General features: G+C 38.4%; 2 protein-coding genes and 1 long non-coding RNA gene across 11 annotated transcripts; 1 reads left to right on the top strand and 2 right to left on the bottom strand.

The window, feature by feature from the left end:
- Positions 1-13,822: 13,822 nt before the first annotated feature.
- Positions 13,823-81,043, bottom strand: PIP4K2A (phosphatidylinositol-5-phosphate 4-kinase type 2 alpha). Of its 3 annotated transcripts, XM_039331303.1 has the most exons (11): positions 80,302-80,370; positions 78,301-78,362; positions 55,144-55,241; positions 48,045-48,141; positions 34,546-34,698; positions 31,084-31,230; positions 27,838-27,876; positions 24,433-24,546; positions 21,303-21,543; positions 17,922-18,025; positions 13,823-16,739 (listed from the first exon to the last, which is right to left on the bottom strand). In XM_039331303.1, exons 3-11 carry the CDS (start codon positions 55,206-55,208, stop codon positions 16,659-16,661), a joined length of 1,041 nt encoding a protein of 346 aa, XP_039187237.1. In that variant the 5' UTR covers positions 55,209-55,241; positions 78,301-78,362; positions 80,302-80,370; the 3' UTR covers positions 13,823-16,658. The 3 variants fall into 3 exon arrangements, with proteins under 3 accessions (XP_039187237.1, XP_039187234.1, XP_039187236.1); XM_039331300.1 differs by lacking the exon at positions 78,301-78,362 and having other exon boundaries at positions 80,302-81,043; XM_039331302.1 differs by lacking the exons at positions 27,838-27,876; positions 78,301-78,362 and having other exon boundaries at positions 80,302-81,043.
- Positions 81,044-136,734: 55,691 nt separating this feature from the next.
- Positions 136,735-236,239, top strand: ARMC3 (armadillo repeat containing 3). 6 transcript variants are annotated; one of them, XM_039331442.1, is made up of 20 exons: positions 136,735-136,898; positions 166,588-166,636; positions 171,707-171,824; positions 173,516-173,641; positions 175,720-175,809; positions 176,981-177,156; positions 178,715-178,909; positions 183,573-183,756; positions 188,413-188,565; positions 188,675-188,780; positions 211,788-212,037; positions 214,795-214,931; positions 216,508-216,676; positions 217,784-217,884; positions 219,709-219,813; positions 222,024-222,101; positions 228,660-228,857; positions 231,843-232,005; positions 233,264-233,497; positions 234,828-236,239. In XM_039331442.1, exons 2-19 carry the CDS (start codon positions 166,589-166,591, stop codon positions 233,471-233,473), a joined length of 2,607 nt encoding a protein of 868 aa, XP_039187376.1. In that variant the 5' UTR covers positions 136,735-136,898; position 166,588; the 3' UTR covers positions 233,474-233,497; positions 234,828-236,239. The 6 variants fall into 6 exon arrangements, 5 of the variants coding, with proteins under 5 accessions (XP_039187376.1, XP_039187379.1, XP_039187377.1 ...); XM_039331445.1 differs by adding an exon at positions 167,659-167,748 and having other exon boundaries at positions 233,264-236,239; XM_039331443.1 differs by having other exon boundaries at positions 175,720-175,788; positions 233,264-236,239.
- LOC120302662 lies at positions 204,382-257,779 on the bottom strand. Of its 2 annotated transcripts, XR_005555186.1 has the most exons (5): positions 256,854-257,779; positions 255,527-255,615; positions 250,031-250,132; positions 218,370-218,473; positions 204,382-204,436 (listed from the first exon to the last, which is right to left on the bottom strand). It is a non-coding gene; the product is annotated as an uncharacterized LOC120302662 (long non-coding RNA). The 2 variants fall into 2 exon arrangements; XR_005555185.1 differs by lacking the exon at positions 204,382-204,436 and having other exon boundaries at positions 217,903-218,473.
- Positions 257,780-288,358: the final 30,579 nt, after the last annotated feature.

The raw sequence follows: 288,358 nt of genomic DNA, 5'->3' as shown, positions 1-288,358 counted from the left end.
CAGCAGTCCCCAACCTTTCCAGCTAGGCGGCCTGACCTGGGAGGGGGAAGTTTGAGTGGCGGGGGCATGCACATGTGCATGTGCACAGCTTGTGCTCCAAACTATGTTATATACCCTCCACTCACGTGAGTAGTGCTTTGCTGGGGACTCCTGTATTAGAAGACTGCATCACCCCTTAGCATCCTTTATGTAAGCTAAAGAAACTCACTCTCATTAAAAAAAATAATTCAAAGTAAAGAAACTCACTCTCGTTAAAAAAAAATAATTAAAGACTCTTCACTATCTTGGTATCTTCTTTGAACTTGCTCCAGTATTACATGCCTTTTCAACTGAGGCAACCAGAATGGAATAGAGCCAGGGCAGAATAGAGAAGAATCAAAGTTATGCAAATCGTTATTCAGGAATATATATCTTGCATCTGAATTCATAAGGTATAGAGAGAGTAAACTACATTACAAAAACTTACTTAGGCAACACTGTGTTTTTTGAAGCTTGGAAGAATGACTCTATATCATAATCTTCTCTACTGAAAACTCACTTTAGAGATCAAGGCATTTCCTTAGAGATCAAGGACATTTGCTACAACTAATGTGAGACAAATATGTTTTCTTTTATTTTTAATGGATATAATTGCATTGATTTTCATTGTGGTTAGAAAATTTGGTGTATCTATCAGTATAGCCTCCTGTGTTCTTGATACCAGAGATTCTCTGTGACTGATCACAGGATCAAGCTACAAGTAACGCAAATACTTTTCTAAAGTATGCTTTAAATTAATGTCTTTATGTTGACAAGAAAACAATAATAGGGCTTTGCTCCAGAACATGCTGTGATTCAGGTTATGGTCTCATGCCAATATTCTGTCAAAAATTACTTCCTACTTTTCTCCCAGGAGTGATTTGATCTCTTCTGCATAGAGGTGGGTGTACATATTTGATAAGAACCTGGCCTGTGATCATAATTCTGATCAGAAGCATGTTCCATATACTGACTTTACAGCTTTTTCTTCAAAATAAAAATCAACATGTCATTCTTGTTGTAAATCTCTCTTGCAATTTTTTCCCTCCCAGAGTAAGTCTTAATTAAAATCATTTTTTTCTCTATCTGGAATATTTTCAGAGCGGAAGGGAGGGGGGAATCTGTGGCCCCTGGGTTATGTCCAGCCATATTTTTGGGTTGACAAGAGCACATCACCCAAATTCACATTCTGAGTTGCACTTCTCCCAAATTCCTCCCAACAAACCCACATTTTCAGTTCTTATTTCTTCAATGATGTTGTCGCTGTGAAGCCACAAAGCCATCTCAGACCTGGACAACTTTATTTACTAATAGAAATATTTATTATGCAACAGCCATCTTAGAACAGTGGATTTTGTGATCTAGACAATAATATTTTCTATTTATAATCCTTCTGTGCTTTCTCACTATTTCTTTCTAAACTATCACAAAATATGGTAAGAAACCATATTCCCTTAAGAGGCAAAGAGAAATTACCTATTGGTGACTAATAATGCTGAGTCCTTCATTAGAAGCATTCCTGTTATTTTCATCTACTAAAAAGGTTTATTGGATTTGAATAGTTTGGCAGAAAGTAGGGCAGAAGTAAAGAAATAAAATATGTCTGGAGAATAGAAATATAAAATCCAGCTGTTAAAATAAAAATGGTTTCCATTCTGGGTAAGGTACTATTTTATGCCTTAGATTAGTCTAGTAAAGTTTATCTTGCTATAGTGATTGACTCCCTGTATATCCATTTTGAAGGTTGAGACATGGCTGTGATGCAAAATAGGTAACGTATCATATATCAGACATGGCCAGATTCCCCTCCCTTTTTTCAGGGTCAAAAAAGGAGGGAGTATAGAGGAAATCTCTTTTGGGATTTGCATGACAAAACTATAGTTTTTCAGCAATAATAAGAGCCTTCAAAAACAAAAAAAATAATAATATGAGGAATGCAGGTATACCTCAGTCTGCACTCCTATTCTAAAACTCTCAGAAGTAATGGGAAAAGTCGTTTAACTCATTAACTTGTAGTCTCAGCATTGATACACAGGCCTGAAAAGCAGAGATTCACATTGCCGATGGAGGCAGGAGTCTGCACTCATTCAAAACAACGCTTTGTGCTGTTGAACATTTCTGCTGTTTGATGCACATTGCACATTGGATTTCTAAATGGGGCAACATACTCCACTAAGTCTCTTCCAACATGGTTGAGAAGCCACAGTATGCCATGCTGTTCTGCAGGCAAATGAGAACCTATGGTGGGCTTTGAGCAACACACAAGACATTTGGCATTAATTATTAGCTTGAAGCATGAACAAAATCCAAAGAGCAGAAAGATGTTTACATGTTCAGAAACATTTTGACTATCTAACACTAGGTAAGGTTGCCTGAGCCACAGAAGCTAGTGACCACCTCTACCCAAAGTCAGTCACATAGAGAGCATCTCACCATTCAGAGAATGATACTCCCCTTGTACAATAATTAGACTATTCCCATATTTCATTTTTTTCTTTAAAATGAACCATTGGAATATTTATTTCAAAGGAAGCAGCAAATTGTTGGAATACTATCACCAAACTGCCTGGATTTTAATTATTTAATTGATTTGGAAGTTGTGTTTCATGTGTGTAAAGACATCCACACCCAGAATGCTCTGCTAAATTGTTATACATTTATAACTTCAGATGAAGCTTAATAAAAACTATCAGCTTGGTCATCATTGCCTCTTATTCTTTTTTGATCTGCTAAATTGTTATAACATTTCAGTTCATTTTGAGCAAGAGGAACTTAATAAACACGTAAATACCTAATTTTAGGGTGAAACAAACAGATTTTGGAGGGGAAAAAAAGGCAAGGCACTAATATCCTCCAATCTCTTCCCCACCTCCATTTTCTCCAAATTACCGTATTAACCTCTTGTTCCCCGAAGCGTTTAAGATGTTTCTCATACTGTAGGAGGGAAAGGCCAACAAGGATCTAATAAAGAACTTTGTCAAGCATGCTTCCTATGCTGTTTGTCCCTTTTCTGTACAGTACTAAAGGAATTTTAAAATGAACATACATGCAATCTCCATTTGTACAACTATGATCTATTTTCCCAAACCCAACAGTGTTCTGACATTAAAAAATTATTAAACAGATTCAGATTAAGGAATGCTCCATTCAGAACACCTAGAAGAAAAAGTAGCTTTAAAAAACCCCAATCTTTTGGTTAGCTGTTTTGACTTTTTTTTTTTTTAAGACATTGTTAAGGTTTGAGTCAGTAAGTCCAAGGCACATATTTTCAGGAATGTATCTTTAAATGTTTTATTTTGCTCTTGATACAAACAAGAATGTAGAATTTCTGACAGCCACCTGATTTATCTTTAACTATGGCAGAGAATTGCCTTTGCATTTTCAAGAGCTATTCCACTGAAGTGAAGTTGGAACCATTTGCACATCAGTACTTTAAAATGCTTTCTTGCCAGGAGAAAAGATGATCTTTATGTTAACACAGTGGTTCTCAACCTGTCGGTCGGGACCCCATTTGGGGTCGAATGACCATTTCATGGGGGTCACCAAACAACGCAGTCCGCCATTTTTTCCCCCTTTTCCTTAGCTGTGCTACTCCCTTTTATTCTATTGGATTTTGAAAGCCAATAGAATAGACTCTCTTGAATAGAGTCTAATTCTATTGGCTTTCAAAAGCCAATAGGAATTGTCCAGGCTGTCTCTGCCCTGCTGAGCCCACCAAAAGTCCCATTCTGCAAACAGTGCTGCACCAGTTGAGTAGTCCTCGACTTACGATGGTTGAATAGTCCTTGACTTACGACCGGTTGGGGGTCACGGCATTAAAAAGATTGAGAACCACTGTGTTAACAGTTGGTTTTTTCAACCCAACTTTTGTTTATCTCCAGAACAGATTTTAAAGCAACATTGCACACATTATAAAGTATTCCACACCCAGCATCACTTTATGTATACAGACTGGCCCTTCTTCACTGGTTCAATATTTGCATGATAATTTACCAGAAAGAATATTTTCCTATTTTCCACTCAAGACCTACTGCTGAATTCAACTGAATCCTTTTATCTGTCTGATTACTTTTTAAAGAAGCCACTCCTTTGCTGTAAAACTGCCATTCTGCAAGTAAGCAAAATGATTTTGTGTGCCCTGTATCATCCTTGTCCAAATATATTCAAGTCAATAAAGGATCAAAGTCTTGCCTTGTCCCAAACAGAAGATCCAAATAGCTAGAATGACTAAAAAAGAAAAAGGATTTATCACTTGACCCTTAGCAGCAGAGGCCATATTTCAGGTAAAAAAAAAATACAGTAGGATTTCTCATATTACATACAATAATATAGCAAAGCTAAAAGGGATGTTTATGATGAGTAGAATAAAAGTTTTCCTGGCAAAGTAATATCATTTATTGATTATAAAGTTCAAATAGCAATATAAGAAGTTTTCTTATAGCAAGCTATTGATGTGGATAGCCACTGCCCAGGATGCAAACAGAGACGTTAATTCCCATCATTGTTTAATTTGAGAGGGCAGACATTGAATCTGGGACCTTCTATGCATTTTTATTCTTTCTATTTTTCTGTTTTTTTCCTGCTTTTATGCCCTCCAGTTCCTGCATAGATAATAGGTAGAAAGTCAAGCAGCTTTAAAATCAAATCACTGGACAAATATAATAGTTTTGACTCATTTGTTCAAAACTGGGTTTTCTTAATCTAGTTTTAAGACTTATGTGGAGAACAGATCATAGTTTAGGTCATATTTATGTAGAAATATTGTCAATTTAAAAGGATTCACAAACTTTTAAGTACACTAGAGATGGAAGGCTTCTTCATCTGTAATGGCTTTTTCCTTCAATGGTCACCATAAGATAATTTCTACCATCATTGGGATTAACTAAACCATTGTAATATAGGAAGATACGGCTTCTTGATAAGTCATGGCTGACTGAAGATATTTCTGCCAATAGTGGAGATTGATGAATGTATTGATGAAATTGATGAAAATAAAGGAGCAGCAAGTAGACTGGTTCTTCAGAGCTTCTCTAGAAAAAGATGGGAGATTGCGCATGACAGCTCCTCATGAGGGAGCTTAAAATAATGGTCCCTTGTGGGACTGAGTAACAGAGGATGACATCTTTTTCTCAAATGTGGTAGAGACTTTAAAAAAGACACTAAACCAGCTCCATTTTCTAAACATTTTTGAGAATAATCTATTTAACTATTTCATGAATAATCAAGACCTTCAAATGCTGAGTTTAATTTAACACACAGTGAGTTTTATATTCTTTCTTTGATATTTCTTTGAATTTTAAATAGACATTTAAGAGTTTAAAATAATATACAACTGACAAAAAGCAAATAACAATAAAAAGATTTTGATTTAAGAAAGTTATAACTGGCATAGGAGACCAGATGAATTTGGTGTATCTGCACTTTTGTTGTAAGATTTGAAAAACAAGTATATAATTAAATAATACCCCCATGAAATTAAATTAAATCCATACTGGTAGTCCTCAACTTATGACCATTTGTTCAATGACCATTCAGAATTATGGCAGTGCTGAACAAAGAACTTATAACCAGGCCTTGAAGAAGCACCCCTTGTGTTGCTGTGCTGCAGCACCTCTTGTGGTCACAATTTGGGTGTTTTGCAGCCTATCTGCACATACAATTTATGGTAGCTTGATTGGAGAGCTTTTCTTTCTCTTACATGTTTTTAAGTTTCTTACTTTTATCTTTTAGATAAGTGTTTATTTGTTTTTAGTATATTTATTAAATGTCAATAAAGATGTTATAAAAAAAGTTAACACATGAAGATGGTAAAACCACCGTTTTTTCAGATAGATAAAAAATGGTCACTTCAAGGCAGCATGCTCATTTTATCTCATACAACAAATTGCATCAATTTCTCATCTTGTTCAGTACTTTCCACATATTCTTTGTCGATTCTGGGTACTCTCCAACTGTGTGGACTTCAGCTCCCAGAATTCTTAGCAATGACTTTACTGGCTCTGAAATTTTAAGAATTTAAGGTTGTACAGCAGCAGGTCTATGACAATTTGTCTTGGCCAACTTGCCATGACCAACTTGCTGTAGCCAACTCACTGCAGGACAACTTGCCATAGGCAACTCTTCAGGACAACTTGCTGCAGGACAAGAGTTACACTAATATCAAAGAAATAGTGAAACAGAATCATTAAAAAAAGGATGTAAAAGGAGAGATAGAATGAACTGTGAATGACAATAATTAAAATATTTATTTTAAATAATTAAATTGTCCTGCAATAAGTTGTCCCATGCTGAGTTGACCCTAGCAAATTGTTCTGCAGCCAGATGGCTTTGGTGAGCTGGCCATGGTGAATTGGCTGTGGCAAGTTGTCCCATTCCGTACAACAGCACGGTGCCTAAGCTGGATGGGGCTCTTCTATGTGGAATATCAGTTCAAGAAATCAAGGACGATCCTTCTTAACCCATTTGTAAACAACAGGGGATGAACTAGAACACTTACAGACCAAGGACAGATTGTACTATCTGGTTACAGATCAAACCCAAATTCTTTTACTTGCAAAGAATAGTTAACATTCGCATTCAGTCCGTCATGGTTTGTTTAACTGTGTTTTGTTAAATAAACTATAATGGTTTTATATATCAAGCCAGAAGCCTAACTAAGCGTATAATAACTTAGTATACTAGACAATCCGTGATTCCTTTGGTCATAGTTTCAGAGATATTTCCTTAGCAGATTCCTCAATGCATTAACAGTGATAGAACTTCTTAAAGTACTACTTTTACTGGAAAAACTGGAATACATTCAGAGATGCCTTGAAAATAGCCCAGGTTGAACTGTACAGCAAACGGCAGCACAGGAAATGTTTTACAACATTTTTATTTTATTTTAGGATATTTATGTCACAAAATCTTTTATAAAATTTGCCAATTTCAATTCCACAATAATCATGGGTCCCATATTTTGGACACATTCTGTAAGTTAGCCCATCTGACTACTTTGATTCAAAAACTGTTGTCCAATGATACCCCGTTTTGCCCAGTTAAATGTTACAAGGGGAACTTTAGTAGTATGTATGTTTGTGCACATTACTGAGCCACAGCACTTCTGTAATCATTCTGTTACTATAGTGTATATGTTCACATAAAGCTACTTTTATTATCAATTTGATCAGCTAAAGTTGGTGACTGCTGAATTGACTGCTTCAAAATCTTTGGCAAAAATATGGTCAGATGAGGCTTCAAGTTTGAACTATCAAGAGCCGTCATGTTCTTCCAATGAGCACTAGGCCTTTGTTTAAAGTAGCCTTGATCTACTCATTGGAGCAATTTGATTTTGCATTATGATAAATTCTATTTAAAGGGGAGAATTTTTCTCCCATATCCTGTGATTTAGAGAAAGTACTGCCTCCTAGAATGAAGGAGACTTGTTTTTTAGCAATTCATAAGCTGGAAAGTACAGCAATCTGTGGGTAATTTGTTGTAACTCTGACAGGATCTGTTTTATATTGTATCAGCCTGCTGGCGCATCTCACTTGTGTGGCAGAAACAAATGTGTTACCAAACCAACTCTGCATTTTATCAACTTCAGTACATGTATTTCCTAAAAAGACATTTTAAACATTTTATTCCTCTAGGATTTAAAGACTTGGCATTATACTATTTTAAATCTGCTTTAAATGGCCATTTTACTTTACTTTATGTATGAATGTTTGCTTTTAGTCTAGTTTATTTTGTTATTGGTTGATTTAAGCACGAACACCTTGAAAACCGTTTTCAGAGAAATGCATAGAAAGAAATGACAGTGTTTGGATTTGAATGCTATAGAAATTCAATAACTAAATACATGCTGAAACTTTCTTGGTATCTATTAAGAAACCAAACTATCTTTTAGACTTCTCTTTGCCTTGGACTACTCTGCCAAAATCTCTTGCTAAATGAAAGAATCCAAAAAAGAGCAATCCATGGAGTTTTCCAGTTAGCAGTTTTTTCTAGAGAAAAAAATAGGGAATTGTAGCACAAAAACTGCTGAATCTTCCGGCACTACCAGTCAGCATGGCCAAAACCTGAATGTTATACAGTTAATAAGACCCGTTGGGCCTCATTCTTCATAGTTATTCCATTGCAGGTAGCTAACACTGGTGTTCAGAGTTTAATTGCTACTAACCCTCAAAATTCCATCCAATCCTTAGATTCCTATTTAGAACTATCTTACCCATTTTGAAAGCAATCTAAGCTACTGCTAATTACCAGATTTATCCAGTACAGTCTGCATTGTAGGAAATAGTATTTTCTTTTAAACTACTACTTATGGTTTCTTGACTTTTTAAAGAAATTTTCAGATAATACATTTTTCTTAACCAAATGGGGAAATTGGTGTTTTAACATCAATTCAAAGAAAATCATGACTGTTTTTTTACCATGTTGCTTAAAAATTAATTTATAGGCTTGTGGTAATTATAATGAATTTCTGACTTTTAAGTGGCAAATTCATTCTCTTCATAATATGTGGGATAATCTGAAAAACTAGAGAGATAGAAATGTGTGGCTGATACCTTGATCATAGTCATCATGACAAAGTCTCAGTGCTCTGAACTGCAGGTCTTTAGCTACTACAGAGAAATACGCACAGAAGGGAGGGTTGAATATTTGGAACATAATACACCAGTATTTTTTTTAACAAACCGTATAGCAAAATTATTGCCATGTGTTTCCTGGAGTTACTCATGTCATCTGGCTGCAAATCATTCTATCAGTTCTGGTTCTGATGACATCCATAGGGAATATAGGAAAGGCACAACAGTTCCTCCTATGGAGTCAGCAGTAATTTTTTTCTCTATTAGGAAAATGCAAAGACTACAAATATGGGGACAACTTGTTGATTAGTCATTGCAGGGAAAACAAAAACCCACGTCTGGAATTATTCTGTCCCATCCCCATTTTTCTTAATCTGTTGTTCTTGATTTGTGAAATAAGCTTTAAACAGAGAAAATATGAGAGACAAGTAAAATTGGATAAAAATTGGACTAAACCAAGCATCCAAACAGGACTAACATTTTATACAATTGTATAGCATTTCATAAATAATTATTCTTTAAAGAAAAAAAATGGAATGAGTTACAGGTGGGTTTTATATATAGACTCACTGTTAAGAGCCTTGTTCAGAATTCCATCCTCTGCTTTGGGGCAGTCTTTGGTTTCCGTGTATTTAGAATGGAGACTGCTCTAGACACCTTATCAATACTCCTCTCTGCTGTGTTATCTTTCAACTTGGGGGATTTTAATGAATATTTTCCTAGTTTTTTTTAAAAAAAACCTTTTTCAATCTAGCTTTATTTATTATGCTTTATAAGCTCATAAGGACCAACCAATCATTTTAATAGAATTGCATTATGCAACTAAAGCTTTATAGGCACATTTTCAGAATGATACATAATTCCATTTCCATCAACAACTATCCTCCTTCTTCTTAGTAGGTTACTTTCAATTTCCATTCTCCAACAAAGTGGAAGGTCTTAAAGATCTTTCAATTTGTCATCATGAACTTTGAATGGTCCTCACTTTGAAGTTGGCATGAATACTATGGTATACCATAAAATACATTTCAGTTTAGGGGAGATATTCCATCAATTGTACATCAATGAGAATTTGAGTTATTATGGATTTGCCACAGAAATATCTGAAGAATACAAATACAAGAGACAGGGTTTCCTAGCAAATCAAAAGTGCTTTATTTTATAAAGCCTTACTCATATCTAGAGTATATTTTTTTAGAGATAGATAATACAATATGAAACTTCCACACCTCTCCAAACAGTTTAACAGATAATGAATGGCGAAAACAATTACAAACAGAAAAGGGTGCTAAACTTATTTGATTAAAACACATATGATAATTGGTCATAATGAAATTGTTACTCTTAAATGTAACATAGTCTCCAGAAATATTCTTGTAGTCTCATTAAACTTAGAAGCCACTGTGTATTGTAAGAAATATAACATTCATATGATATTGAGATCAGGAGTTTTCCATATGATATTGAGATCAGGAGAGAAGGAATAAAAACTGAAGCCAGTTATCAACTTAATACAGAAAAATACAGAGTTGTATACATACATTACAGTACTATTAACATACAGTACTATTAACATCACCAAGAGGGTCACATAGTGGTACAATTTAGAATCACACTGGATTCTAGAAGGAGACTAAATGGGCATCCAGAAACAGGCATACTGAGATCATAAGAAAAATCTAGGTGTGCCTAATGTACAGAGTAGTGTTCCTAGCATATTCTGTTATCCAAGTATATCTCACTCTTGCATTCTAATAATTGAGAGACATTGAATAAATGTTAAAAATAATAATAAACCTGGCTCACATATTTTCACTGCTGCTAAAAGAAGGTATCCTAGGATCTATCATTCGATTAGATCTACTGTAGAGCATATCACTCAAGTTTTAAATTTTAGATTCCTTTTCAGAATTATTAAACTTAAAAAAATATGGAATCAAGTCAGAATGATATATTCCCTATAAATGACCTACCTGGCAAAATAAAAAATTGTCAATTATGTAATTAATAATATACATATCAACATAGGGATTCTCACTGTGGTTGAACATTAATTAACAAAATGTTTTAAAAGAACTGAGTTAAGAGTCTAAAGAGATTATGAACTCGAAATCCAGGAACCTTACTTGAATCTAAATATTAAAGAGTGGTGAGATTTGCAATGAGCTGTTTGATAGTAGTGGTATATTAAAAACTGCTAGCTTAGGTTTCTATATAATGTATGTTTACTACATCCAAAATTATTCTCTTTAATTGAACAAACTGTGAACAAGAACTCATCTTTGTGAAAAGTCACCATGTGACAATTTGTAAATAATAGCATGTGAAACCAACCTAATTCACAATAAACAGGCCTATAAGACAAATGGAAATAAATAGCAGACAATATTACCAATGGAACTGGTTGCTCTATCATGGATAGACACGGTTCTCAATAAATCAGAATGTAGAAGCTTGAATTTAAACATATTTTTCCATATTGTATTCAGAATAAGAAAAGTGACTGCAATTTATTGACCCATTAGACATCTCTAACATAATTGAAGGTTGCACTTAAATTTAGATGATTATTGCCAGTGTCAGTTCCAAGATTAGAGCTTAAATTGCAGTGGCCAGCATGGGATGGGGTAATTTATTGATTCAATCCACCCAAATATTAAGCCATAAAATATACTTTACAAAAAGCAAAGGTGGGTTCATAAAATCAAACAATCACATTATGTCTTAGCACAATGTATAAACCAAGTTTTTGCAATCAGACAAAGGAATATTAAAGCTATCTACTAGAAGTCTGCTTAGATCCAAAGAAATTATTCTAACCATGTTGTAGCACAAACATACTACCTGTGTGCAGCTCTTTAATACAGCCATGCATTTTCCTGGGATCAAATGGCAGATACAGAATGGTGCTATCTTCATTCTTCCAAGTACTTTTGCTAAGGATTTTCAAATTATGGAGAACATATTGTCCATTCTATCTACAGCTAATTATTGTTTAAAGAACATCAAGACTTATTCAAAAAGAAATAAACACTGGGAATTGCAGCAAAAATAATTGAAAATTACCGTATATGCTAGCGTATAAGACGACTTCTGGAAGTGCTAAACTCGGCGCCAAAGACGGGGGTCGTCTTATACACCGGAAATACTGGTAGTTTCCGGCGTATAAGATGTTCTAGGAATGCGGCTCGGCGACAAAGACAGGGGTCGTCTTATACGCCGGGTCGCCTAATACGCCGGCATATACAGTAAATAGGGACTTGCAGTTATGACAGATGAAGTTTAAGACAAAGAAGCTGGAACAGAAGAATACAGGTGAGAGTAGAAAAACTGTCACTAGTAATAGGCACTTAGCACACTGAGTTATTTTGAGTGTCTAGTTAATAGTATCTCCAAAGCAGTGCTATTGCAATTTGCAACCATGAGGTATTCAAGAGGACCTAATCTGAAACATTTTCAGACTAGGTCCCCTGACAGTTCATTTGATGTTTTGAGGATGAAGACTTGATTAAACAAGAAACTGGGTTGAAAATTAAATGAAATAGTACTCAATTAGCACAACAAAGGATTAATAATTTTGGAATTCACCTGATAGACGATCTATAGCAGTGGTGGCGAACCTATGGCACACATGCCAGAGGTGGCTCTTGGAGACCTCTCTGTGGGCACATGTGCCATTGCCCCAGCCTTGCCTCCTCCTGTGACCCCCCTCACCAGCAGCCCCCCTGGAGGAGAGTCGCCCCCGAGTGTGGCCCATACAGAGCAGCGCAGCCAAGGACATGGCAGCCAGGCAGCGTAGACAAGACTCTGCCCTCATATCCCATTGCGCACAGTTGATGCTGCGGGGTGCAGGCAGAAGGCATGGCCGCAATGGTGCTGCTGGCCTACTTGGGAGATCTGCGGCGGGCCCTGGAAGTGGTGAGTAGCCATGCGGGCAGGCAGGGTGGGGGTGGAGCATGGGGTGGAGAGGGGACAGGGCCACTTTTGGAGCACTCGGTCTCTAAAAGGTTCGCCCTCACTGACTTATAGTATTAAACCATTAATTGGTTCGATCATGCCTGAACATCTGCCAGAAATCATTAGGAAAATAGAGCTCAATCAAGGGCAATAGGATTCCTGGAATAGGTTAACCAAACTGAGCAGTACAAAAGGAAAAAAAGCTATATTTCTTTGTGATAACAATAGCACAGAAGATAAGAATTCCATTATAGATAGCAGTTTGAGTAAAACACACAACTGAAACTTGGAAGAAATTAGAAAAAGAAGGGTTAAATGCCCTGGGTATAAAATGACAAAGCAATATATTATATCAATATACCCAAATGTTAAAAAAAAGAGAGAAAGAGATTGTGGCAAAAGCTAAACTATATGCTCCCAAGAAACAATGTGACCGGTGGCTATCAGCTTGTAGGAACTATTCAAAACGCCAGACATTCAAAGAGGAGTAATAACCATATTTATAGGTTATATGTTTTTTTAAAAGTTTTGTTGCTTATGAAGGGCATTGTTTATCTTATTGATAAAAGTAGATATCCAACTACAGAGCTGTGGATAAGTATCATAATTAACTATTCAGGTAGAAATTGGCCTGGAGAAATGCTGAGTGTATAATAAATGAAACAGAATGAAGATTCTTTTTTCTAGGGGAATGATGTTTCACAGAACCTATCCTGCTTATTTAAAAATATATCAGAAAAATAATCAATGGGGAAAAAATGAAGAATGAGAGACATACCATGTTTGTTATGGAGAGAAATAAGAAACAAAATGATGGTAACATTTGAAATTGAGAATTCCCATATTCTCCAAGAGCTGCATCACATTTAAAGCGGCATGTGAGGAGCTGGACTCCTAATATGTGTGGAGTTAGGATCCAGTTGGGCATTTAGAATTTTTAAAGGATGAAATGGGTACCGTGCAGATCGAAACCTTGAAACTGCAAATTTGGACAAAAAATGCAATAAAATAAAATGATCCAATACTTTTGGCTCCACGTTTTGCAAATTGACCTTAAGGAAATGTGCAGATTTTATTTTCATATATTAATTTAAGAGGGAATACAAAAAGGAACTAGTAGTGGGGACATTTGTCATTCTAGAGAATTACATCTATCAATTTTAATCTATACCGAAGCACAAGGTACAGTAGATAAGCCCATAATATCAAGGAGTCTTATCTGATGAGCCTAGAATTGTATAGAATAACATATGTGAGGAAATACAATCTGTAATGCAATAAAAATTAGTTAATTTATTAATATTCCTGAACAGTCACCCATAGTAGTAGCATTTATGGTGATTGTCCACTCAATTACATTACATATCCAATTAACCAGTAGAAATTCAGGTAAGAAAAGAGGTACCACTTCATTTAGTGACCATATATCAACTGGGACATAGCTGGTCTATAAAACAGCAACAATATCTTCTCTGTGGAAATTTAGAGTCCATTTATAAAGAATAAAAATTTCAAAGGCATGAATGCTATAAAAACAAATTGGAGCCCAAGCAATATGTTCAAAGGAATTTCTAATTATTTAGGAATAATATATGTATACACTCTATCCCTTGTTTTGAATCAATTATTAATCATTGTTCATTTTATTCTAACTCAAAACTTTTGCCATATTACCTAAAACTAAAAGATACAATTTTGAGCATCATGTGCATGAATGGATTATTAAAACCTAAAGCAGTACTTATATTCTGAAACACCAAATGAAACTAAAATTACTAAGAAAATGCATACACTATTCAGTTGTGCCACAGCTGACATATATTAAAAATATTGAAATCAGCAGCAGCATTGGGCAACAAAAATCAACCAGTTGTTGACATATACCAAAGGAAAAAAACAATATAGCTGATGTGAAACAAATGTAAACTATGCCTCTTTCCTCATGCAACCACTGATGGTTTATATGGCTTTTTGGGAAATATCCCAAGCAGCGAGATGAGACAGCAACATTTTTGTTGCTATTTTAAAGAAAAAAAATTGCTTTATGCCCAATATAACATGAATCTTGGAACAGCTGAATGTTGTCTACATTGGCAGATCCCAGTGATCTTCAGAGGATCAGCCAGGAATCTCTTCCACTGTCTTTACAGATTCTAGCAAGATAATCCAACACTTTTAACATGTATATTATGTGCATTAATACTAGGTTCCCTCCCAGTTTTAATTAGCTCCTTATTTAATAAATTCCCATTGGATGGTCTTGAAGGCATATGTAATTTGCTTTTGCAGGGACACACAAACATGCATCTTGCTTTGAAATGTCCTCAACTCTTTTCTGGGCCAAATACGAGGTATTAGGAGGAAGAATAGGATTAGTTATTTTTTTAAAAAAATGTCAATTTTTGAAGTATTATTATGCGGGGGGGGGGGGGAGAAAACCTGCTGAGAAATATTTTAAAAAGGTAATAAGACTTTTTTAAAAAATAACTCACACTTATTAACAGAGATGATATTGCTCTTGACTACATAAGATTGCAAGACCATTTGTTATTTTATTAGAATTTTCTAGTTAACTTTACATGTATTCAATTTGTAGCTGAACTGTCATTATATTAATGGAGAAGGCAATCCAGCGCTCCAGGAATAAAATTATAAATTGCAGGGTGTGATTTCTTTTTAAAAACTGCCTATAAATGTCTACTTAAACAAAGAATTTTAAAAGGCACATTGTTTTGCATACAGAATATAATTTTAAGCATCTCTAATTCTGTCCTTTTCAAAACCTCCAAAAATAAAAACCAGCAGATTGTAGGGAACAGCAGAGTTTTAGGTAATTTTTTAAACAATATAATTTAGAGAAACATAAAGCTAAATTAATATAATTAAAATATCATTTAAAATACTTCAAAACAATCTGTCACTGATGTAAAAAAGATTCTATCACAAGGGTGAATAAAATATCTCCTCTGATACATTACTGCATGTTACAATTCAAGAAATTACTTTATCTGTACTGCAAAATAACTTTACATGTAAACTTCAGATTCTCAAACAGACTCAAGAGCATCCCTGTTTTCCTTTTAATGTAAACAATAAAATATAGGGCTTAGGAAAGAATATTTTAATAAAATATTTTAAAAACAGCACATTTAATGTCTTCTTTTGATCTTTTACAGATGAGCAAACCTTTCTACATCTTTGTTCATATGGGGAAAATGCCATTATTGCCCCTAACAATTCATTTTTCTAAAAAGCATATTTGATTTTCTTTATAGTATACTGTTTCTATATGATAAATATACAATGGAAAATCTTCATGTTACAAGACAGTTAAACAGTCTGTAATTCTCCCACCCTGATCCTCAAAATGAGTTTTCCCTTGGCAAATACACAGAATGATTATGGCATCAGAATTTAATAAAACAAGAGCCAAACTTCTGCATTGCTGGAAGACTCTTTCCTGTTGCAGTGGGCTTACTTAGTAATATAGTTTTTAAAAAATTGCCAAGAGGAAAAGCTTCCAGCAAATGGGTATTATTCTTAAGGAGTGCAAACATGCAGGGTTGTTAAGTGTAACATTCACAATAAGATCAGAGTCATAATTATCACCAATATTATCTTGCATCTTTCAGTTCAAATTTTAAACTGATCCACAGTTTACAGCTTTGATTCCAATATTGTAGGTTTCAACATGCACATAGATTTTTCTTCCCTTCCCACAATATCTTTTTTCCATTCATTCCATTTCAGCTAATATCCACAGAGAGGTGTTGTTGCAATGCACATTGAGTAGGAGCTGATCTATTTTAATTATTATTAGTTTATATCCATTTTTGCACACTCATATACACATACAATCTCTCTCACACACATACATATCAGAAATAGCTAGAACTATGCTGGGCATAATCAGGCAGCTGTGAAAGCAAATGTATTTCACCCCAGTCAGTCATCTTTGCCAGCAGATGTAAATGGGTGGGGTGGGGGTGGGGGCTGCCTTCTGCAAGAGAGAACTTGAGTTTCTTTTAAAAGAAGCTTTCTTAAAGACCCCATACACACTTGTAGCAATTTGCTGTTTCTTCAGACCTCACACTGTCCAAAAGAGCATTTAGGTTACGTTAAGATGTTGGCAATAAAGTCCAAGAATCGTTTTGAATACTGTTCAGGATTAACTGTTGAAATCTCTGCACCAGCCTGTAAAACCAGAAGATATGATGAGACACAAATTAAATTTAAGGTGGCAGAAAGTTTAGGGCATTTTACACCTGTATTTTCCAATCTGGTGGTGTTAAATTATGCTCAGCTATTCTAATTCACAACCTAGCACAGGAAAAGATTGTCCAAGTAGGCTCCAAGATCTATCCAATTTTATTTTTCAGAGTCTTTATTTTTTTTTTTAAAAAAAAAAAAATAGCATGCACTTCAAACATACTCTTTATTTCAAAGAATGCTTTGAATTCCATTAACCTTAAGACATTCATTGAAAATAAAAACAATAAGGAATAGCAGCCATAGGAAGGCTGCTCATCCAGGGGAGAGGGAGGGGAGGAGGGGAGGGGGGTTAAGGAAAAGGAGAGGAGAGGAGATGAAAGGAGAAGACTGAGGTAGCACCTTCTCAGATATTCTTATCAGATAAAATACCAGAGAAACTGAAGGAAGCAAACATTCATTCAAGGCCCATCTATTCCAATATTTTGTCTTATTCTAACCTAATTGCTCTTTGATGTGAATTAAGTGTTGACTGTCATATAATAAGGCATACCCACAGAATTTTAAAAGTTCAGTTTGGTATTGGGATACAAAAAATATATTCTGGTACCCTGAAGAGGATGAGATGAAAATAGTATCATAAACTTTGTGGAGACTTAAATTACTCATTTACCTTTTAATAAAACTCAAACCTCCACTCTCCATATGGATCCTAGGCTACCCTTTGAGACAAGTTTGAGAGAAGTCCTCAACATGTTTGCAAAAGTTGGGGTGATTCTTGAAACAATGAAAATTCCATTCTCTATTCTGCAAGGAAGATTCTACTTTACAAATCTTCAGACTATTTCCAGAAATTATTTATGATTTATAATAGTCTAGTTATAGAAGCCTTGTTAATTAAAGAGAAAATCCCTTCAGAAGCGAATGTAATTTGAGAATGGTTCATTGTCACTCAATAACAAATTTCTAAAAAGTTAACCGACCCATACTTTTATGACTACTTTGTGAGACAAAGTGGTAACATCTCTCACATCTGATCTCTCCTCATTTTAGACAGGCCCTCAGACACAGAGAGCCAGGAGTACGTAAGCATCTTTATATGAAAGCCCTTTAATGTTTCAACCCCTGAAAATCCTTGACAGAACAGTGCAATGGAGGCCTACTCACCCCGTGTTTCACAGTTTTTGCAGCATGGGCAGCTTTCTTTTTGGCGTCATAATGAGTAAGAATGTCAATAATAGCCATGAAGTATACCTCTTTTCTAGCTGCATCTGTGAGGAAGGGAGTGGGGAGGGATGAGGAAATAAAATTAAACCATACCTAAGGAGATTGTTAAATAAACAAATAAAAATTGGGATAACTGAAGCAGACATATTGAATTTCAACCCACATAATCAGTCTGAACAAAAGTACCTCAAGTCTGACAACAGGGAATATTGTGCCGATATATTTTTGGGTTGGGGGATGAGTTCAAATATGATACATTTTATTAAATCTCCTAAAATCAGCTGGATTTTAGCCATTTAAAATGGCTGTAAAAGGCAGGTAGGATTTGACACTTTTTATTCTATTTATTTGATTTATATAGCTACACACATATGCGACTCTAGATGGCTTATAAGATTAAAACTTAACTTTAAATTGCAAGAAAATCTGTGTACGTTCCACCAATAAATGTATATTTGCACTGGTTTGATAGAAGACAGTTAAGATATGAATTCCTAAAAGTTTAAAATCAAATAAAATACTCCTGGCTGCAAAGTATACCAAAGTATATCAAGATAAGGGAGGAAGGAAACGAGAAAGAAAAATGTGAGAAACATTGGGGGGGGGGGTTAGGTATTTTTAGTCTGAAGAAAAGATTGAAGGATATAGGACAGCTGTCTTCATCTATCTGAAGTGCTGTCATGTAAAAGATGGAAGAATTGTTTAGAGCTTTTCCAAAAGACAGGAAAAGAAACAGTGGATTTTATTGTTAGCTGGACATCTGGAGAAATTTCCTAATGTGAAGAGATGTTCAACATGGAACAGGCTATTCAGGATGTAGGGAATATCCCTTGGCTGGAGATGCTTAAACAGAAGCTGAAGGGCCACCTTTTACAGATGCTGCAATAGCGGATTCATACATTGGGTGGATGTTATTCTAGATGACTTCAATAATCCTCTCTGCCTCCAATTTTGTAGATCTAGTATGCATTTTGAATATATAACTGAATGAATTATTAATATCATATATACTACATCTTATAGAGCTGACATAAAGAGCAATATGTATTTATGTTGTGATTTGAGTCAGTGTTCTTCTCCAAGAAAAAAATCCACTGATTTTGGAAATGACTTGCCCTTGCTTGCTTTCTAGGGCTGACAAAGAGTGGTTGGCATTGGGTTATCCTGGCTTTGTGCCTAAGGTAGGACTAAAAGTCAGTCTCCTGGTTTCTAATCTGGTGCTTTATCTATTACTCCAACTGGCTCCTAAAGAGCTATAAGTTAATGCATATATAATGGTTTCAATATTTTAAATGCTAAACACTATGGAGCCAAAATAAAAAAACCCTCATTTTTCTCCAAAAACAGTTCTTTTGTTAGTCAACTTCCTTTAAAAACATGGTTTGAAATCCTTTATTTTGTTAAATGTTATCACATTTATGAGGGCTTCAGTCTGACCCTCTGCTAAAGAAAAAGACTGAGACTGAAAGAAGTTGGAGTAAGAAGCACACAATTAAATGTTTAAACAGTATCAGACACTATAGAATGTGAAAATTGGGTATAGATATGATGTATCATACTTCTGAGTCAATTTGTAGAACCCTTTTAAATTCTACAATTAATCTGCAATCGTAATTGGAAGAAAGCTTCATCAAAATTAAATAGATTGCTTCTGAATACATATGATTTTCACAAATACATTGACAACGGAGCAAAGATTTAACAAAAAACAGAAAGATGCTATTGATTTTGCTTTAATATACAACTCCAAATGATAATGTTTACATCTATTTTCTGGTGCTTTCAGCACTTAGGTTAAATCTACTTCCAATTTTGAAATTCTATATGAACACCGATCAGGAGAGCAACACAAACCCATTTCCATTATCATAGTTTAGAGCAATTTTTTTCTATTTTTGTTTTCTAAAGAAAAGAAAATAGAAAAAAATGTTGTAAATAATAATAGAAATAGGTTTGTGTTGATCTGGAATATGGAACTGAGCTTCATTTCTGCTGAAAAGACTGAAAATTTTGGGAAATATGCCAAAGCAATGATTTGCTTTTTTTTACTACTATCCATCCACATTAATAGGTGTGGTTTATTGGACAATATCAAAAATAGTATTGTTCAGTAAATAATTTTTTAAGTAAAATAAAAGTACTTCTTCTGGGATATTAACTAAGCATTTCTTGACCTTTTCACTTCCTACAGAAAATAATTTTATTTGCCTTCAGATATGAAGGTTTATGATGGAATAACTAAATCACATTATTATAATCATGAATTATATATTTTATGTCCTTGTATTTTATTTTATTTTTTTATTGTGTTTTATATTTTTATTTTATTCTTTTATTATGGCTTGTTTGGTCAGCCAGATGTTCAGACTGGATTTAGCATTTTTGTCCATCTAGAGTCCTACTCTTGGACAGGTAGATGTGGATATTTGATGGTATTAAAGGTTATTGTCACAGAAGGTAAGCTGTTCTGTGTAAAGCTGCCTTTTGTAATTGACTGATGGTGAATTTGTCAATGCTGATGGTGTTCAAGTGGTGCTCTAGATCAGTGGTCCCCAACTTTTTTGGCACAGGAACCAGTTTCGTGGAAGACAATTTTTCCACAAACCAGTGGGGATGATTTTCATTTCACTCACTTGTCCACCGCTCACCTCCAGCTGTCTGGCCCGGTTCCTAACAGGTCATGGACTGCTACCAGTCTATAGTCCTGGGGTTGGGGACACATGCTCTTTTCAAATTGCATATAAGCTTCTTATTACTTTTGATACTATCTTTGCTTTCTTTTGCCCTAGTGATTCTACCTCTATTTGTAGATCTTTGCATTTTGTGATTTCCTTCAGTTTTCTCTTCTGCTTCATCCAGGTATTGCCCCATTCACTATCCAGACTTTTTTGTCTTTCTTACTAACAATTGTTAAGTCTGTATATTATGTGACAGGTGTCTGTTTGTTTGAATTCTAAAGTCCCAGAGCATTTTAACTGCTTTATTTTTCTGTTTATAAAGTTATTATTATTTTTTATATATTTTATTGTACTCTAATGTATTATTAATTCTGTACCCACTTGGAGAGGTACTATGATAGGTATATGTACTTGAAATATATAAATACGAAGTCAAATTGCTGTACTCCATACTTGAGACTACCCATACTTTTGTATACTGTTAACACATCATAGATTACTTAGTTTCAACCAAGTTGTGTTAATTACTAGGATGAATGAGAAACTTCATAAAGCATATTTTTGATCCATTTTTTAAAACTCAGATTTTGCACAGGAATCCTAGTGGCCTTCATGTCTAAGTATTTATAGCAAAGCCACTTACTTTCATGGCATTTTATACCATAAACATCAATGGTTGGATCAAATTCTCCTGGGGCTAAAGGCTGCAAACTGTTCAGTGTATTTCCTGGGCTATCTGGAGGTGTTCCAACTGGATGAGTCCCATCACTTTCTCCTTCCTCGTCATCATTCTCTTCACATTCTATTTCCTCTTGCTCAGCTCGTTCAACATCATGAATTCCAACCAGCAAGCTGTAATCCATGAGTTTTAATTGAGCAAGGAACTACGCAGTAATAACAAGAAAAAAAAGGAATCCATTATCAATCAGAAAATGATACCTTTACTACACCAAATGTTGGTTTCTACTAGCAGAGATTTGTTCAAGTGAAAATCAAAAAAGTGGGGTTTAATGAAAGATGCAAAAAACATTTCAAGAATGTAACAGGTAAAGTTAAAGCAGCTGGATATGATGTTCGCCCAAACCTGCAGGATTTCTGTTTCCACAATCCATATTTGGCAATGCTGAAGTCTCCTTTGCAGGTAGTCCTCAAGATATGTCCATAATGGATCTCCCCATTACAGTCCTATGTCACAATGATCGTTAGGTGAAATATCTCATCTAATGACTCCCCCATCCCTGTTTTCCCCAATGAAAAATTAAATGAATGCCTGGTCTCATTAAATAAAGAACTGGGTGCCTCAAGGGTGGGAGAGGTCATTGGAAGCCTAGCACAGGCAGACGCCCACATGCCCTGTACTCTACTACCCATCCCTTGGATCTCCACAGGTTTTTTCCCACTCATACTTGGTCAGGTGAGCTTTAGGCCTGATTCCCACTTACCTTTTGAACAGCTCTAAGGCTTTCCAGAACACTGGAATGGTTTGCTTCTTTGTGTGACCACGTGGTAGAGTTCTGGAAATGGGCACCATTTTGTCCTAGCTACAAAATGGCAGCCATGTTTGGGTCATTGCCACGCAGCCTGGGGACAAACTACTTCATTGTTGTTGCCTTAATGAGATTTACAGTGCTGCAGAAGCTTCTGCAGCACTGTACAGATCTTGTTAAGGCAGCAAAATGAAGCAGTTTGTCTGGGGACTACCATTTTGTCCCGCCCTTCGGATCACCTCTGTGCAGCCCAGGGACATGTGGCCTGCTTTTTTCCCCCAACATGAGGTCCAGAGAGCTCCAAAAGGTAAGTGTGATGGGTGATGGACATGTGAGAAACAGGCCCAAGCACTATGGAGTTATGGTTGGGTGGGATGGGGGACAGAGGCAGGGAGCACTGCAGTATCCCTGTGGTCAGTTTTAATAGTGAATGAACACAGGAGCGCTGCAACTTTTGTAACTTTGAAAGAGAGATATATGTAATTTAAGAGTCTGTTGTAACTGAACATCCGTTAAATGACCTGTCGAGAACTGCCTATATACCAAGGCCCCATGTTTCAGTTCATGTTGGTAGCAGATGCAAGTGAACAATTAAATTGGAAATGTGACAAAGACAATTATTTACTAAAGCCCTGATCTGATTTGATTCCTTCCCTTCCATATCAGCTACCTGTTAAAGTACCAGCCAGAGAAAGTCACATGAAAAATATCAGGCTTACTTGGGCCCTGAAAGTCAATCCTGAAAGAAAGACTGGAACAGTATTATATTTACCTCCTCCCCAGCTTTCTAGGAGGAATGTTGATTTACAAGCTATCTATACATTAAGGAAATGAAAGCATATTGATTAGTTAGAGAACAACAGAATGCAAACAGAAAACTAGATGAATAATCAGACAGCTCCAGAAAATGTATCTCCGCCCATAAAAAGAATGCCTCCTTCCATAAAAAGAAGCAACACTATGATTTTGATATTTATTGCTCAGACTGCAGTCCCCAGTTTTCATCACAAATTGGCAAGGCATTATAGGAACTGAAGTCTAACATATCAGGACCATACCAGACTGAGGAAAATTTCTAAAAAATAAAATATATAGTCAGTGTGAAAAATCAAATGCATTTAAACTGAAATCAATTGATGGGACAGCAATTGCGGGAGCAAAATTACTGATCTATTTAATTCTCAACAAAACAATTTTTAAAAAACATTATGAATATAGAATAAATTATGTGATGCATTTATAAACTTTATCAATGTTGAGAATCTAAACTATCTTACAGTAACTGCTTACATACAAATATAATATATCTATAGGGATTTAAAGAAATAGCAATAGCAGACTTATATACCGCTTCCCAGTGCTTTACAATCCTCTCTAAATGGTATACATACTCAGCCTATTGCCCCCAACATCTGGCTCCTCATTTTACCGACCTCAGAAGGATGGAAGGCTGAATCAACCCTGAGCCAGTGAGGATCAAACTCCTGGAGTGAGCAGTGAGTTTGCCTGCAGTACTGTATTCTAACCACTGAGCCACCATGGCTCTTGTATACTTGACTGTTGCACTAATCACCAAAAGACTAATTATAAGGCTGACGATTTTGCGGGAGCAAAATTACTGATCTATTTAATTCTCAGCAAAACAAGTTTATACACTAGATTTAAACAATGGAAAAGGCAATTTGATCCATATTTCACAGGAATATCATCAAATCTTCATAGTTCAAATTAACAACTCAATGTAAATACCAGGAATATTCAGATATTTAAGAACAGAAGAGGCAGAATTATTATTTCATAGTGATAATGTCTTAGAATGTTACACCTTTTCATAAGGGAAGTATCATTTTATATTTCAGGGAACAAATCGGCATTTAAATCAAAATGATGAATCTCAGTTTGATATCCGAAGCTTTTGTTTTTTTACCAGCTTGTTTTAAACCAACATAATAAATCCTAGACAGTGCAGACAGCAAAGGTCCTTCTGTCAGTTACGGACATGAGAGATGGTATCAATTCTGTCTTCCCTGGCTCATTGCATAATTTTTAATATTCATGAAAGCAGGCTGCCTTTTTCTAGTTTTCATTGAGCTACAATGTTGTGGCTGCTTTTAATGCACCAGAGAGAGATGCGATGTGTAGAGCAGGTCCAAAGCAATTTTCAAGAAATGCACATATTTGGAACAGGAACATATTGAAATATTTCAGTTATCAGCCATATCAGTTAGGTGGTAGAAGTGTATAAGTGTTTCTGGCAAGGATAGCGCCTTTGTCTAGAATTCTTACCTCAACATCCTTTTTAAGCTTTTCAAGGAACATCTTTTTGTTGGCTTCATTAATGTAAATTTTTTGACCATCATTAATGAAGTCATTGTCTTTAAATGTTGGCAGTTCTTTGGCCTAAGACAGACAAATAAACAAAAGTCATTTCAAAACAATGAAGGCAATAGAATAACGAAATGTCAATTGTCTGAGCAGAGCATAACTCATCAAGCACAGCCATCAAAATACAAAATAACAGCCACCAGGGGGCATTACAGAGCTACAGCACCAGAATATAGTGAACCATTTCTAACAAATGGATAAATACAATACATTAGCATTTTATTTTCTCTTTTCATTAAGACAGCCCTTGTTTGTTTTCATATGCTTATATTACTAAGCCACAAGACATTCTGATTTATAAAATCAATGTTTGATACATTTCATTATTCATTAATTAAAAAATAGTTGATAGTGTAACAACAAAATCTGTTTTACATGGAAGGAACTAAATACATCACTGCAAATAACATCCTGCAAATAACAAACCAAGCAATCCTGTACAGAGGCTCTGCTAAAATCTGTGCTATCAGAAGTTCAGAAAGAGATCTGAGGCTTAAGTTCTCCCCAATTTACCATGATAAGAAGATGCAACAACACCGTTCGTGAAAGATTCAAAGTGATGAGTTGTTAAACTGATTTTATGCCTTGCTTAAGGATCATAAAATATTATAAAACCTAAGGAGGATAATATTACTTTATAATTATTCATAAAATAATTATATTATTTTCTTGTACATAATTTTGTGAAAGAAACCCCAAACTGTCCCTTAGGCAAAGAAAACAAAGAAATAAGAGTGATGTAATTATGAATCAAAACATTAAGGGAATAATGTGAACATTTTTTGATAAGTGACCATAAAAATATTTGTTTTTCAATTACTTCTTATGACAACTTATCAAAAGATAGCTACAATGCTAAATCCAACCTGACCAAAGCATTGATTATGAAGAATCTGAGACTAGCAAAAGGCTATTGTCATTAAAACTTTAATCTGAATTTTTACTCTAAAAAAAACCTTGGACTTGATGGCCTAACTGCTTTTTCTAATTCTACAATTGCATTAAAGTATTTTAACATAAACTGGTATATATTTCATGCAATACAAGAAGCAAAGGTGTAGGGGAAGAAGCTGTGGAAATATATCCTCTAAGTAAGAGCTAATATTTGGTACAACAGAAAAGGTAAAAGACCTACAACATAGCAGTATGTTAGAGCACAAATTCCTCACTAGCAAGACATTCAATAATCAGCCATAAATAACTATACACTATAATTACAGTCATCTATGATACACTATAGAACTCCTAGGAGAGACAGGGAACCACAAAATGCTCCAATTACTCACATGTAATCTATATATATCACTGTAGAAATTAAGCAAAATAAAAGATTTGGCTGTCAGAATCTGATGACTTTGGAAGCCTATCACTCTTCCCTAAGCCAAAAATAGGTATGTATATAAATATAATTTTGATAAAGTCAATTTTATTACTATCAAAACTGTCACAATGTAAAGAAAACCCTCATGATGTTCAAAAGTAACTCAGATGGTAATGATTTCCTACAACCATTTGCACGATAGTCTGGATAGCCTCATGATAGGAAATTGACTTTGGTTTCTATTTTAACAAGCAGGTGATCACTTTTGGATTCAGTTTAACTGGTTCTTCCACAATACTCAGCTCAGCCTTCTCCAATGTTGTATAGTATTAGAACTACAATCCAGGTTATGTTAGATGAGAACTCAAAAAAATTGTGATCCAAATACATCTGGAGGCATTCAGATTGGAGACGATTACTCTAGGACAGTATAAATGAAGAATTCATAAGTCAATTAGCTTTAGAATCTTGACAAACATTACTGTAAAAATGGGACTTCTCCACATTAAATTGCAATGTGTTTATTTTAATTTACAGTTTCTGAATTCTAATACTTCTGCCAAAACAACTGAGGCATTTCAGATCTATAAATAGTTTTAAATAAATTTTCCCATTCTCAACATTATCAAGACTGTTTTAATTGATAATAGTTAGCATAATTTATTTATACTTCGTCTTCAGCAGGTTTCTAAGGCAGCTTAGAAAAAAATTAAATTTATAGTCTAATGAAATATGTAAGATTTGGTTAAAGTAAAGTTATTCTGGATGCAATCTGCCCCAAAAAGAAGTGAATACACGAAAGATGTTTGGCAAAAAAAAAAGGGGGGGCTAAAGTGAGAATTAAGAAATTAGATGATGGGATTTACCAGGGGGAAAATTTAAAAATTCAAATATCTGTTTGAATATGGTTAAAGAAATAGAAAGATTTTAGATGTAAATGAAGATTAGTTTAAGAGGGAGGAACCCCTCAAGTAACACAGTATTTTTTCTTTCTTTTTTCCTTTGTGTTTTTTTTGACATGAGAAATATAAAAATGTTGGGATGGTTTATATCAGCGGTTCTCAACCTATGGGTCGCAACCCCATTTGGGGTCGATCGACCATTTTTCGGGGGTCGCCAAAGGCGGTGATCCGCCATTTTCTTCCCTCCGGGGGCGCCACTGCGCATGCGTGCTGCGCATGGGGCAGCAGCGCGCCTCCGGGGCCACCGCCGCGCATGCACGCCATGCATGGGGTGCCGCCACGCATGCGCATAACGTTTGTGTGACGGGGGTCGCCGTCACACAAACGTTGAGAACCGCTGGTTTATATAAAAGAAATGTTTTCTGTTTTTTTTTTCTTTTTTGAAGATATTATAAATGTAAAAGTGTTGGGATGGCTTGTATGAGAAAAAAGACTGAAATACTTAAGTATAACTAATTCTGAGAAAATCTTAACCAGTAAGAATGCTTTGAATACTGTGGGGAAAACAAATTTAAATAAGAATTCTGTAAACAGGATCTATGATGAGGAAATTAGAAAAGAAGCTTTATGTTGATGTGGTTATTATTTACAGAAACGTAAGAAAAATGTCTATATTTAATTATCATTTATTCAAATAATAAGAACTGCCATTAATTTAAGGTTGGCAAAAGAGAGTATTATTGGAAGAGAAAATCAAGCAAAGCCATTATACGGACTATAGAATTATAGAAATTAATTGTTATTGATTGTTTTTTAAATACTAACCCAGACAACACTCCGTTTACCAAATACTTAGGTGATTATGTTAAAAATAAATAAAACATTTTTTTTTTAAAAAAAAGAAGTGAAGCCTCACATGGGTTTGGTTTTAATTTGAGATCAGTGTGTCTTATGCTGGTTAAGTAGATGTAGAATTGCACCTAAGAAGGTTGCGAAGAATAATACTCCACAACTAACATAAATTTGCCCTTTCTTACAACTTGAAGGCAGATGACTAAGTATATAAATATAATGTTGCCACACCTTTTCTTTGTCACTAGCTTCTCTTGCTACTGTTGAGCCCTGGAAGAAAAACACAGCACATTTTGTCACTAGAACAATACTGAACACTTATAGAAATGTTTTCCCCATCAGTCTACCAGAACACATTATAATTCCTCAAACTGACTATACTGTATTATGAACAAATATAAAATTCAAACAGACTGCATTAACATATATAATAACAAAATAAAATTCTCTTTATGGAGATTTGGATTTTCTTGGACCTATTACTATTTTCTTCTATTTATTCTAAGCATCTGGAGTCCATTAGCTACTAGCATGTCAGCCATAACCATTCCTCAACAGAGGAGGAAGTGTTTCCTAGTTAACAATGCTCTGGTAAACGTCACACATAATTATTATAAACTATTATATGCATTAACCTGCTTCTGTAGATCCCTCTTAAATTTCAGTCTGTTCAAACATGAGAATTTTAGTGATTTTCCTTATACCTCTGGAGGGAATTTAAAGTATTGGTATTAATAAAGCAGTTGTCACCTTGTTTTATAATGTGTGCACAGCCGTGTGCATTGTGTAAGCATGTATTTACCCACCAACTATCTCACTGGATAACTCTGAACTGTAACTGAATTTCAAAATGCTATATAGTGTGTATTAATATATATATATATATATTATTATAAAATGAAACCAAAATGTTAGAGATTAATTAACTAGTCAAATATGTGTCAAACACTTTAAAATATTGATATGTTTAGAGGATAGTGAAATTTAATATTTTATGCTAATTAAAAATAAAGAATTATAACAGTGAAAATTAAAATGATAACACATTTACCAAAAGTTATAGTATTATATTTTATTCTTATAGCAGCTACCAAAAGCAAATGTAGAGTGGCAAAAACTTCTGGGGGCCAACTAGGTCTCATTTAATATTGTCACAAGTAACATCAAATAAAGTTCAGAAGATAAACTGCCATTTTCCCGCTAGCATTTTTGGAGTACAGGTAGTCCTTAGTTAATGACAGCAATTAGGTTGAGAACTTCCACTACTAAGTAATGCAGTCATAAAGCATGATGTCAAGCCCTTCCAAAGAACCCTGAGGCATATTGGAGAATGGCATACTCTGTCTTTGGAAGAGGGCCTAGTGCGCTCAGCCATTGTCTTGCCTTGGGCAGATTGGGTGTGCCTTGTCAGCAGTGTGAGGAAGATGATGAAAGAAGATGGGTGTGGCAGAGGCTTTGTACTATAGCTGGCCATGGCTTAGTCCCATGGGGATCGAGAGAGAACACTCCTCAGTGATGGTGGCAGTCCTGGCAGTGCCAGGGCTAAAGTGGAAGCCCAAGGTGTCAGCTGTCAGCTCATGCTGCTAAAGGCCCAGGTTTCTACTTCAGTCCCACTACTGCCAGAGCAGCCAAAAGGGTGGAGATGGGAGGGAGATTGGCAGATGGTGCTCCACTAGTCCTAAGTGCCAACTAACTACCAAGCACCTGAATTTTGATTATGTGATTGCAGAGTCTCTGCAATGGATGTAACTTTGGAGATGGGCCTAAGTATCATTTGTTCAGTGCAGCCATAACTTCAAAGAGTTTCTGAATGAACGGTCATTCATCGAGGGCTGACTGTGGTCAAATAATCAAGAGCATGAGGGTTTGCATAAAAGATGCAGGTATGGGAAGAAGAGAGTGTGGGGACTGAGGTGGCACACGTTGGAAAAAGCGAGCAAGGGTGTGAAAGTAGTTGGCCTGGCATAAGTGGAAAAGGGCTGGAGAAGTTGTGTGGGTGGGGGACACTTAACCCTTCCCTCCTGGCTTCCCCACTGACATTCTGGGGAAGTAATAGGGAGAGTTATAAAGAGTGATCATATGATCGCAGGGATTACAATTGGTTGTAAGTGTAAGAGCAAACCATTTGTCAAGCACCTAGACAGCAATCATGTGACCATGGAGGTGCTAGGACAGCAGGAACTCTTGAGGAATGATCATAATCAACATTTGTTTAGTGCCATTGTAACTTTGAATGGTTGCTGTATAAATGGTTATAGGATAAGGACTACTCATGTATCCTAGGAAGTTTATAGCAAACTTTCACTAGTAAATTCTAGGATGCATATAATGAAATGGCTTTGATTTCCACCTGAATAACATTTATAGGTCCAGGAGATAAGATATTTATGTTTCTTAAAATTATTATTCATTCATGGTTGATGGAAGGATAGAAATTCTACTGAAGTGGAATCCAAGAATGTGAAATAAACATGATATCGACTTTTTGAACACCCAGGTAAATTGTTAATTATTATATTTTTTAAAAGAATGTAGATCAATAAAACATAGATAATTTACATTCTAGAGACTGAGCTATCACATTCTACAGTTATATCAGTTTCTTTTAGAAAATTTTAAAAAGTTATATGGGAAAACAGAATATTTTCTTTTGCTAATACAGGATGCATCAACTGTTTAAAATAAAGTACTGTGAAGGCTACTTGACAGAAGTAAATCAATCTCATGTATAAGATTTTTTTCTGAGCCACTTCACTTTCTAACCCTTATCCACAGGATATGGTAAACTAATTTGAACAAATCAGACTTCAAACAACAACTGCATAATCACCTCTTTATCCACTCAGAAGAATAAGATCAATGAGGCTTACTTCCAGGTAAGTGGATATAAGACTGCCATTTAAAATATATTTGATAGAGGTAACAAAAATAGAAATGGCTTAGTATGGCTTTTTAGTCATTTGCTAAAATAGTTTTAAATATTAAATACTGCTTTAATCTATTGTAGTACTTCTATTAATTACCCAAAAATATCTGTGTGCAAAACACAGCTGCCTACAAAGTGCATTAAGAATGAAATAGCCTCTTCAGCTCGTTTTTTTAACCTCTCAAATGGCTTTGACTGAAAGCATTAGCACTTAGCTACTTCAGCTAGCATTTCTCTGTCTAGTCACTTACTTTACAACACACATTATGTTATTTTCATAAAAGGTTTTGTTGGATAAGCCGCAAATGTTATTTTAATAAACACAGCTCAAAAAAGATCATTTGTTGAAATATTTTAATGCACTGTATTACTAGCTTTAAAGTATCTGATAGAATTTTCTTTCCTTCCTTCCTTCCTTCCTTCCTTCCTTCCTTCCTTCCTTCCTTCCTTCCTTCCTTCCTTCCTTCCTTCCTTCCTTCCTTCCTTTCCTTCCCTATTAGCAGAACTATTAACAGAATTATTGTAATTCCCATAGGAAAAAAAGTACTCACCTTTAAATCATATTTTCTATAAACGGATAAACGATGGCTGAATACATTTCTTGTAACAATCATGTACACTTCGATTCCATCAACAGTAAGCCGGTACATGCCCAAAAATTGTGGAAGTAGAGTGTTGCCATGGCATTCCACTATAAACTACAATGATATTTTTTTTAAAAAAGAAATATTAGATGTTATTATATATTTTAGAATTTTTCTTATATAGATATCAAACCAGAAAAGTAAATCACTATGAAAAATTGCATTATCAAGAAATAGTTAGAATAAGAGTTTTTGAAGTGTCTACATTCTTTAATTACGGATGGCATTTGCACAATGAAGATTGTACAGAATGAAACGTTCAATAAGACTGTGACAAGTGAACATGCAAAATCTTCAATTTTATTTGAAGGTGTTTGATTTCCATAAACATTTGAAATCCATATAACCTACCAATCCCCTTCTCTACTAGTTCTCACTTCAAATCTGTACCTCATGATTAAACAGCTCATTTGCAGCAGGTAGAAACTATTTACTTTCACTTCTAAGGTTTCACCACCTCACAAAAAAGGTGGTCCTCCTTGGAGCCTGCCACCTGCAGATACAGATGGGAGCTATCAAAATAGATATAATTCCCTGTTCAACTAGGAAAGACAGCATTTATTGTATTAATTTGATATATTTATATCTCCTCTTCCAAAAGCTCAAGGCAAACTATACTTCTTTTTTCAGTTTTTTACACAACCACATCCTTGTAAGGAAAGTTGAGCTAAGACTGAGTTTCCCCAAATCTTCTCAGGTTCTAGTTCAACACCTTAACTACTGTATAACATTGGCTCTCAATGTACACAATGGATGAAAAACTACTTGGTTGTGTTTTCACCCTAAAAGAAGATAGATGATGCCCTAAAGATTTAATCTAAATATGTTTAAGATATCTTTTTTTTCTTATAATGGAAGGAAAGAATATCAAAACCAAAAGATACTAGCTGCAAAGCATCCTCCGTTGTGTTCATCAACAGCACAGTACCATACCTCATAGCATTGCTGGAGAAGGGGAACATCCTGATGCTACAAGGATTATCCTGTTATTATGGATACTCAATAGGGACCTCAACTTTTCATATACATTTATATAAAATAAAAATGCATACTTTTAGCTGTGCAGCAAATGTAGTGCTATAGAAACATACATAGTATATTTGAATAGTTGATATTGTTTTTCTGCTATTCAGGATTAGTTTCCCAAAAATTTATAAAGCTAATATTTTATTTTTCAGGAGAACATATTTTTAAAATAAAATTACTAAAGTGCAGAAGAAAAACACCTAGTTTTAAAAGTTTTATAAGTTCTGCATTAAGTATAAAATGTGGACATTATATGAATTGATTTTTTTTAACAATTCATTGTAAATGCAATGTAGGCAATCACAATTTTAAATCACTGACTTCAATTCAGGAAAATCACAAAATATGAATGCAACCCTAAGGAGGAATAAGCTTCAGAAGGTATACTGTAGAAAAAATTAAAGTATTCAAACATAATGTTTGATGTAATATTTTAAGTAAGGTTTGTCAGGTGCAAGGACCAAAACAGTTTATTTATTGTTGATCACCTATTTACAAGAATCTGACCTGGCTGATTGCATTCCCTTTGGAAGTGGCAGATAAAGGCATCAATAGTCCGGCCTCTTTCATTTCTTCCCACAGAGTAACTCCATGTCGGAATGACTTTTTACTGCCCTCTCCCCTTTAGCCTGTGATTCCACCACATCTTAGAGCTCACATAAAACTACATTGCTGCTTATAAATTGTGGCTTTTATTTCATAAGCATGACAATGACGCCAAATAAACTTGGCCTAATGACATTTTCTGTGGTTTGTAAATGCATTATAAACATATCTATCTATTAGTAATAAAATACATATGCACATTTCAATTCAGTAGATTAATTTATTCTCCTGATTATCTCATAAGACTAAGACTAGTAGGCAAGGCCATTTAAACACCAATTCTTCCTTCTTGTATTGCATGTAGTAGCAATGATTAAGTAGAGAATAATTTTTTCTATTATACCCAAATGAAGCTTCCATTTTATATTTTTATTCAGCAGTAAGAATCTAAGACAACTGAACTTTAGAACTAAATTAATATAACAACTTTTAAATCAGACATTTTAAAGATTAGAATATATTTCACATTTTTAATATCCAGCCTTTTTTCTAACCAAGGCTACAGTTTGAACTTATTGAAATATTAAATTCTCAACTGTGAAACCACTGTGTACTATTTCATCAATACTTTGAACAGGGAACATAAAATGAGATTTATTAAAATATGAACTGAGAATCAACTGGAATTGGGGCTAATTAAACTAAAGTTAAGTTGCAAGCATAGTTAGAATACTGCTTACTTTAATTCATCTTATCAAATATATCAATTATAATACAATTCTGGGGGCCATTTCTTATTTGTAATATGTTTTTTGTGGGAAAAAACTTATTAGTTTATTATGGAAGCTTGACTTATTTATTTATTCTGTATTGATACACATCTCTCAGTTGTGTCATCTTCTGATTAATTTTGATTTCTTTAGATATGATTGCAATTATTTTACTTAGAAAACATGTAATCTATTCCATTATTCAGAAAATAGCATACATTACTATCACTAGTGGAGGATTCTGTGGTCTAAAGAAAAATAAACTTGATGTTGCTGCTGAAAATGGTGATTTTTGCTAAATTGATTACTTTAGTCAAAGTATCCCTATTATGTTGACTGTGAAAGAGTAAAAAAACACAAGACATTCTAGTAAGATTAGCTGAGTTAATATTATTAGCTGTGGTAACACCAGTACGTGCTATTGCTGCTAGACAAAAAGGCTCTTTTCTTTCACTGTACAGTTTAATTAGATCATTTTCTAATTTGTGAAAACCTTTTTTGCAAAAAGGTAAACTATCAACTATGAAGATGTTTAAAGGTGCTATTATTCATAGGTTGAATCATTTTGGTCCCATCATAGGATAAATTAAAATAAACATGCAATTTTATTATCTAGACCGGGGGTCCCCTTACCTATAGGCTGTGGCCCACTACAGGGTCGTGATCTATTCAAAACCAGGCCACAGGAAAAATTGGAAAGCGCATGTGCATGAAGCTCCACTAGCATGAGCGGAGGGCACTTGCATGAGTGGAGCTTTATGAGTGAGCACAAGCACACTCCACTCAAACACCCTCCATTCATGTGAGTGGAGCTTTGCGCGTTCACACAAGCACCCTCCGTTCACATGCAATTGGAAAGTGCACATTTGAGTGAGTCACTCACACAAAGGAAGCTGTACCTGTATGTGTGCACTTGTTACTCACAAGCCCCTGAGATATAATGCCCATTTCCTAAGGCATTATACAAAAAATTAATCAATGAAGTGTAATTACAACCATCTCATTCTCAAAGCAAATAATGAATTACCTGGTGGTATTTCTTCAGTATATTGTGCATTTCTGCTACATCTTCACTTGTTATAGTTTTGATGACATATCTTTTGTCGTAAGAGCTGTGGAATCGGGCACCACTCCGAGCTGCAGAATCATTAGCAAGTGGACAACTTCTTGTCAAAGAATTCTGCCATATTAATTAAAGATAGTGTCAGAAGTAGAAATTAATGTAATTAACTGATAAAATGTCTAACTGGACTTGCTATACTCAAACATACTTGAATTATATCAGAAACATCTTGCAAAAGGATCATAGTTGAAAATCAATTAATACTGTTGTGACATTTGTAAATAGAGTTATGATGCTTCTAAAGAAAACAGAGTAATAAACAGTACAAAAAACAGAAGAAAAACCTTTCATTAACTGTAACTTGAGGGTGTTCTGGCTGCTGAGAAAGTAAGCTCTCAGTAGAACAGAGCTTAGAAAGGGAAGGAAAGTTTCCAAAGCATATTTAGAACTCTGTCTCATGTTTTGATACTTCTGCAGTTTCATTTTGATATTTTGAAGAAGGAATACCTTGGAGGCAATCTACTTTGACCATGTAATAAAGGACTGCACACTGAAACAAATAGTTCAAGAGAGAATATATTGGTGAATATACATAATGTACTCAATATATACCATTCATTTTAGTCAAATTTAGTTTAAATTGACTGAGCTTTGTCTTGATCTTCATGCTTAAAAGTTAGGGAAGAAAAGCAGTTTGCATTTGCAATTGGAATTAAAATCAACCTTTATTTTCTAAATTCTCTTTCAAATTCGCATCACATATACAATTTAATACAAAGAATTAATACTATGTGAGAAAAAAATAGGAATACACTGAAACATGCTAGCCTGCCATCCAGCCCACAAACTGCTAATAATAGTTACAAGTCTTTTCCTCCTCATACATAATACAAACTGAAATTTAACATTTATTCTTCTATAAACAGAAAAATTGATAGATGAGCAAATGCATAGGCTTTCTGTAAGACAAAATATAAATATAATATAGTTCTAGACACTTACATTGCTTGATTAAAGTGCCCCTGAAATGTGCTTATCTCAGTTCTCATCTTAGTGTATTCTGAAAATTAGTATTAAATTGGCAGCAAACTGCATTAAAATATACATACATACATACATCTCCAAGATACAATGCCATTTTGAAGGAACAAGCATGCAAAAAAGCTTCCTTGCATCACAACGTGGAGCCAAGAATGTCAGTTCAGGTTTTTGAGCAGAATATAAAATGAGGGTCATTTCATTAAAACTGCTATCTTCATTAAAGATATGTTAGCTTACATTTGGGTAAATTCAGAATGGCATAGCTGGGTAAAGCTACAGAAAAATGTATCATAGAAAATGAATTATAAAAAAAATTCTTTAGAAACACATGTATAATATATTTTCCACATTAGCAGAATCTTAAATAGAAGGCCCATTTAGTAAAAACTCAGTAGCAGAATAAAAATTTAGGTAATCTTTTTAAGGTAGAGGCATATTTGGGATTTTAAGAACATGTCACAAAAATTCTCACAAAATTCCAATGAGTTTGTTCTTCACTCTTTAAAACTTATAAAGTATTCTATTCTATTCTATAGTAATACTATTTTTTATTCCAGGGATCTGGGCATACTTTCAAACAATTCCGGACCCTGGCCACTCACTAATTTTATTTTCTAAAAATGTCCATGGGCTTATGTAAGGTCCAAAGGTTTATTTATGTTGTAAATAACCATGATGCAATTTGCTTTGCAGCTTGTCCACTTCTTCCATTTCTTTTTTAAAAATAAAAAAAATCTAACAACGAATGATGTCTGATAGGAAGGTAAATCCTGTGGTTGCCAAGACGGTATTTGTATCAGATCTGATGGGAATTATATTGATCTAAAACCCAAAACATCTTGGCTTCTCACATCTATTGCCATATCAACCTTTTTGAACATTAAGATAATATGCCAGATTCCAATTTATTTTCAACAGCAAAGGCAAAATAACTTGACTTTGGATTTTTTGCTAATCCTGTTATATTCTTTCTTGGAGTTCTAAAGGCATTAAGCAATGTCCTGCACAACCTCTGGGCTCTAAGTTCTATGATCTAATGTTTTTGTATTTAATTTTTGAGATTTAATGCAGCTTTTAAAAATATTTTACTAGTTTTTATATAAATTGATCTGGACTTTTTAAATCTGGAATCATTCTACATTTCATGTATCTACAACATTTTTATATACAATAACTTCCCAAAGCTCAGTGTAGCTATTGTTGATCTATTCTGGAACTGAAGAAGATGAGCAGATGTATGGCATCACTATTTTAAATAAAACGGAGATGGGGTGCTGATCCAATTCCAGGATCCAGCTCAGAAGGCCAGAATATCATAGAAAGGAATTTTGGGAGGCTTTTTCCCTCCTTGAAGCAGCAGTTTTTCTATCTATAGCTGCTTTCTTGTTTCCTCTGGCTATTGTACAGAAGAGCAGTTTTCTTTTACTCCTTTCCTCATTTCGTATGAAAAACAGAACTGAATTAGAACTGTGAATTAAATTAGGAAAATTCAGCTGCAGCCAAAATTGCATTCTTGATAACATTTCAATTTTTAGGTCTTTCAAAAAACAACAACAGGAAACCACTTTTTTGTCTAAAAGTCCATATTTCTGCCACAAAAATAATAGAAGTACTAAACAACATCAGCAAAAGAATATGTTATTAAATCATGTTCATCAAAGTGTGATCATATCAACATTAACCATTAACTCTAATCCAACAGCCTACAACCTTTCCAGCTTGGTGGCAAGCTTGGCGCATAGTTTCATTTTTGTGCACAGTGCACACATACACCCTCTTGTGCAAATGGAGCTTTGTGCGCAACTGGAGGGTGCTTGCACTCATGCCCAAAGCTCCACTTGCACGAGCGGAAGGTACTTGAGTGGAGTGAGCTTGGGCTCATGCATGTAGCTGCACTTGCACGAGTGGAGGGTGCTCCCATGTGAAGTTCCAATTGTGCAAATGGAGCCTTGTGTGCAAGTGCAAGCATCCTCCGCTTGTGCAAGTGGAGCTTCATGCACCTGCTCTTGCCTGTTTCTCCCGTGGCCTGGTTTCAAATAGGTCGCGACCCAGTAGTGGGCCCCAGCCTGGAGGTTGGGGACCCTGCTCTAATTAAAGAGTATCTGCGACATAGATAAATCACTTTGGGTAAAATAATATTTAATATGTTAGCTGATTATCCTGAACTGAAATAAGCAGTATTTTATCTTGAGAATTCTAACCAGTTTTTAATCAGGAGTTTATTATTTTTGCTAATATATTTGAATAGTTGAGTTTTGTAGTCTATCTTTAAAGTAGTAAGATATTTTGTCTCCAATTAATCTATTCAAAAATTTATTGTCTGATGCTGATATCTTTTTACATTAATATGCCCTATTTTATTTAGCATAGAATCACTGTTCAACCATAGTCTTTCAGATCTGCTTTCTCCCACCTGCATATTATTGGCTGGGGTTGCTGGGAATTGCTGTCAGACCCATATGACAATCTCCACATTGGAAAAATACTATTTTAGTTAACACATAAATAGATACACATGATTTGAAGTCCATCTATCAATAAACAGTTGCTACATCAGCTGTCAAAAGGAGTCACTCAGAGTTTCTCTTCACCTTGTGAGATAACATTCTATTAAATAGGGAAAAACATTCTGCATTAAGCAATTTCAAACTGAAAGACAAAAATGTGTGCAAAATTCATTTTTATTTTTATATATAATTGTTTCTGCTGCAGAGTACTTCTGTATAGATTTTGACATTTAGAGTCAACAAATGTCATCTTTAGTAACTTCTAAGACTTATTAAATATATTATGAACCTCGAGACTTAGATATCTGAATGACATACTTGATTTAAATGTCTCATTGTGGCAAAAATCTGAAGGCCACTCACTTTGCCTGACTCCTCAAGAGTTTTCTTGCAAGTCTGAAAATCCAGAATAGACATAATAGATGTTCACTGCTAGTTAAACTTCAGTTTTTGCAGATAAATAAAAAGTGCCTTTATTTTTTTGATAAAATCCTCAAGTATTTGGTACGTGAGTGCCACTGGTTACTTGACTGGAATATAGTTCAAGATGACTGGGATTTTAGGCGTGTAAAAATAAAAGATGCAATTAAAAGGAAATGCATGAATAGACTTTGAGACATTCTGTCATGGTACCCAAGACTGATAAATTATTTTGGCACTTCAGAAATCTCCACAGGCAATATTCCCTCGGTATAAAAATATAAATTAAAAAATTAACTAATGATTTGCTACTCTTCTGAGACATTCCAAACCAGCTGGCTAAGGAGCTGTCTCATATAGTCAAAGGCATATGGATTTTTCACTAGAACAGGACAAATCAGAATTTGGCATCAGGTTTGCTAAGCCTTGCAGTACATGGGATGAGGCTTATTACAATTAACATTTCTGTAAGTTCTGTAGGAAAATCAGCCAGTGCCTTCCACTACTACATAGAATATATTTGCTAAGAAATAGGATTACGGTAACAAGAAGGAAAGTATTTTGCCCCATTTCAGGAAGTTTATCAGAAGCCAAAGTAAAAATCTGTTACTACAGTAAATTCTGGGATACTTATTCTTGAATAGAAAGAGTTTAAGAATTATTGTTTGCAAAATTTCTCAAGTTAGGAAGCCATCACACAATTGCACATTGGTTTGGTTATATTGTAAAAGTAAACAGAGTTGTTCCAAAGGAACTGTTTCTTAATCTTAATGATAAAAAGTTTATTCTGATAAAAAAAATCATTAGGAAGGAAGTTTAATTTACTGATATATTTTAAATGATGTTGTACAGCGAACTTGGAAATGAACCTGGGTCCTATGCTCCAAACAGTTCCTACTTGTCTTTTAATGAGTTTGGCTCCAGGCTACTTTATAGCATTTATAGATTTCCATTACATTTCTTTCCTTTCTGTGAGATGATATAGTTTTTATTTCTGCACTGGAATAAGACTTTTTGAAATATTATATACAAACATAATAGAGTTCCTTCAATATTAATATAATGGTGTGATAGTTAAACTGGTGGAGATCCAGGGTCAAGTCTAGTTTCAACCATGGACTCCTTGGGTGACCTTGGAACCTAAACTCACAGGATTTTTGTGGAAAAACCTGGAGAATGCTGGCCTATCCTCTTGAACTAATTGTGGATAACTAAAATAGAAACCTAATACATAAAGAAGTAAGGATGGGATATTCAATTAATGATTCTAACACTGGTTCTTTCATGTCTCACAGAAGGGGTAGAGGGGTAGAGAAGGGGTAGAGAACATGTCAGCCACTGTTTCATACTTCAATTTTCTTCATGTTAAGTAAATACTTGGCCGTGCGCATGTGAGCACACACATACCCCGCATTCCAAGTTTGGGGGGGACTTTTATCCACAGAGGAAGGAGAGGTTCTTCTCCCCAAGTCCAGGCATGATTGGCAGCTTGCCAACTCAGATGTGAATAAAAGTCTCCAGGCTTGGAATGGTGTCTCTGTGTGTGCATGCGTGCAGCATGCCAAAGTTTTTGATTGAATTGATTGGTGGCAAATTGTGTGAGGGAAGGCTGCCCCAACAGTATCCTTCTCGAAAGGACTCCCTTTTGAGAAGGGCCAGCTTCCCTCGTGCAGGACCAGGGAGTGCTGCTCCCCTGCCTCCTCTTCTTGTTGTCCAGAGATCTGTCAAGGCAGAAGTTTGACTCTGCACTTCTGCCTCCTGCTTTGTTGGGAGGGGGCACCAGGCAGAGAAACACCAATGCTCGGATGTCTGGGACTGGGAGAAGAGCATCTCCTTTGGCATGCTGCATGCACACACACACACACGCCAAGTTTGGAAACTTTTATCCACATTTGAGCTGGCAAGCTGCCAATCATGCCTGGCAGAGGGATGATTGGCAGAAGGACCTTTTCTTCCTCTGTGGATAAAAGCTCCCAAACTTGGAAAGCGGTGTGTGTGAGTGTGCATGCCTGCACGCATTTGGCTGCTGGCAGTTTGGGGGGGGGGGGACAGGAGCTTGTGGGGCACCAACTCATTCCCAAGTCAAGTTAGCCTGTGCAACTTGTTTCATGCTGACCCAGCTGTCCCGAGTCAGTGGGGACGGGCCAGTTGCACCTGCTTAACCATACCTATCCAGTCACACCCACCTGGCCTCTGTAAGTTGTCATAGACTGATGTCTGCTTGCCCCTGAGGTTATTGCTGCTGCACAACTCCATGCGTTGGAGAGGCTCCTGTTGCCAGTCCTTTGCTAGCGCTGCTGCCACTGACAAGACATCCGAAGAAGCAAGGAGGTAACTACTCAATCACCTCCTCCTAGTAGTCTGCTTGCAGGCCAGATCTAAACACATCATGATCCAGATCTAGCCCACGGGCCTTGAGTTTGACATGCCTGCCCTAGACACTGAATATTGTTGAGAGATCATAAGAAGATCAGGAGTAGCACACTCCCCACACCTATGTGCCTCCTCAGTTCATCCACTAATATGAACAATACAGATTCCATCTCATGCCAACATCTGAACCCTGACTTAAAAATGTCTGAATAACTTGCTTCCTCAACAGTCCTTTATAGCTATCAATTACTTTCTATCACCTTCTTCCAAAGAAAAGGCTGGACATTGAATGGTAGTTGTCTAACCTATCTGGATTCTAAGAGAAGCCTTTTCAGGAAGAATGTGTGTGATACCCTGTCTTTCAAGGCAATTGGTACTACAACATACCTTCTTCTAACAAAAAGTTGACAATCTCTCTCTAATCCAGCTAAAAAACAAACTGCTGAAGAATTCAGTTCAAATTGGGATACAATTCAGTGCTATACATACTACAAAACATCTTATCCATTTCCTCAATATTTACAGATGAAAAATATCCCACTTAACAGGGCAAGTTCTGTCACTGTTTTCTCCAGATTCTCCCTAAATGGATCAAAATTTGATTGAATTTAAACATTATTACCGGTGAAATATTGTCCAGAATTCTCATAGCACTCTACTGCCACTTACAATAGCCTGGAAGAGAGGTGGGTCAGCCTCAACAAGGGTACTGGGATGATGCAAGAAGGTCAAAGAAGTACTATTCGCCACTCTGATCACCATATTATGAGCACAAATATGAATTTATTTTCAGCTATTTATAGGACATAACCAATGGAGTGAAATATTATCTAAACTTATGTGAATTATTATCTAAACTTTCAAGGTATCAACATTCCTGAACTCAACTGCTTATTTTCTTCGGCTTGTGTGACCAGTGCTTGTGATTGACAAAAGACGCAGCTTCTTGAAGTGGCAACAAATACAATGAGCTTGCTCAAGACTTAACCAGAACAGCTTCATATCAGAATTATTGCAGTTTACTAAAGTTCTTTAAAAAACAGCTTCTATGGGATTACCTATCAGTTCTTAGATAAAATGTATTTAAATTTAATTTCATCAAGCACTTTATATAGTTATTTTTTAATTAGCCCATTGCTACAATTATCAAGATCAAACAGCTAATTTAGCTGTTAATACTTACCTTCAAATTATAATCTCCAACAATGCACATCTTTAATAAGATTAAACAAAATGATCCATACCTTTATAAATAATCATTCAATAACAGTAATCAAGATATTATTTGCTGACAGATTGCATGGAAGACCCAAAAACCAATGTATTCCAAGTCCTACTACTTCTATGGGAACGCAAGGACAAATGAAAGCAGAAAGAACAGCTGGAGCAATTGGCCCAAACAAGAAGAAAAGGATTTTAGTAATTAGAGGGGAAGAAAGTGAAAACGACTTCTAAGGTTAAAGTAACCTTTAACCAAGACAGCATTTGACACTTTGGAATGTCAGAAATAAGAGGCAAAATAATACAAAGTGGTCAAGGCTGAGATTTTCCATTTGTTGAAGAGGAATCTGTATTTTTTAAATAATGTGAGTTTACTTTAATTTTTAGGGGGGGGGGGGAAATCCCAGCTCAAAAACTGGAAAACCCCACCATTCCTTTTTGACAAAAGGGAATTCCAGACACTGCAAATAAACTGTCGGTGGAAGACATGTAAGCAACTCATGGACTAAGCAAACACTGACTCAAATAGAAACCATTGCAGATTAGGAGAAAAAGAATACTAAGAAATAGATAGGCCAAGTGTCAGCATAAAAGACACTGACAAGCAGATAAAATTACAAGAAAAATAGCTTACCAAATTTGAATGTGAGACAATAACTCCAAATAGCAATATAGTAAATTAGCTAAAACTCAAGAATTTTTTAAATGAGTAACATCATATATTCCTCATTAATTTGCATAATTCCTGCTTATTCTGGCTTTTCAGACAGGTAGGATAAAGGTCCTCCTACGTAATGTGCTATGTTAATACATTATCAGTAAAAAGAATGGATAAACAAAAGCAATGGCAACTTTTTTTCTTTGAAATCTATCTGCACCATAGGTGTTTAGGGATTAGCATTAACCTCCAAGAGAGCAGGAAGGATTTAAAGGTCAATTTAATTAGCTTCTTCTAATCTCCAATCTTTTCTACTTCTTACTGGTATATTAATCATTAAATTATAATTCTTAATTTTTCAGAAAATGAAAATATTTTTATGCAAGCATATAACCTATTCAATCAGTATGCTGGTTTATATGCTAACAGTTGATATTAAAAAGGCTTTCAACAAAACTGTTTTTTTAAAAAACAGAAGTCAAAGGTAGAAAAGTCAGAATGAATAAAATTTTAAGCTGAAATTATTAAGCCAAACAATACCTGAATTGGGGGGGGGGGAATTTGAAATGGAACTGCTATGGTATAGGCAGTGGAGAATATATATATATAAATGTTTCTGCTGGATGTTTAGTTGTACAATGCTCCGTGCCAGTCAATTGCCTTACTGGAACTTCATTACACATCTCCAAACCCAAAATATGAATCTGATATTTTAAGGCACAAGTGCATATTTTGTCATGTAAAAGATTATCGAAGGTCTTTGAGGGTTGTAACACAAAAAGCAAATTGGATCTCCTGGAGTCATAAATCGATCAATCCTCTAGAAAGATAAAATGAAGGCACTGAAGCCGAATATGTGAAATCATTTTTTTTTTCAAATCTAGTTTTCTCAGTTCCAACCTGAGGTACTACCACAACTCTAGGAGATTCCAGATAGCACCGCTGTTGACCACCCAAGTTAGGGATTCTGAGATATATCACTATAACCGTGCAATAATAAAAGTAAAGCAGAGCAGAGTAAAATATTTCTGGACAGGATAAAAGCACCATGTGCAATAATAAAAGCCATCCTCAATTTAAAAACCCTCAATATTCTTTATAAATAAAAACATTAAATTAGGATATGATGGGGGGGGAAAAGCCATGAAGTGGGGAGACAGAAACTAACTAACCCTCTACAGGTAATCCTTAATTTATGATCATAACTGACACCAAAATTTCCATTGCTAAGTAATTGTTAAGTGAGTTTTGCTCCATTTTACAACCTTTTTGCCACCATTGTTAAGTAAATAACTGCAGTTGTTAAGTGAATCAGGTAGTTGTTAAGCAAATCTGGTTGCCCCTACTGACTTGTTGGAAGGTTACAAATGGTGATCACATGACCCTGGGACAATGCAACAGTCATAAACACATAGCAGTCACCAAGTGCTCAAATTTTGATCACATGACCGTGGGGATGCTGCAATAGTCATAAGAATGAAAATCAGTTGTAAGTCACTTTTTCCAGTGCCATTGTAATTTTGAATGGTCACTAAATGAATGGTTTTAAGTTGAGGACTACCTGTATAATACAAACCTTTTCAATTTGCTTCTTTCCCATCACTGCCATCATCCCTAAGGAACGGCCGTTGAACAATCAAAGTGGCACTGTAATCCTGCATAACTGCAGAGAACCTGATTCGGGGGTAAGTGAGTAGGAAAGGGATACTATAATAAAACTGGAATCAGTCCTGGTTTTTTGGGAAGATTTAAAAATGCTAAAAGACATCAGTCAGTTGTCTGCTTTCACAAAGATATAGTAAGATGGAGAGAAGCAGTTTAGCCCACTTGACTTGCAAAATATGCAGAGAATGTGACCTTTTTAACCCCCTCCTTCCATGAACAAATTTGTTACTCAGGACTTGAAAGAGAATTGCACTCTTGACTATGAGAGATTAAAAAAATGTAGTAAAAAATCCAGAAGGTAGAATTGTCAATACTATAAAAAAAGATTGAAGAATGACTCTAAATACTGAGACCAGAAATGCAGATTGTTGGGCAAAGCAACTTGTTTTCAAATGATACATTATTTGTAAGCATACGGATTATATCCAAGAAGCCTTTTGCTTGAGAAAGGTCACAGTCTTCTACTAATTACTGTCCTAGTTTTATGACAGGGCTCTGACAGCTATTGATTAGGTGCCTCAGTAGTCTGAAAATACATTAATCAGCTCAAATCAAAATCACAGTAGCCTTTTCAGTTCATGTAAACATTTGAATAATTAACAGCCTGCTTCAGAAAATATACCGGTGGGAAACTCAAGAATGCTACTTCAAGTATTTGTGATTTCCAAATGAACAGAATAAAACTAGTCATGATCTACTTAGAATAGATGTCCTAATATAGAAATTAAATGTGACAATTTACAGAATTTAAACTATTAAAAAGGAAGTGTGAGTTAAAATATCAGTAACAGAACTATTCTGCATTTTGTCACTACAAAATTTCAAGTATTTCAACAAAATAAATTTCCTTTAGAGGGCAATAGCCACTGATTATCCTTGAACTGCAGTTTAGGAACCCATCATGTCTAGAACAACTTATCAAGAATTATATATTGAGATTCCAAAGACATCTGGGGAGAGCAGTTGTTTTAATTACATTGACATGGTTTATTAAGCAACCTGGGAAATCTGCCATTTTGCTCATGTTTGCTCCGCACTGTTCTATGCTAAAAGTATAGCTGACAATTAAATTAGGTTTGGTAATTCCCAAGCCATAGTTTCTCAAGTATTTAAAATCAGAGTTATCATTAAAAAAATGAGTATAGAGAAAACCTGAGTGGCAAACCCAAGCTAAGCTACTCTAAGGCAAAACCTTCTGGCATCTCTGGTTGAAAAGGACAGGAGCAGCTGGTGATCAGAAAGCCTAATACTGGGTCAAATTGAACAACAGTCAGACTTGACATAAAGAAAACATAAATTCAGTTCATATGACTCCACTATGTTTGTATAGAAAAGAATTACTTAAGATAGCATTTTGTTGGAGATTTAATACAGATAATTATTGATTACTACTTACTCATTGAGTGACAAAGTCCACCCCTATTTGGTCCATGTTTTTGCTTTTAACTTTTGTTGTTAATTTTTAAAGTTTTTGTATTTATGCTTTTATACTATTATAAGCTACCTAGAGTCACTCTGAACAACGAGACAATAGTATATAAAGAAGCTAGCAAACAAACAATACTTCTTTAAAACACATGCTTTTGTAATGTCCTATACTTACCGTATTAAGTTTTGGGAGAAAGCAGACTATATATAGTCCTCAACTTTTGACCACAATTTAGAATGGAATTTTGGTGGTTGGATAATTTGGTTCTTAAAACAAATCATCAACTACCATTTTACCCCAGTCGTTAAACAAATCATATGGTTGTTAAATGAAGGTGGCCCCCCCACTGATTGTGCTTGTTGGAAGCTGGATGGGAGGTTGCAAATTGCAGTTATGTAACTGGATGGCACTGCAACTGGTTGTAAGTCAATTGTCAAGCCCCAAATCAAAACCATGTGACAAGAGGGGTGGTGTGATGGACATAATTCTGAAGATGGTTTTTAAGTCACTTTTCTCAGTGCCATTGTAACTGAACCACTGTTATATTAATGATTATAAGTGGAGGATTGCCTGTATATAAATGTGACTATGTGACAAAAGATACAATTTTCAGACGATAATATTCTCTCTAATTCCATGGTACGTGGAATTGAACAATTGGACAATGTAAATGGATCCTCCAAGTCCTTATTATGGCTAAAAGACTGATACTGCAGCACTGGAAAGATAAATGCATGCCCTCATTCATTCAATGGATCGAAGATCTCATTACACTGGTCACCTAAGAGCAGATTGCCTGTAGTCACAGACTTTGTATGGATAAGCATAATCAATTATCTGACTCATTTATACAAAACAGGATTGAAAAAGCACAATAGTTATGTAAATGTATTAGAAATATATACCTTTTTGCAAAATATTTGCATTTGATATATAGAATTGAAACTGTTTACTGTTATAACAATATTTCATACTTGGCTTCCTTTTTTGTTTTTTTCTGATGCATTTTTGTCATTTTTTAGAAGTATTTGCTATGCATTTTTCTTTGATGATGTATGCCTATCATAAATAATTTGCTTTCTGCCTTTTTTTCTTTTTCTGTTATTATTTTAAAAACAATACAAATAAATATTTAAATTTTTTTAAAGACTTAATATAAAAGCAACATTGTAAATTCAGTTCACATGAATTACCCTTTCTCTCAGATTTCTCTTTGCCTACAACAAAAGACACTGTGTATATTAAATGAAATCTCACTATTCTACCACCTTCAGAAAGTTTTTCCAAGCATGAGATTTGAGGTAAAGAACCAATGTTTGTTGCATAGATTACATGTACAAAGAGTGCAACCTTTTTTTAAATGACCCAGCCTGAAGTATGTGCAAACAGACACTCAATGAAACGTCAAAGATATTTAAGAAACAAGTTTAAGCCAAACTTGGACTGCCAAAGATAGTGCAAAACTAGGTGACTTATTATCTTTAGATATCATCTTTGAAAATATACTATGACCACATCTTTTTTATACAGTCACAACTCCCAATTTATTTGTAAAGACAATTACAAACACAACATGACAAAATCGTAGTAGTTATCAATTCATTATTAGCTAATAATAAAACTAGAGGAAGTTGCAATCCCACTGGTAATTAAGAATTGCAAAGGAAAAGGAGAAAGAGAGTCTTCTCTGCAGCTAAAATGCAGAAAAAAGAAAGAAAGAAAGATAGAAAGAAAGAGTAAATTGTTACATTTTATACCAAAAGTTCACTTGTAATGTGTTTCAGAATATTCTAAAATTTACTTTGAAATTCTATGTTTTAATCATACCACTTTCACAACTGAGAGAGACACAATGCCTGCAACTTATAGATATTTGAGTCCAACACATTGCACAGCAGGAGCTGGCTTCTTACCTATGACTTGTTATATGCACTACTCAGTGTTTAGAACTACAAAGGCTTAGTGAAATACAGAAAGGAAACAAACACACCCATTAAATAATCTTATATGTCTCACAATTATCAGTTGAGTTTACATCTGGAAATTTACAGACATTTACCTTTCATTCCACCTACGTTTCTCCTAGCAAAAGTACCTAATCAGACATCTCCTAAATATCAAGATTTATTTAACATGATAACCAGCTTACCTGAAAGTCCTGATCATCAATTCCAAACCTCTCTCGCAAATTACGGAAAACCATTGGACAATATTCTTTGAATTTGAAATGGCTTGGCATGTTTTCTCTGAAAAAGAGATTTGATACACAGTGTGAGGAACTGTATATAGAGGTAGTCCTTAACTTGCAACTATTTGTTTATTGACCATTTGAAGTTATGATGGTACTGAAAGAATGATTTACAATCAATCCTCGTACATATGACTGTTGCAGCATTCCTGGGGTAATATCATCAAAATTCGGAACCTGGCACAATTGGACAAGTGGGACACAAGGTTACCATTTCCAACCTTGCCAGCTGGCTTCCAACAAACTCCATGAGGGGAAACCCATTAGCTTAATGATTGTAGTAAAAAAGGTAGCAAAATTAGACAGGACTCATTTGAGGACTCATTATTTAATGATGGAAGTCCTATTCATCTGTGTGCACCCCTTTAACAGAGTCAGTTTTTATTTTTCATATCTCAGCCTCCAAAATGTGGCTTGGTTCGTTTGCTGCAAACTAATTTAAGGTTAACAATATTTCATACCATTTTTTTAGAAGATCACATGATACAATTCAATAATCAACTAATCCTCCCTACCTTCCCAAAAGAGTATTTTGCCAAGTGATCCCCTTCCACAGAGCTCTTAAGAATATACAACTCCACTTAACAGTCATCAGTCTGTCTCCTAAACCTGCCTAATTAAATTCTGAATCCTTAGATTCTCTCATGTACAAAAAGAACCCAACCCCCATGCCACAGTCTACCACTGGGCTGCAGCCCGTTCGGAACCAGGCCACATAAGAGGCAATTAAGCACATGTTGACAAGCAGCTCTACTCACATAAGTGGCAGGCTCTTGCATCACACACACAGCTCCATTTGTGCGAGTGATGGGTGCTTGTGCTATCATGAGCAGTGCCACTCACACAAATGGAGCTGTGTGCACTTGTGTGCACATGCCTACTACTTACACAGAACCATCCCCCCCCCACATGCTGGGCTCCCAAACCGGAAAGGTGGGGATTGCTGCTCTAAGGTATTCTCCTTATAGAAGATCTTAAATTGATGGAATAATGCATGATCATTTCGCCCCATCCTTGAGTTTAAATCCTCACTAATTATTGATGCCATTTATATAAACAAGTGAGGATAAAATTTTCTATGCGCATTCAAGTGACATTGATCTGAGTGTGTGTTTTAAAAGAAAGAATGTAAATGTTAAAAAACAAACAAAATTTTAACTTGATTAGATGAAAGCAAAGGGACCAGTACCTATGTTTTCAAGTGAGACACTTAAGTTGCAATGCAGACTAAATTCACCATACCACCCTTGGATCTCCCTCCTGCATTACTTGGGGTGGCCAAACTAGAATTGATCCAATAGCCATCCAGCTTCACCTCTGATGTAGCCCAAGATTATTGAAGAAAAAGGATACAACATTGTGATAGATAATCAAAAAAGGGTTGGTTTTTTGATAGTGCAAACCAGCAATATTCCAGGTTAATAAGGAAATCGCATCACCATTCATGAACAGTCAAATGGGTTGATTTCTATTTTGGCAGGCCAATGACCTGAAATTGTTGTGTTGAACTGAAGAATTAGTGGGAAACAACCAGGCTTTTCTTAAGCATTGGCTTGTCTCATGCAAATTCTGTAACTATTCCAGGGAATCTTGCTTTGAGAAAATGAAATTAGAAATGTCCAATAGATTTTAAGTTGTAGTGTCTTGTTCAACAATACTGATTGGAGGATTGGTAGTTTTTGCTGTATGCTGCTCTTAAACAACTGAATCAGCAAGAGGTCTGCCTTTAGCCCCCTGCTTATTACTTATAGATTCAATTGCATGTCTTGGTGTGTTTGAGAACTTCTCCTTAGCTAAAATAGAACCCTGGGTCAGCCCAAGATCCCCTACTGGCTCACAAAGATCTGGGGAGCTATGGATTGGGGGATAATATCTAGCCATTCCATTCTCCATTGAAGGGAAATAATGGCTGAGGTTGGAGAAACAAGGCCTATCAGTGACTCAGCTGTGACCATAGTATTCCATAGAGGTTTCCTCATATTTTCTGATTTGTGTAGCATATTATCTTGTTTGGCCCTTGGTAAGAAGCCAAAAGCATCGATAAGGCCATCTTCAGTTATATCTGGAGAGTATTCATTTAGTAAATCTGATTCTCATGGTTTTGCTTTCTCAAATCTGGGAGTGGTGCAGTGGCTGCCCCAGAAGCATCCGGAAACTGACTTAATAAGTTTGTTTGATATAGGCAACATAGAATTGAACAGAGATTGATTTTTTTTTTCACAAAAGACTCCATGCACAAAATCTGAATGTGCTTTCATCTTAAATGACATCAATGGGATGATAGGTTGAAAGATAGAAGAATCCACTTTGAAAGATAGAAGAATCCACTAATGGTTTAAGACACTTGGGAGCTATTCAACAGCACACAGGTCTATCTGGCTGTTTTGGCTATTAAGAAATTGGCCTAGAGAAATTACTATTGCTCTCCTAGAATCCTGGGTCTGATATTTTAGCTATTCAAAAAAAAAATACTGAGAATGATTTGTCATGTCTGCCATAAACAGCGGGAACTAGAAATATTCTTCTGTTGTAGCTGGGGAACTTCAGTATGTGTGAAGCCCATCCTCTTTATTTTGTCAGGCTTTACAGTGATGTTAGAGTAAATGCTTGGGTACTATGACATTTTGTTGGATTATTTTACTGTTTAATTGCTTGCTCTTTAACAGCACACATTCCTCAGGTAGGAAGGTTAGATGGACCAATTGTATCAGCCTTGATGAGCATGAAAAATCCAGTTTCGTGCTTTTGAATATAAGCCTCAACGTTGTATTTCAGCATCTTCTGTCCATGTTTTATTGCTGAGAAATGTTCAGATATTAAGATCACAGTTTGAGTTGGGAATAGATATTGTTTTGCCATAAATTCTACTGAGTTTTTTCAGGGAGCCTGATTTTGGTTTTTATTTTTAAGCCTGTTTTGTTTCCCTTGAGGCTAGTAGATGGGGTAGTTATTTGGAATGGGTGACACACAATGAGAATCCACGAGGGAGTCCTGATTCCCATTTAGTTCTTCCCTAACAGATAAGGAGTGCTCTGACAACTATTGTTTTTCTACCTCTGTTTGAAGATCCCATTCTAAGGCATCAGATTTGTTTGAAATAAAAGGAGCATTTGTTTACTTAAAAGATCCTTTTCTTGCAAAGTGTTCTTCTATCTTTGGTTGTTTGGCTGATTTCTATAAAGGGAGAGAGGCTGGACTGATGATATATCATTTCTTTTCCCCATATCATTCAAATACACAATAGGTCCTTTATCTGTTCCTTTGCCTTCACATTCCTCTCATCCAAAACAGTGTAACTTGTCTTGAATTAAAGAGAACATATTCCAACATATTCCAACATATTAACAACAAGAAAAAAATCAAGGAAACTGTAGGCCCACTAAAGAGAGAAGATGGCAAGGAAATTACAGGCAACAAGGAGAAAGCAGAGCTGCTTAACTCATACTTTGCATCAGTCTTCACATAAAAAGAAACTATAGCCCAACGTACCAAAAAAAAAAAAAAAAAAAACCCACTGCAAAAGACATAATAGAAACAAAAATTAAAATAAGCAAGAAAATGGTAAGAGAACTCCTATCCGACCTTGACGAGTATAAATCACTGGGATTCGACAGATTACATCCCAAAATTCTGAAAGACTGGCATATGTTATCTCAGAACCATTGCATCACATCTTTCATAAATCCTGGAGCACCAGGGAAGTATCTGAGGATTGGAAAAGGGCTGATGTGGTCCCCATCTTCAAGAAAGGAAAAACAACAGAGCCAGGAAACTACAAGCCAATCAATTTAACATCAATACCTGGGAAGTTCCTAGAAAAGATAATCAAAAAACAGATCTGCGAACAACTAGAAGCAAACAAAGTCGTAACCAGTAGCCAGCATGGGTTTGTTAAAAACAGATCATGCCAAACCAATCTTATCTCATTCTTCGATAAAGTAACTAAACTAGTAGACCAGCGAAATGCTGTGGACATAATATACATAGTTTTCAATAAGGCATTTGATCTTACTGACTACTGCATTTGATCTGCCATGACTACTGCAGCCACACCCATCCAGTGGCCACGCCCACCCAGTTTGCAAAGCCCATGTAGCTGCAGCCGCCAAGTGGGCCACACCCACCCAACACCCGGCGATACATAAGTGGGTTTTGGGTTGCAGTTTGGGCACTTGGTCTCTAAAAGATTTGCCATCACTGCTATAGACCAATCAGTTTAACATCAATACCTGGGAAGATCCTAGAAATGGGATCTGTGAACAACTAGAAGCAAACAAAGTCATAACCAGTAACCAGCATGGGTTTGTTAAAAACAGATCATGACAAACCAATCTTATTTCATTCTTTGATAAAGTGACTAAACTAGTAGACCAGCGAAATGCTGTGGACATAGTATACTTAGATTTCAGTAAGGCATTTGATAAAGTAGACCACCCATCTATTCCTTGGTAAACTAGAAAAAGGTGGAATAGACAACATCACCACCAGGTGGATCTGTAGCTGGCTGACAAATTGTACTCAACGAGTAGTCCTCAATGGCACTACATCCACATGGAAAGAAGTTAGCAGTGGGGTACCACAAGGTTCCGTTTTAGGCCCAGGATTCTTCAATATCTTCATCAATGACTTAGATGAGGGAACTGAAGGGGAATTCATCAAATTTGCAGATGTCAGGAATAGCCAACATCCCAGAAGACAAACTAAGGATGCAAAAAGATCTTGACAAACTCGAATAATGGGCCCTATCTAACAAAATGAGTTTCAAGGTGGAGAAAAGCAAAGTCTTACACTTAGAAAAAATCAAAGGCACAAATACAGATCTTGGGCAAGACCTGGCTTAAAAACAGTAAATGTGAAAGGGACCTTGGAGTCCTAGTGGACGATCACTTGACTATAAGCAACCAGTGTACTGCAGCAATCACAAAAGCTAATACAATCCTGGATTATATAAACAGAGGCATAGAATCAAGATCATACAAAGTACTAGTACCGCTTTACAAAACCCTAGTAAAACCACACCTAGAATACTGCAGCCAATTTTGTTCACCATATCACAAAAAAGATGTTGAGGGTTTGGAAAAAATTCAGAGAAGAGCAACTAAGATGATCAAAGGCCTGGAGGCAAAAACATATGAAGAATGGCTGCGGGACTTCTGTTTGGCTAGTCTAAAGAAAAGAAGAAATAGGGGAGACATGATAGCAGTGTTCCAGTATCTGAGGGGCTGCCACAAGGCAGAGGGGGTCAGGTTGTTCACCAGAGCATCAGAGGGAAGGATGAGAAACAATAGTTGGAAACTGATCAAGGAGAGAAGCAACCTGGAATTAAGGAGAAACTTTCTGACAGTGAGGACAATCAACCAGTGGTACAGCTTACCCCCAGAAATCGTGGGATTACTGGAAATTTTTAAGAAGAGACTAGACAATCACCTGTCTGAGATGGTATAGATTCTCCTGCTTGAGCAAGGGGCTGGACTAGAAGACCTCCAAGGTCCCTTCCAGCTCTATTCTACTCTACTCTATTCTATTCTATTCCATTAAAAATTGCTAAAAACTAATAATACAGTTAAACAGGAAGGGGCTACAAGAAAACATGTTACTGACCTAATAACTCTGCCTTCTCCTCCCCCAGTCCCAATTGTGGTTATAAGATGAAACTATTTATTGTGATTAAGATACATATTATATCCATATTATTTCATATCTTTCAGATAAAGAATATACCCAAACACAGTTGTAATTATTCTCACTTAGAAGCCTGCAAAATTGTTGTTTCCCAAAGACCTTTGCACTACAATTCCAAATGCCACATTTTTTCCAATTTGAGGCAAATGTTTAGCCAGGCAAAGATGGACTTAAAGCTATTCTCAGAGATCTGTACAAGGGAGTCACGGGTGATATGGAGACATTACTGGAAGAATTGGACTAAAAACGTCATACAGGTGGAGACCTCTTCTTAACAAGAGTCAGTATAGTTAGATAAAACGAATTCTAGATGTTCAGTGGCATAAATTAGCACAAAATTTCAAAACTTTAAGGGCACAAAAAATTGGATTACAGAATACCCAGAATAATTTACAATCAAGTTATTAAAGCAAATGTTTCTGTTTTTAGAATGCTTCAAAATGTCTGCTTCAAAGAGATCCACTGCTCATACTATATAATGTTCCAAAACACTTCTTTGGAATTATGCATTTCTGCTCTGCTTGTCAAACAATTCTCCACAAATGGCAAAATCTGTATCTAGCTTCAGAAAAATATTTTCTTCCACTCTATGGATATGTCTCGGATATAACCTGCAGGATTCAGCTCTAATCAGTTTTTAAGCCTTTATTACTGCAAACTAGTTCAACATTAATATACATGACATTGAATTGCTTTTAACAGAATATTCCACTTATGCAGTTCCGATTCGAATGATTGTGTGCATATGGAATAAAACATGTCTGTGTTTCTATTTCCTAAATACTTCCAGAAATAGACTGTATTTGACTTAGCAAATCCTCAACAGGTATAACAATCAAATCTTTACATTAGCCATAACTTTCCAAACTACAGAATTCTCAAACATCTAACAGCAGTTTACCTCTACCTCTTAGAATAATTTAAAATGTATTAATAGGATCCTTTTAAAATCATATTGAGAAGCACTATTAGTTGATGCATACTAATGGAGACTCTCTTAGACTAGAGCTGAAATTCTGTGGAAATTTAGCTTGGAAGCAACCTTTTGGAGAAGGGATCACATTCTAGGACATCAGGCCTACAAAGGAGAACAGGCACACTGCTTCCTTCACTCCACTGGAGTTCCTCCTCTTCCACCTTTCAATTTCTTTTGGGATCCAAATTAAAAAAAAAACATAATGAAAAACCAAATCCACAATAGAACTGCTGATACTCTTAGCATATTTTTTAAAACCCAACTCAGAAAATCAAAATTAAGTAAAAATGTATTAATTTCAATTGAAAAATATAAAACAAAACAGAAGTTGGCCTAACTTACTTATTAAAAAGATGGTTGTCCACTTTTATCTTTGAATATGCTTTGAAGTCATCTGGCATTAGCATAACAGGGATTTGAACATGGCTCAGTTCATTGATCTACAAAGAAGACAAAAAGGAAATTGAAAGAAATTTGAAATATGAGAAGAAATTAATTTCTTCCTGCCTCAGTTGGAAAACATGAAGACCTCCAGATGTTGACTTTCTAACCATCATGAATACTAGTCATACTTGACAGAAAACACAATGCATGATATCCTTCAGCTTAAAACAAGCCAATTACAAAGAATATGTGAAAATTATTTCATAGTTGATGTGCTAGAGCTATGAACTGTAAAAATAGATTTATCTCAGTTTAGAAATCAGATTTTCCAAAAATTACTGCAGAAATTTAAGCACAAGGAAAGTATGGGGTATTAGTATTATATTGATTAGCACATTTTTTCATATCTGAATTAAATTTGAATTTGCTGTGTTTGCCTATGGCTGTTTAATATACCACTAATTTTTCTTGCTAATAAATAAAATTCCCTCCACATACACAATGCTTTTTTCAGCAATTATTAAATTACAGATAGCATTACTTACTACAGGGAGACAGCATAGAATTTAAAACAATGGAGACAGGCACAGCAGGGTAATCTCTTGACTTGTCTTTGTTCTCAGGCAATGTTCAAAAGCAATGCCTCTTTAATTTAAGAATATCAAACAGAAATAGAAAAAGAATCAATTGTTTCCAGATTTTGGTGCCTGGCTTCAAGGAATCAGCCACTATCGGGCCTTTCTGTGCCAAAAGGAAAAAATGGTTTAGTGTCATCTGCTACTCACAGAACAAATAGCATGAAAACAACAGTTAACTTGTATAATAACTGTGACACAAATCAAAACGAATGGTTTCATCAAAAAGAAGACCGTCATATTTTTGCAAGGAAAAGGATTTACAATATAATAAAACAAAATCCATGCTCTTCCTAGTGGAAAATTATTTTATAAAAGCATACAGAAAAACCATTGTTCAAGTTAAAAAACACAACATCTAGAGCTCACAACATGCAGACTTAGTCCCTGTGATCTTGAAATTAAACCATCAAGTAGCATTTGAAAGGCTTTTGCTAAAACCTTAGATAGCTGCCAATGACTCACACCACATAAAGCAATCTAAAACCTAATCTATAATATCTTGGATGTGTCTGAATGATAGTACAATAACAAGCCTTGTGATACTTTAAAAACTCTTTAAAGATTCCTTTATTTGATCTCAAAATTATTCAATGATATTTTTTTAGAAGGGGCGTTGTCTTATCTGAACGCCTTTTCTCAGCATGATGATGGATAATCCACAGATGGATTTCCTGTTGTCCATTCTACCCAACAGACTAAGTCTGAGAGTTTGCCACGCCTCCCGCTGGTCTATGCTGACCGAGTTCCGACGAAAGGGGAAGCAGCAGACGAAGTCCGACGCGTTGGTTCCACTACCCCTTACACAGGACCTGACGGCCACTAAAGGGGCGGGAGCGGATTATCCATCATCATGCTGAGAAAAGGCATTCAGGTAAGACAACGCCCCTTCTCCAGCATGAGGATGGTGTCAGAATCCAATTATATTTCATCTCTAGTTATCAATTATAAAAAAAACCCCATTTCTGCCTTCTATGGATTCTGTCATAGGATAAAGGGAAGGGGGTGAACAAAGGGGCTTTATGGCCCTCACTTCCTTCGGTACACTTCAAAGGAACTGGATGTGTGTATCACCAAAAGGACTAACTATAACAATGGGGCTATTACCTTTCATGTAGTTTTCTCTGAAGAAAGGAACTGGATGTGTGTATCACCAAAAGGACTAACCATAACAATGGGGCTATTACCTTTCATGTAGTTTTCTCTGAAGAAAGGAACTGGATGTGTGTATCACCAAAAGGACTAACCATAACAATGGGGCTATTACCTTTCATGTAGTTTTCTCTGAAGTCTCCATCCAGCCGGCAGTAAGGAAAAGGGGGTGGGAGTGTAATGCCTGAGACTGTCGCTGGAAGTAGGGGGTGATTGGGTGGGGCTACTGGGGAACCCCTTAAAACCTTGAATGGGAGAGCTTGGACCCCAAGTCCTGTCTAGAACGCCTGCAACCATTTTCTCTTAATAAAGGATGCCTGTTGGAAGAATTATTCCAAGAGTTCTGTCTTCTTAAGATGCAAAGTGGAGTGGGTCCTTACATTAGACAGGACTTGCAAAATTAATCCACCTGGAAGGGAGACCTTTGCCGGGGGATTTTGTAAAAATTTACCATGTCAGACAATGGAGCAAGAAAGGGGGAAAACTCCCTGGAAAGAGAGCCGCTGCCCCAACTGGAACCTTGCTGGATGTTGGGATCTGAGAGGTCAGATTCCTCAGGAGAAGAAGTGGTGGAGACACGGGACCACAAGCCTCGCTGGTCAATGGGCGTTGGAAAGAAAAGTGAGTGGGGAAAGGAATCAAGAAAGGTGACCCTGAGACGGGGGGCCAAGCAACCAGAATGGAAGCAGGAGACGGAGAAATCCCTGCACGCAAGTGAAGAGGGAGAAAGCTGGGCACGTACTCAGACTGGGTCCTATTGACCTGATGAAGAGAACTCTCAGCTCCCTAGGAGAGGAGAATCCTGAGCCCTACGGCCCCCTCAGCTCCTGGAGCCGCAAAGGGAGAGAGACACCGAGGGGGAAGTGGAACCTGCAACCCTGGGGACATCTGCTTATCCAGTAATCCCCACCCCCTACCTAACCACAGATGGCGATCTGGACCGAAGACACTACCACCAACAATGAAGGCACCGATCCATTCCAAGACGTCCGCCGTTGGAGGTGAAATTCAAAGGGGAGCCAACACGCTTGGGGTTTTTCCTAACCCAAGTCCTCAGCTACATGGAGGAATACGGGCGGCACATCCCCAGTGACAAAGCCCGCATCCGGATCGTGCAATCTGCCCTGGACGGACCGGCTGCAGATTGGGTGGTGAACTTGCACGACTCCAATGCCCCAGAACTCAGCGACTTCAACCGTTTCATGTCCTCTCTGTGAAGAAGATTTGAAGATCCCCTGGCTGATCGCAAAGCCCGCGAAAGGATAAAAACGGTGAGGCAAGGCAAACGCCCAGTGGCTGAATATACACAAGAATTCCGGGCCATTGCCAGCAAACTGAACTGGCCAGAAGACATCCTCCTTAGCCATTTCAAAGACGGACTAAATTATCACCTATATGATGCTTGCCTGCCCCGAGGGGACCCACACCAGCTTGAGGAATGGTACATCTTGGCAGAGGAAGCAGAGATCGACATATTGAAGAGACACTGCCGAGGAAAACAATGGAGCCGTTCTCCGCCTGAGTTGACACACGAACCAGTAGAAACCATTGGCTACAGCCAAGAAGCAAATGGGGTGTTTCAAGTGTGGAAGAGAAGGGCATCGAGCTGTAGAATGCTGCTCCAAAGCCCCCCAGCACAACCCAGACAGATCCCCAATCAGCAAATCCGGAAAGTCTTCAGCTAAGCCAAAAGAAACTGCCATAAGAATGATGGAAATTGCGGAACCCCCCACCTCTGCTCATCAGGGGGAAAGAACTCCAGCCTACAACGCAGGGCCGGTGGACGCCTCAGATGACAGCTCGGAGGGCGAACCCCTGGTAAGTGGATGCATCACACCCATCCTCAAGACAGTGACTATATTAATTCCCCCCATGCCAGAATTAACCCCAAACAAACCAATGATCCCATCACTGAAAGAATGGATGGAACAATTACAAGACACCTGGCCAATAGTTAGAAAAGCACTAGATGAAGCTAGGCAGGCATACAAAGCACAAGCTGATAAAAAAAGGGTTGAGCCTACACCATTCATTATAGGAGAAATGGTGTACTTATCTACAAAATACCTAAAGTCCCTACAGCCCTGTAAAAAACATGGACCAAAATATATAGGGCCTTTTCCATTTAAAAGAATCATAAACACAGTAACAGTAGAATTAGAATTACCCAAAAATCTCAGGCAAATACACCCAATTTTTCATTGCAGCTTGCTGAAAAGAGAGTGTCAGTCACCTCTACGGCCAAAAATCCCCACCACCACCTCCAATCATGATGGAGGGCGAACAACACTTCGAAATAAAGGAAATTCTTGACTCTAGGAGATATCATGGAGCGACTCAGTACCTAGTTGCCTGGAAATACCTCCCTCCCTCACAAAACGATTGGGTCCATAAACGTCATGTCAGAGTCCCGAAGCTATTAAAGTTAAGTTTCACGCAGAATATCCTAACAAGCCTGACTAACTTTTATACCTGTTTTGTTTTCTTTCAGGTGGATCTTTCGTATTTTTGAGGGGGGCAGGATATCAGAATCCAATTATATTTCATCTCTAGTTATCAATTATAAAAAACCCCATTTCTGCCTTCTATCGATTCTGTCATACGATGAAGGGAAGGGGGTGAACAAAGGGGCTTTATGGCCCTCACTTTCTTCGGTACACTTCAAAGGAACTGGATGTGTGTATCACCAAAAGGACTAACCATAACAATGGGGCTATTACCTTTCATGTAGTTTTCTCTGAAGAAAGGAACTGGATGTGCGTATCACCAAAAGTCTCCATCCAGCCGGCAGTAAGGAAAAGGGGGTGGGAGTGTAGTGCCTGAGACTGTCACTGGAAGTAGGGGGTGATTGGGTGGGGCTATTGGGGAACCCCTTAAAACCTTGAATGGGAGAGCTTGGACCCCAAGTCCTGTCTAGAACGCCTGCAACCATTTTCTCTTAATAAAGGATGCCTGTTGGAAGAATTATTCCAAGAGTTCTGTCTTCTTAAGATGCAAAGTGGGGTGGGTCCTTACAGATGGATAATCCACAGATGGGACATATCAAAGCCTGCTCTGTCCCTATGGGGGGGAAATAGTCAGGGCATGTGTCCCTCCGGACAACACCACTCGTTGTAACACCCTCCAGCCAAAGGAAGTGTCTGTGGAGGCAAATTTATCAATTTTGTAATGTCTTATAAATGGAGAGGACGACGACCAAGTCGCTGTCCGACAAATCTCGTCAATGGGCGCTTGAGTCGCCCAAGCCGCTGAAGTTGCTGCACTGCATGTGGAATGAGCAGTGATATTGTTAGGGATGGATAAGGACTGGGATTGATAAACTGTGGCTATACAGGCCTTGATCCACCTGCCAATGGTGGACGACGAGACCTTCTGCCCCATGGAAGAGGGCTGGAAAGAAATGAAAAGCGCTTCTGATTTGTGGAAGACACAGGTCCGCTTGATGTACCGTCTTAATGCCCTGCGCACATCCACGATGTGCCACTGGCACTCCAGGTCGTGAGCTGGCCGAGGGCAAAAGCTCGGTAGTATAAGTTCTTGTGATATATGGAATAAGGTGTTTACCTTAGGAATGAACGATGGGTCCAATCTAAGGATCACACACAATCCTTACGAAAGACGCATAGATCCTCCCTGACAGAGAGTGCTGCCAGTTCAGAAATGCGCCTGGCTGATGTCACTGCTACAAGAAAGGCCACCATCATGGACAAGAGTCTCAAATCACAAGACTTAAGGGGCTCGAAAAGTGTCACGGTAAGAGCTTGCAATACACAAGAAAGATCCCACGAGGGGTATCTATGGACTGTGGGTGGTTTTGAGTTGACCGGTCCCTTGATGAAGGAGTGGATCATTGGGTCATGGGCCAGAGAAGAAGAATCGTCACATGACAGCACCTTAGCCAAGGCTGCTACTTGCCTTTTGATGTTATTTGGTGATAGGCCCTTGTCGAGTCCGTCCAGCAAATATCCTAAAATTCTAGGGATAGTGATGGATGAAATATCAATTTGGTTCCTGGTACACCAGGTGAAAAAGTTCTTCTAAATGGAGATGGGTGTCTCGAAGCCTGGATCATGTTGATCACCCCAATTGGGTAGGACTCCTGAGTTAGACGTTGCCGCTCAAATGCCAGGCGGTTAGCTGGAGCCATTGAGGGTCTGGATGTTGAAGTGTGCCCTGACTGAGTGCAATGCAATCCGAAGGGATCTTCCACAGAGTCGACATGGAAAGACTCATGAGGTTGGCAAACCACAGACACCTCGGCCAGTGTGGAGCAATTAGTATGATCTCCGCTCTCTCCTGTAGCAGTTTGCATATGACCGCTGGCATTAGAGGGAGCGGAGGAAATGGGTAAAGAAGATCCCTGGGCCATGGGCTGCGTAGGGCATCCACTCTCTCTGCCCCCGGAGATGAAAAACGGGAAAAGAACCTCAGGAATTGTGAATTCGCCGGAGATGCGAACAGATCCAGTGTCGGGTGGCCGAACCTTTTTGCTATCTCTGTGAATAGTTCTGGATGCAGGCGCCACTCAGAGTGGTCCACCGTTGCTCTGCTCAAGGCATCTGCCTGCTTGTTTGTCTCTCCCGAGATGTGTTCCGCCCTGAGGGAGGAGAGGTTGGTCTCTGCTCAGGAGCAAAGCAGTCGGGCCTCGGTCATGAGTGACTTGGACCGTGTGGCCCCCTGCCAGTTCATGTGGGTTTTGGCTGCTATGTTGTCTGTGAGGACTAGAACGTGCTGTCCCCTTGCCCTGTGGCTGAAATGCAGTAATGCTAGGTGTATGGCTCTGAGCTCCAACCAGTTTATGTTGTGCTTCAGATCCCGTCGGGACCACTGTTCCCTGAGCCTACTGGGATTGGAGATGAGTCCCCTATCCAAGGAGGCTGGCATCGGTGGTAAGAGTGAATCGAATCGGTTCCTTGAAATTGGAACCTCTGGCTACCATCTGGGAAGTCCACCAGCGGAACGACTTCAATATTTGAGATGGGACCTTTACTTTTCTGTTGGAAGAACTGAGTTTCCACCTTTGAAAGGGAAGAAGGAACCACTGCAGGGCCCTGGAGTGGAATCTGGCCCATGGCACTATGGAGATGCATGAGATCATCTTCCTTAAGAGTTGGGAGAGGGTGACTAGAGGAACCACACGGTCCTGTTGGACCTGATGTATCAGGGCCTGGATACTGATCTGGCGGTCCAGTGACAAGTAGACCATGCACTGTTATGTATTTATGACTGCCCCCAAATGAAGGAGACGAGTGGATGGAATTAACTGGCTCTTTAGGAAGTTTACGGAAAAACCATGGTTCTGAAGAACCTCAATGGTGAGTGCTACGTCCGACCTTGCTGTCTGAACTGACCTGGACTTTATAAGAATGTCGTCCAGGTAGCACTGGATCCGTATTGGAACCAATTTCAGGTGGGCAGCCAGAACCATCAGGATCTTCATAACCACCCTTGGAGTGGATGACAGGCCAAATGGCAGAGCTCTGTATTGATAATGACAGTACTTGTAACAGAATCTGAGAAATCTGCGATGTTCGAGAAGTATTGGGACATGTAGGTACGCATCCGTGAGGTCGATGGATGTCAGGAAGTCGCCCTTTCTGATGCTGGACAGAATAGATTGTAGAGTCTGCATCTTGAATTTTTTGTAAATTAGATAGGTATTTAGTCTTTTTAGATTGAGAATGGCTCTCCATCCTCCCGAGGCCTTCGGCACTACAAAGAGGATGGAGTAGAAGCCTTTCCCTATCTGTTTGGCCGGGACTGGTTCCACGGACTTTATCTCCAAGAGGTGATTTATGGCCTTGTTCATGAGGTTTCTCTTGGTTGGGTTCAGGGGGGTTGGGCATGGCCTGAACCGATCTGGTGGTCTGGATAGGAATTCCAGCGATAGGCCGTTCTCTATGGTGGATAGAACCCAAACATCTGTGGTGGTGGCTTCCCAGTTGTGAATAAAGAGGGAAAGCCTGACACCAATGGGGGTGTCCATCCCTGGAGTCACTTATTCCTCCTAAAGGGACAGCCCCTGGCACCTCGAAAGGGCCATTTGTACTGAAATTGCTACCTGGGATTTGGGTTCAAATCGCTCCAATTGGCGATCGGCTCTGGGAGGGAAGGATCAGGGTTGTTGGGACCACTCTGTCCCCAAAGTGCTGTGGAATGACTGTTTACGATAATACGGGCTAGTTTTCTTGTCCGCCTGCCTGGTCTGGTGGACTAACACCTTCTTCTTGTCCCGGTTCTCCACCAAGTAGGGATCAAGAGCTTCCCCAAACAAATGACTGCCAGTGTAAGGTGCTGTGGCCAGACGCCACTTGGACTTTAAGTCCGCTCGCCACTGTTTCAGCCAAGCAGCTGACGAATTGATACATTAGCGGCAATTGCCCTGGCTGAAAATCTGGCTGCGTGAAGTGTGGCATCAGCCGTGTATTCTGCCGTCGCGAGCAACTTACCCAAAGTTTGGTGAGCCCATACCTGTTCCTGGGGAATCTTGGCCTGAAGCTCCCGAAGCCAAATGATGGAGGTCCTGGAAAAGAAAGACGCTGAAGTGGAAGCCCTCACTGCCCAGCCGGATGCTTGATGAGACCTGTGCAAAGAAAATTCTGATTTTCTTTCCTCTGGTCTCAATGCTTCCACCATATCACCTGATATGGTGGAGGGGGAAAAGATAGGAGTTAAGGATGTGTCTATTGCCGGGACCTCTAGCAAATCTGTCAGTGACAGAGCAACATTGAAAAGTTTTTTATCAGTGACCCCTGGAGCAGGGGGAGCACTGAGGCTAGCCCATTGTTTCTTTATGGTATTAAGGAAGAAGGGAGGACACGAAATGTGTTTTTGGGTCACGGTCAGTTCAGAGAATAGAGGGTCTGGAGCTTGACTGGTCGAGGGGGTGGGTTGTGGTTCTTGGTCAGGTGCAATCTTGGCAGCTGTGGTGGCTTTAGATAGAAGGGATCTGAATAACATGGGATCAAACAATCCCACAAAGAGAGAGGGTTCCTGGTGCATTTCCTCATCCTCTGACAAAGGTGGGTCCCGTGTTTCCTCAGCATCCGAATATGACTCTCTGTCTTGAGATGAATGATCAGAGGCAATGGAGTAGGCATATTCCGGGGCTTGGAGTGGAAATGAGTGGAGGATGAAGGCTTGGGTCTCTGCAGTGAAGCAATGCTCTGTGCTAATACCTGAGTGAGCATTGACTGAAGCTGTTCTGGCCATACTGCTTGAGGGACATCGGGATGGAGACCAGCAGCAGTGGGTGTGAATGTAGCTGAAGGCCCTGGTTGAGTACTGGGCGAAGGGGCTACCCAATTGCTGTTTGGATCTGGAACCATAGTAATGCTGGGTCTCTACCTGGTCTCTACATCCGGGGACAATGGTCTGTAGTCTTGAATTGACATTGCTAGTTGAGGACCCAAGAGGGAGCCCTCTGATGTAGCTGTGGAAGGAAGGGGACTCTCCCTTGGAGTCTCCTTTTGGGCCTTCGAAAATTGTCTCTCTAGGGCAGTGTTTCTCAACCTTGACAATTTTAAGCCATGTGGACTTCAACTCCCAGAATTCCACAGCCAGCTTTGCTGGCTGTGGAATTCTGGGAGTTGAAGTCCATATGCCTTAAAATTGTCAAGGTTGAGAAACACTGCTCTAAGGCCAGGTATCTCCTTGTGGCCTCCTTTTCGGCCGTTTTGGATGGAGCCTTGCTAGATAATACTTTGGCCTTAGCTTTCAGCTTCCCTGCAGCCTCCAGTTTGGAGGATTTGCGCCTCTTTTTACTTGGAGGGCTGGTAGTAGACAAGGCAATCTGGGGTTGTCTGTCTTCTGCCATTTCGTTGGAGTTCCTTCAGGACTGAGTACAAGACTGAGTACAGAACTGAGAATGGACCTCAATGGGAATAAGAGCTGAGGCCTGGACTGTTAACTGTTGAAAACTGGTAAAACCAGTGTAAGCTCCTGATAATTCTACTGTGAATCACAGTGTATTATGAGAGGCAAAATGTCCGATGGAACAGGAATATATTGGGCTGGTTCACCCTGATGCAATTAAAGGCCTGAGATGCAAGGCAAGGATTGCAATTGAAGGAAGGGTTTGAACTTCCAGAGGCAATGTTAAATCAATGTGGCCGGGTATTTTTGGGCCTGAGTGCTCTGGAAGGTAAAACTGAGGCTGAAGAGAAATGGCGCCAAAAAAACGCTATTCAAAATGGCAGCCGTCAACATCTCAGGCGATAACAAGGCTTCTTTAAGGCACTCTAAATAGCCAATTTGCAGTTTGGTAAGCCCCCTATCAAAAGTCAGGTATTTATTCTGAATCTCTCTCTGCCTCTCTGCTGTAAAAGCAAGCCAGAAGAAAAAATATTTTGGATGGTTTCTATTCAATGAAAAACGGCCGTTTGTGGCTCCCAAAATAGCGGCCGCTGTCCGTATGGCAGGCCGGGGACTCCAAAAATCTTCAGGCCAAAGCCCAGCTGATGATCAGGTAATTTAGGGGCTCCACGGAGGTCCGCCGATCAGCTGAGTCGATTGGCAGAGGTGTGGCTCGGCTGCGCTGTCCTAAGGTAGCTCAGAAAGGCAGGGGGAGAGAAGAAAGAGGAAGATCTAAAATTGTAAGGGGAAGGAAAGAAACAGACTGGAGAAAACTAAAGCTTCTCAAGGAAAAGGAAGGATAATTTATAGATGATATAACCTGTTGCCACTGAGAGGGAACCAACGTGTCCTGCTGGGTATCAGACTAAGTCAGTCAGCATAGGCCAGCGGGAGGCGTGGCAAACTCTCACACTTAGTGTATTGGGTAGAAAGGACAACAGGAAACCCATCTGTGGATTATCCATCATGCTGGAGAATTATAATAGTTTTTGGGTAAAGAGACAATCTGCTATGACATGTGGGCTTATCTTCTAGAATTCAGATGTCATAACAGATTTCCACATTACACATATTAACTTCTGCATTAGAGAGATAGAATGTCTCTTTTTTACATTTTAAACATAAATTAAGATTCATATTTAAAAATAAATTAAGATTCATGACCTAGGGTCAATATTTCATAAAAATATACTGTGACACATTATGCAAAAGCCATTCCCTTTTTTAAATGTGTATGCCACTGTGATGCATGTACAAAAGGGAGTATATTTGTTTCATGATGCACATTTAATTCTCTGCCTGCTTCTAAGATGTCCATGCACCTTTGTCTAGGCTTAGATCGTTTTGGAACACTAGATTTAAAAGTTAATTAACATATTTTGATCAAATCAAAGTTAATTAACATATTTTGACATGAACTCATCACAGCAGCTTTGCTTACAACCATATGTTTGCTGTGAATTATGAGATTTGGAATCTCCACATATCTAAGAGATAAAGAGTGATGCAAGGCAATTCTACTGCACATATTACATATTTTTGTTGACTTCTATGACCTCCCTCTGTAGCCAAACAGATCACCTTTAACTCTGGTAATCTTTCTGCTCAAAGATGAATGCTTTCCGGATTCCCCTCCATGTTATTTAAGGTTTTTGTCTAAAATTCAAGATTCTATTTTTTGAATTTCAAAGCTCTAAAACAGTGGTTCTCAACCTTTCTAATGCCATGACCCCATAATACAGTTCCCCGTGTTCTGGTGACCCCAGGGGTGTGGCCAACTGGGTGTGGCCACCAATAAGAGGGAGTAGGACACCTAAGGAAAAGGGAAAAAAATGGCGGACAGCGTGGTTTGGCGACCCCCGTGAAATGGTCGTTCGACCCCAAATGGGGTCCCGACCCACAGGTTGAGAACCACTGCTCTAAAACCTCACATACAATCAATCCATACCTGAATTCCCTATTTGGAAAGACTTTATTTTGTTTAAAAGTGGTGATATTGTCCTAGTTAACATGGAAATACCAAGCCTGAAAATTCTCCACTAAAATCTTGCCAATAGGAGCGTCACCTGTCATTCAGGTAGCTTCCCAGATCCTCAAAGGCCATACCCTTTCATTTTTTTCTTTTTTATAACTTCATTTGATAAAACTTTGAAAATCCACTTCACAAAGCATAGAGTGAGAATTGATATTCTGGATAACTGTATTTGTATCAACATGAACCTGAAAATTAAAATTAAAATTAAAGTCTTCTTCAACTTTCTTTCTGCTTGGTGATCCCAATGCTTGGAGACATTTTGCTTGGAAACCCCATTTCTAAGTTAGCATTTGAGAAAGTTACTGAAAAAGCAACTGAGAACTGTCAGCTAGGGGGCAAGATAAGTGTATGTGTAGCACTTTACACAATATTCACAAAGATAGAGAAACTCTTTCAATATCAGTCATTGAACAATTTTACAAAAATATCTATTTTGTTTAGATATCAACTTTTATATTTTGGACATTTAAAGTTTTTCTTTTTCTTTTTTTGATTATTTTTATTATGTAATTCATAAAGTTAAAAGTTATAGAAAAGATAGTTCAACTAAGGCATCTTAAACATTTGGTAACTAATGCTAAAAAATGAGTACATCTTAGAACAGCTGTTCTCAACCTGTGGGTCGCGACCCCATTTGGGGTCGAACGACCATTTCACAGGGGTCGCCAAACAAGGCTGTCCGCCATTTTCCCATTTTTTCCCCTTTTCTTTAGCTGTGTTACTCCCTCAATAGAATCTATTGGCTTTCGAAAGCCAATAGAATAGACTCTCTTGAATAGAGTCTAATTCTATTGGCTTTCAAAAGCCAGTAGGAATTGTCCAGGCTGTCTCTGCCCTGCTGAGACCGCCAAAAGCTCCAGTCTGTAAACGGTGCTGCAAGGAAAGCTTCCCTCCCTCCTGAGCAATTACTAAAAGTAAGTAAAAGAGGGCCAGGGGTGGGAGGCCGGCGAGTGCAGGGAGGATTTCTGCCACGTGTGGGGCCCGGCGGGTGCCTTACTTGCCTGGGCTGGGGCAGCTGGTGCCCAGCCGGTGGTCACCCTGCGCCGTCGCTGCCACTTGCCGTGGCCACCCAGGAGTCCCTGGGCCTGCCTGCCGCCGCCCTGAATGGGCGGCAGCCAAGGTAAGGCTAGCGGGACAGCGGAAGGCGCAGGGAGGGTTTCTGGCGCACCTGGGGCCTGGCAGGTGCCTTACCTGCCTGGGCTGGGCCAGCTGGTGGCCCAGCCGGTGGTCACCCTGCGCCGTCGCTGCCGCCCAGGAGCGCCAGGGCCTGCCTGCCACTGCCCCAAATGGGTGGTGCCAAGGTAAGGCTAGCAGGACAGCAGCGGGCACAGGGAAGTTTTCTGGCATGTGTGGGGCCCGGCGGGTGCCTTACCTGCCTGGGCTGGGCCAGCTGGTGGCCCAGCCAGGGGTCACCCTGTGCCGTCACTGCCCCTTGCCAGCTAGGCCTCGGCCGGCACAGGGGACACCACGCATGCGCGGTGCTCCCGGGCAGGGAAAGTCCTCGACTTACGACTGGTTGGGTAGTCCTCGACTTACGACCGGTTGGGGGGGGGTCACGGCATTAAAAAGGTTGAGAACCACTGTCTTAGAATAAAGTACCTTCTGTGGTACAGTCCTTTTCCCCCTCTTGGAAAGGAGATACAAATGACTTTAAAACTTTAGTATTTCAAGAATGAAAGCACAAATGAGAGATGTATTAATAGAAAACCTCTATATTAAAATAGTTCCATTTTTTAAATCCAAAATTAAATAGTTTTTAAAAAATGAGATGTAGTAACATTTGAAAGATTGTTAATTATATGATGGCAATATTTAAGCTACCTGTCATTGGTAGATGCTATATGTCTTAAATGTGTAATTAATCCTTATTATGTTGTAGGAATTTCCCCTGAATATTTTGACAAATTATATTGGTTGCACTGTGCCTTCTTGTTATTTTTATATATGGCAAGAAAAATGGAAAAGATCTCAGACTTCAAATAGATCTTTTCATACATTTATACAAAAATTAATGTTTATGTAATTTCAATTACCAAATGAAACAACTACTGTAAATGCCGGCGTATAAGACGACTTCCGCGAGCGCTGAAATCGGCGCCAAAAACGGGGGTCGTCTTATACGCCGAGTCGTCTTATACGCCGGAAATACTGGTAGTTTCCGGCGTATAAGACGACGTTCTAGGAATGCGGCCCGGCTATAAAGACGGGGGTCGTCTTATACGCCGGGTCACCTAATACGCCGGCATATACGGTAATATAGGAACCAACAAATCATTTTAAAAAGAAGCAAGATTATTCCAATCTTAACAGAATAACAGAGGTAGAAGGGATCTTGGAAATCTTCTAGACCAAATCTTAGTCTAAACATTGCGAATGGGAAAAAAGAAAGAATGCAAAATGATTCTTAAGAAAGATGATAACTACAAAATGTTATGTCTGGATAACTGATAAACTACACCACAGAGTTTCTTCATCTACAGCACTTAATCTGTGCAGTCATTTGAACTAGTCCACTGACTATTTCTGTATTTTGTAACACATACTCTTCTAGATTTTAAAAGTTGGGGCCTAGTGTAAATATTGAAACTATCATTAGTCTGATCAATATATTTTATATGCTTCCTAATGCTCAGCTTCTTTCTGATATATATATATATATTAAAAAAAAAAACTTTTTTCTGAGTTGGAAAAGAAGTTGTTTTTCTATTTCAGCCCAGCTTTTAAGAAGTAGTTAAACCTCCTTTAGAAAGGCAAATTTCTTTAATTATCATGAAACTAAAATGTAGAATTAAATAAACAGAGCAATTTTACATTTCATTTCCTTACTTTATGAGCTACTGTACAAGGTTTATACATTAATCAGACATAACATTTTCAACTCATTCCAATAAAGAACTCAGACATCTGAAAATTTCTTTATTTTAACTAAATATTTTTATCTTGCAAATGTATCAATTTCAGTAGAATTTAAACAGTCTAAGATAGTTTCCCAACTGTTATCTGTTGAAACTACAATGTCTAATCTTGAAAAGCAACCATTTTATAGCCTATTGCATTTCCCCCCTCCCCAATGATACTATCAATACAGGTAGCCCTTGACCTGCAATAGTTCTTTTACTGACTGTTTAAAATTTAAATGGCGCTGAACAAAATGACTTATGATCATTTTTCAAACTTATAACCATTGCAGCATCTCCAGAGCCACCTGATGAAAATTCAGATGCTTGGCAACTGATTCATAGTTATGATGGTTGCAGTATCCCAGAGTCATGTGATCACCTTTTGCAAGTTTCTGACAAGCAAAGTCAATGGAGAAGCCATATTCACTTAATAACTGTACTACTAACTGCAGTGATTCATTTAACAATTATGGCTAGAAAGGTCATTAACTCACTTAACAAATGTCTCACTTAGCAACAAAAATGTTGAATTCAATTGTGGTCATAAGTCGAGGACTACCTGTAGAAACTGGTAGCAAGTAAACAAATAAGCTTCAAATTTCACCTTCAAGCAAGGAGAACACCACTTGCATTGTTGGCAGGTAATCACAGGACAGGAAGCAAAACTATGTGGCTATGTTGCATTAAGATAGTCTCCATGGGCTGTAGTATTGTTGAGGGAGAGGAAAGGCAAAATGGAAGTGATGATAGTAAGGAAATCCCATGACTCCATGCTTTTAAAAATGGATAGTCTAAAAGCCTTGAACTGGAAATGCCACTGCCTGTAAAGAACTATGTGGGAAATTGTATAATGGGAGATTTTTTTCCATATCTATTGGTGATAAATCAGTTTCAGAGCAGATTAAGGTCATTATAAAAGATCACCAAATGATGTCTCTTATCCTTAAAAAAAATAAGTTTATAACAAACTGTGTTTATTATTCTACCCTTGAAAATTTCCCATGAGAAAATCATTTTCAGAAACTTCTCTGTATCTGCTATTTCATACTCCTCATTTCATTAAATATCAGCCCAAATTAAGATATGAAGGTCTTGGCACCAAAAGTGTTTAAACCAAAATATTTAACATTTCAGGAACATCTAGTAAACATTTCTTGCTTTGATGTTTATTATTACCCCAGAGAGCAGATTAAGTGTTCCACTGAGAGATGTCATAGTAGCATGCAAGCATGAAGACACAAATGCTGTTTATCTAATTGTTGGAAACTCTTTAGGGTGCCTAACTAAAATTGGCAAATGCCTGTATTTCGCTTCAATGCTTATTCTTTCCATCAAGTTTTGAGGTGGACTGGAATTCTGTTGCCCCTACAAACAGCTTGTGCCTAAACAATTTAACTGCCACTAAAAGCTCAAGAATGGACAATGGATGACAAATAAAGACCCCATTTACTGTTTTATAGATCCTCAAGTTATCCCAAAGTGCAAATTGAATGTTCAGTATCATTCCTATTGGAAATGGAACTGAGGAAGCAGCTATCAATCCATTCATTTTAAAAAAGAAAATAAAACAAAAACTACATCAAAATAGATTTCAATTAAAAACCAACTTCAGTATCCTTCCAGAAACACAAAAGTACGAAGTATATGAACATAACTTTAAAACATAAGGAAGCTAGAGGAAATTCCTGAATTAACATTTGCTTGATTTAGATACAAAATCATAATGGACAATCATAATGGAGAAAGTACAATGTATTTATGCAAAAGTAACAACATTTGACATGATGTGTTTAAGTGTCAGGTTACTCTGTTCCACTGACAAGACAAGCTTTTACCAAACAGCTGTTAGCTAACTAGTCTGAGTTAATGGAACATATCCAAATACTATTGAGTCTTTGAAAAATTTCTTTAAAGCTATAATGTTTGAAAGCTGAAATTCTATATTTAAATAAATTTACCTTCAAAGTAATAACCCAGCTTTTTCCTATTGATTTTCGTATTGGAAAATCAGGCAGATGGGCAGATGGGATGAATCCAAGACCAAGAAACCAATTTTGGGACCTAATTCGCAAAGCACACATAGTTAAAATATTATATGCTTAATTTAGCCTATTGCATGAACCTAATAATTATGGCTTGCAAACTTCTATTTAAAGCTTAGCATTCTATATGAATGCAGGAAACTATGGCTTATTTAAAACCATGATTAACCAAACCATTAACCTAGTTTCATATTTAGGTTTAATATGTTATGTGAAGCCAGTCTAAACAGCAAATTCCCAGGAACTGCACATTTCTATTAAAATTATCTACATAATTTGTAAGGTACAAAATCCAACACAATGTTATATAGTAGTGTAGTGTGATTCTTAAAAGAAAGCTAATTTGGTGTAATGGTTAAGGCACCAGGTTAGAAACCAGGAGACTATAAACTTAGCCTTAGCACAAAGATGCTGGATCTGTCCTTCTCCCCAATCCTTAGGAAGTAGCAAGGCTAAACCATTTCTGAAATTTTCCCAAGAAAATTGAAGGGACTTGTCCAGGCAGTTGCCAGGAATCCACACTGATTTGAAGGCACCAAAAATAAACTCAACAACAAACCACCACCCAATTTAAAATGGAATAAAAAGCACCCATTAAAAAAATGCATCTCTCTCCTCTACATGTTAGTCATTAAGAGAAAGTGAAAAAAATTGTGGCAATTCCCAGCCACCATGAACAATAATGAAGAACAATGGGAACAGCAGTTCACCAACAGGATGTCTATTTCATTATTACGGTCTTGACAAACCAACATCTCCCTAAAATGATACAGATTAGACTGAAGCATCTACCTACCTACCTACCTACCTACCTACCTACCTATTTTATTAATCTCATTTCATCTATAGCCAGAAACTATATTTGTTAAAAAGAGATGAATGTATACATAACCAACAGAATAAATTTAAAACATGTGGAATCAAATAAGATATACTGTATGATAAATCCAGACAACATAACTCTTTGGCAAGCTAGTACTGACTCTTTAAATCCCAGTTAGCTCATTCTAATTCATTCGTTCTTGAATAGGTTTATCGTTTCTGTCAATGGTAGTAAATGATAAAACTCTCTTTAAGACCACGCAACATCATCATAGGACTCTGAAACAAATGACAACAAATGCTGGCAACTGTGCATTAAATAATGAGTTGTACATAATCAAGCATCTCCAAAAACAAGTACCTCAAAATACAGACACAAATATGGAACAAAGATTAGCAAAAGTAGAACATAAATGTTTTTTTCAAGCATCTGTATTGCTTATATCATATCAAAAGATGTAGTCTGCAGGCCATTTATGGTCCAGGACCATCCTCAAGGCAATTCTGGAATAGGTGGAGCCAAAACTTACGTTTTTGCTATTCTTGAAGGGAATTGAGTAGATTTATGGTACCTATTTTAAGTCTTAACTGATCAGAAATTGACCCAAGACTTCTGGCCCTCTACCTCTGAACTATGATTCTTGATATACCACATCCAGCATATCCAATGCAGCCCACAAGCTGCACAATCCTGCAGCTGCAGTTGCCTCTCCCTCAGGCTTGGGTCATTTCAGCTTATTCCCCTCCCCTGCTACACTTCTCTAGGATGGTTGTGTACCACTTGCCACATGCCAAAGTACCACAGGTAGTACGCGTACCACCAGTTGAAAAGCCTTGCTATGCAACACAGAGGAAGGTGTACGATTTTGCTGCCAATCATACTAGAGATCCTTTTCTTTTGTGGGTCAATTCATAGTTCAAAAATCAATACATTTATGCTTCAGGAATAAGGTTTAGTGTTCTAACATTACAGAATGTTTGACAGTTCTTGATGTATCTTACTAAGATAAATGGGTCTAGTTTGTACAAAAGAATCAAGATTTAGAAACATTCAATTCAGATATGAGTCATGGCTGACTGAAGATGTCTCAAAGAGCAAGCAGAGACAACAACCACCATGAATAATGATGAGTGAATAGACTGGTGAGTAGACTGGTCCTTCAAAAGTTTCTGGCAGTAGTCTCCCATGGGTTTGAGCATAGGAGCCAAGAGAGACAACTTTGTTCTCAGTTACAGTTGAGTCTTCATAAGCCGAGGTGGCGCAGCAGTTAGAGTGCAGTACTGCAGGCCACTTTAGCTGACTGTGTTCAGCAGGTCAGCGGTTCAATTCTCACCGGCTCAAGGTTGACTCAGCCTTCCATCCTTCCGAGGTAGGAAAAAAGAGGACCCAGATTGCTGGGGGCAATTAAATATATATATACATTGCTTACTAGTGTACACCGCTTAGAGAGTGCTTGCACTTAAAGCGGTATATAAGTCTCATAAATAAATAAATAAATAAATAAATAAATAAATAAGACACTAAGCCTACCGAACTCACTTTCTATTACATTTAGAAATGTTCAATTGAGCCATTTTATGGCTATTCGAGACTTTCAAAACAGTGAGTTTAATTTTACATCTGGTGAGTTTTACTTTCTTCTTTGGATTTAAGACATTTTAAACAGACACTTAAGAATTTAAAATAATATATAATTGACAAAAGGCACACACACAAACAAAATGTTGTTGTAAGAAAGTTTTAAATAAGATTTGTAAGATTTGAAAAATATATATATTTAAATAATATATTCATGGAAAATGATTGAAATGGAAGTAAACTCACATTAGAAACTGTCGCTTGATGAAAATTGAAAAGGACACTAGTGGGAACTAAAGGATCAAGAAGAAATGGCATGCTAAAACTTTTGGCTATAAATGGCTCGATGACTATAACGTTTTGTTAACTTGAAGAGTTTTTGAAAGATAGACTTAAATATTGATAATTAATATCTCAAAAAGGATACAAATTCCATTGAATGTTTAGAAGATTAAAAAAACTAAGAATTTCTTTTATCTGACATAGACATTACAGTGTTTAGGCATGAAAGACCATAAAATTGAAATTACCAAAATAGACAATAGACAACTTAAGAAAAGGATGTTTTATTTGTAACATTAAATGAGAGTGAAAGTATATACGTCAAGCACAAGCAACCAGAGCTGTGTGTAAACAATTGAAGTAAAAAATTTATTGACTTGTTATAAGAATTTTCCTAGATTGCTTGCCTTTCCCAGGGAATGATGAAATAATGGCTTCATGAATCTTGGGGGAAGTTAAGCTTGCCTTTTGTGGCTTTGCAAGGACTCTTTCAGCCCAGTTGGTAGTTTCCCAACAGTATATTAGCTTATTCTCATTGTGACGAAGCTAAAAACCACTTCTTTATTATCTTTGTTACCTTATTCTTTTTTCTTCATCTTCTGAACTTTTCTTTTTATAAACTAGTTTAGTTTATTTTTATTATGTTTATTAATGCCAAAGAAACCAAGAAGAATATGAGTAGTTACTTTAGAGTAGCTTTTTTAATTCATATCTGCTTACAAGCAAAAATCTTCCCAGACTAAAGGACTTACCTGTATAAACTATTTGATATACATGCAAACTGCTTGTGGGGAGGAATGCCTTTGCCCTTTTCCTGCATATCAAAGGTTCCAAGCTATGTTGTTTCTTTGCTCCTTGGGAATGAACCTCTCCTGCTTGTGACTCTGGTTTATATTCTACATAACTAAAAATTTCAATAAAATTATTTATAAAAAGGATTTAGAACATTGAGATGACCTATTGAGATGCTTATATATGATGTCATGTAACTGCACTAATTATGGAAAATATTTAGTATAAACTATTAATCCAAGCTATACTATCAACTACAAAATCAGACTGCTTAACCTGAATTCTTATTTTATTAATAATTGACTCCAGAACCATAAAAATATGTTTGAATTTCGTGGCAGAATATTGAGTACTCTTTTGGGCTTCCTTTAAAGATCTAGTCCTAATATATTCAGAAGAATCTTTACCACTTATTTTGATTTTTTTTAAATGAATCCACATTTAAATTTTTAAAATTTAGCTTGAGGAAACATTTTTACTTACTGGTATTAGGGCTACTGGATCTAACATGCAAAAGTCCAGATGGCCACTAGATGGCAGTTAAGAACTGTTTGTCACATGATGCTTCACTGAATTTTTTTTTTCCAGCCCAAATGTGATAGTAATTTTCTTGACAAGTAGAGCAATCTAATAAAGTATGTACACACAAAAGCTAATCTGTATTTTAAAAACTCAGAGACATTCAGATAGCCATTGAATGAGTCAGTATTAATTACTTTAGGATACTGTGTGTTTACTTATGTTAGCTCAGCAGCTGTTGTAGATTTTGTAACTGTAATTTTATACTGGACTGTATTATGTTACTTTATCTCAAATTGCCATGAGTAGATATTGAAGATGCAGGAAATCAGCAGAAAATGTACTGTTATTTTTTAAGTAAATAATTTACTTGCTTTTTTTAGCCAACACCCACGGTCAATATTCAGTTTTCAATCACTGACATAATAACATTTTTTCCTGTATTCAATACTTTAGGAGAATTCAGACACCAAATCCAAATTGCATAGAATGATATACCTATAATTGACATTTAAATACTTAATGCATTATGTGTCCTACTTGACGTGAATCCTCACAGATAAAACATGGGGGAGCAGATATATATACACCTAATTATCCATAAGCTAATTTATGAACACCAAACAATTGTTGGCTTGATTTTGTAGAAGTCACGTTTAGAGTTGTCAGCAAATTCGCTTCTTGCCAACAAATATCTAAGAGCTCCAACAAAAATCTCTCATCAAAGACACATGAATATATTTTATAATTCCACACTAAAAGGATAAGTCCTCTAAAAGATAAGTAGAAAGTAACTACAAGTGGTCAGTTCTCATACTGTAATGGAGGGGGAATCCCAAATACTTCACATTTGCTTTTTCATTTGTTTATTTGAGTGAGATGCAAATGATTTGACAGAGATGAAATATTTAGGATAACACAAAATAACTGGTGATTAAGACGGGCATTCCAGCATGAGAAGGTATGAAGTGATAAATAGGGTTGAAAAATCTATAATATGTTTGTGCTGCCAGAACTATTGGTGGCACAGCAAAAAATAGAATTCAGTATTGTACAAAGCAGCAATGTAAAAAAAAGGGTAATACACTGAACAAAAAAGACAAAACACTATCATAACATTTGCACAACTCTGTAATCAAATATGCAAAATGTTTAGGCTTTGGCTCCTATCAATTCCAGTGGGCTAGAGGAGCTGTTGTCTGAAAATGTAGAATTGTTGAGAAAATAATTATTTGCCAAATGAATACACTACTTTGAACAGCTGAATTAAAATGAAATTTTAACTCTCACACCTTTTTTTCTCATTAAAGGTAATTATTGATAATGAAATCAGAAAAATGTATCTTTCAAGGTTTACCTTTATAGTTACGTTTTTACAACTCAACAAATAATAAATATGTTTTAAAGCTGTTTTCTGAATTATGAGTTGAGTTTCTTTTTACAGTTAAATTCAAAACTGAAGATGCTGTATAAAATATGTTTTTCCCAGATGTACCATGTTTCTCAGCACTATATTAACTTGTTGGAAATCTCATTTTAAAATTTTAATTCACCCATATCCTACAGCATGATAATCTACTGTAACAACTTCTAACTTATAGAACATTATTAATGTTAGTACATTATAAGCAACTTATGACATTACTATTACAGACATCTATTTATACAATCAATTATCAGAAACCAGCCCCAGATCTGCTCTCTTCTCTTGAAGATATAACAAATATAGAATAAACAGAAAGATTTTTCATGCACATTTCCTCCTTTTTTCATACAAAAGTAAAATCTTGTTAGAGCTTTTAGCAAAGTACAATACAAATTAATATTCATATAACTTTGGGGGGGGGAAATAAAGCTCTGCTTATACAATGAAATGCTAATTGTTATCCTACTCTTTATTTCTATAAATTCTCTATCTGTATTTCAAAAAGAAAGTAAGAAAATGTCTACTTTAGAATCGGAGGCTGAATTAGCTAACTTCCTCAAACCTCCATATTCATGTATGGTATGAGTAACTATATGCACATACACATTCATCTCTGCACAAGGCAGATCATCCATTGTATTTTAAGTATAGCATTGTCAGATTAGTCACAAAACCAATAGTTGGTTATCAAAGTAGCAGTTGACCCTTCAGCAATGTTTCTTAACATTGGCCTTTGTATGAGGTATGGACTTAAGTCCCAAAATTCTCCAACCAGCCACATTGGATGGGGACTTCTGGGAGTTGAGGTCCACATCTCTTGAAAGGGCCAGGGTTGAGAAACAATGGCATAGAGCAGGGGTAGGCAACCTTGGCTCTTTTATGACTCATGAACTTCAACTTCCAGAATTCCTGAGCCAGCATGGCTGGGTCAGGAATTCTGGGAGTTGAAGTCCACGAGTCATAAAAGAGCCCAGGTTGCCTACCCCTGGCCTAGAGTCTACGAAGTCATAACTATATATGAAAGTTGCCATTTTGCTACAGTTAAGAACAGGACTTTTGTATGAAAGTTAATCATACCAGAGTGTTTTCTACATAAGCATTCAATGAATTTATTTACAGCACGGCATGGGACCAGCTTTCTAGGAAAAAGAAGACGGAATTAACCAGATTTTAGAATCATCACACAAATCTCAAATATAGCTTCTGCTGGAAGATGTGGCAGCTAATATATGTGGCCATATGCAATAAAGCAAATTCTCATTATGTTAGAATCAGACAATATTACTAAGGGGGGGAAAAGCACATGACCAAGCTCTATTACAGGGGTCCCCAGTCCTGGTCTGTGGACCAGCACCAGGCCACGGCATGTCAGCAACCAGTCCACACAAACAAGCAAAGCCCCATCTGTGGGATGCAGGCATGCACCCTCCGATCTGTGGAAAAACCGGTCCCTGGTGCCCAAAAGGTTGGGGACCTCTGCTCTATTAGCTATTGCTCTAAGCAGCTTTTTCTTTCTTTAATGAGATGTTAATTCTTATGCTGAATTAAAGAGGAAGCAAATTTCAAAAGTTTACAAGAACTAGCCCGCCATAATCTTTAGAATCAATCTTCGCTGCTACTCTGAACAAAACTCCGCACATTTGGTCTACATGCACACACACACAGATACACACACACACAGCTGCAGTGTTACTTCCTCTAACCAGGTGGATATAATTCTCATACAATTAGACATTTTCTCCATTTTCTATACTATCAGCATTTTCTCATTCTTAACGTTTTAGATCACAAGAGTTTCATCATTATCAAAATCATGTTATTTTCAATTGTATTTCTCTTCTGTCAAACTATATTATACATTTCTTTTCTTCCTGGTCTGACTAGCATAATACTGCATAGTTAAATGAACTGTTATTCCCAGCTCAAGAAACAGGACACTGCAGTAGCCCAAGGGAGCACACTGCCAACAGCTTCTCTACCATGGCTACCTTACTATAGTTTATCCCAGCCATTGCTTACTCCTCTGCTTTCTGTTACATGATCTACTGAATGTACTGGGGATTAGAATGAAGAAAGTTTCCTGTTTCCCATTTCCTCTCCACTGTTTTATTGATTGCTTTTTAACAATACTATGGAAAATACAAACGTGGAGGGTACCAAAACCGTTAGCCAAATAGATACTCAATTATGTTGCTGCCTATCACCAGTCATAAAATATACATACAGTGACCTGTGCTCTGGGTGTGCACCACAGTATTCTCTGGGTGAATATGACATCAGAAAATTGCATAAAAAATAGTTATTTTTCCAACCAGGCTAATGTTTATCTAGCATCATGAAGAGTCACCTTTGGGTGCTTATAGGCAAACATTAAAGAAAATATTCTAGTAGCTGGTATTTAGCTTCTTGCTTGAAGCAGAATTACTTATCTTAACAAAATACTGAGAGTGTTATACCCACTGAAGTCTTTGCAAAGATGCAGCAACACATAAGAACAGAAAAACAAAGGGAAACTGTGCATCCACAGCTGTTGACATCCCAAAGGAAACATGGCACTGCATTAGTGGATCCAAGAGGTTATCTATCTTTCCTGCAGAAGAGCATCTCTTTCCGTGGAATGAAATTTTGTATCCTCTTTCAACCATCTACACTAATCCAGTTACGGAGCATCACTACTTCTGAATTCCTGTAGCTTAGTCTAATTTACCGAGGTGTGAAAGAGCAAGATGGCTCTGCAAGATTGGGGGGAGGGAGTTGCAGTCAGAGGGCAGCAGCAGTTGATTAGAAGATGAGAGGTACATCAAACCCCCCCCCCCCCACATCCTTATGCCAGAAGGGAAATTGAGGCAGACGACAACACATCTGCAAAATCGAAGGTAATCCTTCTCCCGACCTGACACTCCACAGGCGCGGTACTATAGCTCCTATCGTGCTCAGCCGCCAGCTAGTCGGGGCTGATGGACTGGCTGCAGCCCGGTGCGCCAGGAGGGGGCTGGGCTGGAGGAGAAACTACAACCAAGCGAGTCTTTCCCGCCCCCCCGCCCCCCGAGTCGTCTGCGCGACAGCGGCGTCTCTTACCGAATGGTTCACTCCCCACATGAGGACGCTGAGCAGCGGATCGCTGGCCCGGAAGAGCTTGACTTTCTGGGCCACGAAGTGTTTTTTCTTGGTCTTGGTCTTACTCGCCATAACGGACACGATATTACCCGGGGCCGCCATGGGAGCCGCCGAGGAGCAACTCAGGAGGAAGAGGAGAAAAAGGACAGCGAGGGTCAGTCCCCCGAGCCGCCACGGGCAGGGCAGGGAAAGGAAGAGACGGCGGGAAAAGAAGGGCCAGTAAAACCAGGCAGCCCTGCTGGCTGGCTGGCTGGTTTTGGGTAGCACGTCGGGCGCTAGCGCGGCTGCGGCAGAATCGAAGCGACGGGCTAGTCCCTGGCAAGGCTTCTGCTACTGCTGCAGCTGCTGCCCACGCAGGGCGATACCAAGAGCATCCTAGCCCGGACGCTCGCCCCGCTCGCTGGAAGGGCCTGCGTTCTCTCCGCCCCTCGCAGGTCCCGCCTTCGAGCCTCTGGCGGGCGGGGGGGGGGAAACGCCGTCGTTCCTCCCCCTCCCTCTCCTGGCCTTCTCTGTATCTGAGCGCCCCGCCTCCTTCCCCCAAGAAGGCGCTTCGCTCTCACAGCGGAGTTGTAAGGCTAGAGCCAGCCGACACGCGCGTCTCCTCCATGGGAGCATGCGCAGCAGTTTAGGGCGTGCGCGGCAGGAAAAATGAAGTCCTCGCTGCGTTCTCTTTGCCCGACGTTGAGTCTTGCTTTCCCTCCCGTTTTTCGGATAAGGAATGCAGGATAGCAGATCGGCGACAGCTTCCATCATCACAGTCCAACAGTGAAGAGATTTGTCATTTTTTTCTCTCTATCCAGATAGTGAAATAATGGATTAAGGCTGCAATCCTAAAACCAAGTCTTGGGAAGAAATATGCTTCAGATAATAAACTATAATAATTTGAAATTAGGGTGCACTGTGAAGCCAACAATTATAGTCCATGCAGTAATCTATAATTTATAACAGGGTTTCTCAACCCTGGCAACTTGAAAGTGTGGAGACTTTCCAATTCCCAGAATTTTCCATCCAGCAGCTACCCCCAGTAATCATGATTTACAGCTTTGCAGTGCATTGCAAAAACTCAAAGTCAATTTGAATTACTGGTAGTTCAATATACCATAATCCAGACTTTAGGACAATCTCCAAGCCTGAATAAATTCATACAGTGCATCATAACTGTCCCCCTCAAAATCTCACTGCATTCCTCATTGAGATGGGGTGAACTACATGGGATGTAATAACATCCTGAGTAGACAAATTGCAGACCTTAAAATTTGTGGAACGATTTAATTACCTTGGTAGAATAATGGATAGAAATGGGGGAATAAGAAGCAAATGTGAAATGCCGAATAGATAAAGAAACATCTGTCTCCCAACAAATGTGGTCATCCACTATAAACACAACAACTAAGATCAGATTATTTAATGCCATTGTCATACCGCCGTCTATGCCAGTGAGACCTGGAAATCTACAAGGAGAATTCATAAGAGCAATGTCTTCCAACGTCGTCTTAGAAAGATTTTTCATATCTCGTATCGGGCCCAAATCACAAACAAGGACATTCTACAAAGAAGCAATTCCTAAAGAGTTTCTTGAGATAGTGACAGAATGTAGAATATGCTTTGCTGAACGTGTGTTCCATATAAGTGAGCAATGTCCAGCAAAGACTGCAATCAATTGGATACCATAAGATGGTCAGAGAAAAAGAGGAAGGTCAGAGAAAATCTGGTGCCAAACATTTCAGAAAGATCTGAAAAACATCAACCTTAAATGGAAGGATGTGGAGACTGTAGCTGTAGTCTGAAAATTGTGGAGAACGCTTGTAGTCCAATAGGCTTAACACAGAACCTGATCATGATCATCATAACTGGTAAATGAATAAATGTGGATAGAATTGCACCATTGTTAGTTGATTCAACAAATGTTACTAAAACTCAGTTAAGCACTTCTTAAAAACTATTGTAATGTATATATCCTAAAATTGATACCATTAGGTAGGGACGGTATTCTCTTAAATTTCACCATTCCAGCTTAATAAATTAAAATAGAGAAATGAAATTATGCTGGTATTACACTTCACACAAACATTAAACACTGCTAGCATAATACCTTATATGTACCAATATAAGGAGAAATAAGATTATGAATACAATGGCAAGTCAGTTCAAATCTTATAGAATTGTGATGTTAATTGGGAAACGAAAATAAAGAGGGGGAAAGGAAAAAAACCTGATTTCTTCCTACCACTATTTATGTTCCACCTCATCCTGAACAGTTTTAATCATAATCAATGGTTTATCAAAGGTTGCTATGCAACTTGGTAGAGTTACCATTTTTATTAGAAATAATTAGGATTAGATATTTCGCTCCAAGATGCTTTGAGAGAGGTAACGGCTGAAGAGGCAGCAGGTGGGGCGGTCAAGAACATGCGGCCCATCAGGAACAGTCCAGAAGCAGTTTCTGTGCACCATGAGGGAGCCCAAGAAGGATTGGAGGAAGATCCTGAAGAAGAGGTGGATCAGCTTTGCCAGTCCACGGAAAGGAAACAGAAGGAAAGCAAAGAAAAAGCTCCAGCTGCGTCCAAATGCTTCAGGTATGGAGGTTGCCATAAGAGAGTCGACTGCAGGTTCCGTTCCGCCATCTGCAGAGCGTGTGGAACACAAGCCCCATAGCATCCGTCTGTCTGGGTCGTCAGAAGACACAATCTCAAAAAGAATTGCGTCTGAAAGGTACCAGGGTCCCCAGCCAAAATAGGGTGGGTTTCTGCGCATTGCACAGAAGCATTTGCAGAACAGGTACACACAAACCACTTAAAAAGAAGCTGTCACTCAAGGTGAGGTTGCAAGGGGTTCCTTTGGCCATGGAGCTGGACACTGGGTCTGCTCTTTCAATCATTTCCATTCATACATTTAGGAAGATTTGCAACAGCAGTGGGTTCCAGGCCAAACTTAGGCCATCCAACATAATCTTAACAGATTTTCAAAATTCCAAGGTGTGTGTAAAGGGGGAGGCCACCCTTATAGTGCAGCACAAGGATTTTGAAGGTCCATTGGATGTGTTGGTTGTTGGGGGTGAATGGACGAATCTTATAGGACTCGATTGGTTTGAGGCCTTGGGAATCCAGGTTACTGGGCTGCAAAATTTGCAAACGTTGGGCCTAGCAGAAGTTTGTGAGGAGTTTGCAGATGTGTTTAGTCCACAGCTTGGGTCCTACATGGGGCTTCCAGTTTCTTTGAGACTTGACCCCACCATCACACCCATTAGGGTTAAAGCTAAGAGAGTACCTTTTGTACTAAAAGGTAAAATTGATGCTGAGTTGGATAAATTGATCCAGCAAGGTATTTTAGAACCTGTAGATTCAAGTCCATGGGAAGCCCCCATAGTCACGCCTCTCAAGGCTAATGGGGACATACGCATATGTGCAGACTACAAGTGCACACTAAACAAGGCACTGCAACAGCACGCGTACCCCGTACCTGTAGTCAGCCATATATTGGCCTCCCTCAAAAGGGGGCGAGTTTTTGCAAAGCTCGATCTGGCACAGGCATATCAACAGTTACCTGTTGATGAAGCAGCTGCTGAAGCACAGACTATTGTAACTCATAGGGGTGCATTCAAGGTCAAGAGATTTGGAGTAAATATAGCCCCTGGAATATTCCAAAGTGTCATGGAGAATACACTTAGGGGTATCCCTGGAGTTTGCCCCTATTTTGATGATGTCCTTATTGCTGGAGAATCCACTCAGAATTTAGCAGAGAGATTGAGGGCTGTTTTGCTTCATTTCCGAAGAGCAGGCCTAAAATTTAAAAAAGACAAGTGTAAGATAGGAGTCACTTCTACAGATTTCTTGGGATTCAGAATAGATACCCAAGGTATTCACCCTGCTGCATCTAAATTGAAGGCTATACTGCAGGCTCCTAGCCCCAAATCTAAAAGTGAACTGCAGGCTTTTCTAGGTCTCTTGAATTTCTACAATACTTTCCTACCTCACAAAGCTGCTGTGGCAGAACCACTGCATAGGCTTTTAGACAAGCAGGTAGTTTGGCAGTGGTCCAAAGTCCACGAAAAGAGCTTCAGTGAAGTCAAGGCCTTGCTTACGTCCAGTGATGTGCTTGCACATTTCAATAAAAAATTGCCTGTCTGCATCGCTTGTGATGCATCTCCTTATGGGGTGGGAGCTGTACTTAGCCATTTGAGGGCTGATGGAACTCAGGTTCCTGTAGCGTATTACTCCAGGACTCTATCTTCTGCTGAGTGTAATTACGCTCAAATAGATAGGGAAGCATTGGCCATAGTAGCAGGAATTAAGAAATTCCATGGTTTTTTTATACGGCCGACATTTCACAGTCTACACAGACCATAAGCCCCTGTTGGGGTTGTTTACAACTAACAAACAAACCCCTCATGTTATTTCTCCTAGAATGCTGAGGTGGTCTATTTTTTTTGTCAGCATATGATTATTCTTTGATTCACAAACCTGGTAAGGAAATGGGCCACACTGATGGCCTAAGCAGACTACCTCTGAAACTGGTAGAAACAGATCCTGCTCCTGCCATCAATATTCTCTCCATTCAGGAGTTGCCTGAATCTCCCCTAAATGTCAGGAATGTGGCTGCAGAAACAGACACAGACCTCACTCTTACACGTGTGCTTTCATGGGTTTTGTCTGGATGGCCTGAGAGAAGTCCAGGTACTGAGTTCCAAAGCTTCTGGCTCAAGAAGCATGAGTTATCCACCTTTAAGGGTTGCCTGTTGTGGGGCAGCAGAGTAGTTATTCCTACCTCACTGAGACCAAGAATCTTGTTCTCTCTCCATGAGGATCATCCTGGCATTGTCAGGATGAAAGCGCTTGCGCGAAGCCATCTATGGTGGCCTGGGTTAGACAAGGATATAGAGGCCCAGGTACACGGATGTCACTTGTGCCAGTGCTCACAGCCAGAAATGCCTCAGGCCCCTGTGCATAGGTGGGAGGAAACACATTCACTTTGGTCCAGAGTGCATATAGATTACGCTGGGCCCTTTCAGGGGCAATTCTTCTTGGTCCTTGTTGATAGCCATTCAAAGTGGCTGGAAGTTGTTCTTGTTTCCTCCACTACTACTGCCAGGACCATCCAGGTGTTGAGAGGAATTTTTGCAGCACACAGCCTTCCAGATGTTCTGGTTTCAGATAACGGTCCTCAATTCACTTCTTTTGAGTTCCAGGCTTTCCTGCAGGCCAACATGATCCGTCATGCGACTTCGGCCCCTTTCCACCCTTCCACCAACGGTATGGCTGAACGAATGGTGTGCACTACCAAGGATACCCTCAAGAAACTGACTTACGGTGACTGGAATCACAGGTGGGCAGATTTGCTTCTTGCACACCGCACCACACCACTCAAAGAAACTAGCCAAATGCTGCAATTGCTCCCAGAAGGAAATCAGTAAAAAAAGGGGGTAGTCAGAGAGGCAAATCCTGATTCTGGTACCTTCAGCACTGAATGGGGGGAATTAGGGTATTGGGGCACCGCAGAGACCCCAGACAACCTGTCTACTGGGCTTGGGAGTGAGGGACTGTGTTCCTAAGATGGGTCTATTGTGGACCTGGAGAATATCACAAACCCACAAAATACTGGGTGGGACTCAGAGGGTCCAGACAGCCTACACTCAGGCAGATCAACCAGGTACGGGGAGGGACAAAGTCCTGGTCTGCCAAGCCCGGTGGGCGAGCAAGCAGATCAGGCACCAGAACCCAGGTCACGGGGACCACCAGGGCAACAAAGAGGGGGTAACCCGACTCCAGTAACTGCACAGGAAAACCAAGGATGTTCCCAAGGTCCGAGGAGGTCGCAGCGGGTTAAACACCCTCCTAAATACCTTAAAGAATATGTGAAGTTGCTGTCAAGCTAAGGGAAACTAAGGCAGATGTACCTACTGCATGGTGGGGTTGGAATTGTGTGTGTTAGGCACGTATTTCCAAAACATTAGCACAGTACCATACAGAAGTGTGATAATGTAATAACATCCACAGTCCTTGCATTTCAATGCTGAGTAAAATACCATGTCCCTTCAGGGAGGTCGCTTATATCTATATCTGTATAGATTGGTTAAGTTTTATCCGGGGGAAAGGGTGTTGTGTCCTGAGCCTGCAAAAGCAGGCTCGGGACATTGCTATGGTCCCGGGCTATTGCAAGCTGCCTGGGACAAGACTAAGTGGCGCCAGCCTGTGCGCATGCGCAAGGCGCGAAAGTGCGCCATTTTCTATTGTAACCTTTTTGCCCAGGGATCTATTTAATGTGAGAGAGGCCTGCGAGCCTCTGAGTTGTGTTGGAGTGAGCAGCAGAAGAATAAACAGTTGTTGGCTACAGAATGCGTGCTCTTCTTCCACCATTAACTCGAGAACTTAACAAAAACAATGACAGCTTTAAATGGTCTTAGCATTAAAGAAACCACAAGTCATTGTATGACCAATTAGGTTGGGGATATGGTAGTAATACACATATTCAGAGCAATTTAATCTAATTGCAAATACCCTCTGAGCCTGTTTAGTGCTATTCTGTTACCTACAGTGATTAATAATTTGGGTATCCATTGATCAGGCCAGGAAAGAAAAATAAAGAATGTAATAGAAATAAGGGCAGTCAATCAAAACTGTGTTCAGGCATGGTGGTAGTCATAAACCATGGTTTGCAAGTCACATTAATAAAGTTTATGTCTGACACTGAATTAAAATCAATGAAACAACATTTGTACTACCATATATGTGGATTGGAGTGGTTAGACGCTGAGATTGTCAGTCGGAAAGTTGCCAGCCTGGATTCGAGACCCAAGTGTTGCACATTGGGTGAGCTCCTGTTACTTGCCCATCTCCTACCCACTTAGCAGTTCAAAAGCATGCAAATGAAAGTAGATAAATAAGTACCACTGCAGTGGGAAGGTAACAGTGTTTTGTGCATGTCAGCATATAATCAAGCTGGCCATATGACTACAGAAGGGTCTTTGGATAATGTTGGCTTTCTCAGCTAAGAAATGGAGATGAGTAACTCCCCCAAGTGTTGGACACAAATGTTACCCTCCCACTGCAGTGGTACATATATTTGGTATGGTGTATGTATTTACCACTGCAGTGGGAAGGTAATAGTGTTCTGTGCATGTCAATATATAGTCATGCTGTACATGTATACACACACATACACAGACGCCATGTATTGGTTCTGCAGAGCAACATACTGCTCAAATAATAAATGTAGCTTTTACTTAACAGCATTAACAATTGTCACTGCAGGCTATTGGTGTTTCCTATTTTAGCACAGTACTGCATTACTAAATCATTTTTATTGAATTACTCTGCTTAATCCAGAACAGTACTATTTCGGCTGTTCCAAATGTTTCCTGATATTGTTATGTCTTGCTCTTTACTAGCACCCTATTCAAGTCTGATCCAAGTTAAGAACTACTAAGAACCTGCAAGTCATGCATACACCAATATATTGTTATGACATTGTTCCTTAGGTAATTCTGTAAAGGATCTTCTTCCATTTTGCACTTCAGAGTGTCTTAGTGTTATTATGCTATAACTTCATCAATCTTGGCAATTTCTAAATGAATACCTGTTTTAATTATGGATGTACAGATAGTCCCCAACTTACAATCACAATTGGAGCTGGAATTTCCATTGCTAAGCAAAGCAGTTATTAAGTGAATCATGTGGTCATTAAGCAAACTTGGGTTCCTCCATTGACTTTTCTTATTTGGAGCCAGCTGGGAAGGTCATAAATGCCAATCATGTGACCCAGTGATGCTGCAACCATCATAATTACATACCGTTGGTTAGTGTATAATTTTGATCACATATGTGCGAAGGATATATTGTAAGTCATACTATTTTCAGTGTGTTTGTAACTTTGAATGGTTGCTAGGTATAAGGACTACTGCATACACATTAAATTGAATTGCAGATTTTAAAAGGCATACTTATATTTGGTTTGTCTTAGTTGCTAATAAGTATTTACTGGTCTGTCTATTATATTGTGGATTTTATTGGATGGATGTATTTATCTAGCCTGGACTTATGTCTTATAAAATTAAAATAAAAAGTCCTTTCAATACAGTACTTTCTACACTAATAAAGTCCAGGCTTTAGTTACTAATGTTCCTTCTTAATGAGTTCCTCAAAAGCTAAACTTAACAGTTTCTTTATTTTATTTCCCCACTCCCAAAAAGTTGGTTGGACATTGGTATGAATCATCTTTGAAAAATAAGGCACCATTTCTGTAAGATAAAATGACCACTGTATTCCTAGGGCCACTCTGATGCTTGTAAAGTGTAGAATATATTGTACCAGTATGGAAGTGGCTTGGGATTATTTGTATTCACATATGTGCTAAATCATAGTTATCTTAGACTATGTAGAATATACGGCTAATGGGGTAATAGCTAATGCAAACCATGGTTCACCATGCTGGTTGAGACAACATATTATTTGCCACTATAAGTTATTTGTAAAAATAATAAGGGCAGGATACAAATAAGTACACAAACAAGCAAATCTAAGAACTGAGCCAAAATAAAGTATGCATGTCTGAATTTTCTGTCAGTTATAAAATTTGCCCTTTACAGATTACCCTAGATTAAGGACAGCCCACTCTGTACAGTTAACATTGGACTGAAATAACTCCTGAAGTTAAATTCAAAGATATTATTAGCCTTTATAACTTTGTAATGCTTTCTGGAACTAAAAAGGACCAAACATATATATCTATATATCTGTATGTGTGCTAAATGCTGCTGCTGCTATTATTTGCTTCTGCATATTTCTTTTGCGGTTTCCTCCATTCCATGCCTTCCTAGATTTGCAGATGAAGTTGCTGCCAACTTCCTCTGCATGCCAATAACAGGTCAGCTATCAGCATTTGCAAACTGCAGAGGAAGTACTGTACATTTTTGCTGTGGAAGAAACTGTGAGTCAATGCAATTAGCAGAACTTTGATGTTATTTGTCCTGTACAGTTACCTGCTGCCTTTGACAAAAGGACAATAAATACACAACTCCACATGTGCTTTTTGAGCAGTTAAGTCCAGCTGAATTTGGTGAGATGTACACTGAGGAAAATATATATATTTACTAAGAATAATGTATACTTTCAACTCACTGGGCTAGTTAAGATCTAACTAAGATCTAATTACTTGTTATGGAAACCAGCTTCAATAAACATACCCAATTCCATCCAAAGAAGTAAAGAAGCTTGCTTGTTTTTTTAAAAAAACTTTTTTATTAAATTTAAAAGAAAACAATAAAATACAAACATATGCTAATATAAAGGGGAAAAAAGAAAAGGGATAAGGGGAAAAGTTAAAAGTGACACCCCCCCCCCAAATACATAAAACAAATATATAAAATAGGTGACCTCTTTCTGGTATAGAAACAATAATAAAATACAACGATCTCTAAATTTAAATAATAGAATAACAGAGTTGGAAGAGTTCTTGGAGGTCTTCTAATTTAACTGCTTACTCACACAGGAAACCATATAACAAATTTAGACAAATAGTTGTCCACAGGACTTTTTTTTTCTCATAGAATGCCCAGAACGGAGTTCTGGCACCTTTTTTGAATGGAACCTTGTAGGGTAGGCAAGGCCGGTTGTATGACGTGTGTGAGTTCTGGCACTTTTTTTTTTTTTTAGAAAAAAAGCTGGTTGTCCAATCTCTTCTTTAAAACCTCCATTACTGAAGCACTCACAACCTCTGGAGGCAAATTGTTTCACTGATTAATTATGTTGGGAAATTTCTCCTTAGTTCTAGATAGCTTCTCTGCTTTATTGGTTTCCATATGTTGCTTCTTGTCCTGGCGCTTTGGAGAATAGATTGACTCCCTTTTCTTTGAAGCAGTTCCTTAGATATTGGAACACTGCTATCATGTCACCCCTCGTCCTTCTTTTCATTAAACTAGACATACCCAATTCCAGCAACTGTTCTTCGTGTGTTTTATCCTCCAGTCCCCTAATCACCTTTGTTGTTCTTCTCTGCACTCTTTCTAGAATTTCAACATTACTCTCTTTTACTTATACCAGTAGTCCTTGATTTACGACCTATCTCTAAGCAACTGTTTGAAATTACAATGGACTCCCCAAAAGCTACTTACAACCTGGCCCAGAGGTTACAGTCACTGCAATACCATTGCAGTTGTTCACTCTTATGATCACAGGGATGCTGGAGCCCCTCAGGTTATCTCCCCCAATTCCCCCTTACCAGGTCCATGCAGACCTTGGTGCTGTTTCCCACCTCATCAGGCCCCATACTCTCCTCATCCTGTGTCACCTGTTGCATACTTTTCAAAGATCTATGGAGCTAAGGAGCCTAGATTAGGGAAGCAGAACAAGCTGGTCCATTGCTCGGTCACAGGGCATAACCCCAGCTTTAACCACTAGACCAAATTCACAAGTGTGTGTGTGTGTGTGTGTGTGTGTGTGTTATTTGTATATAATCCTTTAATAAATATTTGGACTGTATGTGCTTAGAAACCCCTAGAGTCAGACAAGTCATGCTTATATTCACACCAACTCTAACCCTGAAACTGGAGTCTCTGGTGAAAGACTAGCATAAAGAACAATTAATAGATCCTGCATGCTTCTTTTTATTGGTTTATTGGTTTTATTTTGTAATGTATTGAGGTGAATTACTTGTAAATGTTGAAAAAATGGCCATAAGACTGTCAGTTAAGAGCCAGATTTTCTGTCTCCATGCTAACTACTTGTGTTAAAAGCGGGAACAATACTTGAATCCTATTGGCTGCCACCTAGTGGCTGAATATATATAAAGGGGTGGAGTGGCCCTACGGTGGCCCGATCTGAGCACCAGATGCCTTCTCCAGGCCGCTGCCACCTGGGGCTGGGGGATGTTTCTGCGGCCCTCCAGCAGCCCAATCTGGGCGCTGGACCCCTTTTCCAGGCCACTGCTGCCTGGATCTGAGGTCGGGGAATGCTTCTGCGGCTCTCCGGTAGCCCAATCTGGGCACCGGATGCCTTCTCCAGGCTGCCATCTCCTGGATCTAAGGACGCTTCCATGGCCCTCTGGCAGCCTGTTTCTGGGCGGCAGCGGCCTGAAGAAGGCATCCGGCACCCAATCAGGCCATCCCCTGGCTTCGGTCCTGTTCTCTATTGCAGAGAACAGAGGCCTAAAGTACCATGACATCACACGAGATCAGTAGCGTAAGATGTTGCCCCACTGATCTCACGTGATATTGTGTTACTTTAGACTTCCATTCTCTGCGAATGCACTGAAGGCCTGGAGCAGCCAAGAATGTGAAGGATCTTGATCTTCGCAAGGTGAATTTTGAAGGCCTGGTTCCTAGGGAGACTTGGGGCAGGGGTGGGGAGGTAGGGAATAACCAGGATGGCTTTTTTGGCAGGTGCAGCATACTGCTGGCTCATATTTAAGTGACTGTCCACTAGGACTTCAAGATCCCTCTTGCGGTTACTACTATTGAACCAAATACCACCTATACCGTACCTATGGATTTGGTTTTTCTTACTGAAATGTAGAACCTTACTTTTTTCACCATTGAATTTCATTTTGTTAGATAGGGCTCAGTGTTCAAGACTGTCAAGATCCTTCTGTATCTTAAGCCTATCTCTGGTGTGTTGGCTGTTTCTACTAGGTTGGTTTCATCTGAAGATTTGATGAGTTTCCCCTCTATTCCTTCATCTAAATCATTGATGAAGATATTGAAAAGTACTGTGCTTAAGACAGAGCCTTGGGGTACCTCACTGCATATTTCCCTGCACGTAGGTGCAGTTCCATTAAGTTGCAGTTCCACTCATTGAATGTGGTTGGTCAGCCAGTTACCAGTAGGAATCCACCTGGTAGTGATGCTATCAAATCCACATTTTTCTATCTTATCAGGTAGTAGGTTATGGCCTACTTTATCAAAGCCTTATTGAAGTCCAAGTAAATTATATTCACAGCATTTCTCTGGTCCACTAATTTTGTCACTTTGTCAAAGAATGCAATAAGATTTGTCTGGCATTATCTGATTTTGACAAACCCATGTTGGCTTTTGGTTATGATTTTGTTTGCCTCTAGGTGTTTGCAGATTTGTTGCTTGAATTTCACATGTATTGATATCAGACTGATAGGTTTGTAGTTCCCTGGTTTCATTTCTTTTCCTTTTCTGAAGATGGGAATCACATCAGCCCTTTTCTGGTAGTTTCGTGGTGCTCCAAGACCTTTGAAAAATATGGTGAGATCACATCAACCAGTTCCTTCAGAACCTTGGGATGTATTCTATCTGGTCCTGGTGATTTGAACTCATTTAGGGTGAACAGGTGCTCTCTTAGCATTTTCTTGCCTATTTTAACGTGTTCCTAATACTGTTTTGATAGGTTGGACTGTTTTTTCCTTTTGTGTAAAGGCAGATGCAAAAACCAAGTTAAGCAGTTCTGCTTTCTCTCTGTTGCTTGTCACTTTCTAGCCATTTTCTCCCCTTAATAGGCCTATTATTGCCTTTACTTTCTCTTGTTTTTTACATGTTAAAAGAAGCCTTTTTTTTGGGTGATATTTGACTTTTGTTGCAAGCCTTAATTTTAGTTCATTTTGAGCCTTGGCTTTCTTGACTTCGTCTTTGTAGGCCCAGGCTATTTGTTGATATTCTGCCTTAGCTATGTGCCCCTCTTTCCACTTTTTATACATGTCCTTTTTGTCTTTCAGTTTATCAGAGAGATCTTTATGCAGCAATGCTGCTTTCTTTGAGATCTCTTATTTTTCTTCTTCATTGGAATTGTGGTGGGATTCATTGGAATTACGGAATTATGGACTTTTATAATCTCACTTTTCAAAATTTCCCAAGCATCTTGGGTTGTTTCCCCTTGTGCATTTTCATCCATGGAATCTTTCCCAAGCTCTCTCTAAGTTTATTGAAATCAATTCTCTTAAAGTCCAAGGCTCTAGTTTGATTTTGTTCTATTGCTTGTGTTTGCGTAATGTTGAATTCCAATATTGCATGATCACTTCTCCCCAAGGTTCCTATAACTTCAACACCTTCTATCATTTCATCTCTGTTAATGAGAATTAAGTCCAGTATTGCTGACCCCTAGCTCCTTTTCTACTTTTTGGGAGAAATGAATCATATCAATACCTTTAAAATACTAGTAATCAACATTAAAAATAATATTCATATACTCTTAGTTTAACTTTAACATGTAACAACCTGTTAACTATAAACAAATCATAGCATTTAACAGTTCACAATATTTTTCAAATCAAATCAAATATAATCCGAAAGCCCAAAGTCACAACTTCATTTTTCTCCTTTTCTTATAGGAACAATTATCTCCAAGCTACAAGGAATGTAGTGAACTCATCTCTAATCAAAGGAGCCAACTTGCCATCTCAACTAGCTGCATTAGTTTAAAAATCTGTTCTTTTATTGTGGATAGATGCTCCTCTTTCCATCTTTGTGCATATAATAGCCTTCTATACAAAGAAGTTTGGAAGTTTTGTTTCGATTCAGAAATCACTATCCCATAATAGCTTCCTATTCATGGTGTATTATATAAGCTACAATTGGTTGAGCTCACCTAAAATGTAACATCATAATTACTTATTTACAAACTGTAATAGTTGAGTTTATAGAACACACAAAGCCAAGCCCAGATAAATATGGTTTTGGCTTAGTATGTTCTTTGAATCATCCTGCTGAAATGGATAATATGAGTAAAAAATAAAAAGGCTAATCAATAAGTTATGTTATATAAAACAGAATGACTGTGCTTACAAGACATAGTAAGCCAAAGCAAAATAAACCCTATTATCACCTAATGCAACATTTGGACCCAATCTCAGAAAAACATATTTTGTGTAATACATAAACCTAACCAATTGTGTCTCATGCTACAAATTATGGCTTAGAATAGAGGTAGTCATCAACTTAACAAAAGTTTGTTTAGTGGCATTCAAAGTTATGACATCACTGAATAAAGTAATTTATGACCTTTTTTCATACTTAACGACAGTTGCAGCAATTCCACGGTCATGGAATTTGGATGCTTGGCAACTGGCATGTACTTTTGGTGGTTGCAATGTCCTGGGATCATATGATCACCTTTTGTGACCTTCTGACAAGCAAGGTAAGTGGGGAAGACGGATTCACTTAACAACCATCTTACCAACTTAACAACTGCAGTAATTCACTTAACAGACTATGATAAGAATGGTAAAAAATGGGGTAAAACACAGTTAACAACAGTCTTACTTAGCAACAGACATTTTGCAATCTATTGTGATCATACATTAAGGACTATTTGTATTGTGTGAACTTACTTTTAATCTCCATTAATTTTTGTTTGATTCCTTGAAATGCTGAAAATTGTTATGTGACCTGTTTCTCTACCATAGCACCCCTGGCTGGGATAATTAGCATTTCTATATTATATCCACGTTTGTGGTGTATTAAAAAATATAGCTAAAGTTACAGTTATTATTTGCAAGGATTATGTCCAATTTTCAAATTGCAGGCACTTCCTAAGTATTATGGGTGGCATTTATTTGATAGGAAAAGGTTGATTAACTGGGAGATTTAACACCATGGACATAATTTTATTTATTTATTATTTACCTTCAAGTTAGTGTTGTCTTTTGATGTATGCCTGGAGAGATCACTAAGATCTCTTAGCAAAATTTTCTAAAATAGCTTGCTACTGTCTGTTTCCTAAGGCTGAGAGAGGGGGACTGGCCCAAGGACACTTAGTTGGCTTCATGCCTAAGGCAGAATTTACAGTTTCACAGTTTCTGTCCTGATACTTTAACCCAGTGGTTCTCAACCTTTTTAATGCCGCGACCCCCAACTGGTCGTAAGTCGACTACTCAACTGGTGCAGCACTGTTTGCAGAATGGGACTTTTGGCGGGCTCAGCAGGGCAGAGACAGCCTGGACAATTCCTATTGGCTTTTGAAAGCCAATAGAATTAGACTCTATTCAAGAGAGTCTATTCTATTGGCTTTCAAAGCCAATAGAATAAAAGGGAGTAGCACAGCTAAGGAAAAGGGGAAAAAAATGGCGGACTGCGTTGTTTGGCAACCCCCGTGAAATGGTCGTTTGACCCCAAATGGGGTCCCGACCCACAGGTTGAGAACCACTGCTTTAACCACTGCACCGAACTGGCTGTCATACATACTGTAACTTTAAGTCCTAGGGAAAAAAATCTGCACTTTTTTAACCACTGTTCCTCAATTCATTGAGAAAGAAATTGCTTTCATTTTTTTCCCGAAAAGAGAAAGACTATTTCAACAGAATTCTCAGAAGCTGCCTGTAGGTGTCTTGCATTTACCGGTACTTAAATTGTGAAGTAGCCCAAGCTTTAGTGAAAAGTGTCTTTTCTTTCTTTATACAATCATTTCTCTTATGGCCTGCAATGGTTCTGGGTTCCCTGCTTCAGTGTCATTCCATCAATGAGGCTTTCCCGAGCACTGAAGAACAGTCAGATTGTGGGTGTCAAGCCCATTGGTCATAGTGATTTCTCAACAACAGTAATGTTTCTCCCAGTCTATAAATGAAAAAAGGTTTAGGTCATTTCTTGCTGAACTGGAATTTCTCTTTGATTTCAGCAGTAGCCATATTGTATATAAAGTCTGTGAACAATTGCATCATTGGCCCTAAATAAAAAGTCAGGGAACAATAGTGAGAATGGTCAGAGAGGTGCCTTATGGATGTTTCAGTCTGATTCAGAAAAGATTCCTCTTGCACTGCCATTCTGCTATTCATTCACTAAGGAACTAGACAAGTAACAAGGGGAGCATTAAAAATAAAACTCCTTAGCATATAAGGTTGCTGTAATGGTATAACAGCATAACCGTGAAAGATGGGCCAGGTTCCCCATTTTGACGTGATAACACTCCATTACACATTTCACTGTAGATTGATGGCCATAGGAGAAGAAAGTGAAGGGGAAGCAAATTCTAAATAAAAGCACTCTTCCCCAAGAACTCTAGCTAGAAATCCACGCCATTTGTGGTTTCTCCTTTATTGGAGATCATTCAAGCAAAATCTGGAAAGCTATTTTTCAGTTATTTTTTCCTTAAAGAATAGGTCTGGACTTGATAGCCTAAACTTCCTCTTCCAACTAAATGACACTTGGAAAGGGAGATTGGCATGCTGCAAAGTATCTTCTTCTAGCATCATCATCATCATATATAGAAATGCCTTGGAATTTACATAGGCTATAGAGTAAACTTAGAAAATGAAAGCTGGTGGGTAATGGCAACAGTTTAGAGGTTGTTTGGAAATTGTGTTCATTGCTCAAACAAAGATCAGGTAAAGTATGGTATGGAAGACTCTATGAGCTTAAAGTGGATGGTGAAGAGCAGTCTGATTTCTAGTAAATTGATATGACTGCATGTACTCTGCATGGCAGCCATTTTTATGAATTGTCAAGGCCATTGTGGTTTTATGGGAACTTTTTGACATACATGGGAGCTTTTACGACATACATGGATTGCATACATTCAGTACACCAAACCACAAACAGCTAATTGCATTTAACCACTACAAGAGAACATCTATAGCTCAGGATTGAACTGTGGGGTCTTTAGTGCTCTGTGACCTTGGCTGTTTTCTTGCAGATGTTCCATTACCCAACTAAATCACATCATCAGTGCTAGAAGGGGTTTGCTTTCTGTTTATAATACTGGTGGCTTGCCATGTCGGTATTGCTGGACATGTTCTTGGTGTTTACTTGATTAGGGTGTTATTAACTGTTAGTTTATTTGTCTGAGTAGGTAGCTCCTTGATTATTTACTGCTTGATTATTGGTCTAGTATTAATGTTGGTGTTAATTTCTGTTTAACTGGGATTAATTGCTGGCAAGAAGGTGTTTGGTCTTCAAACTATGGCTAGTCTGTTCATATATTGTGTAAGAAAACAACCAAGCTCAGATCACACTAAGGACTCCACAAGTACATTTAAGCCGAGCATATTGTGTAAGTTCAATTATGTGGTTAGTCGGCAGCTCCATGTGTAATATGTGAATTCAGAAGAGTAGACTGCAAGAATCCTGTGTATACTGTGAACTTTTCAGATGTAATAGCCTGCCTGGATTGCTTTTGTGTACAAAGGATGGAGAAGAGGAAGTACTCAGAATATTTTGACCAGCCAAAGATGGCAAGATAAGAACTGGAAGGTGGCACTAGAAAGCAGTGAGAGAAAGACACAGAACTGGAAGACATAAAAGAAGAAAAAACACTCCATGGGAAAATAGTAAGGCAAGGGTGTTTTGTTCACCTCTCTACACCTATTGTATGTCAAAGAAACTGCCAACAGAATTACACATTCTGTGAAGACAAAGCAGCACCATCAGCCAAAACATATGAATCATTTCAAAAAAATATCTATAATAGCATGAACTCCAGCAAATCCTTAATACATCCATTCAGGTCTTCACATGGTTACGTGCTGAGTAACTTCTTTAAGCAAAAAGAAAAACCAGAACTTTTGAAAAAGTGCTGTAGTTTACTGCTTTGGTTATTTGACTATAAAACTTTCTGTGTAGACTGAGGTTTGTCTAGGAAAAATGCACTTTCTTGTTGCATGTCATCTTTTTATTTTTACCCAAAAGTAATGGGAATGTTATTTTTGTTCCTTGAGGGAGATGGGCAATTCAGAAATGTAAAATGTGAAATATAAATAAATAAAAAATAAAAATAAAGTGTTGTATTTACTTCAAATATAATAGCAAGATTTTGAAGAGGAAGATTATCTGGACAATTATTAGATGACAGCAAAGACATATAGCAGTGATGGCAAACTTATGGCACGTGCGCCATCACCCCAGCCCTGCCTCTCCCACAGTTCCCTTCTCACCAGCAACCCCCCCAGAGGACAGTCTCCACCGGGTGTGGCCCACGCAGAGCAGCACAGCCAAGGACATGGCAGCTGGGCAGCAGAGAAAAGACTCCTCCCTCGCACCCCGTCATGTGTAGATGATGCTGCAGGGTGCGGGCGGAGGGCGTGGCCACCATGGTGCTGCAGGGCCACCTGGGTGATCTGCGGCATGCCGTGGAGGCAGTAGGTGGCCCTGCGGGCAGGCAGAGTGTGGGGCAGGGTAGGCGGGGTGGGGGCAGGGCGGAGCGGGCGGAGCAGGGGACGGGCGGTTTTTGGGCACTCAGTGCCTAAAAGGTTCGCCATCACTGACATATAGCAACATCTAATTTATTGTTGCCATCTAGTGAACAGTAGGATATTTCCAGTCCAAATCTGATAGATTTACTACTGAAACAATCCCATAATTTTCATCCTCATCTGAGATCATCATCTGATTTTTTTTTATTATTATCAGGCAGAGGATTCTGGTTCAATGATACTGGGAACACTGGTTCATTATGATTTCTTCTGATTACTTCTTTTCATTTATATGCATTTGACAATAGGTCCCATATTTAAAAGTCATGACTCCAGCCCAGTAATAGATACAAACAGGTGAAGGGTGCTTTGACTCAGTGAATAGGAAAACAGCACTGACAATATATTGATCAAATGGCACAACAAAATAACTAGAATTCCCAGAGATAGTTGGATAGATATGTACATGTTTTAAATAAATAAATCATGTTTATGATTTTAGAAGAAATAGCTATTTAGCTATTACAAAGATTTTGTTTCTTCCACAAACAGTAAAAATTTAATTATCTGGATTTAGCAGATTTTTTTTGAAGCATAGATTAAAATACATAAAAATGCAAACAAGATAAATTGAAACCTAGATTTAATAGACATTCAGATTTAATGGACACCCTGCCCTCCAGTCTCTTATACACACACACACACACACACACACACACACACACACAGGTAAAAAAAGGATATATGCAGTGTTATCTTCATATCTGCTGCTCACCTGACAAGCTTCAGGCTGTTGTCCAACAAGATCAGGGGTAGGCAACCTCTTCTCTTTTATGACTCATGGACTTCAACTCCCAGAATTCCTGAGTCAGCCTAGCTGGGCTAGCTAGCTCTCTCCTGCCCTTCCTGCTTCCTGCAGAGACGCAGCAAAGGGAGGAGCTCCGCCCAGTAAGCTTTTCAGCTCCTCGGAGAACACTGTGAGTGCACTCTCTTTTTTTTATACACACACACACACACACACACACACACACACAGAGAGAGAGAGAGAGAGAGAGAGAGAGAGAGAGAGAGAGAGAGAGAGAAGCAGGGAAGCGCAATTCCTCTCTCTGTCTCTGTCTCTCTCTGCAAAGGCAGAGGAGGCTGGGAGCCGCAGGGGAAGGCTCAAAGAGACGCATGCGGCTCCGGAGCCGCAGGTTGCCGACCTGTGGTCTAGTGGTTAAGAGACTAAGCTAGAAACTAGTAAACTATGCATTTTAGTCCCACCTTAAGCAGGAAGCCAGCTAGGTGGCCTTGGGCTACTTACTTTCTCTCAACCAAATCCAATTTACAGGGTTGTTGTTGTGGGAAAAATAGGAGGAAGGATTATGTATGTTCACACCTTGAGTTATTTATAAAAATAATAAAGTTGGAATAAAATAAATCTGTAACTCTGGCTGTTTTTGTCAAAATAATGACAGAATATTACACCACTCTGTTCTATGATGATGTCCATATGATATCACAATGCCCATGAAAAGAGATGGGGCTTTTGTTACAATGGTGTGATGTTGCTTTCTTCAAACATAATGATTTGGTGCCCTCTTTACCCCACCATCTTCTGGATGCTGCTGTCCTTATATTTATAGAGATCTCCAGAAAGAGTGTGTGAGAAAAGTAATAATGGAGAGGATCTTAAAAAAGGACAGAAACCAGCTCCCAGAAATCAGCCCCAGCCCTAGGCAGAGGCCAGCTTTTAGAAATGCAAATTCAATAATCCATTCAAGAAGCTAGAAATTAGGAAGACAAAGACACCTAAAATCTACATTCCCCCACCCAAATTCTAAGGACAGGAGACATCTGTCTGGCTCTCCTCTTCAATAAACTACAACCTTCTTTTTAAAGAAGTCTCCATTTTGATTATTCCCAGCTTGGACTGGACCTGGAAGATTTTTCCTTCAACAAGGGTCAAGTGAAATAAGTTTACCAAGAACCAAAACCCTAACAGCTGCAACATTTAACGTTAAATGCATATTTAGAGAGTAAGTAACATTAATAATTTTTATTGGGGAAGAATAATCTTTACATACTATGAGATAATTTGTAATCTATTTATCTCAGCCTTCCAGGCTAATTAAACAACAACTTAAAATAATAAAACAAAGCCTCATAAGTCACTACTGGATTTTGAGTGATGCACAGATACATAGGATAGGGTACTTGTTAAGTCCTTGAAACAAAGGTGAAGGAATAGGACACATCTCTGTGGAACAACACTCTTTATTGTACTTCAGCCAAACTCCAACAATGAGCAGAGGCACACAGGCCTCTTTTATATGCCCAGATCCCGGACAACGTGTTACATAATAAGGTCCTTTTCGCGCCTTGCGCATGTGCGCAAAGCCAGCGCCACTCAGTCTGGTCCCAGGGAGCTTTGCAAAGCCCGGGACCCTTGCAACGTCCTGAGCAGGCTCAGGACACAACACCCCTCCCCCTAGCTTGGAACACCCTGATAACCAAGCATGGAAGGGATTCCTTACTGTTGCCACCACTCACACTTCCTATCCTTGCTTCCTTATTACAAGACACTTAATCATAACCAAAACAAAATACATTATTACAGTATTAAGGGTAGTACCCCTTGTAACTGGACAGCAATTTTACAAAGTCCGAAAGATATTTGGGGGGGGGGCTTGGTCCTTTGCAACCTCCTCGGACTGGGAGAGTTTCCTGGGTCCAGTCCATGACCCTCTATGTTTGGTGAGCCAAGACATGTATGGCCACTTACTTCAGGAGACCCTGGGGTTGTTGCCTGACCTACCTGCTCGCCTGCCAGGCTCAATAGGTCAGGGCTTTCCTGGCCCCCGTACCTGGTTGATCTGCCCTCTGTTGATTGGCTGAACCCTCTACATTCAACCCAACATCTCTTGGAGGGGTGGTAGTCCCGGGATCCACAATGGACCCTTCTTGGGAGCACTGTCCCTGGTTCGTGGGGGGATAATCAAGAGTGGCTACAGGCCCCCTGTATCCTGTGGACCCCGATGTGGTACCTGAGGTTCTAGAATCAGGAGCAGCCTCTCTGCTTGCCCCCCTTACAAAAGACCTCCTTCTGGGAACAATTGCAGAATTGAACCTGTTCCCTTGCTGTGTTGCCAATTCTTGCGCATTATATGAGTTATGTGGATAACCCCGGTCAGTCTCCCTGTCTGGAGTGTTACTGGCTCTATATGGAATATGTGGATGCCCCCGGGGTGACTCCTGGCTGGAGTGCATCTGGGTGTGTGGAATAATTCTCTGCCCCATGAATTCCTGTTTGGAGCACTTGTGGAATCTAGGAATCGGGGATCAATGTTCTCCTCAGCTGCCCGTAAAGGCTGCTGACATTGATCCTCAAAATGCACTATATGACCTTCCTCCCCCCCCCAGTGCAGAACCAGGAGTACAAGGGTGCAAATCCAGCCTCACACACAACTGATCTATGTGCCACCGAAGAACGTGGCTGTCTTCCAAGGACGCTTCATAGGACATAGGACCCGAGACCTTGCAGACAACCGCTGGTACCCACGGTTGACCAGGCCCGTGGTTCCAAGTCCAGACTGGAGCACCCACTTGCAGGCTCCTCGGTGCCCGAGGATGCAACCCCAAAGACACCCCCCAGTCTGGGTGCAGTCTGTCCAGCTTAGTAATGAGCTGGTGACCCCAGCGAAGTTCAGCTGGGCTCTTTCCGGTGGCTGTGCAAGGTGTGGTGCAATGTGCAAGAAGAAAGTCTGCTAACCTATGATGCCAGTCACCATAAGTCAGTCTCTTGAGGGCATCCTTGGTGGTGTGCACCATACGCTCAGCCATCCCGTTAGTGGAAGGGTGGAAGGGAGCGAAGTTGCATGGCAGATCAAGTTGGCCTGAAGAAAAGCCTGGAACTCTGAAGAAGTGAATTGAGGACCGTTATCTGAAACTAGAACATCTGGACTGCCATGAGTGGCAAAAATACTTCTCAACACCTGGATAGTCTTGGCAGTAGTAGTGGAGGTCACAGGAACAACCTCTAGCCACCTGGAATGGTTATCAACAACCACCAGGAAGAATTGCCCCGAAAGGGCCCAGCGTAATCTATATGTACCCTAGACCAAGGAGTTTGCGTTTCTTCCCACCTATGAACTGGGGCCTGAGACATTTAGGCAGTGACTGTTGGCACACGTGGCACCCGTGCACTTGGGCCTCTATGGCCTTATCCAGACCAGGCCATCATAAATGGCTACGCGCAAGCGCCTTCATCCTGACTATCCCAGGATGTCCCTCATGCAGAGAGATTAAGATACTAGACCTCAATGAGGCTGGGATCACTACTCTACTGCCCCATAACAAGCATCCCTTGAAAGTAGACAATTCATGCCTTTTTTTCCAGAACCCCTGGAATTCTGTGTCAGGGCACGTGTCAGGCCAACCTGCCAATACCCATGTCAACACGCTTGAAGAGTGTGATCAGTGGCAGTTTCAGCAGCCACATCCCTAGCATTGAGGGGAGACTCAGGCAACTCTTGAATAGACAGAATATTTACAGCGGGAGCACAATCAGGCTCCAAAAGTGGCAGAGGCAACCTACTCAGGCCATCAGCACGGCCCATTTCCTTTCCTGGTTTGTGAATCAGCATGTAGTCATATGCTGACAAAAAAATGGACCATCTCAACATACAGGGAAAAAGAATATGAGAGGTCTGTTTGGTCATAGTAAACAACCCCAGCAGTGGCTTATGGTCAGTGTAGATCGTGAAATGGCGGCCATATATGAAATCATGAAATTTCCTAATACCAGCCACAATGGCCAGCGCTTCCCTATCAATCTGAGCATAATTACGCTCAGCAGAAGACAGTGTTCTGGAATAGTAAGCCACAGGGACCTGTGTCCCATTAGCCATCAGATGGCTAAGAACTGCCCCTACATCATATGGAGAAGCATCACAAGCAATGCAAATAGGCAGCTACTCATTGAAGTGAGCTAGTACAGCATTGGAAATAAGCAAGGCTTTAACCTCATTGAAATGTTTTTTCGTGGACCTTAGTCCACTGCCAACAGACCTGTTTGTCCAAGAGCCTATGCAAGGGTTCAGCTATTGCAGCTTTATGTGGCAGAAATCATTCAGCCAATGATTGAGATGATTCCCCAGCAATGAGGACGTCATCAGAATATGGACAAACTCCAGAAATACCCCTCAATGTGTTCTCCATGACACTTTGAAATATGCCAGGGGCCACGTTCACCCCAAACTGCAACCTCTTTACTTTAAAGGCTCCTCTATGGGTCACAATTGTCTGCGCTTCAGCAGCAGCCTCTTCAACAGGCAACTGTTGATAGGCCTGTGCCAGGTCAAGTTTCGCAAAAATGCGCCCCCCTTTTAGGGAAGCCAGAATGTGACTCACTACTGGTACTGGATAAGTGTGTTGCTGTAATGCCTTGTTTAGTGTGTATTTGTAATCTGCACAAATACGAATGTCTCCATTAGCCTTAAGAGGTGTTAATATTGGGGTCTCCCAAGGACTAGAATCAACAGGTTCTAAGATGCCCTGCTGGAGCAGTTTGTCTAATTCAGTATCAATCTTGCCTTTGAGGGCAAATGGTACCCTCCTAGGTTTGACCCTAATGGGTGCTATGGAAGGATCTAAACACAGTGAAACTGGAGGCCCCTTATAGGATCCAAGCTCAGAACTAAACATATCTGCAAATTCTTTGCAGACTTCTGCAAGGCTTAATGTTTGCAAATGGTGCAGCCCCGTGACCTGTATTCCCAGAGCCTCAAACCAATCGAGTCCAATGAGACTCATGTGTTCACCCCCAACAACCAACACATCTAATGGACCCTCAAAACTCTTGTACTGAACCTTAAGGGTGGCCTCCTCCTTAACACACACCTTAGAATTCTGAAAGTCTGTGAGTATCACATTGGATGGCCTGAGCTTAACTCGAAGGCCACAGCTACTACAAATCTTCCTGAATGTGTTGAGGGAAATTATGGAAAGAGCGGACCCAGTGTCCAGTTCCATAGATAAAGGGACTCCCTGTAACCTTACTTTAAGGGACAGTTTCTTTTTTAGGGGTTTATGTGTGCCTGTCCTTAAGATACTTCTACGGGTTGCGCAGAAACCCACCCTATTTTGGCTGGGGACCCTGGTACCTTTCAGATGCAATTCTTCTCTAGGTTGTGTCTTCTGACGATCTAAACAGACGGATGCGATCTGAGCTTGCCTACTGCATGCTCTGCAAATGGCGGAACGGAACCGGCAATCAACTCGTTTATGGCGTCCTCCGCAACCGAAGCATTGAAGAGCTGTTGAAGACTTTTCTGCTCGCTCCTTCTGTCTTCTTCCGACTGCCTGGTAAAGCTTGTCCACCTCATCTTCAGGAACTTCTTCCGAATCTTCTCGCACATTCTCCTGGTGGATGGCGACAGTCTCCGGAGAGTTTCTTGTGGGCTGCATATTCTTTACTGCCCCTCCTGCTGCTTCCTCTGCTGTAACCTCTCGCAGAGCATCTTGGAACGAGACATCTTCCTTAGCAAAAATCTTTTGCTGCAAGTCTCTATTCCTCAGTCTGCACACAAAACGGTCACGCAGCCTTTCTTCTAAGTCTTTAAACTCACACGGTCTGGCTGCTCTTCTCAAGGCTGCAGTAAAGTCCTTTGCAGATTCTCCTGCCTTCTGATCCCTCTGTTCGAATGTGTGTCTCCATGCAATGACGAACAACTTGGGCTGGAAGTGCTCTTTTAGAAGCTTTTTAAAATCTGTATATGTTACACCTTCCAGAGAGGCAGGGGCCAGTAGGTTTTCAGCAATCTCAAAAGTCTCTTGACCACATACACACACAACAAGGTGGCAGCCTTAAGCCTCTCTTCAAGAATTTGGTTGACTCTGAAGTAGTTCTCCACCCTCGCAACGTATGACTCCCATCTTTCCGGGTGTGAGACGTCAAATTCAGACAAGCAGCCAATCTTCACCATAGTGGCTGGAGTGTCACCACTCGCTTCTTCAGGGAAAGGGTCTTTCAGCCAAACTCATCCTCCAGCGATGCTGTACTGGCAGGATGGCTGCTGCTGTTAACCCCGTTTTCCCTCTGCAGAACTTCTTTTGGGTGAGTCTTATAGCTTCCTGTTGTTTACCAGTTGAAGCATCCCACCTTTGTCACCAGTGTTAAGTCCTTGAAATGAAGGTGAAGGAATAGGACACATCTCTGTGGAACAACACTCTTTATTGTACTTCAGCCAAACTCCAACAATGAGCAGAGGCACGCAGGCCTCCTTTTATATACCCAGATACCGGACAACATGTTACATAATAAGGCCCTTTTTGCGCCTTGCGCATGCGCGCAAAGCCACGCCACTCAGTCTGGTCCCGGGCAGCTTTTGCAAAGCCTGGGACCCTTGCAACGTCCCAAGCCTGCATTTGCAGGCTCAGGATACAACAGTACTATAAGGTGAGTCAGTATTATAATGCTCATTGGGCAGGTAAGGCAACCTGGAGTCTTAAAGCTATGACATTTATTGCTCCATAAACTTATGGGGACTTTATATTGCTGGGTATATGGAGATTTTTGTAAGTAGGATGTGCTGGATGGAGGAGTATATAATAAATAGGAGTTAGAAACACAGTTGAAAAATGGAGCTTAGTCTTTGCCTTCCAAAGAAGCTTCACTATCACTTCATGACAGGTATCATAATGCTTTTTTATTTGCTTCATCTCCAACAATTCCAGATAGAAGCATGGAATCAGCAGCTGGAAAGAAACCTGGATAGCGTAAACCAAGGTCTCTAACCTCCGGGTCACGGCATGCCAGAAACTGGGCTGTGCAAAGAAGCAAAGCCCATCTGTGGGATGTAGGCAGCACACACAACCACACCTCCTCCAATCCATGGAAAAACTGCTGTCTATGGGACCAGTCCCTGGTGCCCGAAAGGTTGGGGGCCACTGGCATAAATTCAAGCTATCTTTTCAGGCAATCTCTGTATGGCAGCCCCCAGTATGGGGCAGAAATATCCATCAGATTATCAGGAAAATTCTTAAGTACCCTCTTGAATTTATCCAGATGCATCAGATCTCTCGGGCAAATCATCACAATGTGTCCATTGTCATGAAGAGATCCAGGGCACCCACAACCTCCAATCTGGCTAGCAACAGATCTCACTACAGCAAAAGGACATTTGTCAATATTCTTCAAATTCAGATCAAATCTGATCCAAGGTCCAGCACATGTTTGTCTTTTGAAGCTATAAGCATTTGTAAACAAGTTCTTAGATACCTTGAGGGCAATGAAATTATGAGATAACCCAGGCTCCTCTCCCAGAGCATGGAGACGGAAGTCTTCTGAGAACAAAAGCCATAGGGACTCCAGCACTAGCCCTGAGATAACTTTCACTCATGCGGAGCCATTGCCAAGCAGCAGGACAGTTGTTACATAATAGCAATCTTAACTTGACATCACAAATATATACTCAAAACCAATGACAGACTATTTGCTTCCTGTGTGATTATGGTGTTGTAGCAACTGCACAGCCTGAAACTCAAGAGAATGATCCATGTCTTTGCCAGCCAGAACTTATAGTACAGAACATTTCTCATCCATCATGTGGGATAATTCTGTCTTACTGTGCATTGCCTAGTTTTTAACCAGGAATAGTCTGAGTCCAAGACACCAGATTCAGCTCCCAGTAGCTAGATTTGGAGCCATCGGGTTAGAAGAAGGAGCTTGTTTATGAATGGTTGGGTTTCCTTCTTTTATAAGAGTCTATCTAGAATCCCCTCTCTGTCTCTATGTGAGCCACCTATATCTGTGTCCCTGATATTTTCCCCAATCCCAAAGATCCTATTTTGCCTCTGACATTTATCCATTTAAAATGTTGACTTAGTGTTTGCATGAAAGTTTACAAATTTTGGTTTGTAAACTATGATTAAACATGTTGTGCAAACTCAGTAGTTATGGTTATTCAGTAAAACAAGTTTAAATAGTCTATTCTATGTGTTCATGAACCAATAGCTCAGATGAGAACTGGATTTTATTCCATGAAAGTGTTGGTGTTCAAGATCTTTTAAAACTCACTGGATGGTAAAACAGATGTTCACATCTTAGTGATCTTGAATCTTATTCAACTGCATCTTAATTAACTTGAGAAGATCACAAGTAGTCCCCAGTGTACAGAGTGGGTTATAGAAAATAGCACCTATTGTTTATTTCAATATGGAAAATCAAATGCTGATTCTCATGTGAGGAAAGCAACACCTACTATTTATCAGTTAGTTGACTAGGGAGAAGAATCTAAACGCAGCAGGACTTAGAACAAACATGCACAAGAACAGACTCCAATACCTATGTATTTGTTTTCACTCACACCTGTACTTTATTGCTAGCCTGAACATTTCAAAAGTGAAATGTGTTTTAAGTGTTAGGTACTCTGTTACCATTAAAAACTGGAATTTAAGTCCATGACCAACCATGGATTCTTATCAGTTAAGGCTACATGCTACCTTTCAGATCAATTTACCTCATTGGATTGTCAGGAAAATATAGTTGGAGAGATTCTATTACATTGCATTGAAGAGGAAAGAAGGAGTAGACATCTATCAAAAGAAATTCATTTAAAAGTTTTAATTATATTAATGAAAATGCATAAACTGGATTTTTAAAGAAATCATGAGAAATAATATTCATTACAATGAATACATTAGAAAGTGGAAATAGCAAATTATATTAGAAAAATAGAATATGAGAGGTTCTTCTGCTTTCGAAAAAAAACATTCTAAGCAAATTAATTGAAAAGATTATCTTGGCCACATTGAATTTTCCTGAGGATAAACATTATGTAGGTTAGATTTGCTTCTCGCTCAATAACTGTTTCTTAAAGACAGAAAAACAAGCTTTGAAAAGGGAAAATCTGATTCACCATTTCCATGTGATTGTTGTCACTCTCAGAGAATTCTGAACAGTTAATAATGCAGAAATGATGAATTGGGAGATTAAAACCTTCTTTTAATTTAGAAAACATCCAGCAGTTCATTTCTAGTGAGCAATTCAAGATAGACATACCTCTAGCAAAGCAATTCTATTCATATTTCCTCAGGAGAAAGAGTCACATGCATAAAAAAGATTGTCTAATATTTTAAAATAATATTTGATGATTATTCTATATATACAGATTTTCCTCATAAACAACTTGAAACAGATTGCCAGAATATATAAATATATTCTAAAGTATTACTTATAGCAGTCCGAGGTAGAAAAGTCTTAACTTGGTCATATAATCAAGGCAGTATAGATACAGATACAGACAGTATCCCATTACCCATTTACTGTTCCCCAGAAGCCCATCAGCAGCACCATCAATTTAGCCCTAAATGTTGGCTTTTTTTTTCATTTGGGGAGTTTAAGGAACTTGGAATCCCCCCACCCCGCTTTGGGTGAGAATTCTCATTCTGCAAGGCTAAAGCACTCACCTTGCTTCTTATCTCTCAAACAAAAGCCTGCCTGTGACATTACTGTGAAGTCATAATGTCACTGGCCATAGCTTCTGCTTTCTTCAGGCAAAGTGCAACACCTAAAAAAAAGGTTCCTCGCCACTGCAAAATTTGCTTATTTTTATACTGCAGCCTTAAAATCTAGAAGTGAATTTTTCAGTTTCTGTAAAGAATGACAACATTAGCAGAGGAAAAAACACCACTACAACAGCAGATACTTTGAAGGTCAACCATGGCAGCTTTCGCAGTTTTCAACCTGAACGTTTCAGTCCCAAATTTCTCTTAAAGCTATGGGCAAACTGCTGTCTTCTGTGCTTCCTTAAACGTGTGTGTTGTCCTCAGTAATGGTTGAGAAATAAGTCCTATTGCCAATATACAAGTAAGATACAATTGTCACTCCATTTGGCTTAGTCTTGTAAGAGGAGAATCTCTTTGTCTCAGGCAAGATCACTCTGGTCTTGTTAAATAAGCCAAACCTTAGACTCTGTTCCCCACTTGTTCTTAATCATGGCATAATTGAGGGATCTTTGGTGCTCTCTGAGGTTGGCCGTTTTCCTGCATGCTTCATTACTGTGCAATTATAATGTTACTTAGCTTGGGTAATGAAATGTCTGTAGGAAAATGACCAAGCTCAGAGAGCACTATTTCAATCCTGAGCCACAACTTTCTCCTTTATCCATAGCATAATTATCCCTTGGCAGCATCATTTTCCTCCTGTCCTCATAACATTGTCTTAACTTGCCCTCAGTCTGTGAATGAGACAGATATAAGCTGTAACAATAAAAAAAGGAATATTTTCTCTGATATATTGACACAGTCCAAGGACAACTTTAATGAATGTACATATGTCATTTGTTACCTTAGGAATGGTAGCCAACAATGGATGTAATCAGGGAATATGCTTTGGCAGTGTTGGAAACATGGGCACGCATCCATTCCTTGTCCTCTGCAGATGCTGTCTCTCTCAGCATTTATTTTATTTTATTTATTTTATCAATAAGTGGTTCTAGGCAATATTAAATATAAAATTAAAAATAAGTCCAATCATAAATGCAAAAATTAAAATGGTTGAATGCTGCCTAGAGCTTTTGTGAGTGGGTAGTCATTCTTTTTCCATTCAATCATAATCAATTCGCAGAGACTGCCAGTTCCTGCAGTTTAATTGGCAAGGTTCTTCAGAAGTGCTTTGCTGTCACCTCCTTCCTAGGGTTGAGAGAAAGGGACTGGCTGAGGAAGGTGTTTCAACTGATAGTCTAATGAAACCAGGAGACGGGTCCTTTCATGTTCAGAGGGCCAAAATCAGATCTTTAGAGTCTTACAAAAGGCAAGCAGTTATGGTAGAAAGACTGTACCAACTATATTACTTAGCTAGTGGGAACTGGACTATGAACAACCTGCCTCTAAAAGTTGTGGATATTCCAACACTGGAAGTTTTTAAGAAAAGACTGGACAACCATTTGTCTGAAATGGTATAGGGTTTCCTGCCTGAACAGGGGGTTGGACTAGAAGACCTCCAAGGTGTCTTCCAACTCTATTATTGCTATTGCTATTCTATTGTTATTGCTATTATCGTCATAATCATCATCGTCATCATCATCCTGCCAGACCAGACAGATAGAAACATCTAGGGGGAGATGGTCCTTCAGGGTCCTCAGGTATTGTTCTGCCCATTAATACTGTTGTTTTGGATTCCTTCCCTCCCCATCTCTCCAAGTTTTCAACAAGGTATAGGAGAGGAGAACATAGCTTTATTACTTTGATTTTGGCATATCTGAACTTATTTGTCATGAAATAAGAGAGATATTTGCCTGCATTTAATTAATTTCCCTGGATCTTTGGGACTTGACTATTTGCAAATCATGGCAGGGTTGGCCTCCATCTTCTCTCAACTGTATCTACTCTAGTATCATACAATTGGGAAGAGAACAAGCCAGAAGCCAGACAGAATACTGAATTCAGGCTCTCCCCATTCCAGATGTCATGCTCTGATTCATGGATGTTTTCTTGGCTGATATTGTCTAGCCACCCAGAATCACATGTTTGAGTTAAGCACACATTCTGAGAAGAGAGGCAACAAAGCTCAAGGAAAGAACATATTAACCCTATAATAAGGAAAATCTAGTTTATGAACAGAAAAGTAAGTTATAATAATTAAATTCTCTCAGATGAGGAAAAGTACTGTATGTACTTAATATAGAGTGTGAATTAATCCAATGACTGGAAAATGGGGCTGGAGTTTTACTCCCAGGTGAATCACTGTGCAGGTTTTTGAATTACACTTGAGATGTTGACAATAGTCTCGCTGCTGACAACAGATGCAGGTTTAATACTGTTTTTCTGAAGTTGTTATTCAGTTTCATTTCAGAGATGGTCCTTTATGTATTTTATCTGAATAGACAACAACCCCTTTATAGCCAGTTACTGTGTATTTCAGGTAGTCCTTAATTTACAACCATATATTTAGCAACTCTTCAATGTTACAACTGCACTGAAAAAAGTGACTTACAAGTTGTCCTTGCACTTATAACAGTTACAGATCCTCATGGTCATATGACAAAATTCAGGCACTTGGCAACTGGCATGTATTCACGAAGGCACCATCTCGGAGTCATGTGATTGCCATTTGTAAGTTCCCATAAAGACAATGAGGGAAGCCAGGTTTACTTAACAACCACATGATCCCCTTAAAAACTGTGGCAAAAAAGATCATAAAATCAGTGAGAGTGCATTTAACAATTGCCTTGCTTAGCAAAGGATATTCTGGGGCAAGATGTGATTGTAAATCGAGGAATATTTACAAATTGTCTGAACAGATTCAAATAAGTGTGGCACAGGCAGCTTCAGAATAACATTTTCGGAATTACTGTATGACATATTTATGTGAGCAAGTATTAAAAGCAGTTCTGATGTGGAATATACCAAGAAAATTAAATAGTAGGTAGGTAGGTTAAATGAATAGATTATTTGTTATGGTCAATTATCAATCCATAGACAAAACTAATATTGTTTTATATGACAACATTTGATTTTTTTTTGCTGCTGGGATTGCAGGGTTAATCCTTTAGAAATCTGAAACAGTTTGTTTTAGAGTTGCTTCTCCTGTCAAGCATCATACTGTGCCTGCAAAACATTTATGTATTTTAGTTGTTTGAAAGGAGAGTCATACTATTAATAAGTGGCAAGTTTTGCTGTGGACGACATTGCAGGAGCATTGTAGGTTGTCTTGCTTCAGATCTACAGCTTTGAATAGAACAGAACAGAACAGAACAGAACAGAATAGAGCTGGAAGGGGTCTTGGAGATCTTCTAGTCCAGCCCCCCGCTCAAGCAGGAGAACTTATACCATCTCAGACAAGTGACTGTCTTTTGTTGAGATTTTGCATAAAGTTGGGAATATAGAAATGTGGAAGGCTTTTGCTTTCTGTGCCTCTTTAAACAATAATTTTTGATCACACATGCTACTTTATATGAAATAGAGCTACTTACCATAAGCACTACTTCAAATAAATTAGCAACTGAAATAAGTGCCAAAATAACATTCAGGCAGAAAGAATAAAAATAAGGGCTCAGTAATATTTTGTTTGCCTTTTCCTATCTGAGAAAAACAGTATTAAATCTGTAGTAAACAAACAAATTTAACAACCAACATTGCAAGCCTATTTCACACATTGTGCTGGGTTATTAACAGCAGTATTAACCTTGTGAACTGTAAAGTTTCCTCCTTCCATTATGTATTCAAGATGGCAGTGATTAATATGTATATGTTACTTATATGTAAGGGTGTAGCCTATACATATGTTGTATATAGTATGTTTTAAATGTGTGTTATGTATGTGCAGTGCTTTTCTTATATAAAAAAAAAAGGTGCCGGAACTCATACATATCATACAACCTGCCTTGCCTACCCTACAAGGTTCCATCCCAAAAAGGTGCCGGAAATCCATTCTGGGCGTTCTATGAGAAAAAAAGCCCTGTGTATGTGTACACAATTTGAGATCAAGCAACTAAATTTCATTTTTAATGTGTGCCGTTTTGTCCACAGGAAAAAATGACAATAAAGGTTATCTATCTATCTATCTATCTATCTATCTATCTATCTATCTATCTGGCTAGCTAGTTTAAGTATTATAGTGTGTAACTATATTTTTCATGAGTGGACTATGGGACCCTGGCCAGTTGTGTTTATTCAACAAAAAATTAAGTGTGCCATAAATTATTGTGATACATTGAACCTAGTCTGTATAGAGCTATATAGAAGATCCCTTATAAAAAGTTACATATTTAAAAATCCATAGAGAGTAATACAAATTAATAAAACAAAATCAGGTGGGCAGAAACAGCTCCCATAGCCTTTATTGGAATTTTAGGATTAAAGTTTATTGCATTTTAGAAATCAACTTATAAATAACATTACACATTTAACATACTTTAGCGCAAATCAAAATCATGTTAATTACCTTGCAGTACTAACTACGAAATTACTAAAACACTGTAAAGTATCATTATATTATTAAGATGGGAACTGAACCATACTAGACAATATTTCTCCAATATTTCTCCAATATCATTGTAAAAACTCTTTCAAATCAAACTTGACTTCTGCTGACCACTTGCCTATACCCATGAAGAGCAAGACAGCAATTGTTTTCTATTGTCTTCTTCTGGATTTTGACCTTCCAATTTTAGCAGGTAACCCTGGGAATTTCATATGACCCTCATCTAAATTCTAATTAGATATGCCTCTAATGAAGTTTTTTTTTTCCAAAACCAGCCATCAGCAATTAGGTGTTGAAATTCAAAGAGAAACTGACCATTTTTTCATAAAGACAAACCTTTCACAGAAAAAGTAGGAGAAAATGAACAATTTAGGCATCCTAAAGTTGACCATCTACAGGTATTTCATCTGAAAGCAGTTATTCAAGGAATTCTTATACAATAACTTTACCTTTAAAAAAAAAAAGTACTTTATTATTAACAAAAAAAAAATGAATTTCTGTTCCTTGGGATAATAGTTTATAGCCCAAAGTGTCTGAGAATAAATTCAAGAGTTGGACAGTGATAAGTTTAGGATTAAAATTAAGACATATAGGGTTTCCTCTATATTAACTTGCATTTCAACTAAAATGTTAACTCTACTTTTTAAAAATTCTTATTTTTAAATTTATTTTAAAATATTTCTTATGACTGTAGCACTTGTCTTCATATTCAAATTCTCCAACTCTGAATGATTAAAGATATTGGGGAAAATGTTATACTATACTTTGATTCCAAGAATGTTGAAATTCTGTTCAGAATGACTTTTAATTATGCAGCTGAAAGTCCAGTGCAAGGTATTACCAAAGAAAGGATTTCAAAACTAGGCATAGACTTATGGAAACATCTCCCCTATTATCATAGCCATACAAATTCAGTTAAGACTAGATGACAGCTGTGATCAGTTTTTATCATAACTAAGTATTATGTCTAGATGTCAACTGTTGGCAACTGAAAACTAACAGCAATGGTTGCAAACAAAGTCCAGATTTTTAAATGGAGAAAATGAAATGTACATGGTATGTTCATTCAGAATCTTATTTGTTTTCTGTGGCACTGATTTTTCTTCAGTTAAAGCAGAATTAAATAGAATTAAATACAATCAAGTATGTATTTTTAATTCCTATCTGCATAACCATTTTTCCAAATGTAGGTGTGAAATCTGCACAGGATACCTTATTTATTGTGTATGATGTAGGTGTCATATGCCATGCAAGGAGTTAATACAAATAAGTTTTTATATCTCAGCATTATGTTCATTTACTCAAATGGAAATGATGAGTCATGCATAGAAATATGAATGTGTACATGGTCATTTTTAAAAGGAAGATATTGAGACATTGAACAAATAATCAGAAGCTAATTTTTTTAAAAAAGAAAACCTGTCATCTCACTGAGTTAAGAGGTGATTCTCCTTCGAAGAGTTAGGCATTATGCCTGGAGAAAGTAAGATATTTTTCCAGAATCTTTTTTTCCCTTCATCAGTCTTACTGGAACATCAAGGAAGAAACCTTTGGATTGATACAAGTTCATATCATAGTGCAAATTCTATAAAACAACTGCATTTGCATATACATTTAAAATTGGAAATTATATTTCTCCTGAGATAAATCCAAAATGTACTTACATGGGAATTATGTTTCCCCATTTATTAAAATAACTTCTGGCTTCGGTTCTCTCTTTTAGCTTAGATAAGCTAATCTGTCCATTTGTTAGAATGATTTATTTTGTTTCCATTTTCTTAAATACATTGGTACAAGACAAACATGATTTTAATTACTCCTGTACAAACCTTCTGGCACTTATAATTTTATTTATCTTACTTTTGCATATAACTGGGCTAGTCCTACAAATATGGCCAATTTATACATGGGAGAAAAAATATTTAATTATCTCAGCAAAACTAACAGAAGATAAATGCTATGGAAATATTTTATATGCATATTGGTCTCAGAACTGCCACTATAGAGAACTGTTGTAAAGGTGTTGAAAAGAGAAATCTAATTCTAAAAAAGAAAAAAGTAAATATGAGAAATAGTGTTGTCTGTCTCAAAGTCTGTTTGCAATTAAGGTGCTTTGTTTGTACATTCTCATAAGCAAATACTAGAAGACGTTGTTAAGTTTCCATTTGGTTCTCAACTATCCAGAAGTGTGTTCAGGGCTTGGTCAAAAAAGTAAATATAAGGTTGCCATGATGCAATAGAAGTTCTGATGATTGTTTACATATAGTGTATAGCGCATATAAACAATAGACAAGGGTTGACATGATAGCAATCATGGGGCTGCCACAAAGAAGAGGGAGTCAAGCTATTTTTCAAAGCCCCTGAGGGCAGGACAAGAAGCAACGGATAGAAACTAACCAAAGAGAGGAGCAACCTAGAACTAAGGAGAAATTTCCTGACAGTTAAAACAATTAATCAGTGGAACAACCTGCCTCCGGAAGCTGTGAATGCTCCAACACTGGAAGTTTTTAAGAAGACAACCATTTGTCTGAAATGGTATAGGGCAGTTGTGGTGAACCTATGGCATGCATGCCAGAGGCGGCATGCAAAGCCCTCTCTGTGGGCACGCACCATCGCCCCAGCACACGTGGTCTCTAAAAGTTCACCATCACTGGCCTGCCAGCCTGGAGCCACTATTGGGGAGCCTGCCATCCCACCTGCCAGAGACTCCCTGGATCTCCCCCAACCCTGCCCAGCTCCCACAAGTGTCTCTCCCCATAAATAGCATCAAGGTGCCCACCCAATCTGTCATACTACAGCCACACCCATCCAGTGACCACGCCCAGTCTACCAAGCCCACTGTAGCTGCGCCCGCCGAGTGGGCCACACCCACCCGGCACCCGGCGATATATAAGTGGGTTTTGGGTTGCTGTTTGGGCACTCGGTCTCTAAAAGGTTTGCCATCACAGGTATAGGGTTTCCTGCCTGAGCAGGGGGTTGGACTAGATGACCTCCAGGGTCCCTTCTAATTTTATTATTATTATTAGATAATCTTGATTTTCCCCCCAAAACTGCAGACATCCCTATAACTGTAGGAAATCTAATTCCTTGCTCTAGTGTTTGACTTTTTTCCACCATGCTCCATGTAATAAAAAAATGCTTGTTTTTGAGAGAAATAATATTGATTTCTGAATAAATACGGTACATATTCTATAGGATTGCACCATCAGTGAGAATATAAAAATTTAGCTCTATATTTTTTGGTTATCTTTTCTGTACTCTATGAATTTCTAAATTCTCAATATAATAAAAGCAATCAACTTTATCTGATTTGATAAAGTTAGACTAATTTTTAATCCATAAGGATAGCTGTTAAAACCATCTCTGTGGAAAAAAAAATCCCTGTATCTATGTCCATAACATTTGTAGCTTTTTCAAGTCGACATATATAGTTAATCGACATTGAGCCGAGGTGGCGCAGCAGTTAGAGTGCAGTACTGCAGGCCACTTTAGCTGACTGTGTTCAGCAGGTCAGTGGTTCAAATCTCACCGGCTCAAGGTTGACTCAGCCTTCCATCCTTCTGAGGTAGGTAAAATGAGGACCCAGATTGTTGGGGGCAATGTAAATATATATATACATTGCTTACTGGTGTACACCGCTTAGAGAGTGCTTGCACTTAAAGCGGTATATAAGTCTCATAAATAAATAAATAAATAAATTATTTTTCATTCTGTTTTCACTTCTCTGGAAAAATCCTGATATTTCTGCTTGATAGGTTGTTCATTTCCCTTTAGCTTATGGTTTGGTTTACTTATTTTTTTTTTCTTCTGCTCAATTGTGTCTGATTTTTGGACACTGCCTGGATAGGATCCTGTAGTGTTCTTGGAAAGATGTTTCAGAAGTGGTTTGCCACTGCCTTTTTTCTAAGCTGAGAGAAGTGATTGACACAAAGTCACATGAATGGGACCTAAGATGATACTGAATTCCCCATTTCCCAATTTCTAGCCTTATGGTTTAACCATTACACCACACTGGCCTTCTCTGAGTTAATTATCTTCATATACTTTATTGATATGAGGAATATAATCTCAGTGGGTGTTTTTTGTGGCAGACTGTTAGGATCATACTAGTGTGTGGTGCCACTGTAGTAGTGCTACAGTGTGTGCGAGAGAGACAAAGTTCAATCCTTGGCAATTAGCTTTCAAAGAAACAAATGACAAGGGATATGACTAACTTTGTTCAATCTTTAGGTATCTGCTGTCCGTTAGAAGAGGCACTGATGGACTACACAGAAAACAATGTGACTCAAGGGTGCTTATGTAAAGACTGGAAAAGACTATATTGCTGGGAAATATAGAAAGAAAAAGAGGAATCTCCAGGGAACTGAAGATAGCTCCATTAAAAGCAGAGCCAACAACCATGGTGGAATGAAGAACTGGTGAGTATATTAGCTCTTTATAATTATCTTCTGGGCAAGGAGAACACTTGAGATCACTTGCCAAGTGCTGCAGACAGATGCTCCTTGCAAGGAGACAGCAACCCAGTGGCCTCCAGCAGTATAGGGCTCAGGAAGATGATGGAATGGCTATCTTGCTCAAATCAAATTGGTACGGTACCTTTACAGGCAAAGGCTTCACATACTTCCTTTTTTATTCACTTTCAGAAAATGCTTGTTTGTTTTTTAACTATTATCAACAACATAATAAGTTAAAACTTTTTAACTCTTTGCAGCTACAAGTCTAAAAATACTGGGTGAGTTTCCTTCAATTCTTTGCAAAAAAGTTTTAAATGCAAGTTTTAGAACTTAAAAATATTTTGTTTTTAATAAACAAAATAGCAAAAAAGAGGTAAGAACTTTGATTTTAAAAAATTACAGATGGGTTAAGAGTTCAAATGGATTTGAAATAAAACTTTGGAATTACAGTAATTATAAGAATCCTTCATGAGCCATGGTGACTCAGTGGTTAAAATACAGTATTGCAGGCTGACTCTGCTGTTTGATAGGAGTTTGATCCTGACCAGCTCAAGATTTACTCAGCCTTCCATCCTTCTGAAGTCAATAAAATGAGGATCCATATTGTTGGGAGCAATATGCTGACTCTATAGATAGCTTAGAAAGTGCTGTAAAGCACTATGGAGTAGTATACAAATCTAAATGCTGTTGCTATGTCAGACAATGTTTTGTTTTTAATTTTTTTAAAAAATATGAATAGGTTGAGACTTTGAAGAGGGAACTAGAAGGAATTAAACATTACAATTAATGCAGAATACTTAAAAGAATTTTATTATTAATGCAGAATGAAGCAAAATATTTTAACATTAGACATATTGAAGGATTTTTTTTGAATAGTGGACCCAGAAAATAATTTTAAGAATCCTTTATAGATAGACTGTGTTTAAAAGGTGTCATGAAAGAAGAATACCGATCTGAAAGTGAACTTTAAAATTTCAGTTTATAAAAATGATATGGAAAAGATTTTACACTGGTCATACAAAAAAAACCTTGGATAATGTCTTAATGATTAAAATTGATACACAAATCATAAACTAAATGAATGACATGGATAATTTACCTATATTGGATTTACAATAGGCTTCTTAAATTATTTAAGAATTTTATGACAAGAGATAAAGAAAAAATTGAAAGAAATCAGGTTCTAAGGCATTATTTTGAAGGAACTATAGATTAAGATTGTTAAAAGCAAAAGAAAATAATATAAAGTTGGTTTACTTGATCAGAGCTAAAATAGATGTTAACCCTTAATGGCAGCAGGAAGAGGTGGTGGTGGCGGGTGTGTGTGATGAGGATGGTTTTTTGCACACAAATGGAGCTTTGCATGCTTGCCCACTACTTGCGTGGCCCAGTTCCCAATGGGTTGATGGGCCACAGACTGGGTGCCGGGGATCCCTGCCTTAATGGACTTCTGTTGGTCAGTACTAAAATTATAGAAGTTTATGGATTTGTTTATAGATAAAAGATGGATTATGGAAAAAAGAGATTGTATTTTAAGGAAAAGAAATGTTACTAAAATTGTTTATCTTTATAAAGAAGGGGAAGGTCCTTTTTATGTATATTTGTTTTTTCTTCATTATTTTTTCTTTTTTATATTTTTATATTTTTCTTGTTCTGTTTTTAGTTTATATTCATTTTTATTTTTGTAGTTGTAATTTATAATAAAATTACTATTAAGAAAAAAGAAAGTAAGAGAAAAAGAGGATAACCAGCAGCAAAGTAAATGGACTTGGTGCACTGTTGGAATATCTAAAGAAGTATTTCCAATCTTGACAATTTTGAGATATGGACTTCAATTTCCAGAATTCCCCAGCCAGCAAACATTGATCTAAAGGACCATACTGGAGCAGAGTGTTCTGAAGAAAATCTATCTTTGTGGTTGCTAAGAGTCAACATTGATTTGATGGCAGATAATTGATCAATCAGTCAATCAATCAATCAAAACCTGTTTTCTGTGTTCCAAAGATCAGGATTATTTTAAAATCATTTTGCAGGTTTCTTCAGGATATAGTAAAATAATAATGTGACAATTGCAATGGAATAATCATTGCACTATTTTGACTTTCTTGACTATACCTGATGGACACCCCTGATTATTGCTCTACCAAGTGGTATTGAAGAACATGCTTAAGTCTGCAATTGTTTGAAAACTTAAAGATTGGATATTTTAGGTCTACATTCAATTTTCCTATTCTTGCAAAAAAAAAAAAAAAGGTTGAGTCTACAGATGGTTAGAAAGAGCTACAATTTTCAATGGAATGGAACTGTGCCTTACTGCCCAGTGTAGAAGACTGGATTATAAAACCAGACAGAGCTTGCAGAAATGGGAAAGCTGATCATTTTGGTGAGGGGAAAAATATTTTTTAAATGATTTAAAATATTTTTATATAATTTTTTTCTTGAAGAAATTAATTTATATATTTGTAGACTTGGGGAAATCTTCAAATGCTACAAAAAGGATCAAAGAGGAAGGGGAAAGAATAACATAGAAATTACTCTATAGAAAGGAGGAAGGAAGTCATAATTGTGTTTTCTATCTTTTTTCATTTCATTTTTTTTTCTCATTTTATTTTTTCCCCTTTAATTTTGTATTATACTGGGAAATTACAATGAACACTTTTTTTAAAAAAAGAACTGTGTCTTACAGTCTTTTATTGGATGTCTCCTTGTATGAAGAATGAGAAGGCTCTGTGGAGATGTTTTCCTGATTTCTAAGCAAGAATGTGTACGAGAAAGATTTGATAATTTCAACAGTAAATAATATCCAGTGGATTGTCAGAAATGACTTTTACTTTTGTTTTTAGCAGTAGTATTGCATCAGAGAAAAGCCTAAAACTGACTAAAAAAATTACCAACATTCATAAAACTGATATATTCAGTATGAATACTGCTAAGATTTTAGTATTCTTACCCAAGATTTCACTATTCTCAGATGAAATTACATGACATCTCAAAGATAAGTTCCTTAGTATCTTAAGAATTTTTTTTTTCTTCTTCTTGTGCCATATCCATTATCGGAGGTTGGCGATCATGTTGACGATCCTGTTTTTATCAGCAGCCACACGAAAAAGTGCTGCTGAGTTTTGTCCAAACCAGTCCCTTAGATTTTGAAGCCATGATGTTCTTCTTCTGCCTGGACCTCGTTTGCCTTCAGTCTTTCCCTGGAAGATTAAATGGAATATGCCGTATTTTTCTGAGTGTCGCATTACATATCTGAAGTATTCTAATTTTCATTTTTTAATTGTTTTGATGATTTCCCTTGGCTTTCCCAGGCAGCTTATCACCTCCTCATTTCTGATCTTGTCAACCTAGCTTATATGTAACAGCCACCTATAAATCCACATTTCAAATGCTTCTATTTTCTTCAGGTGGCCTTCTGTCAGAGACCAACTCTCCACTCCATAGAGTAGGATAGAAAAAATATAGCATCTGACAAGCCTGATTTTCAGTCTTAGGCTTATGTCGTGACTGCAGAAGATATTTAGGACACTAAATATCCCAATTTTGATGCCAAAATGTATGATGGTACTGAATCTGAAGAATATATTTATTATTCCAACCAGGTCTACAATCACTGAATTCTAAACTTTGTGGCAAAAACTGTTGTTCAACATGCCAGACAACCCAGTCAGCCATAAATTATTAATCGGGCCTGTGTTCTTATTGTGAACATATTGTGCCATGTAATAACAGCAGCATAACATCAGAGTAGCTGTGCAGAATCAGTATTACTGATAAATAGAGAAGAACATTCACTTTTAATTACACATTAAATGCTCAATAACAATCTGGAAGACACTGTTACAGCCAACCTGCACAGGAATTGTGATGCAAGTTCTAAATGTTTTGTGATATTACATGCACATAAAAAAGGGATGGAGCTTGTATCACAACAGCATGACATTGATTTCATGGTTTTGAGGAAAGCCCCCAATTCTGCAGAGGACTCCACCTGCAGAATTGCACAGCTATAAACCCTATACTTTGATAACCTGAAACTTAAGATCTCTAGGTCACAAAAGCCAACATAATGGATTAGTATCTTTCATTTATTGCAGAGCAGTTATTAGAAAGTTAGCTGATGAGAACCAGGTACAAATGTTTATTCAACCACAATGATGATACTGGATCAGTGGCTGATTGGTTTCACACCCAAGCTCTAAGATGAGTTGTTTTGTTTTGGCTTAATATGTTTTGTGACCGTATAGGAATGTTACTGTAGGTCCTGAAATAGCCTTTGATCTGAAATCACTTGTGTTGTGTCCTTAGAAATGTTGCAAATGGTCCCAGGCAGACTAGAAGCTGCCTGGGATCAGACTGGCTGTCGCCAGCCTTGCACACATGAGCAAGGCGCGAAAACAGCTGGATTTCTATTGGCTGACAGTCTGGATTTTGGAGACTATAAAAGGCCTGCATGCCTTTTACTGGTTGCTGGTTGTGAGAACAGATCAATAAAGGAAGTTTGTTCACATAATGTGTCTCCGCTTAATTCCTCGACCCTGCAAACATAAAACTGGTGACGAAGGTGGGATCGCTGCAGGCAAGAGGAAGAGTCACAACAGAATTTAGGACTCAGAAGGTCCGGAAGCTTGGGAAGTTGGCATCCAGCATAGCAACTCAGCCTGCCAGTACAGCATCACTGGAGGTGAGCTCGGCAAACGGACCCCTTCCCCCAAGACAAGGCTTGCAGCAAAGGCATTAACAAGACTATAAGGCTTAAGATGTCTAAGATTGGCCAGTTATCTGATTTTGATTTGTCCCACCCTGAGCGCTGGAATTCATACATGGCGCGGGTGGAGAAATACTTTAGAGTGAATCAGATAAGGGAAGACGGCCTTAAAACGGCAACCCTGCTGTGTGCCTGTGGGCAAGAAACGTTCGACATAGCAGAGAATCTGGTGGCCCCAGCACTTTTGGAGTCAGTAAAGTATGCTGACTTGAAGAAAATGCTTAAAGAACATTTCCAGCCTAAACTTTCTGTAATCGCTTGGAGGCATGCATTTGAGCAGAGATACCAGAGGCCAGTTGAGTCTGCCGCAGACTTTATTGCTACCTTAAGACAAGCGGCCAGGCCTTGTGAATTCAAGGGTCTGGAAGAGAGGCTGTGGGATCATTTCATTTGTGGTCTAAGGAGCCGGGAGCTGCAACAAAAGATCTTCGCCAAGGAAGAAGTTTCATTCCAAGATGCCTTGAGAGAGGTTGCAGCTGAAGAAGCAGCATACAGCGCTGTGAAAGCTTTGCAGCTCACCAGAAACCCTCCAGCCACTGTGACCGTCCATCAAGAGGTCACTCAAGAAGATCCAGAACTGGATCCTGAAGAGGAGCTGGACAGGCTACACCAGCCAGCAGAGAGAAGGCCGAAGGAGCGTCCAGACAAGGCCTCAGCATCTCCTCAGTGCTTCAGGTGTAGAGGACGCCACAAGCACACTGACTGCAGATTCCGCTCCGCCATTTGTCGGGCATGTGGCAGGCAAGGCCACATTGCCTCCGTCTGTTTGGGTCGCCAGAAGGTTCAACCTCAGGAAGAATTGCTTCAGAGAGGTACCAGGGTCCCCAGCCAACACAAGGTGGGTTTCTGCGCATCGCACAGGAGTATTCTGAGGACAGGGACACACAAGCCCCTTAAGAAAAAGCTTTGCATTGACGTGAAGTTGCAAGGGGTTCCCTTATCAATGGAGTCAAACTCAGGTCATTGAACTTAATTATCACTGACTTTCAGAATTCTAGAGTCAGTGTGAAGGGGGAGGCTATGCTCAAAGTGCAGCGTAAGGCTTTTGAAGGCCTACTAGATGTGGTGGTAGTTGGGGGGGGTGATTGCACAAGTCTCATTGGACTCGATTGGTTAGAGGCCCTTGATTGGTTAGAGGCCTGGAATCACTTGGATTCCAAGTGATTCCAGGCCTTGCAGAAGTGTGCAAGGAGTTTGCTGATGTGTTTAGTTCAGAGCTTGGCTCCTACAAGGGGCCTCTGATTTCCTTACGCTTAGATCCAGCTATCACACCCATTAGGATTAAGCCTAGAAGGGTGCCTTTTGCTCTAAAAGCAAAATTGATGCAGAGCTGGACAAGCTGCTTCAGCAGGGCATCCTAGAACCTGTGGACTCTAGTCTATGGAAAACCCCCATTGTAACATCTTTAATGGCTAATGGAGAAGTCTGAATTTGTGCGGACTATAAGTGTACATTGAACAAAGTGCTGCAACAGCATGCATATCCAGTGCCTGTGGTAAGCCACATTCTGGCCTCCCTCAAGGGGGGGGCGGATCTTTGCGAAGCTTGATTTGGCACAGGCCTACCAACAGTTACCTGTTGATGAGGCAACAGCTGAGGCTCAAATGGTTGTAATGCACAGAGGAGACTTTAAAGTCAAAAGACTACAGTTTGGCATTAATGTAGCTCCTGGCATCTTCCAAAGTATAATGGAGTGCACGTTCCGTGGTATTCCTGGGGTCTGTCCCTACTTTGATGACATCCTCATTGCTGGGGAGTCATCTCTAAACTTAGCTGAGAGACTAAGGGCTGTCTTGCTTCGTTTCCGCCAAGCTGGTTTGAAACTGAAGCAATACAAGTGTAAAATTGGAGTTATATCCACTGAATTCTTAGGATTCAGAATTGATGCTCAAGGCATCCATTCTGCTGAATCCAAGCTTCAAGCAATTCAGCAGGCCCCAATGCGTGATAGAAATGTAAGAGTCCCAAGAAAGCTTGCAGCTCACTTTTGGTCCAAAAGCGAGCTGCAAGCTTTCTTGGGACTCTTAAATTTCTATCACACATTTCTTCCCCACAAGGCTGCAATGGCAGAGCCGTTACACCGGCTCTTAGATAAACAAGTTCCATGGCAGTGGACTGTCCATGACAGAAGTTTCAATGAGGTTATGGCCTTGCTCTCCTCAAATGCTGTATTAGCACATTTTAATGAGCAATTGCCTGTATGCATCGCATGTGATGCATCCCCTTATGGAGTGGGAGCAGTACTTAGTCACTTGAAGGCTGATGGGACCCAAGTCCCTATGGCCTACTATTCAAGGACTCTGTCATCTGGAGCATAATTACACTCAGATTGACAGAGAAGCCTTGGTCATAGTGGCTGGCATAAAGAAATTTCATGATTTCTTATATGGCTGCCATTTCACGGTCTACACAGACCATACACCTTTGTTGGGTTTGTTTACTACAAACAAACAAACACCACACATTATTTCCCCATGTATGCTGAGATGGTCTATCTTCTTGTCAGCATATGACTACACTTTAATTTACAAACCTGGGAAAGAAATGAGCCATGCAGATGGCCTCAGCAGATTACCTCTAAAACAGATAGAGGCAGATCCTGCTCCTGCTCCTAACATTCTCTCCATTCAGGAGTTGCCTGAATCTCCCCTCAATGCTAGGGATGTGGCTGCAGAGACTGCCACTGATCACGCACTTACACGCTTGTTGTCAGGATGGCCTGACACATGTCCAAATACTGAGTTTTAAAGCTTCTGGCAAAGGAAGCACAAACTTTCCACTTTCAGAGGGTGTCTGTTATGGGGTAGTAGGGTAGTCATCCCAGCCTCATTGAGGTCTAGAATCTTGCTCTCTCTGTATGAGGGACATCCAGGCATAGTACAGATGAAAATGCTTGTGCGCAGCCATCTCTGGTGGCCTGGGCTCGATAAAGCTATCGAGGCCCAGGTGCATAGGTGCCAAGTGTGCCAACAGTCCCGACCTGAAAGGCCTCAGGCCCAGTACATAGATGGGAGGAAACACAAACCCCTTGGTCAAGGGTACATATAGATTACACTGGGCCCTTTCAGGGGCAATTCTTCCTTCTCCTCGTTCACAGCCATTCCAAGTGATTAGAGGTTGTTCCTGTTTCCTCCACTACTACTGCCAAAACCATCCAGGTGTTGAGAGGGATCTTCACCTCACATGGACTTCCAGATGTCCTGGTTTCAGATAATGGCCCCCAATTTACCTCTTTTGAGTTCCAGGCTTTTCTTCAGGCCAACTTGATCTGGCATGCGACTTCTGCTCCATTCCACTCATCTTCCAACGGCCAGGCAGAGAGGATGGTGTGCACTACCGAAGATGCTCTCAAGAAACTCACTTATGGCAGCTGGCATCACAGGTTAACAGATTTCCTTCTTGCACACCACACTACACCTTGCACAGCCACAGGAAAGAGCCCAGCAGAACTCTGCTGGGGTTGCCACCTCATCACCAAACTAGACAGGTTGCACCCAGACCGGGTGGCTTCATAGGTGTCGCAGCCACGGACACCTAGGAGACTACAGGTGGCCGATTCGGTCTGGGCAAGGAACTATGGTCCTGGACATCTCTGGGTCACAGCAGTGGTATGCAAGGTCTCTGGGCCACTGTCATACGAAGTAGCCTTGGACGATGGACGTGTCATCCAACAACACATCGACCAATTGCGCTGGAGGCTTCACAGTAACACTTCCACTCCTGGCTCTGCTCTCGGGGGGGGGAGAAAGACTATAATCTTCATTCTGGACCACAGTCTCCCAGCTCCAGCGGGTTTCACACGCTACCACACATGTTCCCATGACAGAACAGGGACATTCACAGGATTCAGTTATTGCTCCAGAATGGGGGTCATACCAGGCTTTAGCAAGTGCTCCAAACAGGGAGTCTCCAAAAAGGGGGTTTGTCATGGAGGCGGCTCCTGACTCTGGCACCTCCGGCACATACATGGGGGCTATGGGGTACTGAGGCACTTCCGCCACTCAGGCCACTCTAGCTGTTGGTCTTGGGCTCGAGGGACAGTGCTCCCAAGAGGAGTCCATTGTGGATTTGGGGAATTCCACCCCTCCACTGGACTTGGGGAATTCCACCCCCCCCCAAGGAACCCTGGTTTGGATTCAGAGGATCCAGCCAGTCAGCAGCTGGGTGGGTTACCTGGGTCCTTGGGGCATCAAAATCCTGGTCTGCTTAGTCCGGTAGGCGAGCTGGCAGGCCAGGCACATTCACTGGCCATTAGAAGGTCACAGCAGGCCAAGGGCCCACCTAAACATCTTGAAGACTATGTGATGTTTCTGTCAATTCTAAGGGAATCTTACTAATCCTTAACAAGATGCAGAACAAACACTCAGTGAAGGAGTGTTATCTTCAACATTATTTGTTGTATTTTCTTTTGTAAGAATTATTAATGTAAGAGTGCTCTGTCTGTGTGCAGGCAATTGTGATTTCCACTAACCCCCAGTCCCTTGAACACATGTACCTGTGCTGTTACATCATAAGGTATATTGTTTTATCTAGGAGGGAGGGGTGTTGTGTCCTGAGCCGGCTCAGAAATGTTGCAAATGGTCCCAGGCAGACCAAAAGCTGCCTGGGACCAGATTGGCTGTCGCCAGCCTTGCGCGCATGCGCAAGGTGCGAAAACAGCTGGATTTCTATTGGCTGACACTGTCCGGGTTTTGGACACTATAAAAGGCCTGTGCACCTTTTGCTGGTTGTGAGATCAATAAAGAAAGCTTGTTCACACAATGTGTCTCCGCTTAATGCCTCGACCCTGCAAACATAAAAACTTGTATGTTAAATAGTATGCTAGTAATGGAATAATTATTATTCTGATTAAGTTGTAGAAATTTCTTTCTGTCACTATCAAATAGGACACTATTTTCAACTTTTGATTTATCATATCACCATGCTGAATTAGGACTTCGTCTCACTTCAAATGAAGCAGTGATCTCCTCATCTTTTGATTACTCTTTTGCATACTTGGTAAAAGAAAAAAAAATTAAATTATTGGCCAGTGGTATCCTGTATTTAGTCACTCTGGATCTAAAATCTAGAAGACAGAGAAAACAAAAATATTTCCCTTTGTTTGCGTGAAACCTTGACAGAAAACTACTCTTATTGAATCTACTATTAAATTATAATTATATTATTTAATTATAATTATATGGTTCCTTGTATAGTCAGCCACATGTTTGGGCTGGATTTGGCATATTTGTCTACCTATTGAGTCCCTTCAGAGAACCTGGGATAGGCAGAAATGGATGTTGGATGGTGTTACAGATGTTATTGAAGGATGTAGTGAGTAAAACCACTTTTTCCAATTGACTGATGGTGAATTTGTCAAGGCCGATGGTGTTCATATGGTGCTCCAATTGTTTGGGGGTTGTACAATTACCTATTACTATTGGTACTACCTTTGCTTTCTTTTGCCAGGTTCTATTTCTGTTTGCAGATCTTTGTATTTTGTAATCTTCCCCATTTCTTTTTTTTTCTATTCTGCTGTCTTCAGATATTGCCACATCCACTATTGGTGAGGTGACCAACTTTTTTACAATGAAAAGGAGGACACAAATAAATTGAAGAAAAAAATATCGTAAATAAAAGAAACATTTTATTCATTGTAACAATAATATAGAATACACTATAATATGATAAATGCATAATAAAAACATTTATAACAATAACATTTTATATTGTAATTATGCTTACATGCCATGCCCCCGCCCGCAGCTGCCCTGCCAACACTGCTGTCCCGTGTAGAGCAGGCTCTGTGGCTCCCAAAGCACCAGCTGTGCCAGCTCTAGCCCCGGGGGGGCAGCCTGCCGTCAATAAACCCTGCCTGCAGCTGCCCCGCCAGTACCACCACCCACCCTGCGCAGCCCCTTGTAGAGCAGGCCCCCTGGCTCCCACAGCATGGGGGCCAGCCGGCCACTGCCGCCCCTCACACCCCCAGCCGCAGCAGCCCTGCTGCCCCTGCCTCTTGCGCTCGCAGCCATTATTGCCCTTGCAGGGCCAAAGATCAAGAGAAAGTTACCGTGGCATCGCTACTCCAGTCTCCTCCAGGTATCTTCGGGACTAACTAGGAGATGGTGTAGTTGGGTAGCAGGGAGGGGTGCAAAGTTTCTGCCAATTCGCCTTCGCTGCAGACAACATATATGTGCAAAGTTTGCTGGCCAGATGTTTTAGTGCACTCAGCAGCAATTCCTATTGGCTTTCGAAAGCCAATAGGAGGAGTAGCACAGCTCATGCAAAAGTTGAAAAAAAACCCATAAAAAAAAGGTGCCGGAACGCCGTTCTGAGCGTTCTATGAGAAAAAAAGGACCTGTAGATTAGTCTTCAAAAATAGAAAAGGAGGATATGTAGGAGGACACTTTTTGAGGGAGGACAGAACTCACAAAGGGAGGACTGTCCTCCCTAAAGGAGGACGGTTGGTCACCTTACTATCGGGTCTTCTTTTGTCTTTCCTATCTTTCTTATCAACAATTGTTAAGTCTGGGGTGTTATCTGGAAGGTATCTGTCTGAATTCTAAAGTCCCAGAGCAGTGATGGTGAACCTTTTAGAGACTTAGTGCCCAAAAATTGCCTGCCCCCAGCCCACATCCACTCCGTGCCCGGTCCATCCTCTGGCCCCTGCCTGCCCCTCCTCCGCCCCTGCCCCACCCACCCACTGCCTCCACAGCTCGCCTGCAGCACCATGGTAGCCATGCCCTCCGCCTGTGCCCCGCAGCAGCATCGCGCGAGGGGGTGCAAAGGTGGAGTCTTGTCCCTGCTGCCCGGCTGACATGTCCTTGGCTGTGCTGCTCCACACAGGCTGTTCCTGTGGGCAACTCTCCTCTGGGGGAACTTCTGGTGAGGAGAGGGCCGCAGGGGGAGGCAGGGCTGGGGCATGCCATAGATTCGCCACCACTGTCCCAGAGAAATTTAGTTTCTTTATGACTTTCTATATTTTAAAGTCCTACCTGTTTTTTGCAGATACACCATTGTTACTACTTTATCATCTATTGCTTATAGTCAGTTGGTGGAATCTTCTTGCAGCAGCTAATCAGGTACTCCACTGTTTCTTTAGCTTCTTTACGTAGGTGGCACTTGCTGTCTGTTTGACAAGATGAAAACAATAAGGCATGTAGCTGCCAAGTTTTCAATTCTGGCTTTGAATGCATTTGTTCTTAATGCTTGGTCTTGTGCCTTCAGAATTAGTCCCTTTGTCTCTTTCTTCAACTTTCCTGCTCTTAGTCATTGCCAGGTCTTGTTATTATCTGTTTTCTCTGCTATTTTTATTATGTACTGGCCATGCAATGCTTTGTCTTCACCTGCCTCCAGTCTGTTTTTCATTTGATCATTTTTGTAGGGCACTTTGGTCTCTTCAGTAATCAGTAAGCCTTCCTAATATACTAGTTCAGCACATCTTCTCCACTGTCTTTCAGATATTTTTTCAATGCCCTTTTTTCATCTTCAACCATCTGATGTATTTGCAACATTCCGTGCCCACCTATTTTCCTTGATAGTTAGAGTCTGTCAATGTCGCTGGGATGATGAAGAACATGATACTTTGTCATTATTTTTCTGGTCTTCCTATTCAAAACTTTTAGTTCTGCTTGAATCCAGTCCCTTATTCTAGTTGTGTATCTAATGACTGGAATTGTCCAGGTGTTGATTACCTTGATAGTATTTCCTTCACTAAGTTTGGATTTTAAGATTCTTCTTCATTCTTTTGTATATTCATTTCTAACCTTTTTCTTGACTTCAGTGTACTTGATGTTGTCAACTTGAAGGATGCACAGGTAATTGTAGTAATCATTTTCACTCAATGTTATTTTCGTAGAGCAATTTGATTTCTTCAGTTTTCATTTTATTTCCTGTTAGATGGTGAGCATGGCATATTTGTCCAGTCCAAACTCCACTGCAATAACTTTGCTATATATATATAGACAGTGTCGAGCAGCAGTTCTATTTCAGAGAGTGTTTTTCCATACAGCTTCAGATCATCCATATAAAGAAGATGGGATAGTCTGGTAGATGTTTTTGATGTTTGATAGCCATGGCCTGAGTTATCTTTGTAATACCTTATTTTTTTTCCAGGCTGTAAGGAAGGGGTAGAAAGCTCTTACCAAATGTCTGAACGTCTTGGTCAAAATTGGTCTCGAGCCTACAAAGGTTTTTCATTTTTCTCTGTATGATCTTGTCGCTGATCCATTTTGATGTTTTGCATTGATAGTTTTTGCATGCTTCTTTCCTCTGGATTCTTTAGACTCCAAAAAGAAAAGCCATTTCTTCTTTTATGAATCTCTTCCACAAGATCAGAAGCTCAGCTATCAGAAGCGCAGTGGGTGGGACAGAGACTTTTATTTTGAGTACCAACTCTGTTTCCATAATTTCTTGATTCTAAGAAAGTAGTAATCTCTTATTTCAAATGGCACGTTTCTTTTAATTATGTGCTTTTAATACTATGCTCTTTTATTGATGTCTTCTAATTTGGGGGGGGGGGGCTGTTTTGATTAATATGTTGCCAACTGGCAAGTGCCTTTGGAATAGTTTAAAACAGGAAAAAAACAGAACAAAATATTTTTTTAGTTGAAAGAGCAGGGAATAAGTAGTGGAAAATGAATATACTGAAATAGGTTCTGCTCTCTGTGAATCATATATGAGGCATTTTCTCTGTCATGAGCAAATGCCAAAGGCACAAATGTATCAACAGCATTTAGAAATATTTATATTTTAAGCAACTATTCTGGAATGAAATGAGATACTTTTATTCATTTATTCAATAGATTTTTTGGTTTATTTTTTATTTTATTTAATTTTTATTTATTTTATTATATATATATTAGCAAAAAATAAAAAGAATAATGAACAACAGGTGTACAATTACATTAGAATAGAATAGAATAGAATAGAATAGAATAGAATAGAATAGAATAGAATAGAATAGAATTGGAAAGGACCTTGGAGGTCTTCTAGTTCAGCCCCCTGCTCAAGCAGGAGTACCTATACCAGTGGTGGCGAACCTATGGCACAAGTGCCAAAGGTGGCACTCAGAGCCCTCTCTGTGGGCACACACGCCGTTGCCCCAATCCTAGGCCTTTAGCTGGGTTTTATAAAACCTTTTTCCTTTAGGCCTTCGCTGCCATGTGCAAAAAAAAAAAAAAAAGGGTTCAGTCAGTTTCAACTTCTTGCGAGAAAAAAAAGATCTTGCAAAGTTGGAATTGATTGATTGAACTTTTTAGTCCCAGTCTGTTACCACGGCAGCCACACCCACTCAATGGGCCACACCCACCTGGCATTCGATGATGCATAAATGGGCTTTGGGTTGCAGTTTGGGCACTCGGTCTCTAAAAGGTTCACCATCACTGACCTATACCATCTCAGACAAGCCACTGTTTAGTCTCTTCTTTAAAATCTCCAGTGAGATTTTTGAAGGCAAGCTGTTCCATTGGTTAATTGTTAATTGTCCTCACTGTCAGGAAGTTTCTTCTTAATTCCAGGGTGCTTCTCTCTTTGATCAGTTTCCAACCATTGTTTCTTGTCCTTCCCTTTGGTGTTTTGGTGAATAACGTGACCCCCTCTTCTTTGTGGCAGCCCTTCAAATATTGGAATACTGCTTCTCCTATTTCTTCTTTTCTTTAGACTAGTCAAACCCAAGTCCCACAGCTGTTCTTCATATGTTTTAGTCTCCAGGCCTTTGGTCATCTTAGGTTCTCTTCTCTGAATTTTTTCCAAACTATTACCAGTTACTTGATACTTTCCACACAAAGGTATCCACAATATCATATAGGTAGTTTAATATTGCCCTGTTTATGCCTTTGTAGTCTGGTACATTGGCACCATGTCAGGAAATAAATGAGATAATATATTTTATTTGCCAATTAATATTTGCTGCTCCTGTTGTTTTAAAACAATGGTCCACTGTGCGGTCCATTTATAACAACTTCATTGATTGATTATGAATCATCAAGTCATTATTGACTAGCAATATAGACAGATTTTGTCCATGTTGTTTGTCCCTAACCTGGCCTATCAGCTGTCTTCCAAGAGCACCCCTATAACCACTGTATTAAGAACCGATGCATGGAGATCATTTTTTTTAAGTGTCCAGTTACCATGCAATTTTCTGCTTTGTTGAGTAGACCATTAACATCAGAAACTGAGAGTACCATATTATAGCAAGAAAAACAATTTCCATTAGCATTCTGGTGATCCCTGTAATCAGTTACATGTACCATAAGTAAATTTAAAACAGGGAAAAGGCATTAACTTGTTCATAAACCTCTCTCCAGATTCCTAGATGATTTTTGTACCTTTTGATCTAAATTGGATACAAAAGCAGGTTCAATTATATCCATTTACAGGTGGTCCTCAAGTTATGATTGTAATGGAACCTGCCCATTACGGGTATATGTCATAACAGTTGGAAAATGGGTCATGACTGACCCAGTTATGACAGTTTTTGCAGTAGTCATTAAATGGTTTTAAGTGCAAACACCACAATAGTTAAGGGAACACCACAGTGGTAAGTGAACCCATTTATGATGTGGTTTTGCTTAAAACCAGAAATAAATGCTGGTTTTCAGCCAAATCATTTTTAAATGTGGTCACATGACTATGGGATACTGCAAACAATTGTAAATGTGTCCATGTTATCAAATGTCTTAAATGTGGGCATGTGACTATTGGGAAGGCATTGCTGGAATCTTAGATCCAAGTTGTAGATAGATAGTAATTTCAAATAGTTGCTAAGCTACCAGTCATATATCATGACTGCCTCTATAAGATTACTCACATTTGAATACGAATAGCTTGCCAGGTTCCTTATTGGATTCAAGTTGTACGTTCCCCTTTTTCAGGTAGGTTGTAACTTTAAACAGTTGCTAGGCGACCAGTCATAAATCAAAGACTATCTGTATTAGATTACATTTGAGTATAAATAGCTTGCCTGGTTCCTTATCCTGGGAGTTTTATAAACATGATCAACCAAATGTACCGATTTTTTGTTAGATTTCATGCAAAACCAGGTGGAGGAAAAGTTAGGTGACTTTTATATGTTGCTCATTTTTCCTTCCTGCTGTGATGTATTGATATTGCAAATAAATACAATTTCTCTTTCAAATCCTTCTTCCATCAGAATCTGCACATATGCTTTGAAACACAAAATTAATCTCCAGTGGATAATATAAAGCTATATAGGTTAATTTTATTTGAGGTTCAGTGTGATTGCCCTTTCTTTGTCCTTTTTTCTCCCTTTTCCAACTCTCACCCTGAAAGTCTGTACAGAATGGTTCAACTATTTAATATGGCTGAAATGCTGAACAGGAGGAGCAAAGATACCACATTCCAGTCCATCTTCATCCATCGAGTCAGTGGGTGATTTTGGACCAGACACTTTATTTCAGCCCTAGCTACCTTGTTCTGGTGGGGAAAATAAGAAGACAAGTAGCAGTTTGAACGTTGCTTTGAGTTGGTGAATAAAAGTGAGAAATATTATATAGTGGAATTGAATATGTGCATATTTAAAATCCAAATCCAGCTTTTTTTCCAGTCTTCTAGGAGTTTGAAAGAAAACTGTACAGTACTTGCTTTGGACAGAACACATATGGTTCTATGTGTGATCCTGGCTTGGATTATGCTGACAGCTGCACTTATTCAAATGAGCACAAATAGTTCCCCTTCAGACGTTCTGCTTGAATACATGAACATTGGAGAAAGATAGAAGAGATTGTTTCTGTGTATGCTCTCATTCTCTCCCTGGTCAAATTTTCCAATTGTTTTGGCAGCTCAAGTTGCATTGTTATAGAAAAATTCTTCATACGGTTTTCCTACTGTATATGCAGGACTACAATGGCCACTTTTAGGATTTTTACACATTTTGTATATTTGGGACAGCATCCCCAGTACTACGCTTTTCAAATATGATGGCTGGAAGTAATGGACATAGTAATTCAATACATCTACAGCATGTCAGATTGAGAAACATTCTTGCTCAATGGATCTTCCTCCTTTCCTTTCCTTTCCTTTCCTTTCCTTTCCTTTCCCTTTCCTTTCCTTCCTCCCTCCCTCTCCTCCTTGGAATAGATAGAGCTGGAAGGGACCTTCTAGTCCAGCCCCCTGCTCAAGCAGGAGAACCTATACCATTTCAGACAAGTGACTGTCTAGTCTCTTCTTAAAAACCTCCAGTGATGGAGCGCCCATGATTTCTGAAAGCAAGCTGTTCCAATGGTTAATTGTCCTCACTGTTAGGAAGTTTCTCCTTAATTCCAGGTTGCTTCTCTCTTTGGTCAGTTTCCAACCATTGTTTCTCATCCTGCCCTCTGGAGCTTTGGAGAATAATTTGACCCCCTCTTCTTTGTGGTAGACTCACTGGAATACTGCTCTCGTGTCATCTCCATTTCTTCTTTTCTTTAGACTAGCCAAACTCAATTCCTGCAGCCCTTCTTCATGTTTTAGTCTCCAGGCCTTTAATCATTTTAGTTGCTCTTCTCTGAACTTTTTCCAAAGTCTCAACATCTTTTTTGTAGTATGATGACCAAAATTGGTTGCAATATTCCAGGTGTGGTCTCACTCGGGTTTTATAAAGCGGCACTAATACTTCGTGTGATTCTATGCCCATCTATACAACCCCAGGATTGTATTAGCTTTTTTGGCTGCTACTACAGACTGCTTCCTTTTACTTTCTCTCCTCTCTCCCCTTCCTTCTTCACTGTCTTCCTTCCTTCCTTTTTCTCCCCTCGCTCCCTCCTTCTCTTCCCTCTTCCTCCCCCTTCCTTCCTTCTTTCCTTTCTGCATTTTGCTAAGGAAAGAGTATCATTTCATTGCTGTATCTCATTTCTTGGTATTTACATACTGCCTTGTGAGTTATAATATTGCATGTTATGGAGTTGTAGCATTTGCTGGTGATTAACTAGTCCTTACTCCACGTTCCATTCTTTTGGCTCTTTAGCAGTAATAATAAGCAGGACGTCAGCTTGCTAAAATTGAGAATGCAGGGGGAAGAGAAATACTGTTTCATTGTTTTTCTCTTTTCGTACAGTATTATTCCCTCTTCTCCCCGCCGTTCTCCTCGGGTCGCTAACAGTCAAGCTGTGTGAATGTGTTTCAGAATTGGAAGGAAGAAATAATTCTTCCAGCAAACTGAGAATGCATTCGGAAATAACACTGGATCGTGTTTCTAATTTACAATACCAAAGCTGTGGCACAGGAAGAGGGAACGGCAGACTCCCCAGAAAAGGTTAAGCAACTTCAACCAATTCAGCACCCCCCCCCACGCATGCGCTAGCAATTACACAATGAAAGCATAGACGTACATAAACATTTAGCGAGCACCGCCTGGAGCTCGAGCTCTGTTGACGATTTGAGGGACTCTTCTTTGTAGTTCTTTTGGCAGCAGATCAGCCTTGATCTTTCCTATCCAAGCACGTCAGATCTACCTATTTTCCGGCTCAGACAAGATCTATGAAATATAGCGATTATATTTAGTTAATATGAAACTAGATTCCGAAGCGACTTTTCTCACATTAAGAACTTTTGGGCTTGATCCATTGAAGCGCAATAAAATCCGTTCAGACCTTTCCAAGCTTAACTTAGTGCACTTATTTAATTACCCATATTTGGAAACAAATTACTAATTACGATCCTATGAACTTTTTAAATAAGAAAGCTTTGGATGTGAACGGTTCTGCCTCTATACCAGTGTTTCCCAATTTGGCACTTTAAGATGTCCACCCATCTTAATTCTGCCAAACTAAAAAATCACTCCTCTTTTGTGTATAAAATGTAACCAACATATATAGTTGGTTGAATTGAGCAATATATAACCAAGTAATATAGCTGAATTGAGAAATACATAAAAAGGGTTGTGGAGAGGTGGGGGAAGTTTATCTAGCCATCTCTCTTCAATATCTGAATTGGTCCTTTAATGTGCTTTGTATGACATTTTATAATTCCATTCCTCAGAAAAAGAATGGTGCCTAATATGAACTTAGAAAGTCTCACTTTATATGACTCTAATGAATAGAAGTCTATGATCTATGACGGTAAAGTTGTGCCCCCTGGCGAAACTCTATTCTGCAGTTCAGCGCTCTAGAAACTGCTGTTACGCATGCGCTGTAAGGTGGCGTAACCTAGCGACAAGCAAAGCGGGACGCGTTCTTAAGAGTATGAGACCAATATTGGGAAGACCTGGGAACGTGTGTATCGGCCTAGAGGATTCTGAGATACAGATCTTCCTGTGTGACTGAAACTTTCTGGGGACGGTCTGAACTGAAAAGTCATCTGAAGAAAGGAAAGACCTTCGGTAATGCGAAAGATGTGCGCGGTGTCTGCATTAGCTTTAATTAGGATTTCTTCGTCTTCTTATAGTCTGTTAAATACATTTTAGAGAATACTTTGTATTTCATTATACGAATAATAAAGTAAGCACTTTAACAAATTGTAAGTAAAAGAAAATCTTCCCACTGTATTTTGTCTCCCAATTTTGTCTGTTCTCAGAAAATAATTATTTTGCTACATGCGGTCTCTTTGCTGTCACGCTGTGCAAAACAAACGAAAAACAGTTGTCCTAAAATACTGAAAAACAATAAATACTGAAAGTATATTGAAAGGCTATATATGCGGAAAAGAACGTCCTCTTCTAAAGATATATATATATATCATTAAGCTCTTTTATTTTTTATTAAGGTCAATTTTTTATCAGTGCAATTAAATTCTTATGTCCTGATGACTAAATTTTATTTAATGTTTTTACAGTGCGTTTATGTTTTTATGGCTTAATGTGAGCAATCATATGAGATAGGAAGCTATGTAAGTCTTGTAAATAAGTGAGTAAGTAAGCAAACAAGTGAATTTAATTATAAATAGCAAGGATTACATATTTAATACTTAAGCATTTTATTGCTGCAGTGGTGATAGTATTTTGTGCAAGTGTTTTAGGCAATGCCATATAAACAATCCATATAAGCAATCCAGTTTGAGATATACAACTTAAAATGGTACCATTTGTATTCTCTTGTTAAAAGAGTTTGATGATTTCTCCAATCCTTGATAAATCGATATTCTAAATCTTGGACAAATTTTCATTTCCTACCTTTGGGGTCCATTTTTTCAGAACCACTGCTTGTGGGTTCATTTCTTCCAAAAGCAATATGTGCAGTACTTCTCTGTGAATGCTATACTTCATGCATTGGATGAAATGATGAGTGACTCATCCATAGAAATGAAAAGAAAAAGAAAAATCCATAAAACAGCCATGCAGTAATAAATATGGTAATGTGTTCTCTTTTAAGATGCTGCAAAACACTTTAACAAGTTTTGTTTTATGCAGTCCAATTTTAGCATTACAATAAATATATTACAATGACCAATCCTATCCATATCTAATTAGGCCATATCTAATTGTGGAATAATCATTTTTAATTTGTAAAACTGATAATTCAAGCATGAGGGAGTTGTGAACCCAAGATTCTAATGTTTAATTTCAAAAGTGTTACACATTCTGATGTAGGTATATCCAAAATCTCTGTATTGTCAGATAATCTCTGAAGGCTGATTCTTACAGGAAAAATAATAGTAAGTTTATACAGAAAGAGGGGTTTGTTCTTATCGCACATAGTCCTCGACTTATAACCACAATTGAACCCAACATTTTTGTTGCTAAGCAAAGCAGTTGTTAGGTGAGCTGTTCCTCATTTATGACCTTTTGGGCACAATTATTAAGCAAATCACTGCAATTGTTAAGTAAATCATGTGGTTGTTAAGCAAATCTGATTTCCTCCATTTGCCTGTCAGAAGCTGCCTGGGAAGGTTACATGACCCCAGAACAATGCAACTGTTATAAATACATGGCAGTTGCCAAGCACCTGAATTTCGGTCACCTGATTATAGATGCTAAATTTTCTTGAGATTCTTCTTGCTGTTTCTGAAGCGGCTATAATTTTTACAGGGACAGGTTGCTAGCCTGATGCCTAACCCTCCTCCTTTTGCATCCAGGCTTGAGACCATCACATAGGAAGTTGCTGAAGTATTTGCCCAAAATAGAAAATACTGGAGATCCCTTGCTGCCCAATGTACTACATAGGTGGGAGGATCTAATATTAATGCTAATGATCATGGGGATTCTGCAATAGTCATAACTATGAAAATCAGGCTTAAATTATTTTTTTTCTGTGCTGTTATAATTTTCAGTGCACTAAATGAATGGTTGCAAGTCAAGGACTATCTGTAAAAACATTTCATATTCACTCTTGCTTCAAAGATGTTTTTCAACTTCTCAAACTAGTTTATGTCTGGTATTCTCTTCTGGCTATCCATCTAAATATAAACTAGGCTGGACTTTGCTTATTTTCTAAGCCCAAGTGAGATTTGTCATGTGCTACTTTTGTAGGTAGTCCTCAACCTATGGCCAGTCTCTTTACAACCTTTTGAAGTCTTTCATAACTTATTTACAACCTAGTTCTGAGGTTCTGATGGCTATACCCCTGGTCATGTGACTACCATTTTTGGAGCTCAATATCTGGCTTACATTTACACCTGTTTGCATTATAGCATAGTCACATGACCATATTTTATGATATGTTTGTTGAAAACTGGCATTTACTTACAATTGGGTTGCTTAACAATGGTGGTGTTTGCTTAATGACCAACACCGAAAAAGTCATAAAATCAGTTATGTGGGTAACCCACTTTACAGAGCTGTTAGAACTTAAAACCATAATGGGAAGGCTCCATTATGATTATAAGTCAAGGATTATCTATAATAGAATAAAGTAAAATATCAAAGTTATTTTCATGGTTTTTTGGATATATTTACACATTGGTGCTTATAGGTTTTTGAATTTTCAATATTTTGAAAATGGTCAATATGACCCAAAATTGCTTCTTTTGCTAACCATTGTTTTGATCATATGATTTATGTCACTTTCTCTTGAGCTTCAGTTCATGGAGATATGCCCTAACATTTTTCTGTAGAATTTGCTTGTAAAATTAAGAAGCCAATCTTCCATCAGTATTGCTAAGCCATCCTGATCCAGAAGTGACAGGCCCAAACTATGATGTTGCCACCATGTTTCTTATGGTGGAATGTACTGTTTGCCTTTAAGCAAATATAATACTTTTCGTTCAAGCAACAAAGTTCTGTTTTGGTCTCATCCGTCCATAGAACATTTTTCTAAGAACCTTTTGGCTTATCTGAGTAATATTTTTTTTTGCAAACTATAGATGGGCAGCAATGTTCTTTTGGAGTGTAGCAGCTTTCTCTTTTTATCCTGCAATGTTCACTACTGTGCAAGAGAGACCTTCAGTTCCTTAAACGTTACCTTCAGGCTCTTTGAGACTTCCTGACGTATTACATGGTTTGCTGTTAATATGATCTTGGTTGGTCAACCACTCTTGGAAAGGGTAACAGTGGTGTTAAATTGTCTCCATTTGTACCCCATCTATCTGACAGTGGACCAGTTGAGTCTAAATTCTTTAGAATTGGTTTTGTCACCTTTTTCATCCATCGAGGTCCTCAGAAATCTCCTTTGTACAAGCCATGATACACTTCCACATTTCTGTATTGTGAAGATTGGAGTTTCAGATTAAATACCCAGAATTCTGTTCTTTAAAGAAGGCAGACTTCCCACACTCAGAACTGATTATTGTTCCATTGATTGAAATACCTGATTCTAATTTCTTGTTTAAATGAACTGATAATCTTAGACTTACTTTTGTTACACAGAAGCATGTAGCTTTGGATTATTTTCTCAATAAATCAATGAACAAATATTATATTTTTGAATAGAATAAGACTCCTCTCCAAGATGGCTGCTGAACAGTAAGAAGTTTTTTTCTCTCTTGCAGACATTCTGCTGATTTTGCTGCCAAAGCGACTTCTCTGGCAGTGCTGCTCCTTGGATTTGAATGGGAGCACTTAGGAATGACCAAGATAGCTTTTGGATGGTCATGAACCCATCTGGGAAGGGGAGTCTTGAATATTCCAATTCCCTGTTAGAGTGGTTGGAAAGTCACTGGACATCCATCTTCCTTTTGGCAATTCCTTTTCTTAAGCATTTCTGGGTTTTAATTTCACTTTTTAAATATTTTGTTTTTTATCTTTAAAGGTTGACTGGTTGGTTGAATGCTGATTTATTTTAACCCTCTGGTGGACTCTGTTTTTTCCCCTTTGATTTATGTTGTTATTTTTAATAACTTTCACCTTTCTATAAGGAAACATGTGTTTTAGGATGGTGAAAGTGTTTTCATTTGATTTACATTAATATTGGACTCTCACCACAGTGTTTTTGCATTTTATTATTTTGCAAAATATTTGGAGCTTATTTTTTTAATTTTTGTTTTAATCTTGGATTGAAATATTCAGAAAATGTCTTCCCTATTTTTTTTCCACTTTGCTTCAGTGTTCTTTGTTTCCTGGCTAAGCTATGCAGGGCAACTCTGTATCAGATTACAGACAAGCAAGAAAAAGACTATTTAATAAGATAGAATTTTTAGTTGAAAACTTTTTTAAAAAAGTTGATGAAATAATAATGGCTGTGGAAAATATTCAGATGCAGATAGCTCTAGATAAATTAGATTCACAAAAGAAATATGATTTGAAAGTTGCAGACCCATTGAAAATAGCTATAGACTGTACAGAGTCGATTGCATATGCCTCTCTGAAGTTCAAGCTGCATCTTTTATAACAGGAAAGCCTGATTGAATTAAGAAGTGATAAATTGATTTTCCCTAGGAGGATTGAAGGAGGTTGGGAAATGATTTATCATACTTAATTGGAAACCATGTTCATCTGGACCTTTTGGGAAGATAGACCTATTGTGGAGACTGAATTTATTATATTTAACCAGACAACAATTGATAAGTGATGATATTAAGAAACAAACATGGATATTTGATCTAGGATCCATCTTAATTCTCAGGATGATTTGGGATAGATAAGATGCTGTGGTAAATTTTCTACTTAACTTCAACTTAATTACAATAATTGTTAACAGAGGGTTTTGAAACTTTAACCTTACTTTTTTGTTATTATTCGTGTTTCCTATTAACTATTTTATCATTAATATAGTGCATAGATGACAGGTCAGTGATTTGCAAATAGACAGTAGTTTAAAAATTTGGGGGGGTTCACAAGGGGTGGGAATAATATAATAATGTATTAATCAGTATTCAACTGGGGGGAGATAATATGTGTATATGTGCTGATTTTTAATGCATTTTTTTCCATTGTCGTCTTTGCTTTATGTTTTTTTCCTTTCTTTGCTGGTTTTTTTAAAAAAATTTCAATTTTGTATTTTAACTTTTTTTGAATAAAATAAAAATAGAAAAAAGAATAGAACAGAATGGAATAGTTTATTTGGGAAGTGTGGTTAAATACACAAGGAATTGATCTCTAGTATAGAAGCACTTAGTGTATTTGCAAAACAATACAGAAATAATAAACACCCAGGTAATTCCAGTCATTAGATTACAAAACTGAAATAGTGGACTGGACTCAAGCAGAACTAAAAGCTGTGGATAGGAAAACCAGAAAAATAATGACTATGAATCATGCCCTTCATCCTCGTAGTGATGTAGACAGACTTTACCTATAAAAATAGGTAGGTGTGAGATGTTACAAATATATCAGATGGTTGAAGAAGAAAAAGGGCCGTTGGAAGAATATCTGAAGGATAATGGAGAAGATGCGCTGAAGCTAGTATACCAGGAAGGCATACTGACTACTGAAGAGACCAAACTGACCTACAAGAAAGACCAAATGGAGAACAGAATGGAGGTATGCGAAGACAAAGCATTAAATGGCCAATACATTGCAAAAATAGCAGGGAAAACAGATAATAACAAGACCTGGGAACGGCTAAGAGCAGGAAAGTTGAAGAAAAAAACAGAAGGGCTAATTCTGGCTGCATAAGAAAAAGCATTAAGGACAAATGTATACAAAATCAGAATTGAGAAGACAGCAACAGGCAGCAAGTGCTATCTCTGCAAAGAGTTGAAGAAACAGTAGACTACCTGATTTTCTGCTGCAAGATTGCACAGAGTGATTATAAGAAATGGCATGACAAAGTAGCAACCATGGTGCATTGGAAGATCTGCAAGAAATAACCTTTTCCTGCAAGGAAGAACTGGTGTGATCATAAAATAGAGAAAGTAATAGAAAATAAAGAAACTAAATTACTGTGGGACTTTAGAATTCAAACAGACAGGTACCTACAATATAATACACCAGTCTTAATAACTGTCAATAAGAAAGACAAAAGAAAACTGGATAGTGGATATTGCAGTATCTGGAGGCAGCAGAATAGAAAAGAAAGAAATGGAGAAGATAACAAAATACAAAGATCTCCAAATAGAAATAGAACAACTCTGGCAAAAGAACGGAAAAGTAGTACCAATAGTCTTAGATGCCCTGGGCCCAATTCCAGAACAACTGGAACTCAACTTGAACATCATTGACATTGATAAATTCACCATCAGTCAACTACAAAGCACTGCTTTACTCAGAGCAGTTTACATTCTGCAGTGATGTATATAGTATCATCAAACATCCACATCTGCCTATCCCAGATCTTTGGAAAGGATTTAATAGGTAGACAAAAATGCCTGATCCACTCTGAACATATATCTTGACTGTGTGAATAATAATAATAATAATAATATTTAAAGTGTGCAACTAGTAGAAAAGGGCATAAGAGGTAATAAAAGGATAAATACTCTAGCCACACTCTATGACGGTGGCGAACCTATGGCACAAGTGCCAGAGGCGGCACTTGGAGCCCTCTCTATGGGCACACAGGCCATTGCCCCAGCCCTGCCTCCCCCCACAGCCCCCTCACCAGCAGCCCCCCCCGGAGGAGAGTCACCCCCGGGTGCAGCCCATGTGGAGCAGCACAGCCAAGCACATGGCAGCAGAGCAAGCCAAGCACATGGTTGCAGATACACAGTGATTGAAAACAAAGAAATAATGATTTGTTACTACAGATCAAGTCCAACAAGAAGAGGATATCTACAACAAATGCACCAGTTCTGGAAAGAACAACATCCAGAATCAGAAATAACAGAACAGAGACTAGCAGATCAACGCCAATTTATAATACGAAATAAAGTATTCACAGAAACAGAATTGGACGAACTGCAAAGGTTTACCCAGAGCAAAGAAATCAAAGCCTTACAAGAAGTAATTCAGAATGTAGAGGCAAACCAGGGGGAGTTGGCAGTGAAGGAATCCAGCATATACAACTGTTTGCATTGGAAACCAGGCACCTCTTCCTCAGGAAGAACAAAACCCTCTAACTAAAGAAATAAAAGAATTGAAACAAAGAATAACTGAGCATCTAGATCAGCACAAAAACAACAGAATAAGACTGCCTGCATTGAAGCTTGTTCCAAAGAAACAGCTAGCACAAGCATTAAAAGATGCAAATACTGCAATATCAAGTATAAGCACCAATTCACTGCAAGAAACAAACCAACTAATGTACAGCACAGCTGCCGTTATAACTGAATACCTGGGATGCAAAATCAACAAAGAAGAAAAACAAACAAACAGTGCACCACAAAAATGGAAGGTTAGACTAGAAAATAAGATCAGCAAGTTAAGATCACATGTAAGCAAGCTAGAACAGATGAAAGAAAAGAAGCTGAAGAACAAGAAGACCAAAGAATACCTAATCAAGAAATACCACTTAGAAACAAGGAAGATCAAGGAAGCATTGGAAATAATAAAGCAACCAATAACAGCTATAGCCAGGAAAATCAGTAGATATGAAGCTCGAATTGCAAACTATAGGCAGAACCTCCACTTTCAATCCAATCAGAAACGTTTCTACCAATCCATCAATGGAGAAACTGCAATGAATCAGTCAGTACCTGACAAGGAAGAAACAGTGCAGTTCTGGAAGCAGATATGGGATAACCCAAAGAAATACAATAAGGATGCGGCTTGGTTAAAAGAGGTGGATGCAAATAAAACAGAAGTTGAAATAAAAGAACTAGTAATAACAACAAAAATGGTAGGAAAAAGAGCAAGGAAAATCAAAAATTGGTCAGCACCAGGTGAAGATGAACTGCATGGGTTTTGGTTGAAACATCTAATTGTTATACACCCACTCATTGCCAAGCAGTTCAACAATATGCTACAAGGAGGAGAAATTGAAAAGTGGCTAACAATTGGGAAAACCTACCTAATAATGAAAAATCCAGCAAAAGGGGCAACACCAGGCAACTACAGGCCAATTACCTGCTTACCAACAACGTTCAAATTACTAAATGGTATGGTAGCTGATGCAGTACAACAGCATCTAGTTGAAAACAAACTCTTTCCACCTGAGCAGAAAGGAAACCGTCCCAATAGCAGAGGAACAAAAGTTCAACTCCTAATAGACAAAATGAAAACTGCAAGAAAAGGAAGACCAACCTGAATGTGGCATGGATTGACTACAAAAAGGCATTTGACTCTCTGCCACATAACTGGATAATCAAGTGCCTAGAAATAACAGGAGTCAGTAGAAACATCAGAAAATTTGTGCAAAGATCGATGGCACACAGTTGCAGATCAATGGTGAGAGACTGGGAGAGGTTAATATCAAGAGAGGAATATTTCAAGAAGATTCATTATCACCATTACTATTTGTTATTGCACTGTTTCCTCTGTCAACAATACTGAATAACTCAGGACATGGCTATCAAACATCAAAAACTTCTGCCAGACTATCCCACCTCCTTTACATGGATGATCTGAAGCTGTATGGAAAAAACATCATCTGAAATAGAATCGCTGCTCAACACTGTCCGTATATATAGCCAAGATATTGTAATGGAGTTTGGCTTGGACAAATGTGCCACACTTACTATCAAACAAGGAAAAATAGTGAAAACTGAAGGAATCAAGATGCCCCACGAAAATAACATTAAGAGTCTGGATGAGGAAGATTACTACAAATACTTGGGTATCCTTCAAACTGACAACATCAAGCACACTGAAGTCAAGAAAAAGATTACGGGTGAATACATCAAGAGAGTAAAGAAGATCTTAAAGTCCAAACTCTATGGAGGAAATACCATAAAGGCAATCAACACCTGGGCAATTCCAGTCATTAGATACACAGCTGGAATAGTGGACTGGACTCAAGCAGAACTAAAAGCAATGGATAGGAAGACCAGAAAAATAATGACAATGAATCATGCCCTTCATCCACGCAGTGAAATTGACAGACTTTATCTACCAAGGCAAATAGGTGGGCGTGGAATGCTACAAGTACATCCGATGGTTGAAGAAGAAAAAAATGGCTTAGGAAGAATATCTGAAGAAGAATGATGAAGATGCACTGAAATTAGTATATCGGGAAGGCTTACTGACTACTGGAGAGACCAAACTGGCATACAAGAAAAACCAAATGAAGAACAGAATAGAGCAGTGGTTCTCAACCTTTCTAATGCCGCGACCCCATAATACAGTTCCCCATGTTGTGGTGACCCCCAACCACTTACACATCACTGGGTGCCAGGGGCGTGGCCAAAGAAAAGGGGAAAAAAATGGCGGACAGCCTTGTTTGGCGACCCCCATGAAATGGTCATTCGACCCCAAATGGGGTCCCGACCCACAGGTTGAGAACCACTGGAATAGAGGCATGGGAAGACAAAGCATTACATGGCCAGTACGTTAAAAAAATAGCTGGGAAAGTAGATAATAATAAGACCTGGCAATGGCTAAGAGCAGGAAAATTGAAGAAAGAGACCAAGGGACTAATTCTGGCTGCACAAGACCAAGTCTTAAGGACAAACGCATATAAAGTCAAAATTGAGAAGACAGCAACAGACAGTAAGTGCCGCCTATGCAAAAAAGCTGAAGAAACAGTGGACCACCTGGTAAGCTGTTGCAAGAAGATTGCACAGACTGACTACAAGCAGCGGCATGACAAAGTAGCAACAATGGTGCATTGGAAGATATCATTTGCCTGTAAGTGAAAACTGGTGGGATCATAAAATAGAGAAAGTCATAGAAAATGATAAAATTAAACTGCTCTGGAACTTCAGAATTCAAACAGACAAGCACCTGCAACATAACACCCCAGACTTAACAATTGTCAATAAGACAGACAAAAAAGTCTGGATAGTGGACGTGGCAGTGCCTGGAGACAGCAGAATAGAAGAGAAAGAACTGGAGAAGATAACAAAATACAAAGACCTACAAATAGAAATAGAAAGACTGTGGCAAAAGCAAGCAAGGTAGTACCAATAGTCATAGGCTCCTTGGGTGCAATCCCAAAACAACTGGAGCACCACTTGAACATCATTGGCATTGACAAATTCGCTATTAGTCAATTGCAAAAGGCGGCCTTACTAGGAACTGCTTCCATCCTGCGACGATATCTGTAATACCATCAAACATTCACATCTGCCTATCCCAGGTCCTGGGTAAAGACTTGATAGGTAGACAAAATGCCAAATCCAGTCTGAACATCTGGCTGACTGTGCGATGATCCATTATAATAATAATATTTAAAGTGTGCAACTAGTAGAAAAGGGCATAAGAGGTAATAAAAGGATAAATACTCTAGCTACGCTCTCTGACGGTGGTGAAGCTATGGCACAAGTGCCAGAGGCAGCACTTGGAGCCCTCTCTGTGGGCATGCAGGCCATTGCCCCAGCCCTGCCTCCCCCCACAGCCCCCTCACCAGCAGCCCCCCCGGAGGAGAGTCACCCCCGGGTGCAGCCCGTGTGGAGCAGTGCAGCCAAGCACATGGCAGCAGAGCTGTGGGCCGTGGAGGGCCATTAGGGTGGGCGGGGTGACGGTGGAGCAGGATGGGGGGGCGGACGGGCGGAGCAGTTTTTGGGCACTCGGTCTCTAAAAGGTTCGCCATCACTGTTCTATGGTTTATGCATGCATATTAGTAATCACCTGTTTTATCAACTGCGAGAATTTGGTGTGCAGTAGAGTCATGGCATGAGGGAAAAAACTGTCTCTGTGTCTAGTTGTCTTGGCATATAATACCCCGTAGTTCCAACCTAAGAGAAAGAGTTGAAACACTTTGTGTTAAAGATGTGAGGGATCTACAGATATCGTGTCAGTTCTCCTTCTGTATGGCACAATTAATAGTTCTTCTATGGAAGGAAGGCTGGTTGCAATGTTTCTTTCAGCAATCTTGACTATCAGTAGGAATTTGTACAAACCAGACAGTTATAGAAGTACAAATGACAGATTCAGTAATTCCTCTGTAAAATAGTATCAACAGCTCCTGGGGCAGTTTGAACTTCCTAAGTTAATGCAGGAAGAATATTTTTTGTTGTGCCATTTTAATGATGGTTCTGTTATTAAGCGTCCATTTCATATCTTGGAAGATTACAGAACCCCAAAATTTGAAGGACTATATTGCTGACACTGTACTGTTGATATAATAAGAGGGGGGTAAAATAAAAAGTCTCCTCCTAAAATCCACTATTACTATATTGTAATATCTACAGTACTAAGACATTTGCTAATAGACTTGCCTTCACTGTTTGTATATGTAATATATTTTTCTTCCAATGAAATACTTATCTCTTTCATCTTACATAATTTCACATTTAAGACAATAAATGAAGATTTATTATTTTCATATATCATGCAAATGAACCATAACAAATTGTACTGTATGAATCCATCATTCCTGTTTTGTAAATTATGATTTACAACTTATAATTATGTACAAACCATGCCATTATATTTTGTTTAACAAACAGGCTTACAGGAGTATGTGATCCTATCCAATAAATAGTTATATGAATTCTGGTCAATTTTGCTTACGTTATAACTGACATGGAATTGCTTTATTGTTGTTTTGGTTGACAGCTTAATTGATTATTTTTTTAAAAAAGTTACATGTATGTTTACCTCTCCCTGCCAAAATAATAGTCAGCAAGCAATAGCTAAGGCTTTTGTCTCTCTAAGAACATTTAACAGCATAATGAGTTTGAACAGTAACTTAGCCAATACTGTGTGGTGAAAGAAGAAGGGGGATACTGACATGTAGGAGGATTTCAATGGATTAAGAAAGTAATACCTTTCTGAAGTGTATATTTTCCCAGTTCGTAATAAATCAGTTGAGGTCAGCATAGCTAGAGTTTCATGTTGTCAACGTTATCCCTTGAGACTTTGAAAGGGATCCCCAAGGACAATTTTTAAAAGGGTTAGAATTGGATGCACATATTAGCAATGCAGACTACAGCACAAGGATCTGCTCTACTAATATATAGATGCCACATTTGTTAGAATGCTATTTTTGAATGCTAGTTAATTTATGTGAGTAATAAATAGGGAACTGGAATGCAAATAATAAAACTATCAAATAAAGCATATATAACTGTTTTATGCTAAACTCATTATGGGCTGACTCAGCAATATTCATGTTTTTGAACATCAGTTCATGAAGAGATTTTTCTGAACCTTATCAACAAAAATACTAAGAAAGATTTAACTTGGAATATGTTGCGTGCAAATGTGTTCTCAACAACTGCCCCATGGTCTAAAATAAGAATACAAATTGTTTTGTTCACTTGTCAAAATATTCTGTTTCTTTGATTTGATAGTTTTGGCTGAATATGTTCTTGTGTATTAGATATATAAATATATTTGTTATGGGAGTATTCATAAGGATATGTATGTCTATAAAATGTCATTAATATTTTAGCATTTTATACAACAGATACAGTAGTGGCCAAAATTGTGGAAACTTTTTGGGAAAAGTGTACAGTAAAAATGCCACCTTTGGTTAAGTTTCCACCAATTTTTCTTCTAATTTCTTTACAACTGTAGCCTTGTGCACTTAATAATAATACTATGTTACATCGCTTTCTGGGTGACCAGTCAACTCCTTGCACCATTACTTTAATTTTATTACGTTTTACAAGCTCATTAAATGAAAGAGCACAAAAAACTCCAACCAACTTGATAGCGATCACATAACACACCTCCTCTCAGTTTCAGTATATGACATCAATAACTGAATCCTACTGTGATCTGATTGGCTCATTGCCAAAACAAGATGACACCTGATTGGCTCTCTAAACACTCGTGTTCATTGGCTACAATCAGATGAAGGAAAGCTACCTGATATCAACCTAAGCAAGTTATGCTTCCTTTTTCTGGTTATTTGGCTATAACCTTTCATAGAATACAGTATAGATAATTGAACAAACTTTGTTGCATTACATTCTTGATTAAATTATCTTTCTATTGATATATAATTTTATGGCACTACTCCAAAAAATGTGGTGATATTAGCCATCAAACCTCAAAAATACACTTTTCCCAAAAGGTTTCCACAATTTTGGCCACTACTGTATATGTAATCTGAGGTCCCAAGGCTGCATACACTTGTCAGAAGTTTTAAATGTAGTCCCCAGGTCACAACAAAAAAGACAACTTATTAAATTCAAAAATAAGCCAACACTATTTTTTTCTCAGACCACATCTACTTTTATAGTGCAACCCCTGACATGCCATTAAATGACCAAGCACAAGTTTTATTTTGTATCCCTTTTACAGAACAATATCAAATTGTATTCTTTAATGGATCATCATCAAAGTTAGATCATGGAGAGAAAATAGAGAAAAAAAAGGAAGCGTAGCTGGAATAACTAAGTACATTTTTGTGTAATGATTCTCATTAGGTCATTGCCAATGCTTAATCAGTTAAGATTAACAACTTATCTCCATATCAAGATTCCAAACTATTCCCTTTAATGTTTCACAGTTTCTCATACTCTCTACCACTTCAGTAATGAGTAATGGGTGAAGAGTAGGATAATTGGTCTCCGATCTTTGTTAATTAGTAGGTACCTTCATAGTTCTAAAAGTATGTGGTCCTTTAACAAAATGATGGTTCTTGAGACTGAAGCTACATGTTATCATAAAGCATTTTATTTATCAGAAGGCGAAAAAGAACTTCTGCAAAAATCCTGGATTGCCCAAAGTTTGTTCACCATTTATTATTCAATAACACCTCTTGGATCTATGTATACGGTTTAAAGGTCTTTTTGGAAATACAGGTTATGATTGGGACTGGGCTTTTGGTTTATTATATGTTTCTTTTTTGTTTTAATTTAATTAAATAATTAAATAATATTTTAAAAGTTGAGGATGCTTGGCAGAAGCTAAAGAACATGTGTGAATACCCTACATTTTGATACCAGCTCCTTTTCATGCTTTTGTAGAATTTTGATGGGCTTATGTTCTTTTCCATGACTGATTGCTTCATATTTATTTTCTTGATTTCTTCTTGTTTTCTTCTCTATTTATAAACCTTTATAAACCAGGTTGTCTGACATCATACTTGTGTAAAAAAAAAATTCTTAGCATAATAGTCTTTTTAGTTTTTGAATCAGATAACTTGACAGATGAACAGTCTGCTTGGTACAAGGAATTCTCAGCTTCCTTTTGCTCCACTAGAAGTTTCATTCCATCAGAATTCCACTGTAAATGTTGAACAAGAAAATATTCATTTTCTGCTAATTTTTAATGGAAATAAATCAAGAATACCATCTTTTATCAGATTGATTTAACATAAATACAAGTTTTAAATGACCAAAGTTTTCTTTCAGTTCATAACAAAATCTAGTATTCAAAAGACACATCTTGTCTATTTGAGCATATTCTATTTTAATCCTCACTAATAAGTCAAAACCCCAATTTTCTTCAGCCTTGTTCTAGCTTTCTTTCTTTGCCAACTCGCCTTCCATATCCATGCTTTTAAGTCATCAAATAGATCTCCCTCTGTTATTATACATATTATTTGAGATAAAAGAGGCCATCCAGTCGCCATTGTTTTGGAAGGACTAACAAATCATCTCTCTATTTTTCCATCTTGACATAGTTGTCCTGAAATGTTTATCTTCCCTTCGGTCTGTTCTTCTTCTTGATTTTCAGGTTTCTTCTGGTTTATATAGAAAGTCTTTTCCATTTTCAGTGTTGTTTGTCCCTTTTCTGGGTTTTTCGTTAACTGTGTTTGTTAATCAGTTGAATCGTCTATCATAGTATTTGATTGTTCCATTTCTTCTATTATATTCTGTGTTGTTCTTTAGTTGTAATCAAAGTTTGGGCTCATATATCTAGGCTGACATCTTGTTCTTTTCTGTAGCTTTTTATTTCATCAGAAGTTGTAAGAATAGTTTCATAAATTGCTTTCAACATAAAGAGAATCTGTTCCTGATCTTCATCCATGTTCTCTTAGTGGTGTGTTAAATTAAAAGCTTTACAATCAGAGAATGAAAATAATTTTGTCACTGAGTATAGAACACAGCTGGGCTTCTCACAGCTGAAATCTGCCAAAGTTGCAAAAGTCTTATCTATAGTCTGGGCTTCAAGCCAAGTCTCTTTTAGACAATAATAAGTTGTAATATATCAGTTTTAGTCACAAGATGTCGCTCATATCGTTTAAGATTTTTTTTAAGTCCAGAATTTTTATAATCCTTTTTCCAATTTTACTTCCTTTTTGTAAGTAAAAACTCAAAACTTTAATAAGAATAAGAAATCTTTTAGTCCTCAAATTTTAGAAAGATAGAAATCCAGTTAGAATCAGTTTATTCTTTCAGCGTCTTAAACTCCCCTGGATAGTCAGTCGCTGCTGTTTTTAGAGGGTGGGATGGAATTTCCCTTCCCTCTCTCCATGGGGAGGGAATACTTTGGGCAGCTTATACTGGTGGAAAAAATAGTTAGGATTGAAGAGAAGTTCAGATCTCACCCAGTCTCATCTGCACTGCTTTATAGGTGGTAAGTTTGATTTTGGCTATCTGCAGCCTAGTGACGGGCCACATTTCTATGGCTGGTCTTTTGTCTGCTGGTTTGGAGGGCTGCCCCGGATCGAGTGGAAGGGCTACTGCCCTCTCACAATCAAGCGGGAGTCCCCTCCTTGCTTGTTGCTCCTACAGGGCGACTTTCTACCCTTTCCAGGGTCCCCCAGTGGTGCGAAATTGGACATGGAAGATGGAGCTCGCCTTCTAGTGGCCAGGGCAGCTGCGGTGGCAAACCAGAAGTTCCCTGATTTTTCTATTTTTAATTCTGTATAATCTAAAAGATTGTATATGAATGTATAGAAGCATACAAACCTTACAGCAAGATATAAATTCTTCTCTGAAACAAATTAAATAATATTATAGATTTAAGCAGCTCCTACAATTCAAATTTAGCTGAGAAATAAGATAAAACCATTTAGTCAATGACACTTGTTTTTACTTTGCCAAATAATTTTTCATATTTCTGAAAATAATTGAAAGAAATCAGAGATCCTAAAAGCAGAACTGTAATCATCCTGGATAAAAGTGATGTTGGCTTCCTAAGTGAATATATAACAGCTCAGTAGTTCACGTTACATCCTTATTTTACTATCTGTTCTCCAGAGGAGGTAATTGCCCTCAGAACTGACCTCTGATTCCTTGAGTAAGTTACACACCTGGTATTGCTTTCACTTTTAAGTTTGCTAACTGCAGTTCCTTGAGCTTTAGAATTTTTTCCCCTTCTATCATATGTGTTTTCAGAAATTGATGAAAGATAAGGAAAGTAATGTATTTCAGTTGGCCATCCATGTAAGGTTAACAGCTACTGTTTTTCTTACTTTGGGCATTTCCCTCTTAGGCTGCCTCTTATTAAATCAATTAGTCACTAGTTCATTTGGATTCTATGATTTAAGTAAATAGTTAGCAGGTACATCATATTTTAGTTTAGAGTTACCCTATCAGGTTGCAAAACAAAAATAAAAACAAACCAGGTATCTGCTATTTGTATTTGTATTTGTATTTAATTTTATTTATATGCCGCCCAATCGCAAAGGACTCAGGGTGGCGTACAGAGATTAAAACAATCATAAAACAATAAAATAATACAGTCATACCGCGAGTCCGATCATATCCCGCCCCCCCCCGGGGACATCAGCCCCAGGCCTGCCAGAACAGGAGAGTTTTAATGGCTTTCTTAAAGGCCAGCAGGGTGGGAGTAGTTCGAACCTCGGGGGGAAGTTGATTCCACCAGGTCGGAGCCACCACAGAAAAGGCCCCTCCCCGAGGGCCCGCCAGCCGCCATTGTCTGGCCGACGGGACCTGAAGGAGGCCCAATCTATGGGACCTCACCGGTCTCTGGGAACTGTGTGGCAGAATGCGGTCCTGTAAGTAACCTGGCCCTATGCCATGAAGGGCTTTAAAGGTGATAACCAACACCTTGAATTGCGTCCGGAGACCCACAGGAAGCCAGTGCTAGTTGTTAGTGAGGAGTTAAGAATTTTCTGTATTGGGAGCTTCCGCTGGGGAGCAACGTTGATGGCGGCTACTTTGTAGCCGTCCTCCTGGGACGGCGTCAGATCTGCGGAGCGCAGCGAACATCAGCTGGCCCGCGGCTCGGAATCCCCTTCCCAGGCGAAGGGAAGGGGTAGAGATTGCAAGAATAGAGGTAGAACCTCTTAGCCCCCTCTGGATTTTTCTTTTGAGGGGGCAGAAGGAGCGTTCCCTCGGAGTTCCTGCTTTCTCCGCCTCCCAGCTGTTTTTGTCTCTTCGGAGACAAAAGGAAACGCCGCTACCATCTCCGCGTTTAAAGTGTTCTGGTGAGTAATTTTTAAAGCGGACAGAGCAGTTTAAAGGATTTTTTTTTTAGTTTAGTATTTTATTTTAATTTTTTTCTAGTTGACTTTGATTCTTTTCCCTTGTTTCTTTTTTGTCGGCACGGAGAGTGAAAGTAAGATGGCGTTCTGAAAGTACTTTGTTCTTTTGTTCTTTACTTTTTTTTCCGGAAAGAAAATATGGACTTAAATGAATACATCTATTGTTTTTAACTTTCTCCTTTATTTTCTGATCGTGTTTTGGGCACTTTTCTTGGCTTTTTTTTTAAACTTTAAGAATTTTAGTACTTTTTTTTCTTTTTCCTTTTTCCTTTTAAGAGGAAAGAGAAGAGAATAATACTTTGAAAAATGGCTTCAAAGAGGCAACCGGCCTCTATACTTTCTAAGGTGGTTTCCTCTCCTATGTCCCAGTACAGGGAAATGGAGCATGCTTTGAGAATCAGGGGTTTGAAAGAAGATATGAATCAAGATTTGACAGAGATGGTGCTTAATGATCTAGCTCTTGTTTTGAATATGGATAAAGATGAATTACGCAGAGAAGTGGAAAAAGTTTACAGAGTTAATTCTTGGATTGCGAAACAAAAGAATTTGCCAAGAGATGTGGTGATTTATTTTACAAAGAGGCCTCTGCGTAATGAAATCATACAAGCTTATTACAATAAGAGATTTCAGATTGCTGCCCAAGATGTCATTATTTTAAAGGAAATTCCATCAAAAATTTTAAGAAACAGGAAAGACTTTGCTTTTTTAGCTAATGAACTTAAAGCAAGATCGATGTCATTCAGATGGGAGATTCCGATGGGTATTGTTTTGAGCCATGCGGGGATGCGTTATAGGCTTAACACGGTTGCTAAAGCCAAAGAGTTTTATAATACGGTCCTGGGAGCAGGCTCATCTTTATCTATGATCCAGAAATCTTCGGGCGGCAAAGAGGTGGAACAGCAATCTGAAGGATTAGGTCTGATTTCTGCTGGGAAGTCACAAGTGGAATGGCAACGTCAAACAGAGGTTAAAGAGCAGAGGATGACCCGTGCAGCACACAGACGCAAGGAAAAGGAACAACAGAAGAAAGAAGCCAAAGAATCTTCTTATGAAAGTGCTTCATTGCCGGTGGGAAGAGCAAGACCCAAGAGTTCTGCAACACATTCATCAATGGCAGATCTTCAGGCAGTCTTCTCCAGGCTCCTGGTTAAGGGAGATGGCAAAGTTCCTGACCTGGAATATTAACGGCCTTAACTCCCCTCAGAAAAGAAAGAAAATCTTTCATTATTTAAAGCAACATAACAATGATATTATCTGTTTGCAGGAAACTCATATTTTACTTAAAGATCAAAAATATTTAGCTAATGTTCGTTTGGGATCTCATTTTGTATCTCCTGCCCCTGGGAAAAAAGGGGGAGTGGTTATTTATGTTAAGCAAAATCTACCAGTTTGTCTGGTAGAATCAGATCCTCAAGGAAGATATGTAATGATTGAACTTGGCTTATATGGTAAGAAAATACTTGTAGTGGGACTGTATGCACCAAATCAGCAACAAGAACAATTTTATAAACTGTTACATCAGAAAATAATTTCGCTGGACTATAGATCTGTGATATTAATGGGGGATTGGAATGGTGTTTTAGATACACAAAGGGACAAAAAAGGTTCTTCTACCCTTTCTAAACAGGCTAAATTACCTAAAGCCTTTTTTGATCTGAAAGAGGACTGGGAATTGAAAGACTATTGGCGTGAACGTAACCAAGAGGAGAGAGACTTTACCTTTTTTTCAGATAGACATCAATCTCTTTCAAGAATTGATTTTTTTTTATTACAACTGACTTATATAATAGGGTAAAGAACGTAAAATTTTTTCCTAGGTCATTGACGTATCATAGTCCAGTTTGGATGGAGCTGATTTATGAAAAAGAGGAGAGGAGATCCTGGAGGGTGAATGAGAACTTATTTAGACAAGAAAAGAATGTTCAAAAGTTAAAGGAGTGTTTAAAGGATTATTTTGTTTTGAATATGTATAAGGGGACATCAACATCAATGGTATGGGATGCAGGTAAAGCTTTTATGCGTGGGATTCTGATAAAAAATGAATAATGTTCATAGACAAAAGCAGACTCAGAAGCGTAAGGAACTGGAAGATGAGATTAAATTAAAAGAAAAGTTTTTAATTTTAAATCCTTCAGATGAAAAGGTTAAGGAATCTATAAAGTTCTTAAGAACACAATTTAACATGTTGATGGCTGATCAATCTGCAACTAATTTTTTGTTTATGAAACAAAATACATTTTGTAATGCCAATAAACCAGGGAGATGGTTGGCCTATCAATTAAGAAATATTTAAGGGATGTGGTGGTCTCCCATGGAAAATGAGACACGCAGACAGGTATCTCGGGATGAGAGCCCAGAGCTGACTCCAGCACCCTCTTTTATTGTTACTAAGGTTTTTACATCACACAGCATAATCAAAAGACGTCTATAGGGGTGGTTACAATGTATCAAATAACAGACACTCTCCAGATACAAGGCTACTGCAGGTGTTCTTATCAGAGTCTGTCCAAAAGGCTGATGAATGTATCCTGTGTCTGAAACAGTTATCTCAGGCCCTTGTGGGAGATGCCCATGGATAGATGCCCATGGACATTTGTGCAATTAGTCCGCACATCTCCTCCTTTTCTGTTTTTTCTTTAATGTTACTCACTTCCAGTTCCAGAAGGGATCTTGATTCACTGATTAAGGCGTCCTTCCTAGTGGAGGGTGTAACATTTTTGCACATTTGCAGGAGGGAGGGAATACATTGAATGCAACAACATAGCAATACAAATAATATCAAAATGGTTACTATAATAGAAATCAAAGATCGTAGCCAGGATCCATCCGGTAGCCAGGACCAAAGGGCACCCCAAATATCCACGGTGCCTGATCCATCACTGTGTAAGGGATTATTCTGGAGCATAGATTCCATTTTCTTTGCTGTAGCAGAAATATTAGGTTGAAAATCATGTATATACATACAACAATGAGAATGAATGAAGGCACATACACCGCCTTTTGCTGCTAAAATAATATCTAAAGCATACCGATTTTGCAAAACTACTTCCCTTATTTCCCCCATTTCTTGATTAATCATTTTAATGCTGTTAATTGTTTCATTAAACATATGAACAGTCCAATTGTTAAGCAAATGAAGGTCTCTATAGTTCATGGCAACTCCTAGATTGGGTAGAATCCCTCTGCTGATTTGAGTCTCTAAACTACCACCCAATGTTAGGGGTGGATCTGAGGAACCAGTATCACGTTTGTTCTGCAGGCGTCCATCAGGGAGATGAGGCAAGGCATATACAGCAGGAGTCAAAAGGCCCAGTGTACAGGTGCCTTTCCAATCCTTAGGCACCTGGCGATAGGCTCTACGGCCACATAGTAGCCACATATCGGGTAACTCATAATAACCCTGGTGAGACTCATTAGCAAATGTTATTATGGATTCCATGTCAAGGCAAGCCATGTAGGTACTGATGTTTGTCCATTGATTGCTTTGATAAGTGTCATTTACCTTAGTAAGGTTGCTTTTGATGGATTTACATTTCTTTGCTGAATTCCATATAATAACTTGTTGACAATTACTATAAGTTCCCAAATAAATGGCAGTACGGAATAGTCCTGTGCTATAAAAACAAAATCTGGCCAGATATTCTTCCAAAGCCATTTTTTCTTCTTCAACCATCTGATGTACTTGTAGCATTCCACGCCCACCTATTTGCCTTGGTAGATAAAGTCTATCAATGTCACTGCGTGGATGAAGGGCATGATTCATTGTCATTAGTTTTCTGGTCTGCCTATCCATTGCTTTTAGTTCTGCTTGAGTCCAGTCCACTATTCCAGCTGTGTACCTAATGACTGGGATTGCCCAGGTGTTGATTGCCTTTATGGTATTTCCTCCATTGAGTTTGAATGTATCCTGTGTCTGAAACAGTTATCTCAGGCCCTTGTGGGAGATGCCCATGGATAGATGCCCATGGACATTTGTGCAATTAGTCCCACAAAGGGAGGCTAACTTTCCTAAATTGACAGAAGATCAGAAGCAAGAAATTAATGGTCCAATTACTAATGAGGAAATTGTGACAGTTATTAAGCAATTAAAATTAGGTAAAGCGCCAGGTACGGATGGTTTGACACCTATTTATTATAAAACTTTAGTAGAAGAGATGACTCAACCTTTAGGTGAACTTTTTAATAACATATTGCAGGGTTCAGAGATTCCTCCGTCATGGCGCAGTGCTTTCATATCCTTGATTCCAAAAGAGGATCAAGATCTTACTTTACCAAGGAATTATAGACCTATATCTCTTTTAAATGTAGATTATAAGATTTTCGCAAAAATTTTAGCTAATAGGCTTATGACGGTTGTGCATCAGCTTATACATAAGGACCAGTCGGGTTTTATAACTGGCAGGTACATGAAAAATAATGTTAGACAAATTATTAATATATTAGAATATTTAGATAAGAACAACCAAGTCCCTGCAGGGCTGATATTTTTAGATGCTGAAAAAGCTTTTGATCAATTGAACTGGCATTTTATGTTAAGAGCAATTGAGGAGATGAATTTTGGAGAAAAAATATTACAAGCTCTTACTGTTATCTTACTGTTATATATCAAAAACAAACGGCACAACTTACTGTTAATGGGGGTTTGTCAGAGATTTTTACAATAGAAAAAGGTACTAGACAGGGATGTCCTTTGTCACCGTTGCTGTTTGTTTTAACATTGGAAATTAACAAAAAAGAATATAAGTTAAGAGCTTTTGCAGATGACTTGGTGGTTACTTTGTCTCAACCTACTTATTCTGTAGTGAAGTTATTACAGTTGATATACCAATATGGATTAGTTTCGGGTTTCAAAATTAATAATAATAAGACTAAAATATTATCTAAAAATATGACTACTTGTGATAAACAGATTTTGGCTAATTTGACTGGTTTTGAAATTGTTGATAAGATAAAATATCTGGGGGTTATTTTATCTGTTTCTAATGTAAAATTGTTTAAGAATAACTATGAAAGGTTGTGGGTACAAAAAGACTTGAAAAATTGGGAGAACTTATAGTTATCTCTCATGGGAAGAATTGCAGTGATTAAAATGAATTTAAATGAATGGCAGAAAGGCATTAATAAATTTATTTGGGCAGGGAAAAAACCAAGGGTAAAGTTTAAAATTATGCAGGACTTCCGTGAGAGAGGTGGACTCAAGGTACCGAATTTGAAATTATATTATGATGCTGTGGTTTTAACATTAATTAGTGATTGGGTAAATTTAACAAATTTAGAGATACTCCATTTGGAGGGATGGGATTTACTATCTGGGTGAGAAATGTTAAGTTTACACAAGCCCAGAATTTAAGGGAGAATTTTTACAAAATGTTTTACAGATGGCACCTTGATCCACAAAAGATGTCTCTCATGTATCCTGACTTACAGCCTAAATGTTGGAGATGTGGCTGCCTGGATGCCACTTATTATCATATTTGGTGGTCGTGTAAAAATATAAAAGCTTTTTGGATTAAGATATGGTGGAACATTCAGAGAATTTTTAGAAAGAGGGTAAAATTTACTCCACAATTGTTTTTGCTTGGTATTGTTACTGATTGTGATGCTAAGGAGGTTATATTGATGTTGAATTTGATTACAGCCGCAAGGCTGTTAGTAGGTCAATACTGGAAGAAGGAATCTTTGCCTACTTTGCAAGAGTGGTTTTTAAAAGTATCTTACTTGGCGGAAATGGCAAAGATTTCGGCTTTCTTAAAAGAGCAAACGCAAGAGAAATTTTTTGCTGTATGGGAAAAATGGATAAATGTTATACAATTTAAATTGGATATGAAAAAATATCATTTAGCTTTTTTATAACTTGTATAAAAACTTTACTTTTTCTTTTTCTTTTCTTTGCTTTTCTTTTTTAAATACTTTTTCTTTTTAAGGTTTATAATTCTTTTTTTATATATATTTTATTCTTAATTATCTTATAATTTTGTTAATTTCTTTTAATTAAGCCTATATTCTGCTCTGGGAAGCTCCGGGGGGGGGAGGGAGGGGGTGGTTTGGGAGGGGTTGGGGGAGGGTTGTATTGTTTTGTTTTTTTTGTTGTTGTTGTTATTGTTTTTTTTTCTGTCTTTGTAAAAGTTTTTAAAAATTTTCAATTAAAAAAAAAAGAATTTTCTGTATTGTTTTGCTGCCAGCTTGTGGTCCAAAAAGGCTGGGAAACACTGGGCTACATTGAGGGATGGCTCTAATAGGTGAAGAGTGGTACTTTTTTCTTGGTAGTTTTATTGAATTAATTAATACATATATCAACACATTAAATGGCAACAAAAAGTTACAAGTTTTTGAATTTCTTTATTTCCATCTAGTGGTCACATGAATTTCTTCAGCTCTGATATAGTAAATCTAGCTTCAAAAATAAGATTTAAATTTTGGCATTCATTCATTTTTTTTCTGTTTGTAGTACTACCAAACAAATTGGGAATTTAGGACAGGCGCCAGAGGGCAGTTGGTTCTGAATGTTATATAGACTTGATGGATAGTATTGATGCTGACAGAGGGTTTTTGCAGTGGTGGGATTCAAACATGTGAACAACCGGTTCTCTGTGTGGATGCCGCTTCCAGAAGTCCATTCTGGGCAACAAAAAACTAGCCGAACTGGTGCAAACTGGCTGAATCCAACCACTGGTTTTCTGGTATTGTTAGATCTGTTGGCAGTTTTTGAGAACCTTGGTAGCCAAGCCCTTAGAGCAGTGGTTCTCAACCTTCCTAATGCCGCGACCCTTTAATACAGTTCCTCATGTTGTGGTGACCCCCAACCCCCCCATCCAGCTGGCCAGGGGAGGTATCAAAAACTTGACCAAAAGGAAAAAATGGGAAAGTATAGGTAGTCCTCCACTTACCACAATTCGCTTAGTGATTGTTTGAAGTTACAACAGCACTGAAAAAGCAAATTATGATCATTTTTCACACTTATGATTGTTGCAGCATCCCCAGGATTATGTGATTTACATTCGGATGCTTGACAACTGATTCATATTTATGATGTTCACAGTGTCCCAGGGTCACGTGATCAATGGCCAGGGGGCATGGCCAGCTGATCACTCAGGTTGCAGAGTGCCTGTGGGGGGGAATCTGTGGGTCTCTGGGATGGGACTGGGGTGAGTGCCTGCCTTCCTTCCCTCCCTTCTCTCCCCTTGTCCCTTCCTCCCTTCTTTTCTTCCTTTCCTTCACCTCCCTCTTAGTCTCTTCCTCCTTCCCTCCCTCTCCCATTGTCCCTTCCTTCTTTCCTTCCTTTCCTTCACCTCCTTCTTAGTCTCTTCCTCCTTCCCTCCCTCTCTCCCATTGTCCCTTCCTTCCTTCTTTCCTTCCTTTCCTTCACCTCCTTCTTAGTCTCTTCCTCCTTCCCACCCTCTCCCATTGTCCCTTCCTTTCTTCCTTTCCTTCCCCTCCCTTAGTCTCTTCCTCCTTCCCTCCCTCTCTCCCAGTCCCTTCCTTCCTACCTTCCTTCCTTTCCTTCACCTCCTGCTTAGTCTCTTCCTCCTTCCCTCCCTCTCTCCCATTGTCCCTTCCTTCCTTTCCTTTCCTTCCCCTCCCTTAGTGTCTTCTTCCCTCCCTCTCTCCCATTGTCCCTTCCTTCTTTCTTCCTTCCTTTCCTTCCTCTCCCTCTTAGTCTCTTCCTCTTTTCTTCCCTCTCTCCCCTTGTCCCTCCCTCCCTCCCTCCCTCCCTCCCTTCCTTCCTTCTTTGTCCCTTCCTCCCTTCCCTCCCTTCCATTGTTCCTCCCTTCCTTCCCTCTCATTGTTCCTTACTTCCCTCCCTCTTCGTCCCTTCCTTCCTCCCCGCCTCCGTGCCCAGGAAGGGACAAGGGGAGGGGGATAGGTTGCCAGCGTGGCTGGGGGCTTTATTGCCGGCAAACCTGCCTGTGCACAGGCAGAGACAGAAGAGAGCTTGCCCAGCTCACTTGCTCAGGTTTGCCAAAAGGCATACAGCTTGCTAAGTTAGCAGAAGCTCCAGGATCAGCGCCGGACTACAGCTGATTCACGCTTCTGCTAAATTAGCAAGCGCATGTTTTCTAGGGAGCAAGTTTGCTGGGCAGGAGCCAAGGAGACCAGCTACAGCTGCAGAAGCACGGATCAGTTGTAGAGGCTCGCCCCAATCCTGGACAAGAGGGAAGGAAGGAAAGACGGAAGGGACAAGGGGGAGAGGGAGGGAAGGAGGGACAAAGAGGGAGGCGAAGCAAAGGAAGGAAGGAAGGAAGGGAGGGACAATGGGAGAGGGAGGGAAGGAGGAAGAGACCAAGAGGAGGGAAGGAAAGGAAGTTCCAGCCAGGAGAGGCTTGCCAGCCCGGCTGCCAAGAAACAGAAGAGCGCAAAGCCAAGGAGAAGAAGGTGGCAATTTCCTCCCAAAGGGGGCTCCTTTTCTCCACCCCTTCCCTGGGTTTGTGGGGAATTTCTCGTCACCAACGCTGACAGGTGCTCCTTCGAGCCCGCCGCGAGCTTTCTCGCCCCCTTTGCTTCTCCCCCCCGCTTTCGTGAGGATTGTGGCGCCCTTGGGAAACCGATCGTGCTTTGAAGCTTAGGAGAGGAGAAAGTCCCTTCCTCCTTCCCTCCCTCTTGCGTCAGCTGGCGCAAGTTCGGGGGTCACCAGGAGTTGGGTGCTGCAGCGGCCTCCCCTTCGCTGACCTGCATGCAGAAGAAGAAGTCAATCCGGTTGCTGCACAATGATTCTCTGGGGAGGGCGGGGCCTTGCTCTGCACCTGCGCTCTTCATGCGTCCCCTGCAGGGCACATTTGGTAGAGTTCGTGCAGCCTGCCACCAAGCAGCATATTTTCCACAAACAAGTGAGGTGGAGCGGAGGGGGGGGGAGGGAGAGAAGGCGGTTTACAAGCCCTGCCTAAGACCATCGGAAATATGTGTTTTCTGATGGTCTTAGGCAACTCCTGTGAAAGGCTCGTGCGACCCCCAAAAGGGTCGCGACCCATAGGTTGAGAACCGCTGCCTTAGAGGCAGGCAAATTCAGGAAACAAGAACTAGTTTCCTTTCTGAAAACATCTTTATGGCTAGTAGAGTAAAGGACAGAACATTGGAAGTTTGCTAAAGCTAGATCAATTTATACCTACCGGTACTATAATTAAGTTAGAGTTACTCAGAGTCACTTTCTCATGCTTCTCCCATCCTCTAGGCTGAGGCATCCCTTTTGCAAAAGTCCAGTTTGTTCCCTGTGTCCCCAGGGCCTTTTAGACATTCCTTTCAGCAGCAGCAGTAGATGCCATAATGATTGGTGCTTTTGGAATGATTGGTTTAGAACTGTCTTGTGGAAAACTCTATCAGATTTGAAGAAGGTGACAGAGTTCAGTTCAGAAAGGCAGTTGAGTTTTTAAGTTCAGTGGCAGGAAAAACAATCATCAACTTTTTAAGAGTTGGCATGTGCTTGTCTGGCGTTACCAATCAGCTGCTTGGTATTGCAGAAGAGTGGTAATGGCAGCAAATACTGCTCTATAGTTGGCATCAGTTTCTTCTCATGGCTCTCATGGCATTGATCAGGAATGATAAGCTTCAATATGCCAGCATGCTGGAGCAAATGGGTACTATGAGGAAACAGCAATGGGAACAGGATCAACATCAATGGTCAAGTTGGATCCTAGCTACTGCAGAGTTCATCAGCTTGGACAGTGGCCATCTTGCTTTCTTCATGTTGTATCATTAGAAGTGAACTTTCAGCTGCCTACTCCCACTACTGTCAGTGCTTTCTATAATTTATGTGTATTGTACCAGATGAAGTTGGGCCCGCAAGATGTATGTTTAATGGTTTTAAAGGAGAGTGGTTGGTTCTCTTGGACTGGAGATGACAAGAGTATTTATTTATTTTTCATTTGGGTATGAGGCATTGGGGGCCAGCAAAAGAAATGCTTGGAATGATGTTGAAGGAAGATGAAAAGCAAATCTAATCAAAGATAGGCAAGGCCTTTATTAAGAATTACAGCATGGTAATAAGAGCTGCAAAATAAAAAACAAACAAAAGAATTCAATCACCACCAAACCTGGAGGTATTGTTTCCACTGTTATTTAATGGACAAATTGCATTTTACAGTCTACCAGCCACATCTGACCCTTTAACTGTCCCTGTTTGGCCTGCTGCCATTGGACAGAGAGGGTGACAGTGGAGTCAGTGTGGCAGCCCTCAACAGTCCTAATTTCTTATGTGGCTCCTTGGAAAAATTAATTGCCCACTCCTGAATTAAGATAAGCCATATCTCCTATGGACATTTGGGCCAGAAGATCATTTGAAGGATTATTGTGAGGATATTTTGAAGTATCTATTGAATAAAACCTCTTGCATTCACTCAAAGCTGGGACTGTAGCTGTACACTTCCTGTTGAATTAGCTAAGTTATGGCTTTCCCATGGAACTCTGGAGAGAGTTTGAGTCAGTTGGTCTTAGAAAGTGGAGAGGATTATTGGAGTTATGAATGGAAATATAAAATCCTTTGGTGGTTGGTCAAGAGGTGATGTGTGATGGGATTCAGGTGATGGTGTATTCATCCTTGAGAGAGGAGTGATTTCATTTCTGCTTAAAGAGGCTGTGGTTTGAATCCTTCTCAAGAAGTCATTCCTGGATCAAATGATTTGGACAATTTCCAATCCAATTCCAACCTTCTGTTTTTTGGAGAAGGTTGTGGATAAAAGGCTCAGACTGTTTTAGACAACTTGGTGGGAAAACCAGTTAATTGAATTGTCTGGTTTTTAGGCCTGGGCACAGTATTGAGAAGATATTCATCCCGGTTGTGGATAATCCATCGGAGGAAAGAAATTAGAATGGAATATTTCTTATTTCCTCCTACTGTTTAATATCTGTTTAATGAGGCTACTGGGTCATCCATTAGCATGTTAAGATATTCATCTCTAACTAAACAGTATCAATCCTGAGTGACTATGAATTTTGAAGCTTCTCTAAACAGATCTACTGAACAATCTGGTGTACTTATAGGCTGACAACTATTGCTTGAAGAATAAGTGAAAATCATGGCCTAAACAGCTTTCACACAAATCTTGTACACCAGTTTCACCCATTGCTGGATTGGGAGGTCATACTCCCAATATACCTCTGGATTGTCACATATACCTCTGGATTGTCACAATATATTCTACATGGAATTGTCTTTGAAGACTTCAGAAAGTAGCAGCAGAAGTAATTATGTTTATACCTTGGTATGTTCATGCAACACTGCTACTTCATGAATTACAGTGGTTGCCTGTAGGCTTCTGAATGCAATTCAACATTATGGTTATTATCTTCAAAGCACTTCTTGATAAAGAACTTCTTTCACTATTTCCTGCCTATCTGAAAAAACTGACAGAACTAGCATCCTCTAGATCAGCGGTTCTCAACCTATGGGTCGCGACCCCATTTGGGCTCGATCGACCATTTCACGGGGGTCGCCAAGCAAGACTGTCCGCCATTTTTCCCCCTTTTCCAGAGGGTGCCTTACCTCCCTTGGGCTGGGCCATCTGGTGGCCCAGCCGGTGGTCGGCCTGCTCCATCTCTGCCGCTTGTTGTTGTTATTTTAATCAACGCTATGTCAAAACACCATGAAAAGTCAGTCAATCTATCTTTATTTTGGTCAATGACCAGCACAGATGACCTGAAGCAGCATACCAAACTTCTTTGTAATTGTAAGAAACAAAACTCAGAGGGCCATGTTAAATGATTTGCAGAATTTTGTGTGTCATAATTTTCAGGATGTTTGCCTTTTTAGCTTTGCCTTAGGCTGTGATTTCCAAATATTAATATTAATGAACTATGTTGATGCTAAAATGGCAAGTAGGTTTCAGTGAGTTCACATAGGCCTGAAATTAAACATGAACATATTTACTGAAATAAATTTAATAATGAAAGTAACATTAGAAAAATATAATAAGCAAATACATACACACACACAACCTGTTTAGACATAGTCAGAGGAAATAGTATCTCTGGCTTCTCTTTAAAGCTAAATAGGATTGGACCTGATTATTATTTGAAATTGAGATCACTAGAAAATTGCTGGACTGTAGATTAGATTGGGAAGTGGTGTTTTTTTTAACATCCTGGAAGAGAGCAATAACAAACATTTCCATAATACTTTGTATTCACCAGGAATTGACTCAACTAAAGAGACACAGATATTCTAGTGTTTAGTTAGTGGAGTTAGAAAAGGTACACTTTGGTTTTTTAAAAAATGTGTGTAAAATACCCACTGCTATTTCCTAACATGAGTGAATAGATTTTGTTATTTTAGGAATTTTTCATCTCTTTATACCAATGTTTTTATATATGATGTAAATTAGATTAAAAATATAAAATGTACTATTCACTGACTATTCCTGCTGTTCTGTTTGTTTTTAGAATGGGTAAAAAGGTAAAAAAGGAAGTTGAGCCTCCTCCAAAGGATGTGGTAAGTTTATAAAGCAATATAAACATAACAATGTTTCACAATTACAATCTCCAGTTTTGCTCTTCTTCAGTCTTTTACTCCTACTTACTTCCCTTTGGTTTCTAAAAATATCATATAAACTTAATCATATTCCTTCTTCATGGTCTTTGTGTTTAAAAAGCAAGGGAAAAAATCACATTGATTTCATGAAGATTATTGGATTCTATCTGTAAGGCAGGGCACCAAGTTGTGGAAGGTTAGTCTTCCATATTGTTTTGTCTTTTAAAAGAAATAACTGTCCACAAAAGACTTCTTTTTCTGTTATCATAATCTATACTTTTACCATCCATTGTCCAGCTGCTAATTTATTGGAGGTATGTTTTTTTTAATCTGTAAAAAAAAATTCACTATAAATTTGATATGTTCTAGAAGAGGATCTCAACAGATTTGTTACCTGTGTAAGTTTTGTAAGGATGTTGTGTTGATAGCTTTGCTAAATTGCTAGGATTAACAGTAGAAGATACTGTTTCTTTGAGGAGTTCTTGGTGCTTTCTGTGCCTGCTTGTTTTCCTGCAGACGTTTCATTACACAAACTAGGTAACATCATCAGTGCACAGATGATGTTACTTAGCTTGGGTAATTAAAAGTCTGCAAGAAAATAAGCAGGCTCAGAGAGCACCAAGGACCTTCATTTCGTACTGGAGCTACAAACATTCTCTTTTATTGATACTATTTCTTTATAGATCTCCCTTCTAATATTATAAATAAGCAAGATTAATAATAATAAGTAATAATAATAATAAAGTTGGAAGAGACCTTGGAGGTCATCTAGTCCAACCCCCTGCTCAGGCAGGAAACCCTATATCATTTCAGACAAATGGCTGTCCAGTCTCTTCTTTAAAACTTCCAGTGTTGGAGCATTCACCGCTTCTGGAGACAGGTTGTTCCACTGGTTAATTGTTCTGTCAGGAAGTTTCTCCTTAGTTCTAGGTTGCTTCTCTCTTCGATTAATTTCCATCCGTTGCTTCTTGTCCTGCCTTCAGGCGCCTTGGAAAATAGCTTGACTCCTTCTTCTTTGTGGCAGCCCCTCACTTTATCTGCAGATATTTATTAGGAATTTCCTCACCTTGTCTGTAAGTATCTAGTATTGTGTCTTGCAATAAAAGGACTTTCCTAGTTTTTCTCCTTAATTCTTAAGTCGAGACAGAGTTCTACTCAAAATATATCTGGGGCTTTTAATATTTCCCTACTTAAGAATTTCCCTATTCAAGAATTTCAGATATTGTCTTCCCTTTTTAGATTTCCTTTGTTTTCCTATTAATGCTTCATCAAAAACCTATTAACGAAGAAAATATGGGGACTAGGATTTAATTGATAGCAGTAAGACTGTTTGTTTACATCAGTAAACAGTACAACAGTTTATATCTTGTCCTAAGCCTTTATTATGTTAAACATGATTTGTTGAATAAACCCAAACTGGCTAGTTCACATATCATGCTGAGGTACACATAACTTTAAAGTCTTTATATTCAATCAGTATAGTCTTAAATTTCAGTGACAAATCACCTGATAGTACATTGCTCTTTTTCACTGTTAAACCCCCACCCGTGAAATCCTACTATGAGCTTCACAATACTGTCCTGTTTATTATTCATATAATTTATATTCCTTTCCACCTCTCAACTGTATTTAAATATTCAGTTATTTCAAACATGTAGTTGTGCTAAGCTATCTTGGAAATCAAATGCTTGTAATATGAATGATTACAGTATATATATTAATAAATACATTTTATCCTGTATCTCTTATGCTACTGCTCAATTGCATACATTATATTAATTGATTACTCAAATGGGATACTCAGAAGAAGAAGAATATCTGTAACTTCGAAAGACATTGAAATGTTCTATTTTATTTATATTATTTCTAAGTATCATCCAGCTTTTTAAATACTTACTATGTAAAACTTGTTTTTAAATTTTGCATTGTATCAATATACTGATGCATTTGAATCTATTATCTGTTGAATCAGAAGGTTTTGTAAAAACAATAAAATATATGCTATGCCATTGTGATATAAATTCCATCCTTCAAGTTATAGTTTCAGCTTATGTAAAACTCTGTCCATGATCTGGATTTAATTGGTGCATTAATCCAATCATAATATGGTCTAGTGTGTCATGCAGACAGATCTAGTATATTGGAAAGCTAATAACGTTAAAATCTCCAGCAGGAGCACTTTCCAGAGGGCTGACCTGATTATCGAAAATCTACATTTCCAGGCTTCAGCACCCCAGACATTTATAGCCTTCAGATAGTGAGACAAGATTTTGGAACCATGTCCAATGAGGCCCAGGATTGGGTACAGTTGGGTATTATCAGTATATTGATACTACCCTGAACTGCTGGATGATCTTCCCCATCAGCTTCACATAGATTAAAATACTAATGTTTGTGGCATCCCACAGAGGAGCATCATTGGGTCAATTCCTCCTCCCCGGTTACCACAGAGTGGAACCAGCTGTTGAGGAAGGAATTGAACTAGTATAAAACAGTGTGTCTGATCTCTAGGCCAGAAAATACTTTCATTTTGGTTCTGACAAAGGTTGTTAATGAGATTTTTTTTTTCCTTTTTACGATTCTATAGTCCTTTAATTTGGGTGGGACTGAGTTTTTACTGGCCAGAAGGCCATCCTGATCCCATGTGGAGTTAGCAGCAGATATTTTTTCTTTGGATCCTAAAAGAGAAACATCTGCCACTAGCTAGGATTTAACTCTCAACCTTCCGAGTCAGAGGCGAGTCTTCATCACTAGGCCACCATGCTGCTTGTTGTTGGCAAAAATGACCCATTCTATTATGGAATTCTGTTTCATTGTGGGCTGGTAGATATTTGTCAGCTTCATAAACTGAGAAGAGGATTGGCTGTTGCAGGTTCTTTTCTGTATACAAATAATTAGATTGACATAAAGCATTGGAAACTTGGACAGTTGATTATTTTTTAATCTCCCTTCAGTACTTGGCAAAACTAAAACATTACAGAAGAAAGCTTATAAAGAAAAAGGAATTGTACATTATAAATGCTTTCAGCTATTTTAGAAGTTAATACCTTACTACTAACTCTGTAATTTATTTTAATTATCTATTTTCTATAAGCTATATTCTATATTTTTTTAAATCCAATTTTGCAGTATTCTCATAATTTCTATATCCCTAATATATTTGTTTATTTTGACCTCTATATTTCTTTTGTCTTCATTCCTATACATATCTAGTGAGAAATGATTTGACTATTGCAAAGTACTTCAAGACCCAAATCAAAATCCACTGGCTGTGAGATGAACACAAGGTGTACATTAGTTGGGATCAAGATAAATGCAATTCCAGGCTAAAATCAAAATAAATCTAGTCTCTGGATTGTGAGATATAATAGGTCTACTATATTCTGTATCCATCAGATCCTTGAGTTTTATATTCAATTCTGGGCACACTGCATACAAACTGAAACAGGTCTAGAGAAAGGCACTGACAATAATTGAGGGACTGAAGCTAATTCTAACAAGGACATAGCAAGAAAATTAGGGAGGTTTTGCGCTGAGATAAGACAACTGAAGGTACCGTATTTAACACAGAATTAGGTCAGATTCTATTTTCTGTTGTCTCATTGTACAGAATAATGGTCATAGATGCACAAAGGCAGTACTTCCTATCAGTAAGAGCAGTTCAACAAAAGAGTCATGTACCAAAGGAGATTGTGAGCTTTCCTTTCCTAGATATTGTTAAGTGGTAGCTCCACAGCCATTTGTTGGGGTTGCTTAATTTGGATTTCTGCACTGAACAGGGGCCTGGACCTGGTGGCCTAAATAGCTCTTCAGCTATATGACACTATGATTCACTTATGCAGCATATCTGAACCTTATATCATTAAAAAAAAAGAAAAGAACATTGTATAGCCTGTTCAGCCTATCTATCTGATTCCATTATTTCTTAAGTTGCCTTTGAGGCTATTATTACAGGTACAAATAGGAGTTTTCAAACGAAAACTTCTGAGAATTTCTGTCATCTCAGTTGTCATGCTTGATATCCTTTTTCCCACTTGATAGGAATGTTCTTTTTGAGTTGATCTGATCAATGTGGTCCATGGATTCTACATGAAAGCGCACAGCAGGGTTTTGTAATACAATTGCATTTTTTCTGTACTATTTCTCTTCCTTTCTTCTTCAGACTTTTTGCATTCCTAGTAACCTGTTTTTAATACACTGAGCAGGGGCTCTTCATTGAATCATGTACAATGCTATTATCTTTAGCTTTTTTGACCCTTTTATGTAGGATGCAGAGAATTACTTGAGTAAAATATAATGTATTTCAGTCTAAATTGTCTATGTACATCATATTTTATAATTGAATTTTTGATGTTTGATCAAATCTGTAAGTGCTTTCTTGCTAGGTTTGTTGCCTATAGCCAGATCAGCAACAAATGTTGCTTCTTTTAAAAATTCACTGATCTCAAAATCTTAGAATTAATATGTCATAGAGACCATTTCATTGCCATCTCTTTTTCAGAATTACTGATTGATGTATATATCATTATAATTTCAAAAACTCTATTATATGTGCTCAGTAGATTTCCTATGAGTAGGGAAAGAGGCAGTTTGCTGGAATTTTTTAAACCAAATGCTGAATTAGTGGAATTTGAATTCCATCCATCTTTTTTTAGTATAATTATTGTTCATCTCCTATTCATCCACGTTTTAGAGGTAGGTTATCTGTGGCCATAGGGATCATCAACCAAAGTTCAATAGCACTCTGAAAGCACACATTTCAGATTTCTATTTCCAAATCTCCTTGCACGGAGAATAAGGGAAAGGAAAATAGAATCTTCTTGTAAGCCATTAAATTGCCATTGAAGTTGCAAACAATTGAATCCTTCCTCTAAGATATTTTTATAAGTATAATATATATGTAAGTATATTATTATATATGTAATTTCAAAAGATATGTTCAATGGTTGCCTTATATTTATCAGTAAATACCTATGGCACTGAACTTTACAACACTGACTTATATTAATACCCTTACTGTTGGTTTTCTAGTTTGATCCTTTGTCAGTTGAAAGCAAAAAAGCTGCAACAGTGGTACTGATGCTCAATTCCCCTGAAGAGGAAGTGCTATATAAAGCATGTGAAGCTCTGTATAAATTTGCATTAAAAGGTTTGTTCTTCTTTTACCATGTTCCACTTGTATATAAATGAGTACTAAATTTTTATATGAATCATTTCTATTTCTGTTTAATATTTAAGTGCCAACACTATGTGAGACATTACATAGAGTTAGGTACATAGAGTAATATAGAACTATAAATTATGCAAGCTTCTGACTTATAAGCAATCTCTTCCAGATAAAGAACAGCAAGGAAAATTGAATCAGATTATTATGATTGATCTCATGGTCAGCCAGATGTTTAGACTGAATTTGGCATTTTTATCCACTTAGTGAGTCCGTCTGAAGGATCTGGGATAGGCCAATGTTTGTTAGTTTATATCCCATATTATTTTTATAAATAACACATTTCTAGTGATGAATATAATTAGAATATATCTCTTTCCTCATTTCCTCACAAAAAGAACCCTGTGGGGACATTGGGCTGAGAGAGAGTGACTGGCTCAAAGTCACCCAGCCAGTTTCCTTTCCTAAGGTGGGATTAAAACTCATTGTTTTCCTATTTCTATCCTAGCAGCTTAATCGCTAAACCAAATTGACCCTCTCTATTGTTGTTTGATGGTGTTAAAGCTATCATTGCAAGATATAAGCTATTGCAAGTAAAGCGTATTATAGTTTGTCATGCAGCCAGCCAGATGTTTAGACTGGATTTGGCATTTTTGTCCACCTATTGACCTAAAAGAGGGATATGCTATTTTATGATGGTGTTAAACATAACATTGCATGGTGTAAGCTGTTCCAGGTACTGTAAAAGTGCCTTTTGCAATTGACTGGTGATTATTATTTTTTCTTTGCACCCAAGGCACCTATTATTATTGGTATTATCTTTGTTTTCTTTTGTTCTACTTATTTTTGCAGATCTTTGCATTTTATATTTTGTTATTTTCTCCAGTTCTTTCTCTATTATCTTTTTATTCTGCTGTGTCTAGGTACTGAACATCCACTCTCCAGACGATTTTCTCTTTTTTATTGACAGTTGTTAAATCTGGAGTGTTATGTGGCAGATACTCTGTTTGAATTTGAAAATCCCAGAGGACTTTAGCTTCTTCATTTTTTATTATTTTGTCTATTTTGTGGTCCCACTAGTTTTTGCTTGCAGGCAAATGATATTTCTTGCAGATATTTCAATGCACCACTGTTGCTATTTTGTCATGCTAATGTTTGTAATCAGTCTGTGTAATCTTCTTGCAGCAACTAACTAGGTGAGCCACTGTTTCTTCATCTTATTATTAATTATTATTATTCATGCATATTATTATCTGCATGCCTTAGCTAGGTTACTGCTGAATCACTGCAGAGAAAAATGTGACCTTGACAGATACATATAATATTTTTCTGTTTCAAGGTAGTTCATCCTTTGATATTGTTATTTTTTTCTTCTTCAGTCACTACTATTGTTATAGTAAATCTTCATTTTAAGGGAGTTTACTGGACAAACTGAGTTGCCATTGACAAAACCTATCTATACTAGTGTAATTCTGTGCATGTATAAAATCCCATATGTCTCTTTACACTTACATAAAATATCTAAAAGATTTGTGTAAAATGTATTCAGATTTAATAGATTTTTTTCTCTTTATGGACACTTCCCCCCCATTGGTCTGTTAAATTGAAAGCTTACTGTTATTATAATAATTATTAGGAATATTTGAAATTAAATGTAATTAACAATTGCTTTTCAGGTGAAGAAAATAAGCTGACACTTCTTGAACTTGGAGCATTAGAACCTTTATTTAAATTAGTTATACATGAAGATCCCACTGTTCGCAGAAATGCTACCATGGTAGTTGGAATCATGGCATCTCATAGTAAGTGTTCCTTTTAGAAACATGGTCAGTATTATGCATTGTGAAACTGTGAACACATATTAAACTGATGTAAACTATGAAATTGTTGTATGTTGTTTCTGCTAAGCAACACTAAAAATAGTTCACTGGGTTTAACAAAGAACTTCGAACTGTTCTTAGCTAAATGTCTATGGAGTTTCTCAGTCATCGAGGTCATGGTTGTCCCAAAGGTGCTTTTTCAAGAGGCCACTGGACTTCATTGCTTTTCTTCGAAGATGTTTCGCTTCTCATCCAAGAAGCTTCTTGAGCTCTGACTGGATGGTGGGAAATGGAAGGATTTATATTCCTTGCAGACAGATGGTCATTTGTATTCTTTTAGAGAGTCACTGAGGCCACTTGGAGGTTTATCTGTGTTCTCAGAGTCACCTGAGTAGTGCAAATGGGTGTGGAGCCTTCTTGGAACTACTTAAAGGACTGTGACATAGATGTCCTCTTTGACCTCTTCCCAACCAGCAGTCCTCTGTCCAAAATGTGAACTTTACTATCTTCAAAAGAGTGTCTTATATCTTTTAAATGCAAATGGACTGCTGAATCTTGTCCTGATGGGTGTGTTCTCCTGTGTTGTGCCATGCATTTATGAAGTGGTTGTTTTGTTTTGCCAATGTACAGATCTATGGGTTTTCATCTGTGTCAAAATTGAACAATCCTCTCTCAGTAGAGAGGGAGGGCTATGATATCATCTGTCTCCAGTCTAAAATACAGTCCTTTCAGCAGTTCCAAGAAGGTTCCACAGCCATTTGCACTACCCAGGTGATTGTGAGTACACAGATAAACCTCCAATTGGTCTCAACGACTCTCTAAAAGAATGCAAGTGACCAGCTGTCTGCAAGGAATATAAATCCTTTCATTTCCCACCCTCTAGTCAGAGCTGAAGAAGCTTCTTAGATGAGAAGTGAAACATTTTCAAAGAAAAAAAAATAAAGTCCAGTTGCCTCTTGAAAAAGCACCATTGGGTTTGAACTGTTCTATTATAATAACCTTGGTTCTGAAACAGAAAAAAATGTAAAAAAGGTCTATGAAGAGAAACAAAAATGTACAAGACCTGAGGAGTTTACTGTTAAGTAAGTTGAGTATGCAATTTCTTTAGCCTAAGCAACACTGGCTTTTAAGAGCCCTATTAGAAGCTTCACTCCAAGAAGTGGGCATAACCAAGTTGAGAAAGAAGGTGAAAGCAGGGTGAAAACTGAACTTTATTTGGTGCAAGCTTTAATTTAATTAAAATTGAAAGTAATAAGTTGCATATTTCCTCGTATTTATTAATGTTGTAAAAAGCTAGCAGAAGTATTTGACAGGCTGGCAAAATAATCAAGCTGCCAGGACATAAGTGGCACTAAATTGTAATCAGACAAAGGTGTTTGCTTATCAGAAATAGATCTTCAGTTAGCAGAATAAGACTCCCAAGTTGAGATTTACCAGCATTGGATTTTACATGAGGTATATTTATATCCATATACAAATATGTAGCAGAGCCAGGAGAACAGAAGGAAGTGTACACATAGTGAAAACTTACAAAAAAGTGTTATATTGGCATTATGATTTGATGAAAAATATGGATTTTCAATATAGTATATTGAATTCTTAACAAGTATTTCATATCTTGTGAAATTATTACTGAAACCAAAGCACTGTAAGATTAAGAGTGCTGTCATAAATAGGACGATATCTGCTGAAGAAAAACTACATTATTTTTAAATAAATCCGTAAGCCATTCAAAAACTGCTGGGCATTAGTAATTTTGCCAAAATCAGTAATTATCCTGATGGAATATTATTGTATGTCTGATGCTTGGCAAACAAAAGATACATAATTCCATTTTGGAAATTGTTTGCTGTTTAGTTTTATTGATTTCATGAAATATATTTTTCCCTGTCCACTGTAAGTGAAACATAGTCTATTTCTGTGTTCTTCCAGGCCAATCCTTTAATACCACATCTCCTTTATAGGATTAAACAATAGTATTATATCTGCATTATTAGTCATGACAGCATATTTTATCCTTTCAATTAACAGAATATATTGCTTTATGTCATTCATTATAGATGATGTGAAGAAATCACTACGGCAGCTTGATGTCACAAGTGCATTTATAGCTCGTCTGGCACCAGAAGGTAACTTGCAGCATCTTTTTGGTAAATCCTTGCTTCTCTTATTTGCTGGGGAAGTAAAAAAAAGTCAAAGTAGCAGCTGCAGCTGTATGATTGATGCCCCTCTTATATGCCAAAGCACAGATTAAAAAGGTGGGGTTTTAATCACATGGTGTTTCAAGAAGCACCATGTCAAGAAGCACCAACCATCTACTGTATATACAACTAAAATTCTTGTGTCTGTAACCTTTAACTGGGCAAAACAGTGCATCATACAGCAATGATTTTTGAAACAAGATACCTCAAATGGGCTAATTTACAGAATGTATCCAAAATTGGGATCCATGACTCCTGTGGGATTGAAATGGAGCAAATCTGTGGTCACTTCTGTGTTACCACACTGTTGTGCCACCGCCCAGATTTTCAGTAGACCAGTTCTATCTTAGCCCTCTGAAAGCTGGGTAGACTGCCCACCCTCCTCGCTTCTGGAGAACAAGTAGATCAAGTAAATCAAGTAGATCAATCCTGTGTCATGGTTGCATCCACTCCCATTGTTTTTTTGCCCTTGGCCATTCTATTTCTCTGTTTAAATAAATATCTCTGAAACAATGACCCAATAAGTTGTCTACTGAGTACTAGCATTACATTTATTTTAAGATTGCAATAACAAAACTTTGCAAATCGGAAAGTACTTCTCCCCTTCTTTACTTTTAATTTCCAGAAAATTAGGGATGATCTTTTTTGAGATGATTCCCATGTCTCTTTTCCTTCTGTGGACTGAGATGCCTTTTGCATGACAGTTGACTTTCCTCCTGTCTCCCAAGCCATTTCCACATATTCATGGTCATGGCTTTACTTTTTAAATTATTTTTTAGTTTGTTTCTCAATTTCTATCACTGCAGTTGAAAGACTGTTAGCAGCTTACCTAAAATATAAAATCAGCATCACATACATGGTATAAGACTTTATAAAAACAATGAGCATAAAAATACAAAAATGAAAACAAAATCTTTCTGTTCCCATTTGGCAACATATTTTTGTAGGACTGTAATCTTTTGGATAATTTTAAATAAATATATGTTCCCATTTATTTTTAAAATCTTGAAAATAATTACAGTTTGGTTTTAATTGAGTATATATCAACACTTTGCTTATAAAATGTGCATATTTTTTACTGGATAATGTTTGATCACAGTCATTTTTAAATATTTTGTAGAAGAGGTTGTCATCCATGAGTTCGCTAGCCTTTGTCTCGTACATATGTCAGTTGATTATAATAGTAAAGTACAAATATTTGAGCAAGGTGGACTAGAGCCTCTTATCCGACTGCTAGGAAGTCCTGATCCTGATGTTAAGAAGAATTGTGTGGAATGCATCTATAATCTAGTGCAGGTGATGTTTTCCCTTCATTTTTCATTAGAAAATAATGTCTTCTTCTATAAATGATATTGATGCTGATTTGTGTTTGACCTGCATTTTATTTACCCAACTTTTCCTGCCATCTCATTTTCAAACATATCCTCATATCTCCTCAAACTGGCATGGGCTGGTTTGCTTGATGAATTCCTCCCTTCTACTTAACACAGCTGATGTCATTATTTTAATCCATAAGACTGTTGATTGTAAATTACTTAGGAGGAAAATAAAAGAGCTTATAAGAAACATGGAGAAACATTCAAGTTCTGTTTTCCATCCTTAGTAAAAATATGATTAATGCTATCGCTATGCCCACAGATCTGAATCTGCTCACAAAAGTTTTACTGCTTTCAAATAGCAAGGGCTGGATGTCAGATGTCACTTGAATGAATTAGGGTGATTTACAAAATGGCAGGTCTCATTGATTCTGATTAAATATGTTAATTAAATGTGTGTAACATAGGTCAGAGCATGCTCCATTTAAATGTCTATAAAGGAAATAATTTTCAGTAGAAGAATGCATACAGTCTATTCTCTTCATCATCTGGAAAAATGTTTAAGTTCTATGGAAGGCTATAAAATGTCCATTTTTGAGGGTTTGGAATAAGAAGTATTATTTCTGCATTATTCTTGCCTAACACATAATGATTTTGCACCATTTAAACTCTTAGTAAATGATTTTGACAGCTTCTTTTCAGAAGGGGGGAAGGTTATTGTAATTGGTTACTTTCACAATCAGTGCTAATGTCACCATAGGCTGGTTAGCAAAAGAATAGTAAATTGGTAGGAGAGCTCTTTTCAAAGTCTAATAGCTCAATCTACAATTCAGTGAAGCTGAAACAGTGGGACTTAAGTTACTTTAACTCTCCTGATTTAAATGGTACCAAATTGGCTTAAATCCAAGTGCTTCAATTGAACAGGGTTGTGGACCAAGTTATAAGTGAATCAAGTCTGTAATGAATTCAATTCACAGTTCAATCTTTTCTAGGGCACCAGAGCATGTCTTTATTCTGAATCACATTTCGCTGTTTCCATTCTTTGGCTATCTATCCTTATTGTTAGGTATATCAGGACAACTGCACCTGGTGCTTGTTTAAACTGATAAGTGAAATTGTATAGAAAACTGCACAGAAAAAAATGTCTTTTTTAAACTTAAAACTAGTAACTTTTACTATTTTAATGTTGCAGTCAGAAAAAAGTTTAAATATTTACCAAGGCAAGAAAGTAGAGATATGAAGATGTATAGAAATATGAAATGATCAAACTGCATTTCTTTTATTCCTCTTTTATCAATATACTAGAAATTTTCTCTGGTAAAGTTTATCATGTATAAATTATTTGTAAGCTAAAAATGTTCTGAGGTTTGCTCTGTTTAACATATAATTTATGACAGATGGAACTCAATATTTGAAGTGTTGAAGAAATATCTTTAAACTGTATTTGAGCTAACTTATTTCATTTTTAACAGTCATAATTGTACTGTGCTTTATATTGTTTTTCTCCAATCACATTTTTATTTGATATTTACATATAGGATTTTCAGAGTCGTGCTGCAATACGCGAATTAAATGTAATTCCTCCTTTGTTGGAACTTCTGAAATCTGACTACCCAGTTATTCAGTTGTTAGCACTCAAAACTTTAGGTGTCATTACCATTGACAGAGAAACAAGAGTGATGCTAAGAGAAAATCAAGGATTAGATCATCTTTTCAAGATACTGGAAACTAAGGTATCCTTTAAAACATCAAAGATATGAATTTTGGTTAGTTAATCAATTCAAACTGAAGAAATTGCATGTGAAAAAAAATGCAGTAGTTAATATGAAAGTTAGAAAAATCGTTCTTGTACACATGAGGAACTATGTCTTTAATGACAATACTTTTGTTAAAAGGGCAGTATGGGGTTTTTCTTGGTTAATTAAGAAGACTTTTGAGTTTGATAAGATATTTTATTTCTTTAATTGATTAAAGTAATATTGTCAACTGAACTAATTATAAATTGAATGGAATACAGATAATCAGATGTTCTTGAGATAAAGTGAATGCTTTCTAATTATATGGAATAATGTTCTCTTGGTTTCATCAGGCTAGAGAGCACTTTAGAATGAACAGTATTTGCAGAGATCAATATTAGATCCATACATTTGGGATATCTTCTCAATGCGAGGATCATTTAGTTTAATATTTTATAAAATTTTATTTGATTGATTTATATATTATACAAAATCACCATATAATTTATTTGTGAGTATATGTGATTCATTAGAATTATACAGGAATTTTATTGGCAAACCGTGATGTGGCCTAATGTTATGTGTGGATATTTGTTTATTCACCTCACAATTATCACAATTAAAATAAGGCATATTATATAAGGCATACTATATAACATAACATTTAAAGTATAAAATACAAGATTAAAATATGCACAAATCTTGTCCAGAAACTAGTAACATTAATTGTGTTCTGTCATGCTGCCATGAAGTCCTCAAGTATACACTGATTGGGACACAAAGGGAAGGTATACATATGTGTTGTTGTCTGCATGTCACCACTATTGCAAAGAACAGTAGCAACTGGATAGCTCCATTTGTTCAGAGTGTCTCTGGATCTTGTACCCATGTGCAGTCTATTCAATGATTTCCATACTTCCCAGCTTTTGTCAGACTCAAGTCCAGATCCTCCACTGGTTACATCCAATGTTGGTTCTTTGTAGCTTTCCATAGATCCACTCTGCTTTCAAAGTTTTCAAAGTCTTCAGTCAATCTAAGGAAGCTTTGCTTGGATTTTAGTCTCTGCTGAGCAGGTTGTAGACCATAGAGAGGATGTGGTCTAGAGGCAGATGATTTAAACCTCTCTCTGTATGCTGCTTCTTGTCTGCGAACAGCAGGCGGGGCAAAGCTGGCTAGGTGGTAGATCTTATCTAGAGGGGTAGGTTTAAAGCGTCCGGTAATAATTCTGCTAGCTTCATTCAGAGCAACATAACTTTTCCAGCATGTATTGATTTATACCAGACTGGGTAGGCATATTCACCTGCTTGAGTAGTAAAGAGTAGGATCTGTTGTCTGAAGGACCCTTGGTCTGGCAGATCAGAATAGAGCTCATTAATTTCTTGAGGATGTTATTTCGTCTACTAACCTTCAGTTTAGTGTTGGTACAGTGCTGTTTAAATATTAGGCATGTCTAGAGTGGCTCCTAAATATTTAGGGCTGTGGCAAAGCTCCAATAATGTCCCCTTCCATATAACATGCAGCTTCCTAGCAGCCTGCTTATTGTGAAGATAAAAGGCACATACCTGACTTTTTGCTAGATTTGAGCTTTACTGGTTATTACAACAATATCAATCCACCACTACTAGGGCTTCAATTAAACATTTTTTAACTTCCTCAAATGTTTTTCCCTATATAGCCATTGCTGGATCGTCAGCATACATATAGTTTTTAGTATCTTCAGGGAGCAGCTGATCATTGGTGTAAAGATTAAAAAAAATTTGGAGACAATATACTACCCTGTTATAAGCCATTCCTTTGGTTCCTCCTTCTACTTCTTCCTTCTACTTCACAAAAAACATATGGTTCTGAAGCAAATTTCTGATGATATTTGTAAATTTAAAATATTTAGTCATATCGTAAACTTTTGCTTCAGTCTTAAATACAGCCTGCTGTGGAATGAAAAATTATAGTGAAGTGATTTTGTATACTTTTTTCAAAGATTTTATAGATATAGCACAAGAGAGAAATTGGATGGTAGTTCTTAGGATTATTGGCCTTTACCTGGTTTTAAAACGGCTATAACCTTAGCCTTTCACCAGATACTAGGAATCTTACATTGTTCCAAGCATTCATTAAACATTTCTAGTAGCAACTGTCTTGCTTTCATTCCATATTGCTTTACCTGTTCAATAAAGATGTCATCTAAATCAGCAGCTTTCCGTGGCCTTCACTTCCTTATAGTTTCTCTCGGTACTTCCATAATAAAGGGAGATGACAAGTTGGTAGTTTCATCTTCCTTATTTCTATTTCTTAATCTTGTGTTTTGATGGCCTTTGATCTGGGTTGCCATTCTTAAGAAGATGACATTATTTGGTCTGCAGTCATGTTGACATGATCTCTAGGGCAAGTTGGATTATTATTCAGGTGCTCAACAATCTCCATGCTTTATGGCTACTTGTGCTCAAGTCCAGTTTCTCTATTGTTTTAATCCAGCTTTCTTTGTAGTTTAATGTTTTATTGATTTTTAAGAATTACAATCTTTAGTGCTTAGTAAACAACATGTTGGCTGGGTTCACATATTTAACATTAACTTCTTCAATATAAATCTATTCAGTACTGCACAATCCAGTGTTTTTTCCCTGATCCTCCTTTCTTCCCCATATTTTTTCCATTTTCCCCTCATTACACAGTTACAATTCTTGGTACTATTGATGTTTACAAAATTAGATATAAACATCTTCATGATATTTTACTAATATCATACAAATAACAATAATATCAATTCATAATATCCTGTTTTTCATGCTCTTGTTAAAGTTTGATTTCCCATCAATATTTGAAGTATCTTTGTCAGTTATGATTTTCTCAATATTAATTAATTTATATAGCTAAAAGTTTTATTCATACCAATCGTCCTCTTATTTTCATATTTCCCATATCAAAAAAAGAAAAAAATAATGCTATTTTAATTCTAAATCATATCTTTCATTATAAAAATCTAATTATATCTAAGGGCTATGCGTTCTTTTAATCATATTCAAACAAGTATTTAAACATATAATGCCCCCTCTAATAGGTTAAATCTATTTTTTTTAAATCTAACTTGCTTTCTTTCTTTGCCAAGTAGTTTTCCAAGCCAAGGCAATTAAATCGCCGAGGAATTTTCTTTCTACTTTTGTGAAAGTTGCTTGGCATGAGGAAGACAATTTAGGTAGGGTATTTGGGGGGGGGGGAATTTTCACCCATTTATATTCCTTAAGTAACTCCCACTTTCCTTCTCCCTCAGCTTCTCTTTTCATTTTTTGTCTCCCAAATTGTAACATTTCCCTTGACAGCTCTATATTCCATTTTTAAAAACCTTCTTCCTTGTTATCAGGTGTATTTTGCATACCTCATTTTTATTGTTATGGGTAAGTCTTGCAGTATTTTATTTGTATAGGTAGTTTATATTTCCCTTCTTTTATCTCTTCCGTCTCTAGGTCCATTTCCTCTGCTTTACCTTCTGATTTCTGGTTAGTTCATACTTTGTAGTAATTGTCTGGGAACTTTCTAGTTGTAGATTTAATTTGGAGATTTGCTCATTTATATTATCTAAATTATTTATAGTCTCATTATAGTTTCTTTTATGTCTACTTTGTGTGCAACAATTGTTTGATGAATTAGTTGCAGCATAGAGTATATTTCCTTCTGAAAGGTATTTGTTTTCTCTTGAGGCATTGTTCCTGGAGATCCTCTAATATCACCAGTCTCAGTAAGAGTAGAACAAAGTTTTCTCTAGTTTTCTGGTCTTTATATGTAGCCTTTATAATCCAATAGGTTCCAAAACATAGGTCCAGTCCTACAAGCAATATTTTATAGTGATCCTCTGTCTCAGGTATCCCAAAATTATCAGTCAGGAAAGGTTGTAATCCACAATGTTCAAAGAGTTCAGAATGTTCACCCTCCCTGAAAACAGCTCAAAAGTCTCTCCCACCAGATGTAGTCAAAAGTCATTTTTTTCTTTCTCTCCCGCTAGCTATTGAGATTAAAAATCCAAGCTCTATAGGTGTTTATAGTCCAAGTGGGTCAGGTGATAAGGATGCCAAAATATTTTCCTTTATTGCCAGCTGTTCTCCCTTAAACTAGGAATCACCAAGCAGTTGGGAAGCTAGTTATAGTGCTGTACTCAAATCCATCACTAGATGTCATTCAAAATGCATTCAAAATTCCTTGGCTGATCCTCAGTATGTCCTCTCTGCCGGTGCAGGTGGATGGGCCAGTCTCATCCGGGTAAAATAGTTCCTCAAGTAGATTGGACCCATGCCATGCAGGGCTTTAAGAGTGATGAGCAACATCTTCAATTGCATGCGGAAGCAGATCAACAATCAACGCAACTTGCAAAGCAGTGGTGTAGCATGGACCACTCAAGGGGCCCTAAGAACTGCCTGTGCTGCCATACACTGCACCAGCTGTAGCTTCTGAACACTTTCAAAATGGGAGAAGTTGTCAAATGTTTTGCTGCAATTAAGGTATCCTATCATGGCATATTAGTTTACCAGACCAGTGTTTTTATATACATCAATAATGATAACTGCATTATTGGAATATGGTATACCATAATATGTGGTCAGAAAACAGTAAAATCATAGTTTTAAACCATTGTACAATATTGATTTAATATCTGCATCTTTTTAACTTAAAGGAATTTAATGATCTACATGTAGAAGCTCTTGGAGTTGTGGCAAATTGTCTTGAGGATGTGGATACTATGCAACTGATCCAGGAGACAGGGGGTCTCAGAAAGCTACTGGCCTTTACTGAAGTTTCCACTCTAACTGATTTTCAGAAGAACGCCGCAAAAGCTATTGCTAAAGCAGCCGCTGATCGTACGTCATTACTGAAATTCCTATGTCTTGAGAAAAGCCTTTAAAGTATATGAATGTCCAGTTAGTGGTTCCTTTTTATGATTAGATGCCATTATTAAATCTTACGAGTTTGACTGAAGTCTCTTAAAATAAGGAGTCAGTCATGTCATATCCTACATCTTATTAGCTCTACAATGCAGTGATATACATTTCGATAAGACTGCAAGCATCCTGTCATCCCACTTTAGCACAAGAAAATTTTGCTGCCTGAGATTATCATTCTGTAAGTCAGGAAGAAATGCTGGATCAGTTATTCTGGTACCTGCTAAGGAAGATTCTTTCAAAGTTCATAAGGCATGAAACCAGTTGTCTTGCTAATAGTACGGTGGGCACTCTCTTCTGTTAAAGATCCAGTATCTTTATTTCTTGGAAGCAGGTTAATTAAATAGCTTTTATATTTGAATATTATAGAGTAAACCACACAGCAACCATGTCAAATGTCATATATGCCCTGCGTTTAGATAAAATATATGTAAATAGACAGGTTGATATAAAAAGCATGGAGAAACACTCCACACAATGACCTTCCCCATCCTTCTCCTCCTTTTCCCCTCTCTGCTTTTTTACAGCACATTCACATAATGGGCTTACTTCAGAATGGACAAAGTTAGAATGATATGGCCCATTTTGAATATATCTTAAATCAAGCCATTGAGTTTTCTTGCAAATCTTCTATCCTCTGTACTTGTCTGTGCACAAACACACAGGCACACAGACAGTTCATATAAAATACTGTAACATCCACTTATTTTTTAGAATGTGCATTCATTTGTTTGCAAAGAGGACATGTGGGTAAAAAAAATTCTCACAAATAAATAGTTTGTTATTAAACTAAACAACTCATCCCAAGATACTGAATTTATTTCTGAATTTTCTCTTGGAAAATATTTTTCCTTCACAAGACTGATTTTTTATCATCATTATCTAATCTGAATAAATTAAGACACAGACATTTTCTTTCTAAAATATGACTTGCCTCAAAATATCTTATAAATTAATGTCCCCAGGGAATTAACCTCTTCATTTTATCTTTTTGTAATGATCTATTTTGTAATTCTTTATTTATATGACCAGTTCACTGCTCCCAAATTCACCATGGAATTCTGAAGCATGCAGACTGGATGGAAGTATCTTGCACTCAGCATGACAATGCTATTTAAATATGTCTCAGAGTGGCATCTATATTGTGATTTGTCAAGCTGCAGTTGAAGCACAGCAGTGCCATATAGCAAAATGTAATAATATAGAGAATAATGTACTTCTTATTGTCTGTAATAAGATTCTTAGCCCCTCAAGGGATTCTTATGACATAAGCTGTGACAGACTTAGACAGTTCTTATTTTAACCATCTCTTGGTTATTAGTTATTTCTAGCACCTCTCACATTCTTATTTTAATTTATGTATATTTGTTGTACACAATTTCTAATGCAGGGAATCTTTTTGTCCTCTGTATTTTATTTCTTTTTCTCTGCTGCCTCCTCTGTTGGGTAGCCAAGTTGAATTGTAAATTTATTTTTAAGAACTAATCACAGTCTAGTTAAAGACGATATTAATGGACCAATATATGTTTATTATTATTATTTTATTCTACTACTTTATTTCTGGGAAATATCACTATCCACATAGATCTTCAAGCTAATAAATATTTTAGTTTCAGTTTTTAATCACAAAATTGGAGAATAAAGAAGCTAATTACATAAAGTATTTTTTGAAGAATATTCCCAGAACTTACTATATAATAAATGAATTTGAGATATCAGTTTCTATATTTTTGCTATATAATAAAATGGCTAAGCCCAACAGAAAGTTCAAGACTTTAATGCTCTTTTGCCAATGTATTTTCCAAGGAAAGCCATCCTGACTATAATTCTTTTAATTTGATGAATGTTGATTAAGAAACATGATCAAACAGTATTTCACTAGGCTTTCAGTTATACTGTCTGTTTGAGACCATGTACTATTTTTATAAAATTGGAGGGAGGGAGGGAGACAGATTGAGTGAATGAGTCTGATTTTTAAAAATGCCTTTTGGTTTTGGTTTTAATACACATAGAATTGTTTTTAACCATATGTTTACTTGTTTGCTTTGATGTGAGGCTGTAGTGTTGCAAATACTTTTATATAGTATTGGTGTTCTATCTTCCCAGTGACAAATTTGACTGAATAGTAAGCCATTAAAAGATTATTGTAATTAAATGTATAGACTAGCTGTGGAAGTGATCGATCATTATCATCATTCATGCCCCACCTTCCTGCTCATAGGAAAATGTTGCAATCCTAAGGAAGCTTATTTGAAAATAAGTACAATTGAAATCCATGTAGCTTACTTCCAGATAATACTATCATACTATAGCAATTGTTAGTATTAGTATTAATATTACTTTTACAAAGTGGTATCCAGGCAAGTTTTACTAATTTACAGTCCATTCTACTGGATGTAATCTTTGCGGGAATTTCAGTCTCATTCCTTGGAAACAATGTGCTATCATCTTAACATCACTAAAAATCTTAGTTTTTCTGTGGTTAATTTTCTTTTAATCCTATTATTTTATTAAGCTTGGAAAAAGTTCACCTTATTTCCTTTTGTTCATATTTTAGAATCCAAGCAATGAATATTTCAAATATCCTTTTATCATGACTATTCTGTACAAGAAAAATGAGAATGTAATATGTAGTTTTGTTCCAGATACCAAGAAACATGTAGTATAACTTGCTGTATCAAAATCAAATGATTGAAGAATGGAGAACCCTCTAGAGACCACTTTCAGGGATTACACACAAGTTTTGCAAGCATCAAGCCAGAGGCAAAGTCTATTATGAGTCAAGCCAATCTGTAATCCCAATTAATGCCCTCTCTGGAGTACTTGCTGTTAAATATGGCTGCTGTGGCAAACCTTATTTCTTTTGTCAGTAGTCTTATGTAAAACAAACACCCAGTAAAATTCTCTATTAAGCTGCATAGAAGGTAAAATTACCTGAGCAGATGACGTAGATAGGCATCTAATTAAAAATATATTGATTTATTATAAATGTGTGAAATAAATATTTTAAACTAAAGATAAATTTTCTTTTAAGAAAGCAATTTTTGTCAGTTCTAGAATTAATTTATTGGTTCATATTGCCAAACTGTCGACTTAAGTGTGTCCCCGTAAGCATCCATTAAAGATTGCCCAGGGGAAAGACAGAGAAATTTGAGATATGCCATCAAAGGTTAATTAATAAAGGAACAAATGAGAACAAAACCATTGAGATGTCCTGAGAATTCAATTGAACTATAAATTAAAACAATGCATCAATAATTTAAAAGACCCCAAAATATACTTGCCACCAATAATGGCCTATTTTGTGTCTTTTTCACCAATATAACATTTTGGTCATGATGAAAAGATTATAAGAGCTTCTTGTCCTTATTATATCTTGAAAATGGAATAATGCTATAGAATCAATTGGATAAATTATTTTATCCAAGAAATATCCTTCCTATAGTTTAAATATATTAAATGCAATAATTAATCATTTAATTTAGCAATTATGGTTTTATATTTTGATATAGCAATGAATTGGAATTAATAAAATTAATAATATATAATATTTACATTTTTATTTAAAATGTTAAAGCTAAACTTTAATTTTCAGTCACGTCTCAGAAGAAAAGTAAATGTGCTTCAGGATATTTGTATGCTTAAATTAAATGAAGCAGTACTGATATAGCAATATCTGCATTTCTCATAATATCTTGCATTCTAGAATATTTTTTAGGTTATGTTTACTGTTCTTCACAAACTAAGCTAAAAGCAATAATGCCTTTCTAGGCATTAGCTAGGATATGTACCATTAACAGTAGCACTGAATTATTCACATTCTAATAGTGTATGACATGGGATGGATAGGGAGCAGGCAATCTTTATTCATCACATTAGAAAGAATTGTGGGTGGCAAACTCACTTGTTCTGATCCTGAATGAGTACAGAATTGAATTTGACTTCATTAAACATATCAAGAAGAATGTACCAGTACAGTAATGTTAAAGTATACTATATTCACATAAATGCTTATCATCAGGTGATGGAATTGAACATATTAACAATCTTTTTATTTCTTTCTGTTAGTCTGGATTTGCAGGGAGAATAAAGAGATTTGAGAAAGAGGAATAAAACACTTTTTTAACCACTCTTCCATTGTGTCTAGCCTGTGCATTAATTTGATTAGCACTGCAACTGTCAAATACACAGTATCTCTACTGTAAGAATGACCTTTTAATTTCCGTACACATGGCTCCTATTAGCACTAATTGAGTGGAAGCATTGTAACCTAGTGAGAATAGATCTGAGGGGTACAGATGCATGTTTTGTTTAAAGTGGACATAATATTTAATATTACAAACCCACTTACTTAGAGCTCCTGATTAGAAATATATCTTTGGTAAGATTATTTCTGCAGACTTCACCATGTTTGAAGCTGTTTAAAAGCTGATACTTCAATCTACATTAATATAGTAATGTTAATATTTGCTGGCAATGATATCTGCACAGAAATGAATATTTTTTACAAAAGTACAATCTTATTTAACTGAAGGTTGATACCTATCATGACTTGTTGTTCTTCTTTGTAAACAGCTGAAAACAGAAAAATCCTGAATGAACAAGAAGTTGAAAAATGTCTTGTCACCCTTTTGGGAACGGATAATGAAGGAACAAAAATAGCTGCTTCTCAAGCCATATCTGCTATGTGTGAGAATTTAGCTAGTAAACAAACCATTGGAGCTCTAGGTAAATAGTTATGGTGACAATGAAATTATGACCAGAAGAAAATATTCACCAATTTACAATGTTTCCATAATTAATTTAAAACTGCCTCTATACATTTTTTCTCTCTTAGGAATTCCCCAGCTCGTTCAGTTGCTAAGCAGCGAAAATGAAGAGGTAAAAGAAGCTGCTGCTACAGCTCTGGTTAATCTAACAACTGCCCATCTTGCCAATGTAAGGTAAGCTCAAGATGAATAGAGAATTGTTAGACACTTTAATCAGGAAATATATTTTTCTATTTATCAAGTTTAGCCAATTGCTAGGAAATTTGGCATAGTGCTTTATTACTTTTATTTCACTTCACGTCATCTCTGCGCCGTTTAATTAATTAAGCATGACTGCAAGCTCGTTTTTATTAGTGCATTAATAAAATATAACTTTATTATTAATTATATTATGATTTTAGTTAGGGTATGGGTGTGTTTTTCTCATGAAAATTTGCAGTCTTGCATATTTGGAAAGTTAAGCACAAAAACTAAAAAAAGGGGTCCCTAGAAATGTTTTGCTAAAGTGGGTTACTTTGGAATCTCCCTTTTCTATAACAGCCATGAATGTATAGATATTGTTTTAATGCTAACCAAATTTTAAATATTAACAGTCTAATCCAGCCTAGTAGAGTTTAGACTCACCAAAGGGCATTAAAGAGCATGTGGTTAAGAATATTTGCTAAATATAAATAAATGGATGGATCCACTTAGTTGAAAACAAGATATCTAAATATTATGTTTGCTCAAGGAAAAAAGGATGTTATTAGTATTTCTATCATCAAGGAAGTTTGGCTGTAGTGCAGATATTTATTCAATTGACTGAATTTTATTAGGTACCCATCAGTGTTGTATATGCTGAATATAGTTCTGTAAATTTATCTTTGTAAAATGCACTTAGTTGCTTTTTCAAAAGTTTGAAGCTTCTCTAATTACACTCTGTGACTTATTTCACTATTTTAAGATTCTTTTGGTTGATTAAATGTGATCAGAATTTTTGACTGGCAATTGGGCAACGTTATAAGAAACTAATAACTATAGATTGGATAATCAGGATTTATGTCTGGTATTTCTTTTAGATACATTCCTTTCTCTTGCTGTAATTGGCATATATTTGTAAGCTGAAGCAGAAAACATCATGAAAACAAGTCAGTATGCAGATTCACATATGCAGACATTTTTCTCTTCCATTTACAATATTTCCTTCCATACCAAATTTGGAAGGGCTGTTTTCACTCAATAAGAAAACCACATCTAACTTAAATAAACATTCAAATGAGCAAGTAATCAAACTTTTAAAGGATATAAGGTAGTAAAATTTGCAAAAGGCTTCTTAGACTTTTGCAAATAATAAATAAAATGGAAAAAGCTACTGGCTCATAATATTCCATGAAATGGTCAAGTTATAATGTATTCAGTACATTACAAATTATTCATTCAATTCTAATAGGCATTGATATTAATTTAACATCACTAGTTGAAATATCATTAATTTGTGTAGACATTGTCTACTCATCCATTCTCTGGAAAAATGAAATAGATATTCTCTGATAATCTTTTCTTATAATAGCAGTTGTGACCAGCTTTTCAACCAGCCTTATGCTCTAGGGCTTTTCTAGAATTGCTCTTCTCTTTCCTACAGTTAGAAATTATTGCAAACTTGATTGATACAACCTTTTGAGAATTCACCTATCAAAGCAATTCTCTAGACAGTGAATACATATAGTTTCTTTTTCTTTTGTAATCACATTTGAGAAAGAAAAAAAATTGGTGCTTAGCTCCAGCGATTGCTAATTACTAAAATCTTTTTATATAGTAATTTTATTAAAGATTAGAATTATATCAATAAAAACTAATACAAACTAAAGAAATAAAATTATAAAAAGAAAGAGTAAAAGATGCAGAATAGAAAGAAAAAAATGGAAAAATAAAATGGAAAAATAAAATACTGTACAGTAAAAGAAAAGAAATAAAGTAACTTTCTACCTATATCACAAACATAAATAATTTAGTAAGTTGTCATCTTCTCTTAAATAACAACAAATGATCTTCCCATATCCTGTCTTTATCTATAAATAATCAAACAGTTCTGATGTTAGCACCTTAATCAAATAAGCTAATGTTATATCCCTTCCTTTTACTTCTAACATTCTTAGTCTTTAATCCCTTCAAATATCAATCTTGAACTTGATTTCTTTTCATTTTTTTGTTTCTTCTCACAAAACTATTGAAATCTTTAAGACACCTCAAAAACAAAAGCATTTTTCCATGGGAAGGCTTCTTTTTAATTAATTCCAAACTCTTATTTCAAATTTATTTGGACCATTAGTTGTTTATAACTTTCCAAAATCAAAGTTTTAATCAACCTTTTGATTTGACAAAAAAATAAGTTCTTAAATTTGTTAAAAGGATTGAAGAAAATTCAACTGGAGCTATAAAACTTTCAATGCAATGACTTGTACAGCTGTAGAACAGTTAGCAGAGCAATTTCCAAAAATAATTAGAAAGGAAGTATGCTAACTTACTATTCTTTCAAAGGCATTAATATGTTTTGAGCAAGATGGTCATTTCCTCTAACCAGCTGGAGATTTCTATCTCCTTTTGAGGAGTAGCCATCTGGAGCACTTATTGATAATCTTGAATCCTCTCCATGTCTGGAAAAGAATTATCAAAGACTTGGTGTACTTGCCAGCCATACATTCCATTGCATTTGTCAGCTCCACTTTTCACAGAATCACCGTCAGTCTGCCATTTCTTCCCTGAAGGATACTAATTACTAGAATCTTGATGTCAGGAATATGTTATCATTTTAAATCTAGGAACTTTCTATATGTGTGTGCTCCATGACCTAAAAGGGTATGAAATTGTAGTAAAGCCATTTTTCTTTCCATATCTAGCATAATTTGTATATGCCAATTTTTAATTCTTGCTCTACCACAGAGTCAAAAGAAAGTTAATGCGATTAGCTTCTTTTATTTGTCAGCTAACATGCTGATAGTAAGTATAAGAATGAACAAAGTTATAAAAGCACTCCAAATAAATAAATAAATAAATAAATCTATTATTTACTTTAAATATTAAGATTTCTGAGTTGCACCCAACTTCTAGTGCTGTTATAAACCTATTTATATAGTTTTTATGGCAGCAGAATGGAAGTGGCTTGCCATTACTGTCTTCTGATTTCTTCTTTGGCTTCCCAGAATAGAATACAGACCTGGAATCCCCTGGTAGCCACTTCCAAGCATTAACCAGGCGGATCCCTTGCTTATTACCAATATATTACCCAGCTAAGTAAAATGTAATTTTCTTATTAATCTTATTTATAAATCTTTAATAATTGAATCTAATAATATGTTTACATGCACTAAGTATTATAAATTAGCATCAAGTGATCTAAACCTGTATCCAGATATATGTATGTGTGTGTGTGTGTGTGTGTGTGTGTGTGTGTGTGTGTATAGGTCTTTGGTTATTCGGGTTTTCTCCCGCGTAAAATTGGAAGTGTCTTGGTGACGTTTTGACGAAGTCCCATTCGTCATCTTCAGGCTGGTGTTTTCAGCTTCGTGCTTCGAGGAGCAATGTGTGGTCTTAGCTGTTTCTTCCTTTTAACTGTCAGTGGAGCTTTGAACTGATTGGATGGGAGCTTGGCTGTGTTCTGATTGGGTGGAGGTGTGTTCTGATTGGTTAGGGGTTTGGCTGTGCTCTGATTGGATGGGGGGTTGGATGTGCTCTGATTGGATGGGGGAGTGTTCTGTTTGGTGGGGGCTTTGTTGTGCTCAGGTTAGTCTGAGTTTCAGGGGGGTTTAAGATGGTCGGCTGCCTTGCTATTTTTTGGCTTTGCATTCGTGGTCGTGCCTCATCTTCATGGTGGGTATCAGTTTGCTTCATGTATGGATTGGAGGGGTTTAAAGTGGCTAATGATGCAGCTGTGGTCTGGCTTCTGGTTTGTGATCGTGCCTCATCATCGGTGTGGCTTTGGGTTTGCTTTTTATGTGGATGTGTGGTGGTGACATTCTGTGTGGTTTTAGTGAGTGTAGGTCTGGTGTCATTCTTTGTGTTAGGGAGTCGTTTGTCAATAAGGGCGGGTTTCCAAATGGCTGGTAGGCAGGAGGTATCATCTCATTTGTTCATGCTGTGTGGGCATTTTTCTATCTCGATGGCTTCTCTGATTATTCTGTTATTAAAATGTTCAGTTTTGGCGATAGTTCTGGTATTTTTAAAGTCAATTTCATGTCCTGTAGCTTTAAGTTGTTGGACCAGGGAAGGTGTTGGTTCCTCTTTTTTGACTCTTATGTTCTTCAATGCGTGCACTTATTCTTCTGTTGGTTTGTCCGATGTATGTGTTAGGACAAGCAGTGCATGGGATTTCATATACTCCTTGATTTTCTAACTCAATTTTATCTTTGGGGTTTCTTAGGATGGTGGATATTTTTCTGTTTGTGCAGAATGCTGTTTTGATGTTATGTTTATGGAGGATCTTGCTGATTCTGTCTGTGGTGCCTTTTATGTATGGGAGGAGGGCTTTGCCGTTTTCTTGTTCTCTGTCTTGGATTTTAGTGGGGGTTTCTTTTTGGATTAGGTTTGTAATCTTATTTCTTTGGAATCCATTGGATGTTAGTACATTGGATGTTAGTAAAAACCGAACTACACACTCTCGCCAATGTACTAACATCCAATGGATATACTTATAAGTGCACGCATTGAAGAACATAAGAGTCAAAAAAGAGGAACCAACATCTCCCCTGGTCCAACACCTTAAAGCCACAGGACATGAAATTGACTTTAAAAATACTAGAACTATCGCCAAAACTGAACATTTTAATAACAGAATAATCAGAGAAGCCATCGAGATAGAAAAACGCCCACACAGCATGAACAAACGAGATGATACCTCCCGCCTACCAGCCGTTTGGAAACCCGCCCTTATTGACAAACGACTCCCTAACACAAAGAATGACACCAGACCCACACTCACTAAAACCACACAGGATGTCACCACCACACACCCACGCAAAAAGCAAACCCAAAGCAACACCAATGATGAGGCACGACCACAAACCAGAAGCCAGACCACAGCTGCATCATTAGCCACTTTAAACCCCTCCAATCCATACATGAAGCAAACTGACACCCACCATGAAGATGAGGCACGACCACGAATGCGAAGCCAAAAAATAGCAAGGCAGCCGACCATCTTAAACCCCCCTGAAACTCAGACTAACCTGAGCACAACAAAGCCCCCACCAAACAGAACACTCCCCCATCCAATCAGAGCACAGCCAACCCCCCATCCAATCAGAGTACAGCCAACCCCCCATCCAATCAGAGCACAGCCAAACCCCTAACCAATCAGAACACACCTCCACCCAATCAGAACACAGCCAAGCTCCCATCCAATCAGTTCATACCTCCACTGGCAGTTAAAAGGAAGAAACAGCTAAGACCACACATTGCTCCTCGAAGCACGAAGCTGAAAACACCAGCCTGAAGATGACGAATGGGATTTCGTTGAAACGTCGCCAAGACACTTCCAATTTTATGCGGGAGAAAACCCGAATAACCAAAGACCTACATACAAACACCTGAGAAAACCTCAGAAAACACACACACACACACACACACACACACATATATGGTACAAATAAAATACGAACACCAGGAGAGTATAAATATAAAAATATACTTTACTAAAAGCTGCCAAGCTTTCGTTTGGAAACTCCAAACATCATCAGGGCTAAGGAGCCAGTAAACAATGATGACTTAAATGGGTTTTGCCGGCATCTGCACCCGGCTCATGGACCGCGTCACCGGTCCCGGCCGGTTAATTAGTGTTCCAGATGTTTCTTTATTATTCTCTTATGCTTCCTTCTATGGTTCTTCCGGATCGTTCCTTCCACTATCTCATTACTGGCATTCATCTCCTCCACCACCCCTTTATCCTTATTTCCTTCCATAATACTGACCCTCCTCCCCTTTTTGTTTTCATTTTCCACCCTGGGGGCATCTGTTTCTCCTCTATCAGTGTTACAAGCTTCCCTGAGCTCACAGACGCTCCCCCACACATACGCTTTTCTCAATTCCTGCTCCACACCCTTTCTTCTCACTCCTCCACTGTCATGAGTAACTTTCATACGGGTGTTGCATATTTGGGGGTCTATGCCCTCCTCCTCCATCCTGGCAATCTTCGTGTTGACAGTTCTCCACCATTCCATTTGTTTGCTGCGTGATTGGGTGCTAATTAACCGTCCGGAACCGGTGACGCGGTCCATGAGCCAGGTGCAGATGCCGGCAAAACCCATTTAAGTCATCATTGTTTACTGGCTCCTTAGCCCTGATGATGTTTGGAGTTTCCAAACGAAAGCTTGGCAGCTTTTAGTAAAGTATATTTTTATATTTATACTCTCCTGGTGTTCGTATTTTATTTGTACCATAGACATGCCCAGGAGTCATATTTTTATGCAAATTTTCCAACATATATATATATATATATATATATGATAGGAAATAAAATGATCACCAGGGTAGTAAAACTATAAAATTTATTAAAAAGCGCCTAGCTTTCGCCGTCACCTGCCGGCATCCTCAGGGCTAGTGCGCCAGGGAGTGGGAGAGTCATTCTTATAGGTGTGGTGAGGTCTGCGCACGACTCCTCGACCTCGTCATCGGGCCTAAATAGGATAACTGCGTGCGGCTGGTCTGTTCCTTTCTATTCATCTCAACCGCCCGTTCATCCTCCTCCATCCTTCTCTCCCTCAATCTTGAGGTGGGCGGGCAAATGTCTCTATGGTTGCAACAGTCTCTATGTTTGAGCTCTTTTCCCTCGGGGGTAGATGGCAGTGTGCATTTCGTGTTTCTTTTACAGTCCTCCTTCGTTCCATCGTTCTTCCTATGGCAAGTTTTTTGTTGTTGAATTTTGGTATTTTTGTTTCTTATACAGGTATCATTTAAGTGATCACATGGGTCCTTTCGAGATAGTTGTAATTCGTTAACGGTCTGGGGCTGGAGGGGGGGACCTTTCGAATGTGGAGGGGGGAGTAGTGATTCTTCAATTGTCCCTGTGTGTAGTCGCTTTGTGCGCGCTGCGCCCTGTTCGGGCGGTCCGGAGAGAGTAGCGGTGGGGCCATGCCTTCGCTCTTCCTCTTGGGGTAGGTATCGTCCAGGTGATCTCACACGCCCCTCCCAAGTAGATATAGTTCGTCGGCAGTCCAAAGCCGAAGGGCAAGCCATTCGGTCATGGGTGGAGAGGGGCGGAGGCTCCCCGCTCGTCGCTACCCCCAGCTGTCCGGCGCGTCTCCTGCTATGAGTGATCGATCCGGGGGGAAGGTTAGCAATAGAGTCGTGATCTGTTTGGTCTTTGCAGCGTCCTTCCTCGCTACAAGTAGGTATAGATTGTCGGCAGTCCGAAGCCGAAGGGCAGGCCATTCGGTCATGAGTGGAGAGGGGCGGGGGCTCCCCGCTCGTCGCTACCCCCAGCTGTCCGGCGCGTCTCCTGCTACGAGTGATCGGTCCGGAGGGGAGGGTAGCGATAGAGTCGCGATCTGTTTGATCTTTGTAGCGTCTTTCCTCGGCTTGTCTCCTCCTCCCTGCGTCGTCGGTGGCCATGCGGATCCTCCGAAGCTCTCCGGGATACGCAAGCGGGGGGAACGGTGGCTTGATCTCTTGAGTTCTTTCTCCTTCTTGCGGTTTCCTCTCTCCTAACTTGGTCCCCCTGATCCAGCGGGGGGCTCTCTCTTTTCTTTCTGAAATGACTGGCACATTTCTGTTCGACGAACTATATCTACTTGGGAGGGGCGTGTGAGATCACCTGGACGATACCTACCCCAAGAGGAAGAGCGAAGGCATGGCCCCACCGCTACCCTCTCCGGACCGCCCGAACAGGGCGCAGCGCGCACAAAGCGACTACACACAGGGACAATTGAAGAATCACTACTCCCCCCTCCACATTCGAAAGGTCCCCCCCTCCAGCCCCAGACCGTTAACGAATTACAACTACCTCGAAAGGACCTATGTGATCACTTAAATGATACCTGTATAAGAAACAAAAATACCAAAATTCAACAACAAAAAACTTGCCATAGGAAGAACGATGGAACGAAGGAGGACTGTAAAAGAAACACGAAATGCACACTGCCATCTACCCCCGAGGGAAAAGAGCTCAAACATAGAGACTGTTGCAACCATAGAGACATTTGCCCGCCCACCTCAAGATTGAGGGAGAGAAGGATGGAGGAGGATGAACGGGCGGTTGAGATGAATAGAAAGGAACAGACCAGCCGCACGCAGTTATGCTATTTAGGCCCGATGACGAGGTCGAGGAGTCGTGCGCAGACCTCACCACACCTATAAGAATGACCCTCCCACTCCCTGGCGCACTAGCCCTGAGGATGCCGGCAGGTGACGGCGAAAGCTAGGCGCTTTTTAATAAATTTTATAGTTTTACTACCCTGGTGATCATTTTATTTCCTATCATGAACACTCCCAGGGTTCACGTTTTTAATTTTCTTAAACGCATATATATATATAATTAGACATCTGTCTGAAAAACTTCCTGCATATATATATGTGTGTGTGTGTGTGTGTGTGTGTGTGAAACTTCCTGCATATATATATATGTGTGTGTGTGTGTGTGTGTGTGAAACTTCCTGCATATATATATATGTGTGTGTGTGTGTGTGTGTATGTGTGTGTGTGTGTGTATGCTTATGTACACACACAAAATACACACTCCCAATTACTACAAACATAAACAAAACACTTGAAAACTCAAAGATTGTGGAAGCCCAATTTATAATTTTATCTCTCCTACTTTTGGGTGAATTTTCCGGGCCAGTGCAGGGATATTGGCTATTGATATTGCAGCAATATTGTTTTTTATATAGCCTAAATTTCTCTTAAGAGTTTCCATTTCCAAAATGGAAAACAGATTTTCTGAACCATAGGGAGGTAAACATGAGCTCAGCTGTTAGGCACCATGCATTCCAATTTCACTGGTAACTCTTGTGACCTGTTCAACAAGTCTGATAGAGGTGGGGGGGAATGGGAAGAATTGAAGTTTATTCTATTTGATAAAATATTTATTGTTAACTCCATCCAAATATTCTGTGTAACTCACAGAAAAAGTCAAAGCATCCAATAAAATAAAGCAAGAGCAATAAAAACAGCAGTCTGTCAGAACAGCTAAAAAATAAAGCAAACAAACCAACCTAAAACCAGATGTAAAATTAACAATAAAAATAGAAGTAAAAATAAACATTCCAAAGATAATAGTAGCCCAGCAAAAGTTATTTCCAATGCTTTGCCTTAGCTGTATTTCTGAATGCTAACCAAGAAAGAGCCAGTGATAGGTCATTTCCTATCAATCTAATTAGGAAATAATCAAAATCATGTCTCGAGTTCAAATAGGTTCTGATTAACTGGGCAACATTCTCTTCCTTGCTTGGTATCTAATTTATAGCTTTACTGCCATCTATTGGCCATTGTACAATTCCATCCTGAAAACATGTTATCTGAGATAATTGATGTATTTGTTTCTTAACTATAGAATAGACATCAGACTTAAGCTGCAATATATAAGATGTAGTTGCCTTATCAATCTTATATTAGTCAAAGCTTCTCAAGATAATCAGCATAAATAGCTGTTATACAAAGAAGATTAGAGGAACACTTAATAATATATGCAACATTTGGAAACTTCATATTTGCTATAATTTCTTGGAAATCTCTAGTTGTTTGCAAATATAATATTACTAAAGACAATTGATTTAGGATTCAGATTATCAGAAGAACAAATATGATCTGACAATTTGTTATAAGACAGTTGTGTTGATATTCCTCATGAGGAATGAAGTTTATGAGGTTTATATAGATAAAATCAGTCTTCTTCTTCTCCTTCTCCTTCTCCTTCTCCTTCTCCTTCTCCTTCTTCTTCTTCTTCTTCTTCTTCAATTTAATTTTCTTGAATCAATAAAAAGAAAAATGAATAGACTCTCCCCAACTGACACTGAATTCAAGAATCAGGTATTTCTATTCATTGGAAAGATCACAAATATAACTGGAAGTGTTAGGTCACAAATATAACTGACAGTTTTTAGAAATGTTGTTAGTATAGTTCCCAAATGCAATTTCCAAAGAACAATTTCAGATCTTCTTTCTAAGCCACAAATAAATGTTGGTAATATAAAGTTGGTATGTGTGTAAGAAAGTGTATTGAATCAATAAGGGAACAATCTATTTGCTGTTACACATCTTGACTGCAGCTAGGCTTGCGTTTGCGCAAAAATGGAAGAGCAAAGAAATTCCCACAGAGGAAGAGTCACTATGTAAAATATTAGCATGTGCGAAATGGACAGGCTCACAATGGTATTGAAAGACAAATGCGGATCAGTTTATTTCGAAAGCTGGGATAAATTTTACTGCTGGAGGTATTCGAGGAAGATGGTTGGGATTAAAGACTAGTGTTAAGATAGAAATATATGTTATCTTAGAATAAGTACTGTATATAAAACTTAGATGTATAATTATAGATGAAGAATCTATTGTAAAATGTGGAACAACTTGATAAGAATGTATATACTGGAATGTCATGTTACATCCAATGTTGTTTTTAATTGTATTATAAATAAAGTTTTGAAAAAAAAGAAAAAAAAGAAAGTGTATTGGATATGTTCACCATCTTAACTATTTGATAAAAAAAACTAAGATTCAAATAAATAAACACATTATGAATATCCTGATTGTTGAAACACACTAATATTAAATATTACTACAGACTTTTAAGAATAACACTTAAGAATTTACAGGGAACAATATTTATGCAAATATCTTGACATTTTTCTTTATATTTGCCTAATTTATAAATGTTTCATTGGAACCTCTTCTCATAATTATTCTTAAATACAGTAATACTTAGAGTCTTTGTTGTGTTAATATGACATAACAGTGACCCCTAGTGACAACCTAGAGAATTTATTAATACCTGTTAGGTAGTATAAATAACAGAAACATTTCTTTGTGCAAGAAGCAAGCTCCTGCTAAGCTTACCAGAATACAATAAATACCATTTGGGGAATTACAGAAGGGTCACATGGAAGGAAAAGTCTTAAATCCTAACCCTAAACTATATTTTTAGGTAATTGATTTGGGTCTTAAGTCTTTAAATTAGGAAATTTCATTGCATGGGAAACAGATATTGGCAGCTTAATAGGAAGATCTGAACTATATTAGGATATTAAAAGTTACCAGTTCATTGGATTTTTAAAAGAATTCTTATGTTCGCAATTGTATTTTCTTCTATGCTTTAATTAACTCTTTCTTAGTAAATTTGTAGATTTTGACTATACTGCTTCATTAGACTGTAGATCTGGCTGCATTCATTTCAGTTTATTGTACAGAAAATATAATCCCATCAAATTTGGTGAAACCAATTCTGAGACTATGTCGTATAAAATATCTGCAAATAAATCGATTTTGGAATGGAACACACTTTATTGCATATATTGTGCCTAACACTATAAAATGAAACATTGAATCAAATAATTAGATTGGAATGCAAAAAGAAAGGTTAGTGAATAGAAAGTTGGAATGTTTTTTTCTACAACTTACTCTCTTCCAGAAAAGTCTGAGTAAAATATGAATGAGTATACAGCTGTCAGTATTAGTACAATACAGTAGCATTTTTTAATTATTTAGTATGGACAATTTCATTGTGTTTTGAGAACAAACAGAACAATTTCTTCTACAGTGCAAAAGGAAGTGTTTCACCACAGTTTGCAATAAAATAACCACACAATATAATGTGGACATAAAAATAGAACATTAGCTATTAAATAATGACAATCTTTATGTTCAATATGAACAATATGAAAACATAGATGCTATTAAGAACTTTTCTGAAAATAAAGATATGAAGATGAACATACCTTTCTCTGCTTTTTGTTTTGCCAATTTCTGTATATTTTTTCAGAACCAGGGTACTTTTTGCAAAGGTGGAGGAAGGATTCCCACAATTCATTTGTTGCTTTCCAACATCACATTTCCATCCCTTGGAATGATGGAGCTTTATAACTAACAATAGCTCTATGATTGGTTTAAAAGAATGGAATATTGTTCTGTGATTGAAGCTTATTGGCTAGAGGTAGACTCAATAAACTGGATGAAAAATCTTTGGGAAGAAATTGAGTTGGATATGAACACTAATAAAAGAAATGTAATAAATTGCTTAGAACCACGAACAGTAAACATCAATTGCTATTTTGTCTCATTTTGTATTTTGGGAACAAGAGATTAAAGTTACAAATTTATATCCCCCAACTGAGGAACAAGCTCCATTTTGCTCAAGGAGACTTCTGAACAAGACTGTACTGAAGGACTGTGTATCTAAACGTATCCAGCTAGGAAGTATTTTGAATACTATGGGAGATAAAGGATGGTGATATAAATGGAAGATTCTATGAATAATTGAGATTTTCCCATCTGTTTATATCCTTATGTTAGCATCTATGACAAGTTTTGTTCAACAAGCAGATGAGTGCTAAAAAATGATGCGATGATGGTTGAACACATGCCTTACATTGTTCACAAAATATTTTATGAAAACTGCTCAGAATAAAGAAGCTCAAGGCTTATTCAAGGGAATAAAAATAGAATTCTGTCCATAATCTAGATATAGATAGCCAAATTGTGGTGAGAGCAGAAGAGAAAAGAAGGAAGAGTGTAGACATTTTGAAGGACACGTAGTCTTTTCTCCAAAATTTTATGGAAAGTTCTCCATTAAAAATAACAAATGAGTAAAACTTTATTTCCTCACCAGGGTCATATAGTATAGCATTTAAATATCTTCAGAGACGATCCATGCTCAATGTCACCCATAGAAGCTCAGTGAATGAGTTTAAGCGTCTCATTCTCTTTTAGCCCAGCCTACTCCATAGAGTTGTGGTGGAAGGAGTAAATTGAAGAAGAAATGTGAGAGCTTTTGGTTTTGCATTGCAGTGAGATGGGTGCAGGGAAGCAAGGGTCTGCCTCCCATGTCCGATTTCACCCTGCTAGGAGTCTGAAAAGAACCTAAAGTCGCCCTGGAGAGGCAACAAAGAAGGAGGGGACTCTCATCAATTGCAATGAGGCGGCAACCGAATCGTTGGATCTGAGGAAGCCCTCTAAACCAGCAAGCGAAAGACTGCCTGCAAGTAAGCAGATAGTCGGAAGCTGCTGACAGCCAGAAAAAAAGCACGACGAGCAGAAAAGCATCACGTCTGGAACTGGGTGAGACTAACCCAGCTCTATAACTGTAAAAACTTTCTCTTTAATACTCCAAAAGCAAGATTCCCAGAAGCAAGAAGAGGGGATTTTTCTTTCTGACACCCCTCCCAGTAGAAATAGTGGCGGCTCAAAACTTTTGGGAGAAAAGTACAAACTATATATATAGTTTGTATATATATTAAATACCAAATAGAGCTTTTAAGAAACAAGTCCTGGTCAAAGATAGACCTTTCATGACATCTAGTGGTGGAATAAAGGTATAGCACCAAGATTTTGTTTTTTATCCAGCCTGGAAGAAATTACCTTGGCTTGAAGCCCAGACAGAGATAGCATACTAGACTCTTTGATGTGTCTGAGCTTCCCAACCTTGTAGATTGCAGCTAGAAAAGGGAGGAAAAAACTCTTTTGGCTGTTTTTGTCCATATGATGGATTATAACTATAAACTACTTTAAAGCCAACCAGTCTTTCTGGATTATAAATACTATTGGTGCTGCAGTGTTAAGAATTACCTAGAGACAGAGGAAACTGGATTTCTGTATTTTTCTTGGAAGAGGCCTTGTGAATTATCAACTTGGAATAGCAAGACCTCGAGGAATACAAACTTGAGCTGTTTTCCTTTTGGATCTTTGTTTTTTTGGATGATTGGTGTTGAAAGACAAAGCTAAAAATGGATTATAGTGGATTATAAATTCTTTTTTTCTCCTACTGCCTCCCTTGTTGGGGGGGAGTGAACTGGAGAAGAGACCCCCTATGTTCAAGAACTATTTAGAGACAATGGAAATCTGACTTCTGGCGACTCCATTTGGGGGAATCCTTGTGGATTACTAACCCTATATTCAGAACCTTTTGGATTACAAATTTGGCAGAGTAAAAACTTTGAACCTTTGTACATTTTTTTGAAACCAAGACTGAAAAATAGAAGCTGACTAGAAGGTTTTCCTTCTTTCAGCTTCCCCTTATATGGGGAAGCCCATTGGATTATAAGACTTATAATAATATAAGACTTATTGAAGGAAAATTTAAAGGACATATGGGAACATTGGTTGTAAGATTGGAGGTTTTATACAAAATTGAAATAGGAGTATATACTAGAATTGAGAAAGCTTGTGAGGGTGGGAATAAAAAAAATAGTGTCTCAAATTTAGCTAAAGTGAGCAAAAAACCATCCTCAGCTACATCTTCTACTACCCTCAGCCCTGTCTATCAGAGATCAATTGACATAATGCTACAGCAAGAAAAAACCAATACCTTTCAGAAGGATATGCAAACCACATTACAATGCATTCAGGAGGCAATTACATCACTTAAAGAAGATACAAAGAGAAATCATGAAGAAACAAAAGATAACTTTGGCAACGTGAAAGAAGAAATTCACAATTTGAAATTCCAAAAGGAAAACTTCCAACAGAAGATCGCAAAGTATGAGCAAAGGGTCGAAACAATTGAAGACAAATCAGCAGAAACCGATCAAAAGATGGAAGAAATAAAAGATGAAAACCAGACTGATGCAGACAAATACAGAACTAGAGAATTCACTGGCGGTTCTAGAAATGGAAAAGGCATCCTATTTCTTTTTTTTTTATTGAAAAGTTTTATACAAGTTTTTAACAATATCCCCCCCTAAAATAACCCCCTCCCTCCTCCCCCCCTCACTTCCCAGAGCTGGTTACAGGGTTACAAATAAACAAGCAAATTCTAAATAAACTTATCCAGCTATACAAATAACAAAATCAATAATGTGCTTTAACTCGAATACAAAAAAATTTAAGCAAATTAAAAAAAAAAACTTTAACAATATAAGCAATTCCAAATTAAAAACTAAAAATTATTCATAATCTAAATAATACTTTTCAATCCCATATCAACTCTGTCCCATATTTACTCTACATGTAATTTATCCATCTTCTCCATGCTGAGGTGTATATTTCTTTTAAACAACCATTCATACATTATAAACACAAAAATTTCCCTCCAATATAACCCAACCAACAAACTTACATTCAGTAAACTTGGCTATTTGCTTTTTTCCCCCACCCCTAAGTAAATCTATTAATACCCTCCCACTTAAGAAATTTTAACAAACCATTCATCTTAATCACTAAAATTCTCACCAACAGAATTTAAATTCTTTTACACATTTACCCATAAAATCTCATAATTATTTTTATACACTTTAAATTAAAATTTTATAATATATATACTCCCAAATATTTAAACTTTTCCACTAAATCGACACCTTCTGTTATTCTTTTTCTTTACATCTACTAAATCATACTACCAGTTAAACTAACATTTATTGTTCTTTTCTTTACATTTACATATTACACAAATCATTCACTATTCCTTTAAAACATCTTCTATCTCAAAAGACTACTACAAAAGTTCATCATTTCCTTTTCTTTATTCCAACATCCGCCTTCTGCTGTTCTTTTACTTTACGTCTATAGGCTGCACGAGTCATTGTCGATTTCTTTATAAAATCTTCTGTCACAAGAGACTGCTGCAGAGGTTCAGCCTGTATGTCTCCTACATCAACCAGCTGCCCTTCCAACTTTTCTTCTATAATCTCAGGTCGCAAAGATGATGGAGAGCCCGCCTTCAAAACAGAAGTGTAAAAATCTTTCACTTTTGAAACTGTATTAAGTCTATGATATATCCCCACATAATTCACCATTATTACAGCCAGTATCTCCCATCTGAACCGGACCTGTCATTTTTTGAGCTCATCAGCCAAAAAAGCAAAATCCTTTCTTTTTTAAAGAATTTTTGAAGGTATTTCTTTTAAAATTATAACATCTTGAGTTGCAATTTGAAATCTCTGCTTATAAAAAGCCTGTAAAATTTCATTATGAAGTGATCTCCTAGAAAAATAAATAACTACATCTCATGGCAAATTCCTCTGCCTCACAACCCTTGAATTAACCCCAAAAACTTTTTCCGTCTCTCTCAGTATTTCTTCAGGCTCAGCCCCCAAAATGAAAGCTATATCTTTTACCACCACTTGTCTCAAATCTTCTTGCATGTTTTCCTTCATTACCCTTATTCTTAAAGCAAATTTCATGTTTCTATATTGTAACATAGTAATTTCATCCTGTATTATTTCCACCTTATTTTCTACTTTATCAATTCGATCTTCCAGTTTTTCAAAAATTTCCACAACATCATCAATATGATCATCCAGACGATCTATATGATCAACAAACTTTTGAAACATAGACGCAATGTCCTCTCTCAGTTCCCTAATTTTATTTTCAAGAACTTCCTCCATCTCTTCTTTAATCTGTCGTACCTTATTTCCCAAGACATCCTGTAAATCTTTAATATACATGCTGGTAACGATGGAGAAGGTGGTGGTAACTTAAACTTAACTTGCTGAGCTGTCTGCATTACCGGGAAGATCGAGGCTTTAGAAACAATAGAAGCTCCGAGATGCTTTGAAGCCATTTTATTTTTAAGACCACTTGTTGAAAAATCTGCTAAAATCTTATAAAATCAACAAGTACCAAAAGGGGGAGGAAAAAAGACAAAAGCCCCCTTAAAAGAAAAAAGAAAATTCTTGCATTTTATATAAATACAAAATCTGTTACATTGTTTCAAATAGAAGTTCCGGTCTTTTCACTCAAAGAATCAACATCTCAGCGCCATTTTTCACCACTCTTAATTGAAAAAAAAAGGAAAAGATAAATTCTTTTCCAGAGTTGAAGTCTCAGAATAATTACCATTTTAATCTCTCCTGGTCAGCTCTGTCTGCTTTAAATTTTACTCACAAATTCATTTTAAGCGCAGATGTGGAAGCAGCGTCTAGCTTTGCCCTGGATAAAATCAGGGCAAAGGCATCCTGGAATGTGGAGGACACCCCAGACTCCGTGGGAGCTCTTACCCTCCGACCACCAAAAAGAAAGCTTTGGGATCTTGGGGAGCTCTACCACTATCTGAGGAAAGCTCACCTCCTCCCCTTCTCCCGGGGAGAGAGGTTCCAAGCCACGAGACAGCTGTTGCTTGCTGTTTCAGCTGGCTTTGACACATCCCAGGGTGGACGGCTGAAAAAAGCCGCCATCGGCGCAGTTGTCGCCACCGGAAGTCAAGGCATCCTATTTCTTAAGATTCCAGAATATAATGAAAGACGAGGAGGACCTTCCTGATCTGATGACAGAACTACTGGCTGGTGCATTGGAAGTGGGGAAGCACAAAATGGAAGGAGAAATAGATCAAATATTTAGAGTTAACTCAAACTATGCAAAAAGAAACAAAGTCCCCAGAGAGATCCATGTCAGATTTGTCAAAAAATCAATAAGATGAAATATTGAGAAGAGAGAGATGATCCATTGCAATATAAGGGAAAAGAAATTGTGGTGCTGAAGCAGATACCCAGGAGGATAAGGGACTTATGAAGAGAATATCAATTTTTGACTAAAAAACTAATTAAGAAAGGAGTAGTCTTTAGATGACTGATGCCAGAAGGGATACTAATCAGTTGGGATACAAATTGGATTCTATCTTCAAAGCAAGGGAATTTTATGATGGATACAGATTTCTCAAAGAAAGAAACTCAGAACTTCAACCAGAAGGGAAATTTACAAAACAGGAAGAGACAGCATTAGAAGAAGCCGACAAACAAAGAGAAGTGGCAGAAACTATAAATCAAGAAGAAGGAGCTAAAGGTAAAGAACAGAGACAAACTAGAACAATTAGGAGAATAAACCCTAAATACCGTAAATGCCGGCGTACAAGGCGACCCGGCGTATAAGACGACCCCCGTCTTTATAGCTGGGCTGCATTCCTAGAACGTCGTCTTATACGCCGGAAACTACCAGTATTTCCGGTGTATAAGACGACTCGGCGTATAAGACGACCCCCGTCTTTGATGCTGATTTCAGCGCTCGCGGAAGTCGTCTTATACGCCGGCATTTACGGTAAATAAAGAGGATGGAAAAGGACAATGGGATATTCTCAATAAATATAAACGGATTAAATTTCCCTGTAAAGAGGAAAAAACTCTTTACACGATTACAAAAATAAAAAATGGATATAGTTTGCTTATAAGAAACACATATTAAAAGACAATATTATAAATCTCTGGAGGGCTCAAAAATTGGGAAACTTTATTTTTCATTAGCACAACAAAAGAAAAGAGGAGTAGCTCTATATATCAAAGAAACAATGAATCCTAAACAAATCTACTTGGATGAAGAAGGAAGAATACTAATGATAGAAATAATGATAAATCAAAAACAGACATTGATGGTAGCAATTTACACACCGAATAACAAACAAGAAGAATTCTACCAAAGATTATACAAGAAAATACTGGAGTACCAAAGTATTTGTCTAATAGGAGATTTTAACACAATTGTAGATGGAAAGTTAGATTACAGGAGTAGTAAAATAGGGGGAAAAGGAAGGAATATTTTAAGGCTTTTTTCATAATGGCAGAAGAAATTTGTATACAGGATATATGGAGAGAAATAAATCCTAAGAAATCCCAATATACATTTTATTCAAACAGCCACAAACCATGGTCCAGAATTGACATGATACGGGTATCCCCTGAATTAAGAAATTAAGATAGAAACTAACATATGGGTGGACCACAATCCAATAAAGATGACTTAGAGAGGAACAACGAAAAAAGCAAAATGGACTTTAAACCAATTCTTACTGAAAGAGAAAGAATTTATACAAAAAGCCATAAAGGAAATGGAATTTTTCTTCAAAGAAAATAAGAAAGAAGATACATCACTCTAGGGTACAACAAAAGCATATTTAGAGGAGTAGCCATAACCTATATGGTGAAAAAGATGAAAGACAAAAAACTACAAACTAAGCTCAAAGAAGAACTTACAAAATTAGAATTAGAACTACGAAGAGACCCACAAAAGAAAACTCTTAAAAAACAAATGGAGATAATAAAACACAAATTAAATCTAATAGAAGCTGATGAAATGGCTCAACAAATCAAAAGAGCAAAACAAAAGTTTTTTGAAAATGCCAGTAAGCCGGGGAGACGGTTGGCTTATAAACTGAAAAAAGAAAGAGAGAAGAAATCGATAAACAAACTACAAGATGTGAGAGGCGATTTACAATGTCAAAATGATGCAATAAAAATAATTAAATAATTTTATGAAACAGATTATAATATAGAAGAAATTCCTCAGGAAAAAATAAGGCAATACTTAGAAAATGTTAAGTTACCAAAAATCTCAGAGAATTTCAAAAATATGCTAAATAGGAAAATAACAGTGATGGAGTTGACAGAAGCTATAAACAGACAAAAAAACGATAAGACACCAGGCCCAGATGGGCTACAGGCAGAATTTTACAAATGTTTACAAGATACATTACATTAATTTTACCAATTAATTTTACCAATTTAATTTTACCAGTTAAAGCCAAATTACCAAATACATGGATAGATGCCAATATTACGCTAATACCAAAGGAGACACAGACTTGACCCTGATAAAGAACTACAGACCAATATCTCTACTAAATGTGGACTATAAAATCTTTGCTTCAATAATAGCAGAAAGACTAAAGAGATTCTTGATTGAATTTATACATTCAGACCAAAATGTATTTTTACCAAAGAAACAAATAAAGAACAATTTAAGAATAATTTTAGACACATTGGAGTATTATGAAATGCACCCAGGGAAACAAATGGCTTTGATTTTTTAGATGCACAGAAAGCCTTTGACAACATCAATTAGCAATTTATGGTTGAACAACTAAACTATATGGATTTTGGAGAAAATTTTATTAATATATTCCAAACAATTTATCATAGATAAATGGCTAAAATAATTGTAAATGGAGATTTCACAGAGAGCTTCAATATTAAAAAGGCCACAAGACAAGGATGTCCATTATCTCCACTATTATTTATCTAAACTTTGGAAGTGTTGAACAGGAATGTTAGACACGATCCAGAAATCAAAGGAATGGAGATAAAAGATGAAAAGTACAAACTACAAGCATTTGCAGATGACCTGATATTTATATTGGAGGATCTGTTAGAGACAAGTCCTAAATTATTAGCAAAGATTGAAGAATTTGGAGAAGTAGCAGGACTGAAAATTAATAGAGAAAAAACTAAAGTTATAGTTAAAAATCTCAGAGATAAACAAAAGAACCAATTATCAGTAAAACAGACGTGCAAGTAGTTAAGAAAGTTAAATACTTCAAGATATATCTAACAGCAAGATGTGCAACAATAAAAGAAGACAATTATGTAAAATTATTAAAATAAAACTAGATTTGGAAAAATGGAAAAATCTACAACTATCAATCCTGAGAAGAACAGTGATGGCGAAAATGAACATTTTACCAAAACCATTCTTTTTATTTCAAGCAATACCGATAAAAATTGACAATTTTTTTGATGAATTAAATACATCGATATTGAAATTTATCCGGCAAGGGAAAAAAGCTAGAATCAGACTGAAAATGTTACAAGAAGCAAAAGAAAATGGAGGCTTTGGCCTACCAAACTGGGTTTTGTACTATCAAGCAGCAGCACTAACATGGTTAAAAGAATGGATAACTCTTAGAAATAAAAGACTATTATACTTAGAATGGCATGATCTACAACAGTGGTGGCGAACCTAAGGCACACATGCCAGAGGCGGCACTTGGAGCCCTCTCTGTGGGCACACATGCCATTGCCCCAGCCTTGCCTCCCCCCGTGACCTGCTCATCAGCAGCCCCCCTGGAGGAGAGTTGTCCCTGAGTGTGGCCCATGTGCAGCAGCACAGCCAAGGACATGGCAGCCAGGCAGTGTAGATAAAACTGTGCCCTCACACCCCATCGCACGCAGTTGATGCTGCGGGGTGCGGGCAGAAAGCATGGCCACCATGGCACTGCTGGGCTGCCTGGGCGATCTGCAGTGGGCCCTGGAGGCGGTGAGTGGCCCTGCGGGCAGACAGGGTGGGGTTGGAGTAGGGGGTGGAACACAGTCGGGCCAGGTTTTGGGCACTTGGTCTCTAAAAGGTTCGCCATCACTGACCTACAACTTGGATGACTTGCTTTCTTGTAATATGGGAAAAACAAAATTCACAAATACTTTCAAAACCACTATGTAAGAAATGCATTGCTCTTGACATGGGAAAAGGTAAAATCAAGAACTTACATGAAAATACCAGGATGGATCTCGACAATGGAGGCGTTTGTACATCCAAACTTAATCAATTATAAGAAACTTATGACTTATAAAGGTATTTTGAATACTGATGGGAAACTACAAACTAAACAAGAATTGGAAGAACAGGACATTGAGCTATCATGGTGGCCACACCTGCAAATGCAAATGAGATATGAGAAAGATGCAAAAATATATGGTTTTTACAAAGACCGGACAACGTTAGACCAGATACTATTGTCATCAGATGACAACTGATTAAGAAACTGTACAGCTTTCTGTTAAATTTAAAGATGGAAGAAGAACAAGTTAAAGAAACAATGATAACTTGGGCAAAAAACTTTGGGCATAATGTAGAGTTAGAAAAATGGCAAATCCTATGGGAAAGAAATTACAAAATAATGAGGAATGGAAATTGTATTGCTATTAATGTTAAATACATAAACCCAGACAAAGTATTGCTTATTAAATACTAAGATTTTTACTGTAAAAAATTAATAAAATACACATTAAAAAAGAAGAAGGAATGTAATTAACCCTATTACCTTCCTGGAAGAAAAATGAAATATTAATACAATGAATAAATGAATGAGTCCAATGAATGACCTGAGTTTTCTCTACAAGCTATTTTTATTTTTAAAGCACTTCTAGTTAAATAAAATACTTGGTATGATATATACTCTAATTTAAGGTGGGACAATTATAAATACTTATCTATGAAAAAACAATGAATCCTGGTACAGTTATTTTTTAAGTAAATATGTATAAGAATATGATTATTCTGTAAAGCTATAATCCTGCGCAGACCTATTTAATAATGACATTAAATTCAGTGGCCCTTAAACATAATAAATTTTAAGTCTTTCATGTTTATTGTCATTTCTAATCACTTCTAGGTGAGATAAGTGGCATACAAGCCAAATAAATAATAAATAAACAAACAAATAAATAAATAAAGCATCCTATTAGAGCTTATTTGTTTAATTCCTGATTTGTATTGCCTTACTTTCTTGCTGCTTAGACTCTACATCTGGATAAACTAGTCAGAGCATTGAGCAAAACTTGGAAGCCACAACCAAATCATGGAACAATAGTTAGACAGTAAATACTGCAATTTTGTTGCAATTACAATTGGTAAATGAAAATAATAAATGATGGATATGTGCAGTTTGCTGCCTTTCCAGAAGGCCTCTGCAGCTGAGAGCCGAGCTATGGATTCAATCCATAGCTTGGTTCTCGGCTGCATAGGCCTTCTGGAAAGGCCTCTGACTGCAAAATGCAGGGCGGAGCTCCATTCTCAGCTGCAAAATGAAGGTGCCCCTTTGGCCGCAGAAGTGGGCTGGCTGGATGGGGCTGCCAATGCTGCTGCTGTGAGGTGAATGGAAAAGACACCCCCAGAAAATAAGACTTGGTGCCTCTTTGGGAGGCAAAAAAACCCAACAACTCCAGGTCTTATTTCCGGGAAACACAGTAGTTGAGCTTACAGGAAAAGGGCTGCCATCAGGTCCCACCATATTAGATTTGAAGAACATCCTCAAGACATGTTCATATTCTCAAGCCTTCCCCTGAATGAGATGTTATCACTCAAGTCTGAATTTAATTGTAATTAAATCAGATTTTAATATTACTGGGTCTGGTTTTTTTAACTAACGGAGTTTGCAAATTTCATTGTTTTTCTTATATTTTCATTAAAAATATTTTAGTTTTATTGAATTTTTATAGTTGTACTTTCAGTATGTATGATTTAATTACCATAAGCCTGGGGAAGAGTAATACATCTTTGTGGTTATTTCCTTTTCCCACTTCCTAGTGCTGTTGCTGAAGCTGAAGCCATCGAACCGCTAATTAGTGTTCTGAGCTGCAAAAGAGATGGCGCTGTGGCTAGTGCTGCCTCTGTTCTCACAAACTTAGCCATGCAGGAGCCCTTACGCCTCACCATCCAAAGCCATGGTTTTATGACTGCCATTGTAGAACCATTGAATTCCACTAACAGCATTGTGCAGAGCAGAGCAGCTCTTTCTGTGGCTGCTATGGGCTGTGATGCTGAGGCCAGAACTGAGGTAAGGGACATCTCTGTCCTCTATATTGGAAAAAACAAAACCTGGCATTTTTCATATCACACGGCTTTCTTGGATCAGCATATTTTGCTGTATTGCCAGGTAAAAGTTTTGGTTCTCTGATATTGATACTTGATTGTGTAAAATTGTCAGTTTCAATAAACAATCTTCAATGCTTATATTCATGCTAGTTACCTTGTGCCTTCTCAGCTAGATCTGAAAAATTTAAAAGGACAGGCGGGTTAAAAATTGAACTGGGAATCAGAAAAAAGTATCTAAGTGAGGTCAGCTTTAGTTTAGCTCTACTATATGTAAACCCTGAGGAGAAATTTTATACTTGTTACAGTGTGCATGGTAAAAAATGTTGGGTGTAATCAACAGAAACAGATAATTATTTTGTTACAAAGTTCATTTTTTCCATGTAGAAAATTGCCTAGACACCAGGCTTCCATTTACAATTGTGATAAAATCACAGGACAGCAAAAAGCATTTTGAAGATGCACTTTGTAAAGCTTGTTGTACAACAAAATTTTTGTCGCTGGCAGCTTCACCTGGAAGTCTGAGGGCTGCTTCAAAGCCATTCTCCAGGTGTCTACTCGTGCGTGGATACACAGATAGTACTTCTACTGGGATTGCCAGCAATGTAAAGCAGCTATAGACATGGCTACTTTAAAATTTTGAGGAGGGATGCTTTCTCCCCCCCCCCACCTCCTTTGCAAAACACCCTCTTTGAATGCTTTACACAGCCCTATCAAATAATACAAAGAGAAACCTTACTCTGAAATTCAATGCTACTAGTCAGTTTAAAGCTATTTGCATATATTTGGGCTCAGGGATTGGCAACATGGCAACTTTGTTAACTCTCCAAACACAATTTTAAATGTTTACATTTAAGTTTTATATTAGTCAACATCTGATGCAATCACTATGTTCTAGTTGAGATGCATTTATTCACAGATCCATCTGCTTATAAATAAGCATGCAATTTTGTTGTTACAAATTAGTATCTAAATAATTTGAAAAAGCTGCAATAACATTTCTTATTAGTGGATAGACAGGGTTTCAGATTTTAGGGAAGGCACAATGTTACTGCAATATATTCTTGCTAGATTTCCTTCCACGGTATAGCCAGTCACCTCTTTCTTTCTGATGTTACCCATTCACATGCTTCTTCCTCAGGGAAAAGTGTTTCTGCACCACTTTGTAGAAAGTTAACAGCTGTCCCTCATCAATTCCTTCGTTGCTTTTTCAGAAATAGAAAGTGAATAGGAACCAGTAAAGGAGAGCAATACAGTAGCAGGAGGTAGAAAAGTCCACTAATTAGCAGCTTCAGCAGTTGCCAGCATTACAGCCATTTCGCTGATTGGTAGTTTAGGTAGGCTATCTTGGGCAGTGACCATTCAGTGGGCAGTGAGTACAGAGTGGTAATGGGCAGTGAGTACAGAGCTCAATGGGCAGTGAGTACAGAGAATAGCAACAAAGATGATTAGAGGACTGGAGGCTAAAATATATAAGGAACGGTTGATGGAATTGGATATGTCTAGTTTAATGAAGAGAAGGACAAGGGGGGGACATGATATCATGTTCCAATATCTCAGGGGCTGCCACAGAGAAGAGGGAGTCAAGCTATTCTCCAAGGCGCCTGAAGGCAGGACAAGAAGCAATGGATAGAAACTAATCAAGGAGAGAAGCAACCTAGAACTAAGGAGAAACTTCCTGACAGTTAGAACAATTAACCAATGGAACAACCTGCCTCCAGAAGTGGTGAATGTTTCAACACTGGAAGTTTTTAAGAAAAGACTGGACAGCCATTTGTCCGAAATGGTGTAGGGTTTCCTGCCTGAGCAGGGGGTTGGACTCGATGACCTCCAAGGTGCCTTCCAACTTTATTATTATTATTATAGATACCATGGTGATAAAAAGTAACATTATGACCTTTGCAGGTAAAAAAAAGGAAAGCTAAATCAAGGTCATAAACATAGTCACAGTTTAATTTGGTGACTGCTTTGCTTAATAAAATAAAATTGCCAATTTCAATTGCAGGTGAGACCAAATAATTTTATAACATCCAGTCTCATTAGTGGATACTTTAAACCTCCTATCTTACTCCTTGTGGAAAAAGCCAACTCCTTCTATTTCTCTTTGCAGGATTTACCTTACCTTGGCTAGAAAGGAAATCTCTTGTGCTATTTCACTATAAGCATAGCCTTAACTATTCAGTCCTAATTGAGTAAGCATTCTTGGCAGCAATCTTGCTCCTTAGTTGAGTGCAGCCCTTGCCAACCTATTTAATATGACAAGCCTATTATGCCAGCAGAGGAGCCCTGTTGTGGATCCTGTCTGTCAAGGAAATCTGACAGGATCCAGAAGAGCCTTCTCTGCTGTAGCACCAACCCTCTGGAACATCCTGTCCCCCAGGGTGAAGTTTGCCCCTCTTTTCCTTCAAAAGGGCCTGAAGACCTGGTTCTGCCAGTTGATTTGGCTTGGAGACCCAATAAGGGAGTGCATCATTGGAGGTGGCTGCAGGACTAATTAGTTGATCCCATCTCCCCCCTGCACTTCCTGCTTCCCCTCTGTCCATCTTCTTTTAATTTCATATTATTGCACCTCCATTGTGTGTGTTTCTTTGCTATTGTTACATTTGTTTTTCATTTTTCCTATTTTATTGCTGTAAGCCACACAGAGTAGCCCCACAGCAAGATGGACAGCAAATAAATTTAACAAACAAACAGATACATAAATATAAAAATTGTCTTTCAGTTACGAAATTCTGGTGGTCTTGAACCTCTTGTTAAGCTTCTGCATTCTAAGAATGATGAAGTCCGAAGAAATGCTTGTTGGGCTGTTATGGTTTGTGCAAGTGATGAGTTAACAGCAGCTGAAATGACCAGGCTGGGGTGAGTTGAGATGCCAAAGAGGTAGTGTTGGTGATGGTGGTATCACATCATTGTTTTAATGCTGACTTATATCCATCTTGTCTTCATGTTGTATTACACTGTAAGTGTACCCATATTTAGGGACTAACCAGGCACATGTCGCATTAGATATTCCATTTCATCACCCATCTCACATCACTTCTTCATTTTTGTCAGTCTTTTTTCTGATAGAAGCCTAATAAAAGTTTTGTGTCTGAGAGTATGCTTTTCATAATATAAAGAATATTTTTTATTTTAAAAGATTATTAGTTTATTATTTATTGTAATTTTTATGCTGTCTTTTTTTTGCATCTTTACACCAGTCGTGTTGGCCTTTAAATTTTTGAATTTTTAGATTTTGTGTTTCATCTGTTTTATTATGGGATAATTGGAACACACTAATACACACTCTTTCGTAGGTATCCTATAAATTATAATAAATAATGAATCCTCTTGGCACATGATTATGCTTAGCTATGTTCAGTAAAATGATAAGAATTGTGTACCAACACATCAGAGAATGGCATCAGATTAAGAGAAGATGATGTAAGATGGAAATGAAAGTTAAATTACTTAAATGCAAACAAATATTGTCAAAGAGAATTAGATAATGGCAAAAAGTGATTAGTCATGCATAGGCTTACACATAGATCAGAAACAGCACTGACAGAACCAGGGAGCTTGCCTTACTTCCAGTTGGTATCCCCAATAAAATATTTCCAAAATTCCTGAGATTTCATGCAAGTCTAATGAGAACTTATAGGATATCAACAACATTTCAATTGCTGGTTTTGTGATTTTGCTACCTTTTGACTACTTTTACTACCATGTAAATTTACTTATCTTTCCTCTTGTCCCATTCTGTTTTATTTTGTGAGCATGGTCTTAATTTTTTTTAAATTTTTATTTTTATTTTATTCAAATACAAATAATACAAACATAACACATATGTCTAAATAAAAAAACAGTATAAAAATACAAATACTACAGTGCATCCCCCCGAGACTATTTTTATTACCTATATTTCTTCTCATATAACAACTAACAATATACAATATATTTCAAATGTGCTCTTATCCCTTCTAAAACAGCATATATTCTTGAGCAGGTTTATTTTATTCCCTTTGTCTTCCACCAAGACTGTTTTTATAAAATCATCCCATATTTCATTATAATTATTTACTTTAATCATCCCTTTTTTAAATTTAATTTCTGTTGTTACTTTATCATTTATTGCCATATTTCATATTTCATAATACCGCTCATTTCTTTGAATAACCCAATTCTGTCTCCAATATTTAACCATCACTAATCTGGCTGCCATTATCAAATTTACAATCAATTCCTTTTTTGCTTCATTTATATCTTGTTTTTCTACCAGTAACAATAACAGTGAGCATAGTCTTCAGAGAACTAGAAAAGACTGATAGATACATATCTGAAGTCAGATGTATTTCAATAATGTATAAATTGTTTATAAAAGATTATAGTATGATAGGAGAAATACTGTAATGAATTGGAACAATATTTTTAGCAATTCTTTGTGTCTTTGCTACAGTGCTTTAGATATTCTTGATGAAATTAACCTCTCTATTGGTCGCAAAAATAACTTCAGTGAAGCAGCATTGGAAAAGATACTTGATCACAATCTTCCACAAAAATACAGTCAAATGGGGTTTTTAGCATCTACTAACATAATTTTGGATGGATTCTATGACTATGGGCAGGTAAACTTGCTTTAAGCATACATTAAGTGTCTTTAGAGAACTGCAAATCAAACAAAGATATGGAATCCTATCATTAGTTAGCATCACTAGTACATAGGAGATCATAGCAAGAAAAGAATGTTTATGACATAGCTCATTGCATTTTACTTCCCATCATCTGGATCATGTGAGGATAAATGATAAACTGTCATTTATTATCACGTATAAATAGGTCTGAGGTTTATCTGCTCTTGTTTTACTGTTAAATATAGGTATAAAGCAGCTTTTTAATACTTTACTTTGGTACACTTTTCTTAGTTGGATTATTTAAAATTTTTAATATATATGTTACTTTATTTTTAAAAGATTAAAAAACTTCAGAAATAATTGTAATATATATAATAAATAAATATATAATAAATAAATAAATAATTTATTACTTGTTCCATGATTTGATCATATAATATGGCTTTATTATTATTATTTTTTGCTGAAAGATGAACATGAATTTGAATCCATTCAATCATTAATGTATACTTTATTGCTGATGTTTTTAAAAATACTAATTTTGTAACATGTCTCGAAGAACAAACAATCATTCAAAACATGAACAGTAAAATCATAAATATTTTTAACAGGTTTTTAAAATAGTTTAATGCTATTCACACAGTAAAATATAATTCAAGTTCAAAAATTCAAAAACAGTTTAATAGATATGGTGCACAATAATAAAAAATTGTCATTTAAAAGAAACAAAAACTGGCTTCAATAGATATTATTTTATTAAGTAAAAAACACATTGTAATTTAAAACAACCTCTTGCCAGATTTAAATAAATCAATAATAAACTCTTGAGTTTTGTTTGTTTTTATTATTAATAATAAACTAGAGTTTACTTTAAATTGAAATTCTCAGTTTGTATATAATTCTAAATCTTCATATGCTAAAATGAAGCTGAATTTTGTTTTAGGCATTTTATTCATGAACATTCTTCCTATGTGCTTAATACTACATTAATATTAATACTATTAATATAATATTAATAGCAAGAGTTCCCAATAACTTTTGTAAACTTCCTAGAGATGGCAGACAATTTATATCATGCACTTTATTGAAATTTTTTTATAGGTGAAACCTGGTGAAAAACTATTGTCACTGGAGGAACTCTGTGTTCAGGAGCTTAATGATCATCGTGCTATAATTTTAATAAATGCTAAACTATCAGAACTGTGAGTCTACTAATAAGATTATTATAGAGGCTTTAATAATTGACTTTGTCTGAAGCCAGCTAATTCAGTTCTCCAAGGCCTCAGGCAAAAGTTTTTCATTGTTCATGAAATATCCTGGAATGTCTTGCTCCAAAAAACCTTCTCTTTCTGCTAAGAGGTTTACAGGTCTGCAATAATTCTTTACTCTAAAGGCAGTGTTTACAGGTAATCCTCAAGGTATGACAGATCATATAGCAAGTGTTCAAAGTTACAAAAGACCTCCTAAAAGCCATGTATGACTATGATTTGAAGATAAGAATTTACAAAAGTTATCCGGTCATTTGCACTTATGAATGACCAGGGGCTTCATAACTTTGCAGAGATGCTGAAGCACACCCACCTATCTCTTCCCCCCTCCCATTCTTTGGGGACCCATTCTGCTGGGTTCCCAAAGGCACTGAGCCTGCTTTGCCTTCCTGTTCCACCCCTTACAATGCCTTGTTTACCTTCTAGAGATCTGCAGAATTCATTATGGTGGGCAGTTCTTACTGGGCCATGGAGAGCAGCCATTGATCTTGGCAAAGCAGAATTTCCCCCACCTTCTGCCTTTCTGCATGGTAGTGAGACAGAGAACAGACAATAAAGGGTTAAATGTTGAAAGGGCGATGCAGAGGGAGCGGTAAGTGGAGCTTTGCCTTCCAGGTCAGGTTTCAAACAAGGCAAAGCAGCTGTATTCCCTTTTGGGGTGATCCAGGATGAGGGCTCTTTCATTTAACAAGTTTCAATTAATGTCCTCCCACCTTATGACCGAAATGGGCAGGCTCCATTACCTGTATAGCACGTCATGTTAATCTTACAACATCTCTTTCAGGTGATTGGTAGACAGCTGATGATAGTTCATCTGAGAAACTTTATAGCTGATCAGCTATTTAAACCCTGATCATTCCAGCAGACCGTTAAAGAGCATGGTTACATTAACACTGAATTTTTAATATTTCTTTTCATAAACTTAAAGCTTTGAAATTCAGCTTTTTAAAATATACCTTAATATTAATCTAACCATGGTGGCACAGTGGTTAGAATGCAGTATTCCCGGCTAATTCTGCTATTCAATTCTGTAGTTCACTTCTGATTGACTCAAGGTTGACTCTGCCTTCCACCCTTCTGAGATCAGTAAAATGAGGACTCAGATTGCTGGGGGCAATTTGTTGACTCTGTAAACTGCTTAGAGAAGGCTGTAAAGCACTGTGAAGTGGTATATAAATCTAAGTGCTATTTAAAACAATCTTATCTTGTGGTGGGGGAAAGGACACACAAATTGGAGTACATTAAATTCTCAGTATTCACATTTCCTGCTCTCTACACAGCTCATTAATTAATCTTTTAGTTTCAGTCAACACCAGTCTGTAAGCAGAATCATTTCTGTGATTGCCTTAGGAAATATTCATTTTCTCAAATTACATAATTTAGGTTGAAGCATTCATCCATATCAACAGCAGGGAATATCCATATAAAAATAGGATTTAAGTACACAAAAAAATAGAAGTGATAGGAGGAAACTGAACGTATAACACATAAATATACATATATAGAGAAAAATTGTGTCTATGTACATAAAATGAAATTACAATATTTCTTAATTTCATATCAATTTTCCACTCTAAAATCTCATTGTTACTAATTGCTCTGTCCCAGTTTCCATAATTTACTATATTTAATATCTTTAGAAACAACCTTTTTGAATTTTCTTAGGCTAAACTCAGCAGCACTGAAAAAGAATGTTCAGATGTTTTATTCTGAGCAATAAGCAGAATGTCTGATATGATAACATCCTTTCTGTTTCAGTGAACAACAAGTAATTTCCATTCCAGTTGAGGAAAAGCCACAAGAGACCACAGCCTCTCGAATTGGGGTGTCTGCCAGCAATATCAGGAGATCTAGCAGAAATAAGTAAGTATCTAAATTTTTGTAACTGCTCTTTTTTTTTCTTTGATTAATTGTAGATTTAAAAATGTATAAATTAGATTTCTTTTTAGAAAAATCAAACCACTTTATCAGAGCTTGAAATAAGAACGATGATCTAAAATAAGAAAACTATTCAAGTTTCTGTGAAATACAGATTCTTCTCAAATTTAAAAATCTCATGGCACCATTTAGACACCAATTTAACTTTATGTAATCCCATTCACCCTAACCACCATAGTGGCATAAGAATAATCTATTCTGCCATGCTGGTTAAGATAGATTCCACTAGAATGCTAAGTTCCTGCATCAAGGTCCTTTTGAGGTTTTAAGGAATTGGTAAACAAGAGTTTATGGAATATTTTCTATTTGTTCTGACTCTAGCAGGATGGTGATTTCTAGTAAAAGCTACATCTAAGTTGTCCTGACTTACAACCACAACTGAACCCCAAATTTCCATTGCTAAGCAAGACAGCTGTTAAGTGAGCTTTTCTCCATTTTACAATCTTTCTTGCCACAGTTATTCAGTGAATCACTCTCGTTAAATTAATAACATGTTCTTTAATCTGGTTTACCCATTAATTTTGTCAGAAGGTTGCAAAAGGTGATCACATGATGCCAGGACACTGCAACTGTCATAAATACATGCTTGCTGCCAACCATCCAAATTTTGATCATGTGACTGTGGGGATGCTTCAGTGGTTATAAATTTGGAAAATGGTCATAAGTGTCATTATAACTTTGAATGGTCACTAAATGAATGATTGTAAGCTGAGGACTACCTATACTATATATTGTATTCTGTGTCCAGAAAATAACTGAAAACATTAATAGCACTAGTACATTTTCCAGACTTAGAAAATTACCCAGAGTGTTATCATCTACATACAAAAGCTGGAAAATGCATTTATTCATAAGTGATACTAAGCAAAGTAGTAACCAAAGCATACATTGGATTTACCAATTCACATAATGTTGTATATATTTTTATTTAGTAATTAGGGTCAATATTACACAGCATTAAGATTAACACCAATGGATATTTGATACCTGCATCTCCCCTACTCTGATTTCAATTACAATCGAGATAGCCCTTGTGTCTTTTGTACTGTATAATCATTTAAGACACTTACAAAACATGATTTAAATGCAATAATAGAAATACGCTAAAAGGATATTATATTATCAGTAGTAACATATATTTCCTGATTCAAACATGTAATGAAATGCATTTACCATTGTTAAATTATATATGTGTGTATCTATCTATATACACAGGCACTCAATAATTTACATAGTCATATATTTTATTACTGTATCTCTACTGAATGGCTGCCTCTATAAGGCTAGCTTGTTATTTGTTATTGCATAGTAGATGACTTTTTAATAATTGCCCAAAAGATTAAATGGATTGGATTAAAACTAGATTGTTATACTTCTAGTCCTCTGCAAATGCTCTTATCAGATTCAGTGAGTCTTTATGGATATTTACTGTAGAGGAATAAAAAAAGTAACATGTCACACTTGTTTTAATGTGATCAAATGTCAACTAACTTATTTTAATACAATTGGTGTAATTAAGAATATATTTTTGCTACTGCTTTTACTAAAAACAAAAAAGGAAACAAGGGCTGTTGTGGACACAAAAAGGAGTATTGTATACTCCAAATAAAATAGAAACCTGTCTTTCTGTCCCTGCACTTTTTCTCTGAAAGCATCTTTCTGTATTTCATACATAACAGTATGTCTGGATAAGATGATTAGGAAAGATCTAGCCCCCCACACAAACAAATTGGAGAAGAATTTGTGTTCTATCAAAGCACTGTAATGGGACTATATCCCACCTCTCTCACAAGGATAGTTACACCGTGGATCCTTTCGGGGTGATGTATTTTTAAGGTGCCTACTGATTGCAAATATGACTGAACTGATTTAAATAATTTTAAAATTAATTATTTAGCCAAATAGTTATAAAACATGGAATAATTAAATTAATATGGAATATAAGTTTTTAGTACTGTATTTGCTTGCAGAGCAAGGAAAGGATTCTTCCCCAAATAATTCTTTTGCCTATTGATTTTGTTTGGAAGGCCCCCAAGGATTCTTAATAATGCTTCCCTTCTCCTCTCAGTTCCTTAAGAATTCCTATGCCTTACAGAAATCAAGAGATATTGGCAATTATTTTGTAATTTTGATAGTTCATTGGATGAAAAACCAGACTCACCAGGACGGTCTTCTTCAATCAGTAAAGGAACCTCTAGAGAGAAAGGATCAAGGTACTGATATTCTTATTTAAAGCTTGAGGGTAAAGAGGGTAAAGAGGGCCTACATTCTAAAAACAAACTCTCGGAAGCAAACAAAGGAGAGAGAAAAGAAGCAGGGCTAAATATGGATACAGTGGAATAGTATTTCAATTACTAGGGGTGCATGTAATTTGACAATTTTGAATCCATGGTAGAAATCTAGCAAAGACATAGATAATGCACTAAAGTAATTGTATGGTCAGGAAAGTTGATCAGCATAATATTGCTTTCCGCTACCATATATAACATAGTTCAAACAGTCTCTGTTACCTTTTGCAGATTGTCACAACTCTGCCTTTTCTTGCTCAAATCAACATGAAGCCCTTTTCTACTTAAATAGATAAATGAACTTAGAGAACAATATTAATTGTAGCAAATAGCCCATCCATGTTAGGCAGACTGATAATAATAATAACAACAACAACAACAACGAAAAAGAACTGGAGAAGATAACAAAATACAAAGACCTGCAAATAGAAATAGAAAGACTGTGGCAAAAGCAAGCAAGGGTAGTACCAATAGTGATAGGCTCCTTAGGTGCAATCCCAAAACAACTGGAGCACCACTTGAACACCATTGGCATTGATAAATTTAGTCAATTGCAAAAGGCGGCCTTACTAGGAACTGCTTCCATCCTGCGACGATATCTGGAATACCATTAAACATCCACATCTGCCTATCCCAGGTCCTGGGTAAGGACTCGATAGGTAGACAAAATGCGAATTCCAGTCTGAACATCTGGCTGACTGTGCGATGATCAATAATAATAATAATAATAATAATAATAATAATAATAATAATAATAATAGAGAAAGTCATAGAAAATGATAAAATTAAACTGCTCTGGGACTTCAGAATTCAAACAGACAAACACCTGCAACATAACATCCCGGACTTAACAATTGTCGATAAGAAAGACAAAAAAGTCTGGATAGTAGACGTGGCAGTGCCTGGAGACAGCAGAATAGACAAGAAAGAACTGGAGAAGATAACAAAATACAAAGACCTACAAATAGAAATAGAAAGACTGTGGCAAAAGCAAGCAAGGGTAGTACCAATAGTAATAGGCTCCTTGGGTGCAATCCCAAAACAACTGGAGCCCCACTTGAACACCATTGGCATTGACAAATTCGCTATTAGTCAATTGCAAAAGGCGGCCTTATTAGGAACTGCTTCCATCCTGCGACGATATCTGTAATACCATCAAACATCCACATCTGCCTATCCCAGGTCCTGGGTAAGGACTCGATAGGTAGACAAAATGCCAAATCCAGTCTGAACATCTGGCTGACTGTGCGATGATCCATCATCATCATCATAATAATAATAATAATAATTAGGCCAGTGCATAACACAATTCAATATGTGGCTAAAGGAGTGGTGTAAAGGGGAAGGCTTTGGATATATTAGTCACGATGTCAGTAGCTGGTCCAATCAAAAGATGTACAAAAGAGATGGTTTGCATCCATCAAAAAAAGGGACTGAGTTACTCGGCTATAAATTCACAGATTTTCTGGAGGGAAATTTAAAGTAAACAGCGGGGACAGGAAGTTAATTGATACGGAACAACCCTGTCCCCGGCAATCTAAAAATTATAGGGCTATCAGTGCATGTAGCATAGATGTGTGTGTGGACAAGAATACCAACCTTGCTATCAAGCAAAATGAAGCCTCTAATAGCGAGTGCCACACAAAGTGTACTAACCAAATAGGTGGTAAGACAATAGGAGAACTCAGGCACCACACAGGTTATGTAGAAAGGAAACACAGGGCCACTCACAAAGGACTCAAATGTTTATACACCAATGCACAGAGTATGAATAGCAAACGGTGAACTAGAAATTCAGGTTAATGAGGGCAGATACGATATTGTTGCCATTACGGAAACATGGTGGGATGAAACCCACACATGGAACACACAGCTAGAGGGATTTAAATTATTTAAAAGAAACAGACCAAATAAAAGAGGAGGTGGAGTTGCTCTCTATATAAGAAATAACTACATCTCTACAGAAAAAGAGCAGAACAATGATAAAAACTGTCTTGAATGCATTTGGGTCAATATAAAAGGAGGGGGAAATGACATTGTCATAGGTGTATACTACAGACCATCCAACCAAACAGAGGAAATAGATGAACTTTTTGCTAGTCAGCTAATTAAGGTATGTAGGAAGCACATAACAATAGTAATGGGGGACTTTAACAACCCTGACATCAACTGGAAGACAAACTCCGCACCAAGTGGAAGATCAAACAGGTTCCTGGCAAACCTAGCAGACAACTTTGTATCCCAAAAAGTGGAGAAGGGAACTAGGGGATTAGCCATTTTGGATTTAATTCTCACTAACAGAGATGAAATGATAGAAGGTGTTGAAGCCATAGGAACCCTGGGAGGAAGTGATCATGCAATATTAGAATTCATCATTATGGAAGCACAAGCAATAGAACACAGTCAAACTAGAGTCTTGGACTTCAAGAGAGCTAATTTCAATAAACTTAGAGAGGGCTTGGGAAGTATTCCATGGATGAGAATCTCAAGGGGAAAACAACTCAAGAAGCTTGGGAAATTTTGAAAAATGAGATAATAAAAGCACAGTTTAGCACAATACCAACAAAGAGGAAAAACAACAACTTTCAAAAGAAACCAGCATGGCTGCATAAAGAACTCTCTGACAAATTGAAAGATAAAAAGGACAAGTATAGAAAGTGGAAAGAAGGGAACATAACTAAGTCAGAATATCAGCAAATAGCCCAAGCCTCCAAAGATGAAGTGAGGAAAGCCAAGGCTCAAAATGAACTAAGGCTTGCGACCAAAGTCAAAAATAACAAAAAAAGCTTCTTTCAACATGTAAAAAACAAGAAAAAAGTGAAGGAAATGATTGGTCCATTAGTGGGTGGAAGTGGCAAGAAGGTGACAAGCAACAGGGAGAAAGCAGAACTATTTAATTCGGTTTTTGATCTGTCTTTACACAAAGGGAAAAAACAGACCAATCTATCAAAAATAGTGCCATAAAAAACAAAATAGAAACACAAGTTAAGATAAGCAAGAAAATGGTAAATGAGCACCTGTCCAGCCTAGATGAGTTCAAATCACCAGGACCAGATAGATTACACCCCAGGTTCTCAGGGAACTGGCAGATGTGATATCGGAGCTACTGAACTATATTTTTCAAAGATCCTGGAACAAGGGGAACTACCAGAGGACTGGAAAAGAGCTGATGTAGTTCCCATCCTCAAAAAAGAAAAAAAAATGGATCCAGGAAATTACAGACCTATCAGCCTGACCTCAATACCTGGGAAGATCCTGGAAAAGATAATCAAACAACGAATCAACGAACACCTAGAGGCAAACAAAGTCATTACTAAAAGCCAACATGGGTTTGTCAAAAATAGATCATGCCAGACAAATCTTATTGCATTCTTTGACCAAGTGACAAAATTAGTGGATCAGAGGAATGCTGTGGACATAATTTACTTGGACTTCAGTAAGGCATTTGATAAAGTAGATCACAACCTACTACTTGATAAGATAGAAAAATGTGGGGTAGACAGAATCACCACCAGATGGATCCATAGCTGGCTGACCGGCTGTACTCAGCGTATGGTTCTCAATGGAACTGCATCTATATGGAGGGAAGTGTGTAGGGCTCTGTTCTGGGCCCAGTGCTCTTCAACATCTTCATCAATGATTTGGACAAAGGGATAGATGGGGAACTCATCAAATTTGTAGACGACACCAAGCTGGCAGGAATAGCCAACACTCCAGAAGACAGGCTTAAGATACAGGAGGATCTGGACAGACTTGAACACTGGGCGCTATCTAACAAAATGAAATTCAATGGTGAAAAAAGTAAGGTTCTACATTTAGGCAAGAAAAACCAAATGCACAGGTATAGTATAGGGGTACCTTGCTCAATAGTAGTAACTGTGAGAGGGACCTCGGAGTCCTAGTGGACAATCACCTAAATATGAGCCAGCAGTGTGCTGCAGCTGCCAAAAAGGCCAACACAGTGCTAGGCTGCATTAACAGAGGGATAGAATCAAGATCACGTGAAGTATTAATACCACTTTACAATGCCTTGGTAAGGCCACACTTGGAATACTGCATCCAGTTTTGGTCACCACGATGTAAAAAAGATGTTGAGACTCTAGAAAGAGTACAGAGAAGAGCAACAAAGATGATTAGGGGACTGGAGGCTAAAACATATAAGGAACGGTTGCTAGAATTGGGTATGTCTAGTTTAACGAAGAGAAGGACAAGGGGGGACATGATAGCAGTATTCCAATATCTCAGGGGCTGCCATAAAGAAGAGGGAATCAAGCTATTTTCCAAAGCACCTGAAGGCAGGACAAGAAGCAATGGGTGGAAACTAATCAAGGAGAGAAGCAACCTAGAACTACGGAGAAACTTCCTGACAGTGAGAACAATTAATCAGTGGAACAGCCTGCCTCCAGAAGCAGTAAATGCTCCAACATTGGAAGTTTTTAAGAAGAGACTGGACAGCCATTTGTCCGAAATGGTGTAGGGTTTCCTGCCTGAGCAGGGGTTGGACTAGATGACCTCCAAGGTCCCTTCCAACTTTACTACTATTACTACTACTACTACTACTACTACTACTACTACTACTAGTAATAAAGTTGAAAGGGACCTTGGAGGTCTTCTAGTCCAACCTCCTGCTCAGGCAGGAAATCCTATACCATTTCAGACAATGGCTTTCCATTCTTAAAAACTTCCAGTGTTAGAGCATTCACAGCTTCTGGAGGCAGGTTGTTTCACTGATTAATTGTTCTAAGTGTCAGGAAATTTCTCCTTAGTTCTAGGTTGCTTCTCTCTTTGATTAGTTTCCATCTGTTGCTTCAGCCAATATTTTTTTCTTAGTGGATTTTCCTGCACGCTCATCATGTCACAGAATATAATTGAAATGTTCCACTTCTGAATATTCCCAGACCTTTTTTTTCAGTATTTTTACTAAATTTTCAGTAATTTTACCAAATTACATGTGACCAAAACAATCTAGCATGGAAAAATACCATTCATCTGGGTCCATCCTCCTTATATTATTCTTATACTCTGGTTTTTCTTTAGATCATATAAATCTTTCTTATATTAATCTTTTTTTCAGGTCTCAGATTGTTTAGAAATAGTGCTGAGAATTTAGATCCTTTGTTAAAAGTTTAACATTTTAAAAGTTACTGCAAAGCACCTAAATGAAACCAAAGCCATGATAATTTCTGTGTGGCAATCTCATGATTCAGTTCAGTTAAACCCAGTAATTCCAAATCACTCAGAAAAATGTGCAGCTATTAATTGTTTCAAACTGTTTTAAGTGTGTCACTGTAACATATTTGTCCGATACCAACCTACTTCATTTACCCTATAGTAGATTAGTGGTCTTGTATTTCCAGTAGTTTATTAGTGGCTGTGCAGGTAAAGGCTCTCAGGATGACACTAATAAAATCACAAATAAAATATAATAAAATAACTGGTATTTGAAAGTTCAGTGACTAAAACATCATAGGGATAATGCTGTTTAAAAACACAAACAGTTTAGCAGCAGAAGGAAATTAAAAGGTCTAAATTAATGTTCAAAAATCTACATTTGTCAGTGAGAAGATAATAAAATAAGAATTAGGCAGATGTTTTGTGGCTATAAGGTTACTGCTAAAAAGACCCAGTCATTATTTCAGAATAAGGTTGCAAATTATGACCTTGGGCCTCAGGTATAATATATGGGAAGAAGCACTTTTCAGCCTTCTTCAGAGCTATATTGCATATCTAGGATGGGCATAGATAATAAATTGATCATGTGCTTTAACAGTTTTAGAGTACTTGGTTTCCTTTGATTCATTGAATAAGCTTTACTGATTCTCTCATTGTTGCATTTATATTTTTGTTCTCTACTTTTTTGAGTGTGTGCTTTCTTGCTTTTTCCTGTCTTTTCAGATTTTTTTTTTAAAAAATTCTTTCTTTTCATTAGAGCTTTAATATCCTTAAATGACTGAATTTATGCAAGTTCCAGTTCCACCATTACCATAAAGCCACTTAAGGACTGCCAGAATCAAATAAACCATTACCAGTGGGTATGATTAAGTATTATATATCTGTGGAATTTTTTCAGTCTGAATTTTCTCACAAAATGTGCATATTCTAATAAATACATTGAAAGCTTTCCAGATGGGGATCATAAGAAACTCCTGGATCATAATCTGGGAGTTAACTGAAAAAGACCTGTCCCATGTTAGTCACACCTGCACTATTGGTGGTAGGAAATATAAATATTTTATGGCTGATAGCTAAAATCTTTGGAACTCTGGAGTTGCTTCCTTATGAAAGAATATGTAGGAAGAAACCCCAAAATATTCATTTGAGAGAGAGATCATTAAAAAGTGCTGGAAAATTCTAAGATGACAGAAATATTTCTTTTGTTATCTACCTTGGAAAAGAATGAGCCTCTGTCCTTTCTATGCTGATTTAAAAAAAGTTTTGGAAACAAAGGTGTTTCTAATCATCAGTATTGCCTTTTTACAAAAGGAAGGGAAAAGGGAAAAAAGAAGAAGAAAAACCAAAAGATGAGGACTTGGAAGCATCCATACCTAAAATAGTTGAAACCCCAGGAAAAGCTTTATGGATCCCCCCTTTTGACCCCGTCTTGTATGATTATATTACTGAGATTTCCAGAACAATTCTGCCACTACCAACCAGCAAAGAGCAAGTGGTAGCTCTTGCACAGTGAGTATCTCAAATGCATATGCTAGCAATGCAAAAGGAATCTTTCAAACAATTTATTTAGGCTGTCTATTGGTTGGAATCTCCATTGTGTTCTATTTTGCACACTTTCCACAAATATGATACGGCTGTTAATCTGTTGGGAGATAATTTAGGGTATGTTTGTAGTAGTTATAGAGATAGAACATTATTTAAATTGATTTTCAAAGTGACTTACTCATACAAAAGGAATAAAGCAAATAAAAACTGTTTAAAGGGTTTCATGGGAAAAGAGGTTTTTATAGCATCATGACTGAGGAATTAAAATAATAAAGCTGCAAATTCTTCTCCAAAGTCTCTTTGCCTCTTCTTTCTGTCCCCCGCTTTCCTCTACCACTCCTGATGCAAACTTTTTCCCCATTTCCCTCTGCAGTCTCTGCCCCCCAATTGCATACATAAATTAGGCCAGGCCAGACTAATGCATAATTCAAACATGCCAAGATAGCCTTTAATTCTATCACCTAAAAGTTTATCTAGGAAGCAAGAGATGAGAAATCAGAGATGTTTCATCTTAATCAAGTGTGCATGCTTGATGATCTCAACATTCTATCCTCTCAACAATGGAATTCTTAGCAGCTTTGCTTTACAATTGAAAAATACATTTTCCTTTATTTAAATATCTGTCTCATGCTTAAATTGTGTCCATGAATTAACTTATTTAGATTTCCCACCTCTCAACTCCAAAAAGTATCAAAATCTGTGTCTTTCTATTATTCAGAGTTCTTTCTTGCAAAGCAGGCACCTAAGGATCATTGAATAAAGTTTGGCCATTTCTCTTCAGTATTCTTTTCTTTGGCAAAAATTCCATCAGAATATTAGGTTCAAAGTGCAAAATTTCCATCAACTCAAGGGCCATTCCAGATTTAGTATAATATGTTGAGAGTTGCTCTTGAGCAGTAGGTGGGCAATGCTCATTGGGCCAAGGGCATTCATAGAGGCAGGGCAGCCTTCAATCATGACCATGCAGTTGAAGTCCAGCCCCCTTTTATATGCACTACACACACAGGACACAGATAGAAGAATGGTTAGGCTTTAAATCAAGTAGCTAGAACTGCCATCTTGGGATCCATGTGCAGCTTGAGTAGTTTAAATGAGGCTTAAGGCATTCTTTTTGTCCTTTAAACATTTCCTATTCCAAATATGCAAAAAAGAGAAGTTCAAAATATTTGGCTCTGAATATGAGGCCTGCAGAAGGATGCTGATAGACTACATGGAACCTCTGGATTCCAGTTTGTGCTTCATTTTCCTTATTATACTCCATTCTGTTTCTGCCATGTATTCATTTGTGGAACAGGCTTGCTATGCCAAACTAAGCTTGCTAATTATTAAAAATGCCCATTGCCAACCTATCTTGGAATACCAATTTGACCGCTCTGATCAGTTTCTGCTGTCCACTCTGAGCCAAAAGCTGCATGTCTCACTTTACTGCAGTAAACTATATATATTGTGATTGAATAAATTTAGGACAACAAAGGCATCTAAAATAGCTTTTTTCTCATAGGGGGCTCAATAAGGAATGTTCGAACATTCTTTATTGAGCCCTCTATGAGAAAAAAGCTGTTTAGATGCCTTTATTGTCCTAAATTGTCCTCAATCACAATTTGTTCAAAGTGTGCTATTTGCCAACCAACCTAATAAACTGATATTTTATGAATCTCAATATTAAACAAAGGAATATTTCTAAAAAAAATAACCTGTACTGGTTGATGTGCAGAATCTATCAGACAGACTATTAATATTTTCATCTATCACCAAATCTTTAGCATACATCTACAATAGGCTATGATGAATGTAATATACTTTTATTTGCCAGACTGTCATTTGTGTCTTGAGCATCCAGAATAGCACGGAAATTGCTTCTATGTGGCTAAATTTGCATAGCTGAAACAAAGAAGTGTGTGTTTAAATTGCATGTTTTTCTTCTTAGACAATCAAGACAAAAAAGGTGAGAAATAGCCAAACAGAGTTGAGAGCCAGTGAAACATAATGGCAAACTTAAGAGATGATTCCCATCCTTAGGTTGCTGAATGGTAGCATTTAATTCCTCATGCCCCCCAATCCTTAAACATGCTAGGTGGAGATGATGGAAGTTGTGATTTGTAACAACATCTGGAATTTACAGTATGTGTGGAAGCTGTAGATCAATAGTCCTGGGATTTTAAATACTAATTTAATCATTAAAATTAGTGAATGGCTTTCAGGAAATCATTCTTTCAATCCTGATCAACCTCATATGATTGCTAGATTTAAAATAAGAAAGGAAATTACATTAGCAATCTGACATCTTCAAAGGAATAAAAATGTAACATTAAATGAAAGCATCTCAAAACCTGCTATTTTAGCTCCTTAGAAATAGGTCCTGAAAATGTTATATTACAGAATGCAAAAACATTCTTAAGTAGCCTGCAAACAATTAAAGTCTCATGCCTTCCATTAGTTATTACTCTTATCCTTTCACTTTATTACCATTTGGACAAATAATAAAGAGTATTGTTCCAAAGTTGTGGAAACCACAATCCACCCTCACATATCCAAAGAATGGAATCCTTTAGAACAGGCATGTCCAACCTATGATCCACAGGCTGCGTGCAACCCTAGATAGCTAGTAATGCAGCCCTACTAGACCATAAACCTTTAATATTATTATGTGATTTATATACATTTATTTTTTATATGCAGCCCAAGACATTCCTTTTCAATCAATGCAGTCCAGGCAAGCCAAAAAGTTGGACATGCATGCTTAGAACATCAAATTGTCTTGCTAGATCAGATCAATATCTATGTGATCCTGGAATCTATTGCCACCAAATAATTCCCCCAGGGGCAAACAAATTAATTATGACCTGTGAAAGAATCCACTATGAACTCAATGCAAATATTTGTCAAAAAGCAGAATTATTGGTATGACAAGAAAGTAGATTTAATTTACCTTGTCTGATTTGAAAACAGGTTTGTTGCAGATAGGTTGGGTGGTCCCATTGAAAGAGACAATCTACATGAATTCAGCTGGGAGCTTCATATAAGTGAAATTGAATATGAGCTTAAATGCAATGTGGTACCTATTGGGAAGATCAGCAAAGGGACCTTCTACCACAGAGCTTTGCTTTTCAAGGTAAAACAAATTAACTAAGTAGCTAATCAAAAATGCTACTCTAAGTTGCATATTTTTAGTTGTCATGAATATGCAGTATATGCTACTATTCCATTAGATTCAATGTAAGTACTGTATTGTAGTATTCAGATTGTAGTATTCACTTTTTTCCATGTGTACAATATTTTTGCTCATACTTGGTACTGATTTCCAATCAATAGGTATGCATTTTTCTACTGTACATTGCTTTATAAGCTCCATTTAAAATCTTCAATGGACATATAGGCAAAGCAAATACAATGTGACAGTGAAAATAAACAGAAAAAGCTCTATGTATGAAATGACAAGCACTGCTATGAGTCAAACAAAGAGCACATTTTATATCAGAAAAAAAATCACGGGAAGACTAGACATACTTTCTTAATCACATTTTGTTTTCTGTAATATGGAAATAACAATATTGACCAAATCTGTAGAGTAAGGCTTGATAATAGATTGATAAAGATATCTACCATAAATGTCAAAGAATAGCACTGAATAAATGTTATACATGTTTGATGAAAAGGAAGTAATAAATGCTATCAGAATATTGAAAAATAGTAGGCAATACCAAAACAAACTTTTCTTACAGCAATTTCCTGCTGAAGTAAAAGAACAACTGTCAGAACTTCTAGTGCATCAGAACTATTATCTGTTGGCAAGTTGTAACATTAGAGGCATTGCTTTTAAATTAATCCTTCTATTTATTGATAAATATATAAGAAATACTCACAATTATTAGAAGTGTTTAGAGATTTAAATATATATGTACTTTGTATGCAGTTGATTCCAAATTGTTGACTAAGAAGCCAAGTTATTTTCACTGTATGATGCAGTGAGGAATATAATTTTAAAAATAACATGTCAAAGACCAGGGGTAATAAGCTCAATAATCTTTCCATCTGCAGTCATTCTTCTAGTGAATTCTCAGAAGGAGGGATGAAAATGTGTCTTCTCTGTGGACTGACTGAAACTAACTGCTGTTTGGCTCTTTATTGACCCCAATATTTCTTCATTAAATAGTATTCAATTGACTTATTCTTTTTCTCTTTTAACCATTAGCATACCAAATTATAAAGCATTATTATCAATGTGTCTCTGTCTACATTGTAATGAGAAATTTAGGGCTACAGGAATCTTGAGGATCTCTAGATGGCAGCAAAGTAGATTTAATTCTATCAGAATGGCAATCCACAAATATAAAAGAAAATAAAGGTATTCTTATTCTTTCCTTTCATAGGTTCTGGCAGACAGAATTGCTATTAATTGCAGCCTATACCGTGGTGAATATAATAGAGGGTGGAATGAGGTGAAATTGGTTGATGATTCTCCTTTGGGAATACCTGGACTTCTGCTTCCCCCTCAAATATTTATTGTGGATCTCATGTATCAGCCAGGCTGTCTCATGAAAGAAGAAAGTCCAGAGGCAGATCGTTATCGACGGATTTGATTATTTTTTCTTAACCTTCTCTGTGTATGTATTTACTTGCTTATTAGCATTTCAGTTTGTTTATTAAAATCCTACATATAGGACTTATTTTCAAAGTTGGGAGTCTAGATGGGACTTTTAAAATGTATTCCTAGAAGTTGGGAGTTTATTTGTATTTTACATTTTTAAAAAGACACGTTGAATGAATAAATAAATAAATAAATACAATTATACCTGCAAAGTTAAAACTACAGAGAAGCAAATGATTGTTCAAATTTACAAAGTAAAATGAGTGACAATTACTGCAAAATGTTGCAGTGTATCCTCATTTTCTTAAAAAAAACAAAAACCTATTCCTGAAAGAGTTCTTAATGTTATATAATGTTGGTCAGGCTTTAAAGTAGACCATACTAGATTTTCCTTGCTATGGTGCTCTCAGTTTTCCACCTCAGGATTTGGATATCCTCTAGTGGAGATGGGCAACATTTTGATAGCTATAGATTACACTGAACTATTTCGGAGGGATGACGATGCAAAATAATATTTTCTTTCAAGAGGGGCTTTTTGATGGGAATTTGGATTTTTTTTCCTCTGTGTTAAACCTATTTTAGAGTGTATAGCTTTTAAATATTTTTCAACTCAAAATGACAGGAAACTGGATCACTAAACTCAGATTTTAAATGTAGGACCAATAACAAAAGAAAGATGGGATTGCCCCATCCCATTTTATAGCTGTATATAATTGGGAAGTAGAACTATATGGCCTGCAGTGCCTTATCCTAAGGCAGGCATGTCAAACTACCAGCCCACAGGCCGGATGCGTCATGCTGAAACCATGCCCACCCCATTGCCAGCAATGGGGAAAAAGTCACGATACATCGTGCGATGTCATGTAACGTTGCAAGTTTGACATGCCTGTTCTAAGGGATTTAGAGAGTCCTTGGACTCCATGCTAAAAGCTATTTTAAAAAAAGAAGTTCTGCCCAAATTAAACCAAAAGAACTCAGAAAATGAAATTAATAGATTTTGATTTTCCCTTTTTCAGAACTAGAAAATGAATTATATGACACCAACAAATAAACTAGCAAATGTTCCTATCCAGCCCAAGTGTGGTAATCAGTACTGTTCTCCCATGAGTCTTCCAGCTACTTTGCAATATCACTAGGTATGCCTGCAAGCAGGGACAATCATGGCACCCACACAGTCCTGATACGTACAATTCCATGCTGTTCATGGCAACCTGTTTCCATCAAATCATCCAGTAGAAATGAGTGCAGAAGCACAGAGAATAAATAAAATACTTTCTGAATGTACTTTCTTATTCATTAGCTTGTCAATTACTGACACTGCTTTTTCATGTTTTTCTTTTGGCAAGCATGGATACAGTGTTGATTTGTGTTTGGATGGAACAAAAGAGGTGAATACTGAGCCAAATAAAAATGCAGAGGGCATTGGGAAATAACATGATCTGTGCATGTGAGAGTCCCTGATAATGGGAATCTGACCAGAACAACGATTGATGGAACAGGTTTTATAAGTGTATTAAAAATAAGGTTAAGTTACAGGTAATATATTATGGAGTTGGCAAAACGTAGCAGATAGCTGAATCAAAGTGCATGTGCTCTGTATGTGTGAGCTTAAGAAGAAAGGCAGATTTCAGATTTGTAGTGTCTTAGACAAACAGCAAGCAAAGTAGTAGACGAACAGCAGAACAATCTCTGAGCCCTCTTAGACACTCAATGAGTGCTACACAGGCAGGTGAGAACATGCCAAGGTGTCCTTTACCAGGTTTTGCTCATGTATCTGTGAGAGCTTTCATGGAATAGGAAGTTGGCAGCAATGAACCACACAATATCACCATCCTATTATAAAGGGGGATGTTAATAAATTAGGGTGACATTTATTTAGTGGAAGTTGCATCAGTTGCCCAAAAGTCCTCAACTGCAACTTAAAGTACTTATAAAACTTCACATGGCCTCAGGGCAATAAATAATATTTTAAAAAAGAAATGCCATTGATCCATTTGGTAGGATCACGATATCAAAATTGCATGATGAATTCCAGGTCCCTTGGGGTTAAGGTGTGGAGATCACAGATAATTATCTTCAGTTGCATGTCCTTTAGTTTGGAAAGTTAAGTGTGCATCCTTACTGTTAGCCTTCCAGAAACTTGTTTAGGGCATCAGAGGATTGAGAAATGGCATGATTGCACTAAGTGGTATTTTTGCATTTTGCACATAATTTATGATATTATAATGCATATATTATGTTTTTAACAGACAAAGATTATGTAATAGAAAAATATACTGATGTAATAGAAAATGTTGGCTATAGTGCAAGGCACTAACTTATCACACATAGATACTGTTCAATGGTAGCTCTTGAAATCCAGGAATCCAGATTACATTTTAATATGATTCCATGTTATTTTTTCTATAATTTTCCATCTGATGGGCAATATAAGTATGCAAGGTGATAAAATCCAATATTGCTAAGACATAAGTTTATTTATTTAGCATATGATAAGAACATGACAAAGAAAACATGTACAGACAATCCACATAATTATATATAAAACTTCTATAGGAGTACAGCAGTGGCCTCATAACTGGATATCCAATTCAACTATCCAAGTGATCACTCTGATGTTGCTTCATGCAAATCTTCTAGGGCAGGGCTTTTCAACCTTTTCATAGATTGTACCACTTTTAGGACATGACAATATTTGAGGAGCATCAGTGCTTAGCAAGGTGCCAAAAATTTGATGACTAAAAAAAGGGAGGGGAGATTTGGGGTTTTACTGATTAGATTCATTTGTTGTTATAGAAATGGCTAGTTTGTAATATTATGGAAAAGTAAAAAGTTGAGGTTCAGTGTTAATGCTTCCTTCTACTGCAACAGAGGAAATATATTCTTTTTCCCTTCTCCTCCTCACTTTTCCCCCCCTTTTCCTTCCCCTGTGTCCTACTATTTGCTTTTGTATTTTTGTATTTTATTCTATAATCTAATAAAATATTACAAACTGTAGAAAAAAAGAAACACGTACCAGTTTTAATTTCTTCAGTGGCTGTTCCTTTGTGAATCACTTTCCCTTTGCATTGACAAATATATGATGAATTTATCCATGTTTATTAATATACACCACTACCAGTTAGTTCAGGGATCTTCAAACTTGGCACTTTTAAGACTTGTGAACTTCAACTCCCAGAATTCCTCAGCCCTCATGGCTGGTTGAGGAATTCTGGGAATTGAAGTCCACAGGTCTTAAAGTTGCTAGGTTTGTAGACTCCTGAGCTAGCTGGTTTGCCCTTCTGAGCTCTTCCCCACTGTAGTCAGAATGCACCCCCCAATCCCTTCCCTGTACCTTTAAAGACAGGAATCAAGTGCAAAGCAAGAAAATAAGGAAACACAAACTCCGGGTTTTTTTCTCTTTAAGCTGCCTCAGGCGTGTCATGTGTCACAATGGTGGAAATGTGGGAAACTAATCAAGGAGAGAAGCAACCTAGAACTAAGGAGAAACTTCCTGACAGAACAGTTAACCACTGGAACAACCTATCTCCAGAAACGGTGAATGCTCCAACACAGGAGGTTTTTAAGAAGAGACTGGACAGCCATTTGTCTGAAATGGTATAGGGTTTCCTGCCTGAGCAGGGGGTTGGACTAGACCAACTTTTTTTTAAATTATTATTATTATCGATCATCGCACAGTCAGCCAGATGTTCAGACTGGATTTGGCATTTTGTCTACCTATTGAGTCCTTACGCAGGACCTGGGATAGCAGATGTGGATGTTTGATGGTATTACAGATATTGTTGCAGGATGGAAGCAGTTCCTAATGAGGCCGCCTTTTGCAATTGACTAATAGCGAATTTGTCAATGCCAATTGTGTTCAAGTGGTGCTCCAGTTGTTTTGGGATTGCACCCAAGGAGCCTATGACTATTGGTACTACCCTTGCTTGCTTTTGCCACAGTCTTTCTATTTCTATTTGTAGGTCTTTGTATTTTGTTATCTTCTCCAGTTCTTTCTCCAGCATGATAGATGTAGCCTCCACTGATTGGGTAATCAAAGCCCTCCTGCTCAGATTTAGACTAAGACCAAACTTTAGCCATGCCTCCCTTGGGTGCTCCTTTCCCAGTTTTGTCTTAGTCTATGCTCAGAGAGGACACAGTTTTGTTAGCTCCTCAGCAATCGTTAGTTTAAATAGCTTCCTGTAGTGTACTCTTTACATAATTTTTGTTTTTTTAGTAAAGGATAGTGAATTAGCAACCTTGGAGAGTTGCTTTCCAGAGGGCCTAATTGGCCTCGTGGATCGTCAGAGCTTTGCCACTGAGGCATTTTTCAGCTCAGAGTATCTGTTCAGCACACCGAGGGAGGCTTCCCTTGTGTCTGATAACAATGTTTATTGCCAGCGTTTCTGGAGAATTCAGCCGATTACCAGAGCTTCTCTCTTGCCTCGTAGCCACGAGGCTCTATCCAGGATCGCACAGAGACTCCCCCAGGCTGTAGAATCGCAAGTAGTTTGTGGTGCCTTGTAGCTGTAAGGGGGGAAGTGTGTGTAAGGTTCCCTCCGTCTTTTTGCCTGCCTGAACGGGGACTTCAAAGACGAGGCTGGAGAAGCTGTCTTACAGCTCTGACTAAGAGGAGAGGCCATTTTTAGGCACAAAGAAGACCTGTGGCAGCCATTTTGAATTTGGTGCTGGGCTTGGTCTCCATTTTAAGGTTGCTGTTTGCCTCCAATTCAGGCCTAGCATTAGTGACTCACTGCGTTGGGTCCTCTTGGGGGTTTAGCTGTTGTTTTTTCGACGCATTGCTTCTCAGAGATTTATTACAAAAGTAAAATAAAATAAAATAAAATAAAAAAAATAATAACAATAATAACACCTATTATCTTAAATTGTGGGGTTCCTGACCTGTTCTGTTTAGCTCCCGGCGCTGTGCCGGCAGGGCCCAGCAGACAGTTTTAGACAGCTGTTCTGGCTGTTTGCCATTGTGGTTGTCTTAGGGCGTGGGAAGCTTCCCTCCCGGACAACTTGATCTGCGTAGTTACCCCCACCCCAGGGCGTCTCCTACCTGGAAAGCCTGGGCACAATGGCAGATGGTGAGTCTCCTCAGGCTTTGCAGGGTTCTGATATTCCCCCCATTCAAGCAAAACGCAGATCCTCTGATTCAAATACAGGGGGGAAGGAAAAAAGCTAAAACCAAGCATTTATCAACCAAAGAACCCTCCAAGACTGCTGAGCGAGAGGCCTCGAGGAGACACAGGCACTGGAGCAAGAGTTCTCCAAAGCACAAAGGCTCAGGTCCAGAGAAGCTGAATTGGTTCCCCCTGCTTCTCTGGCCAGCTCACCTTATGAGCCCTCACTGGTGCCGTCTTATCAAGCCCCCAGGGCAGGGTCTCCTCAAGGGGGAACTGAACAGGTCAGTCTATCTGCCCCTAGACAACATATCCCTATAAGCCCTCTGCCAGGGCCTTCCATTTCTCCTGCTAACATTAGTACGCATACTCCTGAGACCACCGCTGCTGGTGTGCCTTCAGCTGAGCGATCCTTATGGGCTCAACAGTTTCAGAGCTTTATGCACCAGGCCTTCAATCAATTCATGTCTTCTTCCTTAGCAGCTGGTCCCTCACAGGTTTCACCTTCTCCACCCTTGCCCGCAGACCGCACTGGACGTCCCCAGTCAGCGGGTTCAGGTATTTCTGAGACTTCATCTCAGTTTGGAGAGACTGAATCTGTTGACCTGGTGACAACTGAAGGACCTATGTCTGAGGATGAGGAGGTAAATCAGGATCCAACCCCAACATCGGGGCTTTTTGATCCAAACTTATTCAAATCTCTTTTGTTAAAAGCCTGCACAACAGCCAACCTGGTCTCGGAGCAGGAACCCAAGCCATCTACCTCGGCTGCACAAGAGTCAAACCCTTTGTTTGTTAGAAAGGTGGTAGAGGAAAAACAAGTTCCTTGTCCAGCTGTTTTCCACGAGACGGTGGAAAAAGAGTGGACCTCACTGGCCACCCTACCCTCTCCTAGCAGCACAGAAAAGAGATTGTATAATGTATCTTCTGCATTCTCTTCCCTTCTAGAGGTTCCCACAGTGGACGCTCCATTAACATCTTTGTTCTCCACATCCACTGTTCCTGGAGACATGGCCGAACATCTCAAGGCGGAAGATAAACGTTTTGAGTTTTCTCTCCGCAGGGCTCACCAGGCCTCTGCCTGGGTCATCAGGGCGTCTTCGTCCTCGTCCTTTTTCGTGAGAACTTCTATCATGTGGCTCCGGGAACTACAGGCATTAATTCCTCCAGACCAGGTACGCGCACAACATACTCTAGGTAAACTAGTAACAGCGGCGGAATACATGTCAGATGCTTCCCTCAACTCCGCCAAATTTTCGGCCAGATCTATTGCAGCCACAGTTGCGTCCCGCAGATTCATGTGGCTCAAACAGTGGAGGGCTGACCTAAAGTCAAGATGGCGTCTTGCTACAGACACCTACAGTGGCAAGAATTTATTTGGCCAAATCCTAGAGCCGTACCTGGTTGAAGGGAAGGATAAGAGAAAAACCATAGCTCATCCGTCCAAGAAGACGGATAGGAGACCTCAACAAGAATTTCGCAGGCAGTCCTTCAGGGCCAGAAGTTCTTGGGAATGGAGGCAGCCCTTTCGATCAGGGCAGTCCTGGGATTGACCCAGAGGTTCCCGATCCTTCTCCCCCAGACAGGATCGCCAACAGGACCGCCAGAATTCAGGAGCCAGGGGTCAGTTCCAGACCAAGCGACCCTTCAGGGGGGCGGGAGGCCGTCCATTCCGAAGGTCTAAGTGATGCCAGATTGGACCCTCCCATAGGCGGATGCTTAACCCTGTTCAGCGACACTTGGGAGGTCACCACAAACGATACCTGGGTGAGAGAGACCATAAGATTCGGTCTAGCCCTAGAACTAAAGTCCATACCACCAGACCATTTCCTTCAGTGCCCCGCCTCAAGACACGCACACAAGGCCGAACTAGTAGACACAGCAATATCACACTTATTAGAAATAAGAGCCATAGAATCAGTTCCTCCGGAACAAAAAGGAAAAGGGTTCTACTCCATTCTCTTCGTGGTTCCCAAGCCCTCAGGGGGATGGAGAGCGATATTAGATCTAAAGGAACTCAACCGCTTCCTAATCTACAGGAAGTTCAAAATGCAGTCCCTCAGGTCCATTCTAGCAAGTGTCAGGAAGGGAGATTACTTCTCCTCCATAGATCTGACAGAAGCCTACCTTCATGTTCCTATCAGACCACATCACCGCAGATTCCTCCGCTTCTGCCATGCAAACAGACATTATCAGTACAGGGCACTTCCCTTCGGTCTATCCTCGGCACCACGGGTATTCACAAAGATACGGGCAGTATTAGCGGCACATCTCAGATTAATACCGGTAAGAGTACAATGTTACCTGGACGATATAATCATTCAGTCCAGTTCATTCCATAAATTTCAAGAAGAGCCACACCACCCCTACCACTCGGATCTTGCATCTAGGGGCGGTGATAGATTCAGACCAATGCGAGGTCTACCTCTCCCAGGAACGCAGGGATGGGATCAGATCCTTAATTCGCAGGATCCAGAGAGAGAAGGTAGTTCCCCTTGTCCAGTTGTCACAGCTGTTGGGGAAGATGATTTCTTGCCTAGGAATAGTGCCGTGGGCCAGTCTTCATTCCAGACATCTACAATGGTTCCTGCTTCCCTTCCAGAAGCGGAACATGAGTGCCTCCACACGGAAGGTGAGAGTTCCGTCCCACGCTCTACAGTCACTCAGATGGTGGGGGTCACCAGCCATACACAAGGGGACATTCTTCAAGGAGCCTTACAGACTTATCCTGACCACGGACGCCAGTCTGTTCGATTGGGGAGCACACATGCAGACACATATGGCTCAGGGTCAATGGTCCAAGCACGACCTCACGCACAATATAAATTGGCTAGAACTCAGGGCAATACACCTGGCTCTTTGCCAGTTCTCCAGCATAGTGAAGGGGAATCATGTCCTGGTAATGACGGACAATGTCGCAGCCAAGGCTCATATCAACAGACAGGGAGGGACCAAATCTTGGTCCCTCATGCAGGAGGCCCTAGCATTGGGTCTGTGGGCAGAATCCCATCTGAAATCCATCAGAGCAGAACACATTTCCGGGGAGGAGAATCGTCAGGCAGATTCTCTAAGCAGGGAGACGATAGACCACTCGGAGTGGCGATTGGAACCGAACCTCTTCAGGGAAATATCGGAGAGGTTCGGGCAGCCTCAGGTAGACCTGTTTGCTTCGCCAGCAAATGCTCAGCTTCCCAGGTATTTCATGCGGTTTCCGTCATGGGGGGCGGAGGGAACGGACGCGCTACACAGCAGATGGTCCAAGGGACTTCTGTATGCCTTCCCTCCACTTCCCCTGATTCCAGCTGTCATCAGGAAACTCCTATTAGAGGGGGCAGAATTAATCTTGCTGGTCCCACATTGGCCAAGGCGTCCTTGGTTTGCAGATCTCGTGGACCTATCGATCTCCCCACCTTGGAAGATTCCAGCAGATCGCATTTCCCTCAGTCAGGGTCAGCTCCAACATCCGGACCCGCACTGGCTTCAACTAGCCGCTTGGCACTTGAAAGGGAGAGCTTAATTAGACAGTCCTATTCGACTGGAGTGATTGCTATAATTCAAGCCTCCAGATGTCCCTCCACTAACAGGATCTACGATGCCACGTGGAAAAGTTTCTGTGCATGGTGTAACACCAGGAGGGTCAACCCACTGGCTACCACCATTCCGATATTATTGGACTACCTTTTAGATGGACTAAACAGGGGACTGTCTCACAATACCATCCGTAGGCAGATCGCAGCATTATCCACGGTCCTCATTTGCGAGGATCAGGTACAGCTATCTCATCATCCAGCTCTTACGGCCTTCCTTAAGGGAGCCGTTAATACAGGTCCCCCTGTAGTACACAGATATCCCACATGGGACCTGCCAAAGGTTCTGCAGGTTCTTACCAGTTCACCATTTGAACCCATCAGATCTTGTTCACTACACTTCCTTTCATTGAAAGTAGCCTTTTTGATAGCCATCACCTCAGCATGAGGCATCTCGGAACTTGCTGCATTCTCGATCAGGGAGGATCTTTGTGTTTTTCTGGATGACAGAGTGATCCTAAAATTGGACCCTTCTTTCATTCCGAAAGTCAATACTAGCTTCCACAGGTATCAAGATCTGATTCTTCCGGACTTTTGTCCGCGACCTTCTCACTGTCTTGAAAGATTGTGGCATACATTAGACGTACGCAGGGCTTTGCATCACTATGTGAAGCGAACTGCTGCATTTCGTAGATCGGAGGCCTTGTTTGTGTCTTTCCAACCTTCTTCCATGGGTCTGAAAGTATCATCCTCGACCATTGGTAGATGGATTAGGGCCTGCATCTCTCACGCTTACAGGACTCAGTCTCTTCCTGTTCCTCCTCGCATCACTGCTCATTCTACACGTAGCGCTGCTACATCTGCGGCCTGGTCCACTCAGGCCTCGATTGAGGAAATCGATTGCAGGGCAGCCACCTGGGCTTCCCCCTTTTCATTTATAAGGCATTACAGGCTTGATAAATTCGCTGCCTCAGACGCATCCTTCGGCAAAAGGGTTCTGCAGCAGGTAGTCTCTACGCATGAGCCACAAGCCTAGACTTCCCTCCCGACAGGGACACGGGTGGCTTTGGTATGTCCCAATCGGTGGAGGCTACATCTATCATGCTGGAGAAGGGGCGTTGTCTTACCTGAACGCCTTTTCTCAGCATGAAGATGTAGCATCCACACCCACCCTTAACACTTAGTCTAGGCAGATTTTTTTCAGGAGGAGCTACTGTGTCGGACCTAATGAATGCTTCGCCTCAACAAAACTGGGAAAGGAGCACCCAAGGGAGGCGTGGCTAAAGTTTGGTCTTAGTCTAAATCTGAGCAGGAGGGCTTTGATTACCCAATCGGTGGATGCTACATCTTCATGCTGAGAAAAGGCGTTCAGGTAAGACAACGCCCCTTTTCTTCTATTCTGCTATCTCCAGGCACTGCCACGTCCACTATCCAGACTTTTTTGTCTTTCTTATCGACAATTGTTAAGTCTGGGGTGTTATGTTGCAGGTGCTTGTCTGTTTGAATTCTGAAGTCCCAGAGCAGTTTAATTTTATCATTTTCTATGACTTTCTCTATTTTATGATCCCACCAGTTTTTGCTTACAGGCAAATGATATTTTTTGCAGATCTTCCAATGCACCATTGTTGCTACTTTGTCATGCCGCTGCTTGTAATCTGTGCAATCTTCTTGCAACAGCTTACCAAGTGGTCCACTGTTTCTTCAGCTTCTTTGCATAGGCGGCACTTACTGTCTGTTGCTGTCTTCTCAATTTTGACTTTGTATGCATTTGTCCTTAAGGCTTGGTCTTGTGCAGCCAGAATTAGTCCCTCGGTCTCTTTCTTCAATTTTCCTGCTCTTAGCCATTGCCAGGTTCTTATTATTATCTGCTTTCCCAGCTATTTTTTTCATGTATTGGCCATGTAGTGCTTTGTCTTCCCATGCCTCTATTCTGTTCTTCATTTGGTCTTTCTTGTAGGCCAGTTTGGTCTCTCCAGTAGTCAGTAAGCCTTCCTGATATACTAATTTCAGTGCATCTTCATCATTGTTCTTCAGATATTCTTCCAAAGCCATTTTTTCTTCTTCAACCATCTGATGTACTTGTAGCATTCCACGCCCACCTATTTGCCTTGGTAGATAAAGTCTATCAATGTCACTGCGTGGATGAAGGGCATGATTCATTGTCATTATTTTTCTGGTCTGCCTATCCATTGCTTTTAGTTCTGCTTGAGTCCAGTCCACTATTCCAGCTGTGTACCTAATGACTGGGATTGCCCAGGTGTTGATTGCCTTTATGGTATTTCCTCCATTGAGTTTGGATTTTAAGATCTTCTTCACTCTCTTGATGTATTCACCTCTAATCTTTTTCTTGACTTCAGTGTGCTTGATGTTGTCAGCTTGAAGGATACCCAAGTATTTGTAGTACTCTTCCTCATCCAGACTCTTAATGTTATTTTCGTGGGGCATCTTGATTCCTTCAGTTTTCATTATTTTTCCTTGTTTGATAGTAAGTGTGGCACATTTGTCCAAGCCAAACTCCATTACAATATCTTGGCTATATATACGGACAGTGTTGAGCAGCGATTCTATTTCAGATGATGTTTTTCCATACAGCTTCAGATCATCCATATAAAGGAGGTGGGATAGTCTGGCAGATGTTTTTGATGTTTGATAGCCATGTCCTGAGTTATTCAGTATTGTTGACAGAGGAAACAGTGCAATAACAAATAGTAATGGTGATAATGAATCTCCTTGAAATATTCCTCTCTTGATATTAACCTCTCCCAGCCTCTCACCATTGATCTGCAACTGTGTCTTCCATTGTGCCATCGATCTTTGCACAAATTTTCTGATGTTTCTACTGACTCCTGTTATTTCTAGGCACTTTATTATCCAATCATGTGGCAGAGAGTCAAATGCCTTTTTGTAGTCAATCCATGCCACATTCAGGTTGGTCTTCCTTCTCTTGCAGTTTTCCAAGATCATTTTGTCTATTAGGAGTTGATCTTTTGTTCCTCTGCTATTGGGGCGGTTTCCTTTCTGCTCAGGTGGAAAGAGATTGTTTTCAACTAGATGCTGTTGTACTGCATCAGCTACCACACCAGTTAGTAATTTGAAAGTTGTTGGTAAGCAGGTAATTGGCCTGTAGTTACCTGGTGTTGCCCCTTTTGCTGGATTTTTCATTATTAGGTAGGTTTTCCCAGTTGTTAGCCACTTTTCAATTTCTCCTCCTTGTAGTATATTGTTGAACTGCTTGGCAATGAGTGGGTGTATAACAGTTAGATGTTTCAACCAAAACCCATGCAGTTCATCTTCACCTGGTGCTGACCAATTTTTGATTTTCTTTGCTCTTTTTTCTACCATTTTTGTTGTTATTACTAGTTCTTTCATTTCAACTTCTGTTTTATTTGCATCCACCTCTTTTAACCAAGCCGCATCCTTGTTGTATTTCTTTGGGTTATCCCATATCTGCTTCCAGAACTGCACTGTTTCTTCCTTGTCAGGTACTGACTGATTCCTTGCAGTTTCTCCATTGATGGATTGGTAGAAACGTTTCTGATTGGATTGAAATTGGAGGTTCTGCCTATAGTTTGCAATTCGAGCTTCATATCTACTGATTTTCCTGGCTATAGCTGTTATTTGTTGCTTTATTATTTCCAGTGCTTCCTTGATCTTCCTTGTTTCTAAGTGGTATTTCTTGATTAGGTATTTTTTGGTCTTCTTGTTCTTCAGCTTCTTTTCTTTCATCTGTTCTAGCTTGCTTGCATGTGATCTTAACTTGCTGATCTTATTTTCTAGTCTAACCTTCCATTTTTCTGGTGCACTGTTTGTTTGTTTTTCTTTTTTGTTGATTTTGCATCCCAGGTATTCTGTTATAACTGCAGCTGTGCTGTACATTAGTTGGTTTGTTTCTTGCAGTGAATTGGTGCTTATACTTGATATTGCAGTATTTGCATCTTTTAATGCTTGTGCTAGCTGTTTCTTTGGAACAAGCTTCAATGCAGGTAGCCTTATTCTGTTGTTTTTGTGCTGTTCTAGATGCTCAGTTATTCTTTGTTTCAATTCTTTTATTTCTTTAGTTAGAGGGTTTTGTTCTTCCTGAGGAAGAGGTGCCTGGTTTCCAAATGAGAACAGTTGTATATCTCTGCTGGATTCCTTCACTGCCAACTCCCCCTGGTTTGCCTCTACATTCTGAATTACTTCTGGTAAGGCTTTGATTTCTTTGCCCTGGATAAACCTTTGCAGTTCGTCCAATTCTGTTTCTGTGAATACTTTATTTCGTGTTATAAATCGGCGTTGATCTGCTAGTCTCTGTTATTTCTGATTCTGGATGTTGTTCTTTCCACAACTGGTGCATTTATTTTAGATATCCTCTTCTTGTTGGACTTGATCTGTAGTAACAGATCATTATTTCTTTGTTTTCAATCACTGTGTATCTGCGACGGGTAAACACCTTTTCTTCCAGTAGTTCTGCAGCTGCTGGCCCTGGTTGCTCAGCCAACAGTCCTGAGTCCTGTAACCCATTTTTCACCAGATATCCAGGAACTCCGATATCTAGCGCGGACCTTGTTAACCCGGGCGACGTCCGAGCCGGTATGGCATTCTGAAATTTACGTCTCACCATATTTTTTATGGGAGAGACACTCTTTGTCTGACTCCTCTGATGAGACCTGTCCAGTATGGTTGAACCTCTGGCATAGCTCTCATCTTCCTCAGAGTACACAAGCCCCACAACCACGTCAAGGTAGTGCCTCACTGGGGGTTATTATTATTATTATTATTATTAGACTGAAAGGCTCCGGCAATTGCGAAAAGCTTTAGCTTTAAATTAAGCCTGCTTACCTTCAAAGAAAACTTTCTAAAAGCCAGAGACAGACTCAGTTAAAGGGGGCAAAACTAATTTCATTTGTTTAAAGGGATTAAACCTTTCCTGTTGTTTTTTTCCCCTTCCCCAACCCAAACCACGTTCTTTTATAACCTCTCCTCTCTTCCCCCCCTTTTCTTCAGTTCACCTCCAACTATGAGCTGCTTCTGGAAGCGCCAATCAGTTGGAGCCAATCAGCTGAAACCCTGCAGGCTGCTGGGGCTTCTGCTGAGTCCAAACAGTTCTGCAGCTGCAGCTGGCTCTCCCTCAGGCTTGGGTTGCTTGGGCTCATTCCCCTCCCCTGCTACACTTGGCTAGCAGTTGCATACCACCTGCCATGTGGCAAAGCACCACAAGCGGTACGTGTACCACCAGTTGAAAAGCCCTGTTCTAGGGAACCAGAGAATGCACGTCATGGGCAAGCTTGCACAATATGTTTAATAGTTTGCATATCAGCATCACAATTGCAACAAAAGAAATCTTCTCATATGCACTGATACAGGATAGAGGCACTTCTTCTAGTATTGTACCTAATACAATTCAATTTTGTTGAGACAGAGCAAGGCAGGTCAAAACCAGGTAGTTTGGTAGAGGGTACCTTGGACCATTCCTCTCTCTCCAGGCATTCTCAGGGTTAGATTGGGTAGATGTTAAACAAATAGCTATTTTCCATGCTGGTCAATGGGGGTTTCAGTCTTGTGATGGCTGTGCATTGTCCTGGTGAATAGGGAGAACCTTGTTGTTCAGCATCCTTGACCAAAGCCGAGCCAGAGCTTGTTGTCTTCTAAAGTGGGGCTAAGCACTGCTAACCAGCGCACAGGAATGGAATACAATGTGCCAGAGATTATACCCATTGTCTGGCAGAGTTGGACATCGACCATTTGGATATAGGTGCTGTTAAGTGTGTTCCAACCACACACTTCTGTTAAGACAGAAATGCAGTGCTGTAATTAATATCAACTAATTAGTGGGCTTACCAGGCTAGGTGAAGATTTGTGAGGAAATGAGTTACCTATCCCTGAGTATCAGCAAAATTTGGCTGCCACTATGTAGATTGTGTAGGTTTGAAAAAATACACTATACATTATGAATCTACTAAGACTGAATTGAAATTACAACCTTCAGCAAGTTCACTTGATATGCCTTGGTAATTGCTTTTCATACTTGAAAACATTTTCTGCTCTCAGCTTGACTTCTGGGATGGAATCTTCTAAACCAGGGATGTTCAACTTACTCTGAATGTTTTAGGGAGAGAAACTCCAAGAAGTATTGATTGAAACCAGGATCTAATTCATTTTATACTTAAATAAAATTTAGCATAGATATTATTCACTCTCTTGATCTTCATCGACGATTTGGAGGAGGGGATAGATGGGGAACTCATCAAATCTGCGGATGACACCAAGCTGGCAGGAATAGCCAACACTCCAGAAGACAGGCTTAAGATACAGGAGGATCTGGACAGACTTGAACACTGGGCACTATCTAACAAAATGAAATTCAATGGTGAAAAAAGTAAGGTTCTACATTTAGGCAAGAAAAACCAAATGCACAGGTATAGTATAGAGGGTACCTTGCTCAATAGTAGTAACTGTGAGGGGGATCTCGAAGTCCTAGTGGACAATCATTTAAATATAAGCCAGCAGTGTGCTGCAGCTGCCAAAAAAACCAACACAGTGCTAGGCTGCATTAACAGAGGTATAGAATCAAGATCACGTGAAGTATCAATACCATTTTACAATGCCTTGGTAAGGCCACCTTGGAATACTGCATCCAATTTTGGTCACCACAATGTAAAAAAGATGCTGAGACGCTAGAAAGAGTACAGAGAAGAGCAACAAAGATGATTAGGGGACTAGAGGCTAAAACATACAAGGAAAGGCTGCTGGAATTGGGTATGTCTAGTTTAATAAAGAGAAGGATGAGGGGGGACATGATAGCAGTGTTCCAGTATCTCAGGGGCTGCCACAAAGAGGGAGTCAAGCTATTATCTAAAGCGCCTGAAGGCAGGACAAGAAGCAACGGATGGAAACTAATCAAGGAGAGAAGCAACCTAGGAGAAACTTCCTGACAGTTAGAACAATTAACCAGTGGAACAACCTTCCTCCAGAAGCAGTGAATGCTCCAACACTGGAAGTTTTTAAAAAGAGATTGGACAGTCATTTGTCCAAAATGGTGTAGGGTTTCCTGCCTGAGCAGGGGGTTGGACTCGATGACCTCCAAGGTCCCTTCCAACTTTATTATTATATTATATTGTATTGTATTGTGTTGTATTGCATTGTATTAATTATATTATTATATTATATTATTATATTACATTATATTAAAATATACTGAATTATTTTCACTGTTTCAATTTAGTACAGGTAGTCCTTGATTTTATGACCACAACTGAGTTCAAAATTTCTGTTGCTAAGTGAGACATTTGTTAAGTGAGTTTCACAACCTTTCCTGCCACAGTTGTTAAGTGAATCACTGGAGTTGTTAAGTTAGTAATGCAGTTGTTAAGTGAATCTGCTTCCCCATTTATTTTGTTTGTCAGAAGGTCACAAAAGATGATCACATTATCCTGGGACGCTGAAAACTGTATAAATATGAGTCAGTTGTCAAACATCTGAATTTTGATCATGGGAGTATGGGGAGGCTACAAAGGTTGTAAGTGTGAAAAACGGACATAGGTCACTTTTTTCAGTGCTGTAACTTTGAACGATCACTAAACAAACCATTGTAAGTTGAGGACTGGCTGTAATACTTTTGGAAGTCTCTAGACATAATAGTCAGCGTTTTTGAAGTAGGGGAGGTTAATGTCACCCCAATGCACTTCCAAATTATGTACCTCTGATTCAATATTTGATTTATAGATATGAATAAACATAAACATGTTTATTATGAATATGCAAAAATTCAAAAGAAGTGCTTTATAACATGTAAGAGTGCAAATAAAGTTCTTCACACTGTTAAAGCAACAAGAGCCAAAACATGCAAAGGCAACTAGAAGCAGTTTCTGAAACAACTATATAAGCCTGCATAAGACAACAGTTGCTTTAATGGTTCAAAAAAGATGCTTCACTCACCTACTTTTCCATTGAAATGTATTTCTTTCGGATCCTTTCCACAGTTCTGATGGTACTCTATATCCAGAGTTTTCTCAAACTGTTCCATCAGTCCCTGAAACACTATATACAATATTTTAAAGCATGTTTAAAATTAAGTTGCAAAGACTTGTAGTCTCTGTGTATGTTCTAAAATATTTATCATTAATATTGATCCGTAACTAAACATTCTTCTCTTTTCCTGTTTAAGATGGTACTTCTACGTAAAACCAGGGTTTTTTTCCCCCCAAAAGTAGGGCTTTGTCATCAATTCTATAGGATCAAAACTCTGGGAACAAAAAGCAAATAATAATTTAATCACTACTCCATCTTGAGCTCTTCTCTTTTAAAATAAGAAAACATACTATGAGATCACATATTACAGAGTAAATTTTGGAATGGGGTGAAAACTCCAGGTAGATGTTCCTTAAAAATATAGATAATTGTTTATCAGTTAAAATTACTGCAAGAATTCATCATCTGTGTAGTATTTTTTATATCTATATATTTTTATTATTTTATAAAATCACAAATGCTTAATATTTTATCAGCAGCATATCTGGGTTCTAACATTTAACTTATTAATACATGTTAAATTCCTTTCTCTCTACCTCGTTTTTCTAGCCATTGATAAAAAGTGTCCCATGTTCTATAATAAACTGAATTTTCTTTCTCTTTCATTTTCGGTGTCAATCTGCCATTTATGCACAATTTAGAATTTTTTTAATTAACTCTTCCTCAGTTGGTAAATCTTCATTTTTCCAATGTTGAGCAATACAATTCTCACTGCAGTTAATAGATGCAAAATTAGATATATATACACTTTCTCATAATTTCCTACAATTATGCCAAACAGAAATAGTTCTGGCTTAAAATCTATATGTTTTCTAGTCATTTTCTCTAATCATGTGTATATTCATAACCAGAATCTTTGGCTTAACAACTATTTTGATTATCTCAAACCTGTTTCTATACCAATTTTGAAACCCAAAATCAGCAGCAAAGTGGGACATAAATGCACATACGTTAACTGATATCCAGTCTTCCCTTATGGCTTGATCCAAAGCCATTCAAATGAAATTGACTTAATTGAAAATCATTTAGATTTAAACTTTGGAAGTTTTCTAGAAAGGAATTGCCAAATCTAATCTTAAAGGAGACACCTGTAGGAGATGACCAGGCTGAGCCCGAAGGCAGGGTCAAATACATCTTTATTCTGGAGTCCCTACACCCCCAGAAGAGACTAAGTCCAATGCCCCCCTTTGAAGCCCATTAACTCTTATCTAATGCAATTTGCCTTGGCAGTTGGTTGATCAGATTCTTGTATATAGATTGCATGGAATTAACTTTCAGTGCTTTTAAATTCTATTCTGGCTCCTGATTTCATGCGCCTGACAACACCTAGATTTCCTTTAAGCTGGGACACCTGTGTGATGATCTTCAATTTCTATCATTTTTGAACAATTAACCATGATGTCAGGAGACAATCCTATTGGAAACTAAAAATGGAACTGCCTTTGGATGCTAGAGATACACTAGGTTTAATATTTGCATTCCAAGTATTGGAGTTTCCTTTGGGCAGCAAACTGCCTTACTTGGTTCTGATGATTAGCATTTAATATGCATTATTTGATAATGTACACAGAAATGCAAAGGAAACAATGCCTGTAGTAAAAAGAATTAACTTAAAATATTTGAATATATCATGAAAAGTATATTTTCTAAAACTGAGCTCTTTAGATTCATCAATGTTTTAAATAAAGACTCTTAGGAGAAAGAAGAGCAATGGGATTATGAATTTCATATGAACCTGAATCAACTCATAGCAAACAGCTATTACTAAATACCAAGAATTTGGTTAAATACTGTTACTTCAAAGCAAATTGAAAAACTCCCTTTTGTAGATAATTTTTTTAAAAAACATGCTCAAAGGAGAAAAACATTGTTGCAAAAGCTTTAACTTTATTAATAAATTAAGAGTAACATTAGGAAAAAATGCAAGACTTTACCATGAATAACATGAAAGCAGAGTTAACTATGGGAAATATTCCAGGTCAATTTGTTGTCTGCAAGAAACTGGATCTTTTAACAAGGAAATCAAGCTGTCATAGGAGTGAGTCATTTAGCTCTGATTAGTACATGAAATATGGCATAAGCCTTCCCTTAAATCATTTATATTTTACTTTTTTATGATGCTGTTGTGAATTACCTCTTTCTGCATCTGTAATTAGAGGACGTAACAGATGGCCTAGGCTTAGTTCAGGGGGATAAATCTATTCAAATAATCTATAAAGAAGCTCCTGTGGACAAATAGTTCTCTCTTCATTGCATGTTTTAAGGTTTAAGCTCAAGTTTTTGGGAAAGGATCATTCTACAACAGCCTGGTGAAGTGTTTTTGGAGTTCAAAGAGTCTTAGCAGATTGTTTTTTAAAAAAGTGGCGTTCTTTCCAGAATTAATAAAACATCTTGAAGAAAACTGTCCTCTTATTGGAAATGTGCTGTTAATCGTGTTTGTTTTCATCTTTTGTGGAATTGCAATTTACTTATTCATTTTAGGAGCAATTAAGCATCTAACAAACTTTCTAATGTGAAAAAAATGAAGCAAGATTAGGCCCGGTTAATACTTGGATGAGAAATCTAAAAAAATCCTAGGGCTATGGATTATACTGGCAAGGAATTAATAAAATTAATAAAATCCCAGAACAAAGCTATGGTAAACCACTTCTTGCTATTGCCAAGATAACTTAATGAACATATTCATGAAGTCAGGAAGAGCTGAACTTGGCAAAAGGCAGATATTTATCTTTTTAATATATACAATATATTGGACCAAATAAAGGATTCTGAAACTTTTTCCACTGGGCATTTTGAGGGCACTAGAGACCATTTTCCCACTGACTACTTTTGAGATTTTTTTGGAATTTTAGGGGTTTTTCTTTTGAAATAATAAAAGGCATGGTTCTCTGGACACTCAATTCTGTCTGTATGATAAAACTCCTGACATACACAATTCTACTTCTATCAGCTTTATTGGATAGTGAAATGATCAGACTTGGTTTGGTGAGTAGCAATTCTATGCCACTGCCAATGGACAAAACTGAGCACAAAACACTGAGCAATGAAATGGTTATAGCCAGTTGACAACAAACCTCAGCTAATGTTCTGTCCTTCTGGGCTAGTTTATTTCTGACATCTATTCCCTACCATGTTTCTGTTCAGTTTCTGATTATTACTACTTCTCTCCTGACACAACTAACTGGAAATGTCCATCCAACCTTCCAGTGAAACTGCTATTATATGATTAAATCAGGAAATATTGTTGTCCATCACTTACTTTTAAACATTCATCCATATGCAGTGCTGCTGCTGCTGTAGCTCAATAGTAAAAATCCTAAAAATTCAGCTGTTTTTGTCCCACAAGATATATTCTTATCATAAAATAAACTATTGTCTTTTCCAGACAATAGATCCATTACATAATATTTATTGTTACCAAAAATTATTTTTGTCTTATAAGTAACATGTTTTCCAGACAATAGATCCATTATATATTTATTGTTACCAAAATTATTTTTGTCTTATAAGTAACATGTTTTCCAGACAATAGATCCATTATATAATATTTATTGTTACCAAAAATTATTTTTGTCTTATAAGTAACATGTTTTTCAGACAATAGATCCATTATATAGTGTAATATTTATTCTGTTTTGTTACCCAAAAAATCACCTTTGGCCTATAAGTAACATGTGCTTTTCAGGTTCCATATGAACCTCCAGTAAAGTTCAGAATTCATAGTTAGAGAGGTTGCATACACAATATAGTCCTTATCTACTCTAGCAATTTTTAAGAGGCACAAGATAGATCATATGGCTTAGGTCATACCTTCATTTTTCAATTGCAAAGTTCTCCAGACAGCCTTGCTCTACTAAGCCAGTGATTCTGAATCTGAGAAAATCTGATATTTGAGTAGATCTATCAGCTGATTCATTGAAACCTCTCCATGTTCACAGCCTGTCAACCAGCCAGAACTCATTTGATACTTCAGCCTCCATCTTCCTATCTTTATTGCCAATCAGATGATTTCTGAAACCAACTAAGTTCTGAATTGGTTTGATGATGCTACAAGTAAGCAAGTAACAACATGAGTACTGACATACAGAAAATTGACACAAGCAGATCTCAAGTACCATTATAGACTGAATCCATATATGCTAATAAGCTAAGTCGAACAGTGTTCTTGTACAAATAACCCAAACAGAACAAATAGAAAAACATGATATTTTAAAATATGATTCCATTTACTCACCTCCAACCCCTCAGTTCTCAAATGACTTCTAATGCACAATATCCTTTATGAACAGTTTTGTGATAAAAGTGATTGTTATTATGACCTTAATTATGTAAAATAATTTGGATTTTAAATATTTAATTTCAATTTTTTGGTACAAAATTTAATTTTAAAAGGTTTTTTTTTTTAAATGAAGAGGGTGGAAAAGAATGAATGTAACTATAGTCATTATTTTACCCGTTCCATACTCTTAAAAATGAAATGAGGCATTTGTTTAATTGTGGTCCACTATTGAAGGAAGTTTGAGAAGCAGTACATTACATCTCATTTTCCGCTGACATCTTTTTTTATTAGTAAGATACTAAAGTACAGTACTTGAGTATTGACCTGTGTTTACAGTAAAATAATTGCTATTTATAGGTCCCTTTAGTTTGTTTATATTTTTAAGCAGTTATACTGATCTAAAAGATTATGACAAATAAGCAATATCACTATCACAGTTAACACTCCAATTTTTGAAAGATATATTAAAATGACAATATCTATACAGTTCTTTGACTTAACATTTAATAATTCATACACATTTCCTATTATTTCATTTGTTGCTAAATCAGTGTCTTTCTGCAGTAACTGTTGGAAACAATATCAATTCACTTTTCTGCTGTATTATATACTATAAAAATCAGTGCACTATCTATAAATAACAGCATGTTCCCTCTGAGTCCTGAAGCTAATGTATTTAATCATTAATCAAATTTAGTACTGAGCCTTTTCCGGCTGCATAGTTTCCATGAACTTTGACTCAATAATAGACACCAATTAATGACTTTTACAATTTGATCTCCAGAATGCTCTCAGCGTCCCCTGAACTTAGCACCTATTCTCAGCGCTCAAGTAATTTATATCAAGTACTAACTGACGTAGCTACACTAAATTTCCTTTTTTTCAGAGATAGGTTAAAACATTAAATGCAGAAATGTCTGGATAGAAGCTATGTTCATAATTCACTTCTCATACAATGTACTTCTATAAGATAGATGCTTTTATTTTTAAAATATATTAGCACTGATGCTTTTATTTTTAAAATATATTAGCACTGATTTCCAATATATTTAATAATATTGAGTAATGCGACATATAGCTGAAAAAAAACCTTATATGCAAATGGGATGTTACAATGCATTTACCTGCTGCAGAATCCTGTTTGAAATGATGAATCTGCCATGTGATCAGCCCACAAAATCACCAAATTCCTCATTTGGGACAAAGCCTAATTCTGAATATTTTTAAGAAAGAAAGATTTAAGATGTCAACTCTGGTGATCTAGTTTATTTCAAAATACATAGTGTTCAGGAATAAATAATACTGGATGATTAAGTCAAAATATTTGTGGGTAATAGAAACATATAGGCTGTGGCTCAATATTCAAAGAAATGCTTTGTGTGCCAAATGATTCAGATTGAACCCTGGTCTCTTGAAACTAAGATTTTTAGGACCAAATTATCTAAAGCAGTGGTTCTCAACCTGTGGGTCGGGACCCCATTTGGGGTCGAACGACCATTTCACGGGGGTCGCCAAACAACGCAGTCCACCATTTTTCCCCCTTTTCCTTAGCTGTGCTACTCCCTTTTATTCTATTGGCTTTTGAAAGCCAATAGAATAGACTCTCTTGAATAGAGTCTAATTCTATTGGCTTTCAAAAGCCAATAGGAATTGTCCAGGCTGTCTCTGCCCTGCTGAGCCCGCCAAAAATCCCATTCTGCAAATGGTGCTGCAAGTTGTTTGCAGCGAAGGCGAGCTGTCTGGAAGTTTCCACCCCTCCCTGCTGAGCAACTACTAAAAATGTAAGTAAAAGAGGGCCAGAGGTGGGAGACTGGCGGGCGCAGGGAGGGTTGCTGGTGCACGTGGGGCCCGGCGGGTGCCTTACCTCCCTTGGGCTGGGCCAGCTGGTGGCTCAGCTGGTGGTCGGCCTTGCCAGCTACGCCTTGGCCAGCACAGGGGGTGGCACCACGCATGCGCAGCACTCCCAGGCAGGGAAAGTCCTCAACTTACGACCGGTTGGGGGTCGCGGCATTAAAAAGGTTGAGAACCACTGATCTAAAGCATCAGATTCTTATCACCCGCAGACTCTCAAATGAGTATTTCTCCTTCAAATGAACATACCCATTCCTCAAATGAGTGTTTCTACAGGTTATTTTAACAAAGGAAGAAATATTTACTCATTTTCCCTTGTAAGAATTTGCAATTCTCTCCCAAATGCTATTTCAAATCAGGAAGCCGGGAGAATCCCTAATCATTATTTTCCTCCCCCTGCACAATAAGATTAGTAGTGTGATAAATTCCTGAGGGGGCCAGATTGCATTAGAGAAAATAAATCCGTTTTGCTTTCAGAGGGCAACCTCGAAAATCCAATGCAATCCCCACGGAAAATACCAGTATGCGCTCTTTTCCACTAAGAAAAAAACGGATAAAAACACATTTCGCAGCTCTCCAAAGCGAAGATAAACTAATAACCTATCTATCTAGAGTAGAACATCAGGATTAACGGTGGAAGAAAGAGGGGGTTTGATTTCTTCTCGGAGACTCGTGAACGTCTGAAAAGAACGTCCACCCAACATGTGGCGGTGGATGAGGGCTGGCGTAAACTGCAGGCGGAGCCCCAAGGCATTCAAACTGGAAGTGGACGGCGGGAGAGAAGCAGAGTCGTTTGGCTTGTTGAATATCTTCTTGCCAATCGCTGAAAACGCAGGAAGCCTCGGCGACCGAGCGGTTGTTCGGCCTCCTGACCCCTGGATCCGCTCATATCTCTGTGCCGCTTGGGAGCAAGAGATCAAGGAAGTTGAAACGAGAAAGAGCAGGCAGGGCGGAGCCTGGGAGCGAGGGGGAGGGTCTCTTCTGCTTCAGCTGCTTGGCTATTTCAGACACCTCAGCATCTGCGTGGGGAGCGAGCCTCTCCGCGCGAGGCTCCGCAGGCTTTCAGCTTCACCTTGACTCCTGCCCGCCGGCGCTGAGGAATCTAGAATGGCTCCCACAGACGCCCAGTAGCTGCTCGGAATTGACTGTGTTCGCCCACGTCGAGCCAAATGAGGCGGAACGAAGGGACAAGGAAAACGAGTTTAGCAGCCGTAGCGCCTTGCCTAGTCTGGGACCGAGCTTTCAGCGTTCTTGCCTGGTTCTCCGGCCAGCTTTTGCGACGACTGCAGTAAACGTAACGAAGGCTGACTCTTTGAGAAGAACTGCAAGGTGGCTGGGCGCGCGCCTGTCGGAGCTCGATCTCTTCGCTCCGAAAACGCTGGCAAATTGACCCTGTGGCAGGTGCGCTGCAGCGTGATAAGCACAGTAAAAATTCTTGGCCTCTAGGTGGAAGCACAACCTTAACCAGAGTCAAAGTTGATTGGCAATAGTTAATATGTCTTAAAATCCCAAGCTAATAGACTACTTTTTTCCCACCCCAGCAATTTAAAATTTTGTGGACTTCATTTCCCAGGATTCCCTAGTCAATCTAGAAATTCAACTCCTACTGAAGTCCACGCATCTTTAAATTAAGTTGCTACGGTAGAGAAAGACCATGGACAGGTAGACTTTGATTTATAACCATAGCTGGAACCAAAGTTTCCATCACTAAATAAGGGGTCATTAAGTCACCCAATTTTACAATCTTTTTTGCCATGACTATTAAACGAATCCAGCTACTCCCGTGACTTTGCTTGTTAGAAGCCAGCTGGAAAAATCACAAATGGCAATCAAATGACCCAGAGACACTGCAGTCATTGTAAATATATACCAATAGGAGCCCTGGTGGCATAGTGATTAAAATGTAGTATTTCAGGCTAATTCTGCCCACTGCCAGGAATTTGTTCGATCCTGACTGGCTCAAAATTGACTCAGTCTTCCATCATTCTCAGATCAGAATTGTTGGGATTGATATGCTGATGATGTAATCCACCCAGAGAGTGCTGTAAAGCATTACAAGGCAGGAAATTAGTCTACAGGTTGTTGCTACCTAAGTGCTATTGCTATGCCAAGTACCTGAATCACAATCATATGACCATGGGAACCATGTATCTGTTGGAAGTGCAGGGAGCATCCGAAGACTACCTATAGCCTACCTTGGGCAGTTAAAAAAGGAACATATCCAACATAAAGAATTAAAATCATATGGCTCTATGTTTCAGTCAATATCTGAGGGCAAAGCTGAATTCAATCAATGAACACAGAGAATATCATAAATCTAATGTCTGGAATTGCTATAGATAGATAGTTGCTTTCTATTGTGTTCATACAGTAAAATCCTATCAACATTAACAAGATGCGACTGTCTTGAATTTCAGACTAGGTTCACTCCAATCATAGCTAGACATGCCAAGATTGGCCCCAGGAGCTTTGCATGCCATGTTATTAAATTATGGCCAAGCACTTTGTGGGGCCAGTACACCAATGCTGGTTTATACCTTTATAAAGCTGCTTCATACATTTAGAATTAGTTCTTGTTTAGCTGCCACAGTTGGGACCTGCAAAGTTGAGGGCTGTTTATGCCCTTTTGTTCAGCCTCCTCCTCCTCCAAAGTTTAAGGATAGGAGTGAAAATGGCAGAAGCTTGTGTTACTTGCATCTTCTTTCAATTAGCCAGGGATATTCTCACATGCAAACTTGATGGGCATTTGGCTTTGCAAAATGTACTGTTTGCTAACATTCATGTTTGCAGATTTTTAATGGAACCTTAACAAACATCTTGGGAAGTACTGCCATGTGTGCTGCAATATTGTGCCCTTCAAATAGGAATCTAATTGTCACTTCAGATTTATGTATGACTTTGGCACTTCTGTATTGGGACTTCACATACACCAGGCTGGATTCCCAAGACACATTCAACCACATCAGATAAAAGCCAAGCAATTACATTCACCCAACACAGTAAGCTTGTCTATCTTTTATACTAGCTAATTTTTATTTGATTTAAAATGTTACACAAATTTGGATCATGTGGTTGATTTATAATTCATTTCATTATGCAAGCATAGCAAATGGATTGTTTTTGTGCAGGCAGTGTTTTTTAATCTGTCAGGTATGTTAGATTGAAACATAGCATCTGAGCCATGCTGATAGGTGTCCTTAGATATGGGGGAGGCTTTTTAAAATTTGATTTTCTAGTTTTAAAAAATGCAGAAAGAGCCTGCATTAAAATGGAGCTACAGCAGTTTGTGAAGGTGATTTAACTTTTCTTTGCCTGGATTTATGAATTCATAATTTGGTTGATGCATAAAGGTGGACAATCAATGTAAGTTATTTTTCTAGTACATTAATATTTGAAGGAAAAAACTAATATTTCTAGTTTTGTATTGATAACAGATCTCTCTACATGGCCTGATAACATCCAGGTAGATTACTATACCCTGCTGTTTATAATATAGGCTTTGAAATAGATCAGTATTTCTCAACCTTGGCCACTTTAAAATGGGTGGACTTCAGCTCCCAGAATTCCCCAGCCAGCAAGGTAACTGGCAAATTCTGAGATTTGAAGTCCACACATCTTACAGTTGTCAAGGTTGGAAAAAATTAGTACGGTACTCCTCTTCTTATGGCCACAGTTGGGACCAGGATTGCTATTGCTAAACAAGTCAGTTGCTAAATGAGTCATGCCTGATTTTACAACCTTTTTGCCACAGTTGTTAAGTGAATCACAGGTTAAGTGAATCATGCAATCTTTAAGTGACTCTAGCTTCCCTAATTAACTTTGCTTGTCAAAACCTGCTGGAAAAGATGCAAGTGGAGGTCACATGACCACAAGACACTGCAACAGTTGTAAATACATACTGATTGCCAACCAACCAAATTTTGATCATGTGACATTGGGGATGGTGTGACAGTCATTAGTGCAAGGACTGGCTGTGTGTCAATTTTTCAGTGCCGTTGTAACTAAATGAATGGTTGTAAATTGAGGAACATGGTGGATCTAGGCCTGTCCTCTCCTGTATGGTTATACCCCCGATCTATTAGTGGGGGAAAGTGGCAAGAAGTTGACAAGCAACAGGGAGAAAGCAGAACTATTTAATTCGTTTTTTGCATCTGTCTATACACAAAAGGAAAAAACAGACCAACCTATCAAAAATAGTGCCATAAAAAACAGAATAGAAACACAAGTTAAGATAGGCAAGAAAATGGTAAGTGAGCACCTGTCCAGCCTAGGCCAGTTCAAATCACCAGGACCGGATGGATTACACCCAAAGATTCTGAAGGAACTGGGAGATATGATCTCAGAACCATTGAACTATATTTTTCAAAGATCCTGGAGCACTTGGGAACTACCAGAGGACTGGAAAAGAGCTGATGTAGTTCCCATCTTCAAAAAAGGAAAACTAATGGATCCAGGAAATTACAGATCCAGGAAATTACAGATATCAGCCTGACCTCAATACCTGGGAAGATTTTAGAAAAGATAATCAAACAACGAATCAACAAACACCTAGAGGCAAAAAAAATCACTACTAAAAGTGATGGATTTGTCAAAAACAAATCATGCCAGACAAATCTTATTGTATTCTTTGACCAAGTGACAAAATTAGTGGATCAGAAGAATGCTGTGGATATAATTTACTTGGACTTCAGTAAGGCATTTGATAAAGTAGATCACAACCTATTACTTGATAAGATAAAAAAATGTGAGTTAGACAGCATCACCACTAGATGGATTTGTAGCTGGCTGACGGTCCATACTCAGTGTGTGGTCCTCAATGGAACCGCATCTATATGGAGGGAAGTGTGTAGAGGGTTGCCCCAGGGCTCTGTTCTGGGCCCAGTGCTCTTCAACATCTTCATCAACAATTTGGAGGGGATAGATGGGGAACTCATCAAATTTGCAGACCAAGCAACACACCGGAAGTCAGCATGCCCCGACACTTGTTATGGATGGTTCGACTGAGTTTTTGTAATGTTTCACAGCAGACGTCTAAATGGATGGTTGGACCACGCTCCATGAACTTCACTAGCAGTACTCCTTTGGCATCTTCACATTTGGCGGGATTTTCTATGGCACCACTTCCTGTCTGGTGTTGACTCACGATAATGTTCGCCCGGACACCGCTAGAGGCAACCAAGAAATTTTGAAGCAATTCCGTTGGGATGTTTTTGATCACCTCCTTCATAACCCAGATTTGGCGCCAAGCAACTACTACTAAGGAATTTTAAACCTTGTAAGACATTATGACAAGTGCCACAATTTGAAAGGCGATTATGTTAAAAAGTAATGGAATGTTGTAGTTTTCTAATGTGTATGATAAAAGTTCTGTATCTGCAAGTGTCTGTCATTGATAATCAAATGGAGGTTTATTTCGGAATTGCCCTCATATATTTCACTGCTCTGAATAATTCTTTTTTATCATTCTCCCAATACTGGAACTGAAGAGGCTTGGAGAGAATAGCCATGGAACAATATTTTGTTAATTTATAGTTACTAAAAAGCATGCCCATCTTTGTTTTTAAGTGAGAAACACATGTATCCACTGCTGGTGGTGGTGGTATTTTTATTTGTAGTTCATTCTTTGACATGAGGGCACCAATTCAGCATGTAATCCAATTAAAGTTGCCATGGCACTGTGCTTATTCACCAGGACAAATCCAATTGATTTCTATTGCACTTTCTTCTGAATAATAATAATAATAATAATAATAATAATAATAGTAATAATAAATACAACAAGGATGCGGCTTGGTTAAAAGAGGTGGATGCAAATAAAACAGAAGTTGAAATGAAAGAACTAGTAATAACAACAAAAATGGTAGAAAAAAGAGCAAAGAAAATCAAAAATTGGTCAGCACCAGGTGAAGATGAACTGCATGGGTTTTGGTTGAAACATCTAACTGTTATATACCCACTCATTGCCAAACAGTTCAACAATATACTACAAGGAGGAGAAATTGAAAAGTGGCTAACAACTGGGAAAACCCACCTAATAATGAAAAATCCAGCAAAAGGGGCAACACCAGGTAACTACAGGCCAATTACCTGCTTACCAACAACTTTCAAATTACTAACTGGTGTGGTAGCTGATGCAGTACAACAACATCTAGTCGAAAACAATCTCTTTCCACCTGAGCAGAAAGGACACCGCCCCAATAGCAGAGGAACAAAAGATCAACTCCTAATAGACAAAATGATCTTGGAAAACTGCAAGAGAAGGAAGACCAACCTGAATGTAGCATGGATTGACTAAAAAAAGGCATTTGACTCTCTGCCACATGATTGGATAATAAAGTGCCTAGAAATAACAGGAGTCAGTAGAAACATCAGAAAATTTGTGCAAAGATCGATGGCACAATGGAAGACACAGTTGCAAATCAATGGTGAGAAGCTGGGAGAGGTTAATATCAAGAGAGGAATATTTCAAGGAGATTCATTGTCACCATTACTGTTTGTTATTGCACTGTTTCCTCTGTCAACAATACTGAATAACTCAGGACATGGCTATCAAACATCAAAAACATCTGCCAGACTATCCCACCTCCTTTATATGGATGATCTGAAGCTGTATGGAAAAACATCATCTGAAATAAAATCGCTGCTCAACACTGTCCGTATATATAGCCAAGATATTGTAATGGAATTTGGCTTGGACAAATGTGCCACACTTACTATCAAACAAGGAAAAATAGTGAAAACTGAAGGAATCAAGATGCCCCACGAAAATAACATTAAGAGTCTGTATGAGGAAGAGTACTACAAATACTTGGGTATCCTTCAAGCTGACAACATCAAGCACACTGAAGTCAAGAAAAAGATTAGAAGTGAATACATTAAGAGAGTGAAGAAGATCTTAAAGTCCAAACTCAATGGAGGAAATACCATAAAGGCAATCAACACTTGGGCAATCCCAGTCATTAGGTACCCAGCTGGAATAGTGGACTGGACTCAAGCAGAACTAAAAGCAATGGATAGGCAGACCAGAAAAATAATGACAATGAATCACGCCCTTCATCCACGCAGTGACATTGATAGACTTTATCTACCAAGGCAAATAGGTGGGCGTGGAATGCTACAAGTACATCAGATGGTTGAAGAAGAAAAATGGCTTTGGAAGAATATCTGAAGAACAATGATGAAGATGCACTGAAATTAGTATATCAGGAAGGCTTACTAACTACTGGAGAAACCAAACTGGCCTACAAGAAAGACCAAATGAAGGAAAGAATAGAGGCATGGGAAGACAAAGCACTACATGGCCAATATATTAAAAAAATAGCTGGGAAAGCAGATATTAACAAGACCTGGCAATGGCTAAGAGCAGGAAAACTGAAGAAAGAGACCGAGGGACTAATTCTGGCTGCACAAGACCAAGCCTTAAGAACAAATGCATATAAAGTCAAAATTGAGAAAACAGCAACAGACAGTAAGTGCCGTCTATGCAAAGAAGCTGAAGAAACAGTGGACCACTTGGTAAGCTGTTGCAAGAAGATTGCACAGACTGATTACAAGCAGCGGCATGACAAAGTAGCAACAATGGTGCATTGGAAGATCTGTAAAAAATATAATTTGCCTGTAAGCAAAAACTGGTGGGATCATAAAATAGAGAAAGTCATAGAAAATGATAAAATTAAACTGCTCTGGGACTTCAGAATTAAAACAGACAAGCACCTGCAACATAACACCCCAGACTTAACAATTGTCGATAAGAAAGACAAAAAAGTCTGGATAGTGGACGTGGCAGTGCCTGGAGATAGCAGAATAGAAGAGAAAGAACTGGAGAAGATACCAAAATACAAAGACCTACAAATAGAAATAGAAAGACTGTGGCAAAAGCAAGCAAGGGTAGCACCAATAGTAATAGGCTTCTTGGGTGCAATCCCAAAACAACTGGAGCACCACTTGAACACCATTGGCATTGACAAATTCGCTATTAGTCAATTGCGAAAGGCGGCCTTATTAGGAACTGCTTCCATCCTGCGACGATACCTGTAATACCATCAAACATCCATATCTGCCTATCCCAGGTCCTGGGTAAGGACTCGATAGGTAGACAAAATGCCAAATCCAGTCTGAACATCTGGCTGACTGTGCGATGATCCATAATAATAATAATTGTTATTATCTTAAGTTCATTGGGCTCAGTGCAGTATTGAAGAATAGACTAAATCTTTCCCTGTAAAGTAAGTGGGATTTCCCAAAACTTTTTATTTTAAAATTTGGAAATAGAAATGGATTGTTAATTGATTGGAAAACATTTGCACACATCTATCTGTTTCAAAGAAAAGCCTTTATTATTTTCAGTGTAAGTAATAAACTGGTCAGTTTTTAATAGTGTAATCATAATTATCACTTACCACTAGATCAGTGTTTCTCAACCTTTACAATTTTAAGGCATGTGGACTTCAACTCCCAGAATTCCACAGCCAGCATTGCTGGCTGTGGAATTCTGGGAGTTGAAGTCCACATGCCTTAAAATTGTCAAGGTTGAGAAACGCTGCACTAGATGACACTGTAGAGCAGTGATTCCATAATGCTTCCAAAAAAGCTTTGCAAAATTCTTGTGTAAAGAAGAATACATTAAAAGTATTCATCCATTAGGTCACAATAGATACATTTGAGCAATCCAGAATAAAAACTTTAATTTGCTATTATAAGTTATGAGACAGGATTGTTTCCTTAAATCTTTCATTTGAAGTAAACAGAAAAGTGGCGTTGTCTTACCTGAACGCCTTTTCTCAGCATGATGATGGAGAATCTACAAATGGGTTGTCTTAATCTTCCTGCTCCAATAAGACTAAGTCTGAAGTATAGATACGCCTCTGCTGTGCCATAGCACCCCAGTTTGAGACTAAGGCGTTACACAGACATTAGTCCGACGTGTGTGCTTTCCTAATATCGAAACCAGGGACAAACTGACCCTAAATGGGAGGGAGTGGATTCTCCATCATCTTGCTGAGAAAAGGTGTTCAGGTAAGACAACGCCCCTTCTCCAGCATGATTGGATGGAGAATCCACAAATGGGACATACCAAAGCCCTGTGTCCCTAAGGGAGGGAAGTAGTTTGGGCCTAGGTCCTGCTAGATGACAATACATGTGCAACACCCTGCGACCAAAGGAGGCATCTCAAGAGGCATATTTGCCAATCTTATAGTGACGGACAAGGACGAGGGCCATGTAGTCGCCCTGCAAATCTCTCCTATAGATGCCTGGGTCGACCAAGCTGCCAAAGTAGCGGCACCCTGGGTGAAATGGGCCGTGATATTTCTAGGAACTGTCAGTGTATGCTAGGGCGATGCAGGCCCTAAGCCATCTCCCTATTGTTGAGGATGAGACCTTCTGGCCCATGGATGAAGGTTGGAAGGATAGAAACAATGCTTCAGATCTACGGAAGGCCAAAGTCCGTTTAATGTAATGTTGCAGAGCCCTGCGAATGTCAAGTGTGTTCCACTACTTCTCAAGGTCATGGGACGGGTTAGGACAGAAATCTGGTAAAACCACCTCCTGGAACCTATGGTACAAGGAATTTACCTTAGGAATAAAGGAAGGGTCTAGTCTGAGGGTTACTCTGTCTGGATGGAAAATGCACAGGTCCTCTCTGATGGAAAGAGCGGCCAGTTGCGAAATACGTCTGACCAATGTGACCGCCACAAGGAATGGCACTTTTATAGATAACAGTTTAATTGAACATGTGGCAATAGGCTCGAAGGGAGGTGAAATGAATGCCTGTAAGACCTGGTGAAGGTCCACGAAGGGTATCGATGCACCATTGGTGGCTTGGTGTTGGTTGCTCCTTCCAAAAGGAACGGACCTTGGGATGGTGTGTCAGAGGAGTGGCATTGTCACCCATGAGTACCGTAGCAAGAGCTGCGACCTGTCTACGGATGGTGTTTGGGGATAGTCCCTTTTCTAGCCCATCCATCAGAAATTCCAACACAATTGGAACAGAGATACCCAAGAGCTCCACTTTATGACCTGAGCACCAAGTGCAGAAACTCCTCCATGTGGCATCATATATCCTATTCATCGAGGGGTGCCTGGATTGTTGAATCATGGCTATCACCCTCAACGAATATGAGTCTTGGCTTAAGGCCCGCCTCTTAAGTGCCAAATGGTTAGCTGGAGCCACTGCGGATCCGGGTGCTGGAATTCCCTGAGGGAAATACGACCTGCTGGAGTGGGGACGGAGAGCTCCATCAGGTCGGCGAACCATGGTCGTCTGGCCAATGTGATGCAATCAGGAGGATCTCTGCTAAAACATATAAGGGACGGTTGCTAGAATTGGGTATGTCTAGTTTAACGAAGAGAAGGACAAGGGGGGACATGATAGCAGTGTTCCAATATCTCAGGGGCTGCCATAAAGAAGAGGGAATTAAGCTATTCTCCAAAGCACCTGAAGGCAGGACAAGAAGCAACGGGTGGAAACTAATCAAGGAGAGAAGTAACCTAGAACTAAGGAGAAACTTCCTGACAGTTAGAACAATTAATCAGTGGAACAGCTTGCCTCCAGAAGCAGTAAATGCTCCAGCACTGGAAGTCTTTAAGAAGAGACTGGACAGTCATTTGTCCGAAATGGTGTAGGGTTTCCTGCCCGAGCAGGGGGTTGGACTAGATGACCTCCAAGGTCCCTTCCAACTTTACTATTATTATTATTATTATAACTCCAAGCAAAATGCAAAAGGCATGCAGGCCTTTTATAGGGCTCGAACCCCGGACAGAGTGAACCAATAAGAGTTCTTGTTTGTGCAAGGTCTTGCGGATTGTAACGGGAAGGAGTGGCAAGGGAGGAAAGGCATAAAGCAGTTCCCTGGGCCAGGGGCTGCGGAGGGCATCTGTCCCCCTGCTGTCAGAGACGGGAACCTGGAAAAGAATCTCGGGAGTTGGGAGTTGGTTGGGGAAGCAAAAAGGTCTAAGGTTGAAGAACCAAACCTGTTCACGATCTCCCTGAATACTCCCAGGTCCAGTCGCCATTTGGCATGGTCCACAGTGGCTCTGCTTAGTGAGTCCGCCTGTTGATTGGTCACTCCAGAAATGTGCTCTGCTCTAACGGAAGCAAGATTCAATTCCACCCAAAAACTCCAACAATTGGGCCTCCTGCATGAGAGGTCTGGACCTTGTTCCCCCGTCTGTTGACGTGGGCCTTGGCAGCAATGTTGTAAGTGAGTACCAAGAGATGCTGTCCCGCTACTATGCTGCAGAAATGTTGTAGGGCCAGATGTATGGCCCTGAGTTCCAGCCAGTTTATATTGTTTTTCAAATCCTCCCGGGACCACTGACCCTGAGCCCAATGCAACTGGAGGTGTGCCCCCCAGCCGAATAGGCTGGCGTCCGTGGTGAGGGTGATTCTGGCTGGTTCTCTGAATTCTGTGCCCCGTGACAGTGCTGGAGAAGCCCACCATCGAAGGGAGTTCAACGCCGCCTGCGGAACTCGAACCTTCTGGCTGGAAGCGCTGATGCGTAGCCTCTGAAATGGAAGAAGCTACTGCAGTTCCTGGGCATGAAGGCGTGCCTATGGAACAATCTGTACTCTACCATCTTCCCCAGGAGTTGCAATAACAAGGCTAAAGTGACTACCTTGTCCCTCCGTATCCGATGTACAAGGGCACGAATGCTGTCCCGTGACAAATAGACCGTGCAATTGCTAGTGTCTATGATTGCCCCTAAGTGTGTAGGAGCTGGGTTGAGGGTACAATATGGCTTTTCTGGAAATTGATAGAAAACCCGTGCTCTTGGAAGGTTCTGACAGCGAGGGCGAGGTCTGACTGGGCCCTCTGGAAAGAGGAGGACTGTATTAATATATCATCCAGATAACACTGGACTCTGATTGGGGCCTGACTCAGGTGGCTGGCCAGCACTGCCAGTATCTTCATAAATACTCTGGGGGCTGCGGAAAGGCCAAATGTTAAGGCCCTATACTGGTAGTGCTGGTGGGCATAGCAAAACCTGAGAAATTTGCGATGCCCAGGGAGAATAGGAATATGTAAATATGTCTCAGTCAAGTCTATTGAAGGAAGTCCCTTTTTTGGATGCTGGCCATGATTGATTGTAGCCACTGCATCTTGAACTTCCTGTACATCAGATAGTAATTTAGCCTTTTCAAATCAAGGATTGTCCTCCAACTCCCCGAAGACCTGGGAACGATGAACAGAGTTGAGTAGAACCTCTGTCTTTCCTGATCTTGCAGCACTGGTTCTATGGCCCGTATCTGCAACAGGTGAGAAATGGCCTCTGACATGAGTGCCGCTCTGTTTATGTTCGTGAGGGTGGGACAAGTCCGGAATCAATCCGGTGGGCTAGAGCAAAACTCCAGCCTCAGGCCCTGTGATATGGTATTTAAGACCCATGAGTCAGTGGTGGTGGCTGCCCATATGTCAGAGTAAAGGGACAGCCGGCCTCCTATGGGAAGGGTGTCCAAGGAGTCACTTGCCTTGCTTGAAGGAACGTCCTCCTGAGCCTCGAACGGGCCGCTTGCCCTGGAACCATGGATGGGATCTGGGTGTGGAATGGTCCTGCTGTCGCTCTGGCCTCTGGTAGAAGGAACGAGCCACCTGGACCCAGTCCCAGTGTGAGGCTGGGCGAAAGGACTGCCTATGATAGTAGTTCTGAGATGGCCCAGACCCTGAGCACTTATCTCCCTTTTTAGTGGTGTTAACGAGAGTCTTGCGCTTGCCCTCTACCAGGTAAGGATCTAGGGCCGCACCAAAAGATGCCCCCCACATACGGTTTGGTAGCGAGGCGCCACTTTGCTTTGAGGTCTGCCTGCCAGTTCTTAAGCCACAGAAGCCTGTGGGCTGAAATGTCTGCCACTATGGCCCGTGAAGAGTATCTGGTGGCATATAGGGAGGCATCAGCCATGTACTGGGATGTGGCCACCAACTTACCCAAGTTTTGATGAACGCGAATCTGGTCAGGGGAAATTATGTCCTGGAGTTCACACAGCCACAGTACTGAAGCCCTAGCAAAGAAGGCCATGGATGTGGAGGCCTTGATCGCCCAGGCCGATGCCTGATGTGATCTGTGCAAGGCAGCTTCAATCTTTTTGTCCTCTGCCTTAAGCACCTCGGTTATGTCCCCTGGGATATTTACATGAAAACAGAGAATTCAGAGGCTCATCAACTTGAGGAACCTCCAACAAGGAGGCAAAGGAGGGAGCCACACTGAACAAATTTTTCTCTGTAGATCCCAGAGTGGGAATAGAACCCAGGTTATCTCACTGCTTCTGCACTGTGTTGCAGAAGAACGGGGGACAAGGGACATGCTTCTTTGGTGCCATCGGTTCAGCATACAGTGGATTGGGGCCCTTCGAGGTAGAAGGAACTGGGGTCTCCTGTACCGGGTGGGAATGATCAAAGAGACTGGCAGGTGGAGCTGATCTGATGTTGAGGTACCCTAATCATCCGACAGGATCAGGCCTGAAGTGTCGTAGTCAGCCGACTCCGTTCCGAAGAAATGTCCTCTGTAAGGTCAAGTGATTCAGGGCGACGTAGGGATGTGGAGGTATGGTGGGGGCTTGAGGAGGGGAGACCGAAGAGGAAATGAATTGGGCAAAGGCCAATTGAGCTATCATAGGCTGAAGTTGCTCCGGTCCTAATGGCTGAGCCTCAGGGGGGCAAAGTCCTGCTGCAGTGGGTGTAAGGGTGGCCCTGTGCTCCTAAGTCCAAGGCTGACACATTAGGTTCAGTCTGCGCCACTTTCCTAGGTAGGGACCAAACCCCTGGGGCTGAATTACAGTGGGCAGACGGGCTCAAATATGAACCCTCCAGGTATAATGGTGTCCATAGGCCCTAGAGTAGTTGTCCTTGAAGAATCCTCTGCCCAAGTCTGATGAAGGGTAGTGTTCTCTCTGCTACCTGCCTTAGGCTTCTTGGAGGACTGTGTTCTGGGCCTCAATGTGTTCCTCCCCGTCGCCTCAGTAGAGGTCTTGTGCTTCCTTTTTGGTGGGGGGCTCTGTGGCGTCCCTTAAGGATGAGGGTAGGGAATTATCTGTCATAACTATTGGGAAAAAAAACCATATTACTCCTATATTTATATCCTTTAACTGTCACTACTTACCATCCAATGGCTGAGGTAACAGGCCTCTGAAGGATCGATCCAGTGGTGAAGCGCCCCCCCTCAAGCATTGTAATCAGCCACTGAAGACCCAAACCGGATGAAGAGTTGCACCCAGGCGAGGGGTGGTGGGGGTGGTGGTCAGCTGAATAGGCAGTGCGTCCTTGTAGGGATGAACTTGCCCTCCCCAGGCTGAAACTTGTCAGCAATGATGTAGGCCCGAAAACAAAATGGAGGCTACAAACAAAATGGCAGATGCAAGCAAAGCGCGCCAAAATAATGGTCAATCTGCCTCTGAGACTGTGAATCAGCCTAGCTAAGGCCTCTATGGACGAGCCCTGGTTCCTGTAGGAAGTGCTGGGCTTCTCAAAGAGCGAAGAATCGAGCCTTTGCTGTTTCCTGACCTGCCGGGAAGCCTCCAATGGAGCTGTTAAGGCTCTGACGATCAGCTGGCTGTCGTGCTGCTTTCATGCTGATCCGGACCTCCGGCGAGCCTCCAGTTGCTTAGGGAGGCCTCCGACGATCAGGGAGGCCTCCGACGATCCGTTGCCTCCGCCAATGCTGCGATGATCAGCAGGCTGTTGGAAGCCTCCGGTTGTTTAGGGAGGCCTCCGATGATCAGAAAGGCCTACGACAATCAGTTGCCTTCGCCGACTCTGCGATGATCAGCTGGCTGCCGGAAGGCAATTAGGCGGTCCTCCGCCGATCAGCTGGCATTCGGTGCCCTGGCTCCCTGGACCGATTGAGCTCACAAGAGCCTTGTTGACTCATGAGGAGCCTAACGAGATCGGCTGGAAGGCAAGCCTGTAGGCTGCAGGGCAGATGGAGAATCCAGCTGATATCTTCGAAGAGGAGTCGAAGGAAGGGGAAGCTGTTAGCAAGTTGCAGGGAAGACCAGGTAGGACCTTCCCAGCAAAAAAGGGGGAAATAATTTCTAAGGCTAGTTAAACAATTTGTAATCTGGAGAAATGCGTCTGAGGAGCAAGAGACTAAGTCGAAAATTGGGGTGCTATGGCACAGCAGAGGCGTATCTATACTTCAGACTTAGTCTTATTGGAGCAGGAAGATTAAGACAACCCATTTTGGATTCAATCATGCTGGAGAACTATTATTTATCTTTTGGTCAACCTGGTACAAGTACTTAAGTCAATGTCTATTGATGGGTATCCTAAAGTCAGCTAAGCTAATGTTTCCCAATGCCAGCGACTTTAAGATAAGTGGACTTCAACTCCCAGAATTCCCCCAGCCAACTTGAGTTGACATCTTGCTGAGGTTGAAAAATATTGAGCTAATATAGGATTTAGAAACAAGTTAAACCCAATATTTATTGATTGGAAATAATATTTACTGATTCATTGTATGCTGGGATTGTGTCTATTTAGCCTTTTTATTAAAAAGGTCTCTGAAAGTTAATCAACACAATAAACTGTCATGATACGGTACTAAAGAAATCCATGGAGATCACAGTTGTTATAGAAGTTTTTATTTTATTTATGTATTAGATTTTTACCCCACCCTTATTATTTTTATGCATAACTCAGGGCAGGCGAACATACCTAATACCCCTTCCTCCTCCTATTTTTCCCACAACAAGAACCCTATGAGATTGATTGGAGAGAGTGACTGGGCCAAAGTCATATAGCTGGTTTTTCATACCTAAGATAGGACTAGAACTCATAGTCTCCCAATTTTTGGCTAGCACTTTAACCACTAGACCAAACCAGCTCTTTTTTTAAAAAAATCTGTCTGCCTGCCTGCCTGCCTGTTTGTCTAGCCATCTATCGTTTATCTATCTTACCATGTAGACTGCAGAAGTGGAAGTGAGTTCAATATCATACAAACACTATGAGAGAGGTGGTTATGATTCTTTTCTGTAATTCATTTTACAAGCCTAATCAGTTCTCTCTAGCCTTAATTTTTTTCTGAAACGGGGAAGAATGCATTAAGTAGTCCAGTTCCTTCTTGATCTGTATTAACCCCATTAATATTTAGTTTTCCGTTCTAAATTAGCTCAAAAACAGAGCATGATTCTAACACAGAATTGCAGCCTTTTCCCCCCCAGAAGTCTGCAGGATGCATAAAATTAAAAAACAACTTTTGTATCTATTTACTAGGATCAAATGACACTGGAGTTATTTGTAAACAGCTACTTTTGCAGATATTAAAAAATTGGAATGATGTTTAAATATAATGGATATATTTCATCTAGGAACTATCTTTTGGCTATATCTTTTCTTTTGCACAATTTTAATTCTTTGAAAGTGCTGTCAGCATATTTTGAAATGAATTCTTGTGTACCAACTTCTAGAATCAATTTTGGACTGCATAATAATACTGAAAAAAGTCCTGAAGAAACAGTGGACCATCTGGCTCACTGCTGCAAGAAGATTGCACAGACTGGCTATAAACAACAACATGACAAAAGTGGCAACAATGGTGCATTGGAAAATCTGCAAGAAATACTACTTGCTTACAAGGAAGAATTGGTGGGACTATAAAATAGAGAAAGTGATAAAAAATGAAGAAGCTAAAGTACTCTGGGACTTTAGAATTCAAACAGATAGGCATCTGCCACATAATACCCCAGACTTAACAATTGTCGATAAGAAAGACAAAATATTTGGATCATGCATATGGCTTTATCTAGAGACAGCAGAACAGAAGAGAGAGAACTGGAGAAGATAACAAAATACAAAGACCTACCAGCAGAAATAGAATGACTACAGCAAAAAAAAGCAAGGTAGCATCAATTGTAATAGGCACAAAAACAACTGGAGCACCACTTGAACACCTTTGGTATTGACAAAATCACCAATTACAAAAACCAGCTTTACTTGGAAAAGCTTAGATTCTGCGACAATACCTTTAACATCATCAAAGATCATCATTTGCCTCTCCTAAGTCTTGGGGAAGAACTTGATAAGTGAACCTATTATATGCCAAATTCAAACTGAAAATCTAGCTGACTGTGCAATGAACTAAAATAATATGTGAAGGCTATATTTCTTTTATTTCTAAATTCCTGATAATTGAATAAGATTACTTTCAGATATGAAATAGCATTGGCCCACATTATTCTGCATACTTAGTAGTTCCATAAATTCAGTGGGATTTAATCTAAGTTAATATGCCTATAGTCTAATTAAAATTGGAAAGAGTCATATCAATATTACAAAAATGAATGGTAAATTTAGCGATCTTCCCTATGGGTTTACCTAGAATCAACAGAAGCATATTTCCAAATGCTGTTAATTTAACAATGAGATTCAAAGATGGAACATGAATTTCTAGTTGGCTTCATATTTGGAATTTATTATAAAGTGGTTTCCTTAAGCAAAATAATTTTTGCTAAAGAAAGCCCCCTTTTTTTCAACCAAAGATCGCTCCACAGAATATAAGGAATGTTCCCATTTCATTCCTGCTATATTTAGAGGCTCAGAAATATTGAGGCCTCATGGAGTTGATAGTGTTAATGGAAAATGCTAGTAGTTATTTGCCAATTGCTTGCTTAATTGGCCCCATTGGCTATGAAATCCGTTTGTATAATTTATGCAGATATGTTTTAATTCATGAAGCTAAAGCTGCAGTAAAATCTCTTCTTTTGCACTGTGATGCCCATCTGGGCCATGTGTTCAGCGATGGTCTCAAGCCATCTGGGCAGAAATTCTGCATCAAAAGTGTTTCATTAACATTTAAACCAATCTCCAGCCAGTCAGGATTATATCTTATGAATTGATAGTGCTCTAATACTCAGATCTCTTTTACTTCATAGGCCTACCTTGAAAATAAATTGAGAACCTGGTGCCAGCTTTTAATGTGTCTGCTTCTTGCACGTATACTGCATCTAATGAATTAGCATGTATACAGCCAATGCCAAGCTATTGATGCAAATTATGTTATATTTAATCCATGCTGGAATACATCCTTTCATGTAGCTGGTTTCCTGTAGAATGCTGGGAGCCCTTTTTATATGCACACAGAGGTCCTTCACCTAGGCATGCTTCCATTGAATCCAATGGAAATGCAGGTTATTATTTGCAAAAGAGTTGCTTTTGTTGATAATTACCTTTTCATCATTAGGTACAATAATTCACTGCATGGAAATAAAATGCATAAATCCAAAATTCAAATGCAGGTGTCTTTTTTATGCATCTTAAATTTGATTCAAAAAGATGTAAATAGGATTTTAGAAGAATAACTCCTTGTTAGGAGAAACACCACTTTATATAGTATACAAAAAGTGTATGTTTGGTGTGGTGGTGGGTTTAACCAGTAAAGTCATGAGTGGCTTGAGAGAAGTCACAGCCGTTGAAATTTAAAACATTTCAGCTGGAAGCTGAGATTGAAGTAAGATCCCTCTGTATTTTTAATGAGGAGATATTGCTGAGGAACAGCATTTGTTATGGCACCTCAAATCTCCCTTATCCTTTTATAATTGATACAGATTTAACTGATATCAGTTTCAACATCAAATATAAACTTTTTTGTTAACACCATTTGTTTTTCTATTCATTCATATGACAAAAGTACCTTCCATATCATAAAACAGATTAAATTGTAGGAGTCCTGCAAATAGAGCATAAGGTGGAAGGCTAAGCTACAAACCATCTGTTCTTATGGCATGATATAATGTAATACTTGACTTTTATTGCACTTGTAAAAATTATTTTAATAATCAAAAGTAAAAACTGGAATTAAATGTTTTTACAACAATACAGTTTTGCAGCAGATATATCTGCTTTAATTTTATCCACATATTTGCTGTAATTTTATCTACATATTTGCTGTAATTTTACCTATAAGGTTCCTATAAATTATTACAAGATGTTTCAAAGAATTGAAAAGATTATATATTGGTATTAATATATATCAATTCATATATACTATACAGGTTTATACCTTAGATATTTTCCAAAGTATAAATCAACCTTCACAAAATATATCAAACATAAATCAATAACATGGGAGCTTTGCAGGCAGGCTGGAACCAAACTAGGACATTTGTTAAGAATTTCTATCAGGTTTTCCAAGTTGTGTGCAAATTTATAGTGTTACCATAGGAAATCTGAAGTACAGCAGGGTAGCTGAGGTTTCACATAAGGCTCAATAGGAAAAATGTTGAAGAATTAACACAAGATGGCACCAGAGAATAGGTTTAGCCTTAGACAACTTTGTCACCTTTTTGTACTACAGTAATGGAATACCTACATAGTAGGTATACAAATATATCAGAGTCCAAATTTATTGGAACAAATTTTAAATTAAAATGAATTTGATAAATCAAATTCACAAATCAATTTGATTCAGAAAATAATCCAAGGCAACTTGGATGATATGTACTATGAATGTTTGTTTTTTAAGTATGCAAATTGATCCAGCTCAAATTGGGTCCTCCCAAAAAATTGATCTGAAGAAGACTAATTTTTTTAATTGATACAACATTTGAGTCAAACAGATAGTCTACAATAGATTATTCCAAATCTTAACTTTGATTTTAGAAACTGGGTAAAGATACTGTCTGTTGTACAAATTGTCCAACAGATAGTCTTCTGAGGAGAAAGGAATCAAATTATCCAAGCTCCTTCAAAGAAGAAAAATAGAATTATATGATTCTAGTTCTTGTCTCTTAAATCTCTGCATAAATTTCAATCAATGACAAACTCAGATGGCAGTGGAACAGAAATTTACAAAATATGTTTGATTTTTCTCTGTTAGATTTCTATCTCAACTTTCATCCAGGAACTTAAAGTACCTTACATGTGACTCCTTTATTTCTGTAGACTGGGATGAAAGAGACTGATCCAAAGTCACTTAGTGAATCTCTATGGTTGAAGGTGAAATGATACCTCCTAGGGCTGGAAAAAAATTACAATTTCCCTCTGAAGCTGTAGGAATCTATTCTCCGTCATTGGCTGAGTTGTTATGCAAGGTCAAAACACTGTTTTTTAAAGAAAGAATTATGATTTGCTCTTAAAGAATCTGCTCCATAAATCATAATTTACAAACTTTAACGACTGTGTCAATACATCATGCTAACCTATATCAAGCAAATAACTTTTTAGCCTAGTGTGTTGTGTGAACCCAGCTAGTATAAACAATTCTGAACAAGTAAAGGGATTACAAACAATACTGTAATAGAAATTTTGTGCTCTAATAATGATAATTAAGATCTGTAGATGTGTTAGAAAAGTATCAGTGTACCATGGTAAATTAGCAAAGACATAATAAATGTGTGTGGTGCAAAGAAAATTTGTTCATAATACCAATGTAAAGGATATAAAAAAGAAGCACATTTAGCAATGTGAGTAGCCATAGGACCCTAAAAAATATAAATATTTAACAATTATCAGACTGCAAAATTAGCGGCATATAAATTTAATAAATAAATGAAATCCAGAAGCAACTATTAACTGGGATGCTGTTCTGATAATCTGGTTCAGAAGATTTTATTACCAGTATTATCTTTTTACAGTTATAGATTTTGATGATTAATCAGTCTTGGGAATAATTGCAGGAACAATCAACAATGTCAAATAGATTCTTCACTTCACTCTTGTATTTCTACTCTAAAATAGAAGACAGTTTGGTTGATTTATAATTTATATTTCAGTTTCTGCTAGGAAATCAGGTGATTCAGATGGAAAGTTTCTACAGGTAGTCCTCATTTAATGAGTGCCTCAGATAGTGACCACTCACAGTAATAAAAATGTGACTTTGCATCCTGTTTTCATACTTCAACCTTCACTGGTCTGTAAAGCAAAGGAAAGTTGAAGATCATAAGCACAACTGTAGTTTCGTTTAGTGACAGTTTCACGTAATGACCAAGTTGCTGGTTCCAATTGTAGTCATTAAATGAGGACTACCCATACTTATTTTATCCTCATGATGCTTGGCATTAAACTGGGCCAAGAAATAGGTGCATGTCCAGAGACTTTCTGTAAGCTCCATCACTCACTGAGGATCCCCCAATCTATCATTTAACCACTATAGATCTTATGTTAGAACAATCTTATGAGTAGATTATTAGTTTAACGGCCAGCCACATTTTCTTTGGCTATGAGTACATCATCTGGGCTATAACTCAGTTAGCAATTTAATTGTCTTATTCTAATTCTTGCTTGTAAATTTGAGTCAGTTACAAATTTGGCATCAGTTCCAATCTAAATCAAATTGCCTCTCTTGTCCATATCGAATAGTTTGAAAAACCTGTCTGCTATTTCTTTAAATGCATATTCTTTAAGCATATTCAATCTCTTAAACATTTCACTATCTAATATGAAATACCAGTTTGAAAAGTGATGAAGATTACACTCTTGACTCGATCTTAGATGGATATAGTATACAATGTTTCCAGTGGGAACTACTTACCTTGCATGATGCCAAACTACCATGGCAGCATTCCAAGAGGGAAGGGAGACTCAGTGTGAGAAATACACAGCAGAAGGATAATAAATTAGGACACAAGCTGTACAGCCCTGTGCAGCATCCACAGTGCACTAGCAGCATACAAAGAGGACTAGATTCACATCCTTTCTTGCAGCTTCATATGCCAGTTCAGAAAGCTCACTCCAGTATCCGAGGCCTGTTGCTACATGAGCAGGTGCAGCCCCACCCAAACAACAGCATGAGAGGACAAAAGAGAACCAATCAGCATTAAATCCACCATAGTGCTACTCATCCTAGCAATCGGAGACATGTGGCATTGGGTAATTCCTATCCTCCTCAAAGCTCTTGGTAAGCATATTGATAGAGCCTGGAGATGACTGTCAGTATGTTATAGCAAGATGACATAGACCAAAGAGTAAATCGCCTACTTGTGGCATGGGAAATCCTCTCCCCCTGGAAAATAGCCTATCAATCCACCCACCCATAACTTAACCTCCATACTCTGCTCTCATATGCTCACCCATATGTTGCATTGAAGATTAGCTTTGGACTGGGAAAAATTCCAGCCATGGCTGTGAAGAATTTTGGGAGGTATGCAAACCTGACTGGAAACTAAAAGTGACATCCAACATTTGAAAATGATTGGCACAGAATATTGGACACTATAAATTTCTTTTCCACCTAACAAAATTTTTGCCCTGACTTTTAGAACTTTATGGGTGTAAGCTCCCTTTTTGGGAGCCACTAAAGGGATCTTTTTCTGCTGCCTCCAATAATGTCTTTTTTTTTTTTTTTTTTTGGCTTAACAGTTTAAAAGCTTGCCTACCAAGTCTCCCTGACCAGATCAATTTTAATGTTGTGCCAATAAGTGTGACATTCTCACACTTAAGGCACAAAGCGGAGATTGAGGGAAGTTAGCCCAGAGAAGGAAATATTAAAAGGGCAGAAAAATATATTTTCCTCAAAAGGATTTTTTAAAACCAAACCTGGCCCCAAAACTATATCTTTGCCCCAAGCAAGAGCTAGGCCCATACAAGTGCAGATATAAAACCATCAGAAAGTTGAAGCCAGAGCAATCAAGAAGACAAAGAGAAAATCTGTATGCCCCACCCAAACTCTAGGAGTCATTAGCCCCATCACTTGGGAAGCAGGATATGATAATAGGATTAAACCACAGATATCAAGGCCTAGAAAAACACTCAGAAATAGCCTCAAGGTTCATGCCACAGGAACAGGAAACTATTCCAAACAAAAGGCTAGAGGGGGTATAAAAACCTACTGCCCATGTGCTCAACTCCTCTTTCCTCTCCTCTGCTTTTTCCTGCAAGGACCATCTTTCTGCTTCTTCAATAAACTGTAACCTTCTTCCCAAAGCAGTCGTCATGTTGCTTATTTATCCCCGGCTTGGATGAACCAGGATGAAGACTTACTTCTGACAGCATATTGATAGAGCCTGGAAATGAATGTCAGTATATTATAGCAAGATGACATAGACCAAAGAGTAAATTGTCTACTTGTGGCATGGGAAACCCACTTCCCCTGGAAAATAGCCTATCAATCCACCCACCCATAACTTAACCTCCATACTCTACTCTCACATGCTCACCCATATGTTGCATTGAAGATTAGCTTTGGATTGGGAAAAATTCCAGCTTTCATGGTATTCTAATTGAATATGCTGTTTATGAAAAGGAAGGGCTGCATTATATGCAGTATAACTGACTCTGGACATACACTGCATTCATTCCATTAATTCAGTATGTCCCTAGGCTGTTCTAGGAAGTTTACAGTGTAATGAATGACAGGCAAACTGTACATTCTTTTGTGTGATCTGCCCTAAGTCTCATTGCAGAAAAGATAGCAGCCAATCTTCAGTGTCCCTGTGCATCCCTGAACTATACAGCACTTTTAAACATTCCTGGTAAATAACATAATTTGCATTTGCTCACTAGAGGCAAATTGCTGCAAAGGAGAGAGGTGCATATTTGGAGTTATTTTCTATATCCAGTACTGGAGAGATACTGTCCTAGAATAAAAACATTAAGCTATCAGAACTCTGCTCTGGATATTCAAATGAATGATTGAAGAAATGCAGATTAGTGATGTGTGCTAACAAATTAGTACAGATTAGTGATACCTTCATACCCCTTACATGGCATTTGAATTAACTGCATTCCTCATAGACCAGGTTTATGTCTATGAAGTAGTCAGTAACCTATAAAGTTGATACTAATTTTGCTTCATCTCTTTCAGCAATCAAAAAGGTTGGTTTGATTCACAGCTCTGGCTAACTCATCATGTTACATACATTGTTGCTTAATGCAGTATAATATTATTATACAATAATATCCAGCCTAGCATAATCTATGAACCCTGGCAATTGTAGTTTGTTTAACAAACCATCATTCAGGTGATTATTATAATGCAATATATCTCCTCAGCCACTCTGTCCCTTTTGCCAAATGATATGTTGGCCATCCCAACTACTGGGAGTCCTCAACTTATAGCTATTAATTTAGCAACCATTCAAAATTACAGTGTCATTGAAAAAAAGTGACTTATGTCTGGCCCTCACATTTATGACCATCAGAGCATCCCTACAGTCACATGATCAAGATTCAGCTGTTTGGCAACTGGCATATTTACATATTTACAACAGTTGCAGCATCCATGTGTGTGTGTGTGTGTGTGTGTGTGTCTGTCATGCAATTGCCACTTGCAACCTTCCCAACCAGCTTCCAGCAAGCAAAGTCATGGGGAAAGCTGAATTCGCTTAATAACTGCACAATCCACTTAACAACTCCAATGATTCTCTTAATAACTGTGACAGAAAAAAAATCATAGAATCAGGCAAGGTTCACTTAACAATTACCTTGCATAGCAATGAAAGTTCTGGTCCCAATTGTGGTTGTAAGTCGAAGACCACCTGCATATAATATATAGCCTTTTCTTTTTTTAACAGTCTCAGTAAATGCTCAGCTCCATCTAACCATCCCACTCTACCCTGAAGTAAGGGATTACAGGGTCATAAAAGGGAGGATATTTTTTAGTGATTTGATTGATAGTTGTTATCAACTTGATATCAACTCTCAACTTTCATAGGCATCTATTATCTATTTACCCGTGCTTTTCTTGATAAAAGACAGGAATGGTTCTGCACAATGCAAAATGATGCCTTTGACAGTGGATCCCCAGCATCTTCCTACTGTATATCTCTGCTGCCCAAAATGAGGGCTGTTGCTTTAGCTGAGAATCTGGGATGACCTTCAAGTCTTGGATAACCCCATTGGGAATATATATTCCTGGTATACATTCTCAATGTTTTTTGCTCAATCCTCTCAGGATGAGGCAGCACAGAAAGACTTGGGGTAGTGTGACTCATTGGTTTAAATACTGTTATGTCTAATTAGGTGTACATAAGGTTCAAAAAATAATGACTCAAATGTTTATACTTGAGCTATTTAGAAGATCATTGAGACCCTCTTTTTTATGAGTGTGCATATAGCTACAATAACAATAGACTTAAAATTTATTTAGGCATATATAATATTCGACATCTTACACACTTCTACTGGCTACTACAGCACTCTGTAGCAATGAGTTCCGGGGGCTGGTTTCCTGAGGGATGGTCTGATTTTTGTTCAAGGCCGCCAGCATTGGGCTTGAAAGGGCAGCTGTCCTACTGTAGTTCTTGAAACCTGCTGGTTTTCTCGCCTGTGGGGATTCTGCCCTCCTGCCGGAACACTCAAGATCTCAGTCATTCTTTGTAGTTTCAGAGATTTTGGAGTTTGGACTTCTTTCCTTGCACATAAGGGCTGCTGCTGAACGATGGCGGAAAGAAAACTTATGAACTAAAATCTGAAGCCGAGGCTGAGAAACAGCCCGCTCCGCTTTCCCATGGCCCGAGACGCCCGGGCTGAGTGTCCCCTCGGAGTGATGTGTCAGGAGCTTTGGCGCGGTTCTCCGAGCGCAGGTTGTTTCCCAACCAGCTCAGCCAAGCCTCACTTTCTTTACAGTCTGCCTCTCTCCCCCCGCCCCACCCCCAAAATACACTCACACAGGTTTTGTTTGGTTTTGTTGACTCGCCATTGATCTTCGACGCCTTTCTGGGTTCCTTTGAAAGTGCCTCTTTTTTTGCAGCTCATTGTGCGCTCAAATTTAGCACCATCCCTCTTTATGGAAATCCAGGCGAGCCCTTTGGTCTTGGGGAGCAGGTGCCTACGGGTTCGCGAAGCCAACTCTTGGTCCAATTTACAAGAAAACAGTATAAAAAGTGTCGCCTTCCCCCATTGCTCCCCTTTACCTCCCGGGCTCGTGTGAAATCCAGAAGCTAACAAAAGTGGGACTGAGCGGCTGGCGGCGGGGGGAGCTTCTGAATAGCTAAAGACCTGCTTTCAAGCCCTTTTGCTCGTCTGGGGTGACTTTGTCTTCTTTCTTAAAAGCCGAGTTTGGGTGGTGCGATGCGCGGGGGGTGGCGGCGGGGGGGGGGGAGCGAGAGAAGATGGCGAAAAGGCAAACGTACAAAAAGATACCTGTTTGCCTTGTAAAGCGCCTGGAAATCACCCGTGAGCAACCATATATAATTTGATTTGCTAGGCAATCTGCAGAGCGATTGCCCATCATTTATAATGTTCATTGAGCATTTTGCTTAATTGTGTCTCTTTTTGTAAAGGAAGCGCAGCCCCCCTCCCGGCTGCAAGGCGCGCAAGTGGCCAGATTCCCATGGACTAACCCGGTCTGCAGCTTTGCAGGCTTTCCCAAGCGCTCTGGGCGGGAGGGAAGCCTTAATAGCCCTAGGCCGGCTGGAGGAAGCAGGCGAGGCGAGAAGGGGCGGGGCGGAGCAGTACGGGGGACGCAGCAAGTCAGCGAGCGAGCCAGGCGGAGGGGGGGAGGGGCGAAAGAAGGCTCCCCAAGGTACAAGCGTTGCCCTCTCGCCGTTGCCTCCGTTGCCTCTCCTGCCTCGCCACCCGCACTTTTTGCGGGCTGTTTAACACCCCTTGAAGTTACAAGCTTCTTACAGATTCTCTGAACAGCGTGGCCACTGGTTTTCCTACCGCACAGAGAAAACGACCGGAGAATTCATCTTTCCGGGCGGAGAAGCCCCTTTTGGCGGAGGAGAGGCGGAGCTAAAGCGCTCAGGTCCGGGGCGACCGGGATGCCCGCGCCGTCTCCTCCTGGCCCAGGTGAGAGACGTCTCGCCGGACCCGACAGGTGGCGCGTGTGCCGGGATGCTCAGTTGGATGCAAAACCAGTTGCCGCGGCTCCGAGAAGCGAATCCACCTGCGCATTTCGCTGCTGCCAGACACAAATCTCGATCGCGGAATTCACCCCCACACACGAACACAGAGGAGACCTTTCCCCGATTACCCTCCAGGAAGAACTGGCTCTGCTTCTGGGGCAAAGGAAATCGAAGGGCGCTCCAATGTTGCTCCGCTGTTTAATCTTTGCTGCTGGCGGCAAAGCGGGGTCTCTTGGGGCAGGGATAGGCAACCTTGGCTCTTTTATGACTCGTGGACTTCAACTCCCAGAATTCCTGAGCCAGCTCAGGAATTCTGGGAGTTGAAGTCCACAAGTCATAAAAGAGCCAAGGTTGCCTATCCCTGTCTTGGGGGAACTGGTTGTCTCTCTCCATCTATTGCCACTCAAGAAGCTGTTATTTTGGGGAACAGAAGAGATTCCACTTCTTCCCTCAGCCACTGAAATGGGAAAAAGTACTGTGGTTGGGTTAAACACCTGAGGTTCACACCAGTTGTGGCAGGTGCTAAGCAAGACTCAGCAGGTGGCTATAATCTATCGCCTTGGCATAAGCTCCTAAGCTAAATAGGTATTGGCCCTAGTTGGAACTTGGCTAAGAGTCCGGACTGGAAGAAAGGAGGGCGAGCTTCTGGTGTATTGCTGTCTTCGGGGGTACAGCTTCATTGGAAACTATCTTGACATTTTTATCCAACTCCGTACATGGTAAAACAAATAAAACGGTACAAGGAACTTTCTAATATAGTATTTTCCAATTTTGGCAATTTTAAGAAATCTGGACTTCAACTCCCAGAATTCTTTAGGGGCATGCTAGATGGAGTATTTGGGAATTGAAATCTACACCTGTTAAAATCGCCAAGGTTGAAAAACACTCCTTTATTAAACCCCAACTGTGGGGAAAGGAGCATCCGCAAGTTATGGTAAAAAAAAAAAATCAATATGGCGGAGGGCACCGCCTGTTTTTCCCTGAGCTTAATCAATGAGCTTCCACCATGCCTTCATGACCGCCATATTGACTTTTTTTTTACCACAACACGCCTCTAGGGGAAACATGCTTATCTTTTCTGGGTAATCTTGCTCCACTGGTTTCTCCACCGGCTCAAGGCCCCCCCTTAGCCCTGAGGCCTTCTTACCCAGATCTGCGCTCTGGAAGTGGCTCATGGAACTTTGGGGCGAAGGACGCCTCGGTCTCCCAATAAGCTCTCCCGGTTCCTTTCTTGCGGACAGGCGGGAGGAGTGGCCGTATTGCAGCGCTTCCTCCAGGCAGCAAGAAAGAGCCAAAGGTATACTGCCATCCTGAATATTCTTGCTGAAGATTCAGCGGGATATTTTCGTTGCTAAACCCGCTTCTCACCTCGCGTTCACCCTTTCAGCAAAACCTCAACGAGCGGCTCGAGGGGCGAACGGGCAGAAGTGCCAGCGCCTCCGTAGCCAGAGGGGGAAGAAGGTCAGCTGAATGGTTGGTTTTGTTAATTCTCACTCCACACCCGTCTACCTCATCTTCCTCTCTCCCTCCCCTTATTTGATTTGCCTCTGCGTCCTCGCAGGGAAATCGATGGCGATCCATTTGTTATAGTCTTCCACCGGTTCTATGACGAGCGGGGGAGGTCCCTCCGCCCTCGGGCTGCCTTCGCCTCCAAGCACACAAGTGGCGGGATTCCCATGGATTCGGCCTGCTCTGCAGCTTGGTGTAGGGGAGGGGCGGTAGCGGGGACAGGGGACACCCTGACCCCAACTTGAAAGACCTTCAAAGGAGGTGCATGATGGCGCATTACCAGCCAGGCCTTGCTCAGGTACCAGCAACTCGCTGCGTCTGGTTGCAGGTGCGCCGTCGCGCTTTTGCATTCGTGATGGTCTTTTTTGTCCTTCAGATGCGAGACGGTTGGATTTGTGATTCCATTAAGCGCCGCTGGCCTGGGGCGCCGTTCTGCTCTGCACATAGGCTGACGCAGAAGGGTAGCTGTTTAGTCAGGGTCCCTGTCCTCAGCCCTGTCCACTCGCAAAAAAGCTTCAAGATTGTGCGCAAGGGACTTGCTTCCCCAGCTTCCACCTCCACGCTCTTTCAGAGGATGTACAAGGCCCCAGAAAGGCTGTAGGGCAGAGAGGTCGTTTACCCATGGAAGAATTCATCAAAACAAAAGCATGACAAGTTTTATATTGATTGACTCCAATAAATGTCCCCGTTCATCAACCACATGACTATTTTGGGAAGAAGCACTGCAGCTGTTCAGACTGTCTCACTCAAGAGTTATCCGAAATCGGCCAGGATGATTTTATTTAGGGGGCCTTTAGAAAGTGGAGGCAGAATGGAAAACATACCAATGTGCCATTATATCACACTTGGATATAGGTGGTTCCCCAGCATACCTACCCACAACCAAACAACACTTGAGAGGACCTGAATGATTTTTGCTCCTAAATAATGTTTTTGTTTCTAAGAAAAACAAAAACAACCATGGTAGGCCTTTGATGGGAACTGATGTTTGTAAGCAATGTGCACCTGAAACACTTACAAATGCATCATCACAAGTTTACATAGATCATACTTCACTTCATTTTTCTGCAGCATTGTAGTTAGGAACATTTTAGTATCGTGTGCAGGAAAATTCTTTTTAAATGTATATTATTGCATTGATTTAGAAGGCAGCCTATTTGTATCTGGAGGTCATTTTGTTCTTTTATATTGATCAGACCCTGAATTTGCTGTGTTCTCCGATAGTAGCACCACTGCCTCCTCCTTCATCTATAGAAACTAAATATTGTTTTCATATCACCACCACCACCTTTTTTTTTTACTTTTAGGTACACTTGGGAGGCTATTAGTGGCATCAGAAACAGGTTGGACTAAATCTTCTCTTGAATATATTTGGTTGGGATTATATAAAAATAAGAGGCTTCTGAGAAGCAGCACTTAGCTGCAAAGCTGACAGTTTTTTTTCCCATTGCAAAGTATTGTTCCCAAAACTTAATAATTGAGAGATTGGCTTTGAGTATGAAGGTCGAACTTAACTATTATGGCTAATCACTGTAAGAATCTGTCCAATCTGCATTAATTTAAAAGCCGCCTAAAATAAGTAAATTTTGCAACTTATGTATTGTGTTAGAAACATTTTCCTCTAGCCATCTATTCTAAAGTATATTGGATTGAGGTTTATAGTCTGATATTTTGTTTTATGAATTTCATTATGGGTTCTTTTAGGTGTGTTCAAGTCATTGGGCTTCAAAATCCAAGAGATCTAGTACAACCACACAGACTTCTAGGCAATACACACAACAAGCATTCAAAGGCTAGTATTCACTGCTCCCTACTCCATCTCTCCTACATCTACTACTTCTGCTACTGTTCCTCCAACTATTGTATTACTTTTTATGAATCCTACTGCTGGAGAATAGTATCTCTATTTGCTTTAATTTGCTTCATATACTTCCTTTCCTATTTCCCACACACAAGCAGCACCACACCCAACTGCTTCTCTTCTCAGATGTTATAGCCAATAGATCAAAGTATGCTAAAGTAAAACTAAAGCAAAATGATATGTTAGTTTTATTCAAATTTGGATTATTTTCCTTCTAAATTAATGTAGTAGTAGCCAATTCAAATCTTTATCTAAATGGATATTTCCAAATAGAATCCAACAGTTTTTTCTCTAGAAGTTAAGCTTTATGAAGCATTGCAGAAGCTATGCACACTGCAACATTGTACCATTTTTAGTTGAGAGTAAATCCCTAGAACGAGTAGGGATTTAAATATAGCATTTTAATCATAGACATCTTTAACTTAGAGTCAGTTTCACCATGGAGGCTGCACCTTGAAAATGTAAGATACTTATAGGACTAGTGATTATTTGATTGCATCTACTACTCTAGATCAAATGAGCATTGAGCAATCCTGTTATCCAATTCTAAAAGCATGAAAGAGTCATTATGTTTGGGAAAGAGCAAAAGTAAAGAGAATATTTATAGTTCTCCTCCTTACAAAATTTAAGATTAATTCTACATGATGTAATAGGCAAGAATCAGTTGCAGATAGAAACTCAAATACTGAGATAGCTGTATGGCACTAATAGTTTTCTATTGCTTAGTATTGGCAACATTTAAGGCACTTCTAAAATCATTCCAGCAGTTCAGTCTATGCATGTTCATTAAGCTGGAAATAAATTCTGCTTTGTTGAGAACTTTCAAATTGTATGAATAGGATTGCATGCAGTCCAAGTCTGCCCAAAGGAGTTAGAAGCATTTGGTTTAACATACTTTATTCTTAAAGTTATTTATACCTTCAAGTCAATGTTGACTCCTGATAATTGCTTGGACTGGTCCCTGTCATTCTGGGAAGATTCTTTTTAGCAATAAGTCCCTTTGCAAACTTCTTCTTGGGCGTGGAGAGACTGACTGGCCCAGATGACAGTTGATTTTATGCCTACAGCAAGATTAGAATTCTTGGTCACCTAGGTTCAGCCTGGTGTTGGTCTTATGAGAATCCCATATGTATGTGAGATATGTGCAATCCTACTCATTACCCTTTGTATGTTGGCTGGAAACTAAGACTGACCTCTGGCATATGGCCAGTGAGGCCACTATTCCGTAATATTTAGTTTTGTATCTTTTCTTTAGATCAGAGGATATATATTGATGTTTCTACAGCAGGCTGAAAGTTTATGAAGTATGTTGAAATCTACTCACATTTACTTCCAAGTCTCATTTAGAAGCATAGGTAAAGTTATCTAAATGGATAATCCTCAATAAATCTTGAAGTACTTTAATGAATTATATAATTTAAAGATACATGGGGCCTTTCTTGGCTCATCTTAGTGGAATATAATGAGAGAGTATAAAGCAAACAGAGTATCCCATTCATCAGTGGAATTGGGCTATTTTTTCTTATGCTGTGGTTTACAGAATTTAAGTATAATGTGTGAATTCATTCAATCAACTTGTGTTGACTTTAAAATTGTAGCAATGATTGCTGCAGAGTAGGAAATGAGAAAAGTTTTTATCCTCCATTTTTATGAAATGTGAGTGGGCAACTCCAAGCAAAATCTCCCACTAACCAACTTTTCTCCATTACTGGTTCCTGTCAGACCCTATTTTCTATAATACCTATTACTGTCCTTTAGTATATTCAAAACCCCTAACATCCTGCAGTTACAACTTATTGCTACAACTTACAATAGAAATCTTAATTCTATCACCTTTATAAACGAAAAGAACTGATTCTGAAAATGAGCACGCAGTAAGTCCAAAGTGGCCATGATTGTGGGCCATTTGGATCTCATCTGTACCCTGTACTGTTCAAGATGGGTCTAGTTGAAAACATCCAGTGTTGTCTGCTTCAGGAGAGTGAGCACAGTGCTTCTCTATCTTCACATTAAGGGGAA

This window comes from Crotalus tigris, unplaced genomic scaffold (genome assembly GCF_016545835.1).
Source record: "Crotalus tigris isolate CLP2741 ecotype Arizona unplaced genomic scaffold, ASM1654583v1 scf7180000024437.13266115, whole genome shotgun sequence".
Taxonomy (NCBI): domain Eukaryota; kingdom Metazoa; phylum Chordata; class Lepidosauria; order Squamata; family Viperidae; genus Crotalus; species Crotalus tigris.
The sequence above is the reverse complement of the archived record's forward strand: the minus strand, read 5'-3'. Positions and strand labels throughout refer to the sequence as shown.

Coding starts and splice junctions, on each gene's coding strand:
- PIP4K2A (XM_039331300.1), bottom strand. CDS start 80,442: ATGGCGGCCCCGGGTAATATCGTGTCCGTTATGGCGAGTAAGACCAAG. Junction 34,699..48,044: donor TTGATGATCAGGACTTTCAG/GTAAGCTGGTTA, acceptor TTAATATGGCAG/AATTCTTTGACAAGAAGTTG. Junction 21,544..24,432: donor AGCTTAAAAAGGATGTTGAG/GTAAGAATTCTA, acceptor ATTACTGCGTAG/TTCCTTGCTCAATTAAAACT.
- ARMC3 (XM_039331442.1), top strand. CDS start 166,589: ATGGGTAAAAAGGTAAAAAAGGAAGTTGAGCCTCCTCCAAAGGATGTG. Junction 175,810..176,980: donor TAACTTGCAGCATCTTTTTG/GTAAATCCTTGC, acceptor AATATTTTGTAG/AAGAGGTTGTCATCCATGAG. Junction 216,677..217,783: donor GATTCTATGACTATGGGCAG/GTAAACTTGCTT, acceptor ATTTTTTTATAG/GTGAAACCTGGTGAAAAACT.